The sequence below is a fragment of the Heteronotia binoei genome, chromosome 21 (genome assembly GCF_032191835.1).
Source record: "Heteronotia binoei isolate CCM8104 ecotype False Entrance Well chromosome 21, APGP_CSIRO_Hbin_v1, whole genome shotgun sequence".
In the NCBI taxonomy this organism is placed as follows: Eukaryota; Metazoa; Chordata; class Lepidosauria; order Squamata; family Gekkonidae; genus Heteronotia; species Heteronotia binoei.
This window is the reverse complement of record NC_083243.1, coordinates 25,686,710-25,951,653: the sequence shown is the minus strand read 5'-3', so window position 1 is coordinate 25,951,653 and position 264,944 is coordinate 25,686,710. Positions and strand designations below refer to the sequence as shown.

At 44.4% G+C, this 264,944-nt stretch overlaps 4 protein-coding genes across 21 annotated transcripts; 2 read left to right on the top strand and 2 right to left on the bottom strand.

Moving 5' to 3' along the window:
- Window positions 1–27,342: 27,342 nt before the first annotated feature.
- Window positions 27,343–107,176, top strand: KLC1 (kinesin light chain 1). Of its 8 annotated transcripts, none has more exons than XM_060263126.1 (16): window positions 27,343–27,547; window positions 58,500–58,761; window positions 59,223–59,453; window positions 71,901–71,979; window positions 75,601–75,826; window positions 76,477–76,564; window positions 78,987–79,088; window positions 81,197–81,370; window positions 82,421–82,520; window positions 84,397–84,446; window positions 84,578–84,645; window positions 87,463–87,571; window positions 89,242–89,352; window positions 95,490–95,620; window positions 102,855–102,921; window positions 107,016–107,176. In XM_060263126.1, the coding sequence occupies exons 2-16, from the start codon at window positions 58,501–58,503 to the stop codon at window positions 107,061–107,063; spliced, it is 1,845 nt and encodes a 614-aa protein (XP_060119109.1). In that variant the 5' UTR covers window positions 27,343–27,547; window position 58,500; the 3' UTR covers window positions 107,064–107,176. The 8 variants fall into 8 exon arrangements, with proteins under 8 accessions (XP_060119109.1, XP_060119107.1, XP_060119108.1 ...); XM_060263124.1 differs by having other exon boundaries at window positions 89,242–89,379; XM_060263125.1 differs by having other exon boundaries at window positions 89,218–89,352; window positions 107,016–107,174.
- Window positions 107,177–112,093: 4,917 nt separating this feature from the next.
- On the bottom strand, window positions 112,094–137,261 carry XRCC3 (X-ray repair cross complementing 3). 2 transcript variants are annotated; one of them, XM_060263134.1, is made up of 8 exons: window positions 137,132–137,261; window positions 132,802–132,886; window positions 131,047–131,184; window positions 127,929–128,141; window positions 125,663–125,817; window positions 118,162–118,374; window positions 115,209–115,258; window positions 112,094–112,569 (listed from the first exon to the last, which is right to left on the bottom strand). In XM_060263134.1, the coding sequence occupies exons 2-8, from the start codon at window positions 132,854–132,856 to the stop codon at window positions 112,335–112,337; spliced, it is 1,059 nt and encodes a 352-aa protein (XP_060119117.1). In that variant the 5' UTR covers window positions 132,857–132,886; window positions 137,132–137,261; the 3' UTR covers window positions 112,094–112,334. The 2 variants fall into 2 exon arrangements, with proteins under 2 accessions (XP_060119117.1, XP_060119118.1); XM_060263135.1 differs by having other exon boundaries at window positions 137,115–137,179.
- Window positions 137,262–137,407: 146 nt separating this feature from the next.
- ZFYVE21 (zinc finger FYVE-type containing 21) lies at window positions 137,408–172,803 on the top strand. Of its 2 annotated transcripts, XM_060263136.1 has the most exons (8): window positions 137,550–137,815; window positions 151,694–151,744; window positions 154,002–154,170; window positions 158,459–158,534; window positions 160,732–160,823; window positions 165,487–165,540; window positions 170,676–170,818; window positions 172,038–172,803. In XM_060263136.1, the coding sequence occupies exons 1-8, from the start codon at window positions 137,696–137,698 to the stop codon at window positions 172,071–172,073; spliced, it is 741 nt and encodes a 246-aa protein (XP_060119119.1). In that variant the 5' UTR covers window positions 137,550–137,695; the 3' UTR covers window positions 172,074–172,803. The 2 variants fall into 2 exon arrangements, with proteins under 2 accessions (XP_060119120.1, XP_060119119.1); XM_060263137.1 differs by lacking the exon at window positions 165,487–165,540 and having other exon boundaries at window positions 137,408–137,815.
- Window positions 172,804–174,475: 1,672 nt separating this feature from the next.
- Window positions 174,476–263,448, bottom strand: PPP1R13B (protein phosphatase 1 regulatory subunit 13B). Of its 9 annotated transcripts, none has more exons than XM_060263118.1 (19): window positions 263,128–263,409; window positions 240,248–240,395; window positions 237,414–237,533; window positions 231,385–231,449; window positions 203,156–203,257; window positions 201,068–201,242; window positions 199,402–199,598; window positions 196,972–197,136; window positions 195,771–195,951; window positions 194,738–194,890; window positions 192,063–192,164; window positions 188,960–189,129; window positions 186,792–187,296; window positions 183,429–184,189; window positions 181,296–181,433; window positions 181,062–181,195; window positions 180,289–180,455; window positions 177,646–177,845; window positions 174,476–175,533 (listed from the first exon to the last, which is right to left on the bottom strand). In XM_060263118.1, exons 1-19 carry the CDS (start codon window positions 263,134–263,136, stop codon window positions 175,492–175,494), a joined length of 3,534 nt encoding a protein of 1,177 aa, XP_060119101.1. In that variant the 5' UTR covers window positions 263,137–263,409; the 3' UTR covers window positions 174,476–175,491. The 9 variants fall into 9 exon arrangements, with proteins under 9 accessions (XP_060119101.1, XP_060119097.1, XP_060119098.1 ...); XM_060263114.1 differs by lacking the exon at window positions 263,128–263,409 and adding an exon at window positions 249,968–250,108; XM_060263115.1 differs by lacking the exon at window positions 263,128–263,409 and adding an exon at window positions 249,968–250,108 and having other exon boundaries at window positions 183,432–184,189.
- Window positions 263,449–264,944: the final 1,496 nt, after the last annotated feature.

Sequence of the window (264,944 nt, the reverse complement as noted above, 5' to 3'; positions counted from 1 at the left end):
GCAGGCCATACAGACTGCACAGTAGTAATTTAATTTAGATGTAACCAGGGCATACATACACCGCAATGCCCAGATATCTTCTGCCCAGGAAAGGTTGCAGTGGGCTAACAAGTCAAAGCTGGTAGAAGGCACCCTTGGCCACAGCTGCCAGCTGTTTATCCTGCAGTAAGACTGGGTCCAAGAGCACCCCCTTAAAAAAAAATGGGGGGCTGTTCTTTCAAGGGGGAGTGCACCTATAATGTGTGAGACTTCAAGGCCTGGACCAGATTTTCCACTCATTAATAACACTTCCATCTTACCAAGATTAAGCTTCAGTTTATTAGACTGCATCCCCTCCACAACTGCCTACAGGAAACAGTTCAGGATTTCTACAGCCTCTCTGAGACCAACCAAGTGTGAGATAGGGTTGACTGACATCTGCATATTGGTGACAGTCTCTGGATGATCTCACCCAGAGGGTTGATAGAGTTGTTGAGAAGCACAGAGAACCAGATGGAACTGAAATTACTTAAAGTTGGGTGTTCTGCGATTGCAGCACTAAATTTAGAAGAAGACCATAGATTTATACCCCACCCTTCTCTCTGAATCAGAGTCTCAGAATGGCTTACAATCTCCTTTATCTTCTTCAACCACAACAGACAACCTGTGAGGTAGGTGAGGCTGAGAGAGCTCTCACAGAAGCTGCCCTTTCAAAGACAACTCTGTGAGAGCTGTGACTGACTTAAGGCCATTCCAGCAGCTGCGAGTGGAGGAGTGGGGAATCAAACCCCATTCTCCCAGATTAGAGTCTGTGCACTTAACCACTACACCAAATTGGCGTTATTAATGCTATTTATATGCTGCCTTTCTCCAAAACTAGGGCTTCATACTAATAATCTGTGTTAGGACATGGTTGGGAGAATACCATATACATATCCCAAAATCTTGTGTTTTTCTTCGCCCCGTGGCATGTAAGAGAACATGAAGAGGAGACGTTTATAATTTCCACAGCAATCAGTTACTTTATTAAATATGGGCTATAGGGCGAGTGATATTTGTAGGAATTCAGGAAAGTTTTACAAAGGCCAAGACTGAAAAAATATGTTGTTAGTGTGCTGACACTTCTAGTCAGTCACACTACAGTACATCACACGGGTATTCCAATCCAGTCTTAGATTAATATTATCTCAGTGAACCAATTAACACATCCAATGGATAGATTTCATCTGCCTCGCAGCAGAAGAAGACACTGGATTTATATTCCGCCCTCCACTCAAGAGTCTCAGAGCGGCTCATAATCTCCTTTATCTCCCTCCCCCACAACAGACACCCTGTGAGGTGGGTGGGGGTGAGAGGACTCTCACAGCAGCTGCCCTTTTAAGGACAATCTCTGCCAGAGTTTTGGCTGACCCAAGGCCATTCCAGCAGCTTCAAGTGGAGGAGTGGGGAATCAAACCTGGTTCTCCCAGATAAGAGTCCGCACACTTAACCACTACACCAAACTGGCTCTCTTCCCTAAAGAGACATCCCTAAAGGTATGTATTCTAAACCACACATAAAATGTATACCATGTCTTGCAGATAAAAGATTTGCTAATGGCCAGCGCTTTTTTTGAGCCAGAACACAGTTCTGGCAGGTGTGATGTCAGGGGGTGTGGCCTAACATGCAAATGAGCTGTGTGCAACAATGGTGGTGTTAGGGGTGTGGCCTAATATGCAAGTGAGTTCCTGCTGAGCTTTTTCTACAAAAAAGCCTTGCTAATGGCACCTTCCCAGTTACTTCCCTTCAATTTATGGAAAACTATGACTCCAGAAATTTGCTTCTAGCTTCCATCTTAGAAACATGGCAGTCTTGTTGATTGATTCCATATGGCTCGATATTATTCTGCATGCCTCAAATGATTTTTTTCCTCCAGTTGTTATACATTTTTAGGAAATATAATGTTTTTAATTGGTTGGGAAATCAAGTGTATGTTGCACTTACATCAGTTTTACTAGTGTTCAAAGCCATTTATAAACTTATTAAAATGACATCACAAAGTACATTTAACAATGAAACCACCAGAGCAATTAAAATACATAGTAAAAACCAAAGCTATATAGCAACTGTTACAAGGTCAAGATATATATGAAAGGAAGTGAACAATTTAGGAAGAGGAAATAAGTTAATGCTAACTTAGTTAAAGGCAGAATGAAGGAGCTACTTTCCAAAACTGGTTTTCCTAGATTTTTTGCTATGTTTCAATTTTTCTTTGCGCTACATAGAAAAAATATATGACAAGAAATTGCATTTTCCTAGCCTTGTGTCTAGGATACTTTTGCTAATCGAACTCTCAAGAAGTGGATTGCAGAATTTAGGGTGTATTGCCCAAGAATAGTCCTGGCAGCTAGGGCAAATCTAACATTTATTGACTGCTAAGCAGCATTTGCCCTGACGTGGATAGCTCATGCTAGCCCAATCTCATCAGATCTCAGAAACTCAGCAGGGTTGGCCCCGGTCAGTATTTGGAAGAGAGACTATCAAGGAATATCAGGGTTATGAGGTGGAGGCAGGAAATGGCAAACTACGGTACCTCTGAACGTCTCTTGCCTTGAAAACCCCATGTTGCTGTAAGTCAACTGTGGCGGCAACAACAAATTTAGTGCCCAGGAGTGTGCTGTGGGATTGCATACTTCTCATACCCCCCTGCTGTACTTAGATTCATAGAATCATAGAGTTGAAAGGGTCATCTAGTCCAACGTCCTGCACAATGCAGGAAACTCATGAATACCTCCCCCTAAATTCACAGGATCCGCATTGCAATGCTGTCAGATTCCTATTTAGCCTCTGTTTAAAAACCTCCAAGGAAGGAGAGCCCACCTCCTCCTGAGGAAGCCTGTTCCACTGAGGAACCACTCTAATGGTCAGGAAGTTCTTCCTAATGTAAGCCGTAAACTCTTTTAATTTCAACCCATTGGTTCCGGTCCTACCTTCTGGGGTCACAGAAAACAATTTCACACCATCCTCTATATGACAGCCCTTCAAGTACTTGAAGATGGTGATCATATCACCTCTCAGCCGCCTCCTCTCCAGGCTAAACCTGCTCAGCTCCTTCAACCTTTCTTCATAGGACTTGGTCTCCACACCCCACACCATCTTCGTCGCCCTACTCTGGACCTGTTCCAGCTTATCCATATCCTTCTTAAAATGTGGTGCCGAAAACTGAACACAATACTCCAGGTGAGGTCTTACCAGAGCAGAGTAAAATTATATCACTTCATGTGATCTGGACACTATACTTCTGTTGATACAGCATAAACTGCATTTGCCTTTTTAGCCACTTCATCACACTTTTGACTCATGTTCAGCATATGGTCCACTAAGACCCCGAGATCCTTTTCGCACATACTACTGCTAAGACAAGTCTCCCCCATCCTATAGCCATGCTTTGGATTTTCCCTACCTAAATATATAACTTTACATTTATCCCTGTTAAAATACATTTTGTTGTTAAAACTCATTTTATTGGTTTTAGCCCAGTCTTCCTGTTTCCCTTAATGATGATTTTGTGTCACATCTAATCATACTTGCTTGTCTGAGCACCAAAGGAGAAAGCAGGAGAAATGAGGCTATCCCCTTCAATGGTCGGGTGTCAAGCGGGCTCATTTCTGTAATGTATTTTTTCTAGAGAAAGAAAGAGCAGGTCACCAGCTCTCTATTGCTCCCCCCTTATTTACCGCCAGTGAGCAAGTAATAAATCCATCTGGCCCTAGGATGTTTATGCTACAGCCTGGCTGGCATTACCTTCAAGTCGTCTCTCCCAGTTTCACACAGACAACCCTTATCTTCTCCCGGAGTAGTGTGAGAATGTTTGATGTTTCCAATAGCCTAAATTCCTTAGTAATAAAATACCCTAGATAGTGGTTTAGTAACCTTTGAACCCGTGACTCAAGTATGCATCTGTATGGTAACCTTTGATGATATCCTATATAGCAACTGTGTAACTGTGTGTACGTCCTTACTCCCAAGGCTTGTGTCCTTGGTACAGCTCCTGAGTTTCTAACAGTAAAACTACTTTGATTTAAAACAAAGAACTGGTTATTGAGAAATATCGGCGCTTGACATAGGGTTTGCACACACCTCAGTTTATACAAGCTTTTCATGCAGGCCTTCAAACCACACTAAGGAGCTGGAATTGCACCCAATAGTCTGTAGGACACTAAGCAAGTGTCATTATCAGCAACAATTCCTCCCACACAAGCCTTTCCGGCAGCTCAGATCTTCAGGAAAGATTATTCTAGGCTCAATTGTTTGCAGGAGGTAAGGCTCTCTTGATAGTAGTGCCAGAGTTCTGGAAATCCTTCCCCACGGCGAGGAATGTTAACTGGCCTTTTAGGCCGACTTCAGGCAGCTCGACAAGAATTTTCTTGTTTGGATGAGCTTATGGAAATGCTATTACTTGAAATATTTATATCTTGCCTTTCGGTTAACCTTCCAGCCACGAATGAAGACAAAACATCAATTAAGACTGATGCACACAGAGAGAATTTTAAAATCTCTGGACAATTCTTTTGGGGGGAGAGGGAGAGGGGTGTTTTCATGAAGGTGATTCATGCATCTTAAATAATAATCCACAGCCACTGTGAGGCAGGCTGGTGCCGTCTGTACAGAATGAAAACTCCCAGCAAGCGTCAAAGACGAGCCTATTGAGAACCCCTGTGGTAGCTGAAGAGAAGAAAAGGAAACCTGGCTCATCGTCCTGTTTTTAAACTCCAGCCAAAGCTAAGTGCTTTGAAATCCCAGTCGTTTCAATGGGAGACATTCAAGTATATGTTTTACTTGCCTGCTCGAATCAATAGGCTTTCAAAGTATTCAGCTTTAGCTGGATCGTATCATAGGTTTGCAGTACTGAGGAATCCAGACTGAAATTTAGATTTTACCAAACATAGCTTTCTGATAAGAGTGTATCCATGTTAAAAAGGTAAAGGTAATCCCCTATGCAAGCAGGTACTGCATATGCCAACTGATACATTTTTTGCGTGGAGATTTCTACATCCTTTCTGTGCAGCATGGATCCTGCATCCAATGTTCCCTCTAAGCAGCAGAGTGTTATGAGCAAAAATTCTACTTTGTGAGCTACTGGTATTAAATTTGGAGTTGTGAGCTACTGGCATTAAAGTTGGGAGCTAATGCATAAATTATTGTGCTCTGGTGCCATTTTTCCTGAGCTAAGACAAAAATGTGTGAGCTGGATGCTAAAAATCTGTGAGCTAGCTCACACTAGCTCAGCTTAGAGGGAACACTGCCTGCATCATTTATTGCAAACCGGTCGAACGTCCCGTCTTTCAATCAGGACATGCAGAAATGCTGCCATAAAAGACGTTATTAAAATAATCTCTTTTAGAATGATGACTCATGAAGCCCATATTCATTTATAAATATAATTCTCATCTGAGCAGCTACAAACTGCCATGTCTTTATAGTTTATTTTTTATGGGCATCAGAGTCCAATGAGAAGTTACTGACTTCTGCATTATAATTGCTGACTACAAATCATACATCAAGGCATTCGAGAACACAGACTTTCCTATGGGGTTTTCCAAATAATTTTTGCAGCTGCTCTAGAGTTGGAACAGCTCTCTTGTATCAACCAAGTGGGGGAAATTACAGCTTCCACAGCCACTTTTCAGAGAGATAACAAAACCACAAACCTGCATTTCCAGTGGGATTTAAATACCCCGTGGGGGAGGGGGACCAATTATCTTTCTAATGCCTGCTCAATAAGATTATGAATGTAGTGCAAGGGTATAATAAAGCAGTTGTTTTAGTAATGCTTAAATTGTTTGTAATTGCAGAGGGCTTCCACTGCAATGGGAAATGTTTATAGCATTCCTAAATGTTTTTTAAAAATTCTTACTATTCAGTGGATCTCCGTTGAGGTATTTGTTTCCCTGCAATGAAAGAAGAGGAAGTGGAATGAAGAGGGTTATTAAGGCCTCTTATAACTGCCTCTGTTTGATCACAACACCCTTACTAGTGAAAGCTTGTTTATAAATCAGAGCATTTAAAATACAAACTAAGCATTCCTAGCATACTGTTATTCTCAGCTATGGGTCTAATTTTACTTTTTTTAATAGGATATTTTTACATCAGTTCTATTTTCTCTGTTAGTTTGGGTGCTTAGCATAGGAAAGGAAAGGTCCCCTGTGCAAGCACCAGTCGTTTCCGACTCTGGGGTGACATTGCTTTCACAACGTTTTCACGGCAGACTTTTTACGGGGTGGCTTTCCATTGCCTTCCCCAGTCTTTTACACTTTACCCCCAGCAAGCTGGGTACTCATTTTACCAACCTCAGAAGGATGGAAGACTGAGTCAAACTTGGGCCGGCTACCTGAACCAGCTTCCGCCGGAATCGAACCCAGGTCATGAGCAGAGAGTTCAGACCACAGTACTGCAGTACTGCTGCTTTACCACTCTGCGCCATGGGTCTGCGTGTGCTTAGCATAAGCCTCCTATTTATGATCTAGTGCATGAGGGCGTGGAAAGAGATATCTCCAAGAGGTACAAAGTTGGAGGGGACTGTGTCTCAGTGGCTGAGCATCTGCTTGGCATGTAGAAGGTCCTATGTTCAATCCCCAGCCCCCTCCCTCCCCCCATAGTTAAAAGAACCTCGCAGTGGGTGATAAGAACATAAGAGAAGCCATGTTGGATCAGGCCAATAGCCCATCCAGTCCAACACTGTTGCACAGTGGCCAAAAAAAACCAGGTGCCATCAGGAGGTCCACAAGTGGGGCCAGGACACTAGAAGCCCTCCCACTGTTGCTCCCCCAAGCACCAAGAATACAGACCATCACTGCCTCAGACAGAGAGTTCCATCTATACCCTGTGGCTAATAGCCACTGATGGACTTCTGCTCCATATGTTTATCCAATCCCCTTTTGAAACCATCTATACTTGTAGCCGCCACCACCTCCTGTGGCAGTGAACCCCATGTGTTAATCATCCTTTGGGTGAAGAAGTACGTCCTTTTATCTGTTCTAATGTGAAAGACTTCAGTCTGAGACCCTGGAGAGCTGCCCATAGTTGGAGTAGACATGACTGAACCTGATGGACCGAGGGTCTAAGCTTCAGGCGGCTTCAACACTGCAGTCATTCACGCCTCCTGTGCCACTTTGTCTGGCCTCCCTCTTTGCTGGGTTGCAGCTTGTATTAGTGGGAAATCACTCTGCACAGTCCCTTTTGTCCTTTGTGGGTGTCCATGGACAACGTTACCTGAAAATTACTTTTCATCTAGGTGAAGCTGACTTCTAAGAAGGCAAACAGAAGGGAGGGAAAATGTGATAACCGTGGGAGAAAGTTTAATCTAGAATGATATGAATGTAATTAAAAAGTAAAGGTAGTCCCCTGTGCAAGCACCAGTTGCTTCCAACTCTGGGGTGACATTGCTTTCACAACGTTTTAATGGCAGACTTTTTATGAAGTGATTTTGCAATTGCCTTCCCCAGTCATCTACACTTTCCCCCCAGCAAGCTGGGTACTAATTTTCCCAACCTCAGAAGAATGGAAGGCTGAGCCAACCTCGAGCCGGCTACCTGAACTCAGCTTCCGCCGGGATCGAACTCAGGTCATGAGCAGAGCTTAGGACTTCAGTACTGCAGCATTACCACTCTGCGCCACGGGCTCTTAAGCTGAAGGTAATTAGATTGATATTATTGTTATTAAAATGATTAGTATAAAATGAAATAGGGGGAACTGAATGGTAATTAACGGGTGACACAAGATAGTAAGATTCAGAATAGAAAACGAGTCTTGGTTAGTATAGGTGTATCATTTGTATGTGGATTAATTGAAGAATGTTTTCTATTGTAAAATATGGATGAATGTTATAGTAGATTGATGGGGAAAAGGTGGTTAATAACTAGTGTTAATGTTTGCCGCAGAATTCAATTCAATAAAAATTTCAGTACAAAAGGAAGTGGTGTAAATGGTGCTGAAGTTTTAACAAGGGTGTAAGAAAGCTGGTCAAAAAAAGGCTCATAAATTTTCGGAGAGCCAGTTTGGTGTAGTGGTTAAGTGTGCGGACTCTTATCTGGGAGAACCAGGTTTAATTCCCCACTCCTCCACTTGCAGCTGCTGGAATGGCCTTGGGTCAGCCATAGCTCTGGCAGAGGTTGTCCTTGAAAGGGCAGCTGCTGTGAGAGCTCTCTCAGCCCCACCCACCTCACAGGGTGTCTGCTGTGGGGGAGGAAGGTAAAGGAGATTGTGAGCCGCTCTGAGACTCTTCGGAGTGGAGGGCGGGATATAAATCCAATATCTTCTTCTTCTTCTTCTTGTCACAAGTACCTTAATAATGACAATTGGGTGCCATCAAGTGGCAATAGACTCACACCGACCCCAGGACTATGGGGTTTTCACAGCAAGAGATTGAGCAGAGGTGGTTTGCCACTGCCTGTCTCCACATAGCTACCTTGGAGTCTTCTTTCTGAAACTGGACCTTGGTATGTAACCGTAAGAGACCCCCTCTAAAATACCTCTACCTACAGTCTACCTCTGCTAATTCCCTCATAAAAAGAGGAGACCCCAGCAATTCTAGTAACAGCAGGCAATCCTATCTTGGGCACTTTAAGAAACATATGCAGCCTCACCTATCTTGCACAGCTTCTAGTCTGTTTTAAATTAATTCTTATTTTTCACATAAATCAAATATACAAAGAAAAGTAATAGTCACCAAACTACTGGCTACACAGATTCTACCACAGAATTACATAGATGACTTCTCGTCTGTTGAGCTAGTGTGGGCGTGACTTTATGAGATAATCAAGCCTCCCGGCTCCTCCTACTCCTATCCTGAGAGCCAGTTTGGTGTAGTGGTTAAGCGCACGGATTCTTACCTGGGAGAACCGGGTTTGATTCCCCATTCCTCCACTTGTACCTGCTGGAATGGCCTTGGGTCAGCCATCGCTATCTCAGAGTTGTCCTTGAAAGGGCAGCTTCTGTGAGAGCTCTCTCAGCCCCACCTACCTCACAGGGTGTCTATTGTGTGTGTGTGGGGGGGGGGAAGGTAAAGGACATTATGCTTGCTCTAAGATTCAGAGTATAGGGGCGATATAAATCCAATATCATCTTCTTCTATCCAAGTAAGACATATACTCCAGCTGCCTGTTTTTGTGGCATTTGTGAGCTAGCCTGGTCACTAAATGGCATCAGGGAAACTGAATAGCTGGCATTACCATTCAACATTTTCACTATACATGCTGCAAACCATTTTTAAATATCCACACGCCACCTCTGGTACACAGCCAACAGTAGAGGATTATTTGTGTGGAGCTGAGATTCTCCCTGTAGGTTGGGTATCAACCTGCAGCTGTTTCTTCTCTAACCCTCCTCACATCCTCACTTTCCTTTTTCTTTTTTGTCCTCCTGAGGTTTCTTTGTTGTTTGCCTGTGCTTTCTCACATCAGATCAAAAGTGAAAGTGCAGAGAAGTGATGAGGAAAACATGTGAAAATAAGATGTGAAAATAAGGACCCAAGGAAGCTTGAAGGTGGGAACCCCTGCAGGTGAGCACCCCTCAAGAGAGGGGCTGTGGCTCTATGGGAAAACTTTTGCTCTGCATGTAGAACAGGGGTATCAAATATGCAGCCTGGGGGCTGAATCAGGCCCCCAGAGGACTCCTATCAGGCCCCCAAGCAACTGGCTGTTTCCTGCTTCTTTCTCCCTCACTCTTGCTTCCTTCTTCATCACAGCTTGCTTTGCAAGGCTTGCTCAATTGCACAAGAGCTACAGAGTAAAGCCTCTGTTTTCTCCGTTGGCTGAGGCTGCTCCCTTGGGAAGGGAGTGGAGAAGGGATAGCTTGCTTTGTCAGGCTCTCTCAATTGCACAGCAGAGCTACTGAGCCAAGCTTCTCTTCCTTCTATTGGCTGATGCTCCTCCCCCTCCTGGTCCCCTGGGGAAGAAAGGAAAGATCCACAGCTTCCTTTGCCCAGTTCCCTGGACCCCATGGGAGATATACAAAGAAAGCACCTTCGAGACCAATGAGTGCTAATGTTTTAAGCATGTTTTAAGGGTTTTTAGGGGGAAAAATATTTAATTGCATTTGTGTCCTTTATAAAGTTTATATCTCTGCTACCAAATCTTAAATAGATACATGCATGGCCCGGTCTGACATGGCCTGGCCCAACAAGGTCTCATTTATGTGAAATTTGGCCCTCATAACAAATGAGTTTGACACTCCTGGTCTCAGGTTCAATCCACAGCATCTCCAGTTAGAAGGAAAAGGCAGCAGATGAAAGACCTCTACCTAGGCCTATCCAAGTTCCGCAGGGCCTGTAAGACGGAGCTCTTCCGCAAGGCTTTTACTCGATCCAGCGGTCGTCCTATGAAGCCATCGTTCCCCCGGCATCCAGCACCTTACCATCAAGGTGCGCAAGCTGTGTTGAAAGCTTCCAGTGTTGGCACTGTAAGAAAGAGAAGGGATGGTACACCCACATGTGGTGGGAGTGCCTTGAGGCCAAGAAATTATGGGAAATGGTAGCGGGAATGATAAAGAAATTCTTTCAGGTAGAGTTGAGAATTAACTTTGAATTAATGCAGATGAGTATATTAGGGAATGAGATAATAGGGAAGAATAATCAAGATTTACTAAAAGCAATGATATCAGCGGGTAAAGCGGTAATAGCGGCAGGATGGAAGGATAAAAGTAAATGGAAGGAAAGGACTTGGTATAACTATCTCTTCGATTTTATCCAGTCAGATATAGCTGCTGTAATGTCGCAAGAAGAATCATGGGAGGAAAGAAGATCAAGAATCAAAGAAAAGTGGTGGACCTACCTGAAGTGGGCGAAGGAAGAAAGGAGAGGGGACATTCAGTGGAAGCTACAAGTCCTTTGTCCCTGGCTGGAAGAAGAAGAGGACGTATAGACTAAGGGGGGTGGGTTGGGGGGGAAATGTAAATGGATACCAGAAAGCATGTAGAGAAATGGATAATGAATAATAAAAATATATACATTAAAAAAAAAAAGAAAGCTTCCAGCCTACACGATGTGGTGTGGTTTGTTGTACTGACTACTGCTCCCGAATCTAATCAATATTTTTGCGGTGATGTTTTCAAGTGATTTGTTTTAATGTTGTTTCAATGTCGTAAGCTGCCCTGAGCCCGCTGGCGGGATAGGGCAGGGTATAAATTGAAAAATTAAATTAAATTACCCGAGACCCTGAAGAGTTGCTGCCACTCTGAGCAGACAGTACCAATCTTGATGGAGTGATGGTGTGATTCAGTATAAGGCAGCTTCATGGGTGTTCCTGAGTAACCCAAACCATGGGAAAACCTCTGTGTGAAAAGATTCTTCATGGAATTGATCTGAATCCCTCCCACTTTACATAGCCCCCGACGCTGCAAAATCTTTGTTCTACTGCTTCAGACCAACACGGCTGCCCACTTGGATCTATCTATTTGGGCTTCTGTGATATTCTCCTAAACGGACAGCTCCAGATATCTGTTGACTGTTATGAGCTTTGGATGAAGCACATTGAAATTGACACTAAAGGAGCTTTGCTGCAGGAGGACTTTAAAGAGATGTTGTCTATACAGACCCCTGGGAATCTGGCTATTGTGATTGCGATTCATGTATTTACTAATTGTTTATTGTTCTTAGAGGTTAGATGATATATCACTTTATATAATATATTACCCATTTTGTATTGCTTTTCGATGTTTCTGTTTCCATTATCATTTACACCGAAGCCTGACCGAGTTCCTTACCATATGAACACGTAAAGCTGCATTCTACTGAATGGTCCATCAGTGTCAATAATGTCTACTCAGACTGGCTGCAGCTCTTCAAGGTCTCAGGCTGAGGTCTTTCATGTCACCTACTGCCTCGTCCTTTTAACTGGAGATGGCAGGGATTGAACCCTGGGACCTTCTGCATGCTGGGCAGATGTTCTACCACTGAGCCACAAGCCCTGCACTGCACCAGGCTGGCCCTACAGAAAGCCATCTGTTGGTGGAGCTAGACACCAGCCACAGCCAAGGGAAGGTGCTCCATACTCAAGGGGCCGTTACAGAAAAGTCCCTGTTTTACATGCCCTCCTCGGCTTATTTCAATAACAGAAATGACAACGGTAATCTTAAGCAATCAAGTGATTGTTCTGATATAGTGAGGTGGGACCACATTCGGACTTTAAAGCAGGAATCCCTGAGGTTTTTTGAGTTTGGGGACACCTTTGGAATTCTGACCCGTTGTGGAGGCAATCACAAAATGGCTGCCACAGGAAGCAGAGCCAACCACAAAATGTCAGGGAGCAGCATTATGCTTAAGGCCAATAGTAACTTTTCAACCAAAGCTCTGATTAATAGAGTGCCTTTTAAAGTGAACACATGGCAGTAAAATATTTTTCTTACATACATGCAGCACCTTCAGTCACACAGTGATAATTGTGCTGTGGTAGCAGCTGTGGCTAAAGCAATGTGTTTAAATATCTGCCCAGCCTTTCAGATCTCTAATGGCCAATCAGAAGTCCTGTTAGGCAAAAGCCCCACCTGTCCCATTCACTTTCTTAAAAAAACATATGGCGAGCACCAGGAAAGGTGTCAATGAGTTCCATGGCACCCCTGCTTTAAAGGATTCTGTTGGTGACCTCTGCTTTAAAGGATTCTGGTGGTAAACAAGGTTCCCTTTGAGACCTTCATCTTGGTGCATAGTGTTGCACCTGTCCTAGAACAGTAATAATAATATGTTGCAGTTTCTGCACAGATAGTGTTCCTAATGCTAGACACTTGGCAACATGCATACCTGGCTCCCAGCAATCTGGAGGCTTACATGTACATGGAGATTCCCCTCCACCCATCAAAATGGATCAAATTCTTTGCCTGTGACAGGGTTGGAGGGTGGGGAAACAGTGATCCCTCTATGCTGTGCATGGAAGTGGCTGTTCATTAAGACAGGAAGCCCTGCTCAGCAGCGATCTGGAGCCACACAGGATCTTTCACTGCTCATTGCTCATTTCAAGATTAAGCAGTTATATTCTGCTCTGAATCTGAACTGCTCCACTCAATAGGGTGGGAAAAATTAGAGGGAACATTGGTAGGGAACCATGTCTCTTTCCTTGTTTCATGTATTAGCTTCACATAGGAAGAAGATGAAGAGAAGGAAGAGGAAGAAGAGGAAAAAGAGGAAGAAGAGGAAGAAGAGGAAGAAGAGGAAGAGGAGGAGGAAGAAAAAGAAATAATTGGATGTATAACCTGTCATTTACTACCTGAAGGTAGTGGCTTACAATCTCCTTTCCCTCCCCGCAATAGACACCCTGTGAGGTAGGTGGAGCTGAGAGAGCTCTAACAGAAACTGCTCTTGAGAGAAACAGCTTTGCAAGAACTTGTGACTGACTCCAGGTCACATCAGCAGGTGCAAGTGGAGGAGTGGGGAATCAAACCCGGTTCTCCCAGATAAGAGTCCGCACACTTAACCACTACGGAGAAATGCAGCAACCTCCTGTTTCTCAGACAGTCACATGACATGAAGCTTTCTGAATGCAAAAGACAGAAAATTAAAAAAAGAAAGAAAGAAAGATCTGCAGCAAATTCTGGGAGCCCCATTCTAGATCTAGACTGGTATAAACTGTAATCTAAATCAGCACTGCCTTGACCTGGATAGCTCAGGCCAGCCCAGTCTTGCCAGATCGTGGAAGCTAAGCAGGGTCAGCCCTAGTCAGTACTTGGATTGAAGACCACCAAGGAATACCAGAGTAATTACACAGAGGGAAGCAGTGGCAAACCACCTCTGGTCGTCTCTTGCTTGGGAAGCTCTACGGGTCTCCGTTAGTCAGCTGTGATTTAACAGCAAGGGGGGAAAAAAAACATTAGTACCAGAGTTCTCTCTAAGCTGAGTTAGTGTGAGCTAGCTCACAGTGTTTTAGTCTCTGGCTCACACCTTTTTGTCTTAGAGTCAGTTTGGTGTAGTGGTTAGGTGTGCTGACTCTTATCTGGGAGAACCAGGTTTAATTCCCCACACCTCCACTTGCAGCTGCTGGAATGGCCTTGGGTCAGCCATGGCTCTTGTAGGAGTTGTCCTTGAAAGGGCAGCTGCCGTAAGAGCTCTCTCAACCCCACCTACCTCACAGGGTGTCTGTTGTGGAGGGAGGGGGAAGGTAAAAGGAGATTGTGACCGCTCTGAGATTCAGAGTATAGGGCAGGATACAAGTCCAACATCTCCTTCTCCTCCTCCTCCTCTCAGGAAAAATGCCCCCAGAGCAAACTAATTTACGCAGCAGCCAAATTGCTCGCTTACAGCTTAAATGCCAGTAGCTCACAAAGTAGAATTTTTGCTCACAAGACTCTGTTGCTTCGAGGGAGCATCGATTAGTATAGTTATGAACACATAAAGAAGAAACAGATGGGGGGGTGGGGGGTGGAAACCAGATAAATCCTCTTGGTAACAGCCTGGGGAGGTAGCAAGCACTTGCAATGAGAAGAACCCCCTTCGAAAGAAAAGGTGACACACACCTGCAACCTCCGCCAGCATCCCAGAGGGATGCAGCTTCACTTGCGTTGCTGTCGGCAAAGTGGTAATGAGTCAGCAAAGCCTCCCTGCAGGATTGCTGACAAGCTTAGATACGGAAGAAGCAGAGCCGGGGATGGATGGAGAGCAGAAATGGCAGCAAGAAGAGCCTTTTCAAAAGGCTGTAAAGGACAGGGAGGTTTGTGTATCTGATCTGATGTGCATGCCGCCCATTCAGCTGGGTATTTTTTTCCCCATCCTCCTGTTGGACAATAGCTCACAAACAGCCCTTTCTTTCTTGTTGGGAACGTCTGGCTCCGGAAGGATTTCTCTCTTTGTTTTTGCTAGAATCCGCTGTGTGTTGTTTGCTAGATTGCAGCTGAGCTGCGGATATGCTCTATGTCCCAAATGTGTTCTGATCCAGTCTTTTAAAAGAGAAAAAGCACTTTCCTGTCACTGCTATGCCCTTTATGATTTAGTCTGTCTGCCTACAAAACGCCCCTAGTTCTTTGGGAGTTCTGTGCTTCCTGTTTATATTTCTGCTCTTTCTGACTTTCCTATTTGTAACAGTCCCAGGTTCATATTCCCAGGCAACAGAAAATAAATCCCTCGTGCATCTCTGGTTGCTAATAAGATGCAACACCAGCCACTTCAGTGTGGCAGGCATTAACCCAAGCCTGTCAGTGAGGTACAAAAAAGAAGAAAAATTGATGAACGATGTGTCACAATTATCTTAACAGAAGATGATGATGATATTGGATTTATATCCCGCCCTCCACTCTGAATCTCAGACTCTCAGAGCGGTTCACAATCTGCTTTACCTCCCCTCCCCTCACAACAGACACCCTGTGAGGTAGGTGGGGCTGAAAGAGCTCTCACAGAAGCCACCCTTTCAAGGACAGCTGTGCGAGAGCTATGGCTGACCCAAGGCCATTCCAGCAGCTGCAAGTGGAGGAGTGGGGAATCAAACCTGGTTCTCCCAGATAAGAGTCCGTGCAGTTAACCACTACACCAAACTGGCTGAGACCCTCTTCATTGGGGCAGATGAGTGTTAGGCTAGGATCTGAGACACTTAAGTTCAAATCCCCACTCTGCCATGGAAGCTTGCAGGGTGACCTTGGGCCAGTCATGCACTCTCAGCCTAACCTACCTCACAGGGTTCTTGTGGGGATAAAACAGAGGACAGGAGAACAACATAAGACTCTTTGGGACCCCATTGGGGAGAAAGGCTAAATAAATAAATGGAAGAAAAGCAGGCTTTTATACCGTGCTTTTCTCTACCCTAAGGACTCTCAAAGTGGCTTACAATTGCCTTTCTTTCCTCTCCCCCTTGTGAGATAGCTGGGGCTGAGAGAGTTCTGAGAGAACTGTGACAGGCCTCAGATTACCCAGCAGGCTTTATGTGGAGAAGTGGGAAATCACACCTGGTTCTCCATTCTGGAGTCCAATACTCGTAGTAGTACTGCTACTACTGTTGCCCTACTACTCCAACACTCTGTGTCACTCTATCCACTCCAACACTCTGTGTCACAGAAGAACATAAGAGAAACCATGTTGGATCATGCCAATGGCCTGTCCAGTCCAACACTCTGTGTCACATAAGAATATAAGAGAGGCCATGTTGGATCAGGCCAGTGGCCCATCCAGTCCAACCGTCTGTGTCTCACAGTGGCTAAAAAAACCTCAAGGGCCATCGGGAGGTCCACCAGTAGGGCCAGGACACTAGAAGCCCTCCTGCTGTTGCCCCCAAGCACGAAGAATACAGAGCGTTGTTGCCCCAGAATATATATGAACATATAGTGCTAACCTCCCCTATTCTGTCATATTTTGTAGTCATCTCTGGCTTATAAAGCGCCCTTGTAACACATTTGCTTGCCTAGAAAACGCTGTGAGATTAATTACGCTGTAAGCGAAGGTCGTATTAGAAATGGAGGCTTCAATTGACCCACGAGGTCTGTGCTCTTTCCTTTCACGGCTGGTGTAAAGGGCACGGCAAGATGTCTACAGCAGTATGCGTCGTGCCGGGGGGTAAAATCTAAGGCAGGGGTGTTGAACTCATTTGTTATGAGGGCCGGATCTGACATAAATGAGACCTTGTTTGGTATAGTGGTTAAGTGCGCAGACTCTTATCTGGGAGAACCGGGTTTGATTCCCCACTCCTCCACTTGCACCTGCTGGAATGGCCTTGGGTCAGCCAGAGCTTTGGTAGGAGTTGTCCTTGAAAGGGCAGCTGCTGTGAGAGCCCTCTCCAGCCCCACCCACCTCACAGGGTGTCTGTTGTGGGGGAGGAAGGTAAAGGAGATTGTGAGCCGCTCTGAGACTCTTCGGAGTGGAGGGCGGGATATAAATCCAATATCTTCATCTACCTCACAGGGTGTCTGTTGTGGGGGAGGAAGGTGAAGGAGATTGTGAGCCGCTCTGAGACTCTTCGGAGTGGAGGCCGGGATATAAATCCAATATCTTCATCTACCTCACAGGGTGCCTGTTGTGGGGGAGGAAGGGAAAGGAGATTGTGAGCCGCTCTGAGACTCTTCGGAGTGGAGGGCGGGATATAAATCCAATATCTCCATCTACCTCACAGGGTGCCTGTTGTGGGGGGAGGGAAGGTAAAGGAGATTGTGAGCCGCTCTGAGACTCTTCGGAGTGGAGGGCGGGATATAAATCCAATATCTTCATCTACCTCACAGGGTGTCTGTTGTGGGGGAGGAAGGTAAAGGAGATTGTGAGCCGCTCTGAGACTCTTCGGAGTGGAGGGCGGGATATAAATCCAGTATCTTCATCTACCTCACAGGGTGTCTGTTGTGGGGGAGGAAGGTAAAGGAGATTGTGAGCCGCTCTTGAGACTCTTCGGAGTGGAGGGCGGGATATAAATCCAATATCTTCATCTACCTCACAGGGTGTCTGTTGTGGGGGAGGAAGGTAAAGGAGATTGTGAGCCGCTCTTGAGACTCTTCGGAGTGGAGGGCGGGATATAAATCCAATATCTTCATCTACCTCACAGGGTGCCTGTTGTGGGGGAGGAAGGGAAAGGAGATTGTGAGCCGCTCTGAGACTCTTCGGAGTGGAGGGCGGGATATAAATCCAATATCTCCATCTCCATCTCCATCTACTCTCAAAGATTCTACAGTCCCACTGCTCTCACAACCCTTTGGGTTCAATCCCAAACATTCCAGATGAAGATTTGATCACCAAACAGACCTACCCTACTCCTGCCTGTCATCTCTAGCCCCCCCCCCTCACCTCCTGTGCCACCCACAAAACTACTCAGGGGGCCAGAGGGAATAGCGATGGAGGGGAAACAGCTGGAATGGAAAATCTGTAGAAGTAGCAGATCCCTCCTTTATGTGAGCAGAAGTGCTGCCAGTTTGGTGTAGTGGTTAAGTGCATGGACTTTTATTTGGGAGAACCGGGTTTGATTCCCCACTCCTCCACCTGCAGCTGCTGGGATGGCCTTGGGTCAGCCATAGCTCTGGCAGAAGTTGACCTTGAAAGGACAGCTTCTGGGAGAGCTCTCTCAGCCCCACCCACCTCACAGGGTGTCTGTTGTGGGGGAGGGAGATAAAGGAGATTGTAAGCCACTCTGAGACTCTGATTCAGAGAGAAGGGTGGGGTAGAAATCTATGGTCTTCTTCTCTAGACATGCTGCTAACTTTGTCGTTCAAAAAGCACCTGAAAGAGAGTTCCCAATTCTATGTTTGAGATTTTGGGGTGGAGCCTGGGGAGGATGGGGTTTCAGGTGGGAAGGGACCTCACCAGGCTATATTGCCTTAGACTCCACTTTCTGAAGCAGCCATCTTTTCCAGGGGGAACTGATCTCTGTTGTCTGGAGATGAATTATTATTCTGGGAGATGTCCAGGCCCTACTTGAAAGGTGGCAACCCTACATGAGCCTATGTTAATATCTGCTGTATGTATCATGTGTGAGGAACACCACTGGTGTAAGGACTAAACTAGTTCTGCCTCTTTCTTTTTTAACTACACTTTATCTTCGTAGCAACCCTATGAGAGATGTGAAGCTGTAAGAGAGGACTTGGCCAAAGATCACCTAGGAAGATTCATGACAGAGTGGAGAATTTGAACTTGGGTCTCTTCAGGTCTAGTCTGACATGCTGACCCAGAGGTCCTCAATCTTGTTGAACGAAAAGGCATTTTTTTTTTTTTTGGAACTCTGAGAATAGATATTTGGCACCACAACAAAATGGCTGCCATAGGGGGGTGGGTCTAATCACACAACGATGGGAGGTCCCACACAGTAAGAAGCTGTTTCCCAACTGATGCGCCCTGCAGACATGGAAGGGATGCCTCATGGATTCTGAAGCACATCCTACTCCAATGATGTGGAGAAAAGTCAGGATTGGCTCTTGACGTTAGTGAAGAGATGATTTCAGGAAGAAGGAAGTGGGTGCCAGGAAACACATCAGCAGGCACCATGCTGGGGACCACAATTCCAACCACTATACCATGCTGTCTTTCCTGCTGGAAGCATTAAGTACATTATCCAGAGAGTGGTTGAATTTAAGACAGTTTTTTCTTACATTATGTGGGGAGAACAAATCTAGTTTTCCTTGAAGATGAATAGGATAATGTACAAATTTAGTCATCAGACAGAAATACTGGCTTTAAAGAAGGACTGTCTATTTTCTTTAAAGCTCTCTATCATTGTGAAACAAATTCCTGCCAATATTTTTGGTGGCTTTCACGAGACAGGAATTCTCATGCGGGCTAAATCCTGTTTTCCTGTTCCCAGGGTCCTGACCTCAGTGATAACAGTACATCGCTGGGTGTAACTGAGAAGTGATTTTTCTAACATAAATAAAAGCAAGGGAGGCTGAACGAGTAGGAGAGTCTGAACTGAACTACAAACTTTGAAGTGCACCTCCCAAAGCTGCTTTGTGAAATATTAATACCTTCTGAGTTTGGCAAGAAAATGCTGTCAATAAAGTGGATAGGATATGATATGCTGCCAAGGTAGAGTGCAATAATAAAACAGAAATTGAGGAGACAGCTGAATCTGGTGTTCAGAGGACCAGAATATTCCTAAACAGCTGCAATATTTCATTGCAGATGAAAAGTGTTAAGACTACACTCCAAAATGATGGAGTTCACATTTCTACTCTGCCACAAATCTCACTGGGTCACCATATGAAGACTGTGTTCTGACTATGTTCTGATATGAGTCTTATGGTGCAAAAAATACTGTATTTTGGGCTGCTAACAACTTTCACTTTGGGTCACTCATAGGGTTGCCAGTCTCCAGATGGGGTCTGGAGATCTCCCGCTCTTACAACTGATCTCCAGTTGGCAGACGTCAGCTCTCCTGCAGAAAATGGCTTATTTGAAGGGTGGACTCTATGGCAGTGTACCGTGCTGAGGCCCTTCCCCACCCCAAACCCTGACCTCTCCTGGTTCCACCCCCAAAGTCTCCAGGTATTTTTCAACACAGACCTGACAACCCTCGTCAGTCACTTTCTCTCTTTTTCAGCCTCTTCTCTACCTCACAGGGGTGTTGTGAGGAGAAACTAGGGAAAAAAAGAGGACCATGAACACTCCTCTAAAGTTTTTGGAGGAAAGGTAGGATAAAACTTAGATGGACAGAAGTAGGGATGGACAGAAAAGCTCCCTACCCACTCAGGCTGGCCCTGATGTTATAGCAGGAAGTGTTGTAGAGCTAGCTTCCCAATATTCTGCCTTCAGCAGGCTTTCCAGAGCTCTTCACTGCTTTTTATAGCGAGGACATGAGGGAGAACTGGGTTAAAACAGCCAAAAGTGCCTCAGTTCCTGAGCCGTTTAAGTCCATGGGGAAGGACAAGCAGTGTTTCCCTATAAGAATCCCCAAATTTATTTTCTTACCTCGCATCTAAAGAAGTAAGCTGTGGCTCATGAACGCTCATATTGAAATAGATGTTCATTTTTTTAATGGACTGTTTTACTTTGCGACAACAGACTAACATGGCTGCCCCCCTGCTAATGTCAGAGGCAGTCTGCATGGCTTTTTTCTCCAGATTTTACCTCACAAGGGCCACAGGGAGTTGAAAAATTAGGCTGAATTAAAGTATTTCTTTTTAAAGGCAGAGTTGCGAGGCCCTCTACAGAAACCATGTGTCCTGCCCACATGACAGGGCCGGCCTAGGCGAATAGAGATCTGCTCTCCATGGTCAAATAACAAGATTGACCTAACCAGGAGGTGGCACTGTTTCAGATGTAAAGAATGCTCCCAGGACACCTAGAAAAATAAGAATCACTGGCGAACAAAACTTCCCCTTAATTTTTTACTACAGTACAAGATGGTATCTGGAATTTTGCCACATGACAGCTATACCAAAAAATGCGGCACAACCCAGAACAATTAAAATGTTCTGGCCTTGTTTTCCCCAATAGCCACTGACCTCTGAAAAGGAACCAGGGAGCAACAAGGTTAACTTTAGAGAAGTAGGAAGGTCTTCATAGGAAAGTGATGCTTCTCTGAGCCTATCAGCTTCTGCCCAGAGCACTACAGATAAGGTCCTGTCGCTCTGCCACATCCTCCTTGTCAATTTTGATACAGTAAGCTAACTCGAGGCCCCAAGTGCATCTTCTGGGTCGATCCTGGATAATTTCACTCCACTCAGCTTGGAGGGAAGTCAACAAGGTCCTCCGTACTGTACTTCCCACTACCTGCGATTTGGACCCGTGCCCATCCTGGTTGATACGTGCTTGCCGGATGGAATTGCGGCAGGAGATTATCAACAGGTTCTTGATCAAAGGAACCTTTCCCACAAGGAGGTGGTGGTATGACCTCTCCTCAAAAAACCATCCTTGCACCTGGACGTACTGGCAAATTACCGGCCGGTGTCGAACTTGCCCTTTTTAGATAAAGTCATTGAGAGGGCAGTGGCAGTACAGTTACAGGGATATTTGGATGATGCTGCTGTCTTAGACCCATTTCAGTCCAGCTTCCATCCAGGCCATGGGACGGAGACGGTACTGGTTGCCCTCATGGATAATCTCTTGAGACATCTGCATCAGGGTGGCTCGGCAGTGCTCCTGTTGTTAGATCTGTTGGCTGCATTTGATACAGTCGACCACCAGCTACTGTCCCACCGCCTCGCCGATGCAGGGATTCAGGGGTCTTCCCTTCAATGGCTTATCTCTTTTCTCCAAGGCCGGGGACAAAGGGTGGCTATCGGGGAGAAATTGTCCCAGAGGCACCCACTTGTATGTGGCATGCCTCAGGGGGCAGTTCTCTCCCCAATGTAACATCTACATTGATTGATTGATGGTTTAACATCTACATGCGCCTCCTTGCCCAGATTGTCCAGAGATATGGGCTGGGTTGTCACCAGTATGTGGATGACACACAGCTCTATCTATTGATGGGTGGCCAGTGCAGCTGTGCCCTGGAAGAATGGACCTGGCATTGCAAGCCATAGTGAAATGGCTCAGACAGAGTCAGACTGAAATTGAATCCAGTGAAGACAGAGGTCCTGTGCCTAAGTTGCAGTGGCCTGGGAGAGGTCAGGGTTTGGGGAGGGGAGGGGCCTCAGCATGGTACAATGCTATAGAGTCCACCCTCCAACACAGCCATTTTCTCCAGGGGAACTGATTGTAGCCAATAGTGGAGATCAGTTATCATTCCAGGCCCCACCTACCCAGGGCCAGCTCATCCACTAGGCATTTGCCTAGGGCCCTGGCCCTGGAGGGGCACTCCCACCTTTTTGTTTTAAAAAATTCCTTCCCCTGCCTCCCTGAATTGCTGCTGCCTTCCCCCCCTTGCCTTGCCGCTGCTTCACCCCGCCTCCTTCCCCTCCCTCCCAGCCCCGATCACTGCTTCTTCCCCCCATTGCCTTGCCACTGCTTCTCCCCGTGGCAGGGAGAGTGGGGGCGGAAGGGGGCAGCAGGCGGCAAGGCTGCCTGGGGTGCTGTGGGCCCTAGGCCCTGCACCTACCCAAGAAGCATGTATGAATCTAGAGAAGGGTACTGACTGTGACAACCAACAAGCTGAGTTCTGATCTTGCCACAAGCAAAGTGCCACTGAATAAAGGTTGCCATCTCCAGGTTGGGAAATACTTGGAGATGTTGGGGGTGGAGCCTGAGGAGGGAGGGGTTTGGGGAGGGGAGGGACTTCAGTAGGGTAGAATGTCATAGACTCTACCTTCCAAAGCAGCCATTTTCTCCAAGTGACTTGATCTCTGTCCCCTAAGGATCAGTAGCCATCCCAGGACATCTCTTATCATCACCGGGAGGTAGGCAACCCTTCACTAAAAGCTTCTCTTGCTAACTCCAGAATGTTGGTTCCAGTAAGTCAGGTTAAGAGCATGTGCCTGTTTAAGAAAGCAGAGCTAGTCTGGTGTAGTGGTTAAGTGTGCAGACCCTTATATGGGAGAACTGGATTTGATTCCCCACTCATCCACTTGCAGCTGCTGAAATGGTCTTGGGTCACCCATATTTCTCGTAGGAGTTCTCCTTGAAAGGGCAGCTGCTGTAAAACCTCTCTCAGCCCCACCTACCTTACAGGGTGTCTGTTGTGGGGGGAGGGGGAAGGTAAAGGAGACTGTGACTGCTCTGAGACTCCGAAATTCAGAGTATAGGGCGGGATATAAATCCAATATCTTCTATTTTCTCCCTTGAGGCTCCTGGAGTTCTGCCAGACTCAGACTGTCAAACAAGGCTTGGAAAAGGTGGAGTCTCACGGTATTTAAACCTTCAGTGGGGATTTAGAAGTTGCTAGTATAACAAGTCTTTCAAGATTGCCATCTAGACCCCGGCATGATTAGGAATGCTCAGCTAGTTAGAGGTAGCGACAGATATAAAACTGCAGCTAGTGAAGCAAGAAGAAGGTGAACTTACGATAGATACATTTGCTTGGATCCTATGAATGATTTCTGCGCACTCTACTCTCTACAGAGGACCGCGCTTCTACTACATTTATGCAAAATCAGTGGTTTTTAGTGGACCTTTGTGCAAACTGAACTTTCAACAGAAAAGGAAGTGCTCTCCCTAGCAAAACTATCTAGGATGGGTCTTGTTCACTGAATCCAAGTGATGGTTTCGTTCCTTTCCCCCCTGCCTTCCATTTTTCTCTGTGAGCCATTGGATTAACTCATAGAACAAAGTAGAAGTCAAGTGCACCTTTAAGTCCAACAAAGTTTTATTCAAAACATAAGCTTTTGTGGGCTCCAAGCACACTTCATCAGACGAAGAATCAGGTACATGTATATGTAGCTATATGTAGCTCCACCCACTGTGAAGGCCCAGCCCTTTCCAGATGAAGTCCAGGAGACCATGAAGCAGAACAGGGAAATATGGAAGTGGCCCAAACAGAGTTTGGGGGTGCAAGTCTCTAACAAGGTGATGTGTTTATATGGACAAGGATTCCCACCCACCAATTGCAACTTTCTTGCCTTTCCCCTTTCTTCTTCACCCCCTGCCCCAAATAGTGCTCTTAGGGAACGGGACTCCTGGGGACAGCATTTCTGGGGCAGCTGGGATTGCACTGGGAAGGGGAAAGACAAGAAAATCACAGTCCACAGGTGGAAATCCTTCTTTCTACAAAGATGCTCTGGCAGATGCAAGGCTTTGGCTGGTAAATTGCTGAACCCGTGGATTTGAACAGCAACACGGAGGGCTTATTCTTTCCTTTTTTATTTGTTTGCCGATGTGTCATATCACTTGCATATCTCTCATATAAATGTAAATTAAGAGCATCACTGGAAGTCAGGTTTTTTTGGGTCACTAGGCTACCCAACATGAATAATTCACTTTGAAGTGGATTTTTTTTTCCCTATGTGGCTTTCTTGCAAACAGAATTTTAATAATATGTTTAAACTTTCTAATTCCAGGAACACTTTTCACATTGATTTTTTTCTTCTAACGAGGCCTCCATCATCTGCCATGGAACCTCTGCTTGTTGTATGCTCTAGGGCAAACACATGTAGCGCATCAGAATCTTCTTGCATCCTTCGAGTTCGCTCCCTCAAAAACAGCAAATACTGACTTGCAAATTCACGCTGTAGGAACAGAGCAGTATTGGAGGGCCAACACTTTACATCCCTGAGCCAAGATGGAAGGCAGGTGTCCCGGAGTAGCCCCTGCACACCCATACTTACCAGAGGAGAAGGAGACAGAAGCCAGTAGACCATGTGGCAACTATCTGCATACAGCAGAATTCAGCCCCAAGACAATGGTAGGGCCATTGAAACAAGGCCTATCCATGAACCAGCAACACACCCAACCCAGCAGAACTGGGCAAGGGAGGAAGAGCCACTGCAAAGGATGGCCCAGAGCCATAACATACCAGCACCAGCTGGATGGCAGGAGATGGAGGGTGAGGCTGGAGGCTGGCCTGGCCCAGTCACACTTGATTGGCCGTAGCTCCTGCCAATCAACCCAAGAGGGTAGGCACCCCTCAGGGAAGCAGGATGAGGAAGGGCCGGTCATACTCCTGGGAGTCTCCCTCATAATAGTCAGGGGCTCAGGCCTGTGGGGACATGTTAACTTTCCTGCCAGCTGACTGGTTATAGGAGAGGGCAGTAAGAAGAGAGGAGGAAGACTAAGGGTGTTAGTCCCTTTCCCTTTGGATTGCCACGTCCAATTCAAGAAATGTCTGGGGGTGGAGTCAGGAGACTTTGGGGGTGGAGCCAGGAGCAAAATTGTGACAAGCATAAATGAACTCCAAAGGGAGTTCTGGCTATCACATTAAAAGGGACCACACTACTTTTAAATGCCTTCCCTCCATTGGAAATAATGAGGGATGGGGCACCTACATTTGGGGCTCATAGAATTGGACCCCGTAGTCCAATCTTTTTGAAACTTGGAGGTTGTTTTGAGGAGAGGTACCAGATGCTATGCTGAAAGTTTGGTGCCTCTACCTCAAAAAAACACCAGCTGCTTATAACAGGCTATAGGTCATATAAGAAACAAGTAAGTAGTCTTTAAGGGAAGTTTGTCTACTATTGCTAATGCCATTGAGAAAATCCTTTCAGGTATTCCAGGATTTGATAGAACACAGATCTTTTAAAAAACCAAAAAAAACAAATTATATGCCTCTTCTTGTATGCATATAGGGGAGTGGGATGTCACTGAACAATTCTGTTTGATATGTTTATGGTACCTGGTAGGAAATGAGAGGCATATCCTTGCTAATCCATTCATTTCTGAATAAATACAGATTCACACACTCAGCAATGGAAATGAGGAAGAGCCAGTGTTACATAGCCAAGGCACGTTTGGATAATAAGTCTTGGCTCTGGGATTTCCTGCTGCAAGATAAACTCCCACCTCATTAGTATGCTTCCCATTTTACTTGGGAAAAGACAAATCAAAGCAGGAAGACTATCCAGCACCCCGACCCTATTCATGTTTCCTTAGAAATATCTCTGTGAGCTCAGTGGGGCTTAGTCCCTGAAGAAAGTGTGTGTAGAATTGCAACGGAGACCTCAAAAATACTTTTGAGAAAAATCCCCTTGGCAAGCAGAGTTAGGTAAAATGAGAAGAAGAGATGGTTTTTATACCCTGCTTTTCTCTGCCTCAAGAAGTCCCAAAGCAGTTTACAATCTCCTTCCCTTCCTCTCCCCACAACAGACACCTTGTGGGATAGGTGGGGCTGAGAACTTAGACTGGCCCAAGGTTACCCAGCAGGTTTAATAGGAAGGAGTGGCGAAATCAAACCCAGCTCTCCGTATTAGAGGCCACCGTTCTTAACCATTACACCACGCGGGCTTTGGTGAGGATTTTAGATTACAAAGATTAGGCCTGCAAATCCCAGGCATAATTTGAAAACAAATCCCACTGAATTTAATGTGACTGAAGCATTTAAATAAATCCTGGGGTCATAGACTGTATCCAGGTCCTGAACATCACATACTTGGGCCTTGTACATATTTGTAATATGTTTCCCCTTCCTATTTGTAATCTCCTGGGGAGGGGAGTTGCTAGCATGTGGAGGGGGAGGGGTCACGATGGGTGTGACAGTGTGGGGGAGGGGGTGCGTGGGTGGGCAGCTCGGGGGAGGGTATGCAGTGCAGGTTCATGAACAAATATTCTATTTCAAACCCAATCTTCCTCCTTGTGGTTGTTTGCCACAGTTTGTTTGGAGTTTTTTTCGGTGGCTGCTCCATCACTGTGGAACAATCTAAAAGATTATACTGAAGAAGTTCTGATCTTTCCAGCTTTCAGGAAAGTCTGCAAAAGAGGACTTTTAAAAAAACAGCTTTTGAAGGCACTTGATAAGGTTGCCATCCTCCAGGTGGTGGTACAAAGCTACCAGCCTCAAAACATCAAACAAGAAAAGCAAATAAGAGAAATATCTGTTGTGGAGAGAGAAGATATAGGAGATTGTAAGCCGCTCTGAGTGAAGGGTGGGTAATATATCTGCAATTCTTCTTTAGGGACGGTCCTGGTGAAATCTTTAAATAAATCCACTTTGTCCAAAAGTCTTCAGGGAAAGCAGCCAGCAGTTCAATACAGCTACAAGGTCGTACTGGTGCCCTCGTTTCGCTTTAGCTTTTTCCAGCTCTTTATAAGCAATTTTATACATCGGGTAAAAACGCCATACGCTTCAATCCAGAAAATTTCTGGATTATATCCTATGTCTTATTCCTGACGTATAAGATCGCTAATGAAGAGCTGGAAAAAGCTATACATCAGGAATAAGACATCGTTTTTTGCACGATTTAAGAGACCGAGTGACTGTGTTGTTTATTCATTAGCATAAAAGATTCCTCTGATCTATTTCTCTTTATTTATCCCTACGCGAAGTCGTCGTGACGCGTTCCAAAAGACCAACGGCCAGGAAAACGGCACAAGGAGGCTGGCGCATGCTCCCCGCCGCTCTTTCCCCGTCTCTTCGCACCCTCCTTTCTGACAGCGGTGACATCATAGCTTTGGCCGAGCGGGGCATTGTGGGCCGGGAGGGGCCGCCATTTTCGGTGAGGGAGAGAGAGAGAGAGAGGCGGAGCTAAGACAGCGCTGAGGGAAGCCGGGGAAGGATTTTTTCCCCCCCTCCTCCTCTTCTCGGCTGTGGCGGCGGCCGTAGTAATAGCGGCGGTGGCGAGGCCAGCCCCCGCGCCGCGACTGACAGCCGGCTCTTCCGGCCACGGCGGAGTGGTGATAGCCGGGGTGAGTGCTTGGCACGGCGGGCGTCCCTCCCTCCCTGACAGCCGGTCCGTCTCGTCCCCCCTCCCTCCCCTTCAGCGAAGCCGCCCATCTCTCATAGAGCATCGTCTGCCCCGCCGGGCGTCCCTCGAGCGTTGCCTGATGGAAACGAGTGGAGAGGGTGGGCGGCCCCGGGTGTGGGGAAGCTGTGAGCAGGGGCGCCCCCGATGGGGAGGGTGTGCTGGGAGCAGTCTGGGGGGGGAGGGGAGTTGCTAGCGTGTGGAGGGGGAGGGGTCACGGTGGGTGTGACAGTGTGGGGGAGGGGTACCGTGAGCAAGGGCGCCCCCAGTGGGGAGGGTATGCAATGCAGGTTCTGAGAGGGCTTGCATTCAGGGAGAGACGAAGATGTGTGGATGGGGAGGGGTAATTGTGGGGAGAGGGTGGGTGTGACAGGGAGGGGTGCATAGGTGCAAGCTTGGGGGGGGGGTACTGTGAGCAAAGGCACCCCCTATGGGGAGGGTATGCAATGCAGGTTCTGAGCAGGGGAGGGGGCTTGCATTCAGTGAGAGGTGAGGATAAGGAGGGGTAATTGTGGGGAGAGGATGGGTGTGACAGAGAGGGGGGAGGGGTGCGTGGCTGGGCAGCTTGGGGGGGGTACCATGAGCAAGGGCGCCCCCTATGGGGAGGGTGTGCTGGGGAGCAGTCTGAGGGGAGAGGGGAGTTGCTAGCGTGTGGAGGGGGAGGGGTCACGGTGGGTGTGACAGTGTGGGGGAGGGGTGCGTGGGTGGGCAGCTCGGGGAGAGGTACCGTGAACAAGGGCGCCCCCTTTGGGGAGGGTATGCAATGCAGGTTCTGGTCAGGGGAGAGGGCTTGCATTCAGGGAGAGATGAAGATGTGTGGATGGGGAGGGGTAATTGTGGGGGAGAGGGTGGGTGTGACAGGGAGGGGGGAGGGGTGCATAGGTGCAAGCTTGGGGGGTACCGTGAGCAAGGGCGCCCCCTATGGGGAGGGTATGCAGTGCAGGTTCTGAGCAGGGGAGGGGGCTTGCATTCAGTAAGAGGTGAGGATAGGGAGGGGTAATTGTGGGGAGAGGGTGGGTGTGACAGAGAGGGGGGAGGGGTGCGTGGCTGGGCAGCTTGGGGGGGTACCGTGAGCAAGGGCGCCCCCTATGGGGAGGGTGTGCTGGGGAGCAGTCTGAGGGGAGAGGGGAGTTGCTAGCGTGTGGAGGGGAAGGGGTCACGGTGGGTGTGACGGTGTGGGGGAAGGGGTGCGTGGGTGATCAGTTTTGGGGGGGGTACTGTGAGCAAGGACGCCCCCTGTAGGGAGGGTATGCAATGCCGGCTCTGAGCGGGGAAGGGGGGGACTTGCATTCAGGGAGAGTCGAGGATGTTTGGATGGGGAGGGGTAATTGTGGGGAGAGGGTGGGTGTGACACGGAGGGGGGAGGGGTGCATAGGTGCAAGCTTGGAGGGTACCGTGAGCAAGGGCGCCCCCTATGGGGAGGATATGGAGTGCAGGTTCTGAGCAGGGGAGGGGGCTTGCCTTCAGTAGGAGGTGAGGATGTGTGGATGGGGGGGGGCTAGCTGTGGGGAGAGGGTGGGGTATGACAGGGTGGGGGAGGGGTGCATAGTTGGGCAGTTTGGCAGGGGGTACCATGAGCAAGGGTGCCTCCTGTGGGGAGGGTATGCAGTGCAGTCTCTGAGCAGGGGAAGGGGCTCGCGTTCAGGGAGAGGCGAGGATGTGTGGATGGGGAGGGGTGATTGTGGGGAGAGGGTGGGTGTGACAGGGTGGGGGGAGGGGTGCGTGGGTGGGCAACTGGGGGGTACTGTGGGCAAGGGCACCCCCTGTGGGGAGGGTATGCAATGCAGGTTCTGACCAAGGGAGAGGGCTTGCATTCAGGGAGAGGCAAGAATGTCTGGATGAGGAGGGCTAGATGTGGGGAGAAAGGTTGTGAGCAAGTGTGCCCCCTATGGGGAGGGAATGCAGTGCAGGTTCTGACCAGGAGAGAGGGCCTGCATTCAGGGAGAGGGGAGGATGTGTGGATGGGGAGGGGAAATTGTGGGGGTTGGTGAGAAAGGTTGGGTGTAACAGTGGGGGGGAGGGAAGGAGAGGTGTTGGCTAGGAAGGAGGTCATTGGCAGGCTGATAGCCACTGGGCTTTGTGTCTCTCTCCTCCCCCCCCCTTTCCTTGTTGCGTCTCCTTTTCCCCATCGTCAATTACTCATTCTCAATAAAAGGCTTCAGCAGGCTCCTGTTAGCTGGCCTTGGCTGCTGCGGACTGACAAAATGGTCCTGTAATGTCACTGATGTTTGATTCCTAGCGGGTCGCTGCTCTACATAAGGGATGCAGGGGAGGAAGGAGGGATTTGATCTAGCAGGGGTCCCCAATCCCCGGGCCATGGACTGATACCAGGGCATGGACTGGTACCGGTCCGTGGCCTGTTAGCAACCAGGCTGTGGAGTGAGGCAGAGACCTTTGCCTACTCCTCATTTAAAGATGCCCATGGGAGGGCAGGGACGGGGTGTGGGTGTGGGGGCAGCCTGAGACAGGAAAAACCCCAGTACCTCCACCTTTCCTTCCACAAAACTGGTCCTTGGTGCCAAAAAAGTTGGGGGCCTCTGGTTTGCATGGAGGGCTTGGACTTTGTTCATCTCTTTTCCTGATAGAATCAAGCAGGAGTCCAGTGACAGGGACTCGGGAATACCTCTGGAGAAGTGGCCTATAAGTTTTCTAAGTAAATAAAGGTTAAAGAGAAATGCATCTTATTTTGTTAGTATTTAAACTGAACTGTACTAACCCATCTGGAGTTATCTCTGTTCTTGCCCTTTTCACATTTAATTTCCAGTCTGATACCTGGTCATACCCAGGGATGAGGAAATCCAATGAAAACCTAGGAATGAGCCCCAACCCCCATTATTTTTTTAGTTGCTGTGTGGACAGCTTTCTTCTAGATTGTTTGTTGTATTCTGGTGAAATGAGGAAGGAAGAGTGGGGAGGGGGGCTAATTTCTCTTTTTTTGTTTGTTTAAAGAGGCAGGGTCATCAGCCTGCTGCCTTCTCTTTCCTTTTTTAAAAAAGCTTTACAAGATTTTGAAAATGTGAAAACATCCCTCCCCCAGCATAAAACTTTGTTCTCTAAATTACTTGAGAAGGAAAGCTGTGATATCAGGTGTAAGATTAACTGTGTAACTCCTTCATGTGGCCTTAATTTTATGTGACATTTCACATAAACTGGGATACTCAGTTTTTGGACTATTAATGTCAAAACACGTAAAGGCCTTGACTGCTGAGTCCCTCGTTAGATCCATCTGGGACCAACCCTCATTAATGTATTGGATGAAAATACAAAAATAGTTAGGGCAGAGAACTTCTAAAAACAGTTTTTCTGGATTTCACACATGGTGCTAGCAATCCATGTGTAATGGTGACATTAAATTTAAAACGAACAGTAAATGAAATAAATGTCAGGTTGTGTGCTGTGATGTTTACAAAGGAAACATCAAAGCACGTTCAAATTAGATCAGTGTCTTCTAATTCCCCTCCCCATCTGTGTTTAAAAATGTGATGTAAATGTTTGAATTTAGCTTTGATTCCATAAATCTCGTTTGGAAGCTAAATCTTTATTCTAATAACTGCCAATGCTAGGCAGCAGGATGACTAAAGATATTAGAGGCATAGGACTTAAAGGCATCTGGAATAATAAATTCAGTGTTCATCACCAACAAAATTAAAGGAGATCCATTAGGCAAAGTCATAGCGTACACTAAGCCAGCACAACTGTTTTATGGCAAACATATTGCTTAACAGGAAACTGTGCTGAAATGACTTCAAATTTGAAGAAGCCAGGAACTGTATCTTAATAATGAAGACCAGTTTAGAAACTGAAGTTGAAATGGTTTGTTTTTCAGAACCGACGGCTTCACTAGTGCCTGTGTTCCATAGAAACATGACAGTAGAACTAATCAGTAGAATCTTCCATGGTATTAAAATATATATTTTCTAATACTACTGCTATAAAGGGTGAAAGACTTCTAGCAGTTGTAAAATATTAACACATTGTACACGATTCACGCTTGCTTTTTTATTAAGGTGAAATGAACAGCAGAGCTATTTTAGAAGGAAGAGGTTAAAACAGAAATCTAGGTCACTGGCATAAGGCTATCGGTACTTGCAGCTTCAAAGGAAGCATCTAAATATTTAACAAGAGCATAGAACAATATCTGGTGAACGTTTTAAAAAGATGAAGCGGGTTATAATATGAAAACGGGGTAATGCGGTATATGCTTTTCAAAATAAGGGAGCGGTTGCTGCTAGCTTTACATCCCAGGAGCTTTTTCCATAAGGGTCTGACAAAATCCTTACCTGTCTCTCTTCTTTTGTTCTTTATATATTGGCTTCTCTTGCTTAGTTGGGTGCCCTTGGGGTGTTTTATTGTCTCCTGTAATGCAGTCTCTGGCTTTTTACTGCAGGCCAGATTCCCTTTGGACATGAGGATTAGTGCAGCTACTGTTCAGTCTCCACCTTTCTGATTTGCCTTTGAGGCACAGTTAGCGTGTTTCTGGTGGGTAGCTGTGTTGGTCTACAGTAAAATAGCAAGATTTGAGTTCAGGGGCACCTCAAGAGACCAACAAGATTTTACATGGTATAAGGTTTTGAGTCAAGGGGAATGATGAAGCAAGCTTTGACCCCTGAAAGCTTATACCCCAGAAAATCTTGTTGGTTTTCAAGGTGCAACTGGACTTGAATCTTGTTTTCATTGTGAATCTTTATTATAGCACCATCTTTATGATACCACAGCTCCTATATATCTTACAACCATTTTCAACATATAAAATCTTCTCTTCTGTGTGTAGCAATATGAATCAAATCTCTAAAAAAAAGCTTGTAGGTTTCCTGCACTTAGGATCCTGACATTTTCTTGAAGTGGTAATCCAAGCTCCAGTTTTCACAACCCTCATGAAATGTGTGGCATTCCCACAGTTGTAATTCATTGAGGGATGTGAGGAGGAAGGACCGAGTTTTGGCTCTTGTACACAACACCATAAGCAATGCAATTCCCAGAGGGAGTTTGCCTTTATTACCAGACTGCTTTTTCTATATTGTGTTGCTAATGTGCATGCATAATTCATTGGTTTTCAGATGGTTGGCTGGATGATTTTTCTTTCAGATCACAAATTAGAAAAGGAATTCTTCTGGCAAATTTCTCTAAACAGCATTGTGACACTGAAAGAGGTTTTTTTGCAACATAATTTCTCTCTATTTTTGACCTGTGTTGGAGTGATGCTATTTTTTGTGGGCTGCTTTGGAAAATAACCTCTTATCAGAAATCACTTACTGCTGGCCATTCTTTAAACCAGGGGTCCTCAACCACCGGACCGTGGACCAGTACCGGTCCGTGACCTGCTAACAACCAGGCTGCGGAGTGAGGCAGAGGCACTGCCCCCACCAGCCTTGGACCTGGAATGAAAGAGGCAGCGTGGCCTCACTCCTTGCAGGGGAGTAGGCTAAGTAGCCTTGAAGTGAGACAGAGCAGCCCCACCACTCCTTCCGTCTGCCTAGGTCCTGGGCCAGAGGAAGGGGCAGTGCTGCTGTGACCTTAGCCTACCCCTCATTTATAGACCTCCACCAATCAGCTGATTGGCAGGGTCTTTAAATGGGAGGGGGAGGTAGACTGGCCTTCTGCTGCCTGGCCACCCAGCTGGTAGGCTGCAGAAACAGCCCCAGTCTCCCCCTCCTAAAGACCTCCATGGGGAACAGGGACGGGGGGGGGCACAGCTTGGGGCAGCAAAAACCCCAGCACCACCCCCTCTACCGGTTTGTGGAAAAATTGTCTTCCATGAAACCAGTCCCTGGTGCCAAAAAGGTTGGGAGCCACTTCAATGTTGAAATTGAAGCACAACTGAAGCTTACATAGTGTCTAGATGGAAAACTTCTGGTCCAAATGGTTTTTCAGCTATGAACCCATGGCAAGGACCTACTGTCTTGTCCTTAGTTCCCATCTGTTATATGTTGATGATAATAACTTACCTTATAGGGTTGTTTTAAAGATTAGTGAGAAAGTATGTGAAGCCTTTTGAATGTTCAGTAATGTGCTCTATGAATACTAAGTAGTAAAACAAAACTTTAAAAAAAGTATTCAGTTTCTTAGGCAAAATAAAAATGTTCTGTATAGTAGAAAGATCTAATGATAAAGATGTGTTACAGAGAAATACCCCATAATATATTGTGTAAGGTCCAGATTTCTATAGTCCTAGTCCTGTTGCAGTGCTTATTAGATGTCTCACCTTATAAAAAATTACAGTTAAAGATAAAAATAGCAATTAGGTGACAAATTGAATGCTACATGAAGGTTTTGCCTTAAGCAATCATACTCCTCACCAATAGAACCTTGATCAATCTATATTGTGTATTGGATCTATATGGTGTCAGATGTCTGTACCAAAAATAGTTTCTTTTTAACTAGTATTGTTTCTGTTGGCATGCACTATTTATACTGAACATTTTTGAAAAAGATCATTTATACATTTTTTAAAAAATCTTCAGATGCAGTTTACAATTTGTGTACAAATATATATGGAAGTGGATCCAACCGGACTTTATGCACAGGGTACCGAGAGTTGAGAAAGGTAACTTTTTCTCCCTCACCCCAAATACTAGAACTTGAGGGCAGCCAATGAAGCTGATGGATAGTAGATTCAGAACAGGCAAAAGGAATTACTTCCTTACTCAGCATGTGATTAAAATGGACTTTGCTGCCAGAAGATATAGTGATGGCCGCAAGCATAGACAGCTTTAAAAGAGAATTAGGCAGATTTATGGAGGATGAGCTCTATCATTGGATACTAGCCATGGTGACTGTAGGGAATCTCCACATTCAGAGGCAGTCAACCTCTGAATCCCCGAGTCAGGAGGCAACATTAGGGGGAGGCCTCAGTCTCTATGCCCTGTTGTTGGCCCTCCAGAGAAATTGGTTGGGCGCCTTGTGAGACAGGATGCTAGACTAGATGGACCCAATGATCTGATCCTGGAGGGTTCTTATGTTTTTTACACTTCACTGGTAAAAAACGCAAGTATATGGAGGTCGCTTTTGACCTCCATCAAGGCTTTGCTAGTGTTCAGTGGAAATACATGATCAAAAGCAATGAGGAATGACAGGTGTTGTAAGGAAGGGATTTAGGTGAGATTGAGTGGAAAAGTTGGCTGGATCCAATTTATGGTTTGCTCCAAAGGCTTAAGCAAAAAAATGCCCTCAGATATAAACTTTCTGGTTTATAGTCAATAGAACGAATCCCAGTTTGTTGTTTTGCTGTGGTTCTGACCTTAAAACAAACCACGGCTTGTTTGGAACTGAAACATCTTCAGTTTCCTAGTTGTATGCCAGGAAGAGAGAGAGCACGTGAGCCAGAGGACTTTTCCACTCGTTCTTCTCACTAACAAACTGTAGTTTGGTCTTGATGCATGAATTCAGCCACTTAGTCATTTGAAATTCTGTTACATAAAAACATCAGAATGTCTAAAGGGGATTTTAAAAACAGCAGGTGGTGTAAAATCAGCTCATGGAATTGGTTGGGGGAGCATAAAGGCAGTTCAGCAACTACAAAATGATGACTCAAAAGGTATTGTACTTGGATTTAACATTGTTCAACAGTGACTAAAATCTTGGAGTGGTCTTACTGTCATTCTACACACTTCTGGGAATTTGCACTTTGTGCAGAAGGGGAAATACAGAGGCTGGGGATATGGAGGGCCAGGCATGCTTTTCACTTACTCGATTCTGCATCTAGATCAGTGGTCCCCAACCTTTTTAGCACCAGGGACCAGTTTTGTGGAAGACAGTTTTTCTAGGGACTGGTGTGTGTATGTGATGGTTTCGGAATGATACAATTGTGCGCTTCATTTTTATTAGTTTGGTGTGGTGGTTAAGTGTGTGGACTCTTATCTTGAAGAACTGGGTTTGATTTACCACTCCTTCACTTGCAGCTGCTGGAATGCCCTTGGGTCAGCCATAGCTCTCGTAGAAATTGTCCTTGAAAGGGCAGCTTCTGGGAGAGCTCTCTCAGCCCCACCCACCTCACAGGGTGTCTGTTGTGGGGGAGGAAGGTAAAGGAGATTGTGAGCCGTTCGGAGTGGAGGGCAGGATATAAATCCAATGTCATCTTATTATTATTACTACATTGTATTATATAATGAAATAATTATACAACTCACGGCCCAGTTGCTAACAGGCCACAGACCGGGACCGGTCCATGGACCGGGGGTTGGGGACCCCTGATCTAGATGGTCAACATTTCCTCACTAGTTGCATTTGTAGTTTTGCATTGTTTTCTGCTTCTGTAGAGAATAAACTATGAAATCAGTTAAATGTGCACAAATCTGCACATCCACGTTTTCTCTCAGCAGGAAATGAGCAAGTAATAGGCAGTAGGGACAAATGGATAAGGAAACTGGCTGAAGGTAATGAGTGAGGACTTTCCTGCAAAAACATCAGTTGCACATCCTGATCGCTTGTACTTTTTTGCAGGCACAAACTGGCATGGTGAAAATATATCTCAGCAACATTAAGGGCTAGGGTCTTGCTTTAAAAAAAGAGATTATACACTGTTTGTCGGACTGCTAGCTCTTTGGGTGCTACTGTTGTTATTGTCTGTGATTGTCTCCCCCTGGAAATCCTTCTCTGCTTTTGCCTAGTCTCAGTGAATGATTGGGGGCGGGGAGGGGAAGGAAGGAAGGAAGGAAATAACGGCATTAAATAAGCTGAAGGGGGTAAAGCATCCTGCACAGAGCATACTTGAGACTTAAAAATACTTAAGTGTCTTATAGGGTCATACTATTGAAGTAGCACTTTCAAGTATAGCTGATTATAAAAATGTCCAGAGTCCACGGTGGTGGAAAGTGCTGCCAAGTCACAGCTGACTTAATGGCAACCCTGTAGGTTTTTCAGAGCAAGAGATGAACGAAGGTGGTTTGCCATTGCCTATATAGCAATGCTGAACTTCCTTGGTGGTCTTCCATCCAAGTACTAGCCAACAGGGCTTTGTTTTGCAGAAAAGCCCAGCAGGAACTCATTTGCATATTAGGCCACACCCCTGATGCCACCCTTGTTTTGCACAGGACTTTTTGGCAGAAAAAGCCCCACAGGAACTCATTTGCATATGAGGCCATGTCCCCTGATGCCAAGCCAGCCAGAGCTGTGTTCCTGTGCATTTCTGCTAAAAAAAAGCCCTGCTAACCAAGGCTGCCCCTGCTTAGCTTCTGAGATCTTACAAGGTTGGGCTAGCCTGGGCCATTCAGGTACAGTTGTCCTTTCTTGACTAGTGTTGTTGACGGGTCACAAGGGTGCCTCTGAGACCTGTTTTCTAGAAAGATACTTTTTCATGATGTGGAACAGCTTTGCACAGGCAATACCTATGAATTTGAAAGTACTCATTTGTGTGCTGCCAATTTGTGTGATGCCAGTAGACTTCACTGACGCACAGAAGTATAATGCATGGAAGCATTGTCCATTTTAAGGCACATTATTAAGTACCTGAAGTATTTCATTATATTATATATGTATGCCTTGATGCGACAAGGGACAGCTGCATGTGGACGGAGGCTTCTGGTTGCTCAGCTGCTACAGTTCCCACCTGCAGAGCAAGGCTTATTTGGCCCCACTGAGCATTCTCATTGTGCACATCTTTTAGTGTGGATGGAGATTTACATGCCCATCTGGGACTGCTAGCTGTTTTGTGTAACAAGAGCTGGATTGTGCCATAGGTTTCTTGTCAGCTAAGTGGTAGTGGAAAGTGTCCTCAGGTCGCAGCTGACTTAGAGCAACTCCATAGGGTTTTCAAGGCAAGAGACATTCAGAGGTTGTTTCTCCATGGCCTGCTTCTGCGTCACAGCCCCTGGACTTCGTCTGTGGTCTCCCATCCAAATAGTAACCAGGGCAGATCCCAGTTAGCTTCTGAGATATGATAAGTTCAGGCTAGCATGGACCATCCAGGTCAGGATATCAGCTAACTACACACATAATAGATCCAGATGGGTAGCCATGTTGGTCTGAAGCAACAGAATAATGTTTTGAGTCCTGTTGCACCTTAAGACCAACAAAGTTTAATTCCGGGCAGTGTTCCTTCTAAGCTGAGTTAATGTGAGCTAGCTCACAGTGTTTTAGCCTCTGGGTCACACACTTCTGTCTTAGCTCAGGAAAAATGGCCCCAGGACAAACTAATTTATGCAGTAGCTCACAACTTTAATGCCATTAGCTCACAAAGTAGAATTTTTGCTCACAAGACATCAAAGCTTAGAGGGAATATTGATTCTGGGTATAAACTTTTGTGTGCATGCCCACTTCTTCAGATTGAAGATTGATCTACACAAAGAATATTTATACTGACTTATATATGTTAATCATCTGTGTAATAAAAATGGCAGCGAAATTAACAATTTTGTATTGTACGACATGCACAATATTACTAGCATATACTCTGCAGTAGGCTTTTTCTCGACATGATAAAGGTTTTAAAACAAGTATTCAGTGTCTTAAAATTAAGACTAAACATAAAGCTAGGTAACTTTACAGGTTCTTGGAAATCTGTATTTGTAAAAGTGGGTTAAGATGTTGAAATACTGGTTTAAATAATCTTAGCAAAACATTGGCGGGCTTAAACTAGCTGCTGTTTTCCTGCTCTTTCTTAGTAGAGAGATGCTACAAATAGTCACTTGACAATTTAAAAACTTTTTTATTTAGCGTACATAATAGGTTGGTTTCTTTTGCTGGCTCTATTACTGGTACATACTTGGGGGTTTAGTCAAAATTTAGAAATGTCAGGTGGAGCTGTTGATGGGATTTTACATAATGAACACAGTGAGAAACTTGAAAGATAGTGTATGCCAGACATGACTGTTGGATGTGCGAGACTCCTGTAACACCACTTAGTGTATTTCTGGTGTGAGACTGAAGTAGCCATCTATGTCTTAAAAGAGAAAAAATTCCTGACGCTAGTGATAGAGATATGGTCCTTTGGAAGTGAGGCATAGCATTTCACAGTAATCTGCTTTTGCTGTAGCTTTTAAAAATCAACTATTATTTTTTTACCCTTTTATCATGAGTCTTGTATGTTGGACTCTGTGCCCTTCATGAGGATTTATTTTCAGGAAATAGTTTTTGGCAGATAAGGGAAGTGTGGTAAGTCTCACTTCTCTTCCTTGGTTTATCAGTCATCCGAGACTTTCAGATCAGTGGGGGATGACCAAGTATCTTGGTATTTCTAATTAAAGAACAAATCTGAAATTCACTCCCTTCTCTTGCTTTTCCAGCTGGAGAACCAGATTCTTTTCTGGGTAGTTCTAAGCAGAATGAGCCATTGTGAATATGCTGTGCTGTCCCACAGGCAAGAACGCCTTTCCTGACCTCTACATACCACAGGACTAACCCATTGGTTAGGATCCTCAGGTCGGTTGTGGCATCCCACCCACTCAGTTGCAGGCATCTCTAGAGCTGTTACTTTTTGTCACCTCTTGGAAGGACCTGCTATATAGTGTTCACTAGAGCAAGGGAGCTACACCTTCATATTTCTTGACGCACATTAAGAGACATCGGTCAGTATGGAGAGGCTACTGAAGAGTGGAGAAAATTTGTCCATGGCTGGTCTCTGCGTCCTATGTGAGAATTTATTTTTAGGAAATAGTTTTTGACAGATAAGGGAAGTGTGGTAAGTCTCACTTCTCCTGGAGAATGAGGAACACACCTTAGGCAATAACGCCTTTCTTGACCTTAGGTGTGTTCCTCATTATGGAATATCTTCTGTTGTTGGGTTTGTGTTTTCTGTCCCTAATTCTCATAGGAGCTAGATCCACTCAGCTTTTTCACTCAGACTTATCTGATCCCACTCCTTGCTTTCTCTCCTGCTCCGCATTGTACATGTTTTTTTTTTTTCTCTAGGCAGGTCTCATGATCTTCAGCACACCATTTTGATGGTCAAAAGGGACACCTCCTCCCCTTTTCACCAGGAGAAAAGGTGACTGGACTGAGCCCTTGGCCTGTTGCCCTCAGTCTTGCGTCAACGTGGCAGATGCGGTTCAATGTGGCCAAGTGCAAAGTAATGCACATTGGGGCTAAGAATCCCAGCTACAAATACAAGTTGATGGGGTGTGAACTGGCAGAGACTGATCAAGAGAGAGATCTTGGGGTCATGATAGATAACTCACTGAAAGTGTCAAGACAGTGTGCGTTTGCAATAAAAAAGGCCAATGCCATGCTGGGAATTATTAGGAAGGGAATTGAAAACAAATCAGCCAGTATCATAATGCCCCTGTATAAATCGATGGTGCGGTCTCATTTGGAGTACTGTGTGCAGTTCTGGTCGCCGCACCTCAAAAAGGATATTATAGCTTTAGAGAAGGTGCAGAGAAGGGCAACTAGAATGATTAAAGGGCTGGAGCACTTTCCCTATGAAGAAAGGTTGAAACGCTTGGGACTCTTTAGCTTGGAGAAACGTCGACTGCGGGGTGACATGATAGAGGTTTACAAGATAATGCATGGAATGGAGAAAGTAGAGAAAGAAGTACTTTTCTCCCTTTCTCACAATACAAGAACTCGTGGGCATTCGATGAAATTGCTGAGCAGACAGGTTAAGACGGATAAAAGGAAGTACTTCTTCACCCAAAGGGTGATTAACATGTGGAATTCACTGCCACAGGAGGTGGTGGCGGCCACAAGTATAGCCACCTTCAAGAGGGGTTTAGATAAAAATATGGAGCACAGGTCCATCAGTGGCTATTAGCCACAGTGTATGGAGCACAGGTCCACCAGTGGCTATTAGCCACAGTGTATGTGTGTATATAACATTTTTTGCCACTGTGTGACACAGAGTGTTGGACTTGATGGGCCGTTGGCCTGATCCAACATGGCTTCTCTTATGTTCTTATGTTCTTTGCTTTGGCACAGATGATGTTGTAATTCTGGGTCCCCCTTTGTCACAGATGGCTGGGATGTCATGTGCTTGCAGCTCATTGTATCCCATGTCTGCGAATGTTGGACATAGATAGTAGAGATGCAGAACTTGTCCTTTCTGTGGGTTGGGAACGTACAGCAGAGAGTTAACATCTAGTATTATCTAGATTAGAGAGAAATGTAAAGGATTTGGTACTTGCTTACTGTTAGTGATGTTGCAATGAGTTACTGCCTATTTAAGAACATAAGAGAAGCCATGTTGGATCAGGCCAATGGCCCATCCAGTCCAAGACACTGTGTCACACATTGGCAAAAAAAAATTATATACACACACACATATATACACACTGTGGCTAATAGCCACTGATGGACCACTGCTCCATATTTTTATCTAACCCCCTCTTGAAGCTGGCTATGCTTGTAGCTGCCACCACCTCCCGTGGCAGTGAATTCCACAAGTTAATCACCCTTGGGGTGAAGAAGTACTTCCGTTTTAACCCGACTGCTCAGCAATTTCATCGAATGCCCACTAGTTCTTGTATTGTAAGAAAGGGAGAAAAGTACTTCTTTCTCTGCTTTCTCCATCCCATGCATTATCTTGTAAACATCTATCACGTCTCCCCGCAGTTGACGTTTCTCCAAGCTAAAGAGCCCCAACCTTTCTTCATAGGGAAAGTGTTCCAACCCTTTAATCATTCTAGTTGCCCTTGTCTGGACTTTTTCCAATGCAATGCTATATCCTTTTTGAGGTGCAGTGACAAGAATTGCACACAGTATTCCAAATGAGACCGCACCATCGATTTATACAGGGGCATTATGATACTGGCTGATTTTATATTTTCCCTACAAATCCTTCATTTGACAGATCTTTCCCACATTCAGTTCCAAAGTTGCTTCCAAATAATGTGTTGAACTTTCAAATAGTTAGCGTTTGGGCTAATATAAGACTCAGATGTAGCTAACAAAGAAGAAAACTTTAAAACAGCTATTTACATTAAAACGTTTATATCCTGCTTTTCTCCCAATCAGTAAGATTCAAGGTGCTGACATTATAAAAAGTAGTTGAAATTTCAGCTCACAAACATGCAATACAAAGAAAAAGAAGAAAGCAAGCCATCGTAACTGACTGCCAATACTTCCTCTAAGCTGTGGAGTCTTGTGAGCAAAAATTCTACTTAGTGAGCTACTGGCAATAAAGTTGTGAGCAAGCGATTTGGCAACTGCATAAATTAGTTTGCTCTGGAGCCATCCTTTCTGAGCTAAGACAAAAATGTGTGAGCTGGAAGCTAAAAAACTGTGAACTAGCTCACACTAACACAGCTTAGAGGGAACATTGCCTGCCACTCCCAGACACCAAAGGCACGCTGGAAAAAAGCTGAGGCTTAAAAATGCTTCAGAGATCTTTGCCAAGTTGGAGCCTTCCTGAATTCTTGGGAAGGCTGCTCCATACAACACGAGCATCCGCTAAAAAACCCAAGAAGAAATAGTTCTCACTGACCTGAGTGGAGGAACTTGTTTTTTTTTAAATACCCTGCTTTTCTCGAACTTAAAGTGGCTTTCAATAACCTTCCCTTCCTCTCCCCATAAGAGGAACCTTGTGAGGTAGGTGGGGCGGGGAGAGTTCTGTGACTGGAACAAGGTCACCAAAGAGGATTGATGCGAAGGAATGGGGAATCAAACCCAGCTCTTCAAATTAGAGTCTGCCTCTCTTAACCGTTATACCACGCTGGCTCTAATTTGGAACTAACAGCCCCCATTCTGAGCTGCCTTATAGGTGCACATGGATGGAGGCAGCCCTGCAAATACGAGGACCCCATGTTGTGAAAGGCCTTGAATTAAACACTAAAGCAGATTGGAAGCCAATACAGTGAACTTAAACTTGGGGTAATGTTCACAAAATGCTTCACCCTATCAACAGTTTAGCTGTCACAATCTGCACCAGTTGTAGATTCAGTACAATCTTCAAGGTCATAGCCTGGCCTCAAAGGAACCACAAGTATTACTAGTTTGTGTGAATCTTAAGAAACAGACAATTTCCTTGCCATATTAAGTTGCGGGGTGGGAAAGAGGCTCTTTTTGCCACTAGGCTTTCCTGGTAGAAGGGCTGGATCTGACAGAACTCCCATTCTCTTGACTGAATCTGGCAACAATAATTTTATTTATGTTATTTAAATTTCTGTACCCTTCCTTTCTCCCCGATGGGGATTCAAAGCAGTTTATGCAATATTCATATCTCCTCCATTTTACCCTCAGAGCAACCCTGTGGGATAGGGTTAGGCTGAGAGAGTATGACTGTCCCAAGGTCACCCAGCAAAACTTCCATGGCGTGAGTGGGGATTTGAACCCAGATCTCCCAGTTACCAGTCTGACAGTCTCAACCAGTACAACCACACCATCCAGGGTATGTCATACTGTTCAGAATATGTAAATGGATTCAGTTGCTTCTGGAGTGATGTATAGCTGGGTGATCATCGGCATTTTTACATCACCCCACTCCAGGACTTTGGATGTTCTTGGTCAGTAATCTTACACAGATGTTAAATATCCATCAATGACAATAATGAGCCCTGTGGAATTTTGCAAGAGACCTCCCATGCAGCAGAGGCTGCATTATAAGCTACATTTAAAGAAGGATATAGACAAGCTGGAATGGGTCCAGAGGAAGGTGACAAAGATTATGAAGGACTTGGAGACCATGTCCTATGAAGAAAAGTTGAAGGAGTTGGGGATGTTTAGCCTGGAGAGGAGGCAGCTGAGAGGTGATATGATCACCATTTTCAAGTATTTGGAGGACTGTCATATAGAGGATGGTACAGAATTGTGTTCTGTGGTCATGGAAGGTCGGACCAGAACCAACTGGTTGAAATTAAATCAAGAGTTTCTGGCTCAACATTAGGAAGAACTTCCTGACGGAGCGATTCCTCAGTGGAACAGGCTTCCTCAGGAAGTGGTGGGCTCTCCTTCCTTGGAGGTTTTTAACCAGAGGCTAGCGATGCTGATCCTGTGAACTTAGGGGCATTTGTGAATTTTCTGCATTGTGCAGGGGGTTGGAGTAGATGGCTCTGGAGGTCCTTTTCAACTCATTGATTCCATGATTATCAGTAACCACTTCCTGCATATGGTCGGATAAGAAAATGCGGGCATTATTTTAGACCCACACCTCTAACATTATTGCCATGCTCTCTAGGCCTTTTGAAAGAATTGCATGGTTTATAGCAGGGGTCCCCAGCATGGTGCTCATTGGCATCATGATGCCCACCAAGAGTTTTTAGAAAGTGGGCAAGTCCAGGTGGAGATCTGATTATCTGTGTTTTTTTTTTAAAAAAAAAAAATCAGTTCAGCAGCAGCTGCCATTATAGCATAAATATCTTTGCTGCCTGACTAAAGGTCAGCTGTGTGTATGCAAGAAAATATTTTAAACTAATATGTTCATTTTAAAAGGCATCCGGTAAAGTCGAGTTTCTGTCTGGAATACTGAATAATTACTGGTATATTGTGCATAACCTCACTCTCTTGCATTTTGTTGTTGGCTTCGCCTGCTGTGGCAGCCACCCTGTTGTGGTGGTGCCCAACACCCTGTTTCAAAATTCCAAAAATGCCTGCAGGCTCAAAAAAGATTGGGGACCCCTGGTCTATAGTATTGGCAGTGGCTAATAAATCCAGCAGGATTAACGAAGAAGCATTGTCTCTGTCTATCTGAATATGGAAATCATCCACCGGAGCTATCTCTGTGCCATGCTCAGGACTGAAGCCAGACTGAAAAGGGTCAAGGGCAGATGAGACATCCAGAAACTCCTGAGGTTGCTTTGCCACCACATGTTCAATTAATTTCTTCCTGAAGGCAGATTTGAAACTGGCCTGGATCCCTTTAGCCAGTGAAAGTTTCTTAATGACTGGACAAATTAAACCAATAAAGTACAACAGACGTAAGCGAAAATGGATTATAGAAAGGACAGTAAGCAGTTTAATACATGTTAATCTTAGATCTTCAAGACAGACCAATAACTAAAAAAAGGAAAAATACAGCCAAGTGTTTACGCAAGGAGCCAAAAATATTATCCTGAACAGGACAATTTTCTATCTTGACAGTGACATGCCCAGGAGGGCATACTTGATGGTTTTCTTTGGGAGGGAGACTCATCATCTTTTTCTGGTGTTTCCAGTGCTGTTGAAAACTGCTGAAGTTCAACTGTCTTTCTGGAAAAAAATTGTGGGCATACAAGCTAAATGAGATTGAAGTTCAGCAGCCAAGCCGGCTGTTCAGGTTACTGATTGTGCGGAAAGCTAGTTTTGTCACATGGAAGCCATTTGGAAGTCCAGCTGCTAGACAACTCAGCAACTTTAAGTCTTAGTTTGATGTGTTATGAAATGATAATAAAGTTCTGGAGGGAAGCTGTATGGCTAGGCTTACTGGTGAATGATAGAAGCATGGTAGAAGTATTGCTGTTCTGATAATCCAGGCTCTTGAAATTATTGAACACTGGAAAACAACTGATTCCTAGCAGTAAGGGCTTTAATTGTTTTCTGGAATGTGCATGGAAGAGGTCTCTCAGGAATTACGGTAAGTCCATAAATGCTGTGTTGGTAACAAGAGCCTATTTTGTACACGTGATCACGTCTATGAGACAATGGGTACAGTGAAAAATACCTTGATGTACCAGCTAGAATGGATTCTTGGCATCCTTTGTTCTCCAGGATAAACTGAAAATTCAGAAGTAAAGTGTTATAATTGGCCTGAGTAGGAAACTTTGCCCCCTAAAGTGACTCAACATATGCAATTAATATCTTCAGCTTGGCTCTGTTTATCTGTTTTGTTGCTAAAAATACTTTTTGTGTTTAGCCATATTTTTGGGCAGCTGCAGTCACCAGTAAGCCCATATGATGCTGGAGCAACATGCCTAATAACTATTAAATTGGGCTTTGTCATCCTTATCTATATGTGGTTTCCTAAATATCTTTCAGTAGTGTTAATTTTAAGCCTTACATTTTATTTAAAAGTGCTCAGAAGGCTATCATACTGAAAATGGTCCCAGATTTTCAGATTTGAGAGCTGAATTGATTTTCCATTGCTTTAAGCAGGATTCTCTATTTAGAAGCTAAAGTCTTCTTGGTTTCTAAGAGATGGAGATAAACGAGTAGCTTTGCATATGGCTTCATTTTTGGCAGCTGTAGTGAAATCACATTTTAATTTATTAGGCTTTTCACCCACCCTCCTCAACAACCAGGCTCAAGGTGGCTTACAACAGCATAAGCATACATATACCAATTAAAACATGAATGAATCATGGAGTCAGAAGGGACCTCCAGGGTCATCTAGTCCAACCCCCGGAACCATGCCAGGAATTCACAAATACCTCCCCACTCCCAACACACACTCAGTGGCTTCCATTCCATGCCCAGAAGATGACCAAACCCTCCAGGATTCCTGGCCAAACTGTCCTGGAGAAAAATTGCTGCCTGACCACAAAGTGGTAAGCACCATTTCTTGGGCTTGTAATAAAGGGCACCAAGAACTAAGCCCTGAGGCGACCCTTCCCGCCCTCCTTCTCATGATCTGCCCAAGTTCACAGGATCTTCATCGCTGTCAGAGGGCCATCTAGCCTCTCTTTGAAAACCTCCAAGGAAGGAGAGCCCACCACCTCCCAAGGAGGAAGACTCTTCCACTGAGGAACCGCTCTAACGGTCAGGAAGTTCTTACTAATGTTTAGTTGAAAACTCTTCTGATTTAATTTCCACCCGTTGGTTCTGGTCCGACCTTCTGGGACCACAGAAAACAGCTCCGCACCGTCCTCTAACTTGGATCTGCCTGGCCCAGTCTCTCGCAGCCCCACAACTAGAGAGGCTGGGAGCTGAGCTGTTCTAATCCAGACGAGAGCCATAAGAGCTCCCTCCCGTCCTCAGAAGGATCCGGTCCCCGCCCATTACATGATAGCAATTTAAAATCAATACCACATTTCACACTATTGTCCACATTGTAACTCAGGTAGCAAATCTTCCCTTTTAGTGTCTGATGACTCCCTGCTTTTGACTTCTGTCATGAAAACTAATTAAGGAGGAGGAGGATGGTCCCAATTGCTATGACAGTGATGCTTGTTCATTTGGGGCAAGCATGCTGCAAGTCAAATCTGAAACGTGATGAAACAGCAGTGCACAAGCAGCATTCCTTTCTATCTCTTTCCTCTGCTTCCTTAGTATAATTTGGATATTGTATATTGAGTTAGGGAACAGGCCATGACTCTGGAAAGATAGGAACGTGAGTCTGATACTGTGCTAGGCAGCCAACACCACACTGGCCTTCAATTCCTCAGTGGGCATTCTGTTATTCTCTGCTGTCTCCACGATAGGCTGTTGGGCTCACCAACCTCTAGGTAGCACCTGGAGATCTCCCACTGTTACAGTTGCTCTCCAGATGACAAAGATCAGTTCCTGTCGAGAAAATGGCTGTTTTGAGGGGTGGGACTGTATGGCATTATACCATGCTGAGGCGCCTCTCCTCCCCAGGCTCCACCTACAAAATCCCCAGGGCTTTCCAACCCAGAGCTGGCAACCCTGCAGGTTGCCCAGTCATGTTCTGTGAAATGCTAGTGAAGTGAAGGTGACAGCATAGGCTGGAATGCACCATTTCATGTCTAGCATTCAGTGTTGGCCATGAAAGTATTTATTTAAAGTTACAGACTGACAAATAATCGCATGTACCGATGATTGCTATTGTGGGGAGGAAAATATCTATTTTTAATTTATTCATTTTACAATTTATTCTTTGTCCTCAATGGTGACCCAAAGCGGCCTGCATTGGCCTTTTCCATGCTATCCTCACAACAACCCTGTGGGGTAGGCTAGGCTGTGTGTGTGGCCCAAGGTCACCTAGCAAGCTTCCATGGCAGAGTGGGTATTGGGACCTCAGACTCCTAGACCAACGCTCTCATGCAGGGGAGTTGAACTCATTCGTTATGAGGATCTGAAATAAATGAGTCCTTGGCAGGCTGGGCCATGTGTCATGAAATGTAATGCCAGGTAGCAGAGATATAAACTTGTGAACTTTCGTACATAAATTGCTTCATGTGCTTGGGCAGCCAGTGGAGAAAATAGAGGTTTTGCTCTGTAGCTTGATTGAGCAAGCATGACAAAGTAAGCTGTGATGCAGAAGGAAGCAAAAGAGAGAGAAGGAAGCAGATGACAGTTGGTTGCTCCACAGGCCTGATAGGAGTCCTCCGGTGGCCTGATCTAGCCCTTGGGCTACATGTTTGACATCCCTGCTCTAACCACTACACCACACTGGTTTATGTGTGGTGTTTATGGTTAACTGTTTGCAGTCATTATTGAATGCAGCAGTCATGAAAGTAAAATAAAGCTTGCAGCCTGGATTAATTTCAGTAAAGTCCTACTGAAATCTTCTGGGGAACTATTAAGGTTTGCATCTGGGGAATTGCAAAGTAATACAACTAGGTTGTGTTTAATTCTTCAGATCACCAGTATTGGTTTGTGTGCAGTTTATGCTAGCTTGAGGTTGCCTTGTGGCTGCATGTAGTCATTCTGCAGCCTTCCAAAAATACGGTGATAAGCACTCTTATTAGGAAGTGAAATGTACTGACACTTGCTTCAGTAGGCTAAAAATGCCTCTATAAATTGACTTCAGAGCACGGGGATCTTTTTCTCGCCGTCTAGCTTAAACAGGGGAGTAAAAATATTGACTCTGTTGATACAGCTGTGATTCTATGAAGGCAAAATAATCCCTTGAGCTAAAAAGCAGTTCAGTCTCATTTCCATATCTTTTCTAATATGTGCTTGATAGATGCGCATCATTTGCTGACTGGCTTCTTTTGGGCCTCCCTCTCTTTATTCCATATGTCAGGGGAAGTAACAGCTCGCCTGATGTGTTGTTTGATGGTGTCTGGTCAAATGTACTCCAAAAAAGAAAAGAGAGAGAGCGCAATCAAAACTGTAGTTGCATTCCATGTATTAAAAAAAGAACTGATCTTCTTATGCATATAGCATTGTCATTGAAAGCTCTTCCTATAGCTATAGATTTCTGCTGGGTCAGTTCCCTGGCCTGTTAAATAGAAAATGATTTTTGCTCACTAGCATCTCTGTTATTTTGCATTGGCACATGTGAAGGCACTTCTCCCTAAGAGGCGGAGGACATCTTGGCTGTTTCCCACCGTCCAATCAGGGAGGCAGGAATCTAAAGTCTTCCTCTTCCTGTTGTCTGTGGGAACCACCCTCTTGCTCAGTTCATTTCCTGCCTCGACAGGGAGAGCAAGTTTTAGGATAGGCTCCTAACCATAACCTTAACCTTTCTTCCTGTATCTGTTTAATATATATATATATATATATATATATATATATATATATATATATATATATATATATATATATTTCTCTTCCTTTTAGTCTTTCAACTAACCCTTTTCTTCCATTCGCCCTTCTCTTTGACTTTTTCTTTCACCCTCAACTGCTGAGGGGATAGCGCTGGCACGGCTAGGGCCCTTTAAGAGGCAGCCACAGCGCAAAGAGAAGGCGGGATGGCGCGTCGACCAAGGGATGACTTTCTGGACGATCCCGTGTCAGATGCCTGGCGTGAGGCTGAAGATCGAAGGTCTTCCAGAGCCAGCATGACCCTAGGGCTTGCGGTTGCTGCTGGCAACGTGCCCTGTAGGGGCAAATCTCAGGCGAGCGGCAGAAGGCGGCGCTGGTCTTCCTCGGCCATGGAAGAGGCGCAAGCTTCATTTATCCCTCCTGACGGCCATTTTGAGGTGCCAAATTTGGCACGAAGTGGGGCCGAGTGGCGGCGGTCCTTTCCTGAGTGGCAAGGGCTCCCAGATGCTAACCTCCAGCCAGGAGACTTCGGGCAGGGCGCTTTTCAACCCGAACAAGAGAATGCACGGTCTCTGCCCCATGGGGGGCCGGGTAACGTATCCACTATGGGATCTTCTTCTTTTGTTTATGAATTTCTAGAATCAATTAAGCAAACTGTAAGCAATGCAGTTAGAGCAGCTTCTTTTTATAAGAGACCGTAAGCCCCAAGCTCTCGGTCATCGTCTAGGTCACCCTCTCCTAAGAGACCCAAGAGCCGTGCCTGGCTCACTAAGGCACAGAAGAAGGCCATAGCAAGTGATCGCCTAGGGGGTGAGAGATCACCGGAGGGGGATCAATCAGAAAACTCAAAGAGAGAGGACTGAGAGGAGGGCAAGTTTATATCTGATGAGGAAATAGAAAGCATTACAGTTCCAGAACCTTCCTTAAGGTTTTTCAAAGCAGAGGAGTACCAGCCTCTCTTAGCTAAGGTACTGGCAGCGCTAGACCTTTATGAATCACCTGCAGAGCAGGAGGCCAACAGCCCTCTAACCCAAAGAATAAGCCAAAGGGGAACACGGAGTTCTTCCCTCGGTACCGTTCTACGGATAAGGTTTTTCTTTTTTCTGAGTTTTTCAAGCGCCAATTGAAGGCTGAGTGGGCGAAGCCAAGTGCTAATCGTCAAGTTCCGAATTTTATTAAGAGGTTGTATGCATTGCCTTCCTTTGCTAATGACATGTTGCAGCTCTACAGTGGCATGGCCTTCTAGCTGAGGATGGACACAGATTGATTCGAGACAACTGGGACAGAAAGATCGACCTGGCTCTGAAGAGGAGCCATGAGGCCACGGCCTTAGCTATTAAGGCAGCAGCTACGAATTCTATAGTGTCTCGTGCAGCAATCGTATGGATTTGGCGCCTAACCCAACTGCTGCCCAATGCAGACAGGAGGATTCTCGAAGGCACCAACAGGCTCCTTAGAGCGGCCGAATTTTCTGCAGATGCTTCCTTAGATACTCTTACTTTCTCTGCCAGAGCAATGGCTTCATCTGCAGTAGCAAGAAGGGGGTTATGGCTTTGCGCCTGGCCGGCGGACATTCATTCAAAGTCTATAGTTTCGTCCTATCCTTTTCAGGGTGAGAAGTTGTTCGGAGACGCTCTGGACAAGATCCTGGTGGAGACATGAGACTAAAAGAAGGCTATGCCTAAGTATCTCAGGCGTTCAAATAGAAAGGGCTTCGGATCCAGTTCCTTTTGTGTTTCAAACAGCAACTCTAAACCAAAACAAGAATTTAGAAAATCATCCTGGGGGCAGCCCAGACAAAACTTCCGCAAGAATTTTGCCAACCCGAGATTCCAGAGGCATCAGCCCGACAGATCGGACAAATCCGAGAGGGACCCCAAGCCTAATAAAGCCTGACTGGGATTCCATGCCGGTAGGGGGTCGCCTGCTACATTTTCATCAGGCTTGGGCAACCTCGCAAGCCGATTCTTGGACTCTAGAAACTGTATCTCAGGGTTATGCAATAGAGTTCAAAAGAGCCCCTCTGGATCGTTTCTTTATATCTCCTCTTCGTTCAAACCCAGCCCGGAGGGAAATCACCTTCAAAGCAATTCGCCATCTATTGGAGATCGCAGCAATAGTACCTGTACCACAGAATCAGAGATGTCAAGGTGTCTATTTTTTTCACGGTTCCCAAGAAGAACGGGGACTGGAGAGCAATTTTGGATTTAAAGTTTTTGAACAGATCCATCAAACTTCGTCATTTTCGAATGGAGTCCATCAAAACCATAACGGAGGCTCTTCATCATCAGGATTACATGACATCTCTGGACTTAACAGAAGAATATCTTCACATTCCGATTCTGCTGGCACACCGCAAATATCTTCGTTTTTGTGTGGGCAGATCTCATTTCCAGTTCAGAGCCCTACCCTTCGGTCTGGCAACTGCTCCAAGGGTGTTCACCAAGGTATTGGTGAACCTGATAGCGCATCTCAGACTTATGGGGATTCATGTGCATCTGTACCTCGACGATTGTTGATAAGGTCGACGTCGAGGAGGAGCGCCAAGCAGGATGTCCAGCACATCATCAGTTGCCTTCAGCAGCACGGCTTCATAGTCAACCTCTCAAAGAGTCACTTACAACTGACACAGAGGTTGGAACACCTGGGTATGGTCATAGACACGAACCTGAATTCCCTTTTTCTTCCAGAGAACAAGGTATTGAGGACCAAGACCTTGGTACAACAGGTGATCAGGGAGAGATCGTCGTCTCTCCAGACCCTGGCAAAACTTATGGGTCTACTAGTTTCGAACCTCGAAGTGGTTCAGTGGGGACGTTTTCGTACCATGTCGTTACAGATGTTTCTCTGCCCTTACCAGTTTCAGATCATGGAGAAGCGTGTCATGTCCCTTACGGTACCTATGGAGGTCAAGTAGAACCTGGCTTGGTGGACAATAGACACCAACCTGTGCCAAAGGAAGATTTACTGTGTGGAGACAGAAATACAACTTTTCTCCTATGCCAGTCTTTCAGGTTGGGGGGCGACTCTCAACGAGAAACCCACGCAGTGCCAGTGGTCTTCCAGAGAAGCAGCTCTCCCGATCAACCTACTAGAACTTCGGGCCATTCAATTGGCATTACTGCATTTCAGGGATCAAGTGAGCAATCAGCACATTTTAGTCTGAATGGACAACATAACAGCAAAGGCTTATCTAAACAATCAAGGGGGATCCAGGTCCACTTCCCTCCACAAGGAGGCTGTGAAATTGTTCAGCTGGGCGGAGGAGCACATGAAATCAGTCAGGCCAGAACACATCAGGGGAGTCTGCAACATCAAGGCAGACTGGCTCCGCCAAGAGAGCATTCAGTCAGGGGAGTGGTCACTCAAGAAATCGTTGTTTCAGAAAATCGTGGATCATTTCAGTCTACTGACCCTGGACCTATTTGCATCGCCTCAGAATCACCATCTCCCAAGGTTCTTCACAAGATTCTTTCGCAGGCAGGCAGAGTCTACAGACGCTCTGACATCTCTGTGGCCACAAAGTCTTCTTTACGCCTTCCCTCCTATTCCAGTCATTCCAAAACTGCTCAGAAGAATCAACCTACTGAGAGCCGAAGTCCTACTGGTTGCTCCTTGGTGGCCGTGAGGGGTCCTTCTCCTAAGAGGACAGGAGGACATCTTGCCCTCCTGTCGCCCTATCTATCTATCTATCTATTTGGAGGTTCTTTCTCCTTTTCTTCTGACATCTGTTTCCAATGTTAGATATTTCAGGTGCCGTTACCTATTTTTTCAATGCATTAAGGTTTCATAGCACAATTTTTTCTAAGTTGTCAGTTACTGAGTTTATATAGATCATTTTTTTCTACACTGCTGCTCGGAGTCACCCGAACTGAGCAAGAGGGTGGTTCCCACAGACAACAGGAAGAGGAAGACTTTAGAATCCTGCCTCCCTGATTGGACGGTGGGAAACACCCAAGATGTCCTCCTGTTCTCTTAGGAGAAGGACCCCTTACAGTAAGTGCCAAGGGTCGCTCTCTGACCATGTTTCTAGTTTATTTAATTCTGTGCCTAACATGGAAGGCCTGGATTTCTTTTTGTTTCAGCCTCTCAATTTTGTCTTTTCTTGACATAATTGTTACAGCTTTCATGTCCTGTGATCATTTTTTTGGCACGCAAAACAAACCAGCAACTAAAAAGCCAAATAGTGATTGCTTTGTTGACATTCATTGATGTGAACATATTACTGTTTGTGGGTAGAATTTTGCGATCCAGTTACTCTATTTAGAAAGTTTTTTCCCCTTTAACTTTAATACAGTGAGACCTGCTAGGTTCATAAAAGTATAGTTCAAGCCTGCACGAGCAGTACCAAAAAAAAGGATTGTTGTTATTGCTATTATTGTATGACATTGTATGTACTATAGCCAGGAAATCCTAAGATTGTCTGGCAGCCAAGTTCTCTTTTGGTGTTATGCACTGTTAGGTTGTGCATAAAGGCAAGAGCTGGTTTACAATTTCCTGAGTCTGCATCATGACCCTGTTATTCCTTAGAGGTCGCCCTTCCAAATACTAGCCAAGGCTGACCCTGCTTAGTGTCTGAGATCTGATGAGATAGGGCTCACCTGGGCTATCTAGGTCAGGGCAAAAAGAAGGAAGAAGCAACTCTTAAAGTAACTCATTGTTTTGGGGAATAAACTCCTTGAAGAAACATAATTATATTGTTCTGTGGTGCTTTTCAAAGTCCCTACCAATGCAAAATGTTTCTAAACGTCTGAAAAATATTGTTATGCCAAGCCATACATTGTAATGATTAGAACTTAAGTTTATTAGCCTTTTGATTCACATGCACTTAATGGTGCAGAATCATTTCCCCGCAGAGAGACCCGATGCCCCGCAGAGAGACCCGATGCGTATCTGAATGCAGGAAGAGTTAGGAGAACCTGTTAGGGAATTTAGGACTATAGGAACCTTTCCTAGGACTCCCATCTCACTTGGCTGGACAAGGGGTGGGGTTTGAAATAGCCAGAAATCCCATCATTTGAGAGAGAGAAACCTGTTCCAAAGTATTCATGATTAATTGAAAGAAAACAAAAAGCAAGAAGCAATTTCAGTATTCATCTTACAGAAGGGAAAAGACAAACCAGTACTTATAAACAAATAGTGCACTTATTAACTAGTTAGGAATGCATTCTGGCTGCTTCAGGCAAGACCTAACCAAAGTGTTGGCAGAGGGGCTGTTAGCATCTCAAATACTTAGCCCCAAATACCTTTAGACTCCAGACTGTCAATTAAGAAACTGGATGGTCCTGACGGCACAAAACCCTTCCTATTTCTGACTAGAAGACCTCTGACCAGAGTCCTTGTGTCACTAGGTTAAAAACATCCCTGTCAAGGCAAGAGCTTGGAGCCACAGGTCCTCATATCTAGATATTTTGACTTAGAGGCTGGAACTCAGAAATGTGAGCAATTCTTTTAGAGCAGAGTGCAGGGGGTGTTGTCAGGTTTCAAGAGCCTGCTGCAAGGCCTTATGGGAGAGAACCAAACGGAGAAGCCTAAGCAAATTCAGGCTGCTGTACAGAACTGTCCCGTGTCGCCTGTAATTCCACTACAGAATCATTTGCATGGAGGGAGTTAGAGGCATAGCCATATGTCAGCTTGAATATTGTTTTTTCTGTGTGGCATCACTTAGAAACATAAAATCTGTAAAACAGGTACTCAAAAATAAGTGATACTCAGTTTTTGACAAGAAGACTCTTAGGAGCTGAGCTAGTCATTTTGGCAGGGGTCTCCAACACAGTGCTCATGGGCACCATATTGCCCACCAATACCTTTTCTGGCACATGCGGAGTGTTTTTAGAAACTGATTTGGGCCAGGTGAGGCTCTTGCCCCAGAAGGCTTCTGATTGGCAACTGGTGAGATTTGTTTGTCTGTGCAAAAACATTGCTTTGGAAGCAGCTGCCACCACAGCACAAGGATCTTCACTGTGTGACTGAAGGTCCCTTGGGGCAACAGCTTTGTAGCTGATTCCACCTCGTGCAGCAGCCATTTTGTGGTGGCCATTTTGTGTCTTTGCCCTCATCGTGATGTGCCAGAATTCCAAAGGTGCCAGCAGGCTCAAAACAATTGGGGCCCCCTGCATTATGGCATTGGCATAAAGCTTCACACTACTTCAGCAGGAAGAAGTCGCTGTGGTTAAGCATGATCATTATATTAGTATAGCTACAGCTGGCTAAGCGGTATAGTTGCTGCTTTGCATGTAAAAGATCCTGGATCCAGCATCTGCTGCTAAAAGGATCGGGTTGAAACTGATGTGGAAGGTCCCCTCCCTGAGACCTTGGTGAGCCATTGCCAGTAAGGCTAGACAAAACTGATCTCGAGAGATCAGTGTCTGACAATCTAAGGCAGTGTCATGCTTTACAGAAGGGGGTCACATGAATCCCATGAACACATGAAATTGCCTTCTACTGAATCAGGCCCTTGGTCCATTCAAGGCAGCATTGTTGACTCAGACTGGCAGTGCGCCTCCAAGGTCTTATACAGACTCATCACCTACTGTCAGATCCTGTAACTGGAGATGCCAGGGATTGAATTTGGGACCTTCTGCATGCCAAGTCTATGCTTTGCCACAGAGCCACAAACCCTCCCCTGTCCAATTTTAAATATATAACACATCAACATAGGTGCTACAGTTACTAGTTCATTATAGCAGAGGTGGCCAACGGTAGCTCTCCAGATTTTTTTTGTCTACAACTCCCATCAGTCCCAGCCAGCATGCCAATGGCTGGGGCTGATGGGAGTTGCAGACAAAAACATCTGGAGAGCTACCGTTGGCCACTCCTGCAGTATAGCATTGCTTACCCCACCTCCCTTTTCGAAGACGATGATATTGGATTCATATCCCACCCTATTCTCTGAATCTCAGAGTGGTCACAATCTCCTTTACCTTCCCCCCCACCCCCAAACAGACACCCTGTGCGGTATGTGAGGCTAAGAGAGCTCTTACAGCAGCTGCCTTTTCAAGGACAACTCCTAGGAAAGCTATGGCTGACCCAAGGCCATTCCAGCAGCTGCAAGTGGAGGAGTGGGGAAACAAACCCAGTTCTCCCAGATAAGAGTCCATGCACTTAACCACTACACCAGACTTGCTCTCTAAAGAGCAAGCATTTGTTCTCCTTTATTTCTGGAGAAGAAGAGGATCCAGATGTGTATTGGCATTTAGTGGACTGAGTTTAAACTGTAAACTCTCCTGGTTGTGGGGGGTAATTGAGACAATGTGGTTGAGGATGGAGTGTGCCCCCAAACTGAATCTAGTAGTTTTCCTGTACTTGTTTGAGAAATTTGAACTCTGAAAAACATGTTTTTAGTGCTTGTGGTTTTAAAGAAAAACTAATCTGTTTTATTTAACACAAGTTATATTTTCAGTCCTCAAAAGGACCTTTGGAGCCGCTAACAAATTAAAACACATATAATAAAATCACATGTTAAAGTCATTACAACTGACCCAAAGCAGCAGGAATAAATCATTAATATAATTAAAACCACAGCTGAAAAACATACAAATACATTTTTTAAAAACCCCAAAATATTGGGCAGGAAGTAAGGATTACTGAGGGAATGCCAAGCGAAACAAACAAAAAAACCCTTCACATGCTAGCAGAACATGGCAGCAGTAAGGGACAGACAAATCTCCCTGGGGAGAGTTCCAGAGGTTTGGTACCCCAATGTGTGGGAACAAATTCTGCTAAATACTTGGGAACAAGAGAAGAAGAATTTCAGATTTATACCCCGCCCTTCTCTCTGAATCAGAGACTCAGAGCGGCTCACAATCTCCTTTATCTTCTTCCCCCACAACAGACACCCTGTGAGGTGGGTGGGGCTGGAGAGGGCTCTCACAGCAGCTGCCCTTTCAAGGACAACCTCTGCCAGAGCTATGGCTAACCCAAGGCCATTCAGTAGGTGCAAGTGGAGGAGTGGGGAATCAAAGCCAGTTCTCCCAGATAAGAGTCTGCACACTTAACCACTACACCAAACTAGCCATTTTGTGGCTGTGCCCCCATCATGATGTGTCAGAATCCCAAAGGTGGCAGCAGGCGCAAAACAATTGGGGCCCCCTGCATTATGGCATTGGTATAAGGCTTCACGCTGCTTCAGCAGGAAGAAGTCGCTGTGGTTAGGCATAATCTGTTAGTACTAGACTGAGATCATTATATTAGTATAGCTACAGCTGGCTAAGCGATATAGTTGCTGCTTTGCATGTAGAAGATCCAGGAGAGTATCAGCATGGGGTTCCTAGTGAGAGCTAGTGCAGTGTAAGGCAAGGATCTGAGAGACTTCCAAGTTTTAACCCCCTCTTTGCTATGGAAGTTTGGTGGGTGACCAGTCACGCACATTCAGTTTCACCATCTCACAGAGTGATTGTTGTAGGGATTAAAAGGAAGGATAAGAGACCAATGTCAGCCAATTCAGGTTACCACTGGGGAGAAAGACAGGATGTAGGCCCTCCAGGGTCAATCTGAGTACCATAAGATCTTTTCACTATTAGCCTCAAACAAGAGTGAAACCATTGAATCTGCAGCAAGATTCTTTTTACCATGCTTCCAGGAGATGTTCTTTTTGGCCACGGACTCTATTGTTATCCATATAGTGTTTAGAACGTAAGAGAAGCCATGTTGAATCAGGCTAATGGCCCATCTAGTCCAACACTCTATGTCATACAGTGACCAAAAAACCAGGTGCCATCAGGAAGTCCACCAGTGGGGCCAGGGCACTAGAAGCCTTCCCACTGTTGCCCACCCCCCCAGCACCAAGAATACAGAGCATCACTGCCCCAAACAGAAAGTTCCAACAATAAGCTGGAACTAATAGCCGCTGATGGACCTCTGCTCCATATGTTTATCCATATGCTGTCTTGTCTTGTTATGCCAATAAAGGTTGTGCGATGTGATATGTGACAGGATGTAGATGAAGTTAGATAAATAAATAGTTAAAAGATTTTATTTCCACTGTGCAATTAGTTTATGACATTTTGTTGAGCTTATGCTGGTATATTCCAATTATTTTGGCAACAGTACTATAAGCACTGGAATGAAATGTTGTGCATATATTCATAGACAAAAAAATTGAATGATAAGGCATTAAAATAGCCCAAATTAGCCTAAACTCATCTGTGCCTGGAAGCAAAGCTAGGTTGGCTTGGATGGGAGACCACCAAGGAACATCAGAAGAGCCCTGCTGGATCAGACCAGTAGTCTATCTAGTCCAGCATCCAGACTCACACAGTGGCCAACCAGTTCCTTTGGAGAGCCAACAACAGGGCACAGAGGCCAGGGCCTTCCCCTGATGTTACCTTCTGGTTTGGGAATTCAGAGGTTTAGCCTGTCTGAACACGGAGGCTCCCCTCAGTCACCATGGCTAGTAGCCATGATAGACCTATCCTCCATGAATCTGTCTAATCCCTTTTTAAAGCTGTTTATTCCCATGGTCATCACTACATCCTCTGGTAGCGAATTCCACATTTTAATCACTCTCTCAGTAAAGAAGTGGGGAAGACCAAGTTTGGAAGGAGGGAGACCAGGGTTGCTATGCTGAGTCAGGCAATGACCAACCACCTCTGCTCATCTCTTGCATTGAAAAAAACCCTTGAGGGGTTGTGGCTTGATGGTGTTCAATTATTATTAAAATGAAGCTCCATTATTGAAAGGATAAACTTCTAAAAATTGTTGTTTTTTTGTTTTTCCTTCCTCAGAATGTATGACAACATGTCCACAATGGTGTATCTAAAGGAAGACAAGTTGGAGAAGCTCACCCAGGATGAAATTATTTCTAAGACGAAACAAGTGATTCAGGGATTAGAAGCACTGAAGAATGAGCACAATTCCATTTTACAGAGTTTACTTGAGACACTTAAGTGTTTGAAGAAAGATGATGAGACCAATCTGGTGGAAGAAAAATCAAACATGATTCGCAAGTCTCTGGAGATGCTGGAACTTGGACTTAGTGAAGCACAGGTAAAAACAAAGCACAAAAGCAACCCTTATTTTCAGTGAAAAGATAAAGGTAGCCCCCTGTGCAAACACCGGTCATTTCTGTCTCTGGGATGACATTGCATCACAACATTTTCATGGCAGACTTTTTTTACGGAGTGGTTTGCCTTCCCCACTTTACTCCCAGCAATCTGGATACTCATTTTTCCGACCTCGGAAGGATGGAAGGCTGAGGCAACCTGGAGCCGGCTACCCGAACCCAGCTTCCTCTAGGATCGAACTCAGGTTGTGAGCAGAGCTTGGAGTGCAGTACTGCAGCTTACTACGCTGCACCACGGGGCTCCTTGCATTTTCAGTGTAGGTTATTACTATTACCTTCTAGCAATAGAATTTTGGGGAAAATAGTTTTGTTGTAAAGCAGAAAGGCAGTTGATGTTCAATTACAAATAAGGTAATAACTGAGTGATATCTTGTACCTTTTTTAGGTAATGATGGCCTTGTCGAATCACTTGAACGCAGTAGAGTCAGAGAAGCAGAAATTACGGGCTCAGGTTCGCAGGCTCTGCCAGGAAAATCAGTGGCTGAGAGATGAGCTGGCCAACACTCAACAGAAACTGCAGAAGAGCGAGCAGTCTGTGGCTCAGCTGGAGGAAGAAAAGAAGCACTTAGAATTCATGAACCAGTTAAAGAAATACGACGATGATATTTCCCCTTCAGTAAGTAGCTGTATTTTGAAATCTGTTCTTTCTGACTCGTGCACAGCTAAAGAAGTTGCAGATTTTTAACACTTGCTACTTAATGTTTCATTAGTAGCAAAAAAACCAAATAGGAGTATTTGTGACACACCCTTTTTGAGGACTATAGCTCGGTTCATCGGATGCATGATCAGTCGAATGCGTTTTTACTGCTTTCCAGCAGTATGCCCAGCAAGATCAAAGGGTCATGAAATGCGAGAAGTACAGCATTTGATATTTATGTGAACTCCAGATGTATTCAAGATCAGCATCGTGACCATTCACAAACAATAGTATTTGGCACTTAAAAATTGACTAGTTCTGCTAAGCTGCTTCTCTCCTGTAGCGGGTGAGAAATTCCTGGCACCACGGGACTCCTAAAGTGGCAGCTACTTTGGAAGTTTTGACCATAGAGACAGAGATTATGTGGTTATTGTTTATGGAGGTAGCCATGTTAGCCTGTTGTGGTAAAAATAAATAAGACTTTTCCTGACTGACACATTTTTATTCCAGCATGGGTGTTTGTGGCCACTAACTTCAGGTTCACCGTATTGGATCCTCGTAGGTAGACCAAAAGGGGAGTGGGGGAATAAACAGTGGGTCAAGGAATTGTGAAATGCAGAAAGTACAGTTTGGAGTGTGACTGACTAAAACCCAAAAAATACAGAGACCATTTATGTAGTTATGTTAAGCTAGTTGATTCCTGTAATGGTGGAGGAGTCCTGGGATTTGTCAAGATAGTTAACACCTATAGTGACTAAGGATTCCAGGTTCTTCTTCAGAAGTAAAACTTTTTGAACTCCAGTTCAGTCCTTTCACACTGGAGTTTTCTTTTGAAGCTTTTTTTAAATTGAAGAACAGTGACAGGTAAGCAATATAGTGTCTGTGGGTTTCCCCTGAACATATTTGGTATTCTTTTTGGAATACTCTGAAACTGACCTATCATGCTCAAAATAGATTTCCAAGAGAATTAACAGGGGATATACTTCTTTCTCCTCCTAAAGGTCATAACCAGAACAAACAAAGTAGTTTGTCCCAGATGTAGATCTGAAGCAAGAATGAAATGAGTCCAAATAATTCACTTTCTTCAAGACAAGTTGCAGCTAGCTTGTTCGTCATCTTGCTCCTGAATGAAATATTTTAGATCATGGGTGGCCAAACTGTGGCTTGAGAGCTGCATGTGGCTCTTTCACACATATTGTGTGGCTCTCGAAGCCCATACTGCCCCATTAGCTGTCTTGGAGAAGGCATTTCTCTGTCACTAATAACACAGGTCGAGATGCAGGACAGGAACCCGGAAGTGACTGACAGGCTGCTTCAGCGGGCCGCTGCGCCGGCCCCCTGGGTCCCACAACGATGGGACCGATGCCACAGGGACGGGCTCGAAACACTCTATAACCCCTCAAAAGAACAGCAGTCTAGATCGCTTCCCCCGAGCCCTGCCGCCATAAGCCTCAAGGGGGCTCATTTTGCGGCATCTCCCGGCGGGAGGGTGGCACCCGCACGGGACACATATCAAATGAAAGAGGGGGCGTAGGGCTATCAGAAACAGCCGGCGGAGGGAGTCGGGAGACCACCCCACTGGGGGATCCACACCCCGAAAGTGATGAAGGTGGCGCAGATAGAGCCAACAGAGCCAACAGGACAAAATAAATAGGCTGCATTATGCAGCACAGTCTCACTGGAATCTCACTGGAATCTCACTGGAATCTGACTGGCTTCTCAGCATGGAACCCGTTTTCTCTAGTCTTCTCACTTTGAAAAAAGTAAAAAAAGAGTTTTATTTAACTTTATTTCCCCCTTTCCCTCTCTATAAATAATCTTGGTGTTTCCGGCGGTGATATTTGGGGGATTTTTGGGGACGTCACAGGAAGTGCTGTGAAGTCACTTCCTGTTTCCGGCAGTGGCATTTGGGGGAAATGATGTCACAGGAAGTGATGTCACTTCCTGTTTCCGGCAGGTGGCGCAGGGGAAATGATGTCACAGGAAGTGATGTCACTTCCTGTTTCCGGCGGTGGCATGACATCACCGAAAGTGCCGTCGCCGGAAGTGATGTCACTTCCTGTTTCCGGCAGTGGCATGACATCGCCGGAAGTGCCTGTTTCCGGCGGCACGCGCACTCTGCACGCGCGCACACACATTCCTTCCCCCCTCAAGGTGTCCCTGGCTGGCCTGCAGATATTATGGCCACCCTACCCACCTACCTCATAGGATGTCTGTTGTGCAGGGGAAGAGGTAAAGGAGATTGTGACCGCTCTTTCAGAGTATAGGGCAGGATATAAATCCAATATCATCATCATCATCATCACCACCACCTCCTCCTCCTCCTCTGCTGCTTCATTGCTTGCAGTCTGTTTTTTACACTGTGGAGCAGCATGAGCTGTAGCAAGCATTGAAGACCTTTTTAGACTATTTGTCAGCTGGATTGATCATCCCTTTATTTTAAAAGCTAGGCTTGGGCTATGACAATCAGAAGTAGCAACTGTTAAACCCTTAAGGACAGTTTGAACACAAATTGGATCAGCCAGCTGACAAGAATGGACCATCCGAATGCCTCCCACCCCTCATGCAGTTTGAAAGCTGTCAACATTCTGAATTTCTCCCAATAATGATCTGTCTAGTCTAAATAGAACACCAGATTTGAGAGCATGACCCCTAGCTTGCGCATATACTCCAATGCTTTCATAGTAGCTACCAGCTCCCCAGTTACACCAGAAGGAGTGGTACTGTGTTCAATTGTGGTCACCACACTTCAGAAGAGATATTATAGCACTGGGAAAAAATGCAGAAAAAGGCAACTTGAATGATTACAGGGTTGGAACAATTTCCCTATGAAGAAAGGTTGGGGCTCTTTAGCTTGGAGAAACATCGACTGAGGGGTGATATGACAGAGGTTTACAAGATTATGCATGGGATAGAGAAGGTTGAGAAAGAAGTACTTTTCTCTCTTTCTCACAATACGAGAACTCGTGGACACTCAACAGAATTGCTGAGCACTGTAGTTAGAGTGGATAAAAGGAAGTACTTCTACACTCAAAGAATGATTAACACATGGAATTCACTGCCACAGGAGGTGGTGGCAGCTGCAAGCATAGCCAGCTTCAAGAGGGGATTGGATAAACATGTGGAGCAGAGGTCCATCAGTGGCTGTTAGCCACAGGGTATAGCTGGAATTCTCTGTCTGGGGCAGTGATGCCCTGTATTCTGGGTGCTTGGGGGGTGGGCAACAGTGGGAGGGCTTTTAGTGTCCTGGCCCCACTGATGGACCTCCTGATGGCACCTGGGGTTTTTTGGCCACTCTGTGACACAGAGTGTTGGACTGGATAGGCCATTGACCTGATCCAACATGACTTCTCTTATATTCTTACAATCTTCTTCGTGGTCTCTGTGCATTCACACATATGGGTAATCCGCAGGATTGGTCCCAACCTCGGAGAATTCAAAGCAATCTTGATCGCAGATCTGGCGCGCCTCCCACTCGTCCTGGGGAGGAGGCAGGCACTGCGCATGCCTGGACGAGGGGGAGGCGCTTAGCCACTCAGTTTCTTCCTTACCGCCGACCGGATCGCACCTTCCTCGCTGATCTCCAACTCTTCATTGCAATCTTCAACGTTCACCTTCTCTTCGCTTCAATTCTTCGCTTCAATCTTCACCTTCTCCTTGGTATCGTATAAAAAAAAAAACACCTCTCTTCTACTATCTTTCCGGACTTCTCCCTCCCCCCCCCCCCCGGGCGGATGGAAGGAAGGGACAAAATAACTTTTAAACGTTGCACCCGCTGCGCTTCCAAAATCCCTTCGTCCGACGGTCACTCTCTTTGCCTTTTTTGCCTCGGAGAAGCTCACCGTACGGACTCCTGCGTCCACTGCAGCCAGTTTGGCAAACAGGCCCGCAAAAATCGTGCCGCGAGGCTCAGGAGCCATCTTATGGAGACCTCCCTCCGACCGACCACGCCGCATGGCGAACAACAACAACTCGCGCCATCTTCCCCACTTCTCGCGGGAGAGACGCAGTCGGCAGCTTCTGCGACTCAAGGTCCCTGCAAGCCCAAGTCTGGCAAGCACACCAAAAAGTCGGATGACACCAGAAAGCGCCGCCGCTCCGATTCTGCCCACGCGGACCCGACGGGCAAGCTAAGCTCTAAGAAGCCTAAGACCCGGCCATCAGATCAAACCGGACAACACTCGGGTTCGAATCCGACCACGAGCTCGACCGCAACTAAACAGAAGGCATCGAACCCGACCGCACATGGCTCGGGCTCGATCCCGAAAACTCCGACATCGAAGTCGACGGCAACACCGTCCGTCACACCGTTAGAAATCGTGCGCATCTCATCTAAGTCCCCATCGATATCGAACTCTCCACCGGACCAGATACTGGAGACCCACTCTCCTATATCCGTCAGCAGTCACCGTCCTCTCGACCCTCGTAAATTCGTGGACCTCTCACAGCCGCTGGACGCCCACGCTCTAACCCGAGAGCCTTCGACTCCTAGAGTCCTTCCAACCAGACCAAGATCCCGCAGTCGCCGACGGTCACACAGCCGCCGCAGGGAGAGATACTATTATTACTCCCCGTCGAGATCCAGGTCCCCGTCCCCTCGGGACCGAAGACGGCACCGAAGATCTCCGTCCTACGAGGTCTACCGCACAGACCCGAGAGACCGTCACTACCGCACCTATCATGACTCTCCTCGGTACCGGGACCGCATGGACAGACCAGACCGAACCCGTTACCGAGATGTGTCTCCACGCAGACATCACCCTGATTTGGACACATCGCTTCGGCATCGTGACGACCCCACGCGTCGTAGCGCCGAACCGAAACTCCCTTCACCACACGGATCCGTGCGCACTGTTCCTGACAAACAGCCGGCACCCCTCCAACTCCAGCCTGACCCGCACCAAGAAACCGAGGACGACTCCGAGCAGGAACTCTCCGACTCCGACCACTCTTCGGGCTCGGACTTACAGTCTCCTGACTCCGACATAGCAAAGCCAGCGGAACTATCGCCGTCAGAGGGCCCAAAGTCATACCTCGACCTTGTCTCGAATATGGCGAACTCACTGAACCTGAAGCTCAACACCGACGCGCCCAGAGTTTCGGACGTCGTATTCGACCTAGTTCATGCGGATCTGCCATCAAGTTCTTCTCTCCCTATGCTCCCTGTCCTTCTGGAAACGCTTAAGGAAGCATGGGACAAACCGGCATCGGTACCGCCAACATCCAAAAGGGTTGAAGCCCTTTATAAGATACACGCACCGGACTCGAAGTTTCTATTCACACACCCGGCCCCGAACTCGATCATTGTCCATTCCTCGTCCAAGTCCAAACAAACCAGGCACCCAGTGCCCCCAGAACGGGAAGGCAAAAAGCTCGACACCATCGGGAGAAAGATATACTCCCTCACAACGGCCACGACTAAAATCCATAATTACATGGCATGCTTCTCAGCATATGCCTACAACTTGACTACCTTCCTTAACACACTGATCCCATCTCTACCTGAGGCATCCCAGAAATCAGCGACCAATGCCTTGCAAGAGCTAGCCAGAGTAAGCAAACAGCAGATCAACACTGCTCGCCATGCTGCACAGTGTTCCTCCAAAACCTTGGCCTCAGCCATAGCCCTTCGCAGACACGCGTGGCTTAGATCCTCGTCCCTCCAACCTGACATCAAGTACAAGGTTGAGGATTTGCCCTTCGATGGCCTTGGTTTATTCAATGCAACTACGGATGACATTCTCACATCAGTAGACGACGGCAGGAAGAGGGCGAAACGACTGGGAGTCTCGCAACATCCAGCCCAATTTGGCAAGCACAGGAACTGGAGGCCCAGCCATTATAAGGGAACCAGGTCCCCGAGACAACAGGAGCCATGGCGACGCAAACCACCACAATCTAAACCCTTTCAGCACCGACGCCCTCAAACAGCCAAAAAACCTGCAGCTACCTCCAAACCGTCTCTTTGACCACCCTGCCCCGAGCCGTCCAGTTTCCCCCCATCAGCCGCAGCCTTCCACACACACCCGTCTGCAACCATTCTACCCTGCCTGGAGAGACATCACTTCGGACTCCTGGGTCCTCGCCATCATTCAAAGGGGCTACCTAATAGAATTCGCATCCACTCCGAAACACCACAGATTCCTCACCACACCTCCGTCCACTCCCCTGCAAGCGGAAATCGCGTCTCTGCTGGACAAAGGCGCGATAGAACCAGTTCCACCTCAATACCATCGCACCGGATTTTATTCCCGCTACTTCCTGGTGCCAAAGAAGGACGGTGGACTCCGCCCCATCCTCGACCTCCGCAAACTCAACCTGCACATAACCTACAAGAGATTCCGTATGATCACACTCCAGGCAATCCTCCCGCTCATCCCAGAACAAGCATGGATGGCGTCCATAGACCTTCAGGATGCCTATTTCCACATCACAATCAATCACCGTCACAGAAGGTTTCTCAGGTTCGCCATCGGGGAACAGCACTTCCAGTTCTGCTCCCTCCCGTTCGGCCTATCCACAGCCCCGAGGGTTTTCACCAAGTGTATGGCAGTGGTAGCAGCCACACTACGTCAGCAACACATATCAATTTACCCGTACATAGACGACTGGCTGATCGTCGCACACTCGAAGGAACAGCTGCAACTGGACGTCTCTGCTACCCTCTCTCTCCTGGCCACCCTAGGCCTCCAAGTCAACCTATCAAAGTCCAAACTGGCTCCTACCCAGCGAATCCAGTTTATAGGAGCAGACATCTCCACAGTCTCTCAAACGGCCTCCCTACCTCAAGACAGAGTACTCAGTATACAGGCTCTGGCCACCACCATCATCGCCCAGCGATCACAAACAGCCCTCACATTCCAGAGAATGTTAGGCCTCATGGCAGCAACCACCGCAGTCTTGTGCTTCGCGAAGCTGCACATGCGACCCCTGCAGATGTGGTTCGTCAGGACCTTCCATCCGCACACACAGCACCAGTCCACGCTACTCACCCTACCGCCACACATCATAACATCCCTCAAGTGGTGGACAATAGAACGTCACCTCCGCAAGGGCATGCCGTTCAAACAGGCACCCCCCTCGGTGATTGTCACCACAGACGCCTCCAAGTGGGGATGGGGAGCCCACTTGGGAACCCTCACAGTACAGGGCCAGTGGTCAGACCACGAACGCTCTCTCCACATAAACTGCCTAGAGCTCCTCGCAGTGCACAAGGCCTTACGGTCCTTCCTCCCATCGCTGAGGAACCAGCACGTCCAGGTCACCTCCGACAACATCGCCACGGTCTTCTACATCAACAGACAGGGAGGCACCGCCTCCATCAGACTCTGCAAGAGGGCCCTGGCGTTGTGGCACTGGAGCATAAGCCAGGGCATCTTCCTCACGGCTGTTCACCTACCAGGAACCGAAAACACCCAGGCAGATGCCCTGAGCCGCCACTCGACCAACAACCACGAGTGGTCCATCAACAGCAAATACATCCGACAGATCTTCAGCATCTTCGGGACCCCGAAAGTAGATGTATTTGCTTCACCGTCAAATGCCCTATGCATCCACTTCTACATGAGGGGTCCTCCGTCTCATCTCTCCAAGGGGGACGCCTTTCTCCAAACGTGGAAGGGAGCACTCCACTACCTCTTTCCCCCCATTCCACTTATCACCAGAGTTCTACAGAAAATTCAAGTAGACCGCACGAATTGCATCCTAATAACCCCATGGTGGCCCCGCCAGCCATGGTTTACAACCTTGCTGCTTCTGTCCAACAATACATTCCTCCTACTTCCTCAAGCGCAGGACCTCCTCTCCCAACAGGACGGCAAGGTCCTGCATCACAACCCAGCATCACTCAAATTGACAGCTTGGAGGATCAGTTTCTAGAGTTTCCCCCTGAGGTCCGCCAGGTCCTAGTGAATTCCAGAAAGCCATCCACTAGAAAATCCTATCTACTTAAGTGGAAGCGTTTCTCTCACTATGCCTCACAACATAACTTCGACCCCAGCTGCGCCACCATATCCCAGGTGCTAACCTATACCCTAACGCTCTCCAGGGCGGGGCTCTCATATTCTTCACTGAAGGTACACCTGGCAGCCATCTCAGCCTTCCACCCCCGCATTGGGGGCACGACTGTCTTCTCTCACCATGCTACCAGAGCCTTCCTCAAGGGCATCATCCGCCTACACCCACCAGTCAAACAAATTCTTCCTACCTGGAGCCTTTCTCTCGTCCTAAGCCAGCTCATGAAACCACCTTTTGAGCCCATGGCTTCTATTCCACTACACCTGCTGTCATGGAAGACAGCCTTACTCACGGCTCTCACCACAGGCAAGAGGGCCAGCGACATCTGTGCACTCAGGGCGGACCCACCATATACGACCTTTCACAATAGCACGGTGGTCCTCAGACCCGACCCGACATTCCTGCCAAAGGTCGTCTCTCCCTTTCATCTGGGGAGACAATCAACCATACCAGCCTTCTTTCAGCACCCCACGGATGCAGGGCAAAGGGCGCTCCATAACCTGGACGCATGTAGGGCCCTAGCCTTTTACATAGACAGAACCCGCCAATTCCGTAGAGACCCTAGACTCTTCGTCGCGTACGCCGCCCACAACAAGGGCAGCAAAATATCTACTCAGAGACTTTCCAAGTGGCTCGTTGCCGCTATTGAACTCTGCTACCAACTGGCGAAACAGCCAGTTCCCCAACACATACGAGCCCACTCGACCAGAGCCGTGGCTACCTCGTCAGCCTTCATGAGGGGCATCCCTATAGAGGACATCTGCGCTGCAGCCGTCTGGTCCTCTACATCTACCTTCGCCTCGCACTACGCTCTTGACGTCCGTGCCCGGCGTGATGCCTCCTTCGGACAAGCAGTGCTGCGCTCCATCTTCGACTAACCACCGTGAGTACTATACTCTTTACGTTTTTGTCCTAACCATGCATATTCTTACAGATCCAGCACCCACCTCCGAAGAAATAGCTCGCTAATCACCCATATGTGTGAATGCACAGAGACCACGAAGAAGATGGACAGGTTTCTTACCTGTAACTGGTGATCTTCGAGTGGTCATCTGTGCAATCACACAGACCCACCCAGCCTTCCCCGCTGCTGGACGCTCATCTAGCACATTCGTTTCCACCTATCCGGCGGCGGGAAGAAACTGAGTGGCTAAGCGCCTCCCCCTCGTCCAGGCATGCACAGTGCCTGCCTCCTCCCCAGGACGAGTGGGAGGCGCGCCAGATCTGCGATCAAGATTGCTTTGAATTCTCCGAGGTTGGGACCAATCCTGCGGATTACCCATATGTGTGATTGCACAGATGACCACTCGAAGATCACCAGTTACAGGTAAGAAACCTGTCCTTCTTATGTCTTAGCATGGATATAGGACTCCCTCAGGACTAATACTTTGGGCTAGACTGTTAAACACCAGATACCACCTTAGTTAGGGATCTGCTGGATATTGAAGAGAAGTGCCAAACTGGTATTCTCAATTGGTTTGAGAACCCAGTGTCAAGTAAGCACTCTCCATTAATGTGTTCTTAGGAGTGAGGAGCTTGGAAAATTAAATGGCATCCTTGTAGTTTCAAGCAACCTTGCTCCTTACTCCTACCTGTCAGTTTTCCATTGCTAACTGGATAGGACCTATTCCTAATCCAGATCAACTCCCAATGATATATGTCAGGATTGTTCTTTCATGAATAAATCCTTCATAAGTCTACTTTTTCTGTGATCAGTTCCTCACAGTTTTGTATAGTGGTTAGGAGTGCAGACTCTAATCTGGGAGAACTGGGTTTGATTCCTCACTCCTCCACACATACTTGCTGATGTGACCTTGAGTCAATCACAAGTTCTCTCAGAGCTATTTTGCTCAAAAGCAGCTCTCAAAGAGCTCTCTCAGCCCCACCTCCCTCACAGGGGGTCCGTTGTAGGGAGGGGGAAGGAAAAGGAGATTGTAAGCTGCTCTGAGACTCCGAGTGAAGGGCGGGGTATTAATTACTCTTCTTCTTCTTAGACAGACATTACGGATAGTTGATGCCATCTGTCAAGCATGAGATTTCAAAATAACCAGTCCTTGGATTTTGAAACAAAGTTAGGTGTATTGATAATCATTGTGGCTCCTTTGAGGTGAAGATTGGGACTGATACTTTGTAACACTAGAATACAAGCTTTAAAATGTCACATCAAAGGTTCTATAAACAATTCTACATTCACATGTGAAATTCACACTCTGGATTCCTTATCTATATTGCGGCTAGTACATCCTGGGTTCAGGCCTTACTAGGCCTGGAAACAAGTCCCAGGAGGTCTTATCTTCAAAGAGGACATTCCTGCATTTGTTAGTAAAGCGGAAAGAAGAAAGGTGGGGGTTGCTACTTTGATGTGCTCACATTTTAACTTTGGGTTAGTAACAACTCTACAATCTGAATTCTATAATATAAAATTAATAATTCTGAGGTCTGACTTCTGTAATATAGAAGGGATATACAATGCTTGACACCATCACCCTGGTAGTTACCTGGAAAGGAGTACAGAACAAGTGATTATTTATTAAAATATTTGTACCCTACCTTTCCACTTGGCTCAAGGCGGCTTTGTTTGTTATCACTATTATTATTACTGTTACTATTCAGTAACAGACAAACCTCATATCACAGTATCATCACTGGGTGCAAGAAATACCAGGCACTAGGTTGTCTAGGGATTTCATTGAAGCACCTGGTATTTCTAGCCAGCTCCTTTATTTTAAGTGGCTCTTGATTATTCTCAGCAGAAGTACAAAGCTTATTTAGATGAGGGATAAAGGTGAGCTTTGTTGTGATGATGGTCAGGGTTTCTCCATATTTATTTATATTCTACTATGCTTTTGTTGTAGCCAGCCCCTTTAGTTTAAGTGATAAATATCAACAGGTTCTGATGGAAGTGAATAATAAAGTCAAAAAACACTGGAATAACAATAACACTTTTACACAATATAGTGTATATGCAATCTATATTTATCAAAATACATGCATAGCAATAGATCCAAGCGGGCAGCTGTGTTGGTCTGAAGCAGTTGAACAAAGCAGAAGTCAAGTTTCACCTTTAAGACCAACCAATTTTTATTTAGAACGTAAGCTTTCGTGTGCTCTTAAGCACACTTCATCAGACGAGGAATCCAGCACAGTGAGCAAAGCCACACATAGCTGAGCAGAGCCATACATAGCTGGTAGGCAGTGGCCCAGAATGCAACATGGTACAGATTTAAGAACCAATGACAGTGAAGTAAAATTATCTGGTAGGCAGTGGTTCATGCATAGCAATAGTCATCATTAGTAACTTATAAACCACTCCTGATACTAAATTCACCAACGCTCGTAATACAAACGCAGCTGGAAAAAGAGTTCTTTTCACTCCCCCACACTGTCTGCTGTATGAAAATAATAAGGTACAGTTTCTCAGAGGCAATTGCCTTCCTGCTGTTCTCCCTTATGTTCAGCAACTTGGGTGGAGTTCTCAAATCTCCAGCACAGCTTGTCTCTGAGAGAGTAAGGGACCACAGCCCGGGATTCCTCACAGTTTCAGACCTTCATCAACCTTTCTCTCTCAGTGTTTTATCCTAGAGCCTCAGTACAACATTTAACAACATGGATCAACGCATGTTAATTGCTCTTTCTGTTTCGTATCATCACAGTATCATTACTGGGTACAATAAATCCCAGTCACTAAGTTGTCTAGGGATTTCACTGGAACACCTGGTATTTCTAGCCAGCCCCTTTATTTTAAGTGGCTCTTGGTTATTCTCAGTAGAAGTACAAAGCTAATTTAGATGAGGGATAAAGGTTAGTTTTATTCTGATGACAGTCAGGGTTTCTCCATATGTGTTTATATGCTACTATGCTTTTGTTGTAGCTTTACAAAAAAAAAAAGACCTAGGGTCTCTGGTAGCAATAATTAGAAAGTATGGTCCATTAGCGTATAAAGTCCTGAGGGCTGAAAAATGTCTGGCTGCTAAATTTTCAGGGTGGCTCATAAAGCCAAAGAGAATTTGTCAAGGCATGCAGTACCAAGTTCAGAATCCCACCCTGTACTGTGACACAATCATGTTTTGTGTATATGAAAGAGACTGGAATTTTTCTACTGCCAAATAAAAGCAAATTAGTATTTTGATGACGTGTCTTACTTTTTTTTCCAGATAAAAGAAAAACTTTTAATCATAAAATGAGCAAGGTGCTTGGATCTTATGTCCTTCATGATTACATTCCAGGAAATAATGTGTAAAATTCTCCCTTAGTGGCAGTCTTGGGTTCCACAGGTGGAAAGGGAAATAGAGAGGCCAAAATGTATGCACACCTGGCCATCTGTTAACTTGACACATAACAAATATTTTCTTTTGTAGTAATCCACACATGTATAATTTGGTTTGTGATTTCTGGGGGGGGTTTGTTTAGGAGGATAAAGACTCAGACTCGACCAAAGAACCTTTGGATGATTTGTTTCCCAATGACGAAGATGACCAAGGACAAGGAAGTAAGTGAATTTTAAATTATTTAACGTAAAGTATATTGAAAGTACTGGTTGAGTTTTAATTCCTAACAGGGCTTTTTTGTAGCAGGAACTCCTTTGCATATTAGGCTACACACTCCTGATGTAGCCAGTCCTCTAAGAGCTTACAGTAGGCCCTGCAAGAAGACCCCTATAAGCTCTTGGAGGATTGGCTGCATAAGAGGGGTGTGGCCTAATATGCAAAGGCGTTTCTGCTAGGATTCCTAGACTGCCGTAAGACATTGTGCACTGCGCCCTAGCATAAAAAGACAGCTACATCATCAGGGCACAGTTGACTTGCCTAAAAGAGTAAACAGACAAACAAAAAAAGACAGTGGACAGGATTTTGACTAGCAGAAATTTCTAGTGAGCATTTCAAAACTCTACTTCATTGTTATGAAATTTTTAAAAATAATGTTAATGGGTGGCCGTAGTTTAGCAAGGCACCCCACTGGCTTGTACTCCTCTCTCCCCCAGCCTCCCCCCTCCAATGCCTCTGGCCATCAGTAACTTCAGGTTTGTTGTGGTGTTTCAGTGGGCTCAGTCATGTGTGATGGACAAGCTAGGTTCCGCCTCTCTCAAAGAATAACCAATGAGAGTTGATGGAACGTTGAGAGAGGGAAAATTGAAAAACAGCAGTTGAAAACAGGAGGAGTTAGTTTAGGTTTTATTAAATTTATACCCCGCCCTCTCCACCAAGGAAGTCTCAGGGCGGCTTACAACAATCATCATAAAGCAGTGCATCATCATAATAAAATCAATTAAATTTAAAACAATTTAAAAACAGTGGGTGCTAATTCTGATATTATTCAAGTTTGATGACATCAGTATTCCCTGGATTCCTCTCTCTGTTACAAGTCTCAAAGTCAGCTGAAAGCGAGCCGGAAGAGTAAGGTCCTACAGGCCTTGTGGAATTGGGCGAGGTCCCGCAAGGCCCTAACCTCCTCCGGCAGCTGGTTCCACCAGTAGGGGGCTGCTACTGAGAAGGTGGGATCTCTGGTAGCCATCAGTAGCAGAGGAGCTGGTAACTTAGACGCTGAGGAGAAAAAAGAGGATGTCTGACATGAAAATAATAAATTTGTGTTTAGTTTAGTTTATTTATATCCTGCTCTCCCTGCTGAAGCAGGCTCAGGGTGGCTCACAAACATAATAGAATAATAATAAAAATGGTTACATTAAGCATTAAAATAAACAATTTAAAACAGTTTAAACAACTTGGTGCTAATTTCATATGATTTAGGATGGCATTCAGTGTTCTTGGACATCCAATTGGATCTAATTTTGCAGCCGTGGTCATCATTCAGTTAAAAGCTAACTGAAATAACATTGTCTTGCAATAATAATAATAATAATAACTTTTATTTATACCCCTCCCTCCCTGCCTAGGCAGGCTCAGGGCGGCTAATAAGACATGGTAAACCATGATACAATAAACAGAATACAATAATTAATAATTTAAACAGTAAAACCCAATAAAACAGTATAACACTATAGTACAATCAGAATATGTGCAAGATGGCTCGATGTTATTGATATTATCAGGAGTTCCGTCTTTAAAAGCTAATTGGAAGAGGGCAGTTTTGCAGGCCCTACGGAACTGGTTAAGATCCCGTAGGGCCTGCACCTCTTCCGGCAGTTGATTCCACCATTGGGGAGCCTTTGTAGAGAACGCCTGTTCTCTGGTAGTTTTTAGTTTGGTTTCTTTTGGCCCAGGGATTTCCAGAGTCATAGGACTCTGACCTTGCCCAGTTCTGCAAGGATCCTAGTTGTAGGCATGGGACCTTAGTTCAAAAGTTCAGTTGCAGTGTTGTTACTTATAACTTACTATCCTCAGTGTTTTGTTCATATCGTAAATAAAAGTTTTCTTGTTTTGACCAACTCTGTGAGCTGTATGCCTAAGGGAAAAAAGGACACACACACACAATTCTATATCTTGGTCTGTATATATATTATAGGATATGAACAAATAGTGGCAGTGAGTGATTGGAACAGTGTTTGACCCCCAGTCCCAATAGCTCTGTGTGAGTGAGGGCTTATTAAAGAGGGCTCAGCTACCCTGTCTATGGATGTCTCTGGGAGTGAGGGAGAGGACTTGAGGTGTGAGATGGCCATGGCTCTCTGTATATTTTAATAGAGACAAGAAGGGTAGCTTGTGGTGTCTTGACCTACTGATACCTCTGAACCTGAGAGGGAGGGATGGTGGCTCAGTGGCAGAGCATCTGCTTGGTAAGCAGAAGGTCCCAGGTTCAATCCCTGGCATCTCCAAAAAGGGTCCAGGCAAGTAGGGGTGAAAAACCTCAGCTTGAGACCCTGGAGAGCCACTGCCAGTCTGAGAAGACAATACTGACTTTGATGGACCAAGGGTCTGATTCAGTATAAGACAGCTTCATATGTTCATATGAGAGACAGGGACTACTGAGAGTGGTAAGCACTCTGTGTGAGTGGAGAAGGGGCATCTCATCATGGTTTCCACTGACCATAGTTTTATCTCATGAAAGATGCTGAAACCGTCATTTGCCTTAAAAGCTGATTATGGCAGGGTAAGTCCTTGCACTCCACCCCTGCTCAGTGCTGGAGTACAGAGTGAATAGACTTGTTCTTGGGACTGTCTGAGGTGGGGTGATATGGACACTTGCTATGAGCAGCGAGGATGATCAGGGGCCCGGAGACCAAGCCCTGTGAGGAAAGGCCAAGGGACTTGGGAATGTTCAGTTTTGAGAAGGGGAGGCTGAGAGTGGACATGATTGCTCTCTAGAAGTGTTTGAAGGGCTGTCACTTAGAGGAGGGCAAGGAGCTGTTCCTCTTGACAGTGGTTAGGACTTGCAATCATTTATTTATTGTTATTGCAATATTTTAACGTTGTAAGCCGCCTTGAGCCCGCCTTGCGGGCAGGGTATAAATCGCAAATTAAATTAAATTAAATGGTATAAATTAAGAGTGGAAAGGTGCTGGCTGGATATTGGGGGAAACTTTTTTACAGTAAGAGTAGTTCAACAGTAGAATCAGCTCCCTAGGGAAATGGTGAGCTCCCCCTCACCGCCAGCCTTTAAGCAGCAGCCAGACGAACACTTGTCAGGGATGGTCTGAGTGATCTGGCATTGAACATAAGAACATAAGAGAAGCCATGTTGGATCAGGCCAGTGGCCCATCCAGTCCAACACTCTGTGTCACACAGTGGCCAAAAAAATTATATATATATTGAGCAAGGGGTTGGACTAGAAGGCCTGTGTGGACCCTTTCAACTCTGTGATTCTATGATTCTAAGTAAATTTGCCAATCTTTGGTTTTCCATGAAGAGGAAGAGATCCTGTGTCATCCTCCACAATTCTTGTTTTGTGATCAACGGGGGCCGGAGGGGGAGAGAACCCTGAACTTTGCCTACAGAATATGAATTACGACATACATGAGGTGGTGTGTTCTCAAACAAGAATAGCGTCACTGGCTTTAATGGGCTTATGGAATTCAATAATACCTTTGATCGAACATATTTAAAATTCACTTCTTAATGAAGTTCGTTTCTTTTGTGCTAATCCCACTTAAACATTTATGTATCTCTTGGTAATGAATTTTTAAAATCCTATCTTATTGCTCTCCCTCCCCACACAGTGCAGCAGCCACATAGCAGTGCGGCAGCTGCCGCCCAGCAGGGCGGCTATGAGATTCCTGCAAGATTAAGGACCCTTCATAACCTTGTCATCCAGTACGCATCCCAAGGCAGATACGAGGTTGCCGTACCCCTCTGTAAGCAAGCACTTGAAGACTTGGAGAAGACTTCAGGCCACGATCACCCTGATGTTGCCACTATGTTGAACATACTTGCACTGGTGTACAGGTTAGGATTCTGTTTTCTTTTCCTTTGTCTAAAGACCTTTGTCACAGCCACTATTAAATAAAACATCGATGTGGCTTCAGTTATTTATTAGCTAATGATATTTATACAGTTTCGAGATGTATTTCTGCCCCTCTTTTAAAAACTTTCATCTTCCCTTCTGTGGGCGTTGGTTTCAGTCATCCCTCAAATAACATACATGGGCATTTTGAGTTGAGCGGCAGGTTGTTTTGGCCTGAGCTGTGATTGGCAGTTAGGGGCCCATGAACACAATCCAAGCTGTAGACGTTCATTTTGTGGCTTGGCACAGGCTGGTGAAGAAATGGGCAAAATATTTATGATACCTCACAGTAGCCTGTACTTTGTGCTTCATAGAGAGGTGATGGACAGTTTTGGCCTGTCTCCTAAATCTGTTTTCTAGCTTTGTGCTGTTCACTTTAGTTGCCAGCAGCCACTGTTCTGTAGGTTCATTAAATAAAGGAGTTTCTTGGGTACAGTTTTGACAAGAGCAGACTCTGCACTGAATCCTGGGTAGTGTTTTTGGTATGCTGAAGTTAGTTCTGCCTGTTAATAATTACTTTAAAGTTAAACGACGAGTAACAATTTTATAAAACAAGGTCTTTCTCACAACTCTCTCTTTTCCCCTAATTTAGGGATCAGAATAAATACAAAGATGCCGCAAATTTATTGAATGATGCCTTGGCTATTCGTGAGAAGACCTTGGGCAAAGATCATCCAGCGGTTTGTATATCTGTCACTTTCGTTTTTGACCTCCCCCTTCCTTTCTCTAGTACTAACTTCTTTTCTTTGAAGCTCATTTTAATATTGGACTTAACAAGAAGGCGTTTTTTTAAGCCCCAGCTTATCGTTTAACACCGTTCAGTTAGGGAGCTGCAATAAAATGCTTTGCATTTTTAAAATAATTACAGATCTCCCAAACAAATTTTATGCACATAAATTACATAATACTTGTCTAATTCTGAATTAGTTTGCACGATTTGAGCGTGCTCCAGATTTCCAAGGCATAGGTCACAAGTGCTGCTGAATCCCTGATGCAGCCGCTCATTTATAAATAATAATGAAACATTTATGCGACTTAAGTGGCTTGCTCTCAAGTCACCTCTAATCCAGTGATAAATGTCATCATGCTATATATTGCAGATTTGGAAGGAGATTTGGAAATTGCTTCAGTTGGTTTCCTGCTGTTGTTAAGCCCCACAAATAGTGTTGTTCTGCATGTTCAGCAAACCTGCGCATTCAATCTTTTAAGGGACTAGCCCAGTGCTCACCATCCTGTAGCTGATGGCTTACGTGTTGACCAGAAGGTTATCTTGATAAGTTTCTCAGTTTCTGGATCAACCTTCTTGAGCAAATAGCGCAGGTCCTCTTTCTAGAAAGTCTTAATCCACACTTGCTGCAATCTGTGAAGTAAGCAGAAGGAGATAGAATTTCTGATCATAGGCTGATACTCTGAGCCTTTTTGTTTATTAGAATGAAAAATGAGAATTATCTTTACTGCTGATATGTGCAGATGCCAAAGGTTGGGCATCATTGTGCTAGTTTGGGAGAGCCAGTTTGGTGTAGTGGTTAAGTGTGCGGACTCTTATCTGGGAGAACCGGGTTTGATTCCCCACTCCTCCACTTGCACCTGCTAGAATGGCCTTGGGTCAGCCATAGCTCTGGCAGAGGTTGTCCTTGAAAGGGCAGCTGCTGTGAGAGCCCTCTCCAGCCCCACCCACCTCACAGGGTGTCTGTTGTGGGGGAGGAAGGGAAAGGAGATTGTGAGCCGCTCTGAGACTCTTCGGAGTGGAGGGTGGGATATAAATCCAATATCTTCATCTACCTCACAGGGTGTCTGTTGTGGGGGAGGAAGGGAAAGGAGATTGTGAGCCGCTCTGAGACTCTTCGGAGTGGAGGGTGGGATATAAATCCAATATCTTCATCTACCTCACAGGGTGTCTGTTGTGGGGGAGGAAGGTAAAGGAGATTGTGAGCCGCTCTGAGACTCTTCAGAGTGGAGGGCGGGATAGAAATCCAATATCTTCATCTACCTCACAGGGTGTCTGTTGTGGGGGAGGAAGGGAAAGGAGATTGTGAGCCGCTCTGAGACTCTTCGGAGTGGAGGGCGGGATAGAAATCCAATATCTTCATCTACCTCACAGGGTGTCTGTTGTGGGGGAGGAAGGGAAAGGAGATTGTGAGCCGCTCTGAGACTCTTCGGAGTGGAGGGCGGGATAGAAATCCAATATCTTCATCTACCTCACAGGGTGTCTGTTGTGGGGGAGGAAGGGAAAGGAGATTGTGAGCCGCTCTGAGACTCTTCGGAGTGGAGGGCGGGATAGAAATCCAATATCTTCATCTACCTCACAGGGTGTCTGTTGTGGGGGAGGAAGGGAAAGGAGATTGTGAGCCGCTCTGAGACTCTTCGGAGTGGAGGGCGGGATATAAATCCAATATCTTCATCTACCTCACAGGGTGTCTGTTGTGGGGGAGGAAGGTAAAGGAGATTGTGAGCCGCTCTGAGACTCTTCGGAGTGGAGGGCGGGATATAAATCCAATATCATCTTCTTCTTCTTCTTCTAGTTAAACACATTTTATGACAATCGCTTGTAATTCAATTTTTTTCTTAACTAATCTGCTCAAGGGTACTGCAGTTTGTGTAGCAAGAAGACAAAGACAAACCAACAGTACAGCAGGGAGAAAAAAATTATTGCAATATGTTAATAAATCCTACGCATTTTACACTGAGCTCTTCCTCAGTGGGTCTGCACATAGGTCAAAAAATGAAAGGAATTTAGAATATGTAGCACCAGTGGAAGGCACTGGTGGACCCAAGTCCTCCCCCACCTTCCCTTTCCCCATCACCGCCTGTGAATTTCCCAAAAAGTGATATTGTGGCATGGAGATATTGTGGCTTTTATCCCTAGGTGGGATAAAAGCCAATCACTGCAACTGGCTGCAGCAGTGAGAAGGAATTGGTTGGAATTAACCCTTCTAGCTCTTGCACCTGAGAAAGGCTCCTCTTATGGGGGGAAATGATGCATAAGCTCCAACCCTATATATTGGAACCCTCAACAAATGAATAGACTGTATGTGAGAAACTGATTGCTTTCCTCATTCCTTCAGCAGCATAATAAGTTTGACTTTTTTTTTCTTTTTGCAGGTTGCAGCAACTTTAAACAACCTTGCAGTGCTTTATGGAAAAAGAGGGAAGTACAAGGAAGCTGAGCCTTTATGCAAGAGAGCTTTGGAGATTAGAGAGAAGGTAACAATACCATTGCATGGTTTTATTTCTGCAGTTTGCTCTCCCGAGGTGCACTGTTTTCACACCAGCTGTGTGTGTGTGTGTGTGTGTGTTAAAACTGAACAAAGTTTTGAGTCCAATTTTAAGACCAATAAATTTTAATTCTGGGTACAAACTATCATATGCATGCATATGTCTTCAACATCTAACTTATTTTGACAAAATCCTGCAGATATGTCTTGAAGATATGCAATAACTTTGTTGAAGGACAGGAAAATTAATTTGTTTTTGTAACATGACAAGAATTTGAGATGACAAGAGACCCTTCAGACAAGATTTGTATTTTCCAGCAGACTCCACAAATGGTAGTAACACTAACTTTTACAGCAAATTCTCCTGTAGAGCTTTTCTGTAGTGCATTCTAATGTCTTCAGGTCGATAAAAAGAACTTTAAAGCCCTATATGGCCAGGGTCTTGCATACCTTAGGGATCGCCTTTCCCCACATGTTCCCCGGAGAGCACTTCGGTCAGGGTCACTAACTGTGGATGCTTCCTTCACTGGAACAGGCGTGTTCCATTGGATAAAGGCTCCTTTCACCATTTAAGATCTCCACTGTTAGTAGATCCAAACCTCTTTAAGCCAATCCTGGTCTTCAGAACTAGTTGCACTTAAGAAGAATTGCAGATTTATACCCCGTCCTTCTCTCTGAATCAGAGACTCAGAGCGGCTTACAATCTCCTATATCTTCTCCCCCCACAACACACACCCTGTGAGGTGAGTGGGGCTGAGAGGGCTCTCACAGCAGCTGCCCTTTCAAGGACAACCTCTGCCAGAGCTATGGCTGACCCAAAACCATTCCAGCAGGTGCAAGTGGAGGAGCGGGGAATCAAACCCGGTTCTCCCAGATAAGAGTCCGCACACTTAACCACTACACCAAACTAACTCTCTTCATAAATAAACGTCTTCATAAATAAAACCATGAGGCAGGGGGATCCAGGAAATTAACATGGCTGAAAAGCTGCAAATCAAAAGACCAAGGAGGCAAAGGAGGAAGGTGCCCTAGACTTGTCCATAGTTGAGAGCAGCCAGGAAACTCAGAGGAGAAAGAACTAGGTGGTGGCCCCCTTCTCTATGACGCTTGCCAATGAAGCTCAGTGCTTACACTGGTTGCCCATCACATACCGGGTTTGTTTCAAGGGGCTGGTTCTTGACTTTAAAGCCCTATATGGCCAAGGACTTGCGTACCTTAGGGATCGCCTTTCCCCACATGTTGCCCAGAGAGCACTTCAGTCAGAGTCACAAAATCTGCTCTCAATCCCTGCCCTTAAAGAGGCCAGGCTCATGACAGCTAGAGCCAGGGCCTTTTCTGTTGTAGCCCCAAGCTGGTAGAATGAGCTCCCTGAAGAGGTTAGAGCCCTGCGAATGCTTGCACAGTTCTGCAGGGCCTGTGAGATGGTGCTCTTCCACCAGGCATTTGTAAATTAAGATCAAAGGCTACAACAGACTTCGACACAACTGGATCACCTTGAACATGAACCTAAGAGCGATCTTTCTATAGAACACCAGCTGGAACAACAAATAGAAAAACTCAAAGATCATTATAGCACTTGAAACGGTTTTATGTTTTCGTATTTGTAATATCTTAATGTGGTTTTATGTTCCATGTATTTACATGAGTATGTAAGCCGCCCTGAGCCTGCTTTTGCGGGAGGGCGGGATATAAATTGAATAAAATAAATGTTCCCTTCCTCAGAGAAATATCTACATCAAGCACTCCTGGGTGGAATACAATTAGAATGAGCAGCCCAGTTCAAAACAGAGAATGTCCAACCTGCTCAGCAGTTAACTTGACCTGAAAGGGCTCGATCAGAACTGCTGCGGCCTTTTGAGTTTTCTAGACGTCCTCGATTAGAGGCTGCCAGCCACGTTCACATGTGGGTTAATCACAGTCATGTGGGAGAGACTTCTTGTGTGGACATCTGTATTCGGGACCATTATCCTAACCATGTAAATACACAACTTTGCTGCCAAACATGCTAAGCAATACTAGTGTGAATCTTATAGCCTCTGCTGTCTTTTAAAAGGGCATGTTAGGCAAGTGTTAAACATATGTGCCTTTTGTTTCTAGGTTCTAGGAAAAGATCATCCAGATGTTGCCAAACAGCTAAATAATCTGGCCTTGCTATGCCAGAACCAGGGCAAATACGAAGAAGTGGAATACTACTACCAGCGGGCGCTGGAGATCTACCAAACAAAACTTGGGCCAGATGATCCAAATGTAGCAAAAACAAAGAACAATTTGGTATGTTTGCACCATATGGTTTTTCCTAAAAAAATGAGAAGCAGGCTGATGTAGATAACTCTCATTTGCTGCAAATATGGGGGCTAGAGCCAAAGAATGGGGAACAGCTGCTAATACTACTGAACAAACAGTAGAAGAAGAGCTTTTTGCAGTACTGGAGCAAGAAAGGAAGTAAATCACTGGCTTCACTTTCACCTTTCTTGCACAGCACTCTAGTATGAGGGTCCCCAGCCCTTTCAAGTCTTTAGGCATCTTTGGAATTCTGACGCAAGGTAGTGGGAGTGACCACAAAGTGGCTGCTGCAAGAGGCGGAGCCACGCGCACACACACAGGCAGCCCAAGTGCAGGGGGGGGGGGAGGAGAAGTAATTTAAAAATACACTGGGAAAAAAGAGTGAAAAATAAAACAAGCACTGTGGTGGCAACTGGTACTGAAACAATATTGTTTTAATGTGCACTGCCAATCAGATATTCAGTGGCAAATCAGAAGCCCTGCAGGGCAAGAGCTCCCCTCCCTTTTCCTTAAAAACACTTGGTGTGCACCAAGAAGGATGTCAGCCGGTGCCATGGTACCCATGGGCTCCACCCTTTCTCTGCCGCCAAATTGTAAAATAGCCCTCCTGTGAGATGAAAGGTGGCTTTGGATCCAATCCGTTTTTCTTTGCTCAATTTAACCTATAGATCAGGGGCGGCCAAACTTGCTTAATGTAAGAGCCACATAGAATAAACGTTAGATGTCTGAAAGCTGCAAGACAGAAGGAAGGCAGGCAAATAGATGGGGGGGAGGAGAGGTGGAAAGAAAACAACTTTATATGCATTCTCCAAGCTGCTGGCTGGCTTGGCTTGAAGAAGTGATTTAAAGGGGAAAATGCCTTCTCTAAGACGGTTGACGGTGTGGTGGGGGCTTCGAGAGCCATGCAATAGGTGTGAAAGAGCCACGTGTCACTCTTGAGCTGCAGTTTGGCCACCCCTACTATAAATCTTTCAGATATCTGAATACTGAGAAAAAATTTTTTTAAAAAACTTACTAGGTTCATGTTGTCTTTTTCAGGCATCCTGCTACCTGAAACAGGGCAAATTTAAACAAGCAGAAACTTTATACAAAGAGATCCTTACTCGTGCCCACGAAAGGGAATTTGGCTCTGTGGATGGTAAATATTGTGCATTGTACAACTGAAAACTTTTGAGAGGTCCCTAATAAGTAGGATAGAGTCAGATATTGCTGTTTAAAAACACTTACTGAGCCGCAAAGTGTAACTTGCATAAGGATTTCTCAGGTAATGACTTCCATGCATTTGGAAATCATTTGGTCAGGTTCTGGAGAACTGGGGCACTCATATGTGCCCTACAAGATATGCATCTGTCAATTCCCTGTGGGGAACTTTATGGCCAACCACTTTTGCCACTGAGGAGAGATTAAAAAACAATGTTGACTCAGTAATGGAAAAGGAAAGGCTAAGGGGGGAAGGCCACATCCCACTGAACATGCTTACAGTTGGCTTTTCGTTCTTGAACTCCAGGAGGATTGGCTACATCAGGGGTGTGTGGCCTAATATGCAAAGGAGTTCCTGCTACAAAGAAAGCCCTGTGAATATAGTATGCAAGTGTTGTGTTTATTAATCTGCTTTCTTTATACCCCACCTTTTCCCCCAGTGGGGACTCAAACCAGCTTATGTAATTCTTTTGCCCTCCACTTTACCCTCAGAACAACTCTGGAAGATAGGTTAGACTTAGAGAGAGTAACCGGCCCAAGGTCACCAAGTGAGCTTCCTTGGCAGAGTGAGGATTTGAACCTGGGACTCCCAGATCATGTAGGATCATGGAGTTGGATGGCAAAACATCTGCCTCTTCAATCCCTGGCAAAACTGGCCTGGAGAAAAATGGCTGCTTGACCTCAAAGTGGTGATCAGCATTTCCCTCGGTGTGTAAGAAAGGGTCACAAGAACTATACAGTGATGCAACCCTTCCTGCCTTCCTTCTCATGATCTGCCTAAGTTCACAGAATCAGCAATGCTGTCAGATGGCCATCTAGCCTCTGTTTGAAAACCTCCAAAGAAGGAGAGCCCACCACCTTCCGAGGAAGCCTGTTCTACTCAGGAATCGCTCTAACTATCAGGAAGTTCTTCCTAATGTTTAGTCAAAACCTCTTTTGATTTAATTTCAGTGGTTCTGGTCTGACATTCTAAGTCCTACACTGCACTGGCTCTTAGTGTTGTGTCGTATCTTACTGTCTGTCAATGTGTCAACTAAGGCTGATGTTCCTTTTCCCTCTCAGCTACTCGAATCAGGGGCCTGCACTGAGGAAGAGAAATGAGACAAAATTGCTGCATGGCTTCATTATGATTTGACTTATTTGTAGCTTACCTCATTGCAGATTTCCAACCAAAGCAATCTTTTGTCTGTATGGATCCTGCAACCTTCAGCATCAGCTTTTGGGGAGGTCAAAATGGGGGGGGGGGGGGTGACAGGGAAAGTGGAATACTTCAGAGCTCTGTAACTGCCAGTAATTGGAGTGCAGTGGTTTCATTGTGCTGAATTAATTATGCAAGTAGCACGTATAAGATGTCAAAACTCTCCCAGAGATAAAAGCAAATTGTGACTATATTCTGGCAGACAGCTAAGCTTCTGTCAGGGCGTGATATGTGCAGCCTGGTTGACATAAAAGCCACTTAGAAATTTCATGTTAACAGTTTTGTAACTGTGAATTTTGGGTAGGTTTTTTCCCCAGTGTTGCAGTCTGCACAGAACAGACATTTGCTTGTTAATATGTCCTGGTTCTTATCCAATATGATAACATGACTGTCTGCTTCTGTTGTGAGTTTTCAGCTTGTTTCAAAAAGTCAGAACTTTGCCCACAAGAAAGAGGAATATGAGTGGCTACCTGAGAGTAGACAAGATACCCCTAGAACTGTGCATTTTGATCTGTACAGGCACGCTCAGGCATTTGAAAAAAATAAAATTGCTGGTCTGGCCAAATGTGGTAATTTTTATATTTCACATAGTGTTCAATGTCATGTTTTTATGCAGATGAAAACAAACCCATCTGGATGCATGCTGAAGAACGAGAAGAATGCAAAGTAAGAGGCAATCTGGAGCAAAAAAATTCCTTCTGGTTTATTTATTTATTTGGTTCACTTATATCCCACCCTTTCCCAGACGGGCTTTTAGCACTAAAGATAAGCTTTAATGTCCCCTTTTCTCAATTTAGGGAAAGCAGAAAGATGGCACTACATTTGGTGAATATGGAGGCTGGTACAAAGCATGCAAAGTTGATAGGTAGGTATAGTGTCTGAAAGCATTTAAATATTTATTTATTAGATTTCTTTTTGGTTGCCACTCATCTGAAGAGTATCGTAACAACTGACAACATTTAAACCAATAAGGTAAAAAAACCCCATAAAAACAAATAACAAAATATAAAATATTAACATTAAAATATGTGGCTGTTACCATACCACTTTTAAAACAGTTTGAACATGTGGTTACCCTCTAAAGACCAACCTAACTAATTCAGCTTTGCATACCCTGCAGGAAGTAAGCAAGGCTGACAAGGCTTGGGTGTCATAAGAACCAGATTGGTGTAGTGGTTAAAGTGCGCGGACTCTTATCTGGGAGAACCGGGTTTGATTCCCCGCTCCACTTGCAGCTGCTGATGTGACCTTGGGTCAGCCACAAGTTCTCTCAGAGCTATTCTGCTGAAGAGCAGTTCTCAGTCAGAGCTCTCTCAGCCCCACCTACATCACAGGGTATCTGTTATGGCAGGGGGGAGGAAAAGGAGATTGTAAATCACTCTGAGACTCCTTCGGGTAGTGAAGGGCAGGGTATAAATCCAGTCTCTTCTTTTCTTCGTCATCTGAAAGTGCGTTCCACAAAGTAGGGGGCCACAGCTGAGAAGGTCTTTCCCCTTGGTGACAGCTGTGTCATCCTGGGGCCAGGCATCTGCAGAAAGCCCCTAGATGATGACTGAAGGGGGGAAAGGGGTTGTAAAATAGCATGATATAAATATAATTGTAAAATAGAATGATATAAATATCAAGTTCCAATCCAGCTAAGGAGATTGTGTTTAAACAAACTTCCACATTGCTGTTACTTGTTGGATTAGGAGCTATAAATGTAAGCAGGATATGTGTTCACCTGGTACAAGTAGCTGTGTAAATAGATCCCTTTTTGAAAGTGTACTTAAAATTGAACCAGGCTCTTTGATGTTTCCTGCACCGAGCATGTTCTATTTAGTTGACATGCTTTTTTCCCTTAAAGGCTGTGAAGAAATCTTCTTACTGCAGTAGCCCTGGACGTTTAAGATAGTCACAGACTTGAAAAAGATAGCTTTCCCTTGCATTCTCTGAGATTTCAGAATTACCATTTAATCATATTGGAACATTCAGGATATTAGCCTATCGGGAAGTAATACAGTTTTGATATTCCCATGAGTGAGTCAGACAGTGGGCTCTGACAGTCCTGATTAGAAAAACCGTTTTTAATATAGTTCACTAAATCTGGGACATTCTGCTGCTGTTTGATGTACCAGAGACTCTTCTCTCCACTGCATGCTAAAAACTGAACAAGGGATAGAGAAGGTAGAGAAAGAAGTACTTTTCTCCATTTCCCACAGTACAAGAATTCATGGGGCATTCCATGAAATTGCTGAGTAGTCGGGTTAGAACAGATAAAAGGAAGTACTTCTTCACCCAAAGGGTGATTAGCACATGGAATTCACTGCCGCAGGAAGTGGTGGCAGTTATAAGCATAGATGGCTTCAAGAGAGGATTAGATAAACATATGGAGCAGAGGTCCGTCAATGGCTATTAGCCACAGGGTATAGATCGAATTCTCTGCCTGAGGCAAGTGATGCTCTGTATTCCTGGTGCTTCCGGGGGGGGGGGGCACAGTGGGAGGGCTCCTAGTGTCCTGGCCCCACTGATGGATCTCCTGATGGCGCCTGTTTTTTTTTGGCCTCTGTGTGACACAAAGTGTTGGACTGGATGGGCCATTGGCCTGATCCAACATGGCTTCTCAAAAAAACAAAACCAACCATATGATAGATCCAAGTGGGCAGCCGTGTAGAACAAAGTAGGAGTCAAGTTTCACCTTTAAGACTAACAAAGTTTTATTCAGAATGTAAGCTTTCGTGTGCTCTAAGCACACTTCATCAGACAATAGTATGGGATGGCAAGCAGCCCTAAATATAGAGAAAGTGGGCAGTGACTTAGTATGCAGAGTAATGGAAATGTTTTTTAGCAGATGAAAAGAATCCCAAGTTGGAGTCCGTGTTTGTTAGTGTTAACTGGGCTGAAACAACAATGAAGGGTAATATAAAGCAGATTGATGCCATTAGGTGTGAAGTGCCATAAATAAGAGTCTTTTGTAATGTTAGCTCTGGGTTTAAAATGAGGCCATTAGTTTCTCAAGAGGTTTAATTAAAACATTGAGGATGTTGTAACTTTGAACCTTTATACTTTAAAAAAAAAAACCCTGAAACGTTCTATTTTAAAATGATGCTAAATAATACACATCGAGGTAAGGGCTGCCATTCTTTCTGCTGGCGTAGGCCTAATACTTTGGCTCAAAGACTCTTCCACTGATGCCACAATGGAAGGCTTCTTGTGCTGCCGAGCACACTGGCAACAGCAGGAAGGAACGGCAGGATCCAGCTCATGAATTATCAAGTGAAAACTGCTTAAAACTGGCCACCATCAGCCAGCCCAAACTGAAACGCATCGCACTGTTTGCAAGAGAGACTCAGACTCCAGTAAGGAAGTGGTAGCAGCTACAAACATAGACAGCTTCAAGAGGGAAATGGATAAAACATGGAGCAGAGGTCCATCAGTGGTTGTGATGGAATGCTATGTCTGGGGCAGTGATGCTCTGTATTCTTGGTGCTTGGGGGGCAACAGTGGGAGGGCTTCTAGAGTTGGCCTCAGTAGACCTCCTGATGGCATCTGGGTTTTGGCCACTGTGTGGCACAGTGTTGGACTAGGTCAGCCATTGGCTAGATCCAGCCTTTCTCTTATATTATGTTCTGAAACATTTATTATTTTCAAGTTTGGGTTTCTGCTGTCCGAAATTAATCACAGTGCTTATTTTTTTTAATAGTCCGACAGTCACAACTACCTTAAAGAATCTTGGAGCACTTTACAGACGCCAAGGCAAGTTCGAGGCAGCTGAAACATTAGAAGAAGCAGCAATGAGGTCCCGCAAACAGGCAAGAGTCAAATCGCTTTCATTAAAATTGTTTGTGATTTGTCCTGCTTCCAATTTCTGCCCGGTGGGGGGGGGGGGGGTGTGCTGTTACAAAGAATTAGCATCTGCTTCAACAGGTACTCTTACTTTATACAATCATTTTGAAAAAAATTAAAAAGCCAACCCCAGGCTGCTGGTATGAAGACAGGCATTGCCAGCTGCTACATCCTTGTTCACCCAGTGCAAACCTCTTGGTAGGGATCCACATAGGCCCAATGCAGAAGTAATGTTCTTCGTGTGATAGTTTCTTTTCAGTCAGAGGAAGAGGACATCCTGATTGACAGGTGAATCTTCCCCTTGGGACAACAGGAAAGCCTGTTGGGGAGGGACGGTGGCTCAGTGGTAGAGCATCTGCTTGGTAAGCAGGAGGTCCCAGGTTCAATCCCCGACATCTCCAACTAAAAAGGGTCCAGGCAAGTAGGTGTGAAAAACCTCAGCTTGAGACTCTGGAGAGCCGCTGCCAGCCTGAGTAGACAATACTGACTTTGATGGACAGAGGGTCTGATTCAGTATAAGACAGCTTCATATGTTCATAGTTCAGCTTCCTTTCACCACGTGTGAACATGCAGCTAGCTTAAAGGGCCCATTTCATCCTTGTTTTACCCATGTTGGAACAGTAAGATTATAACAAATTTTCAGCATAATGTTATGCTGGGAAAACATAACACAGTGTTATAATCATAATCAGAAACTTGAGCAGCAGTGATGGAAATGACATAGCATCACTTACCAATAGTGAATACAGGCTTAAAAAAAATCAGAAGTTAAGGAACAACGTCATGTTGCAAAGTTTTGACAACCTTACTCATTAACATACGAATGGTCCTTCTCGCTTAGCATGATGCACTTAATAATCTTAATTAATAACACCCGGTGTGTGACACTCGCTAACCACATCTTAAAGACACAATCCAAGAATGCATCCCGAAGTCATTTATACACAAACATTTCACATGTTGGTGAACACAACCATGGTATAGATCGGGGTGGCCAAACTGTGGCTCTTTTACACATATTGTGTGGCTCTTGAAGCCCCTACTGCCCTGTCGGCTGGCTTGGAAGAAGGCATTTGTCTCTTTCAATCACTTCTCCAAGCCAAACCAGCCAGTGGCTTGGAGAATGCATTTAAAGTTGCTTTCTTTTTACCTCTCTTCCAGCTATTTGCCTGCCTGCCTCTTGTAACTCTCAAATATCTGATGTTCATATCTTGTGGTTCTCAAACATCTGACATTTATTTTACGTGGCTCTTGTGTTAAGCAAGTTTGGCCACCCCTGGTGTAGATTTAAGGTACTTTGGGTTATTTAGATATGAAAAGGGCGATTCCTCTGATTAAAAAAAAGTACATAAGATTTTATTGAGAGAAGAGGCTTTTTGGAGTTTTAAGTTGACTACAACGTTACCTCTTGGTCTGAATTTGTCCCTGGATTACACTTGCTTTTTGTAATTGCATTCTGCATACTGTTTTGTTGTATACTGCATTATGTGCCTTTCTTGCAAGTTGATGCAACATATTGTGCAGTTCTGTAGTGTTCAATGAGTGAAGTAAAAATCTCTGTTATTTGCCTGGATTCAAAGTAAAGTAAAATGTCCATTTCCCTGGCTCACAGGGTCTTGACAATGTTCACAAACAGAGAGTTGCTGAAGTGCTGAATGACCCAGAAAGTATAGAGAGAAGGCGAAGCCGCGAGAGCCTCAATGTCGACGTGGTAAAGTATGAGAGCGGCCCTGACGGAGGAGAGGAAGTGAGTATGAGCGTAGAATGGAATGGGGTAAGTACAGTACACAGTGTAAGAAAATAATCTAGGCTGATATACCAACCTGGCAGTTAGGTTGTGATTCTGTCATGTGTTTAGGTTCATATACTTACCCAGATTTGAGCAAAAGAAACAAGATCTTCCTTGTAATTTCCTTACGATTGAGTAACTCCTTTTCCAACAGAGGAAAAACTTACCTAGGAATTAAAACTTTGGTGCTAGAATGCTGATTGAATGTCCTGGTTAATGTCTAGGACCTAATCCTCGATAGTGGTATGTTTGCTGGTTGTAGCACAAGGACTGCAATTGCTTTACTTGTTTACTCCCTCCCCCCCCCCCCCGCCCCAATGTTTCAAAAGGTTTCCTTTTACACTGGCATAATGGCAAGAGCCGCTGGAAATAGAACAGAACTGGTATGGAAGGGTAGCCCAATATTTCTTGTTAAGGAGAATGCTTCTGGGCAAGAGGGTCAATAACCACCACACCTGTACTGTCACCTTGGCTTATTTCCCAGGTGTCATGAATGGTGTTGCCAAATTTGGCGATTGTGTGCAATGCTCTTGCTGTTTCATGACATTGTGGTAGAGCAAAAACAACATTCACCAGTGTGTACATGATAAGCATCAATTCCCCGTTACCCAGGGAGGCCTGCCAAATCCTCAATTTCTACCTTGTGGTGTCTAGTTCTCATTGCTTTAAATGTAAAAGATGTGTCATGTGAGTGGCAATAACAACACGCTCTTCCTTTAGACTGCTGTCATTGCATTAACATGCAGCTGACTTTCTTCTGCTTATTTGTGGTCTTACAAGTAAAGTCAGTTAAAGCTTTCAGTGATACTAGGATAGTTTTCTCTTAAACTGGGTTATAGCTACATGTTTTTAGCTGTCCAGGATCACCTTGCCTGCCTCTGCATTACTTCAGCTTTATAGATATGTTTAGACTGCAGTAGTTATAGGGTTTTCGAAGTTCTCTTGCTTTCAAACGTCCTGGCTATTGATTCACTTTGGAAACCTCTGTCATTACAAGTTCTGTTGACGCTTGCTGGATCTGTTAAGGAGATCCCAATAGGTGCTCTAAACCGCTTTATTATTTTTTCTCTTGCTCTTTTGATACAGGATATGTTTCTGTATCAGAACAGTTCTGGTGTTAGCAGTGCTAAGACAGTCAATCAGCATATAATGCAAAAATATCGCCACCTTAATTAGCCCCTTCAGTTGTCCACATAGAACTGTGTACTGTACTCTTCCCTCATTTTCTTCTACACTTGGCATGCCTTCACGTTTCCCAAGTTTGAGAAAAAACCTTTTAAAAAAAAATCCCTTTTAATTTTAAAAGCATGCAGGTTTGGGATTGATAACAGGCACTCAAGGAAATGACTAAACAGTATTTCTAGGTCGGTGACTCTTACCAAAAATATTCAAATTTTAAAAAAATCTTTTTCTAGAGTAGAATCGTCCACTTTCAGAAGGATGTGGCACTGGTATGTTTTTATTTCTAAGTGACTTTGGGTTCTCATCCAATTTCTTTACGGAACATTTTTATGTTCGTGTTCTGATTTGCGGTTGATTTTGCCTTTCCGTTCCCCCCCCCCCCCCCCCCCCCGCCGCCAATTTCATGTTGCCTTTCTTTGCTAATTACGTAGATATTCACTCTGTTCTTTTCTTCACCATAATAGCAATCTACTCCTTGGTATTAAGTAGAAATGTATTTGCATATCATATTTGAAACCCACTTTTCCTCCATGGAGCTCATGCTGTTCCTGGGTTCCTCAGGAGTAGCATTTCAGGATTAATTTTGGTCTGGAGCAAGCAGTGAGAAATGAGGAAGTACTTCCTGTTAGTGGAGATTTTCCATGGAATCTAAGATCCAATATTTATTGTATTTTTTTTTATGTGGTGGCAGCAGAAATGCCTTCCCACAAGAATTTGACTCAGTTTTCAGTTAGCTTTCAGATGCTGTTGACTACAATTCCCCCTTCCATTCCAGTGACTGAAGTGAGTTTCCAAAGATGAAGTGTCCTCCTGCCTCATTTTTTCACAGTCAGAATTTGATCATAATTGGAGTAGAACGCTGAAAATGTGAAAGAGGAAAATACATAAAGATGGCTGTCCATAATGTGTAACAAACAGCAAAGATGATCGTACCTAGGGCACACATGTTCTGCTTCTGGGCCCAGTAGAGAAAATGTTTGTGTAGGAAGGGCTGGCCCACTGCTGCCTGGCACCCTAGGCAAGGCTAACTTGTGGTGCCCCTCCCCTGCACTGATAACATTACTGAGTCACATGGGGGGGCGCCCAGTTCGGCACCCCCAGAAGGCCAGTGCCCTAGGCAATCGCCTCGTTTGCCTAGTGGCAGGGCTTGCCCTGTGCATAGGGCCTTGTGCACACTATGGTGTGCATGCATAAATGATACGCAGATATTGTATTGGAGCTCAACATTTAACAGTCCCAGAGGTTGGGCCAGCGCACCTAACTTTACAGGGTGGGATTATATCCTCCACTGTCTGGCTAGGCTCCTGTAGCCGTTTCTAGGTTGACCCAAAGGAATTAGTTTAGTTTAGGACTCATGTCTTGGGTGCCTCTGTCACTGCAAAACTGAGTTAAGAGGAAAGGCTGGGTATAAATGTTTTAATTAATAAATCAAACTCTTGTTGATTCGGACTCAAACTAGTCAGTGAGCCTGCGTTCTTAGAAAAGCCTGCTTTTTCCTGCAAGGTTCACTGTTGCGTCAACCACTGATCTCAGACTATTTCTGATAGAATTCTAAGCAAACATAGATAATGAGCTAATATCACCTTTTATTCAGGGTGTTTCAGCTTATAGGTATTGCAACATTGCTTCAATACCTACTGCACAGAGCCTCTTGATATGTGCACTTAAAGTGTCTTAGCAGCGGGCAGCAGGCTTCTGTTATCCTGGCTATGGATAACAGTTCTTTACTCTGCTTTGTGGATGTCTGAGCTCATCTCAGCATGACTTATAACATCCTTAACATGCAGCGGCTTTCAAAGTTTTTCTCTTCCCAACAAAGCTTTTCCACAACCTGTTCTCCCCTGAAGAATCTCTAGGTGCCTACTGTGCAACATCTGTGGTGCAACATCTGTGGAGGACTTTGGTGCATGTTCTGGGGTGTATGCTCAATTAGTACGGCACACTAGCTAGGCCTGTTGGTGCCCATTGTGAATACACTCTATGCTCAACTGTTATCTATATGTTTCAGGGAGATGTTTGTAGTGGTATGCAGATTGTCTTTCAGGGAAGCTTGTTCTCAGTCAGTCATAGAATCATAGAGTTGGAAGGGACTTCCAGGGTCATCTAGTCCAACCCCCTGCACAATGCAGGAAATTCACATACACCTCCCCCTAAATTCACAGGATCTGCATTGCTGTCAGATGGCCATCTAGCCTCTGTTTAAAAACCTCCAAGGAAGGTGATCTTGACATTAAGGAATTCCTGATGAGCTGCTGAGTAAGGCCAGGGTTTAATGGAATACAGTTAGAAACTCATTGCTCAAATGAAATGATAGCAATAAAATAAGCTGGTTGGTGGAAATTTTTCAGGGACCCATCTCACATGAAGCTACCTTATACTGAATTGGACCTTTGGTCCATCAAGGCCAGTACTGTATACTCGGATTGGCTGCAGCTCTCCAGGGTCCCAGGCAAAGATTCTTTGACTGAAGATGCCAGGGCTTGAACAAGGGACCTGTTGCAGCATGCCAGGCAGAGGCTCTGTCCCTGAGCCATGGCTCTTCTTCTTACTACTTAGCGCTTTTCACGGAAGATAAAACAACACACCCTGTTCCGGTTCTTTTTCTTATCACTTTATTGTGGCTTGTGCACTTTTTGTTTGTTTGTTTAGTTGAAAACTCACTCATCGTGTGCCATCCTTTTAAGTCAAAATTTATTTTACTTCCCTGTTTTATGTACAGGCATCATTTTAAAAAACCAATCTTATTAAAAGAAGAGACTCCCCCCCCCCCCAAGCACCCGCAACAGCTCTGCAATATTAAGGCTAGATCAAAAATCAAGATTTCTGCCAGCAGATGTATGATTTTTATGGTCTCATTGGTTGTCAATTGTATTATGAATGTCAGAGGAATTACTCTTGCAGACTTCAGAGAAAAAAAAGCAGAGACCCCCCATTATATTGTATGACCTAGAAATACTGTTAATTCCCAGAACTGAAAACCGTTGACCGTCTCTCTCCCCTCCCCCCCCCAACAGTTTGATTCAGGTTTTCTCTCTCTCTTTCTCTCCATTTCTGTCCGACAGGCCTAGATGCCTTTTCTGATTCTTACCCTGTCTTCTGCATGGCCGGGCGTGCACCATCTTCAAGCTCTAACTTCTCTCCACTGCTGACTGCTGTGTATTTAGCAACCCTTTAAGATTCTTGTCAGAGCTACACTTCTTGTTTTGAAACAAAACAAAATGGCCACTCCTTCAGTGCTGGTGTCTTTTTTGGTGGGACCGGGGTGTGTGTGTGTGAGTGGGGGGGATTCCTCTTTCTTTCTTGTACACGTGTAGCTTTGCCAGATACTGTTACCTAGTCTTACAAAATGTGGTGTTAATAACCATTTGCTGTGTACAGCAGAGGAGAGTTGACGGATTTAAGAATGAAGTTCATAAGTAGCTGTTTTCTCTCTGATGAAAGGTAGTTAAAAAAAAAAAAAAGTATCCTACAAGGTATTCTTAAAAATAGCATGATGGTGACCTTTACAAGAACAAACTGTTTATTAAGAAATAATAATTATTTATAAAAAAATAAAAGTAAGGCATGTGCTCACAGTGCTTTAAAGTGTATTTAGAGACCTTATAACATGGTTTAACATCAATACGGAACTCTGGGTGTCTTGTGCTTATTGCTTACACTAAAGTAGCAGCACTGTTTAGTCTTGGTGTGGAACTTCAACAGTTATGCTTTTCTCTACTAATCTTGGTGACTTTGTGTATTTGTCTTTCTAACTTCTAATAAACTCACTCCAACTGATGTCTGTCTCTGTCTACTGAGTGCTGCTTTCTCCCATTTTCTACAGTAGCTACGTAGGATTTCTAGAAATAGGCTTGTAGTTAAGTATCTGTGGATTCCCCCCCCCCTTCCAAAATCGAGGTATGTAGGTCTCTGCCACGCAAATCTGGTATTGTAGATTCTCACCATTGGCCGATTTGTGAATTTTATTTACTTATTCGTGGTCCAGTCACAGCCTGTATTGACCCTCCATCACACCCATCATGTTTGTTCCATCATTAAATCTGTGGGAAACATGGCGGTTTTGCTGTTCTGCCACCCGCTGTTTGCAGGTTTTGCCATTCATGGTGATCCCCTGCAAGTGGTGAGGGATCTACTGTAATGGAAAATCAAGATTTTTTTTTAAAAAAGTATTCCAATACCATGCTGCTAAATATTGATATAACATGAAGAAAACTGTAAATTTTCATCATGTCTATGGAAAACAGTACTTAAGTGTAAAGCACAAGAACTTGAATAGAGAAGTGTGCCCGGCATATGCTTCTGCTGGTAGATATCCTGCGTAACAGTGTGCTGCATAAAGCCCAAATAGATAGGACATTAAAAAAAAATGCTCAAACGAATCTCGATGCCATTCTTCTGCTTGGTGTTGGGCTGTTACTGTATTCACCTGACTGCATCTTGGTTAGCATGGAGCGATTTGCAGTATCTTTCTGTACCCTGCGATTGGTTGCTTTTGAAATGCATTCTCTAAGGAACCACACCTCCCTGTAACATTTTTGTATACATTTGTGAATTGCGTACCAGATCTCTGAAGTCTTGCCTTTTCGAAAAAGAGGGCAGGGAAGCTTTCCATGAGCAAGCTTCAGCTAAACACATGTGAATTGCACAATTTCTCAACTTGGTGAAGCTGGCATGGGAGAACAATGTCCAGTGTGTTTGCCCAGGATACATGGTTCTGCTAATTCAAGAATATTAGAGAAGCTAATAATATAAGAAGCAAACACGCTTCCATTATGTGACATTGAGGTGGGTAAGCTTTAGTAGGGGAGGGGCTTGCGCAGTGTGAAGTCTGCCATTGTAAGTAAATGCTCACCGGCGACAAAGGCCAAAAGCTTTTCTTGTGCTTTTCAATGTGCTCATTTTTTCCCCACCAGGATGGCACTGGATCCCTAAAGCGCAGCGGCTCCTTTAGTAAACTTCGTGCTTCCATTAGACGCAGCAGTGAGAAGCTGGTTAGGAAGCTGAAGGGAGGAAGTTCACGAGAGAGTGAACCAAAGAATCCTGGGTAATTATTTTTTTCTAGATGTGACAGAATGTTCCTCTTGTACACATCACACTGTGTAATAGGTTCCTCCTTCTGTAACCATCTGATGTGTGAAACTTTAAAACACACAGACACACACACAAATAATCTGACGGTAGTTCTTACAAATGTAACAGAGAAAATGTTACCTGCACTTGTTGAAAGTTGGTCCAAACAGCTGGGAAAATCTGAGCTCTGTACTTAAGTTTGATTGTAAAATTTTCAGGGCTTTGTAAAAGTAAAACTTTTTGATACCATATAAACCACAGGATGAGTTCATAATTAGCTATTCTGTCTTCCTGTCTTAGGCCGCAGGAATAGCAGTGATAGAATTTCAGCAGTTTCCCCTTAATTTCTTCTAAATAGGTTGAGGATAACGAAGGTGATATTGTAGTTTGAAATAACATAGACAGATATTTCTAGCATATGGCGTTAGGTTACAAACTCTAAATTAACAAACTGTGGATACCCATTTGCACTTTTTCATTATTAAAGATGTTTCTATATAGTACTTAAATTGGCTGCCCTAATGATTGGTTTTTATCGAAGATAACACTTTAAAGGAATTATTAATGAAACAAAACCCATCGCACCAGTCCTTGCAGCACACAGTAGGTAGTTTAGTTATGAGGAACCACTTTGGCCCTTCTTATGAAACCTCTGCTGATTGTCACTTGTGGATATTGTGTTGGGATTTGTTGCACAAAAGCACAGGCTATTCACTTTTATTATCCCTGAGTGACTAAGCAGAGGCTAATTTCAGAAGAGTGGCTGTTAGAGGGTTTTTGTTTTTTGGGTTTTTTTTAAAGTGTTTTCCAAAATCAGTTTTAAATGGAGACGTGACAGTATTAACACCAGCTTTATTTGAGAAAGCTTGCCAATAGTATTTCACTATGAGCAGTGCAGATGTCAGGTGCAGTTCTAATGTACAGGTTAGCAGCATTGGCTGCTTATAACAAAATTAACAGGGCCTATCAGTATTTATGAAGCCGAGGGTGGCCGTGGTGGAGCTGGCTGGCTGCTGTGAAGGCGTTAGGCTCCTGCTGCTTATCCAGTGAAAAACTTTTGTAAGAAAGGGGCCACATTATTGACCCAATGTTCCCTTAGACTTTTGCGCCATTCCCTGCATGTGAGCTGGCCAGCTGTTTGTGGGTCAAAAGTTCCATTGATTAAAAGCTGTAAGGTGCCCAGAGCTCATCTGTCTCTGACTGAGAAGCTGGAAAAGGGAGAGCTAAGTGGGTGCAGGAGTTCCAGGTTCTCGGCACAGTGCCTGGCTCTTAACAGAGGCCAGCTTTGCCATTTCCCCAACATGCTGCCCTGGCCCCTCCACAGAAGCAGAGCAGTAGGCCCCTCTTGTCAAGGAAGTCCTCTAGTCCTCTGTATGACTGGTGGCACCATCTCCACTTCTGGCCATTTAAATAGCTATCCCCTCTTGTTGGCCTCCACCAGTGCCAGCCATTTGGGTTGTGCTACTCAGTACACTGCCAGCTAGTCTGATCCCCTTACCGAAACCTTTGTGTTAGTGGTCAAACACTGTGTCCCCTGCCAGTGAATGACATAATGTAATTATCCGTTGAGTGCTGGGAAGCTGTTCTGTCTGCTCCTGTGCTACGAGCTGCTCCTGAAGCTGCTGCCCTTCCCCTTCCTCGCCTTTTGAGCTGCTACTCAGATCCTTTCTCTTCTGTAATGGGAGTACGTTAGTGTTAAGAGTTATGCAGAATTCTTTCAGCAGATGTGGTGACTCTTTTAAAGGGGGAGAATAGATTCTTGCATCCGTCACCATATCGAATCCTTATTGGCAGGTTGTTTCGGTCTCAGTGATGGAGGAAGCTCCCTTTGAAAACATAAAATCAGAGTCTGCTTCTCATGCTGACCAGGCCATGTTGGCCATGTTGTAAGGCAGACTGGAAAGTTAATAAAGCAAAACATAGTTGTTCTTACACTGAAAAACTGGATTCATCCAGGTGCTATACAGTATTGCCTACTCAGAAGAATTCCCATTTATTTAGAACACAGTCCAGTAGCGCCTTTAAGACCAACAAAGTTTTATTGAGTGTTTCATGTGCTTCTAGCACACAAAAGCTTACGTTCTCAATAAAATTTTGTTGGTCTTAAAGGCGCTACTGGACTCCCAACTATGTTCTGTTGATTCAGACCAACACGGCTGCTCACCTGGATCTGTCTAACTTATAAAGTTAGATTTAGGATACTGCTTCACATTTTTATTCTTCAGTGACCTCAAGGGTCATCTAGTCTAATCCCCTTTACAATTCATGAAATGTACAACTACCCCCCCCCCCCGCCCCCGCCATTGATTGCTGCTCTATGCCTAGAATATCCAATTTAGATAAGAGCATAAGAAGAGCCCTGCTGGATCTGACCACCGGTCAATCTAGTCTAGCGTCATATTTCGCACAGCGGCCAACCAGTTGCCCTGGATGGTCAGCAAACCACCTGGCACTGGTCTTCTGAGGTTTAGAAGATGATGGTATTGGATTTATATCCCACCCTCCTCTCCGAATCTCAGAGCGGCTCACAATCTCCTGTATCTTCCTCCCCCACAACAGACATCCTGTGGGGTGGGTGGGGCTGAGAGGGCTGTCACAGCAGCTGCCCTTTCAAGGACAACCTCTGCCAGAGCTATGGCTGACCCAAGGCCATGCTAGCAGGTGCAAGTGGAGGAGTGGGGAATCAAACCCGGTTCTCCCAGATAAGAGTCCGCACACTTAACCACTACACCAAACTGGCTCTCAAAGTAGAGGTTCCCTTTATTCATCGTATCTAGCAGCCATTGATGGACTTACCCATCATGTCTGTTCCCCTTACCAATACCTTTGTGCTGGTGGTCCACACTATGTCCCCTGCCAGTGAATTGCATAATGTAATTATCTGTTGAGTGAAGAAAACAGTTCAGACGCTTGAGTATTTTTCAGCATGTAATGTGAAACTTGGCATACTGTACTGTGAACTTTGGCTAGGGCTTGATAAGTGGCCTTTCCCTGAACTTGTGCAATTGTATATTAATAGAGCTATGAAAATTATAATTAACATAATTAGTGTTTCTTGCCCCACATCCCAAAGCTTAACTATTTTAAAGCTGGAATCTTGCACACACTTCTAAATATGCTCAATCATAGGTAGGAATCCACAGAGCTACTTGGGTATCCCAAGTGTGACTTAAACCAAGCCTCCCCCCCAACCCTGTGATACATCAGAAACACTTTTTGAAATGCTTCTTATTTGCAGAATCTTGCTGCCATTTTGAGAAGTATACCCCAAGTTCCTGTGGGTACATAGAAGCGATCGTATGCTTCTATGGATGCAGCCCACATATCATCTTTGAAGATGGACCCCCAAGTTGAGAGAGCAGGCAGACTAGCAGATTTGTAACTTCCCATGGGCTTGATCCTATCAGCTCTTCTGCTGATGCAAACAAGAGTAACCAAAAAGGCTAGGCTGGGGATCATGGGCCACACAGGATAGGGACCACAGGGAAGATGGGGTTGAGAGAGATTGTCCCTTTTCTCTTGAAAAGTGGATTGAATCTATTCACATGTATCCTCAGATCTCTTGTCATCCTCAGATGATTTCCCCCCCCATTAGTTAATGGAGATTATGTTTAGATTAACTGGTGACTTTGAAACTTGAAAGTTAAGAACTTGCGTTCTACTTAAATTATTTTAGAAAATCAACTTGACTTCCTTCATCCAGTAGACTGCATTACCAATTAAGTCTCATAGAACTATTATTTCCTACCTCATTGATATCTCCTTGAAGGGGATTTTAAGATGCAAGAATAGCAGTGCTATTAACCGGCTGCAGGCTGCAATGCAAAGGGAAATGCTGAAAACGAGTGGTTTTCTATAATCCTTCCTCAAAAGTGAAACATTTGCCAATTCGCTTGCCAAACTTAATGTTCAAATACATTGCTAGATCACTTTTGTTCTAAAATTATTTTATAAGATAAATAAAGGGCTTTGATATGCATATTTTGTTTATATTATTTTACCCTTCTCTGTTGTAAATTTTTTTAAAAATGGACCTTGATTTTCAGTTTTTCCTTAAATGTGCTTAGAATTTTGAGTTTTGCATTTATGTGCTTTGAACATTTTCGTTTTGTGTGTCCCTGTATTCTTAGATTAACACATGACTGCTTTACTGTATATTTTGTACCAATAAATAACACTGAGGTGTCAATGCTGCATGATTTACCACTTTCTTTGTGTTGCTAACACCTGTGTTTTAGTGTCTGCGCACGCAGTGTAGTTTTTGTGGAGGCTTTTAAAAACATAGTGCTTAAAAATGGTTGTAAGAGTTCTGAAGCTGTGCCTTTTGTTCACAGTTTTGATGTCCAAATGCCAGAGTTGCTGCAGTCAATTGTTTCTCTGATATTTAAGGATAAGAAAGCCCACTGAATCCAGCATTGTGCTTAAGCCACATTGGCTGGGGTCTAGACAACTACTTTAGTGATACCAAGTGCGATCCTCTTTGCATAATGAATAGTACCTCTCTATAAAGACTGGTTTTCCAAGTGGCATAGAGGTCTTCCCAGAGCTCTGCAGGTATGTGTGTAACTGCCTGCACAGTTCTTTGGGATCAGAGGTTTTTAAGAACATAAGATATTGGATTTATACCCCGGTCCTTCACTCTGAATCTCAGGGCGGCTCACAATCTCCTTTTACCCTCCTTCCCCATACAAAACACCCCGTGAGGTAGGTGGGGCTGAGAGAGCTCTCCCAGAAGCTGCCCTTTCAAGGACAACTCTGCAAGAGCTATGGTTGACCCAAGGCCATTCCAGCAGCTGCAAGTGGAAGAGGGGGGAATCAAATCTGGTCCTCCTAGATAAGAGTCCGCACACTTAACCACTATACCAAACTGACTTTCTTGTCTTCTGGATCAGACCGGTGGTCCATCTAGTGTAGGATTCCGTCTTGCACAGTGGCCGGCCAGTTCCTCTGGATGGCGAACAGGGCATAGAGGCTGAGGCCTTCCCCTGATGTTGCCTCCTAACTCTGGGATTCAGAAGTTTAGTGCCCCCGAATGTGGAGATTCCCCTCAGCCACCATGGCTAGTAGCCGCTGACATACCTATCCCCCATGAATCTATCTAACCCTCTTTTAACGCTGTCTGTTCCTGTGGCCATCACTACATCTTCTGGCAGCGAATTCCACATTGGTGTTACTCTGTATGTACATGTGCCTTTCCCCCTATAATTGTAAGACAGTTGGCTCACCACAAAAGAGCCCCGTGGCACAGAATGTTAAAGCTGCAGTACTGCAGTCCTAAACTCTGCTCATGATCTAAGTTCTATCCCCGGCAGAAGCTGGGTTTTCAGGTAGCTGGCTCGAGGTTGACTCAGCCTTCCATCCTTCCGAGGTTGGTAAAATGAGTACCCAGCTTGCTGGGGAGAAAGCATAGATGACTGGGGAAGGCAATGGCAAACCACCCCGTAAAAAGTCTGCTGTGAAAACATTGTGAAAGCAACGTCACCTCAGAGTCGGAAATGACTGGCGCTTGCACAGGGGACCTTTCCTGGCTCACCACATGGTCTGCCGCTTCATCAGTGGCAGGGAGGGTGTCTGAGGTTTTGCAAGAGGCTTCCCTGCCTTTTCCCTTACAAAATGGTCAGTTCAGTGCGAAAACGTGATGGAGAAAGCTGTCCAGCTCCCTAAGGTTTTCAGCCTGGACAGCTGGCTAACAAGGCGGTGGTCTTTACATTCAAGGAGAAGAAACTCCTGGGGCTGAGCTGTCGACAATTAGCTGTACAGCAACTACATTGTTTGATTTTTCAATACCCGTTATTGTTAATCGAACATCTGCAAACAGAACATGATTAAGTGAGATGTTGAAGAAGCACATAGAAGATAGTAATTGGTTGTGCACTGTTTGCAAATCTGGCCATGAACACCACTGAGTTTTTTAAAAGCATGTTCTTGATTTGTAGATGGGTTGACTGTTGGGTGATCTTTTAAAATTGTGGTAGCAATTTCACTTATATAAGGATACTGCAGAGTTAAAATGATAGTAGTTTATTAATCAGCAGTTAAGGCCTTCTGAGGACTAGAATAGCAAGGGAAAGCTTGGTCTGTTTATCTCATAACCTGGTCTGACTTGGATTACCCAGGCTAGTGCAATCTGGTCAGATCTTAGCAGCTAAGCAAGGTTAATATTTGGGATGGGAGATCATTGAGGAAGTCCAGGGTTGCTGTGCAGAGGCGGTCAATAGCAAACCACTTCTGAATGTCTCTTGCCTTGGAGACCCTGTAGTGTTGGCTGTGACTCGACAGCACTTTATACACATGCACGCACACACAATCCAGTTGAGAGGGACAGTGTCATCTGGCTCATGTTCTTCTAAATCAGGAATGGCTAAACTAGCTTAATATAAGTTACATAGAATAAATATCAGATGTTCGAGAGCCGCAGGATATGAATGTCAGATGTTTGAGAGCATAAGGACTAAGAACATAAGAGAAGCCATGTTGGATCAGGCCAATGGCCCATCCAGTCCAACACACTGTGTCACACAGTGGCCAAAAAAGCCAGACAGAGAGTTCCAGCAATATGCTATGGCTAATGGACCTCTGCTCCATATGTTTATCCAATCCCCTCTTGAAGCTGTCTATGCAGGAAGGAAGGAAGGAAGGAAAAACTAGATGAGGGAGGGAGAGGTAGCAAGAAAGCAACTTTAAATGCATTTTCCAAGCTGCCAGCTGCCTTGGAGAAGTGATTTAAACTGGCAGATGGGGCAGTGGGGGCTTCCAGAGCCACACAATATGTGTGAAGAGCCACATATGCCTCCCGAGCCATTTTGGCCACCCCTGTTCTAAATCGTGCAGAACCAAATAATCGCATGCAGCTTTCATTTTAGAACTCCAGATCTGTGGAGACCTCCTCATACAGTTAAGCGCAGTTTATGGTGATGTTGCACGTCAGAACAGCATGTTGTATTGGAGGTCTGGAGATTCTTCAACACAGGATGTCGTGTAGCATAGCTTCTGAACTGACATCACGTAAACGAAATTACATTTACCGTTCCCTGGGCAAACACAATCAAACGGGATGTCTTGGTGACGGTTTTGAGACCCTGAATACATGTCTGGTAGTAACGTCTTTAAAAAGCACGCTGCAGCAGAATTCTTTATGCGTTTGTGTGTTCAAAGCTCTCAGTTTTCAGCCCTTCTTATCGGTTTATCCTTGCATGTTCACTGTCCAGCATGAAGCGTGCCAGCTCACTGAATGTTCTTAACATGGGTGGCAAAGCTGCTGAAGACCGCTTTCAAGTAAGAAGCCCTATAATATTTTTATGCACATAGATGGTAATAGTTAGGGCCTGGATCTGAGTTCTATATTTGTTGATTTTAAAATAGCAGGAATGGGGTGTGTGTGGGGGGCATTCAAGCATGTACTCAGTTGTGTGGAGGCATAAGAGAAGCCATGTTGGATCAGGCCAGTGGCCCATGCAGTCCTACAGTCTTGTGTCACACCAGGTGCCATCAGGAGGTCCACTAGTGGGGCCAGGACACTAGAAGCTCTCCCACTGTTGCCCCCCCCCCAGCACCAAAATACAAAGCATCACTGCCCCAGAGTTCCAACAGTACCCTGTGGCTAATAGCCACTGATGGGACTTCTGCTCCATGTTTATCCAATCCCCTCTTGAAGCTGTCTAAGTTTGTAGCTGCCACCACCTCCTGTGGAAGTGAATCCCATATTTTAATCACCCTTTGGGTGGACAACTTCCTTTTATCCGTTCTAACCTGACTGCACAGCAATTTCATTGAGTGCCCATGAGTTCTTGCAGTGGGATAAAAGTATTTCTTTCTCTACCTTTTCTTTCCCCCATGCACATGGCCCACCTTTTGCTAAAATGGGGAGTCCCTTCACACATTCACCGCCTCATAAACTTGACTCCCTTTGAAATAGCCACCCACACATCTGCTTGCCTGTGTGAACTGATTGAGTTTTATGTAGAGACGGTGCAGGTACTTCATACTGGCTCCTTGCTTTGTCCTTGGCAGCTCTAGAACACAGCAGTTGCTGGGATTGCTTCTTCATAGTGGATGCTAGACAGATGTAGCAAAGCTTGACTGAATTAGAAGGATTGTAGAATCCGATGCGTCCTGCATTTCTGACAGTTGTCCATGCAGGAATCTGTCTGAAATCACTAAAAGGACAGATAGTGTGCTTCACAGAGCTGCCTTTGATAAGGGATGCAGCTGCTGGGGCAGAATCTGCCACCGCACACATAATGGCAGGCAGAACATACCTCCTAGCAGTGTTAGGAAGTGTCCAGTGACATCTTATGCATTCAAAATGCTAATAAAGCTCTCCAGAGTTTGAGTCTCACTTGCCTGAAACACCACCACTGCACATTTCACACCTTTGGCATTTAAGATGAGTCAGGGATGTCCATTGGAATACTATTTTTGTCCTCATTCAGATGAGGCAGAAGAATATTTTGCACTGCTGAAGCATTTGAGGGGGTGGTACCTCCTCTCGGTTTAGGAGATGAGCTTCCCCACTTTTGCGAAGGGGAGCAAGTCTGTCCTGTTTTGGTAGGGATTTTAGTTTGACCGTGAAAGCGGCTAGAATTCTAAAATGACAGTGAGCGGGATCCCATGAGTTGCATCCGGTGATGCGGAAACATAAACTGCCTTAGTGCTGTTACGCTTGCAGCAAGACCACGTGCAAGAGTTAGCGCTTTCCTCTCTGTATATTATAGTACCCAGAAATTGATTGCACAAGGCTTTGCACAAGATGAAACGCAAGCGGGGGTGTGATAAGTTTGACTTGGTGCAAGTGACTACCACTGTCTCCCCCCCCCCACACACACACCCCCCCCTTGGATTTCTGCTCGGGACACTTTGTGCTGGATCCAACCAGCCTCCTTTTCCTACTGCAATCTCTTGCATTCATCAAAGAGCTTCTTTTGAAGGTCGGGGTGGGACGAGAACTTCCAGAGTAGGATTCGAACTGGGTCAAGGAACTAGGTACCTCTCTGAGTGATGCCATACTGACACAGGTCTCCAGGAAACGCTGAGCATTTTTTAAAATTAAATGCTTTTAAATGTTCACTTGCTGACTGTTTGATCACCAAAGGGACAGTGTCTGGCAGCATCAGCTGAGACTGCAGATTTGTTTGGAAATAAAACCTCTCAAACTCCATCTCTGCATTTCCTGTAACAGTTACCTAAATCACCAGTGTCCTGCGTTGCGCCTGTTAACTAATGCGTAACCACAACTAACTTGTGTGTAAAAGTAGCAACTGCTTCTGTACTAACGCGTACTTAATTTGTCTGTCAGAAAGGCCTACAAGAAAAAATGCACAGTTTTAACAGCATTTCCAGTTGGCTAAAAATATTCTTGCATTAATAGGTGAAACTTGGTCCAGCCCCCTCCCCACATTAAGGTACTCTTGACTTTTAAAACCTGAGCACACTGCGCCCCCCCCCCCCCCGACAGCTCAGAGGTTTGGAGTGAGACTAAGACTTTTGGGTAATGTCCTGTGGTTAAGAAAGAGGTGGCAGAAGATAAGTACATGGGGTGAGGCGTGTAGATGAAGAAGATGATACTGGATTTATATCCCGCCCTCCACTCCGAAGAGTCTCAGAGCGGCTCACAATCTCCTTTACCTTCCTCCCCCACAACAGACACCCTGTGAGGTGGGTGGGGCTGGAGAGGGCTCTCACAGCAGCTGCCCTTTCAAGGACAACCTCTGCCAGAGCTATGGCTGACCCAAGGCCATTCCAGCAGGTGCAAGTGGAGGAGTGGGGAATCAAACCCGGTTCTCCCAGATAAGAGTCCGCACACTTAACCACTACGCCAAACTGGCTCTAGATCATGGAAAGGGTTTCTTAACAGCTGTATTGTAGTGGTAGTGTTCACTCTGTGGCTCAGGGAGAGCCACTTTTGCAATTACTGTCGATCCAAAGGGGCCATGATGAGAGTCTGGGCTCAGGGAGGCTCACTGCTTATCTGTTCCCCCAGCAGTGGCTGTTTCAAGATAGAAACCACCTGCCAATCACGAGCTGCACCCAACAAGGCTTTCGCCTGCTTTCCCGAAACACAGGGCAGGTGTTATATTGGGAAACTGTCCAAAAGAGCCCCATTTGGCTCCTGAGCTGTTGGCACGTGAGAAGCATTTAAATGTTCCAACCATCTTGCATATACACCTAAAATGTGAAGAGGAAAGGGGTTCCTGCAGCCTTAGTACCAGCCAAGTGGTTTTTTTTAAGTGGGTGGGGCCAGGTAGTGCTTTGGCTTAGCAAGGCTTCTGATTGGCCACTGGAGATATGGTTGGCTGTGCAGATATTTAAAAACACTGCTTTGGCAGCAGCTGCCACCACAGCACAAGAACCTTCATTGTGTGATTGAAAGTAAGCTGTGGCACCTACCACACTGTATCAGAATTCCAGATGTGCTCACGGGCTCAAAAGATTGGGGACCACTGCTTGAATTTATGAAATAGTCCTAAATCCCATCCCGGTTCTTAAATACCTAACACACAGTTGTCCGGCATTGCACTATAGCTTAGATTTCTTCAAAAATCTCCACTGGAAATAGGTTAGTGGAACACAGTCCTTTACCTGCCCCCCACCCCCAATCTGCCCCCCTTGCAGGAAGGAAGAACCGATGAGAATTGTCCCCCATGAATGGAAATAATGCAATCAGACATCTTGGGCTGTGTCCTTTTGCTCAGCTAATGGTGGCACGTCTCCCTGATGCTGCTACGGGATGCAAAAAATGTGAAGTTGGACTTAGGGATGTTCAAACGTTAACCAGCTGCAAGGTATTCTGTGGTCAGGAATTGTTTATAAATCATGAATCCAAAGGCTGTATATGCGTTGGATGCTTGTGCTTCATCCCTTTGGGAAAGCTGAGAGCTCCAGGCTGCGTTGGAGGCAGTGCAGCAGAGGCGGCTGGTCTGCAGGCCAGAGAGAACATTGGCCACAGTCAATATATAGAACTTTCCACTCACACCCAGACTAAGCATCTATGTAATAGGAATATAATAGTGGTTAACAGAGACGGTAAGAATAGCTTCATTATAAACCTGAAGCAAAATCCACTTGTTCAGTTGCACAGTCGAGTCCAACTCTTTGCGACCCCATGGACAAAGTCACGCCAGGCCCTCCTGTCTTCCACCATCCTCCGAAGTCTGCTCAAAACCCACTTACCCATAGGCTTGTCATAATAAGGTTTTTATGGATTTAAAATTTTCTAAGCATCACATGGTAGGTAAGCCAATACTTGCTTGTTTTTATTGCTCAGCTCTGTTAACATTTACTAGTTTTTCTTGTGTTTGTTTTTTTTTTTAAATGTTGGAATTATTTGGAACTGTGTTTAAACTTTTTGCATTCTTTTCCTCCCCATGCAGGGACGAAATAATTGTCTGAGTGCCAGTCAGACTGATTTGGCTCACTGAGATTCTGGGACAGACGCTAGCTAAAAATTCCCTTGTGAATTGCGGAGCACTGAGTTTCAAAAGTCCTGGGTTTCTGCCCCCCTCCCCCATCACTGTCTTTCTAGGACCCGTCTAGTCTAGAGGCTGTGGACTGCTGTTCCTAGACTGCCTCAAAAGGTGGCATTTCTATAGGAACTCCCTAGTTACATGGATAGCTTCCTTGTGAGGAAACAACATGGAGTGTTTGTTACGTCGTCTGCTTGCTGAATGGAATTCTGTTATTGATAGGAATTCTGTTACTGATAGGTTACGGATAGCAGCCCTGAGAAGAACACACACACACTGAAATCGAAAGGCTAAAGCAGCTTTTAAAAGAAACTGTTAAAACAGGGTTGCGTGTTTGTAAACTGTAAGAACTGTGGGATGAGAAGACCCCACATTGGGGGCACTGTTGTAAAAACCAAGGCTGTGCATTGTTACAGCACTGCATCATTGGCTACCACAGTTTGTGTCTGATGTGTGATTCGGTTTCCATAAGCAGTGAAGCAAGATGCTTAAGGTTTAGATGCCACTTCGGCACACAGCACTTGTTACCCACATGTGGCTTTCATAGGCCTAAAGAAAATAAATGGAAGCAGTGTGATTCACTTAACCAATGATGGAGGGGCAAGGCACAGGTGTAGGACTCTTTACCTGGGTCCTGATGATGACAGCTCTGCATCTCCTCTCCCCCCCCCCCCAAAAAAAAAGCTGGTTGCCTCTTAACTTTTTCCTCTGTTCGGAATGGAAGCAAGAAAAAATGAAGCAGGGACTTCATATATTTGACTGTTACGCCGTGCTTCCAATGCAGATAGGTTTAAAGATAAACTTGCTTATAAAGCAAAAATTATACTACATCGCAGTTCTTGGTTGAAAGATCATGTTTCCTAATCACTGTTACAAGGTGGTAGAAAAGAACGCACTGGCAACCAGAAACAAAATTAGCATTATCTGTTACAGCATAAGAAGCGTACCACTTCTAAACAAGATTGGCTATCAGATAGCTGAGAACACTATCTAAAAACTACTTAGGCTTTCAAAATCTTTTAAAAACCCAAACGTCCGCCCATAAAACACATGGATGTCTTAGTGTGGAGGTACATGGGTCAGCTCTCTAAACCAGCAGCTGCTGACTGAGGTAATGCTCTGATGAGGACATTAAAATTGGTTTTAGGGGCATAGTTTGGCAAGCCTTGAATTTAAGAGAACTTTACCTGGATTTACATAACAGAGATGTTTAAAATAAGGTTCTCCGCCATCTTAAATGTATGCAGTTCTGTGCACAGTCTAAACAAACCTTGGAGATGGAGTGTAAAAACAGAATCTGCCTCAGGGACAAACTGTTACATCCATGAACTACAAATAAGTCTAAGAAATATTCAGGTACCCTCCCTGGATGGTAGCAACCAGGCTTTTACCCCCTCAGTCATTTCTCCATTTGGCATTCTTGCTTGGCAAAGGACACACGTTCCCATCCATCTCTGTTTCCCTGTTTCAAAGTCCCAGTTTAGGTGTTTTTGTACAGTAGTAGAAATGTCACACACGGTCACTTTGGAATAGTTTTATAGAAAAGATGGTCTTTGTGATGTGGATATATATTCTGTTTCTCAAGTGTTTTTTTTAAAACTGGATGGGGGGGGGGAAGTTAAGCAAATATACTAGCCATTTTTCAGAATGCAAGACTACAGCGCTATGTTTTAAGACTTTCAACAGAAGGGATGATACTCAGAACTGCAAGTCTTTAAGCAGCAAGATACATTTTTTTCCTGTAGGCCTTGTACCTGCTTATCTCCCTAATTCTGCATGACTAATTAGTTTTGATGAAAGGAAGACACACAGGAACATCATTTCAAGTGAAGGCAATACTGCTTTGTTCCTCCCTGCCAGTTAATGTAGTTGTCCTGTATCTCTAGGCTCCTTTGTCTTCCAAAGGAAAAGTGTGCCTACCTGTGAGAAAAACCAGTATAGGACTGCGGTTAGGCTTCGTTCATTAGAAGTCAAGACAGGAAAGGAAACCCCAGTAGGTGCAGTTAAGAGCTGCAGGAACCAAAGCAGTTACAGCTGCGTCTTGCGTAAGCCACTTCGTTGTTATGCTGCATGCTAAACTGCTCCCATCTTCTCTTTCAAGCCTATGAGCTGATGGAAACCATTCTGCAATACCCAGCTGCAGTCCATAATGCCCGCCCCCCCCCAGCAAGATGTCCTTGGGGCAAGACCAGCCCTTTTGGGCAGGGTGGGAGTGGCAGAGAAATTACGCTGCATGAGATTCAATTAAGAGCCTTGCAAAAACCCCAAACTTTAAAGCACGCAGGTGAGCAGATTGTGTGTGTCTCTCTCTCTCTCTCTCTTCAAGTAAGAGTGAGATAGCTTGATAAGCACATGCTATCACAGATGGATCTCATTTTGCACCTACCCAGACTAACTGTACAACTGGGATACAAGTACTGTAAAAGCTGAGAGCACACACTCCCTACACACACACACACTCTTGGAGCCTGTTCGTTCCATGGTACATATGCTCAGTCTTGAAGTCTTTCCCTTAGTGCAGAAAGCCATAAGGGGTGCCTCTTTTCCCAAATGCAGCACGACCTACATTTCAATGTGGCTTTGGGTGGGGTGGAAGCAGTCCCTAGTCTGATGTAGCTCCAGTACCTGATGAATTGCAGCCCCTTCCAAAACGTGGCTATCGGGCTCCCTCTGCTATAAAACAGAACATTGAGCAACAACCTTTTTATCGTGTCCTGTTAACTCCGACACAAGGTGTGGATCCCCCAAAGCCCCCCCCCCCCATTTCAATGGATCACACCTCCTGGAAATGGGATTAAAATGTCCTCCCTGTTGAGAGGAAAGCTGCCGTTGATCTTAGCTTTTCTGAAAAGCAAGCACATTAATTGCAGCCAGCATGGCATGAATCATAAGCAGGAGTGGAATTCTTGCAGGAGCTCCTTTGCATATTAGGCCACCCCCACCCCTGATGTAGCCAATCCTCCAAGAGCTTACAAAAAAGAGCTTTTTAAACTCTTAGAGGAATGGCTACATCAGAGGTGTGTGGCCTAATATGCAAAGGAGCTCCTGCTAGAATTCCACCCCGATCATAAGTAATACGCTGCATCGTTGCTTTTCCCACAATAAACATCTTGGCAACACTTAATTTGCCTCTTGGCCCCTGCTTACCAGCACTCTGGGCGGTCTTAAAAATGGTCCCAGTTTGCCATGTATTGCTTCCCTTTCATTTTCAATACAGTTGTGGAATGACTTATTTCAGAACTGCCGTCTTGCCCCTTTGGGAAAGACTCTAGCTGAAGCATTCAGATATCATCTGTAATTAGTTGTGTCCACTTGGATTTGTAGGGTCATTCCTTAAGCACACCTTTAAAGACATCTGTCTTGTTTCTTAGTACAGATAAAGACTTCTGGAATAGTTCCTCCCTCCTCTCCCTAAAAGCATCTTCTAGAAAAGTACTTCTATAAAGGCAGAGGTTCAGTCTGAAAAGGCCAAGAGTTAAGCGCACCTTCCAACATACCCTCCATGATGTGTTAAAATAACGTTTCAACTAGTTAAACTCAAAAAGCGTACAGATGAAGCACTGAATTTCTGCTAGTGTCTGCAGGATGTAATTTTAAACAGTGGACAGATCAATATGTTAACTTTGTAGATAGTGTTCAGGTTTTTTTCCTGTTAATACTAACACATTAAGGCTGGAAAACTGTAGGAATGTTGGAGTTAAAACTGTAAAAGATTCCACTGATTTTTTGGATATGAAGTCCGGTTGTGTTGTACATATAAGCTGAAAATGAAATGTGTAGTGCTTGACTGCAAATGTTTACAAATGTTGAGTTGAAATGCACAAAAGTGCTAGACCATTTGTTTTCTTGAAAGCTGCTATGTTGTGTTAAAAGTAACGAAATAGACACTTGCTGGTGAGCAAGTTTAGTTGTGTTACACCTGACCACACTATCATGTGCATCCTTTACCTAAAGCCCCCATGTACTGCTCTGTAAGAATCCAGATTTTTATTCCATTCTACTCCCTTTTTACTCCAAATTAAACCTTGCACAGGAGAGACTTTGTTAACACTAAACTCAGGATTGGAGCTGTATCTGTATGAGAAACATGAAGCTGCTGCTGAAAACGGGAGCTTCAGGTAGAGTTCTCTTCTCCCTTCTCTAAGGTGTCCACAGCTTCCTTGGCATGCTGCCATTTTAGCTGTGAGTTCTTCCCTCTACACCCACTTCACAGCATTGGCTGCAGCTTGCGGGGCTAAGGAAATGCACAGCATGCTGGGAATGAAAATAAGTTCTACAGGCGAGGGCAGGAAAATTGACACAAGGCTGCTAATTTTGGTGGCAACTGTGTGTTTTTGGTAATGTGGACTTCTGCCCCTAGAGATTTAAGTATTACAGAGCAGAGTTATATGTAAGTTAAGAAACCACTGAACTGAAGCTGAAATGTTAGCTCCTTTACCTATGGGGATGCTTAAGCTATCCAACGGACAGGAGAAAAGTCTTTTTTTAACTGAATTTTCTTTTTAAAAGCATCGCTGAAATTCACTTCAAAGCACTGAGGCTACTTGGGTCAGGGAAGGTTTGATGAGGGAGTAGGGTTGATAAAGAGGAGGAAAATCTTTGCCCATTGGGATGTATTAGAATTACCTTCTAGCTTTGCATTGGAAAGAGTCTAAAGCCAAAACCCAAAACATTTAAATTTTGGAAAAAAGTTTAAAAAAACCGTGTTAAGCCAAACTTGAATGTTAAAAAGAACTCCCTAGATGCCATTCCCAAAAGAAATACAGTTTTCAGTTCAGCACCAAATAACCATAAATCACTATTTTTTTAAAAAGCCCAATGTGTTGATTTTTCCAGTAAACCAACTGTACTTTCAGCTTGCCAGTTCAGCTCTCCAAATACATTTTTATCCACAAAAGGCAGCACTAGACTTTAGAGCAGAGGGACAAAAAATGCCTGTTCTGCTTCTTTAAAACACCAATGTGATTCCACAAGTGCATAGCACATTTCCATTAAATGACTCCTGTTTATTTTTTTAAAGCCTGTTACAGAACTATGATTCATTCTAAAAATGTTGACATGTAAAAGCTTCTTTGGCATTTTCAAAGTATAAAAAAATAAAATATTGAAACAAACCTTACTGGTATGTAAACGTGGCTTCTTTATTCATCTTGGGAATTTCAAACCTCTCCCTTTATAAAAACAAAAGGAGGGAGAAGACCTGTACCTTCCCAGCTTTGCTTCACATCATGTTGGAGTCTCCATCCTCATTCCTTTCACTCCTTCCAAGTTCACTGTGTAACAACAAGAAGACTGAGGCAGGTGAGGCGCAAAAACCACTCTCATTGTCCGTAACGTGCTTCTATGGGGTGCATCTCCAGCAGGTTGCACTAGATGGCCCGTGCGGCTTACCATCAGTCTCATCAGCAGTTGGTTGGACCAAGTGATTCCGAGTGCTGGAACAACACTCTTGCCCGTACAGCTGAAAAATGGTATATAGAAATGCAAAGTTATTTAATTTTTACCCCAATCCTTCCTCTAGGGCAGGGTTTCCCAAACTTTTCTTTCCTGTGGTCCAGTTATTTTTATACTTCTCCTTTGTGGCCCACTAAAGCCAGGAGACTTTCAAGTTATATGAAGTTCATACAAGCTTTTCTGCAGTTATCTCAAAAAGGATATTTATGAGGGGCTTGCAGCTTTTTACTGGCTGTGTTTCCCATGCCTTTAAAAGCAACCTGTTGTTCAGATACTTGGCCAGTGAACTACTTTCATCCTTTTTAATATCTACAGGAGGAGTTTAATTTTGGTGTCAGCCAGCTGTTAAAAGCAAGACCAATAAAATGGTGCCAGGTTCATATTACCATCTTTTCCAGTGCTGCTGAGATATATCGCAGTAATCTCCAATAATCTCTTTCTGCCCCACACCTCTTACTTTCACAGAAATCTCATAGAAGGCCACCTGGCTACAACTGGGGGTGCCAACTTTTCATTGGCAGAGCTCCTGCAACAGTATGAGAGCCAGTTTGGTGTAGTGGTTAAGTGTGCGGACTCTTATCTGGGAGAACTGGGTTTGATTCCCCACTCCTCCACTTGCACCTGCTGGAATGGCCTTGGGTCAGCCATAGCTCTGGCAGAGGTTGTCCTTGAAAGGGCAGCTGCTGTGAGAGCCCTCTCCAGCCCCACCCACCTCACAGGGTGTTTGTTGTGGGGGAGGAAGGTAAAGGAGATTGTGAGTCGCTCTGAGACTCTTCGGAGTGGAGGGCGGGATATAAATCCAATATCTTCTTCATCTTCTTCTTATGATGATGAACAGAAAAGTTTCATCCAGTAAAAATGGAAGGAAAGAAAGAGAAAAAGGGAAAGAATGAAATGGAAGGAAAGGAAAAGAAAAGAAAGACATGGAAAGAAAAAACATAAACATAAGAGGAGCCATGTTGGATCAGGCCAGTGGACTATCCAGTCCAAAATTCCCTCATACAATGCCCAGAAAGCACCAGAATGTCCACCAGTGGGGCCAGGGCACTAGAAGCCCTCCCACTGTTGCTTCCTCCCTCCCAGCACCAAGAATACAGACAGAGCATCACTTGCAGAGAAAGAAAAAAAGAGAGAAGGGAGGACGAAGAAGAAAAAAGCCTTCACCATCAGATGACCCCAGCCAGCAAAAATTCTGCCCAGGGTTGTTTGGTAAAAAAAATAGCTACTGGAATGCTCACTCCCCACCCCTCCCAGCTGAAAAAAACACAGCCTTCTTTGCCACCCAGGCCTCCCAGAGAAATCTCCCCAAAAGAACATACTGCAAGGCACATGAAAGCTCATACCTTGAAGAACAGTTCATGGGTCTAAAGTGCCAATGGATGCCAGCTTTTCTCTCAAACACTGAGAGTGAGGGAGAAGGAAGAGAGGCAGCCCAGCTCCTCTCTGCACATCACAGATAGGGCTGAGCTAGCTTTGGCTTTTCTTGTGACCCGGTAGTGAGGCTTCCGTGGCTCAGTACCGGGTCACACGACCCTTCAAATGGGAAACACTGCTCTAGGGAGTTCAGGGCAGCATGACCCACCATCTCCATTTTAGTCCCTCTCCACAAATAACCCTGAAAAGGTAGGTGAGACTGAGCAGGAATCACTGGCCCAAAGTCACCCAGTGAGCTTCATGGCTGAGCAGGGATTTGAGCCCAGGTCTCACTAGTCTTTAGCACGAACCACTACAGTGTTTCAGTAGGGTTTTCATTGGGACAAAGTTTGAACAAGCCAATTATTCGAAGCTTCAGCTGCTTGATCAGCGAAGACCAATCTTGATCTGAACTTACTCTGAACTAATACCATAAGGGCATGCTTTTGGGTTAGAAATTTTTGTACTAGTGAGCAATAAGGAATGGAAGAAAAAAACAAATATTAAAAACTGCTTAACAGTCAAGGTAACACTCCCTAGATCTTTTGGTGGTATGGAAAATTCAATTCTATCATCTCCCTTAATCAGCTAATATCTCTGTAATTTCTGAAAAAGCACTGGTAATGGAATGTACACAAAAAAATCCACTAATAATTAAAAAAAAACTTGCCGTTATTAATTATTCTTAAAGGATGCAGTACATGCATATGCAATGTTGAACCACAGAATTTAGATTTAAACACGCAGCAATAACCACAGCAACGGATGTCCCAGGTAAATCTCTATTTTGACCCTTCGTCAAGCCGTAATTCTAAGATTAATTAATAATAGCAAGATTTTTTGTAATTATTAGTGGATTTTTTTGTGTACATTCCATTACTACAGTGCTTTTCCAGAATTTACATACCATTTAACACTGTATAGCCATTTATTTTTTACGCAACATCTCTGTAACGGCTGCTAACCTTCGTTTTCATCATAACCTCAAGGCTGTGTGCTGGAGAGCCAGATTTATCCCCCTACAGATTATGAAATCTCGTAGCCTCTGATCAGGTTCCTAATCCAATGTGTTTTGGTGTTTGCAGCACACGTCTCAAAAGACACGTCTCTTGTCAGTGGCAACTGGCTTTTCCCTTGGTACAAGAGCTATTTCAATGAGAGTGACAGCTGAAGCCTCTCTTTTGACTTTGAGCAGGATTTGCATCCTTCTGCGTACTCTCCTGTCGTACTCACCAAGGACTGCAGCGATCGCCACTGCGGCTCTCATCCATCGTATCAGTTACCTGGGTTATTAAAAAAGATGGAAGGTTTAGAAGGGACATGTTTTTCATGGTGGTGCTAGAGAAGAGACAGACTACAGGGGTCCCCAACCTGGTGCTGTATTTAGAAAGTGGATATGGCCAGCTGGTTCTACTTTCTACAACAGCCATTTTACGGCAGCCATTTTGTGTCCACCACACAGTGTCAAAATTCCAAAGGTGTCTGGAGACTCAAAAAAGGTTGGGGACTCTGATATACTCCTTGGTACAAAAGGATAACAGGTTGTACAAAGTTCCCTACTCCACACACAAAAACATTAGTCCTTTAATACAGCTGGAGCTCACAGGAAGTGGATACAGTGATCTTAGGTCAGGGAGAGAAGAAAAGAGGTGGAATAAAGTGCGGCAGGTTGCCGGGGTAAGCAGCAGAAGTTCACAGAGAAGCCTAATCCCCTCCCTCCCGTATGACCTGGCAAATTTGATGGGGTCTGGGGCCGTGGTGGGGTGGGTGACTGGACTCCAAAGCCATGCACAAGTCAGGTTCTGAGGGAAGGCAAAGGATTCGTTTCAGTCTTCCTTGCTGTTGACCCAGAGCTGTAGGCTTGATAGAATTGTTCAGAAGAACCCCCTTCCCCAGTTTAAGTGGTAGGCAGCCTCTAAAAGAACAGTGAGAGAATGCCTATAGGCAAGACACTTGTGCATGGCCCCTGCATTCAAACAATGGGGCAAAGGCATGTGGATATCTATTGGGAATGGATCCTAACAACTCCTAGAGATGCAAATACCTTTCCTATAATGGGCTCAAGGCGGATCACAGCATGAATTAGACAATAAAACCTAGAGTTCAAATTTAAAACAATACAATAAAACCAGAACAGTTGTACACTATTCCTCTGCTCTGGACAAGAAAACATTGCTGACACTTGAACTGCTAGGGGATCCTTTCCCTTCACTGGCCATCTTTCAAGTGCAAGATTCAGCAGGTCCAGTCATACCTTATAGACCAATAAGATTTCCAGAGTATAAGCTTTCAGGAATCAAAGCTCTCTTCGTCAGATACTCCCCACCCAAAACTTATACCCTGAAAATCCTAAGAAGAAGAGGAGGAGATTGGATTTATACCCTGCCCTTCACTTGGAGTCTCAGAGCTACTGACAATCTCCTTCCCTCCCTCTCCCCACAACAGGCACCCTGTGAGGGAAGTGGAGCTGGGAGAGCTCTGAGAGAACTGCTCTTGAGAGAGCAGCTCTTCCAAGAACTGACTGACTCAAGGTCCCAACAGGTGAACGTGGAGGAGTCCAGTGGCACCTTGAAGACCAAGTTTTGTTCAAGGTAGAAACTTTTGTATGCATGCACAGCACACTTGTTCAGATACACGTGCATGCGAAAGCTTTGACCTTGAATAAAAACCGTTGGTCTTCAAGGCACCATAGGACTCAATTTTGCACTGTTGCTTCAGACCAACATGGCTACCCACCTCACCTCGAAAATCTTGTTGGTCTTTTAAGGAGCCAGCAGGCTTGTATCTTACACTTCTGCTGATGCTCATGACTTCCCACCTGGAACCCTTTTCCAAGTGTCTTTGAAAGATGCACTGTTTAAGCCCCATGGCTTTCAAGAGTAAAAAAAAAATAGTTGACCATTCCTCACCAGCATTCTTTTACGCTATGGATCAGTTCTACCATAACACAGAACCACAGTTGGTCAAGCAGGAGAAAGGAGGCATGTTGATATTATAAATACATTTTAACCATGGGTAGGTCGTGAAACAAGGATTTGGTTTGTAGGTGATCATTCAAACCTTGGTTTGCTTTAACGAATCCTAAGGGGGGTTTTTTTGCCCTTGCTCTAGCCAAGCATCGCTGTGGCTGGGGTGTCAATGAAAGCGATGTCAGAATTAAGCCAGATCATCCATGACTGTATGTCATTCAGCCCCCCCATAATTAAGACCCTGGTTAAAACCCCCAACTTCAAATCATGATTTTGGATCCTGTCTTGATGGACTCGAGCAATACCCAGTGGAGTGGCCGGTACTGAAACAGTCACAGGAACCATAGCTAGTTCAATTAAACCTTGGTTTTGTCCTATATCTGGGGCTTTTTTTGAGCAGAGACGCAGTTCCAGTGGGCTTGGTGTGAAAGGTTGTGGCTTAATATGCAAATGAGTTCCTGCTTTTTCTACAGAAAGCCCATTAGAAACTTACGTGCCTGGGAGGAGGTTGACTCTGGAGTATTCTGGACAAGTGCAGTTTATGTCAATATCATGATAATATTGCAAGCATTTATTAATGCAGTCCTATGACAGAAAAAGCCCTGTAGAAAAAGTCAGGGGTGTAACCTAATATGCAATAGAGAAGGTAGAGAAAGAAGTATTTTTCTCCCTTTCTCACCATACGAGAACTCGTGGACACAATGAAATTGCTGAGCAGTCGGGTTAGAATGGATAAAAGGAAGTACTTCTTCACCCAAAGGGTGACTAACAAATGGAATTCACTGCCACAGGAGGTGGTGGCAGCTACAAGCATAACCAGCTTCAAGAGGGGATTGGATAAGCATATGGAGCAGAGGTCCATCAGTGGCTATTAGCCACAGAGTATTGTTGGAACTCTCTGTCTGGGGCAAGTGATGCTCTGTATTCTTGGTGACTGGGAGGGGCAACAGGGTGAGGGCTTCTGGTGTCCTGGCCCCACTGATGGACCTCCTGATGGCACCTTGGGTTTTTTGGCCACTGTGTGACAGATTGTTCTACCAAAAAGCCCTGTGTGAAACAGTGGTGATGTCAGGGGGTGTGGCTTAATATGCAAATGAGCTCCTCCTGGGCTTTTTCTACCAAAAAAGTCCTGCCTATATCTGAACGGAGCCTAAACCTACAGCACAGCTGACCCTGTGGGAATCAATATCAAAGGTCAATAGTGAAGGCCATCTTACCTGATTAATGCACACTACTGGTGCCTGGAACATGCTGCTTAAGCGGTGAAGTTTTGCTCCGAAGATCTGCAAGTACTTGGCTTTGCGTACGGAGTCCTTAGCTGTGAACTCGCACCGGAATAAGGCTGCAATGGAATCGATGATGACCAGGCGCACCATGCCTCGCGCAAGCAGCACATTAATCCTCTTGGCGATGCAGTCATGGAAAGTCTCCTGCAAAGGCCAGGAAGCTTCAAACACCAGACTTAAGTCCAAGAGCTATGCCGTGTAAGAGAATGTTCTATAGCCTCACTGGAGAGAACCGCAGGGAATAAGCCGTGTGTGTGTCCACATGCAAGCCAAGAATGTGGCCTTTGGTACTCTTTAAAGCAGGGGTCCACAACACCCAGTCTGTGGATCGGTACCAGTCGTTGGCCTTTTAGCAACCAGGCCGTGAGTTGCGTAATTATTCCATTATATATGACAATGTAAATAAATAAATAACAACAACACCACCACAATGGATTTATATCCCACCCTCCACTCCGAATCTCAGAGTGACTCACAATCTTCTTTATCTTCCTCCCCCACAACAGACACCCTGTGAGGTGGGTGAGGCTGAGAGCTCTGCCCGGAAGCTGCCCTTTCCAGGACAGCTCTGCGAGAGCTATGGCTGAACCGCCATTGCAGCAGCTGCAAGTGGAGGAGTGGGGAATCAAACCTGGTTCTCCCAGATAAGAGTCCGCACACTTAACCACCACACCAAACACTTTAGAAATAAAGTGCACAATTGTATCATCCTGAAACCATCCACGCCCCCCATTCATGGAAAAATTGTCCCTGGTGCCAGTCCCTAGTGCCAAAAAGGTTGGGGACCACTGCTTTAAAGCCACCACTTGGCTAATGCCTCTGAGGCTAGCCCAGGGGTGGGGAACAGTGGCTCTTCAGATGTTTTCTGCCTACAACTCCCATCAGCCCCAGCCAGCATGGCCAATGGCTGGGACTGATGGAGTTGAAGGCAAAAAACATCTGGAGAGCCACTGTTCCCCACCCCTGGGCTAGTCCGAGGTCAGAAACTGATGGCCAGCCCAGCATGCCTCAAGCTGCAGCTTAAAAACTCAGCAAGTCACACAACAAGGATTAAACTGAAAGTTCAGTCTCAGTGGTACTAGCTTCAAAGCCTAAACATTAGATCAGGAGCCCATGACATAGTATTTGTCCAAAAGCTTCCTCACCCACCGGTACAGATAATATACTTGAAAAAAGATCCCAGAATAATCTGATCTTAAAATACTATTGTTTTGACAAAGTCAAAGTTCATGCCTTGCTGTATGATAGGGGTTAGGTTTTATCAGATACGTCACATGTTCATCACAGATCTGGCTGACAATTACATTATCTCCTTTGGATGGAACAGGGTGTTTAATGTGTGATTTTATTCTTGTCTTTTGTTGTTCTGCACAAACACCTTATAGGACTTTGGGTAAAGACAGGGGTGGGGAATGTCCATCCCGAATACTTGGTCTGGCCCTTGGGAGATTGCTGGGCCGAGCTGAGTCACATGGTGGCCTCCCTGGGGCCCAGCTGGCTGGTGAGGATCATGAGGCGCAGCCACACAGTGCAGCAGCCTCCCCAGGGTCTAGCTGGCCAGCAGATACCATGGGGCCCAGCCACACTGCTTGGCAACCTCCCTGGAGCCTGGCTGGCTGGCCAGGATTGCTGCGGGGCCTGGAAAAGTCACCGTCATTGTTCAGGTAAGTTTCCCCCTCATTTCTTTATTTCCCTTTCCTTCTATTTCTTCTCCCCATTTCTTTGTTTCACTTAATTACCCTTTATTTTCCTTTCTTCCCCCCTTTTCCCCCTTTATTACCCTTTCTTTCTCACATTTATTTCCATTTCTTCCACATCTTTCTGATTTTCCCTTTATTACAATGTCTTTTCCCTTTATTACAATTGTCCCTATTTCTTTATTTTCCTTTCTTCCCCATATTTCTTTATTTCACTTTCTTTTCTTTTCCCCCCATTTCTTTATTTCCCTTAATTCTCCTTTCTTCATTTTCCTTTATTACCCAGCTCTGGGGTCAATTTTCCTGAGCTAAGATAAAAATGTGTGAGCTGGAGACTAAAATTCTATGAGCTAGCTCATGCTAACCTTGCTTAGACTTAGAGGAAACTCTGATTACATTTACAGGACAATCTACTCCAAAGCATAAGAACATAAGAGAAGCCATGTTGGATCAGGTCAATGGCCCATCCAGTCCAACACTCTGTGTTCACACAGGGGCCAAAAAAAATTATCTATCTATCTATCTATCTATCTATCTATCTATCTATCTATCTATCTATCTATCTATCTATCTATCTATCTATCTATCTATCTATCTAGCATGTCAACCTTTCTTCATAGGGAAGGTGTTCCAGCCCTTTAATCATTCTAGTTGCCATTTTCTGGACTTTCTCCAATGCTATAATATCCTTTTTGAGGTGCGGCGACCAGAACTGCACATAGTACTCCAAATGAGACCGCACCATCGATTTATACAGGGGCATTATGATACCGGCTGATTTGTTATCAATTCCCTTCCTAATAATTCCCAGCATGGCATTGGCCTTTTTTATTGCAAACGCACACTGTCTTGACACTTTCAGTGAGTTATCTACCACGACCCCAAGATCTCCCTCTTGGTCAGTCTCTGCCAGTTCACACCCCATCAACTTGTATTTGTAGCTGGGATTCTTGGCCCCAATGTGCATTACTTTGCACTTGGCCACATTGAACCGCATCTGCCACGTTGACGCCCACTCACCCAGCCTCAACAGATCCCTTTGGAGTTCCTCACAATCCTCTCTGGTTCTCAACGTGGTTGTGCCGGTCTTTTGGGGCACTCTCTATTTATACAAATGGTGAAATCAATAACGTTATGGTCACTGCTCCCAAGTGGTGTGATCACTTTTACATCTCTCACCAAGTCTTGGGCATTACTTAGGACCAGATCCAGGATCGCCCCACCCCTGGTAGGTTCTGAGACCATCTGCTCCATAGCACAGTCATTGAGAGCATCAAGAAACTCAATCTCTTTCTCTCGACCAGAATACATATTGACCCAATCAATCTGTGGGTAGTTAAAATCACCTATTATGACACAGTTTTCATGTTTAGCCGCTATCTTTAATCCTTCCATCATATTATAATCTATCTTTTGATTTTATCAAAGATTTCAGGTTTTCACGACTGGTAACATCATTAGGGTTTGTAGAATCTTTTGGGCTGAAGTGCCATGTTCTACTGGAGAAATTTCTCCTTCCAGACGTTTTGTTCTCAGCTGGGGAGAACATCCTCAGTGGCGTTGCAGCCGGAGCAGGCGCTCTGACCTTCTTGGCTGCTGTGCATTGAGTCATTGAGTCTCAATGACAGCAGCCAAGAAGGTCAGAGCGCCTGCTCTGGCTGCAACGCCACTGAGGATGTTCTCCGCAGCCGAGAATGAAATGTCTGGAAGGAAAACTTTCTCCAGTAGAACACGGCACTTCAGCCCGAAAGATTCTACAAACCCTAATATCTTGATTTGGTGGGCGATAACAAACTCCCATAGTTGAATTTCCTTTTGGGCCCTCTATTTCAACCCAAAGCATTTCTAGAAGGGAATCTAATTCTCTGACCTCAGTCTTACTGGACTGTATATTCTCTCTGACATACAGAGCCACCCCACCTCCAACCCTTCCCTCCCTATCCTTCCGATATAACTTATATCCAGGAATCACCGTGTCCCACTGATTCTCCTCATTCCACCAAGTTTCTGAAATTCCCACAATATCTATGTTTTCTCCCAACACTAAACATTCCAATTCACCAATTTTACTTCGAACACTTCTAGCATTTGCATACAAACATCTATAATTTCCCAGGCAAGCTAGGCCCGCAACCTTTGACCACGAATGTGTTTTTTTTTTCTCTCTCACACCCATCTTTTTAATAATTGTAAACTCATCTTGCAGACAAACGACTGTTAAAAAAATAAAAATCCTGCCCTATTTAGTAGATTTTATATCAGAAGTGTAAACAGCAGGGCATAATTCACTTAGAAAAGAAAGCAGCAGAAAACGCAAGCAAAGAAGCCTAGGCACGAAGCTTAAGCATTGTTGGAAAATCAAATTGATTTCTTTTGTTGTGATGATGGATAACAATACCAGAAATGCCAAAGGGAAAACAGGATGGCTTTTGCAAAGCAATTGATTACGCAAGGTCAATCTATCTTTCACAAAGCAGAACAATTCAGTACAAAAGTTGTGTTTATTACTGCAGCAGGGAGGGGGGAAGGGAAGGGATGCTGCAGTTTTGCAGAAGGGCAATGCTGGGTGTGGAAACCCAGTTTTTCTAGCACTGGATTCTGTTCATGCACATGAAGCTGCCTTATACTAAGAAGACTGTAGATTTATACCCAGCCCTTCTCTCTGAATTAGAGTCTCCAAGCGGTTTACAATCTCCTTTATCTTCTTCCCCCACAACAGACACCCTGTGAGATGGGTGGGGCTGAGAGGGCTCTTACAGCAGAGGCCCTTTCAAGGAGGACTCCTGCAAAAGCTATGGCTGACCCAAGGCCATTCCAGCAGCTGCAAGTGGAGGAGTGGAAAATCAAACCCGATTCTCCAAGATAAGAGTCTATGCACTTAACTACTACACCAAACTGGCTCTCTACCTCCTTTTTGGTCTGTCAGTGTTATCTACTCAGATAAACTGCAGCTCTCCAGGGTCTTGGTCAGAGGACTTTCACTGCCAGATCTTTTAACTGGAGATGGCAGAAAATGAACTTGGGACCTTCGGCATGCCAAGTACCACTGAACCATGCGCCTCCCCATTTCATAATAAGCTCATTCACACTCTGAACCATTGCGGTTGAGAAAACACACTCAGAAGTGTTTTGCGCCATTTGCTTAAGTCATAGGGAAGCAGAAGGAGCTATGCAGAGTTCTGGAAACCTTGACATTTGACCACTCCCTGCCTTTGAAGGTTTTGGCAGCACATCCCACACATTTTTTATCAATCTTTTTTTATCCCACCATGTGAGCCTCAAAGCAAGCCTGCAGGCTCAGCTAGACACAGAAAGAGCGCCTCCCCAAGCTTCACAGAGGAGTGGGAATTTGAGCCCAGTGAGCCCAAATTCAAGTTCCTAGTCTTGTCTCTTCCATACATTTATTTAGTCATTAAGGGCGATGAAGAAAAGCCCTGGTGGATCAAACCAGCAGTCCATCTGGTCCAGCATCCTGTCCCATCCAGTAGCCAAGCAGTTCCTCTGGAGGGCCAACAGTAGGCCATTAAGGCCGAGGACTTCCCTTGATAAAAATATAAGAAGAGTGCTGCTGGATCAGCTCTGAGAGAACTGGGGCTAACCCAAGATCACTGAGCTGGCTGCAAGTGGAGGAGTGGGGAATCAAACCCAGTTCTCCAGATTAGAGTCCGCTGCTCTTAACCACTACACCAAACTGGTGAAGGGGGAGTTTTCATGGCACTGAAGCACACAGGTCATCCAGACTAAAGCCTAAGGGCTCTGGAATGACAGCTCATCATATCAAATCATTTTGGTCCATTCCAGTTCAACATATGAAGCTACCTTATTATGAAGCAAGAGGCCCTATCAAGAGGCCAGTATAGTCTACTCTAACTGGCAGCAGCTCTCCAGGGTCTTGGGATGGTCTTTCCCATCGCCTACTACCTGGTCCTTTAAACTGGAGATGCTGGGGATTGAACCTGGGACCTTCTGCAGGCAAAGCAGATGCTCTACCACTGAGTCACATCCTTTGCCTCAGTTGTAATGAATTAGCATTTGGCATGCATGTGAGCCCTCTAAGGAGCCAGTTTGGTGTAGTGGATTCTTATCTGGGAGAACCGGGTTTGATTCCCCACTCCTCCACTTGCACCTGCTGGAATGGCATTGGATCAGCCATAGCTCTGGCAGAGGTTGTCCTTGAAAGGGCAGCTGATGTGAGAGCCCTCTCCAGCCCCACCCACCTCACAGGATGTCTGTTGTGGGGGAGGAAGATAAAGGCAATTGTGAGCCACTCAGATTCAGGGTGGAGGGCAGAATATAAATCCAATGTCATTGTCTTTTTCTCTTATTCTGAACATTCTGCAGAGCGTCTCCATATATTCTTGACACTCCTTGACTGCTATTTCCCTTCATACGCTAGAATTCCTCTGCTGAAATTTAGGAAAAGGCTCACTTTATATTCTGTAACAATTTTCTGACCTTTTTGGCTGTTATTTACAGCAACATGACAGCCATGGAAATGAGTCAGTCTTGAAACATGAGCTTTCAACATGAATACTGATTATTTTATCAGTAGCATTTTCTACTATGGCAAGAGTCCCCCTCCACCATTCCAGGCAGGCACCTGTGCTGGTCTGCAGTAGAAAAGCAAGATTCAAATCCTGCAGCACTTTAGAAGCTGAGAAGACCTCCACTGTAGCAGCCGGGGTGGCCAAACTTGCTTAATGTAAGAGCCACACAGAATAAACGTCAGATGTTTGAGAGCTCCAAGACGTGAACATCAGATGAGGGAGGGAGGGAGGGAAGGAAGGAAGGAAGGAAGGAAGGAAGGAAGGAAGGAAGGAAGGAAGGAAGGAAGGAAGGAAGGAAGGAAGGAAGGAAGGAAGGAAGGAAGGAAGGAAGGAAGGAAGGAAGGAAGGAAGTTTAAATGAATTCTCCAAGCTGCCAGCTGGCTTGGCTTAGCGAAGTGATTTAAAGAGATGGGGTGGCCAAGCCAGTCAATGGGGCAGGGGGTGGGGCCACACAATATGTGTGAAAGAGCCAAATGTGGCTCCCAAGCCACAGCCTGGCCTCCCCTGGTATAAGCATTTGAGAGTCAAAGATCCCATTTGTCAGATGACTCTTGAAAGCTTAAACCCTGGAAATCTTATGGGTCTTTAAAGTGCTACTGGACTCCAATCTTGCCCCTACAACATTTATTTTAAAAGGTAAAGGTAGTCCCCTGTGCAAGCACCAGTTGTTTCCGACTCTGGGATGACATCGCATCACGACGTCTTCACGGCAGACTTTTTACGGGGTGGTTTGCCATTGCCTTCCCCAGTCATCTACGCTTCCCCCCCAGCAAGCTGGGTACTCATTTTACTGACCTCGGAAGGATGGAAGGCTGAGTCAGCCTTGAGCCGGCTACCTGAACCCAGCTTCTGCCGGGGTCGAACTCAGGTCGTGAGCAGAGAGCTTGGACTGCAGTACTGCAGCTTTACCACTCTGCGCCACAGGGCTTGATGGCTTGGGTCCAACAATGCAGGCAGAAGGACTTCCACCCACAGCACACCATTTTCTCACCTCCTCTTTCTTGCTGCAGCTTGAAATGGTCCCCCGCAATTCTGCTCCTCCACGACTAGCATGGGGATTGGGGGCATTTCTGGCTGCAGGGGAAGGAAGTGAAAAAGTCGTTCTTTGCATGTTGAAGTACTCCCTCCCCACACCCAACACAGTGCCGGATTCCACACAGGACGCCCAAGAGTTGGCTGGGTACTTACGATGTCGGCCACGTGTTCGACAAAAATGCTATTTCCAAATTTTATCTTCTGCACGACATCGTGTGGAACATCGACTCTCAGCTGGGACTGGCGTTCGATCAGCTGCTGGAGGCGCTTATGGGGGAAAATGTCTTCCGTGCAAATGTAAACAGCTCCTGTGATGGAATGAAACTTTGGGGACACTTCTCTTTTTGCTGCAGTCAGTCTCAGAAAGGCTGCTATTGTGTGGTTTTCGTGGCACTACTGCAGAAAGGTTTCACAACAGATTCTCCCCCCGACCCTTGCCATCCCATAGTCTGCCCTGAGTGCTTAGGCTGCAGCAGCCACTGAGAGGTTTCGTCAGATTGGAAGGAAGACTCTAACGGTACAACCCTAAACAAAGCTATACACTTCTAAGTCTGCTTAAGCCAGTGGGTTTAAAAGGGTGTAATTCTGCTTTGGTTTATACTGTTAAGCTTGTCTGACCTTAGCTATTGTTGGGGCGCTAAGATTAGAATTGTGTGTGTGCCACAATAATGGAAAATGGAGGGAAAGCGTGACCTGTCGAATCATAGAACCACAGAGATGGAAGGGACGATACGGGCCATCTTGTCCAACCCCCTGCTCAATGCAGGATCAGCCTAGAGCATCCCTGATAAGTTTTCATCCAGCAACTCCTTAGAGACTGCCCGTGAGGGGGAGGTCACCACCTCCCTCAGTAGCTGATTCCACTATTGAACAACTCTTACCATAAAAAGGTTTTTCCTAATATGCAGTCAGTGCCACCTTCCTGGGAGCTGATTCCACTATTGAACAGCTCTTACTGTAAAAATGTTTTTCCTAATGTCCAGCCAGTACCTTCCCGCCCTTAACTTAAACCCATTATAGTCCTATTCCAGGGGTGACCAATGGTAGCTCTCCAGATTTTTTTTTTGCCTACAACTCCCATCAGCCCCAGCCATCAGCCATGCTGGCTGGGGCTGATGGGAGTTGTAGGCAAAAAAAACATCTGAGAGCTACTGTTGGCCACCCCTGTCCTATTCTTTACTACCGACTATGATATGAGATGTGGAATCTATTCTAGGGTGGTGGAAATGCAAATTCGCACCCTTCATACTGCATGTAGAAATTTAGTTTTATCAGCGCATTATCCATGTTTTCAGGGTGCAGAATGGTAACTTGTTCTTCTAGTGCAAAAGTACGCAGAGCCCCAACGAAACTTTCCATCTCTCCTTTGTTATACCAAGAGTCCCTAACCTTTCCAAGTCTGTTGGCACCATTGACACAGTGTGGTGAGCGCCACCACAATGATCATCACAGGGGGTGGCGCCAACCCACGCTCATGCACAAAGAGAAAGCCCAAGCATGGGAGAAAAGAGGACTAAGTTTTTAAAAAACCCACTGGGGAAGAGTGAGAGAACAGAAACCCTGTGGTTTTTACAATCTGTACAGCCAGTTAGATCTCTAACGGCCAATTCGGCAGGAGCACCATTTGGCCCCACCTGTTTCAAGAAACACTTGGTGAGCAGTGTTCCCTGTAAGCTGAATTAGAGGAGAGCCAGTTTGGTGTAGTGGTTAAGTTCGTGGACTCTTATCTGGGAGAACCGGGTTTGATTCCTCACTCCTCCACTTACAGCTGCTGGAATGGGCTTGGGTCAGCCATAACTCTGGCAGAGGTTGTCCTTGAAAGGGCAGCTGCTGTGAGAGCCCTCTCCAGCCCCACCCACCTCACAGGGTGCCTGTTGTGGGGGGAGACGATATAGGAGATTGTAAGCCACTCTGGATCTCTGATTCAGAGGGAAGGGCTGGGTATAAATCTGCAGTCTTCTTCAGCCTTCAGCTCACACGTTTTTGTCTTCGCTCAGGTAAAATGGCCCGGGAGAAAACTAATTTTATGCAGTAGCTCACAAGTGTAAGGCCAGTAGCCCACAAAGTAGAATTTTTGCTCACGAGACTCCACAGCTTAAAGGGACTATTGTTGATGGGCACCATGGAAGGTTGTTGACAGGTGTCACGGTGCCTGCAGACACCTTGTTGTTGCTCTTTTTCCCAGTGGGAACGCAGAGTGACTTACAACCATTTTATCCTCTCAAAAACAACACAGTGAGACAAGGTGAGGCTGAGAGAGTGTGACTGGCCGAAGGTCACCCATGGCAGACCAGGGATTCACACCTGGATCTCCCAGGTCCTAGTCTGACACTTCGACTGCTACACCCCAGTGGCTCTTAAGAGACGAGATCCCAGGCACAAACGTGACAAAGTCGCAGGCAGGCAGAACATTTCTTACCTGATCCCAGTCCACCGTGTTCACGTGGATATTGCACAGAAAGGCAGAGCTGCAAACCGATCTGTGTCTTCCCAGCCGAGCTCTCGCCAGCAATTTCGGTGATCCCCGTCAGAGGAATGCCGCCTCTCAGCAAACCATCTAGAACGGGGCAGCCCAGGCTTAGCTTCTGGCGTTGGGAGGTGCTGAGGTTTTCATCTCGGAAGAGCTGCAGCGCTACAGACAGATGGGAAAGGGGTAAAGGCAGCATGGAGTGATTACCTGAGAGAAAGCGCTGAATAGAACCACCGCACCTGTTTGGGAGGTGACATATGTGATGTTTCTCTAATTTGGACTCTCTCCTCACCTTGGTGAGCCAGTTTGGTGCAGTGGTTAAGTGCTCAGACTCTTACCTGAGAGAACCGGGTTTGATTCCCCACTCCTCCACTTGCAGCTGCTGGAATGGCCTTGGGTCAGCCGTAGCTCTTGCAGGAGTTGTCCTTGAAAGGGCAGCTGCTGTAAAAAGTTCTCTCAGCCCCACCTACCTCACAGGGTGTCTGTTGTGGGGAGGGAAGGTAGAGGAGATTGTGGCCGCTCTGAGATTCAGAGTACAGGGCAGGATATAAATCCAATATAATCATCTTCTTTGCATCAGACCCAAACCAAGGACTCTGGGACAAATTTGATCAAGGGTGGGAGGTCCAGGGCAACTGCTAAGAGGGCAACAATGGCTATTCTTTCCTAATGCAGGCAAAGTTCAGGCCACTCCTTACAAACAGTCTGGGTTCCCCAGTCAACAAGCATAGGGCACTTTTCTGTCAGCAGTCCTCCATGTCCCCCCCAACAGCTGGAAGCTGGGAAGCCTGAGGAGGAGGAAATGCCAGTAGAATCAGGCAGAACGGCCCACTGTCCTTTTTTGTCTGCACCTTTACCAGCTGAAAAGGGGGTGAGGGGGTCTCAGGGCTCTGCTGGGAGAAGATCCACTTCCACAAAACTCCTCTGCATTTAGAGGTAGTCAGCCTCTGAATCTCAGTGCCAGGAGGCAACATCAGGAGAAGGCCTTGGCCTTCCAAGGAACTGCCGTGTTGTTGGCCTTCTAAGGAAGTGGTTGGCCACTGCGTGAGATGGGATGCTGGACTAGACAGACCCCTGGTCTGATCCAGCAGGGCTCTTATGTTCTCATGAACACTCTTGGGTTCCTGGTTCACAGAATCCAACTTGTCTATAACCTTGGAATCAAGATCTTGGGACTTTTACTTGAAGATCCTTATCCGGAGATACCCACGGCAGAATCCCCAACCCAACCAATATTATCTTAGGTTGTCTGAACAGCTTCTCTCTGAGTCCAAGAGGTGGGGGGAATCGAAGCACTCATTGTAGCTGGGGCAGGCAAGTATAAACTCCAGGATGAATGGCTTTCAGTTATCAAACCAATTTCTTTCACTTTACGAAAATGCTGCTATTGCTGTTGGTGCCTATTCTGGAATCACAACCATTTGTCTACAGGAAGTTCAGAATTGTTCCAGCTACGCTTAATTTTCTCAGTATATACAGGCTACTTCATTCTTTTCAACAAGTTCTGGGCCATCATAGATGAATGTATAAAATAGTTTTCTCTCTCTTTATGTTAGAGGTTCCAATGTAGTGCCTGCCCAGTATTTTTAGAAAGCAGTTGGGGCCAAGCAGGCCTTTTGCCCAGCAAAGGTTCTGATTGGCCCCCCAGAGATTCAAATAGCTGTGCAGATTTTTAAAAAACGATGCTCTGGCAGTTGCTGCCACCACAGCACAGGGATCTTTGCTATGGCAGCCATTTTGTGGTCGGCTCTGAATCTCTGGGCCAACTGTTTCATGGCATCCATTTTGTGGCTGCAGCCACCACACTATGTCAGAATTTCAAAGGTGCCCACAGGGTCAAAAAGGGTGAGAACCTCTGATTTATGTCATTTCTAATCCACCTTTCTCACCATGGATCAAGGCAGATTACAAAATACTTAAAAAGAAATTCAGACAGCATGAGCTATCTGACAAAAGCCCGCTTCGGTGGGGTAGGGTGGGATATAAATCGAATTAAATAAATAAAATAAATAAATAAAATCAAGACCAGAATTACAGAATTAGAAAACAAAAACAGAAAACTGTCTAAAAGATCACACTATAAAAGATGCAGAGAGCGGATTACCAAGGGAGAAGACAGTGCCCAACGTTAAAGCAGTTAAGAGTCCTTGCTTAATAATTTTTTGTCTTAGCTTTCAACCTGCTGCAAACTAAAATTAATCCTTTTAAACTTGTATCAGCAAGTCGGAACCTGAAAACAAGCGATCTGCCTTTTTTTAGGATAACTAACTGACAGTGCAATCCTAAACAGAGTTGAAGTTGGTGAGTTTTGGTGGGCTAGATTGCAAGTAACCCACAGACCAGGGCTAGATTGCATAGGGCTAGATTGCAAGTAACCCACAGACCATTCTAGGAAAAGCATCTCCAGTCTAAGTCAGGGGTGTCAAACATGCAGCCCGGGGGCCGAATCAGGCCCCTGGAGGGCTCCTCTCAAGCCCCCAAGCAACTAGCTGTTGCCTGCTTCCTTCTCCCTCTCTTGCTTCCTTCTCCATCACAGCCTGCTTTGCTAGGCTTGCTCAACTGCACAGGAACTACAGAGCAAAACCTCTATTTTCTCCACTGGCTGAGGTTCCTCCTCCTAATCCCCTAGGAAAGGAAGGAAAGAGCCAGAGTTTCCTTTGCCCAGTTCCCTGGATCCCGTGGGAGAGATACAAAGAAAGCACCTTTAAGACCAACGACTGCTAATGTTTTAAACATGTTTTAACTTACTTTTAAAGAAAGATCTTTACTTGTCTTTATCCTTTATGAAGTTTATATCTCTGCTACCTAATCTTAAATAGGAACACACATGACTTGGCCTGACATGACCCAGCCCAACAAAGTCTCATTTATGTCAGATCCGGCCCGCATAACAAATGAGTTTTGACACCCCTGGTCTAAGTATTTCCATGCCATAAAACTTGCGCTGAAAACCTAGACAGACTTACTCCATTTCAAGCCTACTTACATCAAAATTCTACAGACATCCTTTTCCATCACAGTTAACAGACAAAGGTACATGTTTTCTCCCAAACAAGGAAACTCTTACCTGTAAGGACTGAGTTCTTTCTCAGTGCACCAGAAACAGCTTTTAAGAGGTACTGCACATCTGCACTGGACAGTTTGGTCAACCTTTGCAAATCTGCTCCTGAAAGATTCAAAACCTCTTTGATGGATCTTAGGTTAGCTAGAATGAGAAAAGCGATTAGAGAGAACCGGTTTAATTTCTTTCACAATCTATAAGATAATCTATAAGATGTTCAGCCCTTTTAACCGTTGTTGCCGGAGAAAGTCACTGCGTTTATTTCTCAATTGATGCAGATCTCGTTCAAAGCATTACAGCTCAAGCTGCAGTTTAATTTTTTGCATGCTTTGCTGAAGAGGTGCTGTGGGAATTTCACTGAGCTTACACTTGAGGAAGTGCACAAAGGGTCGTAAGCAATGCTCCCTCTAAGGTGTGGGGTGAGCAGAATTTCTACTTTGTGAGCCAGTTGTGAGCCAGCAAATTTGGCTGCTGCATAAATTAATTTGCTCTGGGGCCATCCTTTTTGAGCTACGACAAAAATGTGTGAGCCAGAAGCTAAAAAAAGTGAGCTGGCTCACACTAACTCAACTTAGAGGGAACACTGGTTGTAAGACTTACAGCGCAATGTTAAGCATTTATGTTCTTCTTTGTCTATTGACTTCAATGGATTTTGAAGAGTGAAAGCTGGGTTCAGGAAGTCAGCTCAAGGTTGACTCAGCCTTCCATCCTTCTGAGGTCGGTAAAATGAGTACCCAGCTTGCTGGGGGGAAAGTGTAGATGACTGGGGAAGGCAATGGCAAACCACCCCATAAAAGTCTGCCATGAAAACATCGTGATGTGACGTCGCTCCAGAGTCGGAAACGACTGGTGCTTGCACAGGGGACTACCTTTACCTTTTAACTCTACTTAGGATCACAGAGTTACTCCCAGGAAAATGTTCTTAAGATTGCAGCATAAGCCTCACTGGTCCTGACTTGGATAGCCCAATCTCATCAGATCTTGGAAGATAAGCAGGATCAGCCCTGGTCCACTGTTTGGATGGGAGACCACCAAGGAAGTCCAGGGCTGCTACACAGAGGCAGACAATGGCCAACCACCTCTGAACTTCTCTTGCCTTGAAAACTCTAAGGGTTGTCATAAATCAGCTGCACCTTAAAGTAAGGTAGTTTCCTGTGCAAGTACTGAGTTGTTACCGATCCATGGGGTGACGTCACATCACGATGTTTTCTTGGCAGACTTTTTGTTACGGGGTGCTTTGCCATTCCTTCCCCAGTCATCTACACTTTACCCCCAGCAACCTGGGTACTCATTTTACCGACCTCGTAAGGATGGGAGACTGAGTCAGCCTTGAGCCAGCTACCTGAACCCAGTTTCCACCGGGATCAAACTCAGGTCGTGGGCAGAACTTGGACTGCAGTACTGCAGCTGCCCCCCCTGCGCCATGGGACTTCCTGACAGCACCTTGCATACACGCACACAATTTTGCACAGAAGTCAACAGCCAGCCTCTCTGCAGATGTACTGAAAAGGACGTTCTGCTGAAATGTGTGTGCTTTATTTTTCAGTAAACATAATAGGTTCAGACTGGAATGGGAAATGAACATTTATCAGGCAGTAATTGCAGCCTACTCAGCCGTGAATTCAGATGATAACTTCCCCAAGCAAAAAGAGAAAGCCGCAAAACTCAAGTTTAAACCCACAATCACCAGGTGTGCAAATATGGGAAGAGGACTCAAGAGATGTTATCTTTTTACAATTTTATTAAGATGCAACAAATTACCCTTTTTAATAGCTGCAATCACTCTGGGGTCCATGTCGAGCTGATCCCAGTCCATTTCTTGAAAATTGCTGAGCCACACAATGTCCTGCAGTAGGGCAGACAGAAATAAAACGTAGATCAGAAAGGAAGACCGAGCCTTTAGCGTAATAGGAAAGTTCCTTTTGGATGGTATTCAACAGCAACAATATCTCACCCATAATCTCCTTCTGCGTTGCCACTAGCACTAGCCTAGTCTAACCTAAATACCCCTTTCCACTTGTCCTGACCTGTTTTTATGACCTAATCTGCCCAGATGAAAGGGAAAACATCAATATGAGCAACTGCCTGATCTGAATGCACAATACTGGTTCCTAGCCATCATTTTTTAAAAGGTTTCCACTGCTTTTAACTGCAGAGTTGTAAGGGGGAAATTTGCACCTTTCCCCTTATAATTCAGCATTGAAAAGGCCTAGAGACATACTTTTTATAAAAATGTTAAATTGTGCACTAATTGATTGCTTAAATAGGTTGTAACACTAGCAGTGTAACACTGTAAATCGAGCAATGCCTGGTTTTTTATCCAGGAAAAGTCCTCCGGAGTATATATGTATGTGTGTGAGAAATAGCAGCCACAAGGGCTGAGGCAAGGAATATGGTGCCAATGTTGACCAGACTTGCAAAAATGCACACCTTTCCATTCACACAATGTACAAAGGCTCACTCTTTCTCAAAAGATCCTACCAGACAGCAACGCAGAGGAAAACACCAGCACTGAACACACCAGAAGCGGACAATCAGGAGACAACATCTGTGGATGAAAACAGTGCTGCTGTAAGGAAGCCAAAATGAAGAAAAGCATCCATGTGGAAATAGCCTAACCTTATAGAAAAGGAAAACAAAGTTACCTCTATCCACTCCCCTATCCATTTTCTGCGCAAGAATAATTTTGGGGAGGGACGGTGGCTCAGTGGTAGAGCATCTGCTTGGTAAGCAGAAGGTCCCAGGTTCAAACCCTGGCATCTCCAACTAAAAAGGGTCCAGGCAAATAGGCGTGAAAGACCTCAGCTTGAGACCCTGGAGAGCTGCTGCCAGTCTGAGTAGTCAGTATTTTTGATAGACCGAGGATCTGATTCAGTATAAGGCAGCTTCATATGTTCATAGAAATCTCTATGACCGCCCCCCCCCACCAACACACGCATTTCTGCTGATTTAAAGGCCTGTTCTTTTAGTAAAGGTGATTGAACCCACTGATCGTTTCGATTTTTCAAAATATTCTTTTCCACGTGCAGCGAGCAGAGCCAGTGTAGTGGACTGAACGGCAGACTAGGATGCAGGTGACCTGGGTTCAAATCACCACTCCTATTGTGAAAGTTTGCTGGGTGACTTAGGCCTGTCAGAAACTGTCAGCCCGGCCTACCTCACACAGTTGTGGGAAAATGGAAGCGGAAAGAACAATTTCCTAAAAGTCACTCTTTTAAGGAGAAATCAGGAGAAACACAGGGTATAGATAAAATAAATGCACCTTTTGCATTTTATGGCCTTTAATCACCGCTGTTTATACTTTTTTCTTTATATCCATTGTCAGCTGACAAGAGCGCCCCTAACTCATCAATCTACCCAGTTGCTTTGGGGCCATCCTTCTTGAGCTAAAACAAAAATGTGTGAGCCAGAAGCTTAAAAAAGGGAAACATTTTTGTCTTAGCTCAGGTAAAATGGCCCAAGAGAAAACTAGTAATTTTATGCAGTAGCTCACAACTTTAATGGCCAGTATTCTCACAAAGTAGAATTTTTGCTCACAAGACTCCACAGCTTAAAGGGACTATTGTTGGTGGGCACCATGAAAGGTTGTTGGCAGATGCCACAGTGCATGATCTCTGGCTCTTACACTGCTCATCCCCCAATGTGATATATGCTCTCATGTGCCAACAGTGCCCCTCTGCTCTGTACATAGGACAAACCAGCCCACCTCTGCACAAAAGAGTAGTAAAAAAGGTAGTCCCCTGTGCAAGCACCAGTCGTTTCCGACTCTGGGGTGACGTCGTATCACGACGTTTTTCACAGCAGAGTTTTTACAGGGTGGTTTGCCATTGCCTTCCCCAGCCATCTACACTTCCCCCCACAGCAAGCTGGGTATTCATTTTACTGACCTCAGAAGAATGGAGGGCTGAGTCAACCTTGAGCCGGCTACCTGAACCCAGCTTCCACCGGGATCGAACTCAGGTTGTCAGCAGAGAGTTTGACTGCAGTACTGCAGCTTTACCACCCTGCACCATGGGCTCCAAAGCAGTGGTCCCCACCGATCACAGCCCCAGGGCCGGCAGGATGGAGGCACCCAATTTGGCCTCCCCCCACCCCCCGCAGCGCCTCCTCCTTCCTTCACTGCCTCCCGTGCAACCTCGCCGCTGCCACCCCCCCCCCCCGATTTCCTCCTCCCTTCTTCGCTGCCCCCCTGCACAATCTCTCCGCCGCCTCCTCCCCCCGTTTTCTTCTCCCACTTCTTCCTCCCTCCTTTGTCGTCTCTTCCTCCCCCCGTTTTCACCATTTTAAGGCTGGGGAAGGGACCATGCAGGACCTCCCAATCTGACCCCCCCCCCCCCCGGCTGATTAGCTGATCAGCAGAAAAACTGTCGCAGCAGCGAGTGACACTGCCCTTGCCTCCTTCCCTTCCCTGGCCTTGAAATGGTAAAAATGGGGGGGGGGGGTGGAGGAGGCGCAGCGGGGGTGGCGGCAAGGCTCCACGGCCCGTTGCAAACAGGTCGTGGCCCGGTACCAGTCCCTGGCCCAGGGGTTGGGGACCCCTGCTCTAAAGAATAAATGGACACAAACCTGACATCAAAAATGGCAGTAACCAGAAACCAGTAGAACAAATCAATCTACCAGGCCATTCCATCAAGGAATTAAAGGTCACCATAGTTCAACAGAAACATTTCAAAAGCAAAATCCAATGGGAAGTTGCAGAATTGGGAATTCATATGCAAATCTGACTCAGTCAGAATTGGACTGCATAGGGACTTTAGATGGTCATCTCATTACCAGAAGTCCCTGCCTTTCCCTTTCAGGTATTTCATTCAGATTCATCAGTAGAAGGAAGTGGTCACACCCATTCTACCTTTTTCATGACTTTACAACTGCTTTGCATTTATATGGCACTCACTTCCTGCAGCCACTCCCCCCTCCTCTTACAACTCTGTCCAGTTTCTACATACCTGCCATGCATCTGACAAAGAGAGCTGTGTTTCTCAAAATCTTATGCTACAATTAAATTTGTTAGTCTTGAAGGCGCTAAAGGTAATTCCCTGTGCAAGCACCAGTTGTTTCCGACTCTGGGGTGACGTCGCATCATGACGTTTTCATGGCAGACTTTTTACAGGGTGGTCCAGATTGCTGGGGGGAAAGTGTAGATGACTGGGGAAGGCAATGGCAAACCACCTGGTAAAAAGTCTGCCGTGAAGACGTCATGATGTGACGTCACCCCAGAGTTGGAAACAACCCTATGCAAGAAAGGAGAGCCCCAGGCAAGCAAGGCCTGCCCGGGCTGGCTAGAGATCCAGCCAGCCCAAGCAGGCCTCGCTCACGTGGGGCCTTTCTGGACCGCCGCCCCCCCACAGTCAAAAGGCCAGCAAGCCATCCGCCACCCAAAATCACATAAGTAGTAGAGAAAGGGTGGTGCAGGATTCTCCAGGGGTTAATGAGGGCTGCTGGGGGTGTGGCAAAGCTCCTGGGGGATGGCTGGCCGCTTGGTCTCCTAATCCAGGGATTGTTATGCAGTTGCACCTACTATTCAATGGATAAGGTAGGTGGGGAGGAAGAGGGGGAACTCTCAGAAAGGTTCAGGATCTGTGCTTCTGTGAGACCTGCTTTTAACATACACACACACACCAATAACATCACTAAGTCACATGGGGAGGGGTGCCCAATTCAGTACACCCAGAATGCCGACACCCTAGGCAGTCTCCTAGTTTTCCTAGTGGCAGGGTTGGCCCTGCTTTCAGGTAACTAACCCCCCCTCTTTCTATCTATCTATATGCAAGACCTGAGAAAGTCATTTTCGCTGTATCTGAAGAAGTGTGCATTGCACACCAAAGCTTATATCCAGAATTAAACTCTTTGGTCCTAAAGGGGCCACTGAACTCAAACATTGTTCTGTTGTTTCACACCAACAGGGCTAACCGCCTGAATTTGACGAAGAGAGCTGTGTTTCTCGAAAGCTTATGCTATAATAAGAATTTGTTAATTCTTAAAGATGCTACTGGACTCTACTATTTTGCAGCAACAAACTAATACGGCTAGCTCCTCTGGGTCTACCCCGTGCATTATTTGCATTTTTCAGTTACCTTAATGTTTTCCTTACCACTTTGCCATACACCACTAAATCGTTTGCTCCACAAGTAGATACGACGTCGGCAGGAAGCAAAATCTCAGGTCCCCGAATCAACCTCCTAACAGAGAATCCATAAAAAAAAAAAAAAACCAAACCATTTGGCTACGAATGAGCTGGCCCGCGCAAGATATTATCCAATCACGGAGCGCGGAGAGCAACACCCATCCAATCAGCTGCGAGAAAGCTGTTCTCACGCGAAGCAGGCCCTCCCTTTTCTCACCAGCGGACTCCGCTCCAGCCTTAGACCAGGGCGGCAACCTGATTGCGCATGCGCTTTCCCCCACCCTCCCGTCGCGTTGCACTTTTTGGTGCCAACGATTGGCTGAGGCCCACCTCGAGGGGAGGGGCCCCCTGTCGGTCCCGTTGTGCGCGGGGCGGAAAAACAACCACCTCCTCCTCCTTCCCCCAGTGGAATGTCCTCCGCTTTCATTGGCGCCTTGCGCTGCCCATCTCCGAAGGGGGCGCCGCTGATTGGGCGAGCCGTGGTGGGCTAGTGGCTGGGGCGCGTCGCCGTGTGGCGGCTGTGAGGGGAAAATGTCGCGCGATGGCAAGAAGTTGGTCCGCTCGTCCAGCGGGCTCCGGATGGTGCCTGAGAGCCGGGCCGGGAGGAGCCCCTTCGGTCTGGAAGAGCCGCCGTGGGTGCCCGATAAGGAGGTAACGGCGCACGGGCAGCCTCTCCCGCTTCCCTCCCCTCAGCTCCGGTGGGTGGTTGGGCTGCCTCCCCGTCCAAAGAGGTCTCACCCGGGGCTTCTCCCTCAGGACGGCTCTGCCTCGCTCTCCCGTGGGCCTCCTGTTCTCCCCGGGCTCTCTTTCGCAGAATGCTGGCTGTGCCTTTGCATGCAAAAAAGAAATCTCCCTGCAAGTAGAAAACTAGTGCTTCAGGGAGAAGCGGGTAGTGCTGATTGCAGAGAGGGTTTTTAAAAAATAATAATGCAAAAAATGCATTCAGGATCTCTATCAGTGTGTGGAAGCAACAAAGGAATGGTAGGAAAATGGAAGTGATGGCGGTGGGGAAATAGCTGTGGGTTGTTGTTTTGTACACCTAAGAGTTCATTTGCTAATAGCTGAAAAGAATTCCACAGGAGAAGAGAGGTAGGATCGCAAAAGTCTTCTGGGGGCGGGGGAGCTGAGGCATAAGGGGTAGCAAGCAGTACTCCTTCTAAGCCAGGGGTGTCAAAGAAAAGGCGGTGGAGGGTGTTAAAAGCTGGTGGAGGACTCCTATCAGGCCCCCAAGCAACTGGCTCTTGTCTGTTTCCTTCTCCCTCTCTCTTGCTTCCTTCTGCATCTCAGCTTTCTTTGCTCAACACAGGAGCTACAGTACAGAGCAAAACCTTGATTTTCTGCATTGCTTGAAGTGCCTCCCCCTCCTGGTCCCCTGGGGAGGGAGGGAAAGAGCCAGAGCTTCCTTTGCCCAGTTCCCCGGATCCCATGGGAGAAATACAAAGAAAGCACCTTTAAGACCAACAAGTCCTAATGTTTTAAGCATGTTTTAAGTTTTTTTTAAAAAAATATTTAGTTGAGTTTGTGTCCCTTAAAAAGTTTATATCTCTGCCACCAAATCTTAAATAGGTACACACGGCCCAGCCTGCCTCGACATGGCCCAGCCCAACAAGGTCTCGTTTATGTCAGATCCGGCCCTCATAACAAATGAATTCAGCACCCCTGCTCTAAGCTGTGGCATCTTATGAGCAAAAATTCTACTTTGTGAGCTACTGGCACTAAACTTGTGAGCTACTGCATGCATTATTTTGCTCTGGGGCCATTTTTCTAAAGCTAAGACAAAAATGTGTGAGCCGGAGGCTAAGAAACCGTGAGCTAACTTACACTAACTCCACTTAGAGGGAACACTGGTAGCAAGGGCTTGTTGGTCGTAGGTAGTGGTGTGGCTGGAACACCAAACGCTTGCGTGCAGGATTAGAGAGGGAGATACTGTGGCTTATTTACAGAATTTATATCTTTTCTGCCCTTGCAAGCCCTACCAAGGTGGCTAACAACTTAAAATGTACTTTATAAAATTACAAAGTAAAACCATTAAAATCAATCCCCTCTCCCAAACCTATATCATTAAAACAATGTCGAAAAGAACTTTAAAAAAACCCCAGAATTAAAACACATACAAGACAGTTAAAATGCATACAAGATACTGGCTAAGAAGGAGAGATAATTGAGACAGTGGTTGAGGAGGTAATCGGGAGGAAGAATCCATGAAAGCTTCTGAAGGACAGGATAAAGGCTTTTGGGTTGTGTGTGAATGGAGTTAAGGCAGAGTGTTGTATAGTTTGGGCCAGGCCTTTTTTGTAGCAGGAACTCCTTTGCATATTAGGCCACACCCCCTGGTGTATCCAATCCTCCAAGAGCTTACAGGGCTCTCAGGACAGGGCCTACTGTAAGCTCCAGAAGGATTGGCTACATCAGGGCCTAATATGCAAAGGAGTTCCTGCTATTTAAAAAGTCCTGGTTTGGGCAGCAAGAAGGGTGAGTTATTTTGGTAGCAGAGTTCTAGATGGGTTCAGATGGCAAGAAAAGGTACCAGGTCAAGATGTGAGATGACTGGGACATTCATCAGAATTTTCAGCATAAGGCAGTAGAGGGAAGGGTTACCTGTTAGTATAGAGCCGCGTGAACAGATGACAGGTGGACTAACTATGGGGAATGAAGGAGCAGAAGGGATCAGAATAGAGGCTTTTTGTGCCTTAGTAGCAACGTAGACAGACAACCTTTATTGGCATATCAAAAGATACAAACTACTATAAAAGCAGTACAAAACCGGACAAAATACATCAAATAATGACTTCCCTGGTTTAAATGGCAAACTGGAGAAAGTAGGAACATTAACAGTGAAGAATTATGACTAGAGAGTAACCACTGAACCTTGTCAGACAAACCACCTCTTATACAGAGAAGGGGATTCAAAAAAATTTCTCATAGTAGCAAGGTAGACAGTCAGTTTGTCAATAGATGCATAAAAGAAGACTTGAGCAGGGAAGTGAGATGTTTGGTGCAAGATCGCAGTGTGGCAGTAGAGCTTGGCTTGTCCTCTGTATATAGAGGATGGGAATGAAAAGGCATGGGACTTGCTGAGGTTACCAAGGAATAGAATATATAGAGAACCTGAGGAAATCCAGCAGGAAGCTTCCGCCTTTAGAAAGGCCGAATGTGTTTGTCAGCAGGTAAGGATTGGGCACACAAAGCAAGAGATTTCTGCTAGCAGAAGAGGTGCTGAGCAGTGAAATGGATGAGGACACTGAGGGCCCTTACGCAATGCTGTGCTTGTTTCATGAAATCCCAGCTTTCTTGGCAAGAAACCAGGAAGTGTTACCTCGGATAGAAACAGCCCTACAGAAGAAGTGGGGATTGTCCCAGGTTTCTTAAGTCTGACTCCAGTATCAGCCCCCAAATTAAGCTGCCGTAGGCATAACACTTTTTCAAGTCAGTTAAGCCTAGGTTGAGTTATTAGTAGTTGTTGCCTAGAGGGAAGTTTGCAGTACTTTTTGTACAGTCCCCAAGGAATATTGTAGGAGTGTGAACACACCTTTGTTCCCAAGCAGCAGTAATATCAAAAGTAGCATATCTCATTACATATACTAAACCCATCTTCCAATATATTTTAATGGATTTTTCTTCTAATGGCAAACTATATGTATGTTACGTGTTAAAAGGTAAATTAGTTGGATGGAAAAAACTTCTGAGAAAGAAATGCCCTTATTTTGACCCAGGCTTATAATCAATAGAGTGATTAACAGACATTCTCACATTTTGACATGTTTTATTGGTTTCTCATGCTCATGCTACCCAGATCAAAGGTTTGCTCAATTTCTTAATTTTACTATTCTGTCGTGGGATTTTAAATTTGTACCATTTTGCATTCTAAACCACTGCCTACCAGCTATATGTAGCTCTGCTCACTGTACCTGATTCTTCGTCTGATGAAGTGTGCTTAGAGCACACGAAAGCTTACGTTCTGAATAAAACGTTGTTGGTCTTAAAGGTGCACTGGACTCCTGCTTTGTTCTACTGCTTCAGACCAACGCGGCTGCCCACCTGGATCTATATACCTTGATTTGGTACTGTATGCAATGCCAGCAGTGCTTAATCCTTTCTTTGCTATTAGCACAGACAGTACTACCTAAAATAGTGGTGGAAAGTGCCATCAAGTCACCGCCAACTAATGGTGACTCCATAGGGTTTTCTCATTTTAAAAGATTTTTACTGAGAATTTTCACAACAGATATTTTAAAAAGAAATACAAAGCTAAAGCAAACAAAAAAAGAGGAAATAAAGAAGAGATGAGAGAGAGGGGGGGGGGAAATAAAGTGACTTCTGATTTTAAAAGGGTTCCAGAGGAGATCCAGGAAATTACAGGCCAGTCATTCTGATGTCAGTATCAGGAAAGTTGAAGAAAAAGAAAGTACTGATTTATACCCCGCCCTTCACTCTGAGTCTCAGAGTGGCTCATAATCTCCTTTACCTTCCTCCCCCACAACAGACACCCTGTTAGGTAGGTGGGGCTGAGAAAGCTTTCACAGAAGTTGCCCTTTCAAGGACAGCTCTGTGAGAGCTATGGCTGACCTAAGGCCTTTCCAGCAAGCTGCAAGTGATGGGAGTGCAGAGTCAAACCCGGCTCTTCCAAATAAGAGTCAACCACTACACCAAACTGGCGCTCTCTGTTGGTGGAAACTGTTATTAAAGGGAGAACTAGAAGGCACATTAATGAACAAAAGTTATTGAGGAAGACTCCGCATGGGCATTCGATGAAATCTCATGGGCATTCGATGAAATTGCTGAGCAGACAGGTTAAAACGGATAAAAGGAAGTACTTCTTCACCCAAAGGGTGATTAACATGTGGAATTCACTGCCACAGGAGGTGGTGGCGGCCACAAGTATAGCCACCTTCAAGAGGGGTTTAGATAAAAATATGGAGCACAGGTCCATCAGTGGCTATTAGCCACAGTGTATGTGTGTATATAAATTTTTTTGCCACTGTGTGACACAGAGTGTTGGACTGGATGGGCCGTTGGCCTGATCCAACATGGCTTCTCTTATGTTCTTATGGGTTCTGTAACGGAAAATCTTGTCTCACTAACATGTTAGAGTTCTTTGAGGAGGATGAACAAACATGTGGACAAAGGGGACCCAAGAGATGTTGCTTACTTTGACTTCCAGAAAGTTTTTGATAGTTCCTCATCAAAGGCTCCTAAGTAAGCTCAATAGTCATAGGGTAAAAGGACAAATCCTCATGGATCAAAAACTGGCTAATTAATAGGAAACAGACGGTGAGCATAAATGGGCAATTTTCACAGTGGAGGGTGGTAAGCAGTGGGGTACCGCAGGGCTCAGTACTGGGTCCAGTGTTCCCTCTAAGCTGAGTTAGTGTGAGCTAGCTCAGTTTTTTAGCCTCCAGCTCACAAATTTTTTGTCTCAGGAAAAATGGCCCTAGAGCAAGCTAATAGCTCACAAAATAGAATTTTTGCTCACAAGACTCCACAGCTTAGAGGGAACATTGACTGGGCCCCATGGTCTTTAACTTGTTCATTAATGATTTGGAGTTGGGAGTAAGCAGTGAAGTGGCTAAGTTTGCAGATAACACTAAATTGTTCATGGTGGTGAGAACCAGGGAGGATTGTGAGGCACTCCAAAGGGATCTGTTGAGGCTGGGTGAGTGGGCGTCAATGTGGCAAATGAGGTTCAACACCAAAGGGTGATTAATACACGGAATTAACTTCCACAAGAGGTGGTGGCAGCTACACGCTTCAATAGGGGATTGGATAAGCATACAGAGCAGAGGTCCATCAATGGCTATCGGCCACAGGGTATAGATGGAACTTTCTATCTGGGGCAGTGATGCTCTGTATTCTTGGTGCTTGTGGGGGGAGGACAGTGGGAGGGCTTTTAATGTCCTGGCCCCACTAGTGGACCTCCTGATGGCACCTGTTTGTTTGTTTTGCCACTGTGTGAGTGTGTTGGACTGGATGGGCCATTGGCCTGATTCAACATGGCTGCTCTGATGTTCTTATGATTTTCTCCATGACAAATATAAGTACAGTTACAAATTACACTTATTCTGTAAGTACAGAAAATAACTTTTTTTCTATTATCTAATTTCCTCCCCCCCCCCCCTTAATCATCAAATCTGCAAATCATCATTTCATTTTTTTTCCATTTCATGCAAAATGTCTATAAGGGGTTCCCAGTTAACAATAAAATGTAGATAAGGGTTTTTATCTAATCGAAGAAGTAAGTTTAGCTATCTCTGCAAGTTCATCATCTTCATCAACCATTCCTCTGTTGGGGATGCTAAACCTTTCCATTTTTGTGCATATAACAGTCTCGCTGCCATTGTCATATAGAAACAAAATTCCATGACTTTTTTCTAGCTGCCTGTCCATTAGGCTCAATAGGAAAAACCTTTGGTTTCAACTCTGTATTAGTCTTTATAATCTTCTAGATTAATGAATATATTTGTATCCAGAATTATGCACTATGGTATTTGTATCCAAAATTTATATTATGGTACTCTGTTGACATGGCAGATAATATCGGTGTTGACATCTTGATGGTCAGGTGGTGTAGTACTGGCTCTTTGCCCCTTGACGTCCCTTTTGGGTCAGAGTACATAACAGCAAAGTCAAAAAAAATGGGGAGTCTAGGTGAAAAGGTTATAGGTGACTTTCACTTCATATTTCTTGGTATGTTCTCTATTTCTTCCAAATTATTTGAATTTCATGGGTTCTTTTAAAACCTAAAAGTGGAATATCCTCATGCACAGTGCGCTGAAGTAATACCACTGTACATAATGGTCAGGATCCAATGCACCACTTGTGGAACTCTGCTTTCTTCAGTGCCTTCATGCTGGGGTTTAGGGGACTTCCTGCATGATGTGGGGATCCCAGTGGGTATGGGTACCACAGGTTAGAATTCTAGTGGGAGCTCCTTTGCATATTAGGCCACACACCCCGATGTAGCCAATCCTCCCAAAAGCTTACAGGGTTCTTTTTTGCAAGCTCTTGGAAGATTGGCTACATCAGGGGTGTGTGGCCTAATATGCAAAGGAGCTCCTGCTGGAATTCCACCCCTGGGTACCACACACATCCTACCAGTTTAAGTGCCCTGCTGTTTAAATAAAGCAAATGTTGGAACAGAGCTCATTGCTTCCCCAGGAGAATTTGGATCATGTGCATAAGCCTAAATTCTTATAAATGGTTGATGAAATATGCGGCAGGCCTCTTCCTTTGCCGATGTCCTCAGTAGAGTTCACTGCTCTATACTGTTTATCTGTGGATCAAAGTGCTGGAAACACAGCTTGGCTCATATCAAAACCAGACAAACATAAAAGCTCTGTTGCATTTGTTTTTTTTCCAGATCTAAAACTTCCCCAGGATTTTGGTTTCACATGACAGGTTTGTCAAAATGATTACAGAATAGGGAGAACTAGAAGGTATTTTTAGAAAGAATGCAATGCTGTGTTTGAATAGGGATTCCATTAGTATGTTGACGAAATGTTCACGCTGACAAAATGTTCGTGCTCAGTGAATTGAGCAGAACCAGTGGGTGTGTAAAAAGAAGGCTTTGGAACTGTCAGGAGCATGCTAGAATCATCATCATGAATATCTACATTTGCTTGAGGACAAGATAAAACTTCATTCGACCTTTGTCGTTGCTAGCCAGCTTCTCTTGAGAAGCGGATGGGCAATAAGGAATACTTCTTTGTGAGGAGAATGATTAAGATATGGAATTTCCTGTCAAAGGATGTAGTGATGGCGGCAGGAATGGACAGCATTAAAGAGGGATTTAGATAGATTCACGGAGCATAAGTCAAATCTGTGGCTACCAGCAGTGGTGACTGAGGGGAACCTCTGAATACCAGAGCCAGGAGGCAACATCAGGGGAAGGCCTCGGCCTCTATGCCCTGTTGTTGCCCTGTCACAGGAACTGGTTGGCCATTGTGTGAGACAGGATACTGCACTAGATGGACCAGCGGTCTGATTCAGCAAGGCTCTTTTTATGTTCTCATGTGTTACCATGTAGATAGATCCAAGCGGGCAGTCATGTTGGTCTGAAGGAGTAGAACAAAACAGGTTACTGTTCTGCAATTGGATTTTAACTTTGTACCACTTTTCATTCTAAACCCCACCAGCTATATGTAGCTCTGCTTACTGTACTTCATTCCTCGTCTGAAGAAGTGTGCATGCACACGAAAGCTTACATTCGGGAAAAAAGTTTGTTGGTCTTAAAGGTGATACTTGACTCCTGCTTTGTGTTACCATGTATGCGGCACGCTAATGAAATTACACCAAACCATGCAAAAATGAATTATTCAAGAGAGCTTTTCAACCCAAGCAATAGAATTGTACTGTACTAAATGACTCATCAGATTATATTTAAATAAACTGTTAGAGACTATACCTCTTGGTGTAGCTTGCTGAAATTAGGGCCCCGCTATGTAACTGTTATTTACCACGTCATGATAAGACTTAGGCTTTGCTTCAGTTTGGTCGAGGACCTGCCTACCTTAGGGACCGTCTCTCCCCGTATGAACCCCAGAGAGCACTGAGTTCAGCTGGGAAAAACCTGCTGAACGTTCCCGGGCCGAAAGAGGTGAAGTTGCAAAGCACCTGCAACCGAGCTTTCTCTACCATGGCTCCACGCCTGTGGAACCAACTTCCAGAGGAAATGCGGGCCCTGCGGGACCTTGAACAGTTCCGCAGGGCCTGCAAGACTACCCTCTTCCGGTTGGCCTTCACCGATTAAGAGGGAAACTGCTAAAGAACTCGCCATCATAAATGTAAACGTAATCATAGCACCAGTATATATTTTATTAATTTTATTAATTTTAGAATTTTAATTAAACTGTTAATGTAGTTTTATTGATTGTATGACTAATGTATGAAATAATGCTGTTAGCCGCCCTGAGCCTGCTCCGGCGGGGAGGGCGAGATACAAATAAAAGTTGTTGTTGTTGTTGTTGTTCAGGGTGGATTTGATTTAAATCACTAGTCAGTAAGACTTGATTTAAATCATAGTTTTCTACATAAAGACTCATTTTTGCTGGTATAACCTTAATATTCACAATTAGATGAAGATTTCATTTTTAGAATAACAACTGTTTGTCAGAACTTGTAACTTTTCTATATGCTGTTAGCCTAACTGACTCCATATTGTAACCAGATACTAACTCAATGTGCTCTCAGCCAGGCCACTAACCAAACCGCTATGCATTTCAAACAAACTGTGATCACTGAAGGGTAACAGATAGCCTCTGGCCAACATCTGCAGGTGCCCTTTGAAGCCGGGCGGCCAGGACATCTCAGCAAGACTCCATCCTCCCTTGCTGATAACAGACCCTGGGAAACAGACAGTTGTCTCTGGCCGTGTGAAAGATCGTTTTATTGTTGTTGCCACAAGCACATAAAAATGTAACCAATGCTAACTCCGTTATCAGTGTTATTCTGTGCCTTCAGTACTGTAGTTCTCAATAAACGCCTATACTTTTGTAACTAAGTCTTGGGCCTCGCTTGAAGTTCTGACACTGTTCATATTAGTTTTACAGTTATATAAAAATATTGGTTTTTAATACTATTAGAAACACATTATAGATAGGTAATTGTGAATTGTGAGGTGAATTATCTCATTTAATAGATTAATCATTCATATTTGGACAATTATTCAGCTGTACTTTATTGGAAGGAGAAAAATAGGACTAGGAGGTGCAGCAGATGAGCACTGCAACCATATGTTATTAGCTTTGTATTCCCTTCCTGCTCTTCTAGATTTCTTCTTATCTTGGATACATTTGCAGCATTGTCTGTGACCAAACTGCATACTAGACATTTGAATTTTTGTTCACGTTATTATAGCTTTTGCTGCCACTTCTTGTAAGTATTCTGCTGTGTGTGCATTTCCTGACGTATCAGTTGTTTGTGCAAGAAAGACTTTCCCTTCTTCTGTTATAGAAGCACATACAAGTGGATCATTGTGGACATGACTCCAACCATCAAGACTTAGGTTAACAATTTTACCCTCCAGAGCTTTTGCACATTGCTCCATTTCTCTTTCATACACTTTATCCAGCAGTTTCCCTGCAACATCTACTCTGCTGGGTGGACTGTATCCTGGTCTCAGTGACTGAACCATATTAATGAAGTGTGGGTTCTCAGTCAGACGGAAAGAAGAGTTTGTTGCATAAACAAGCTGGGCAATTTTTTTTGTCAATTAACTCTTTTTCTAATCTGCTGGTTTTTATCAAAAGCGTATCTATGGTGGTTCCAGGAGGGAAGGGTTTTTTCTTTCTTTTAGGTGATATACTGTGGGTGTCTGATGATGATGATGTATATGGTGCAACGGAAACACTATCCTGGATAGATAACTCTGAAACTGTAGAACAGGAGGATGGTGATCTTGAAGGTGGATAGTTTCCAGAATCCTTAGTGTTGATGATGAATTCCCCTAAAAAAAAAAATCAATGCTATTATTTTATTATTTATACAATTTCTGCTTATTGTATTCATGGCCATGCAGCACTGCCCAAAAAGGAATATTTGCTTTTCTTCATAACTGTATCAAAATGACAGTAACATGCAGTAATAATAAGAAATATAATTTTGCTCAAACATGCTCAAGGCACTCTTTAAGAAATACGATTAAATAAAAATGTTTACCAACCTGAAGATCCTGCCTGTTCAAACATGTTTCTTTTATCATCTTCATCATAGCACTTCTCATATTGCCTCATTCAGGCCACCAAGCCTTGCATTTCTTTGTTGCAGTGTTTGCATTTTGCACGCATGACTGCCTTACCAATAGGTAGAGGAACTTCATTAAAATATTCCCAAACTGGGTCTCTTTTACGGCCTGCTGCCATTATAGGTTGTCTCCTCCAGGGAAAGAATAATGTGATAAACCTTGGGTTATACACATGAAAGATCCAAAGTCTTGTGGAGTATTCTGCTCAAAAAGTTCCACTTTCATTTTTACTGCTTGCCCCTCCCAGTTTGGTGTAGTGGTTAAGTGTGTGGGGTCTTATCTGGGAAAACCAGGTTTGATTCCCCACTCCTCCACTTGCACCTGCTGGCATGGCCTTGGTCAGCCATAGCTCTGGCAGAGGTTGTCCTTGAAAGGGCAGCTGCTGTGAGAGCCCTCTCAGCCCCACCTACCTCACAGGGTGTCTGTTGTGGGGGAGGAAGGTAAAGGAGATTGTGAGCCGCTCTGAGACTCTTCGGAGTGGAGGTTGGGATATAAATCCAATATCATCTTCTTCCCTCCTCACGCTTAAGTTTCTTCTTGTGCAGATCTATTCCACTCCAAGCAATCTTTTTCTATTCATTGAACTTTTTGAAACTTAGCACTTAAGGGGTTGATTCTGTGTACATAGGTTTGTAGAGCAATGAGATTAAGGTCTTTTTCTCAACTCTGTTCATTTTATAACATTTTTGCTGCGTAGAAGAGGCATGTGATCTCTGCAGGCACAAATACAGTTTTGAGAACTGCAAAACCAAGCATCTGTGTTCTGTGATAATATCTTGTAGACAGAGAAACTGCCCAGTAATCTTTACAGAAACCTCTGGAAAAGCATGACATTGTGCATGGATTTAGAATTTATTACCAAAAAATTTAAACATTGCATGAATATGCAATGCTTCAGAATTAAAAACTAATCTTTATTTCATGATGGAATAACCTTTGGATGATAATATATTTTCCTCAAAAAGCATTTTATTTAAAAAATCCGATTTAAATAAAAAAAATCCGATTTTTTGTTGTTGTTTTTGAAAAAAATCATTGATTTCTATCCACCCTGGTTTGGTTCTTATATTTCTGATTGGTTCTTCAACCCTAATTCTGCTGTGCTGTGTTTATTGAATATCCCATCCCATCAATTGCATGGACTCACTCTGCATAACCTGCTTTGAGTCCAAAGTGAGAAATTGTGAACTGAGCCACCTGCTCCTAGTGGCTTATGGTGGGGAATCTTTTCTTGGTCTTGAAGCAGCACAGCTAGTTATGAATCGGCCAGTGTGCATTGTGTGCATTGTGTTTCAGGAGAAGGTTTTTTAACCTCTGCAGCAAGCCGCGGTTAGATTGAGCTCCATAAGGAAATGCTTTTAGTCGCTTGCTTTGCTTGCAGCACAGCCAGCTCCTTAAGATCTGGTCAGCACCTCATATTTCTGCTTTTGTGACCAGCTCTTCCCACCATGATAGTTTTCTGTCAGAAATCCCCCTGAATCAGCCTTTGCAGCCACAGAAATATATCTGAGGCTTGAAGAACAAATGTCAGTATGAAATGAGATAGTTTGTGTTATTTACAGCCTGCCTTTTCACCAAGACTCAAGGTGGGATGACACAGTGTAGATCAGTACAGTCGGCAGGATGGGCCCTCCAACAAGCAATGTAATAGGAATAGGATTTCAGAAATCTGAGACATGACTGTTAACATGACACATTAAATGATGCAGGAATTACCTAGGAGGATCATACTTAGAGTCACAGAGAGTATGCGCTATGCACAATAGTGTGGTCCACAGCCCCTGCCCACAGTATCTTTCCCAAGCATTCCATTACAGTACAGCGAGCTGAGCCAGTTTGGTGTAGTGGTTAAGTGTGCGGACTCTTATCTGGGAGAACCGGGTTTGATTCCCCACTCCTTCACTTGCACCTGCTGGAATGGCCTTGAGTCAGCCAATAGCCCTGGCAGAGCTATCCTTGAAAGGGCAGCTTCTGTGAGAGCACTCTCAGCCCCACCTACCTCACAGGGTGTCTGTTGTGGGAGGAGAAGATATAGGAGATTGTAAGCCACTCTGAGACTCTGATTCAGAGAGAAGGGCGAGGTATAAATCTGCAATTCTTCTTCTTCTTTATGTAACTGTTTACCTGTCCAAAAACATCCTCCTTACTAATTCAGTTTTCATAGCTGGTGTAATGGTAGGAGGGGGGGGGGAAGCTTCGGGCCTCCTCAGGCATACCATTTCCCAAAGAAGGCCCATATTTCCTGAAGTTCCTCTGCCCCAGACTAACCTTTGTCTTTGGTTAATGTTTCCATTTATCTAGGTACCTGATTTTGATTCTGCTCCTGGTGGTCTATCTTATCTGCAGGATTAAGGCACTAAAGCCAGTTTGGTGTAGTGGTTAAGTGCACGGACTCTTATCTGGGGGAACCGGGTTTGATTCCCCGCTCCTCCACTTGCAGCTGCTGGAATAGCCTTGGGTCAGCCATCACTCTCGCAGAGGTTGTCCTCGAAAGGGCAACTTCTGGGAGAGCTCTCTGAGTCCACCTACCTAACAGGGTGTCTGTTGCGGGGGAGGAAGGTAAAGGAGATTGTGAGCCACTCTGAAACTCTGAGATTCAGAGTGGAGGGCGGGATACAGATCCAGTATCTTAAATATTGAAGGGGGTGTGTGCAGTAATTCAGGATATGCTGCAGTTAACTGTGTGTGTTTGGCAAATGTTTTGCGGTTTAGCCTTGGTGTCGGAGACTGTCTTATCAAGTGCTTAGTGTTTACAGTGCTGACAGACGCGGGATTTATCTCCCATGGTCAATGTACTCTGGCATCTTCTGAAAGCTACCCTGCTTTTGTTTAACTATTTTGACAGTACCAGTTTTAACTCCACTGTGTTTTGGCTTTGCTGCAGGAGCCAACGGGAGTGTTACTAGTGATTAGTAGATCACATCTGGACAGAAATGAATCCCGAGTCATTGTATGTCAGTTGTGCCTATAGCTGAATTAGTTTCAAACTTGTTGGTTACCCAGCAGGGGATATTAATTCTGTTTCCCAAGAGTCCTGTTGCCAAAAGAGAGGGTCCCTGGGAAAAGCAAAACTGGTGGCAGTACCATCTCCTTAAGGCACATAACAATAGCCTTGATATTTAAGGATCTTGCAAAATGTAGTCTTCCTAGTAAACTAGAAAAGAGAGAATATATTTTGGTACCCATGTTAGCTTCTCTTTTTCTTCTCACAGTGTTCCCTCTTTAGTCCTGCTTGTGCCTGTTTTATACTTTCCCTCCCACGCCTGGGTACCTAGCTGCTGCTGCCTTGTGGATTTCTTATCTTTGCAAGTCTTTCCCAAGAGTCCTGTTGCCAAAAGAGAGAGAGAGAGAGAGAGATTTTGCAGTTGTGGAAAAAATTATTTTTATCCAGCTGACACCACACAATCACCCCCGTCCTTTGAAAGACACCATAACTATTATTGCTTTCGAATGTGTTTTTAATTTGTATTTTAGATGTGCCCTTGGGGGAGAATTCTCGGCCTGGAATGCATAGTTCTTGCAAAGGAAGTTTGGAGTAACTCTGGATTCTCTCCCAAGCAGTTGTTTTTCTTCTACTAGTTTCCCTTTGTAGCCTCTGCTGATGTACACAATTCCCTGTGGGAAGCAGAGGCCGGGATGGAATAGTTTGAGAAGAAAAATGTATAGAGTACACCAGTGAAACATTTTAGTGGGGCTGGGGGATTGCACACTATATGCATTTACTCATGCTTTCACTTTTTGAATCAAGTGACCAAGAATCTTCACCTCTTTTTGCCTTACTGTCTTTCTAGTGTCCCAGATGCATGCAGTGCAATACAAAGTTTGACTTCATAACCCGAAAGGTAAGAAAAGAAACACAGCTAGTTTTTTTTTTAAAAAATAGGGTTTAAAAAAATAGCCTTAATTCAAACATGACTTTGTCTAACCTGCTTGTTAGAGCAGCTGCAGAGAAAGTGACAGGTAGGGCCTTGTTCCTACGCACAGTCATGTCATGTGTGCTTGAATTGCTCGTTTTGGTACAGCAAATGGGGTGGATCAAAGGCGTCTGTGAACGCAGCAAGTTGCTGGGATAGACTTCTGCAGTCTTCCCTCAAAGAGTGTTTCCCCAAGCTGCTACTGAATGCTGTAGCAATAAGGGGGGGGGGGGGGGGATCAGCTGGAATTACACACACAGAACACTTGTGTGAGTGGAGTGAGCTCTTTGAACAGAGCAAAAGCACACACAAGATGATGGGGCAAGTTTGTTCTTAAACTAGTTCAACAAAACTTAGGAAACTGTTAATAGTTATAGTCAGGGCTTCTTTTTTTAAGCCGGAATGTAGTTCCAGTCGGCTTGGTGTCAGAGGGTGTGGCTTAATATGTGAATGAGTTCCTGATGGGCTTTTCTACAAAAAATGCTCTGTATGAAACAATGGTGGTGTTAGGGGGTGTGGCCTAATATGCAAATAAGTTCCTGATTGGCTTTTTCCTACAAAAAAAAGCCCTGGTTCTAATTGATAATGCAGTGCCAGCACTTATCTTCTATGCATTTGAATTTTACGTAGAAATATAACAAACTGTACCTTCAGCATTTTATGGCCTTTTGATCCCGCTGCTTGCTTTTTTCTCTTTAGGCCGCGCTTTGTGTGTGTGCACATTTGTGTGTGTGGCAGTTGATTACACTTGATGCATGTGAAGCCCAAGCCGCAGCTGATGTAACAGTGACTCCATGGGGGTTTCAAGGCAAGAGTCTGAATTTGGTGGCTTGCCATTGCCCGCCTCTGCATTGTGACCAGGGCTTTTTTTGCAGCAGGAACTCCTTTGCATATTAGACCACACACCACTGATGTAGCCAATCCTCCTGGAGCTTACAATAGACCCTGTACTAAGAGTCCTGTAAGCTCTTGGAGGATTGGCTACATCAGGGGTGTGTGGCCTAATATGCAAAGGAGTTCCTGCTGCAAAAAAAGCCCTGATCGTAACCATGGACTTTCTTGGTGATCTCCCATCCAAGCACCAACTAGGGCTGACCCTGTTTAGCTTGCAAGATCTGGTGAGACTGGGCTAGCCTGGGCTATCCAGACCACAGCAGTTCCATACTACAATTAATAAAACTGTTTCTGCAAAGTTATAGGCTGTGACTTCAGAAGTCCTACATACATTAACTAGAAGGGGGGGGGGCGGGAATCATCAATCAGATCACATTTCCTTATGTCGCAAGGTTGAGTGCCTAAACATCATTTCATTTCTGCAGTGTTGAAAATGTAAATACCTTGAATGCTTCCGCAAAACAGAAAAGGGGGATGCCTAAAATGAAGAGCAACTACTTAACTGTGGCTAAAATGGAAACTACTTTCAGTGGTTCCAGCGTTGATGAAGCTGACATGATCGTTCTGCCTCCTTGGGAAGTAGAGACCTAGAGTAGTGAGTTATAATCTGTCATCCTAAATTGAGAAGGTGGGGCTTCCTCGAGTCAGTTTGGTGTAGTGGTTAAGTGCGCGGACTCTTATCTGGGAGAATCAGGTTTGACTCTCCACTCCTCCACTTGCACCTTGGGTTAGCCATAGCCACATCAGTGGCTATTAGCCACAGTGTGTGTGTATATATATATATGTGTGTGTGTATATATATATAATTTTTTTGGCCACTGTGTGACACAGAGTGTTGGACTGGATGGGCCATTAGCCTGATCCAACATGGCTTCTCTTATGTTCTTATGCAGCCCCATCTACCTCACAGCCCCATCTACCTCACAGGGTGTCTGTTGGGGGAGAAGCTATAGGAGATTGTAAGCCACTCTGAGTCTCTTGATTCAGAGAGAAGGGCAGGGTATAAATCTGCAGTCTTCTATATAGAAGAGCCACAGTGGAAGCACTTTTCTGGATAAAAATTCTCTCTCTCCCAGAGTTTTTATTTCAGCCGTCGTTACATCTCTGTGGGTGCTTCCTAATCAGGCATCTCCAGGCTGTTTTCTATGTCTGGCTGATCACTTATCGGCTTCAGCTCTCGTTACGTGACCCTACTCATATAACTGCAGTCATCGGTTTTTCGCCACAAAGCTCCAACTGTGCTGAAACAGTTTTTTCTTTGTTTTCCCTTCTCCCCCACCCCCCACCCCAGCATCACTGCAGGAGATGCGGAAAGTGCTTTTGCGACAAATGCTGCAGCAAAAAAGTGCCTCTGCCGCGAATGTGCTTTGTGGACCCCGTGCGCCAGTGTGCCGAATGCGCCCTCGTTTCCCTGAAAGAAACAGAGTTCTATGACAAGCAGCTCAAAGTGCTCATGAATGGTAAGTGCAGAGCATGAGGCACCTATGGGCCAGATTTTTTGCCCGTGTCATGGGCATGAGAGAACGAATAACTCCCAATTTGATCTTCTGGAATTCTTTGGCTTGTCTGCAGGACCATGCGGGGAACTCCGTCTTATCTTACTGTTCTTTTGACTCGAGGATCTTGAACAAGTTGGAAGGGGGTTGGATCTCAATCACTGCAGCTAAACTTTTAGAAACTGCTAGGGTAGTTTTCCAATTCTCATCTACAAGTGAAAACAGGACAATTCTTTTGAGACGATAAATTCACAAAGCCTATTAAGAGGGAGGACAGATAACCTTTCTATCAAATCAGACGAGCTTTCACACTCCAGTAAAATATGTTCTGATGACTCAAGCCAATCAGATCCACATTTACAACTTCTGTCTGAATATGCTGTGCCTACAAATCGGCCTTCCATTATGGCTGAGGGCAGAGAATTTAACTGAGCAAGCATGAATGGACTTCCGTAATAAGGGATTGTAAGGGATATGGGGAAATAGGGAACGGATCTGTTGCATGTTTTACTTTTAATAACTTTTAAAAGCAATAGTATAACCCCTCCACGGCTGGTTTTTTTGAGAGTAGTTTGTCTCTGATGCCAGATCAAACCAATAGATCACAGATCTGTAGTTGAAACTGCCCTGTTGTGTCCAAGTTTTTTTTCCTTGAAGCATTCTTCTAGCTATCATGTTCTCTTTGTCCCGTTGTTTGGCATGATTTGATATTCAGTAAACCATTCCAAGCCGAAGGAAGCGGTAAGGAACAATAGCATTTCTTTCTGTGACAGAAGGATTTATAGATGACCTTTCTACACCCGTTTGCATTCCTGTATACAGCATGCACAAATCCCCCTGTGCTGCTTATGAATATAGTTGGAGGAAATGTTGAGATTTGCAGTAACCAGCAGGTCCTTTCTGAAATAAATAACTTTCCTCACAACAGATTTGTCTCAGCATGAGCTCCAGTCTTAGATTTTATGTCCAGACACAATTTTCTTCCATCAAACTAGGTATATCACTTTTGATTACATTTTTATTTGCTATTTTGGAGAGCCAGTTTGGGGTAGTGGTTAAGTGTGCGGACTTTTATCTGGGAGAACCGGGTTTGATTCCTTACTCCTCCACTTGCACCTGCTGGAATGGCCTTGGGTCAGCCATAGCTCTGGCAGAGGTTGTCCTTGAAAGGGCAGCTGCTGTGCAAGTCCTCTTAGTGCCACCCACCTCACAGGGTGTCTGTTGTGGGGGAGAAAGGTAAAGGAGATTGTGAGCTGCTCTGAGACTCTTCGGAGTGGAAGGCGGGATATAAATCCAATATCTTCTTCTATTTTATTTATTTATTTGCTCTTTCCCCTTTCTTTCTCCCTATTTCTTCCCCTCCCTTGGCTTAGGAACTCCCACTGAGTACATGGTCCTTTTTTATTATGATTATTATTATTAGGTTTGTAACTATACTTAAGGTACCTTAGTTAGATCAATGGATATACACACATTCTTTCTTCCTTGTCCTATTTTCTTCTATAGGCTTTCACATTAATTTTAATGTCAATATTCTTCTCCTGCCCACTTAAGATAGCTATATTTTTATGTTTGCTCAATTTTTTTTTATATTGGCTTTTTTCTGTTTGTTTTATTACATTCTTGGCATTGTTATATTAAAGATCAAATAAAACTTGTTTTTAATTAAAAAAAAATGAAAATAACAGAATTGCAGAAAGAAAAAAATTGAAATAAATAACTTGCCCGACTCTAACAAGGGCAGCAGCACTTAAAAGTGATTCTTCCTCTAAGCTGTGGAGTCTTGTGAGCAAAAATTCTGCTTTGTGAGCTACCGGCATTAAAGTTGTGAGCTACTCGCTTAAATTAGCTGGCTGAAGGGTCATTTTTCCTGAGCTAAGATAAAAATGTGTGAGCCAAAGGCTAAAAAACTGAGCTAGCTCACGCTAACTCGGCATAGAGGGCACATTGCTTAAGAGCACCGTGGAATTGGGCACACTTGGTTCAATTTGAGCAGGCGCTCGTCTTGGCACTTCTTCAAAATTTTACTTTAAAAATAAGAATCTCAGTGTCACAAATTTTGGTTCTGGATACGGGAAAGCAAAAGGTAACACATCGTATGGAGAAGTCAATGAGGTTATTGTGGATGCTGAAAGAAGATTCCCTTTGGTGACCAGAAAGTAATATGTGGAAGCCTTGGCTGAAAGACATCTTCACTTGAGAGAGCTTCATGTGTGTCATGGTGTATACTCTAGGTTTTAGGGTAGCCATACCTTTATAACCATTTTGTGTGTCTAAACAGTGCTGTCCTAAACAGAATCAAGCCCTTCAAAGTGCATTGAAGTCAACAGGCTTAGACCCAACTGCATTGAAGACTGCAATGCAGGAGTTCACATCTCTGCATAAGAACATAGAACATAAGAACATAGAACATAAGAGAAGCCATGTTGGATCAGACCAATGGCCCATCCAGTCCAGCACTCTGTGTCACACTGGCAAAAAAAAAAGTGCCATCTAGAGGTCCACCAGTGGGGCTAGAAGCCCTTCCACTGTGCCCCTCCCAAGCACCAGAATACAGAGCATCACTTCCCAGACAGAGAGCTCCAACGATAAGCTGTGGCTAATAGCCACTGATGGACCTCTGCTCCATATGCTTATCCAGTCCCCTCTTGAAGCTGACTATGCTTGTAGCTGCCACCACCTCCTGTGGCAGTGAATTCTCAACATTCCTGCTATTTTATGCTCTCTCAGCATTCAGGAAACTGTATTCTAGTTAGTATTGCTGCTTTGGCGAGAGCCAGTTTGGTGTAGTGGTTAAGTGCGTGGACTTTTCTCTGGGAGAACCGGGTTTGATTCCCCACTCCTCCACTTGCACCTGCTGGAATGACCTTGGGTCAGCCATAGCTCTCGCAGGAGTTGTCCTTTCAGCCCCACCCACCCCACAGGGTGTCTGTTGTGGGGGGAGAAGATGTAAGAGATTGTTAGCCACTCTTGAGTCTCTGATTCAGAGAGAAGGGTGGGGTATAAATCTGCAGTCTTCTTAAATTTGTGGTTAAGAGCTTAATCGTCCCCACATTCTACCAAAAAAATTAGGGTGGCCTTGAGTATTAAACAGTTGGCTGTTGCCTAAACAGTAGCTCTGTGTCTCCCCCCCCCCAATTTAGTAAGTAAAAAATTGTGTGCTGTTATTGTGCACCCACCACCACTGTCAGTGAAGCAAAGTAGGGGAAATTGTGGTGGTTGATGCACGTTTGTTTTGTTAGCATTGCTCCATGACAAGAGATGTGGGGCTGCTGTTCTTTGGAGTTCCATGCTTGGTCTTTATTGTAAGCTGCACATCATGCATCAATAGTGTGCCCACTGTACAGCCAAAGGAACAAATGCACACAGCTTCTCTTGGTGAGAACCCTGTTTCCTTGCCTGAACATGGGACCTACTTCTGCAAGGAAACACAGTTCCGTCTCACCAAGAAAGGGGAAGCTGCATGTGACTGTTGTAAAACATTCCTTGGGAAAGAATTTGTGTCTGCTGAGCAGAAAAAGTTGCAGAAGTGCGTTCAGAGGAGCTTTTCTGACTTCTGGTTGTAATGTGCAGCCTATAATAATAGCCCTTCCTCGGGAGGTGGTGGGCTCCCCTTCCTTGGAGGTTTTTAAACAGAGGCTAGATGGCCATCTGACCACAATGAAGATCCTATGAACTTAGGGGGAGGTATTTCTGAGTTTCCTGCATTGTGCAGAGGGTTGGACTAGTTGACCCTGGAGGTCCCTTCCAACTCTATGATAGACTGTTGGTTTTTGTTTACTTAGCATTTGTTCTGTATGTAGCTCATGGGTGTCAGAGGAGTAAACTGCATCATCCCTTTTCTGTCAATGTACAAATCGGAGTTCTTCAGTTTGCCTTATCATGATAGGCTATGACAGTTCTTTTTCCTCAAAACTTAAATAGGTGCAAGAGAGCTAAAGAAGCTCTTAATTCATGGTTCCCTAGTGCTGGTGGAAAGTGCCAGCAAGTTTCAGCTGACTTATGGCAACTTCTTAGGGTTTTTAAGGGAAGAGATGTTAAGAGGCCGTTTGCCATTGCTTGCCTCTGCATCACAGCAGCCCAGGACTTCTTTGGTGGCCTCCCATCTAAATACTCACCAGGGTCGACCCTGCTTAGCTTCTGAGACCTGATGAGACAGGGCTAGCTTGGCCTGTCCCGGTGGGGGTACATACACCTGCTCACACTGGGCCTGTCCAACTCATCTTCTCTCCTCTTCTCCGTCTCCACCAAGGTGCTACGTTTTTTGTAACTCCAGGGACATCTGAGAAGTCAGAGATGATGGTTTGTCGGCTTTCCAACAACCAGAGGTAAGAAGCACGCTTGCAAACTAAGTGAATTTCATGTGCCTGAAATGTTCGCATCCTGATTGTACCGTACTTGGTTTGAATTTATTGAAGAGAGCCAGTTTGGTGTAGTGGTTAAGTGTGCAGACTCTTATCTGGGAGAACCGGGTTTGATTCCCCACTCCTCCACTTGCACCTGCTGGAGCAGCCTTGGGTCAGCAGCTATTGCAGGAGTTGTCCTTGAAAGGGCAGCTTGTGGGAGAGCCCTCTCAGCCCCACCCACCTCACAGGGTGTCTGTGGTGGGGGGAGAAGATATAGGAGATTGTAAGCCGCTCTGAGTCTCTAATTCAGAGAGAAGGGCTGGGTATAAATCTGCAGCCGTCTTCTTCTTTCTTCTTCTGCAGAGTTAATACAACTTCCTGCTTGTAAGCAAGAAACAGGTGACAGTTTTGAAGTGCCTGCTTTGGCATCTCAACAAATTTGGGGCTTACTGGAGGCTTTCTAAATTGCAGGTGTGACAATAGAGAAGGAACCTGGGTTTGTTTTTTTGACATGTGAACGCAGCCTGGAAGTTTGCCAGCTAGGCAAAGACAGCCTACTAGACTAGCAGTTGACTTGCCCAAGCAGGTTTGGTTTTTAATTCAAGAACTGACAAGCGTTGCAAAGTAGAGAGAATTGTGGTTGTTGAAAACTCTCAATGGCTGGTATTTTGACTCATCAGAAGCTAATCAGGGCACACTCAGTACTTACTGCTCTGATCAAGCCCAGAACTGGCAAACAGCCTTACGATGGGCCGGCTTACGGCGGGGAGTTGTTTGGAAGCAGATGGTTACTGTGTGGAGTTTTGGGGAAAATTGTTCTTGGTAGCAAGTTTACAAAAGCATTGGAAGTGTTTTTTCCTAGGGATTAGGTAGTTGACTTGGGGGGGAGAGAATGACTCATGCTAGGTAGCAGAATTTATCATCGCTGTTTCCAGATGTTTGGGGAACTGATCAGCTTGATATTGGAAGGTTTTCATGCAGCAGGGGTCATCTTAGGCAGAACGCCTGGGCGTTTCTGCTTGAAAGAACAGTTAAGAGCTTGGCTGTATTTCTTAAAGATTTCCATCCAGCTTTAACCAAAGCATTTTGTGCACTGACTATAGGCCTTTTCTCACAGGGGCAGCAAACCCGTGTCTGGACCGGCTGTCCCATCTTGCGCTGCAAACAAGGACTCACATAACTCCCTGCTCTGTTTCCAGTTCAGAATAATTCCCTTTGCTGTAACGTGTAAGGGAAGGGCTTTGACTCAGCAGTAGAGCACCTGCTTGGCACGCAGAATGTCCCAGGTACAGTCCCCGGCTTCTCCAGCTGAAAAGGAGCAGGCAGTAGGTGATGAGAAGGATCTTTGCCTCAAATCCTGGAGAGATGCTGCCAGTCTTATTAGCAGGGGTGGAATTCTAGCAGGAGCTCCTTTGCGTATTAGGCCACACACCCCTGATGTAGCCAATCCTCCAAGAGCTTACAAGGGTCTTTTTTGTAAGCTCTTGGAGGATAGACTACATAAGGGAGGTGTGGCCTAATATGCAAAGGGGCTTCTGCTAGAATTCCACCCCTGCTTAGTAGACAATGCAGACAATACTGACCTTGATGGACCAGTGCTCTAATTCAGTCAAAGGCAGCTTTGTGCGTGCATGTGTACCTTTAAACTGTACAGGTGTGCCTTTAAATGTGTACATTTAAACTGAGAAACAGTGAGTTATGTAAGCCCACCACCTGCAGTGTGAAGCTGTAAGGTCCAGGTATACGCCTGATGCATCATGACTTAGCTCTTTTGTGTGTGTGTTGCATTATTGTTGTAGCACAGGGGTGGCCAAACTTGCTTAATGTAAGAGCCACATAGAATAAATGTCAGATGTTTGAGAGCCACAAGACATGAACATCAGATGTTTGAGGGCAGGGAGGAAGGCAAATAGATGGGGGAGGGAGGAAGAAGTGGAAGGAAAGCAACTTTAAATGCATTCCAGATGGCTTGGGTTGGGGATGTGATTTAAAAAAAAGTTATGCCTTTTCCAAGTCAGCTGACAGGGAGGTGGGGGCTTCAAGAGCCGCACAATATGTCCTGAGCTGCTGTTTGGCCACCCCTATTGTAACGCATTTTCCTTTCAGGTGAGGGTCTTGGTGTTACACGACTCTCAGCCTCAAGTCTGAAAGAAGCCGTGCTCTCTTTTTTTTTACACAGATATCTGTTTCTGGATGGAGACAGCCATTACGAAATTGAAGTTGCACATATTACAACTGTCCAGATCCTTACAGAGGGATTTACTCCTGGAGGTAAACCTTGCAATTTATTTTAGCTGTGAGTTAATTGCTGCGTGTGAAGCAGCTGGCAACGTTTGGAGTTATTCTGGGACATGCGGTGCTTTGAGAATGACTGCTTTAGGAAGCCTGACGCCCTTTTTTTTTTCTGTGTAGAAGTGAGTGACGAATTCTGTAATCTGCTTCAGAGAATAAAATCTCTGTCCAGGCCCTGTGTCCCTCTGTCCCTAGCAGCTCTGGAGCCCTTGGCCAGTAGTCCCTGACCTGCCAAACAACTCTCATCCACCCACATCCTTTCTGCCAATTGTGCATGGCTCTCATCTTCCTTTCACCTTGACTCCCATGGTGTTCCCCTCCATGTCTTCCTAGTTCACTGTTTCCTCGGGGTCCTGCTTTTCAGCTGCCCCCCCCCCTCCTAGTACTCCCCTCTCTATCTATTGGAACCTCTTCCCAGTCTGCAGCCATTCCTTGTGTGAACTGAAAATGACTTCAGATTGACAGTCAATGGAGATCTTGCTGCAGCTGAAACCTGTCGTTTTTGCTTAGCTAAACAAGAAATTATTCTAGTTGTTGGTTCTGCAAAGTTTTAGCAAGAAGGCAACAAATGGTTGGGAAACCTAAAATCTTTATTCAGGGCTTATGGGTTGGGCCTGTTTATCAAGGGAAAACTATCCACTTGGGGCTGTCAAGGGAAAACCATCTACTTGGAGAGCCTGTTTGGTATAGTGGTTAGGAGCATGGGCTCTAATCTGGGAGAACCAGGTTTTATTCAAGGCAGGTCTATATTTATTATGGACAACGATCAGCCAAAATTCACATCTCTTAAAACCTTCTTGCGTTCATAGAGCTCTAAAAATCTATTTTGGCAATTCCAACCATTTGTGCTTTTTAATTGCTTCAGCATAGAACTTTGCTACCAAACAGGTTACAGATTTCTGTGTATCTTCTAAGAGATCTTTCCAGATTATTCAGGTTTGTTTCCCCACTCCTCCACATGCACCTTGGGTCAATCAGTTTTCAAAAAGCTGTTCTCTCAAAAGCAGTTCTCTCAGAGCTCTCTCAGCCCCACCTACCTCACACGGCGTCTGTTCTGGGGAGAGGAAAGGAAGGAGATTAGAAGCCACTCTGAGACTCCAAGTGAAGGGCAGGATATAAATCCAGCTCCTCCTGCTTCTTTGCGTTCCCCTTAATTGGCTAATTGTGAAAGGTTCCGGCCCCTCTGCGGACCAGGGAAAGTTGTTTTTATTGTCCTCTTCTGGTGTGTTTTACAAGCCCAGAGACACTTATCTCTTTTTCCACCTCACATTCGTCATTTGTAAGAGCTCTTTCAGCATGCATTTCCCCACTTTATGACAGGAGCGCAGTGAGTAGCCTGTAAAATGCTTGCGATGTCAATAAAGTCTGTAAAAGTTCTACAAGTGTCTTTGCGTGAGTTGGCCACATCTGGAAACAGCGCTTTAAAGACTGAGCTAAGCTGCTGGGCCTCTAGAACAGTGGTTCTGAAAGAAATAGTCTATCAACTGTTTGACACCTTCCATGTTCAGCCTTGCAGATAAGTTCACAGACTACTAGCCTACAAATAATGTCTGTTGTTAACTTACTAAAAGATTTTTGTTTTGTTTACATCGATGTAGTTTGAAAAGAACTTGATGAAAAATCATGGCTACAGTTGCATGGGAGCCTTCCAGGGCATGTTTCTCTGCGATGCTGACAGATTAAGGACTGTTTCTTAAATGTGACGGGCTTTGTAGGGCTCTTACCTCCCCATTCTCCCATCAGTGTGAACCAGGGGTTTGCTGAAGCTTGAGTCCAAATTTGTTTTCCTTGTAAGGATTCAGCCAAAGTATGTATGATGGAATAAACAGTTGCTGAAAATAAGTGCCCTTTTTACTCTCTAGATATCCAGAACCTTGTATACGCCCTCCAATTCAGTAGACAAGCAGTTTCCCAGATGTTTTCCATCAATGCAGCTGCAGCCTTCGCTGCAAAAATCAAATAGCGAAATTAGTGGTTGCTTCACACCTTTGTCTCCTCTTCAGGACAAACAAAAGAGGTGATAAGATCTCCTTGGAAGACAAAGCCCACAGCAGTCAAGGGAATCCTTACCTTATTTACTGGGGTTTTTTTATCATCTGAGAGCCCCATGGCGCAGAGTGGTAATGCTGCAGTACTGCAGTCGGAGCCCTCTACTCCTGACCTGAGTTCAATTCCAGCGGAAGCTGGTTCAGGTAGCTGGCTTGAGGTTGACTCAGCCTTCCATCCTTCCGAGGTCGGTCAAATGAGTACCCAGCTTGCTGGGGGGGAAGTGTAATGACCGGGGAAGGCAATGGCAAACCACCCCTTAAAAAGGTCTGCTGTGAAAACGTGAAAGCAGCATCACCCCAGAGTCGAAAACGACTGGTGCTTGCACAGGGGACCTTTCCTTTTTCATCTGTATCATACGATCTTTTCAAAACAAAGTAGATGTTTTCTGGCATAGAAGCACTGGTTCAATAATTGGTTTGGAATTGAAGCAAGTCTAAACATATTTCTTTTTTAAAAAAAAAACCCATTGAAGGACTAACCTTATGGCAGGAAACGTGTTGCATGTTTGGAGATCCATGAGAGAGAAGCCACAAGGCTCCATGCTGACAAAACTCTTCTTCAATCTCTGATGTACAAAATCCAAGTCTTTGTAATAAAGTTTTCCTGACAAATAACAATGTATTTTCCAGTTCTTTCACTTGCATATCAGTTCACATGGTTATGTAAGCCACTGGACCATGCAGTCTTATAAAACAACAGGAAAAGTGGTATTCAGGTCCTGTTTTGCTGACTGCTAATTTCAGACATCCCCCAACATAAGCCCTCTACAGCTTTCATATACTGTTGCTGTGCATATAAATAGGGGACATGGAATACATATACTCTGAAACCCTTGGCACGAGGACCCGGTGGAGTTGCCATTGAAGATTGTGGATTGCATCCTGTATCTGACTGTATGGTCCAGTGCCTTTCATATCTACGTGCAACTGATTTGCAAGTGAAAGAACCGAAAATTTGTCAGGAAAATTGTATTATTATAAAGACTATTGGGTTTTGTACATCCGAGATTCAAGAGATGTTTTGTCAGCACGGAGTCTTGTGGCTAATCTCTCATTCTCCTGTCCCTGTGACTCTTTGGGGACTGCAAAGTTAGGGGATCCAAGCAGGGATATTGGCTGGTCTGGATAAAAATGTCCTGTCCCTTTAATAGAGTCTGAACATACGGAAATAGGTAGGTGAAGGAAGTAAATAACAACCTATTAAGCCTGTATTAAAGGAACAGGACACTTTTCTTCAAGCCAGTTGGCAACACAAGCACCAGGTCTTGCACATCTGGGAGGATTTCAATTTGCCGGTGGTGACCAGGTGATTTTTTAAAAAAAAAAATCACAAACCTCTCAGTGTTGGTTATGTATAGCTGCAGCTGTCTAGCTCATAGGCTGTTCCCAATGTTGTGACTCTAGGAAGGGAATCTTGTATCTGTTCATGGACTAACATAATGGTAACTATCTAGACCAGGGGTGGCCAGACTTGCTTAACGTAAGAGCCACATAGAATAAACGGCAGATGTTTGAGAGCCACAAGACATGAAGGTCAGATGTTTTGAGAGCTGGAAGGAAGGTGAGCATGCAAATGGATGGAGGAGGGAAGAGGGAGGATGGAGAGGTGGAAAGAAAGCAGCTTTAACTTTAAATGCATTCTCCAAGGTGTCAGCCAAGTTGGCTTGGAGAAGTGCTGTAAAGAAAAAAATGCCTTCTCCAAGCCAGCTGATGGAATGGTGGGGGTTTTGAGAGCCACACAATATGTGTGAAAAAGTCACATGTGGCTCTTGAGCTGAAGTTTGTCCACCCCTGATCTAGATGCAGCAAATAAGAATGGTCAGCTGCTTTTAGCAAACTCTAAATGGTAAATTTAGCCTGCTTCAGTGGGGAGGGCGGGATATAAATCAAATAAATAAATGTACGTAAGCCTCATTTATGAGGTCTCTGAATGAGGGCAGTTACCATTTATTTTATTTAAAGTAACCATTGGCCATGCTACCATAAAATATGTCCATGTTCTGAAAAAATGCAGCCTTTGTGGGAGGCTTAGACTCTTTGAGCCAGTTTGGTGTAGTGGTTAAGTGCATGGAGAACCGGGTTTGATTCCCCACTCCTCCACTTGCAGCTGCTGGAATGGCCTTGGGTCAGCCATAGCTTTCACAGAAGTTGTCCTTAAAAGGGCAGCTTCTGGGAGAACTTTCTCAGCCCCGCCTACCTCACAGGGTGTCTGTTGTGGGGGAAGAAGATAAAGGAGATTGTGAGCCGCTCTGAGACTCTGATTCAGAGAGAAAGGCGGGGTAAAAATATACGATCTTCTTTGGTACCAGAGTGTTTGCGCTATGGCCAGGCTGTACTTAAAACTGAAGCAGTGGACCAAGGGCAAGAGTGGCTAAAATTGGGAGTTTGAAGCTACCATTTCTCTCGCTGAAATTTCATTGTGTTCATGAATATCGCTGACCTGTAGCTTGCTGTATAATTTCTGCCCACCAACTTAACTCCTGTCCGTAACCTAGCCCTGCGATATTTCTATGGCTGTAAACTGAACCTTCATTTCTTCTTCGTTTCTCTTGATTGCTCTTTCTCCCCGTTGCTTTCCTGCCTCCTTGACGTAGAAAAAGACATTCACACTTACACCAGCCTCTGGGAAAGCGAACACATTACGGAAGGTCAGCACTCAAGCTCCGTTCTCCTAAGCATGCTTTGTATAGCTCCTGTTCCATGCATGTTGCTTCCTGCAGAAAATTACCTGGGGCGAGGCAGTTTGCATAGTGATTAGCTTTGTGTCCCTTGAGTTTTCTGTGACCTTGCTAGAGAGAGACTGGGCTCACTTTTATATTTAATTTGAACCTGACAATGCTCCACTTCAGCTAGCAACCAGCAAACTTCTCTCCCTTTCCTTTGGCACGAGGAAGGTCAGCCTGATCAGAGAGGACCCATCTGAGGAAGTAAAGGGGTGTGGCCTGGGATGGATGAAGGTGGGGCACAAAGAGTGAGCACATGAAGCTGCCTTAGCCTGAAGAAGCCGGGTTAGAACGGATAAAAGGAAGTACTTCTTCACCCAAAGGGTGATTAACACATGGGATTCACTGCCACAGTAGGTGGTGGCAGCTACAAGCATAGAGAGCTTCAAGAGGGGATTGGATAAGCATATGGAGCAGAGGTCCATCAGTGGCTATTAGCCACAGGGCACTGTTGGAACTCTCTGTCTGGGGCAGTGATGCTCTGTATTCTTGGTGCTGGGGAGGGCAACATTGGGAGGGCTTCTAGTGTTCTGGCCCCACTGATGGACCTCCTGATGGCTCCTGGGCTTTTTGACCACTGTGTGACACAGAGTGTTGGACTGGATGGGCCATTGGCCTAATTCAACATGGCTTCTCTTATGTTCTTATGTCTGTTGGTCCATTATGGTCAATATTACCGACTAAGACTGCTGGCTGTGGCTCTCCAAGGTCACAGGCAAAGGTCTTTCACATCATCTGCTGTCAGATCCTTTACCTAGTGATGCTGGGGTTTAACCTGGCACCTTCTGCATGCCATGGAGATGCTCTATCACTGAACCACAGCTCCTTCTCTACAGAAGGAGTGGGCAGTCTTTCTGGACCTCTTTAGATTGGTTTAACAGAAGCACCGTATGGGTCAAGAATTTCAGTCATCTTTGTTGTTGTTGCTTTGTGTTGTTGTGTATTTGCGTGTGTACTTGGAAGTCATGTTGACTCTGGTGACTGACCCCTACTGAGGCCCTGGAGGATGTTCAGAGAGGTGGCTGAATAGAGCCTGCTCCTGTCCTCCTGACTGGGTGTTCCAAGGAGGCTTCCCATCCAAGTACTAACTACCGTAGCTTCCAAAATCTGATGAGGTCAGGCTTCCCTGGGCTACCCAGGTCAGGGCAGTTTCCCCTAAGCAGCCTCCCCATTCTCAAGTGTTCATCCAAAGCGGAGTCTCCATGTGCCTGTAGAAAAGATTAAATTTCTGATTTGTTGTGAAAGTGGACTGTGTAGCTTGCCAGAGAAGTTTGTCTTCTGCTTGGATAAGAATAAAATTCTACCAGTCTGTGTTTGCAAATGATGAGGGGAGGGGGCTATAGATCAGTGGTACAGCACGTTCCGGGCATGCAGAAGGTCCCAGGTTCAATCCTCGGCATCTCCAGCTGAAAGGACTGGGTAGTACCATGATGTGAAAAAACCCCGGAGAGCCGCTGCCAGTCTGAGCAGACAGCACTGACCTTGATGACCAGTGGTCTGATGCAGTATAAGCAGCTTTATGTGACGTTGAGTGGTGGCATGGAGTAAAGTGAAAGATTCAGGGGAAGGCTGGGTTGAATTCCATAGATGTGTTCTGCTAGCGGGGAGTCTTTCCTTTAGGGCAAGAGGCCTTCCCACGATGTGAGGCACTCCTCCATCTGTTGTAAGAGGCCATACAGAAGATACTAGTGCTAGTAGCTGCCAATTTTCTACATTCAGTCTTGGCTCACTCAAATTAGAGGAAGCTGGCGTGCATGATCAAGGCAGCGGCAGACCATGGACCTTGGAGACCTCTAGGACATTAGGGCTTGAGGCTGGGTTAGAGATAAGAGAAGCACTGTATGTGGAAATGAGCAGGGCTTTTTTTGTAGCAGTAACTCCTTTGCATACTAGGCCACACCCCGCTGATGTAGCCAATTCTCCAAAAGCTTACAGGGCTCTTCATTCAGGTCCTACTGTAAGCACCGGGAGGATTGGCTGTATCAGAGGCGTGTGCCCTAGTATGCAAAGGAGTTCCTGCTACAAAAAAAGCTCTGGAAATGAGTATATGGTAGGAAGCTGTCTGGCTGGAGTCAGGTGGGGAAAGACAACCAAGGATGTGTAAAATACCCCAACGGGGGTGCCAGTGAGATTAGAGTTACAAAAGGGGGCTAGAGCAGTATTATCGAAGGGTTACAAAATGGGGGTTCTAGCACCTCGCACTTTCACAAAGTAGAACTTCCATGGTTCCATCTAAATGATTACAGTTAGTTTCAGAGGGTAACTATGTTAGCCTGCAGTAGAGCAGCTGGATTTCCATTCTAGTAGCACCTCAGAATCCAACAAGATTTTTGTGGTATAAGCTTTCGAGAGTCAAAGGTCACTTTAAGATGATTAAAATGAGTAGCATAAATTTTGCAGTTCAGAGAGTTGGGACAGTGATGCTCTGTTTTCTTGGCGCTTGGGGGGCAACTGGGAGGGCTTCTGGAGTTCTGGCCCTGCTGGTGGACCTCCTGATGGCACCTGGGTTTTTTGGTCACTGTGTGACAGTGTTGGACTGGATGGGCCATTGGCCTGATGCAGCATGGCTTCTTTTATGTTCTTAAAGCTGTGGGCCTCATTATCCAACCCATATTTCATGGTGCTCAGTAGCTTGTGGCTGCTCCTCTCCAGAATTGGCGTAGAGCAGTTGTGAAGGTTGACTAGGCTCCAGGAGAGCTGGCTGAGATCCCAAGGCCATCATGAAAGTCACTGGGCAACCTCGAGCCAGTAGATTTCCTCCTTGCAGGTTGTGAGGAGAAAATGAGGAAGAGAAGAGCCGTGCGTGCCACTCTCAAAGGAATGCAAATACTGCAGGGAGCTGGGTGTGGAAGTGGGATGATAGATAAATAACCGGAAGGCCCTAGAGCCAGGAGAAAATTGTTGACATGTGCCAGGCATGTAGTAAATTAACTTTTATTCACACCTGAGAAGCTGGCTCTGGCAGGTTTGTAGTTTGAGAAATGCTATCAGAAAGCAGCAGAGCTTCACGGCAGGGTATTGAGAAGTGAAAGAAACCATGACCTTGGGTCATCTTGTTGATGTGGCCTTCACAAATGCAGCCAGCCCTGTGTCAGGTAGTTGCAAGAGAGACTGGGAAGCATTATGCAACTCCAGCTTTCAGGAGCTCTCACCAGGCCAAACTCTGCAAACGTTTTCTCCTTGCTAAGCAAACCAGACAGTGGGAAATGCCATCTGCTCTTTCCTCCCCGCCCGTTGGTCTTTCTGGTTCAGTGTGCCTTGCGTAATCTGCCCTTCCCCTGCTTTTGCTTGCTGTCAGATGAGGCCTTCATATTCAGCAACAGGCAAACCGAGGAAGGCCTTGGGACTGTCAGTGTTCCCAGCACCACCCACTTGGAAGATGATAAAATTCATTCAAATGTTTTCTGTTTGAATTAATCAGTTGATAAAGCCGCCTGTAAGCCGCCCTGAGCCTGCCTCGGTGGGGAGGGCGGGGTATAAATAAAATTTTATTATTATTAAAGACAAAAAAGAAAGATGCAGCGCTTATCTATCTTCTGGGGCTGGATCTCTGCATGGTGGTTCTTCTGAGACTGGTGTCCTGTAAACGATCTGCGGCCATAGTCTTGGCCCACAGAATGTGATGTTCGGTGGTAGCATCCAACAGGTGCAGTTTATTCTTGGGTCTCATCTTTCAGTTCCAGCCTGTTCCCACACCCTGGGAACTTCAGGTGGGAGCTTCAGCCCCACACCCTGGGAACTCGGAACTAGGGATGGGCACAAACTGGTTCACAAACCAGAATTCGGGCTGAACTTGGGCTGATTCGGATCCCGGGAGCCAATGTTCAGGGAAGGGTACATTCCCCGAATATTTGCCAGACTTTTGGCTGGTTCAGTTCAGCTGTACGGAGCTGGCCATTTAACCCTTCAGATTTGCTCCCTTCTGCCTCGAAGGGGGTGAGTAAAATGGAAGTGTTAAATGAAGCCCCTCCCTGTGTGATCCCCACCCTTTCCAGGGTGAGTTGAGAGAAAGAGAATCAAACTTTTCAGTTTGGGCCTGCTGAGTTCGGGGGCTGCTCCAAACCGAACCGCCTTTTTTAGGGTCGTGTCCGTCCCTACTCAGAACTCTGAAAACGAAGTGTCTAATGATTGTATATTGGACAATTCGCGTAATTCATTGCATATTATGTGTTGTTTTGGGAAAACTGTCACTTGCACAGCAGTTCACAGTTCCTAAGGCCTCCATTTCTTATTGAAACAGCACTGCCTTTGGAATGAGAGATTCAACAGTGTAGATCTGGTTTACTTGGTCTGACAGAGTGCCTTCTTGCAATTCACTGCCACTTGCAGAGTGTTTTTTTAAGGACTTCAAATCTGCAAGATTCTGAATTTCACATTTCTGGTCTGGGGGCAGGTGCAGGGGGGGCAGTTTGAGAATGCCACAGTTGTTTTGAACCAGAGGTCTGGTCGAGGCCTCTGAAGGACAGTAGGATAGGACTGTTTGCATGGCGCCTTTCCCCAATCAGTCCTTAGGGAGCCCAGCTCCTCCTAATGTCTCAACTCTTGCGGAAAATGTCACACTTAGTATGGAATTAGGCATTTTGTTATTACTGTGGAATAGAGTGGTGGTGTTTCCAAACCACAAACAGGTGTAAGGGCCCTAGATTCCAAGCACAAATAAGAAAAATTGAGATATATAGTGTGTAATTTTTTTCACTACATACTTTCCCCAGTGTGTTTTCATGGGGGTATGAGAATGCAAGATATGTTTTCTGTAGGGCATGAAGTCCATTGCCTACAGGTAGAAAGTGGCTAGAGCTGGGAGATCAGATAGCATCCTTGCTTGAGTGTGGTTTTCTCCATAACCACTACTCAACCTCACTCTATCTGCCAGGTTAATAAAACATCCAGTGTCCCATGATTATCTTACTGACAGAGGTTGGGAAGGAAGTGTTGGGGCTCACCTAGAAATTATGATAAAGATCTTGGAATCCTCTCATAGAGCGTGGACACTAAACTTGGTGGTGAGTGTTCCAGCAAAACCATTAAGCCCTTTTATTTTCATTACATTTCTCCCGTAGGAGGCAATACTCGTGCTATAGGTATGCTCCTTCAGTACAAGGCGCCGGGATCAGAGGAACTCAAACAGTTGAAATTCACTGCTGGAGAAGACTTCAACTCTAACAAGAAACTATCAGCAACCTGGCTGGCAGCCATGCACAAGGTAAACTAGGTGAAACTAAAACTAAAGTCCCCACGTCTGAATACAAATAGAATAATTCCTTCTTGCAGTTAACTTCCATGGGCCAAGCTAGACAGTACTGTGTCCCCTTCCCTCCCCCTGAGACTGCCACAAGGACCCAGTTCCTGGAGACTACAGCGTGGGTGGATGAAAGACTCCCCCCCCCAATGTTTTCAGATGGCTCAAGGTCCCTGTGGTGGACATGGTATCATATGGTTCGGCCCCCAGTTGTCCAAGTAGCAAGATGAGCAAAGAGAAAATGGCAGGAAATTAACTCCCTTACTTGAGAGCTCAGGGTTGGGTGGGTATAGTGTATGCCAGAGGTGTTAAACATGCAGTTTGGGGCCGAATCAGGCCCCTGGAGGGCTCCTACCAGCCCCCCCGAGCAACTGGCTGTCACCTGCTTCCTTCTCCCTATATCTTGCTTCCTTCTACAAAACAGCTTGCTTAGCAAGGCATGCTCAATTGCACAGGAGCTACAGAGCAAAAGCTCTATCTTATCCATTGGTTGAGGCTCCTCCCTTGGGGAGGAAGGGGAGAGTAATAGCTTGCTTTGCCAGGTTCTCTGAATTGCACAGCAGAGCTGAGCCTCTCTTCTTCCTATTGGCTGAAGCTCTTCTCCCCCCACCCCTCCCGTCCCCTGGGGAAGGAAGGAAAGAGCCAGAGCTTCCTTTACCCAGCTTCCTGGATCCCATGGGAGAAATACAAAGAAAGCATCTTTAAGACCAATGAGTGCTAACGTTTTAAGTTTTTAAAAAATATATATTTGTGTTTGTGTTCTTTATAAAATGTATATCTCTGCTACCTTATCTTAAATAGGTACACACATGGCCTGGCCCAACAAGGTCTCATTTATGTCAGATACAGCCCTCATAACAAATGAGTTTGACATCCCTGGTACTGTATGCACTTTAGTTTTTGGGGTACCAGGAATATAGCCACAAATCACGATTGTTTTTGTCTAAGGTCAAACTATTCTAGCAATGCTTGCCAATAATAGGCTTGCCTTGAAGACATCCCGATTGCTTTCATTCCTTAGCAGATTTAGCGCATCGAGGATATAAGAAATGCTCAGTGTAATCAGAAATTCGGGGGGGGGGGAGTTTTGCCTTTGAAGCATTCTTAAAGCACCACCATCACTCAATGAACTGCATTTTCTTTTTCTCTCCATCCCCCCCCCCCTCCTTTTTTGGTCTTGCAGGCGGCAAAACTTCTTTATGAGTCTCGGGACCAATAACAACTTTCAATTTGAGGGGGGAAAAGATGAGCTCTCAGAATAAACATCTCACTTCTCGCTAGTTCACATGGTAATAAACACTTGGCAATAGAGGGAACCACTCTGCCCTGTTCTTACCTGTTAAATGTGGTTCATTAATGTGAGCCCTGGCCAATAACAATGTGAGTATTCGACCCATAAGTATTCACTTATTTAGTGTGCAATATGTATACAGTTCATTAATGCTTTAAAATATAGCCTTGCCTCGATGACTTTATATTTTGTTAAAATCGTGTCTGCACTTAATATGTATAATGAAGTGTGACCTGCACTACTGCTAAATGTATAGCACAACTTTTGTAGTACATATTATGTATACTGTATAATTCATTATAAAAAGGAAACACACTCATGTGTTGATGCTCCCAAGAATAGCTTTTCAGGTGTGTAGATCTCAGGTTTCTCTCCCCCCCCCCCCCCATCCAAATGATCTATGAAATCTTGCCTTAGGTTGTCCTTTTATAGAAGCCACTCTTTCTTGTGGTGGGGGATTTGTATCATATTAAACACTTCTCTTGTTAAAAAAAAAAAAAGATTTAACCAAATGCCACAAATTGTCCTGTGAAAGTTGACCTTTTTGAATGAAGCTTCCAGCAAGACTGATTTTTTTGAAGTTTTATATTCATGCTTTTTGTGGTAATTCTAGGTTTGGCTAATAAAACCTGATTAAATAACTATTTAAAGTTGTGAATGCTAAGCGTGTTTAATCACCCAACTGGAGCTGCCGTTAGGTTTCACACTGAGTGCTAATCAACAGCTTCGACTCTGAAAGCTAAAAGCAGTAGTTACCCTTATGCAGGTACTATATATGTTGGATAAACGTATAGAGCAGAGGTCCATCAGTGGCTATTAGCCACAGCGTATTGTTGGAACTCTGTCTGGGGCAATGATGCTCTGTATTCTTGGTGCTGGGGGGGGGGGGCAAACAGGGTGAAGGCTTCTAGTGTCCTGGCCCCACTGATGGACCTCCTGATGTGTGACAGTGAGTGTTGGACTGGATGGGCAATTTGCCTGATCCAACATGGCTTCTCTTATGTTATACTTTATTTGATTTATATCCCACCCTCCCCGTGAGGCAGGCTCAGGGTGCCTCACAGCATAAAACCACAACAAACAATTAAAATCCATACAGTATTATAAAATACTGTTACATCACGTAATGCACTATGTTCCGAACATATTACATTCCCCAGACACTTTCTACTGAGCAATGCATCTTGCACTGTGCCACTCTGTTGAAGATTGTGCTCACACCCAAGTTTCAAGTTTAGAAGAGATGACTAAGAGGGGACAGGATAGAGGTCTGTAAATTTATGTTCGGGATAAACAGGATTGACAACTTTTCTCCCTCTCCCAAAATACGAGCATTTGAGAGCTTTCAATGAAACTGAACGGCACTAAATTCAGAACAAATAAAAGGATTTTTTTTTACACGGCAAGTGATTACAATGCGGAATTTGCTGCCAGAGGATGCAGAGAGGGCCACAAAAGGGAATTAGATTCAGAGAGGATATATCAGTGCCTGCTAGCCATGGTGACAGAAGGGAACTGAACCTCCACATTCAGAGGCAGTCGACCTCTGAATCCCAGAGCCAGGAAGCAACATCAGGGGAAGGCCTCAGCCTCTATGTCCTGTTGTTGGACATCCAGAGGAACTGATTGGCCACTTTATGAGACAGGATGCTGGACTGGGTGGGCCAATCCAGTAGGGTCTCACTGTGGTCACAGTAGGCTACTTATTATCTTGGAAATCTTCCAAGGACCATCATCTTCCAGGGAATCTCACCCTTCTTTTAAAGACAGGAAGAATTTTGCTGCTTTAAAGTTTCAAACTCTCCCTCTTCAAATGGCCCCCAACAGTGCTTGATATCACAGAACTTCTGAAGAATTTTAGCAAGTTGACCTCTAAGGAAACACAGTGTAAATCTGCAAAATACACTTTCCCAGGCTCACTTCTGCAAACGCTCTCTTGCAAAGAATTTAAAAACACACACACGCAAGCGCCACCATACCATAGCAGTAGTTTATTGTGCACACTGGATAAGCAGTGTATCATAGGCTCACATTCATTTAGCAAATATTCTTTTACAATAATACCCTTTTTTCACTTCTCGTCACCACAATATATACAATTAATGCTAAACAGTGGTATAAAGCAACTTACAGCACTGCATCCGTGGATATATAAATTATGCACAACATGGACATGAAAATACAGCCCATTGGCCCTACCGTTGGTTGAACTGGGAGGAAATTATAAAACGTGTGGCTACAGCTGAATGGGAAATTCAAAATAGACTTCTGTGTAGAAAAGCATGTACAATTGATATTCCAATGAAGTGCTTTTTTTCTCTCTCTCTCGTTTGAAACTACATTGTGGATTTTTAAGTTATTGCATAACTCACCCTAGCACTAAGATGCAGGGCTGCCAAGAACCACAGGCACCGTCCCAGCCCAAGCGGCAAGCTGTCTTTTAACCATTGCAAGTCTCTCCTCCTCCTCCTCCTTCCCTGCCTGCTGCGCAACCAGCCTGGCCTTTATCCTGCCCTTCGCTCACCTCCTCCCTAAAACCGAAAGGTCCTTAAATCGAACCTTTTTAGCATTTTTTTCTTTAAAAAATAACCTTACTCTTGACCCCCTTTTCAACTATTGCACTTTTTCTTCCATATAAACATACAAGTCCCTCAAATCTGAATGTGGGTTTGTTCAGAAGACGCAATTCAGGGTGTGGCGGGTTAAAGAAGTATAAAACAGGATACGGGGGAATTTAAATTGGTGCTTATAAGCAGGAGTATCAAGGGGAAAAAACCATCCAGGTGAAGGAAGAAGTGCCGTTTTGAGTAGTGTACGAAAAATCCATTCAGCTTTGATGCTTTCTTTTGTTTTGTCAATAAGTTCTTGATACTAGAGGGCGACTCCCAGTGGTCAACTCTCACCCCAAGCTCTTTTAAGGATTTTAAACACAGTAAACTCAACATTCAGCTGACAACTTTAATAGCAAAAGGTCTTGACATGTCAGGATAGTTACTGTGGACTAGAACAGATCAGACAGCATATCTGCATTTCGCAAAAGGTTCCCCCCCCCCTTTCTAACATTTAGCACAAGTAAGTTTGTTCTCTTTAATTTGACTGGCAAAAAGAAATGCTGCAGGCTGTGCTGAGTACCTCCCCTAAGGAGTGGGTGAGTTAACATAGAGCAGACACCTCACTTACAAACGGCAGATTGAAAACCTCAAATGCTGTCCAGTATATGAACAAGAGCACCATTTTAAAAACTATAGCTTTATTTTGTCCTGGTGAAATGTGACTGAAAAGGTCTCCAGTGTATACTTTCTGTCTTCCAGTTGCCAACAAGATATTGCACTGCCAAAGGTAGAATTCAGGCAAGGGTTCGTTGCCTAGGCTTTATTCTTGGATATAACTGCAATAAAATGAAACCGAAAGTTAAATTCAGGCTTTATACTGGAACTAGTTTATTTCATAGAAAACAGACGAATGGATGGTACAGTAGGCTGGTGTACAGGAAGAAGTCTGCAGATTTATACCCCGCCCTTCTCTCTGAATCAGAGACTCAGAGTGGCTTACAATCTCCTACATCTTCTCCCCCCCACAACAGACACCCTGTGAAATGGGTGGGGCTGAGGGGGCTCTCACACCAGCTGCCCTTTCAAGGACAACCTCTAGGAGAGCTATGGCTAACCCAAGGCCATTCCAGAAGCTGTAAGTGGAGGAGTGGGAAATCAAACCTGCTTCTCCCAGATAAGAGTCCGCACACTTAACCACTACACCGAACTTGCTCTACACCAAACAGGACTAATTTTTTCTACCTTAACCCCTTCATTATGGAAATGTATGTGAGATACTATGTTGGATTTGTTTGAAGCAGAAACTTCCCACTTGTTTTCAAAAAAAGATATAGTTAAAGAGAACTTTGTGGACAAGAAGGGGACAGGGTTGCAGTGGAAATGGGGCAAAACTGGCTCTCTTCTGATAACTCCTGTCTTGAGGCTAGCTTAAAGCTTCAACTAAGAATCACTTAAGTCTAAGGCGGTAACAAGCTACAATACTTGATAAAGCAGGAGTCTTTACTTTGCAAACCTAGCCTTTGGCAAGCCTCTGGTCAAGAGTGTTGTGCTTTAGAGCTAAGACAGCCTAGTTCCTGTACCCAAGCAGTAGTTACAGATGCACTGGATAACATATTTGTTGCCCGACTGTCTAACAGCAGGGAAATCAAATCAGTCTTGCTATAAAAAAAAAAATGCAGGACTGATTTTAGCAGGCTACTTCGCATAACAGCTACCAGCTCACTTTCAAGGGCCTGAAGGCTTGAAGCTCCTAGCCCAGGAAATTCCAAAGCAGATGGATGCTGCCCCTGTTTTAATCTATTCCAAGCCTCAATTAAAACCTAATGCAGACAAGGTCCAATTGCTTTTTAAAAAATAACAAGTCTTTGGATCTTAGGAAAGTGATTGAACCTGGGACCTTCTGCTTACCAAGTAGATGCTCTACCACAGAGCCACTTCCTTCCCAAACCTCCCTCAACCAGTTATATTTTTCAAAAGCGTTCCAATATTTTTTTTTTGTACAGTGAAAAAAGGAAAGCTTGCATGCTTATCTTAACCCCAAGTGGAGAGCCAGTTTGGTGTAGTGGTTAAGTGTGCGGACTCTTATCTGGGAGAACCGGGTTTGATTCCCCACTCCTCCACTTGCACCTGCTAGCATGGCCTTGGGTCAGCCATAGCTCTGGCAGAGGTTGTCCTTGAAAGGGCAGCTGCTGTGAGAGTCCTCTCCAGCCCCACCCACCTCACAGGGTGTCTGTTGTGGGGGAGGAAGGTGAAGGAGATTGTGAGCCACTCTGAGACTCTTCGGAGCGGAGGGCGGGATATAAATCCAATATCATCATCATAAATATGATCCTGCAGTTTCCTCACTTCTACATTCAAAAAGATATTTTTTTGTTTCTGGGTGTTATTTCTTATTGCAGATGAGAGGAAAACGATGAACGATTTGAAAACTGCACTTGTCTCTGAAAGTGCATGGCAATTGTTATAGACACTACCACTTAGTACAAGTAAAAACGTAAGAAAAGCAGCACATTTTTTTAAAAAATGCACCCATTATCATCCCATGCATCTTCAAAGGTGCAGGAAAAGCAACATGGTACAGTTCTCCCAATATTGTACTGCTTCAATCTGATGGGGAGAGGGGTAGGAGGGGTAGGAGGGAAACCATGCTGATCTATTCCATTGTCTGTGGGAGAAGACCTGCCTGTGACCAATATGGTCAGGAAGTGAACCTAGATGTACACTGAACTACTTAAATCCTGGGACTTACAGTTTCAACTCTCTCTTTGTGAGGAGGGGGGAGGGGAGTGCTCTTGGCTATCAGAGGGAGAGGCAAAGGACAGGGGGCTATTAGTAACTTCCTCTGTTTAAAAGCAAAAAAATTCCCAGAGATTCCTATTGTTAGCTGACACTTTCTGAAAAGCGTTTCATTTAGCCAGAGCACAATATACAAGTGCTGTTACACTTACCCCCAAGATATTTTTAGGCACATAGCCTTCTTTGTCATTGAGCCGAGCCCACCACCAGTCTGTCTCGTTATCGTCTTTGCGTCTTAGAATGGTAATGGCATCTCCTTCGTGGAAGGACAGCTCGTCGTTGTTCTGAGCGTCGTAATCCCACAACGCGTACACTACCCCTTTGTTCATCACTCCCAGCTTCTCTTGTACACCTGTTTCCAAAAAGAAAGTGGGAAGGCAAGCTTTTTTCCCCAAGATGACAGCTAAACAATAACCATCAGTTGGGAGCACAACACAGCAGCTTGAGCTATCTCGTGTGACTGGGGGTTCATTTCCAAAGGCAGGCCATATAAAGCTTATGAAATCCCATTAAATCCAACCACAGTAATCAGAATGGGTTCTGTGAGAGCTGGGTTCAGGTAGATGAAGGCAGTCTCTTGTTTTCCCGCCCTTCATGTGACTAATATGTGACTAACAGAGCATGCTGGCATGTATGTTTGCTACGCCCAGCTATAAACCCACCGTGAGCTCTCTGCTCAAGTAATAATATGAAGTAGACTTTTTTTTTTGATAGTACATAGGAAGAAACTGAAACAAGTGAAGATGTCCTTGTCTCCTGGAAGCAACCGGCTCTGTGCAGTCATTTAGGTTCAGAAGCTGGTGCCCCAGTTGGAAAAATCCATCTACACTATAGTGGTGTGAGCTTGGCCCTTGTTCCAGAGGCCGTGACCTCCTTGACCACTAGAAATGGTACATGCAACTTCACTCGAATGGAAAGCACCCTTCCAAGGTAGCCAAAGTGTACTTTTGGGGCCTAGAAATTACTCCCATTGTTGCTGATGAGAAGAATTCACTCTCCCCTAAGTCTAGTGACGGGGCTTTCACCATTACGTCAACTGCTGTTTCTCTGGTCCAAGGTAGAAAAGGTTAAATTGGAGAACAGTGGACAGTGAAATATTTTGTCATGTGTCCACTTTCTCCCACTGATTGTTTCTCCTATATACGCCCAACGTTGATATCCACAAACAGTGACCAAACCTGCTCTGCTGAACCAACAACAATCTATCCCTAAGCCTCACAAGCTGACAGCTTTTGTAAAACTTCTGAGTAGCTGGAGTCATGACAGCCAGAGCTCTTAAGAGTCAACAGCTATGGAGGTTCCCGAAACTGCAATCTGCAGTCACTTGGGGGGGGGGGTTAATCCCCTTTTTTTCACTATTACATAATTGGGCAAAATAATTCATTTTTAATTTGGGATTTATACCCCGCTCTATTCTGCAAGCAGGCTCGGGGCGGCTTACAACATTGCAATAACAATAAATAAAACAACAAATTTAAGGTATCAAAGATTTCAGGTTTTCATGACTGGTAACATCATTAGGGTTTGTAGAATCTTTCGGGCTCAAGTGCTGTGTTCTACTGGAGAAAGTTTTCCTTCCAGACGTTTCGTTCTCAGCTGCGGAGAACATCCTCAGTGGCGTTGCAGCCAGAGCAGGCGCTCTGACCTTCTTGGCTGCTGTGCATTGAGTGGGGCCAGGGCTGCTGGAGAGCTGTTATTTCTAGGCTGGAGGGCGTGTGATGAAATTGCAGAAAGTCTCTGAATACCCAGCACATTCCACAGAACAATCAGCACAGTCAACAACCATCTTCCTTATCTTCACACCCCTTCCAACCCTCCCAGCAATTAACACAGAACAATGGTCACATTCAACAGCCAGTTTCCTTATCACTACCCTTCCAGGAAGCCCCACCAAACAATGGGCACATCCACAAACCAATTGCCCTTTCACCACACCCCCTCCAGCCTAGAAATAGCAGCTCTCCAGCAGCCCTGGCCTCACTCAATGCACAGCAGCCAAGGTCAGAGCACCTGCTCCGGCTGCAACGCCACTGAGGATGTTCTCCGCAGCTGAGAACGAAACGTCTGGAAGGAAAACTTTCTCCAGTAGAACACGGCACTTGAGCCCGAAAGATTCTACAAACCCTAATAAATCTAAGGTATCTCATAAACATAATACGTACTGATTAAAATAAGAAAACCATAACTCCAACAATGGTGCAGCCTGAGGCCACACATAGTTCAGCAGTTGGTACAACTTCAGCTAATTAACACCATTTAGCACAGCTTCAGGTCACTGACACCACTTAAGGCTGTCACTCAGACCCCTTGACCCAGCTCAAGCACATGGAGAGTAAAGGGCCGGGGGAAGGTTTTAGAGGACACCCAGTAGATTAAAAGCTTGGTGGAAGAGCTCCGTCTTATTCCTCTTCCAATTCTGCGCTTTAATGCCCTCATGTACCTCTTAGCCCAGGCTTGCCTGAACTTGGAAGCTAAGCAGGGTCAGCCCCGGCCAGTATGTGGATGGGAGACCTCCAAGGAATACCATGGTCACGACGCAGAGGCAGGCAATGGCAAGCCACCTCTGAATGTCTCTAGCCTTGAAAACCCCACCAGGGGATGCCCTAAGTCAGATGTGACTTGACAGCATTTTCCACCGTGTGCCTCTACAACCATAGTGTCGCATGTCGAAATTTGTAAGTCTGAAACAGCTGCCAAAAACACTGTGTAGACCCCGCAAGTCACTTGAGATAGCTGTGTTCAAAACCCAAGATCTGAAACTTTGACCCAAACCTGTATCTGCTCTTGTAACTTACCATACAGAAACTGGGAGCACTGGATGTAACCCTCTTCCATCTCCTCGCATTTGTCTGCCGCCGTTTCTATGTCGCTTATAGTGGAAGCAAAAATGGCTGCTCCAGACTCAACAAGGAGCTTACAGAGGTGGACGCTGTTGCAAGATGCTGCACAGTGTAATGGAGTCCTGAAATAAATCAGATACATAAGGCTCAACGCAAGGCGGGATATTTTCACTCTCGGTGGCGTGAAGGGCAAGCCAACGGGTGAATTCTTGCTGTTTCTGGAAGCACTGTCATTAGTCTGCAAGATGGGAGTGCTTTTCTAAAAGCAGCTGTTTGATTGGCTGGGGAGAGCCACAAAAAGGTAAAGGTATTCCCCTGTGCAAGCACCAGTCGTTTCCAACTCTGGGGTGACATCACATCCGACGTTTTCACAGCAGACTTTTTTATGGGGTGGTTTGCTATTGCCTTCCCCAGTCATCTACACTTTCCCCCCAGCAAGCTGGGTACTCGTTTTACCAACCTCGGAAGGGTGGAAGGCTGAGTCAACCTTGAGCCAGCTACCAGAACACAGCTTCCACTGGGATCAAACTCAGGTTGTGAGCAGAGAGCTTGGACTAAAGTACTGCAGTTTTACCACTCTGCTTAAAACCAGCCCTCTGCATAGGACAGGGCTTTGTTCTCACGTCCAACACAACCACTAAATACTATAATGAGGGCTCTAGTTTTTGTTGCAGAACATGGATATAAGTGTCCACTGCAACACAAAACACTGTACGCTGGGCTCTCACCATCCGTCACTGTCAGCTGCATTCACATTGACCCCAAAATCCAACAGAAACTTCACTATGTGGTGATGGCCGGCACACACCGCATTGTGCAGTGGGGTGATTCCTTCATCATTGGGCTTGCTGGGGTCGTCCACCTGAAGCCAAACAAACAACAACAACAGGGGCTTCTTCAGCTTAAATCTTTCCTTCTGGTTACAACAGAGCCCAAGAGTCTAGCTAGACCGGTCAGTCTACCTCGTAGATGATCCTTTGCACCAAGTCAAACTCTCCTTCCAGGGAGGCATCCAGCAAGAGGGCCAGCGGGTTGAACTTGACCCTCAAACTGTGACCGGTTCTCTCAGAGTTGGGTTTCTTCAGGTTGGTCCGTTTGGCCTGAGTAATAAGGGGAGAGATTTTTTTTTTTTCAGTGGCATAATAGCCTCAAGGTTTCAGTGCAAGTGAGGATGGTTAAAGCCTTATTGTCTGGAACTAAAATCAATAATAATTGGAAATCAGCACTGCCTAACTCCGTTTTCTGCTTTTCTTCACGGCATGGCACATCCAGTCCTCCACCCAACTCCCTCAACGCAACTGAAAGGGTCTGTTCTAGTGGGTTATGGCAGCAAGCATCAACCTTTTCAGACCCAGAACTGAACTCTGACTGCAACCTGCAACAGTGTGAGAGGCTGCATGATGTAGTGGTTAAAGCACTGCACTAGAATCTGGGAGATCCGTGTTCAAATCCCCCACTCTACCATGGAAACTTCCTCGGTGACCTTGGGCCAGTCACACACTCTCAGCCTAACCTGCCTCAAAGGGTTGTTGGGGGGGTAAAATTGAGGCGAGGAGACTGATTTAAGCTACTTTGGGTTCCCGTTGGAAAGAAAGACGAGGATATAAATAAGTGGCAAAACAAATATAGAGTGGGGATTTCTCCTGTACTTGGAGTGACTCTTTTCCATACACACCAACGTCTCCTTTCTTCCTCCTTACTCTCCTGTTGCTTCAGTGACTTAATGCAAGTACTGCTGGAGTCACCCACCCAGATCAAAGCACAACCCAAGACCAAAGCTTTTGAAGGTGGATCTGCACAACCTGTGAGCCAAACAGGGCTCTCAAGCAGCTTCAGAGGCTTCCTGTTTCATCTGTCTGTCTAGGAACATGCTGAAATATGGCAGACTGCCAAGCACCGGGCAGGCAGCCACACAGGGCTGTCTTCAGCTGTGCAGCCCTTCCAGCAGCTGCGTCTCCTCCCAAGAGTGAGGCTCTCCAGACCTCTTCCATTCCATGCTTGCCTGTCTCCAAGGCTTGGCCTCAGTAATACTTCTGTCCTACACACAGCTTGACCGGGCATGGGTGAGTACTAAGGGCTGTGTATGGGATACTGCTGTATAAAGGGATTAAAGCAGGGGTGTCAAACTCATTTGTTATGAGGGCCGCATCTGACATAAATGAGACCTTGACAGGCCGGGCCATGTTGGGCCAGGCCGTGTGTGTACCTATTTAAGATTAGGTTGCAGAGGACACAGAAAAACACAATAATTTTTTTTTAAAATAGCTTAAAACATGCATAAAACATCAGCACTTGTTGGTCTTAAAAGAACTCGTGGGCATTCGATGAAATTGCTGAGCAGACAGGTTAAGACGGATAAAAGGAAGTACTTCTTCACCCAAAGGGTGATTAACATGTGGAATTCACTGCCACAGGAGGTGGTGGCGGCCACAAGTATAGCCACCTTCAAGAGGGGTTTAGATAAAAATATGGAGCACAGGTCCATCAGTGGCTATTAGCCACAGTGTATGGAGCACAGGTCCATCAGTGGCTATTAGCCACAGTGTATGGAGCACAGGTCCATCAGTGGCTATTAGCCACAGTGTATGTGTGTATATAACATTTTTTGCCACTGTGTGACACAGAGTGTTGGACTTGATGGGCCGTTGGCCTGATCCAACATGGCTTCTCTTATGTTCTCTTATGTTCTTTCCTTCGTAGCTAATAGAAGGAAAAGAGGCTTGGCACAGTAGCTCTGCTGTGTGATTGAGAGAGCCTGGCAAAGCAAGATCGATCGCTGCCCCCTTCCTCCTCAAGGGAGGAGCCTCAGCCAATGGAGAAAATAGAGGTTTTGCTCTATAGCTCCTGTGTGATTGAGCAAGCCTGGCAAAGCAAGCTGTGATGCAGAAGACAGCAAGAGAGAGAGAGAATGAAGCAGATGACAGCCAGTTCCTCGGGGGCCTGGTTCAGTCCTCGGGCCGCATGTTTAACACCCCTGGACTAAAGCATACATGCCAAAGAGGAACTGAGACTTTGCCAGAGTGCTCAGTAAAGTGTGGAACCCATTCAGCTGCCTTTCTAATCAAAACCTCCACCTGCTCTCAGAAGTAACTTACCACAGGAAGTGGAGGAGGAGGAGGAGGAGCAGGGGGTAGCTGCACTTCCTCTTCTACTGGGGTGTTGCCTTCGGGGGTGGGACTTGGGGGGCGCTCCACGGGGGGGACCACGGCAAGATTGTTGTTGTTATCATCTTCCGTCGTTTCGGGCGACTGCGTCGTGGTTTCTGCACTGATCAGTTCCTCCGTTGCAGGACAAGGAAGCTCGTTGTCATTGGCATCGGACGAAGGCTCGTCAGGGAGGGGAGCCGTGGGTGGCGCAGGAATGGGCTCCTCGATGTTGCCGTTGGTGTTGGCATTTCCGTTGTCGACGTCTGCCAGCGTGCCTATGAAGTCCTGCGAGCTGCCCGGCTGATAAAAAGGGGCCCCTTCGATTCCCCCTGCCAGGGTGTTAAAACGCTGATACAGGAGCTTCTGTATGTTGGGTCCGCTGGGGCCTTCTGGCTCAGTGATGGAGCTTCGCTTTTTCAGAGGCCTGGGGGCATTGGCCAGTTTCCTCCTCAGAGCCTCCAGGTCAGCGTCGCTTTGGTAGCGCAGGGGGGAATGGACAATGGGTGTCAGTTTTGTGGGGCTGAGGGGGCGGGGAATGTTTTCCACATTGCTGTTATCCCCAGAGGGCGGGGCATTTTCCACCTCCTGCTCCTTTTCACTACAGTCGCTCGGGGGCTGAGGCTGTGATGCGTTGGCTGGTAAAAATCCATGAAGGAATGGCAACGGCGAAGGAGAAGTCGAACCAGATTGTACAACAGGCTTCCCGTAAACTGAAGGGAGAGAAGAAGCCATGAGGAACAGTTCTAAAGCAACATGGAATCACTCTGGTGTCAGCACCATGGTCTCTTTCCAAAGTCATAATAAAAATAAGCAATGGCTGATTTAAAAACCCTTCCTAGTGCATGATGAAACTACAAAAAACAACCAATTCCACCCCCCCTTCCCGGCGCTGTTACAATAATTTTGATAGAGCTATCATTTGTGGTCAGGAAGCAAAAGTGGATATGATTAAGGAGAGAGAACAAGTCCACTTTTATTAGGGATCTATGCCAGATTACAAAAAAATAAAAATCTGGGATAGGACTAGGAAGGATTAATGCGGACAAAAAATCTCCACACTACCGGTACCATGTTCCCTGTGAAGTAACCTGTCGTATATAGTCCACAGTGTGTTAGAAAGGGACAGGATGCCAAGGTGTCTGCCAAACCAATGTAGCTTTAGATGACAGCTAAATCAAGGCTTACGCTACAGGGAAATCAAAACAAACAAAAAACCCACATACACACAAACTCCCCCCCCTTCACAAATACAGTAATCAGACTGATCAAAAATCTATTCATATCAAGGCTTGGGTCCAAAAACACTCTTCTTCGCGTACACCAGGGGGCTTTGCTCCCCCTTCTCTCCTGAAGGTCAGGAATTGCTGGAATAGGAAGTGATGTGGCATGAGGGGCTGTGAGCCAGGGGGAGAAACAGTGACTTGCCCCTTTTGGTGTAGAACAGAGTAAGAGTCTGGTAGCACCCTAAAGACTATTAAAATTTGTGGTAGGGTTGGAGCTTTTGTGAGTCATGGCTCACTTCTTCATGGAAGTTTCTACCATACACCACACATGTTGTTAGTCTTTAAGGTGCTACAGGACTCTTACTCTTTTCTACTGGTACAAACAGAGCTACCCATCTTGCGTAGGTTTTGGCTAATACAGACAGATCTGGAACCTTTTTGCTGGGGCTCATCTCAGTAGTGGCCACAGAAAGTATCATACGGTAAAGTGTGGGAGTGGCAGCTTTTCCTGATGCAAGCCACAACACTAGCCATAAAAACAAGTTTACATAATTAAAATTACAGTCCTCCTCTAAATCCATCTTCGACCCAAGCCGTGTCCTTTGCTGCCTCAGCTTGGTCAGAGTTCCTATTGCATAATCTGACATCTTCAACCATCACAATGGCTCTGACTTCCCACCTGAATTTATTAATGGCCAGTTAATAGCCCTATTCTTCTATTCCTGAATGCAATGAACATAAAGTGCCCCGTGGCGCAGAGTGGTAAAGCAGCAGTACTGCAGTCTAAACTCTCTGTTCACGACCTGAGTTCGATTTCGGCAGAAGCTGGATTCAGATAGCTGGCCCAAGGTTGACTCAGCCTTCCATCCTTCCGAGGTCAGTAAAATGAGTACCCAGCTTGCTGGGGGGAAAGTGTAAAAGATTGGGGAAGGCAATGGCAAACCACCCCGTAAAAAGTCTACCATGAAAATGTTGTGAAAGCAACATCACCCCAGAGTCGGAAACGACTGGTGCCTGCACAGGGGACCTTTCCTTTCCTAGTAGCCCTATTCTTCTATTCCTGAATGCAAGAAACATAAAGTGCCTTGCTACCTAAACCCTACCACCGACCTCCCAATCCCTTGCATTCTCTGAGGTCAAGCTAGCCCAAGTGAGTTTTAATTTTCCTAGTTCTGCAATACTTTTAGTTGTTCCTCTTGGTATTCCCCCTCCTTTAAAGTCAACTAAATGACACCTCACCAAATATTGTTTCTCTTCTATCAGAGAAATGAACTGCAAAATACACCACCGTTTTCTTCTCAGCTCCACAGTCACTCATGAAAATATTGAATAAAGCAGGTCCTAATATTCATGCCTGACATTACACCAACAATTTACATCATCATCATTATTATCATTATTATTATTATTATTATTATTATTATTATTATTATTATTATTATTATTATTTTAAGGTAAGTATGTATCCTTCACCACCTCTGACTACTGGGAGAGCAGGGGCAGGGAAGAAATGCATTCAAAACTGGTTCTTAATCATGAAACCTAATTTCAGATTTTCAATAAATCGCAGTCCCACTCCTGAGAGTCATTCCCTGCCATTGTAGCATTTAATGCTGCATGTAATACATGCTGAAGAATCCTAGACTAATCAAGGCCTCTGCTCACAGCACATAACACGCTCCCCTCAACCTCTTGAAATGAAAAGTACCTTAAAAGTAGATGATGATGATGATGATGATGATGATGATGATGATGATGATATTGGATTCATATCCCGCCCTCCACTCCAAATCTCAGTCTCAGAGCGGCTCACAATCTCCTTTACCTTCCCCCCCCCCCACACACACCAAACACCCGGTGAGGTGGGTGGGGCTGAGAGAGCTCTCACAGCAGCTGCCCTTTCAAGGATAACCTCTGCCAGAGCTATGGCTGACCCAAGGCCAGTCCAGCAGGTGCAAGTGGAGGAGTGGGGAATCAAACCCGGTTCTCCCAGATAAGAGTCCGCACACTTAACCACTACACCAAACTTGCTATGTACTAAGTAGTTAAATCATTTACAGAAGAGAAAGGCAACACCAAATCAGCCTACCTGCTTTAACGGATTTGTTGAGAGTGCTGTATACGGCCTGCTGGTAGTTCTTTGGTGGCGTGGCTTGCTGAAGGTACATGGAGTAGATGGAGCTAGAGTTCACAGTCTGTGGCCCTTTCCTGGGAGACTGGGGCCTCGAGCCTTTGTCGGCCAAGAAAGGCCTGATGGCCACAGTTAAGGGGAGGTCAGGCCTTCCATCTCCGCCTGGAAACAAGGGGGCACCGGAAGGTTGATACGTGGGGCTGGGAGGCACGGATATCCTCTGCTGTATTTGCTGGGAAGAGCTCGGTTGATGAGTGCCGCTTGCTGGTGGTAACGGGACAGGCCTTTGCCTGTTTGCTGCTGCTGTAGAACCAGGTCTCGGTAGGCTGCCGTCCTTGCGCCGTTCTAAGGAATTGGTGGAACCTGTGCCTAAAGGAACAGTGCTTGGATAGGTCCCGTAGTTTTGAGGCACCTGCTTGCTTACACCAGAGACAGTTGGCGGCACCTTCCCCATATCGAGGCTCTGGATTTTTTTTAAAAAAGAAGATGTGTTAGCTTTTTTCCAAAGAAAGCTGTTCTTTCACATACAATTAAACCAGGAATGTATCTGTGACCATAAACCCAATGAGTTAAAAGTTTTTGGTTCAACGTTACTGAGCCACAAGGATCCGAGTGGATGCTCACAAAGGGAAGCAGCTTTTTATGCACACTAAAGCCACCTCCAAAAGGGATCCAGAAGAAGGTGAGCAACAGGTAGGACTGCTCCAAATGCCCAAGTACGTAGGTTTATATGGGACAGCTCGTTTTCTTAACAGCAGCATCCAAAATTTAGTTCCCTGAAACCATCATGTCCATTTCCAGGTAGTGCCATACTGGGAAAAGAAGCAATTCCTTCACATTTCCACCCCCACCTCCAGATTCTTCATATGGTTTGGTCAATTCAGATTATATCATATTATCTCCATAAGGCAGGGGTGGCCAACGGTAGCTCTCCAGATGTTTTTTGCCTACAACTCCCATCAGCCCCAACCATTGGCCATGCTGGCTGGGGCTGATGGGAGTTGTAGGCAAAAAACATCTGGAGAGCTACCGTTGGCCACCACTGGCATAAGGATTTATTTTTCTACTGCTTGCTAATAACATTTATACCTTCCCTTTTACCACTGGATTTTATTCTTTTTCCATTTCCACTGTGCTGCCACCCTCAGAGAAGTAGTCAGGACAAAGAATAACACCAGAAGGAAGAGGATTCCCATAGGAACTTGGGTTTCCCTGGGCTACACCAAAAATGTAATCCCGCCTACTGCTTAAAGGGAAGAAGCACAAAGTGTGTACTATACAACAATTCCAAGAAAGAAAAAATAACATTTTTAAAAACAGTAAAGTATACTTAAATGACAATGTAAAGTAACTTTACATGACAATCCAAGTCCATACATTTTCCTTTTTTTCTTTAGCAATCTTTCTCAGACACATATATATTTACAATCTAAATTAAATACAAATTGTCTGAACAGTGCAACAAAGACCAGAAGAGAAGGGACTAATGTTCCATTCAAAGCAAGGATGAACAAGCAGGCATGCTCCTGCATCTGTTTTTAGAGCAGAATTTCAGCTCAACTGTGGCATATGGGAACAAATGAAAGGGCACAGAATACATGCACAATGCATTTCCTTTCCCACCAAGTATCTACAGAGTCTCCATGCTACAGGAACTCAGGGAAAAGTTTCCAAGAGTGAAGGGTGGTACCTCCACAGCCAGACATGAGTCAACAATTCTTTTTCTAGAAGGTAAGACATGAAAGGAAAGGGGGGAAAACATGGTTTGTAGTTGGTAAAAAAGGAGTAAAAGCAAAGAGGGGAAAGAATTTGTGGCATTTAAAAAGCTATCAGAGTATTAACAGGTGATCTGGACAAATGAACGTGTGGAGAAATATCAAGAAGGTTAAGAGGAACAACAGAAGATTTTTGCAGCAATGCTTCTGCAATGCCAAGATATGAGATCTACAGAATCTTACGAGAGAAGCCCAAAGCATGGTCAGAAATTTCAGGAAACATCAAATGTACATAATAAGGAACACAGCACATACACTAAAATTGGGGGAGCCCTGGAAAAGAATGAAATTATTAATTATGTTATGAAGGCCACCCCCCCCCCCAAAAAAAGGGAACAGATAATAACCCACCAGCTTATCAGTACTCCCTAATACTGAAGACGACACGGGTTGACTGGAAATTGTTCCTTGTTTTAAAGCCGCATCCATGTTTGATTCCTTCCAGTCTGCGTTGGAGATTTGTGGGGGCTTTACCACAGGAGCCGAGTTCTGTTTAAGCGGTGGCCAGTTTCCATCATTTGCTTTAAACAGAGGGAAAAGAGTTTTACTTAAGAGTTAGTGACTCGCAAACCTGTCAAGAATCAATTCCCAACAGAAGAACAGAAAGTGAGACAGAATCAGTTATTCAGATCAGTGACATCAGAGGATGATTTCAAGATACCACAAATCAGCAGTGTGAGGAGGTGGCATCCAGGGGTCACATGCTTAACCCGCAGGCAAAGCAAGCTGGCTATAATACGCTGTTGCTCCGAACACTATTAAAAGTGGGTCCAGGCTTCATTAATGGTGGGGAGATGTCTGCAAATTTCTCACAACTCCAGAAAAAGCCCCCTCCCCCAGTGTAACGGAAATGCTGCAGTATCCTTCATGTTTTTATACTTTTATGGGAGAGTGCAAAAACGTAAGCTTTATTTGCAGTTTCGGGTTGGGGAATACACATTTTTTCAAAGCTACAGAACTAGAGGACTGACTATGAAAACCCCCTAGGCATACTTGCAGTATAAATACACACTACATCCAGTAAAATTGTTAATTTACTGAAATCAGAAAATCATTGTTAGTATTCTGGTCCTCCAACAATGTATTCTCGATCTAGGATTTTTCCTCTAAAGGCTAATCTTAGAATAGTTTTAAGACTACATCTCAAAGGCACAGCTATTCTTCATTTGCAATTATGCATTTCTGCTTTCCAAACACAATTTAAAAATATTTTTTTAAAAAATTAAATGGCTTTTAAACACCTGTTCCAGTTTGGTGTAGTGGTTAAGTACGTGGACTCTTATCTGGGAGAACCGGGTTTGATTCCCCACTCCTCCACTTGCAGCTGCTGGAATGGCCTTGGGTCAGCCATAGCTATCGCAGAGGTTGTCCTTGAAAGGGCAGCTTCCCAGAGAGCTCTCTCAGCCCCACCCACCTCACAGGGTGTCTGTTGTGGGGGGAGACTGGAAGCCACTCTGAGACTCTGATTCAGAAAGGAGGGTGGGGCATAAATCTACGTTCTTCCATACCAGAAAGTATCAGGAATTTCTGCTTTTGGCCAGCCATGTGAACAACCTTGTGTCATTTCAAAGGTGGAAATAACTAAGAAACCTTACTTGGAAGAAAGTATCCTTGAACTTAATAGAACTTTCTTCTGGGTAGGAGTGGGCAACTTGAATCACAACAGTAACACTTTTTTTAGCATTCTGACAAGAAAGTGACTTTTTATTTAATATTTATTATTCTTTAATAGCTTAACATGTATTTTATAGGACATCCAGCAGAAACACTTGAATCAATAAAATCTTAACATCGCTGGAGTTGGTAGTATCTGCCATCATTAATACCTCAATATATTTGATTAAACAGCACTTACCGTTGTTTTATTTAACTGTTTTATATGTTTTATTTATGATGTACTTGTATTTTTATCTTTTGTCTATTAATATTGGTCTTATGACCTCTTAATGTGAGTTGCCCTGAGCCTGCTTCGGTGGGGAGGGCAGGATATAAATCGAATAAATAAATAAAGTAAATAAACAGCTGTAAAAGTCATGGAGTTACATGATTGTGTAAGGGTGGGCATGATAGTTTAGTTCATGGTTCACAAACTGATTCATATGGGTTTGTGGCCCTTGCTTTCTGCTCCCCACTGCTTTCTGTGGGGAGCAGAAAGCAGGGAGTTAAATAGCTCCCTGCCATTTAAACCAAACAGCTGAGTGATGAAGTGCCTGTTTGCTCCCATGTGGCTCAGCTGTTTAAAGAAGTTTTCTTAAGCAGTGAGCCCCAGGGACTGGCTGCCCAAGAAAGCCCGCTTTTTAAACAGCTGAGTGCAAGAGCAGGCTCAGTTGTTTAGAGCCCAAAAGAGCTGAGCGGCCAGAAACAGCCTGTTCCTTCTGCTCAGCTGTTCTGGCAGCTTTCGCAGGGAGGAGAAAACAGGGGTTTAAACCCTTGCTTTTTGCTCTCCACAAACTGTCTTAAAAATTCATGGAGGTTTGTGGCTGAGCTGCAGTTCAGGTTGCAAACTACAAACCGGCCAAAATTTGTCATGAACAAAGGTTCATGAGCCAGTTAAACATAAGAACATAAGAAAAGCCATGTTGGATCAAGCCAATGGCCCATCCAGTCTAACACTCTGTGTCACACAGTGGCCAAAAAAAAGGAGGTTCACAAGTGGGGCTAGAAGCCCTTCCACTTTACCACCCCCCAAAGCACCAAGAATACAGAGCATCACTTCCCCAGACAGTTCCAATAATATGCTGTGGCTAATAGTCACTGATGGACTTCTGCTCCATATCATGCCCATTCCTATGACTATTACATCCCTTGACTAGAAATGTAAAAACTTAGAGGGAGAACAAGAACTATGGAGAGATGTACTTTGATCAGGAGTGGCAGTGATATCTAGAAGCAGATCCTTCCGTTTTATAATAACCTAGGAGGAATTTATAGGCTAGCTAACACCAATCCATACCTTACATTTATAGTATCCCTGAAAAGATCTCTTTTGTCTTCACCTTTATAGAAAAAACAGACTCTAGCTTAGCTTTAATGGAATCTCAACAAACAGTCTTTCTGACTTGTTTTACAACTAATGTGCACATCACAAGTGCATTCCACAACTAGGCTAGTGCCTGAGGCAGACATTAAAGGTTTGATCCTTAAACACAGAGCCAAAGTGCAACCACCCTCTGAAATTTACAAGATAATTATTTCATGAATTGAAAGAATATTCTGCTAAAGACGAAATTCAGGTTGGACTGCAGCCTTCCAGTGATCGTAGACTCTCTCTCTCTCTACACATCTATATTAGAAATCATTGCTGAATTAATGCATAAATTGACATAAGCAGCCCTGATTCCACAGTAGGTTTTATTTCATACTGAAAGGTAATCAGTCAAAAATTAAATGTCTTTTGATTTCTGATTTGACAGCAAAGATCATTGTGAATATCTTGTAGTTTTGTGCAACATACAGTTCAAAAACTGCTGTTTTGTGCTTTCTGAGTGCCACGAAGAGCCGGCTTCAGGCCCAATATCAAGGTCTGACACTGTCCAAGCTTTTTTTACACCATCACCTGGGGTATTACAAAAAAAAATCCAGAAAGTCAAGTGAAAACATTCCTCCCAAATGTCATAACCACCTGAAAATGAGGGAAATTTTCTAAATATGAACTGTTTGTACCAGTGTATACTACTGTTTGTACCAGTGTATACTACTGTTTGTACCAGTGTATACTAACCCAGTAAATATAGTCCACATGTGGGAACAAGTGTCCATGCCACATACAGAGGTTCTCTCATTTGCATCAAGAGGCTTGCTCTTACACTTGAAGATCTAAAAGAGTCACATCAATCTCCCAGATCACAAATCACTGCATGGAACCTTCTTTCCCCGCTTAATTTCAGAAGGTATATTTAGGTCAACAGCTCAGTACAACAAGCTGCAGTTTTTCCCTGTTTCAAAGCAGGATAATGGGCCGGATCTACAAAACTGCAAATGCAACAGTATTTGTAAAATTGATCTTCACAGAATCTCCCTTACCACTGCACCCCTACTCCACATCCCCACTACTGCGGACTCTTATCTGGGAGAACCGGGTTTGATTCCCCACTCCTCCACTTGCAGCTGCTGGAATGGCCTTGTGTCAGCCATAGCCCTCAACAGAGTTGTCCTTGAAAGGGCAGCTGCTGTGAGAGCTCTTTCAGCTCCACCCATCTCAAAGGGTGTCTGTTGTGGGGAATGAAGATAAAGGAGATTGTGAGGCCTCTGAGATTCAGAGTGGAGGGTGGGATATAAATTCAATATCATCACCTTCCTCTATTTCAGAGAGTCACAGAACTCTTGAGAACAATGCAAGATTCTATGTACATTTCCCTTTCCAACTATATCTTCCTGTGCCAGATCCTACACTGTTCCTGAGCCTTTTCATGGGGTGCAAGGGGCTGCAGTGGGAAAGGAGCAACTGGTAATTCTGCTCCTGTTGTCTGGATCAAAGCCAAGGTATGGGGGCTGCAGAAGCAGCTGTGATATGTTCGCTTACACACCTTACGACAAACAAGAGTGTTCTCAAGTAAGATGCTGGTGCGAAATTTTGCCCTACTTAGGAACTTTCTAAGTGTTTAGGAGTACAAAAACACTCTTTGAACAAGAGAAGCCAATGCATTCTGCAAAAGAGTTCAGAAAGTCAAATCATTTTTTTTTCTTTCTTTCTGAAGGAAACATGTATCTGAGAGAGTGCCAACTTCTTTCTGCTTTTACACTTTAACAAAATTGCTGTTTAAAATAATGATTATGCACAATGAGAAACTGCTGTATATATGGAGGGTGATTGTTTTGTGACAGTTTTCCTCCCCTATTATACATGTTTATCTGCATCATTTTAAACACAACAAGAAGCCCTGTGTTAAAAGAAGGTCTCTGTAGTTTAGCTGCTAACAGGAAAAAAACCTGTTTATACTGAAAACAAATATCTGAAAAGCCACTCTTCTTTTCCTTGCATGTTGCTACACTGGCCAGGGTTAGGTTATGTCTGATTTTTTTTCTTTAAGTAACAAAGCACACCTCTCTCCCCACCCACTCTGCTCCCATATCACAAAGTGATTTTGAAACTCTCATAGCACAGAGGGTCTGCTGTTCAAAATAGACAAGCCTAAAGCTGCATCCAGAAATACTTGGGACAATTTCTTGGATTCAGATCAGTACTTTCCCTTTCAAAAATCTGATCTTTAAACTACCCTGAGTTCAAAATTCAGGAGCAACTTGAATATTAGCACTTGGACTGTAGCCTTTAAAGGGGGGAGAGGAGGGAGGGAGGAGAGAGAGAGAGAGAGACCCATCACCAGAAGATGAATGGACTCTGATCCCTATGTTTCTTTTACTACATTCAATGCACCACCATCCAGTAAACTGCAAATTGTGTTTAAAACAGGAAGAATAATTTTGACCAGACAAAAATGTCCAGCGCCACGCATGGGCACATAGAACTGTATCTCAACGAATCAGAGGCTATGTTTCATAGGCCACTGCAATGAAAGCCAAATTCTGTAAAATGGACACTTCAACCAATGTTACTTGGGGCTTCAAAGACTTATAAATCTCTAAACATCTGAAAACTAGATGTCATGGAATAGAAGTCCAATTTCTTTTTGGGGGGAGACAGGGAGGGAGAGAGAAATGAATAAGATATTAAAGTGAATTGTCCATAGCCCCTAAAGTAAACTACCTAACATAAACCACCTAAAAACCCCAAGATTCAAGTTATATACAATCAATATTGCTTTAGGCTGAAATGTGTACAACAGCAACGTGGTGAAATCATTAATTTGAAAACCTGGTAGATTGGTAAGACTCAAGATACTAGTGTAACTAATATTAGCTAAGCGTTTAGATTCTTTAGACACGTGGGAACAATGAAAAAATTCAGTAGGAAATCTGTTTCATTGTACTCTGAGGATTTCAGCAGTATATATGAGCATGACACTCACACGCAGATATGTACGCATGGACACAAGTATCGAAAGCATACAGCAGGGCATGACAAAATGTCAAAACATTCCCATTTAATATGCATCTGGCATGCCGGAGCTCAGATGGCCATATTTTAAAAATGGGATCTCTTAGCTTACTAAAGATCTTCTACAGACTCACAGTGCAGAATCTCAGAAAGAGTAGATGCTGAATGGATGATACTGTGAGCAGCAGACTGAAGAGAGGGAGGTGACAAAATAGGATCCACTATAATGTCTAAATCAGAAATCTTCCAGGGAGCTGGAGATTTTTTCACACACCCAAAGTCTGTATCTACAGAAGACGACCAGGGAGAACCAGTCACGCAGAGAAAAGAAAAAGTGGAGGAAAATTACAACATAATGACAAAAAAGAGAGATTAAAATGAAAAACAAAAAAAAGAACAGGAAAATACAGGTGTAGAAGTATGATATTTGACAGACTAAAGAAGAGCCTTTATACAGTGTCTCAAATAGAATCTGGGTACAAGTCATTTTTCAGCTTCTGTAATTATCCTAAATGTTTGAATTATGACATTAACCAGGCTTACAATGCAATCCTGTACCAAGTTACTCCAGTCTAAGCGAACTGCTTTCAGTAGGCTTAGAGTGGAGTAATTCTATATAGGATTGTATGGTTGGTTATTCAGCCAAGCATAGTTCCAGTTAGACATAAGGCTGAACTGTCTACCTGCTTGAAGTGGACTGCTAAATGCAACGATAAAACTACGCAAAAGGAAACAACAGGCTGGAGAAATAACCATCATAAATACATATAACCAGGAGTCATTTTGTAGAAAAACAGGTGGTGGAGCTCATCCAGGGATTGTTATGCAGCTGCACATACTATTCAATGGGCAAGGAGATGGAATTCTCAGAAACATTAAGGAGCTGTGCTCCTGTGAGCTCCCACTGAATCTGAGGCCTGAACATATGGTAGTTTTACATAGCCAAAAATGATACCTCTTCTTTTTTTTTACACTTCTGAAAACTTCATATAAACTTCTATTCAAAGCCATGTTTAATATATTAAGTATCCAAACTTGTTTGATGCAGAAAAGTAGGAGGGGGAGGCCCTAACCCGTTCCAGTCTGACAGAGGGAGCAGAGGACATCTCCTCTGTCACCTCCCTTAACACAAACGACAGTTGGCATCCATGACGTTGAGCCGCTTACCAGATTTGGATCTCCCGTGAGTCCCGCTGGTAGTGATGGTGAGAGACTGCGGCTTCACGGGGTCCACTGGCACCGTGTAACTGCTGGGACTAGGAACCTGGATGTAGGGTCCCACCGCCGCAACTCTGCCTGAAGTGCTCAAGGAAGACTGAGGAGACGACGTCCCGTTTATCCGATTCAACTAAAAGAGGACAAATCAAAAACTGTGTGAACATCTACCTATCTACACACGGGTGATTTGTTGCAAAGAGCATGGGAGAATGCAGTGCATTTCAACCCAGCTCAAAAACCCAGTCACTTCTTGCCCCAGGTATTTTGAGTTGCTTCCTACAACTCCACTCAAGCTAATGGCTCTTGCATTGAAGGAAGGCCCTCTTTGAAGGAGGGAAGTGCCATTAGCAGAGTTTGCTTATTTACTTCATTTATACCCTACCTTTCTTCACAGTGGGGACCCAAACAGCTTATATTACTCTCCTCCATCAATAACAACCCTGCAAGGTAGGTTAGGCTAAGAGTATATGAATGGCCCCAGGTCACCCTGACACAAGTGAGCACTGAATCCTGGGTCTTTCAGATCTTCATCTGGTACTGGACCTGCTGGCTCATGCCTCTACTTGAACCAGAAATCAGCTTTTCCCAATGATTTTATGAAGGTCCCACTTTCCTTCTCCAGCTACTGAGGTTATCTCCAGTGCCAGAAAGCATGTATTGCTCAGTGCTCCATCCATCTCAGTTGGAATCCCAAACTTCTCTCATTCGGATACCATCTTGTCCCACTGGCTCCCTGCCACCAAGGAACAGCTAACACAATATGAAACTCATGGGAATACTTATGAGGATTAAGGCCGTTCTACGGGCACTTAAAAGTCACCTCACCAAGACTATTGTATTGTTTCTGGTTTGGTGACTATAGTACCCCATGCAGAAAACTGTATTTCTGCATCAGTTTTGACTTATGTGGAACTCACTGTGTGATGCCACATTCAATTTATACTCTCAAGGATCCCATAAATAACATGTTCCCAGTTTTTAAAAAAGATTATAGACATTCTTTAAACGTTTTTCATTTTTAGACAAGTTCAAGAGATGGAAATAATTTGCAACGAACAGCTTTTGGAGGCTGGACAAAAAGGACATTAAAAAAAAATGATGAACTTTGCAGAAGTCACTGAAATGTGGCCCTTTTAATAGTTTATCTTACAGGGATGTTTTCTTTTTGACGTGCCTCAACTTTTTTCTTGTACAGGCGCTCGCGTAGCTCACTGATGCGCTTGTCCATCATGGCCACCTCCATGTTGCGTTTGTTCAGAAGCTCCTTCTGCTGCTGAAGCTTGGTGTTCTGCTCCTGGTTAAGCCTGTTACGAATCTTTAAAGACCACAGTGGTTATCATTTAAAGTTGACACCATATCACTTCCAGTTGTGGAGGTTAAAAAACCCCACAACATACTGATCTCTGGCTGGATTCAAGAAGGAACCCAAGAGTTTAAAGTATATGGACTTGAATGGACCAGGTTGGCCCTTACTTCTTGGATCTTGGAAGCTAAGCTGGGCTGGCCCCAGTTAATACTTGAATGAGAGACCACCAAGGAAGTCCAGGACTCAGGTAGGCAGTGACCAGCCACCTCTGTTTGTCTCTTGCCTTGAAATACCACAAGTTAGCTGCTACTGGATGGTACTTTTCACCAAGGGCTCAAATGTGTTCTATGGATTTTTAAACTTTTGAGCAGCTGACCCCCATGCTGTATCACAATATTTCTGGGAGTTTAAAGGTTAAAAAAGAAATAAAGATTTAAAGTTCCCCTTGGGTGCACAGAACTATTTATGCAGCTTTCTGGCTCCAGATATATGGAGACTAACATCTGAAACCTTATATGCAAGTAAGTCTAATTTACTGCAATGGCGCATTCCTCCAAGCTAGGTCAGAAAGTTCTGTGTAGCCAGTTAAATGCACTTCCCTTTCCTAAGCAGAACTGAACTTCCTCACTTCCATTGAAGCCTACTGAACTCTCCAAAATTCTGCTCCCAGGGGAGAGGGGACCCTCACAATGTGATGGGAGAAATCAGTGAAGATCACACACACACACACCTTCAAGCTTGCAGAAAATCACCTTTGTATCCAATCCCAATCATATAGTCCACCCCTTTCCGCCTCAAAGGCCTAGAACTGAATTTCAATCTAAATCAGGGGAGAAAATGGACATTCTGAACCAGAGTCTGGAGACAGTAACAGGCCAGAGGCAGGCCAAACTGAAGCTCAATCTAGGAAAGGCTGAGGAGCTGTTGGTTGGTGGTTTTGCTAATTCAGACATGCAGATTCAGCCCACTTTGGATGGGACTGACCTCTCCCTTAAGGAGCAGGTTTGCATTTGGGGGATGCTTTTATATTCGTACCTCAAGATGGGTATTCAAATTTCACCAATTTTTTAAATATCAGCTTTTGGCTCATTCAGCAGCTGCAGACCTTCCTGAAAAAGTGGGATTCAGCCACAGTCGTGTCTCAGTGAGAATACTGAGCCAGGGGGATTTACATGGGAATGACTCTGAAAACTGTTTGGGAACTTCATCTTGTTCAAAATGCAGCTGCTGTTAGATGTTGATAGATCCTGGCAATGCTTACAAAACTTCAATGGCCTCCTGCTCATTCCCAAACTCTACCTAAAAGTTCTGGATTTAAATTTCAAATTTCTGGACTCTCTGGAACTAGGATACCTTAAGGATAATCAGCTGTTCCGTAAGCCTGCACAAGCTGACCCTCCTCACCACTGTGCTTCATATCCCCCTGCTTTCTTATGTACTCAGGTCTCCAGTACTTTCTGCTAGTGGCCCCGTAATCCAGTATTGGAAACCCACTAGTATTTTTCAACGTATCACTGAAGATTTAACTTATATCACCACCTGCATCAGGTTGCGCAGCTGTGCTCTACTAACTGGACATGATCCATCAGCAACATGTAGCTCAGAGGAAGAGCCTCTGCTTGTCATGCAGAAAGTCATAGGTTCAATCCCTGGCATCTCCAACTAAAGGGATCAGGCAGTAGGTGATGAGAAAGAGCTCCACCTGAGGCCCTCGAGAGATGCTACTAGTCAGTGTAGACAATACTGACTCTGATGGACCTAGGGTCTGATTCAGGATAAGTTTGTTTCATGTGCTCATGTGTGTTCAAGAACTCATTTCCGCCACCCGTGACCCAGCAAGGCTACCACATGTGGTACGCAGGCTGTGGTCCAAGTTGGTGTGCAGCCCTGGTCTCACTCAGTGTGCGCATAAACATAATGACCCGGACAGATTCAGGTGGGCAGCCGTGTTAGTCTGAAGCAGAAGAATAAAGTTTGAGTCCCATGGCACCCAAGACCAACCAACCAGGTTTTAAAAACCAAGTTTTTAAAATAAGTTTTCATGTGCATGCACACATCTGTATGTGAAGAGGTGTGCACGCACTCAAAAGCTTAAACTAAGAACAAAACCTCCTTGGTTTTAAAGGTGCCACCGGACTCAGTCTTTGTTATACTGACCCAGGGAAATGGCTGACATTTTTACAAGGTACAGTGTATCCAAGATGCTATGAAGACAGGGGAAAACTCACTTTTCTTAAATTTAACAAGCACTAAATTTATTCCTTCAATGTTTACCTGTAGCTCTTGGTACAATTTCTTTAATTCTACGGCTGCAGGCCCCGTCATCTGTCCATTGTACGACTGGAATCCATTCAACTTCCCTTTTCTCAGGTCTTCTAGCTGCTGAGTAAGCTGGTCTACTTTTAACACTGCTGCTTGTAACTCCTGTTGCTTTTCTTGGAACATGGCACTGATATGCTCTATCTCAGTAGCTGGGATTAAAATGTAAAATCATACACAAATTAATTGAGCAGCCACCAGAGATACTGTGCAAATATTTTTCTTGCTGTTTCTGCATTTATATGCTCAGCAGAATTTAAGGGCAAGAAAGAATTAAAGAGAAAATGTGTCCGGTGACAACTGTATCAGGGAAATGCTATGGCTAGCAGCACCAGTTCTGTGTTCCAAAGCCTGGTGCACAGAATCTCAGAATGCTCACTAAACTAAGCCCCAGTCTCATGCCAGGAGATTCCAAATTCATACCGCTGACTACCTGAAGGATGGGACCATTGAATTCCTGCTCCCTAGGATCAACTCAGCATCATACACACTACATTAGTTCCTGCCTTGAGTCCCTATGAGGAGAAAATTAGGCTAAAAACATCATAAATACATTATAAGGGGCAAATGTGGGAGGCTGGGAAGTTGCAATGAAATATGAAATGGTCACATGACTCTGCTCCATGTACTAGCACGGGTCATTCATTAATTTCCAAAATCCCATTTGCGGTGAAGACTTCCATAGGATTCATCGGGACATTTGTAAATAAATCTAAGCTGTATATAAAAATGAGTGATTTCCAGCTTCTGTTGTCGTTTAAAAAATTAAGGAATTTCATCTTACAACCAATTTGTTACTATTGTGAGCCAGTTCACTCATACAGTTTCCCCTATGCATGAGCAGTCATGTCCTTTCCTTGATCAAACGTGTTCCCAATGACATGGGAAAATGCTAGAATGAACTGGACTGTGCATGTATACAGCTGCAGCTGTCCCCTTTCTTCACAACATCCAGGGAATGTGCCATCACAAGAGCAGAAACAGCTTCTAGGTGTTTCCATGTTCAGAAAAGCTCACATTAACATTTCAACATCCCACACTGGCACTATAATAGGTCCCCATTTAGGGGCATCTAATTATGTTGCCCAGCCCAAGTCAACTGTTTATGTTGTTTTTAGTCTGCCTTTCTCATTGGCACTCAAGGCAGATTACAGAGAGTGAGTCAATATAGGGTGGGACGTTCAACAAACAACAAAATAGGATTTGGGTTGCTGAACAAGCCAGAGACCCAGAAGACAGAAGCAAAGCATAAGAGTTAACAGGACTCAGTAAACAATGTAAGTCACACACCAGGCTCCAGCAGACAGCAAACTATACATTGAAATATAGACCACAGTCCCTAATAATTTGTCAAAGCAGCTTTGCGAATCATTTTGTGCACAGCTACTCTATTGCCTGTCTTGCCCTCTTGAATAATTCAGTTTTGTACAGTTTGCAGAAAGCCAAGAAAGTAAGAGCCTTCCCAACCTCCTAAACCAGACCATTCCACAAGGTAGGGGCGCCACAATGGAGAAGGCAGGTGTATGAGCATTTGCCCATTTGCAGGTTGGCACCCGCAGAAGACCCTGCTCAGACTGCACCAAGTGATGTATGTTTAGAAAGGGGAAGAAACCATCCATACACAAATTGCCGTTCATGATCTTGCTGTAGTCCACCTGCCCTCTCATGGCACGGATTTTTTTCAGCTTCGTCTCCTGGGTCTCCACTCGCTCTTTCAGTTTTTGAAGCTTTTCAGTCTCGGAAACAGACTGTTGCTGACGCCGTTCTTGCTGCTTGAGATAACGTAAACGTTGTTCCTATCAAAAGGAGGCGAACATGTAATCATGTTATTTTTAGAAACACTTTACCAGCCACTAAAATTCATTTTGAGATAAACCCAGTAGTTAAAGTAAATAACAGTTTTCTTGACTGCTGAGCTTTCCATCAGAGAATAAAGGTACGTACTTAAATTAAGGTCAAATGAATTTTTAAAAAGTTAAATATCCCTTCTACATGAAGATTTTTTGTCTAACCAGACTGCATTTCTAATTTTTCCAAAAGATACTAAGCACATTTCAGTTCTCAGGCTAGAGGCTCAAATCTCTCATGGATACAAAAACAATTCCAGATGAAATATTCATTCCCACACATCTGTGAGGCTTCCTGCAACGTGTATTTCCTGCTGCTCAAACATGCTTCCTCCCACACCAAAATGGCTCCTAACCCTCCATTACACAATTTCCCAGCGGAAACAGTGACCAGCAGAGGACTACAAAATGGCAAAGATAAGGAGATCGGCAGCAAGATAAGCGGCACTTCTTTAGAAAGACAGCCTATGGACAGAACAAATCCAGGAAATGTTTCCTTTTTTTCTGCCTGTAGCATTCTCTTTACACAGCTGGTACTCACTTCATTTCTGTTATCTAATTCAACACAAGCTTCACTTTGCAAGTTTCATAAAAGGCTGTTGAACATTTTTGTATTATCAAAATTATGAAATTCCTTTTGCCACAGAAATGCACTGAAATGTCAAGTCTGCTTAAGTCAATAGGTGATATTTTGCTGAAGGCTCTAAAACCTGGGTCACCTATGGATACCACAAGTCTAGAGCAGCTAGATTCGAGTCCCGTAGCACCCTAAAGATCAACAAAGTTTTTGTGGTTTAAGCTTTCCAAGAGCCAAAGCTTACACCCAGGGATCGTTTTGCAGAAAAATAGGCGGTGGAGCTCATCCAGGGATTGTTATGCAGCTGCAATACTATTCAATGGACAAGGAGGTGGAACTCAGGAGGAGGAGGAACTCTCAGAAAGGTTCAGGAGCTGTGCTCCTGTGAGCTCCCACTGAATCTGAGGCCTGCTTACACCCCAACAATCCTGTCGGTCTCTAAGATACTCCTGGACTCTAAGGTACTTCTACTGCAGACCAACCTTCCTGAAAAAGTCCAGATCAAATATTCATTGTCGACATCAGCAGTCCCCAACTTTTCCTGGTACCCGCAAAGTGTTTCTAGAAAGTGGATGGAGCCAGGTGGGGATTTTGCCTGGCAAGGCTTTGGATGGCTGCGCAGATTTTTTTTTAAAAAAACACTGCTTTGGCAGCAGCTGCCGCCAAAGCACAAACATCTTCACTGTGGGACTGAAGTGCAGGAGCCATTTTGTGGAGGGCTCTGCCTCCTGCACCCACCGTGCTGTATCAGAATTCAAAAAATGCCCACGGGCTTGAAAAGGTTGGGGACCCCTGGTCTGCACATACATTTCGAAAGAGCACCCGGCCAGTCTTACGGGTTCTCACCAACGGCCGATCTTCTATCAGAAAACTAGCTGAACTGCCCTGTGGTCTTGAACTGATGCGTCCGTGCAGCGACAGTGCAAACATTTAATGCATTGCTGCAGCATTGTAAAAACACAGCACTTGACTAGAGCAAGATCCTGTGCAGTGCATCCTGTCTGCTTTTTGCTTTGACTTGCATGTTAGAAAGAAAATCAGGCTGATCACGCGGTGACCAGAATGCTTTTCAAAAACGGGAACAGGAGAACAATCAGACTGCCTCCCTTTGTTTGATGAAGCAAATCTAACCCAAAACAGTGTCACGCCCCGGGATGCCTCGTCACCTACACTGGATTAATATTATGTTAGTCTTTGATCATCAAGTTTTCCATGTTGCTGGAAATTGGTATTTAGAGGCAGCATATTTTCAGTCCCCGCCCACCCCCCCGGAAGTTCTGTTTACCTTGGCAACCAACATTTGCTGCTGATTTTCAATCTGCTGCTGTTGCCTGGCAGCCATTTCCTGAAGTTCAGAAAGTGTGAGCTCAACACGTGGATTCCCAACCTGGGGAATGAACAGAAAAGCAATGTTAAGAGTGTCACTGTATATTGTGAACTCTCGGAATCTTTCCGTATTTGAGACAGTTACTGAAAGTCGTCCATGTTATTTAAACACAGTTAATAAGCAGTATACTCTCTGCCCTTTTCCAGGTCTGTTTGGTTTTCAAACATTCAGATTTGTAAAGGCACGGTGGGGCACACTAGTGTGCTATAAGAGACGCAGTTCCTTGAAAGCCACCATGTTGAATGCATATACCTTTCTCTCTCTATGCCTCTCAGAGCAGGAGTGCTCCATGCAGCACTGACCCTACCCTCTCTGTGAATACATCAGCAGTAATACCACACTGAGGGAAGAAAAGGATCCAGGCCATGCTGTGTATAAATCCCAGAAACGATATCATTGCCCAGATAGTACAGGCTTTGAACCTTGGCTAACTGGGCCAAATATCGATTTGTTTACGTAATGTCATCACTTCCCCCCACCATTTTACACTCATGATGTTTGTATAGAGTTGACAGTCATTGGCCATATGTGCTGTTATAGAATCAACAGAATAAAATATCTGATAATTAAAGTAATAGGATTAGGATTATAGGAAACTGAAAACAAAGCATAATTATTAGACATGTGTGTTAACACTACCAGAAAGCGGAATTACATAATGCAATGACTGCAAGAAAATCTATACAACAGACAGTATGTACCATAGTGTAGCCCGAAGTCCTACTCTCTCAGTTAAATCGCCTTCTTGAACCACTATGCCACAATATAGTCCTGTTGATTTATAAAAATGCCTCCCCCTGAACAATCCTGTTTTGCACAGTTTGCAGAGTGTGGGGAGCCTTTCATTCCTTCGCAGGGAGGCCATGTCACAAAGTGATCTCATCCGTTTGCAGGGTGGTACCTGCAAAAAGCCCCAATAGATAAACAAAGTTGTTACGGTGAGGAAGGGGGCGGGGGAAACAGACAGTCCTGCAAGATAGGATGGTGAGTCAGGAAGGCAGGAAACAGCAACGAGCTGGATCAATCCGCAGCTGTAGAGTGAAGTGTCTCTATCTCAATTCAGAAATGCCCCAGTGGTAAAAAAACTTGCACACTTCACACCAGTAAAATCTCTGCCATTATGTAGAAGATGAATATCTCAAAGGAGCCATGATTACAGGAACCTTGCCGGGAAAGGAAGGCACACAGCTTCTCTGCTCCTTGGTTGAGTTTTTGTCTACCGAAGCCAAGCTCTGCTCCGCACTACTCTCATGGACACCAAAGTTGTAGCACACTTCTATCTCTGATCTCGGTCCCTGGGAACAAATGGAGCAGGAAAAAACTTGCACCCAACCCCAGACACTGCTGCTCCTACAACAAAGATGCCCTGAAGGGAAATGCTTTGTTTAAATGCCAGCTGAGTCATGTTACACAGAAGAAACTGAAGCACTGATCTCAGGGACACTTGTGAGGGGCTAATACCCACCCCTTCTCCTGACATTCAGATCAAGGGTATAAAGGGTTAGGTAGAAGCATCCCCCCACTACAATAAAGCCCTCAAATACTGTATTTTATATTTGGCCGCCAAAGTGAACCGATATCATTTACTGCAAAAGTGAGAAAAAAGTAAAGCAGAATAAGAATAGTATTTTCATCTCTTGAGCACCAAACCTGTTCAGTATGGCAACCCCCAAGTCCAAATTTATTTGGCATAGTGACCAATCCATGGCTGGCTGGACGGTTTTTGGCACCCCAGGCAAACTATGACCTTGGCACCCATCTAGTTTAGCATTCCATTTTCTACAGTGGCTACACAGATGTTTCCTGAGAAACCAACAAACACTGTACAAAAGGTGCAGCTGCCACCACTGTGAACCCCAAGCAAGTGGCGTTCCAACATGTACAGTCTTTGCATACGAAGGTTATATTCCAATCTCTGACCATCCTCTTTTTTAATCACTCCCTCTAATCTCCCCCAAGATTCTCACTCGCTCCAGTGACCATCAGGACAATTTTTACTTAACCAATATGTATATGCAGCAAAGAAAAATACCAACTAATATATCAAAAGGAAGGCATCATTTCCAGGGTCAGAGCTTGGTTCCCAAAATACAAAAGGCGGCAATGGAAAGGGCAAGGGTGGCCATTGGGGAGTGCTGGCCTGTGACACACTTGCAGATGCTTTGCAATCCTACTTTTGGAGCCTGACATACAGGTTGAGAAACACTGCTCTAGAGGACTAGAGCACAGAAAGCACAAAAGCCACTGAACAAGCATTAGGAGGTCCTGGCAAGATTGACATTTCAAACTGTAACCCATTTCACTGGTTGCCAAGGAATACAATGGACAGGATCTTAGCGTTTTTGTTTTTAAATGTAAGTACATTTCCCCCCTTTGTTCTAAAAGTACATACCTCTTCTGGGGGCTATTTAGCTCCTCAGGCATTAACTTGCAATATGGGGTGGTGTCAATGGCCATCAAGTCACAGTGACCCCATACAGTTTTTAAGGCAAGAAACAATCACAAGTGGTTTGCCACTACCTGCCTCTGCAACCCTGGAGAGCCAGTTTGGTGTAGTGGTTAAGTGTGCGGACTCTTATCTGGCAGAACCGGGTTTGATTCCCCACTCCTCCACTTGTACCTGCTGGCATGGCCTTGGGTCAGCCATAGCTCTGGCACAGGTTGTCCTTAAAAGGGCAGCTGCTGTGAGAGCCCTCTCCAGCCCCACCCACCTCACAGGGTGTCTGTTGTGGGGGAAGAAGGTAAAGGAAATTGTGAGCCGCTCTGAGACTCTTCGGAGTGGAGGGCGGGATATAAATCCAATATCTTCTTCTTCTTGGGGGTCTGCTGATCCTGCTTAGCTTCTGAGATCTGACAATATCACATAAAAACATAAGAGAAGCCATGTTGGATCAGGCCAATGGCCCATCCAGTCCAACACTCTGTCACAAAGTAACCAAAAAAATCAGGTGCCATCAGGAGGTCCACCAGTGGGGCCAGGACACTAGACGCCATCCCACTACTGCCCCCCAAGCACCAAGAATAAAGAGCATCACGTGACCCAGACAGAGAGTTCCACCTATACCTTGTGGCTAACAGCCACTGATGGACCTCTGCTCCATATATTTACCCAATCCCCTCTTGAAGCTGTCTATACTTATAGCTGCCACCACCTCCTGTGACAGTGAATTCCATGTGTTAATTACCCTTTGGGTGAGGAAGTACTTCCTTTTATCTGTTCTAACCTGACTGCTCAGCAATTTCATTGAGTGCCCACAAGTTCTTGTATTGTGAGAAAGGGAGAAAAGTACTTCTTTCTCTACCTTTAGGCTAGCCTGGGCCACTCAGGTCAGGGCATTCAATATACAGCATCTTGTAAAAATCCCGTCTCTCTGCTCAGCTCCCATGATTCCTAGAAAGGACACAGAAATCCTCAATGTTGGCACCCATGGCTCCCCAGCTGGGAAAATTATTACTGATCTGAATCTGTCAGAGAGGCACTAGGGCTTTCATAAAACATGCCATTTATACTGTTCTGCACATTACTGAGTCAGCAGTTCTTTTATTTTCAAGTACATTCCACAGAGGTCCAAAGTACGTCTTGCTCTACTACAGAAAACACGATCGTTATAGAAGGCTTGCTCTTCCCACCCCAAAAGATCCCTAATATGAGAGAGAGGGTATGAGAGAGGGCACGCAAGGTCTCAAGACAGAGCAGAAACCTGTTGAGAAAATGTGAGGAGAGTAAATACATCAGCAGAAGACACAAGCTGGATGAGGTTGAAAAACACAAGAGTTAAAGGGGGAAAAGAGTGAATAGAATTTAGACAACAGGACAGCGCATGATGTTAATGAGAGCAGTACAAAGCAGAAACAGAGTACACTTGACATTACGGAAACAGCCTCTTGAGTCAGTGTAAGGTTTCTTGCACCACAAAGAGTTGCCATTAGTTGAGTGGAGCTGTAGGATATAGTTCAGCATTTCTCTACTTTCTCAACAAAATAATAAAGGTGGACTCACTCGTCGCTTTACTAAAATACTATACTTTCTATTCGGAATAGTAAAAAAAATAGCAATTAAATAAAAAATTAAAAGCAACCATTATGGTTTTTCTTCCCCAGGAGTCCCATGAACTTAGACATGTTTCTGACAAGCCCAAGCATACAAGAGAATTTCAGAAGAAAATCAGCCTGTGTTTCACAAATTACAGCAAAAGCTTTTGACTTTGTGGATCATGAAAAGCTGTGGTTGGTTTTAAAAGAAATGGGAGTGTCACAATATATGATTGTTTTGATGTCCAACCTGTGCTCCAACAGAATATAGAGAAAAAGAAGGGTTCCCAGTTAGCAAAGATGTCAGGCAAGGGTGTATTTTATCTTCCTGTCTCTTCTATCTCTATAGTACACATCATAGGGAAAACTAGATTAAGGTGGAGTGAAAATTGGTGGAAGGAACATTAACCATTTGAAATATGTGGATGACACCACATTACTGGCAGAAAACGGTGAAGACCTGAAATGACTCTTGATGAAGGCTAAAGCAGAAAGTGCCAAAGCAGGATTACAGCATCAAGAACATCAAGACAACAAACTTCTTGGTAATTACACAGCTTTAAGGTTGACGATGAAGAAACTGAAATAGTATCACTTGGCTTCATCATCAACCAAAAGGGAGACTGCAATCGAGAAATCGGGAGGAAACTGAGACTGGGAAGGGCAGCCATGAAGCCCCACTGGCTCCCAGATTAGGGTACAACAACAACAACAAACAACAACAACAAAATTTTATTTGTATCCCGCCCTCCCCGCCGAAGCAGGCTCAGGGCGGCTAACAACACAATAAAAATACATTTAAACATTGTAAACATTTTAATTAAAATTCTACGTAGGCTTTAAAAGTTGATTAAATTAAAATTAATAAGTGCTAATGCTATGTTTGCTGTTTATGTTTATGATGGCGGTTTCCTTAGCAATATCCGTTTTCATCAGCGAAAGCCAGTCGGAAGAGGAAGGTCTTGCAGGCCCTGCGGAACTGTTCAAGGTCCCGCAGGGCCCGCATTTCCTCTGGAAGTTGGTTCCATAGGCTCGGGGCTATAGAGGAGAAGGCCCGGTTACGGGTACTTCGCAGCTTCACCTCTCTCGGTCCGGGGATAGTCAGCAAGTTTTTCCCGGCTGACCTCAGTGCTCTCTGGGGTTCATGTGGGGAGAGACGGTCCCTAAGGTAGACAGGTCCTCGACCATATAGGGCTTTAAAGGTAATGACCAGCACTTTGTAACGAACCCGGTATATGACTGGCAGCCAGTGCAGTTCGCGCAGCCCAGGCTGTATGTGCTCCCATTTAGGAAGCCCTAACAACAGTCTAGCTGCTGCATTCTGCACCAGCTGCAGCTTCCGGGTTCGGTACAGAGGCAGCCCCATGTAGAGGGCATTACAGTAATCCAGTCTCGAGGTGACCGTTGCATGAAGCACCATTGCCAGATCTTGGCGCTCTAGGAAGGGAGCCAACTGCTTTGCCCGCCTTAGATGGAAAAAGGCTGACTTGGCAGTGGCTGCAATCTGGGCCTCCATTGATAATGCAGGCTCCAGTAAAACTCCCATGCTCCTAACCCGGTGCGCCGCCTTCAGCGGCGCCCCGTCGAAGATCGGGAGAGGTATTTTCCCTCCCCGAGCGCCCCGACCCAGACAGAGGACTTCTGTCTTCGCTGGATTCAGTTTCAGCTCGCTCCTCCTCAACCAGGTTGCCAAATCCTGCAGGGCCCGGTCTAAGTTCTCTGGGACGCAGTCAGGCCGACCGTCCATTAGCAGATAGAGTTGGGTGTCATCTGCATATTGATGGCACCCAAGTCCATGTCTCCTGGCAATATGGGCAAGGGGGCGCATATAGATATTAAATAAAATTGGTGAGAGAACTGCCCCCTGAGGCACTCCACAATCCAGTGTGCGCCTCTGGGACCGCTCGCCCCCAATTGCCACCCTTTGTCCCCGATCCTCGAGGAAGGAGGAGAGCCATTGTAAGGCAGACCCCTCACCCCTACATCGGCGAGGCAGCGGGTCAGAAGCCGATGGTCGACCGTGTCGAACGCGGCCGACAGGTCCAACAAGATCAGCACCGCCACACCGCCCCGATCCAGATGCCAGAGACTGGGAAGGGCAGCCATGAAGCCCCACTGGCTCCCAGGTTAGGGTACAAGTCAGGTAAACTTGTTTACTGCCTTGGTGCATGAGGGATGACTGAAACCCCTCCTCCTCCTGTGCCATGCTCCCAAGCCAGACTGGGTTCCAGCGTGCTTGAGAACATCATGTTCCTCGATGACACAAGTGATGCACATCAAATGTATCTAGTTTGGCCCTAAGTGCACAACAGCAAAAACAATGCAGAGAAATGCATTTCTTAGAGAGCCAATGGGCAGTCATATACGCAGAAGTCTTACACAGTGTTGGTCTAACTCAGTACTGTTTACTCCATCAGACTTCAACCCAGGCATCAGGACCCTCCCTCCTAATGAGTCCCATTACAAGCTTCTATATAGCCATTTTCAGTTGGCTTTTGGACCTGCAGCTACTGCATATGCGCAGGGAACAATGGAATAATGTCCTCTTGCTTCTCTCCCCATGTACACTGAGAGGAACAGCTGTATAGTGAGGTGAAGTCACACAGGGGAGAGGATTCCTACATAGTTAACCTTTGGCTTGTTCTTCACGACCCAATACTTCCTACAGTACTTGCCTACAGTCTTAGCCTTGACCCCAGTGAGACCACACCTCTCATTCTTCCTTCTCCAGGCATGTCATTCAGATACCACCTGATTTCCTCTTGCTTCTTTGCAGTTCGGTGGATACCATGCTCAGTGAATTCAAGATCTGGAAGACTCCAATCTACTTTTGACTGTCAGCAGGTCTCCAGCAGAAACAGGTCATTCCCACACCTGCTACCTAAATCCTTCAACTGACGTTCTTAAGGACTGAACACTGGACCTTCTGTATGCAAAATGTGTGCTCTACTACTTAGTCATGGCTCTGCTGCTGAAAGGCACTGCCTCTTCCATCCCTAGCATAGCAATTGCAGGAACAGTTGACCCAGCAGTTGCAGCACTAGAGGATAAAATAACTGCCCTGATGATACTCAATGCCAGAGCTTCAAGGGATACCACTTACCAGATGATGTTGTCTACCTTCATGCCATGAAAAGTTTCACAGCTGCCCATTTCTACCTACTTAGTCTCTGATAATGGGACAGGGAATTTTTCTCCTGATTTTCCAGGCCTACTCAAAGTTCAACCTGTTGCAAAAGTCAGTTGACCATATCAAAAAACAAACTGTGAGTAGAAAAGGCCACTCAGGAAAGTCCTGTACACAGCTGAAACCTTGTTAGCCTCATGGCATGTCAGAAAAACACAAAGGATGCGGTAGCTTTACTTTGTCTGGGAAAAAAGGAAGGCTGCATGAGAAAATAAGACACGGACTGGAGATCAGAGACAAAAAGAAAGTACCACCATCAGGGCTGGCCCTTCCACTAGGCAAATTAGGCATTTGCCTAGGGTGCCACCCATGTGACTCGCAGAGGCCTTCCTCATTCTCACGCCGCCTTCCCCCACTCTCCTGTCACCTTTTTTGCTCTCGCGCTGCCTTCTGCACTCTCTCGCCGGCTTCCTCACTCTCCTGCCACATTCCCCACTCTTGTGCCAGCTTTTTCATTCTCCTGCTGCCTTCCCCGCTCTCATTCTGGCTTCCCCACTCTGCCACCTTCCCCGCCTCCATTTCTTCTCCCTTGCTGTATAGGGGGTGGGGTGCAGCACCGCGGAGGGGAGCAGCACTGCAGAAGAGGGCAGTGGGCCTGCCTAAGGTGCCATGTGCCGTAGGGCTGGCCCTGAACACCACAGAGCTCCTGGAGAGACTACAGCACTTATTTATTTACATTGTTTATAGTCTGCTTTTCTCACTGGGGTTCCAGGTTGATTACAGAGAGGGAGTTAATAAAATTAACAGATGGGGCATTCAATGAATGATGAAATCAGGGTGTGGAAAGCCAGGAGAGCGGGAGCCTTCTTGCTCAGGCAGGCCGCTCCACTAGTGGGGGACCACAACTGGGAAGGCACACATACAGGCAGTTGCTGATTTTGCCTATTTACAGGATGGCACTTGCAAAAAGCCCTGATCAGATGAGCAAAGCAGACATGATAGAGCATGGGGGGGGGGGGGGGGGGAGACAGTCTTGCCAATATGCAGATCCACGGCCATGAAGTGCTTTGTATGCAATAACTAGCCCTTTAAATTAAGCCCAGATACAGATGGGCAACCAGTGGAGTGACTACAGAATGGAAGTAATATGCATGTGCCACCTAGCCTCCAATCATAACCAAGCCACGGCATTCTGCACCAACTGGAGTTCAAAGTTGATTCTGAGGACAGACCAATGTACAGTCTACTACAGTATTCTAGTTTAGTTACCTGGAGTTTATCTGGTGTGCTTCAACCAAATACAGTCCAGGTAGCGGTAAATCTGGGTTTGAACATATGACGCTGCCTTATACTGAATCAGACCCTCAAAGTCAGTACTGTCAACTCAGACTGGCAGTGGCTCTCCAGGGTCTCAAGCTGAGGTTATTCACGCCTATTTGCCTGGACCCTTTTTAGTTGGAGATGCTAGAGACTGAACCTGGGACCTTCTGCTTAGCAAGCTGATGCTCTATCACTGGAATTCTAAAAATTCTCCCAATTTGTACCCTAATGAGGGAACTAGATGGAGGAAATGCTAATACAAATTGCACAAAAGATTCCCCCCCCCTCCAATTTGCTTGTCGTGGATTACTGAACTGCTTTTGAAAAATAAAACTTTTCTCAGAGGAAGGAACAGTTGCATAAATCAATAGACCTGCAGCTCATCTCTTCCAGAAGCCCTTAATCTACCAGTATTCAGTAACGATGCGCACTCATATAGCAATGTCGCAGAAGCAGAGCACTAGTGCTGATGCTTGGGGGCATGCTGCAGTATGCTGAAGCAGCTTTCCAATCTCACAAAAGGAGTGGCAAAAACAGAAAGAGGAAGCAACTCATAATGCTTAGCACCAGATAAATGACAATGCCACAGGTTAAAAGCCTCAGCATTTCTCTTAAATCGGAGCTGACCACGCTGCCAGGGTCTGATAATGATCTCACTTCCATTCCATTTGTGACACACACACACACACATTTTTATTCTATGTCTGACTCATTCATCCTGCTGCTTAAATGCCCTTTACAGCAGTATTTTCAGTCTATTCTATATATGCCTGTTACACTTCAATTTAAAAAAAAGCCTTATTGGTGAACTCTGCTGAAATTAAACGGTATGGTACAAGATCATAATTGTGCAGCACTCAGGTTTCTGGCGTTCTATTGTTTTAGTCTTAATATTATTATGTGTAGTGTGATTTTATATGTATTTACTTGGACACTGAGTCTGTCCGTGTGCACCCCAAGATCATCCATGTTTACTTAGAAGCAAGTCCCATTAAACAAAACTTTCTCTTAGTAAAGATTCACATGGGCGGCCATGTTAGCCTGAAGGAGCGGGACAAAGTTTGAGTCCAATGGCACCGTTAAAATCAACAGAGTTTAATTCTGGGTATAAGTTTTTGTGTGCATGGTTCCTAAAGAAGTGTGTATGCAAACAAAATCTTATTTCCAGAATTAAACTCTGTTGGTCTTAAAGGTGCCACTGCACTCAAACTTTCTTCTATTACACTCAGTAAAGTTCTATTACACTCAGTGTGGCATAGTGGTTAGAGTGTCAGTCTAGGATCTGAGAGGACCTGGTTCAAATCCTTGCTCTGCGATGGAAGGGGTGACCCTGGGCCTGTCAGTCTAATCTCTCCACCTAAGAGGCTCTTGAGAGTCAGTTTGGTGTAGTGGTTAAGTGTGTGGACTCTTATCTGGGAGAACCGGGTTTGATTCCCCACTCCTCCACTTGCAGCTTCTGGAATGGCCTTGGATTAGCCATAGCTATTGCAGGTGTTGTCCTTGAAAGGGCAGATGCTGTGAGAGTCCTCTCAGCCACACCCACCTCACAGGTGTCTGTTGTGGGGGAGAAGATATAGGAGATTGTAAACCGCTATAAGTCTCTGATTCAGAGAGAAGGGCAGAGTATAAATCTGCAGTATTCTTTTTCTTGTGAAGACAAAGTGATGAAGGGGGAAATGATGTGACAAGTTCCTCTGGGTTTCAATCAGAGAGAAAAGAGGTAAATAAAACTTTTTAAAAAATAAATTTTGCATAGGACTGCAGCTGAGTCTATTCTTGACAGATGGCTGCTCACACAGAAATGCCTTGAAGTGGACTTCACCACCTATCTTTACTTGAGGAGAAAGCTGTTTGAAATACGCTTTGGGTGAAATAAATAATACTTTGTTTTGTCTGAGAAAATGCTTGAAAGCCAGTATTTTCTCTGACACGCAATTGTCTTCAGACACCGTTAACCTCCTGTTTGTCTTCTGCCATAAAACCCCTCTGGGGTCACCATAACATCAGCTGCTACTTGATGGCACTTTCCTCCACCACCACTATAAGTGCCGCATCTTGTATTCATATGATAACCAGATCTTAATTTAAAGAATGGAATTAAACCGCACCCACAAACTGGATATGGGATTCCAACATCTAAAACAAATAATTTCTAGCAAGTTGTGCAGCCTATGAGACTGGCATGCTGCATTACACTGCCACATTCAAGCTCAACTATCATTCCACCAGTTGATTAGATGAACTCGAGGGACTACTGATTTCCTTCAACTTAGATACCATTGGAGTGCTAATTGGGCCCTCAGTATGCATTGACTGAGTCTGGAGTACTGACAGATTAAGAAACACTGAAATGATTGTATCAGAGCAAGACACAGTAGATGGAGTGTCATGGCTACCTTTGAAAATTAAGAATTATGCCTTTTTAAATTAATGTAATTCCGTTTTTTAAAATTAAAATACTGAATTAGAGTCCTCATTTGTATCAAAGCATTTTCTTCAGGAAAATCTCAGTGGACTAAATTATCCTCAATTCATACAGCAAAGCAAAAGCAACCCTCTTAACTTTAAGAATGTATGCTTTAAAAGAAAAGTCTGGCCTCCAATGCAGGCTTAAGCCAGAAAAATTTGTAGGATAAATTAACCAATCCTGATCCATATTGCTATGACTGAGAAATACCATCTAAACCAAACATTTACATGGCATAGATTGCATTACGCTCAACAAGCCTGCAGATTAGCAAATCTCTTTCAATCAAATCTTCAAGGCATTTGTACATGAATCAATTTTACAATTTAAAAAAAAAATCTAAATTAATACTATGATCAAATGCACAGTTTTCAAAGGAAGTGATTTCAGAATTCTGAAATCAAATAACAACAGAATACCATGACAAACTGCTTTTAGGGAGCAATCCAAAGCAGAACTCCTGTTTTTTTCAGTAGGGCTTACTCCCAGAAAACTGTTTAGGACTGCAATCTTAGTTACAAGCATACCTTCTCTAACTCTGCTGGTTTTAGATGGGGGGGGGGGGAGAGATCTTTACCATCCGCAGCTTCTGTAAAGAATTTAATGATCTAGCATGGGGGAATAAAAACAAGGAAGGGAAAAGACATAAAACAGATTGAGACCTGTAGCTTTACTCGCAGTTGCTTCCTTTTCATCCACATGACTTGGGAAGAGCTCTTCAGCCTCAAAACTGTGATCTTCCAAGATCAGAACCGATGCTCTTGGCCTCCAAAGTAAGGCAGCCAGCCTCTGAACAGAGATTTCAGTAATAAAAACACCCTCCAGACGACAGCTCTTCCTTGAGAGGTCTTGTTAATCACAGAGGCTCAAGCCTATTAATTTCATTCATTATCATTCGCTGCTAAAATTCAGACAAAATGGCTGAAGAAACACAGGAAAAGCCTGCAAATCCAAGAAATGCTCCATGTCAGAAGGTTGTGCTCAAGGAAAACCTGACTAAATTCTGAATGTTGATGGTTTCTCTGTGCCTTGATAACTAACTTTTGCTCTCCGCTCACATTATTATTAATTCTCTACATGACATCATTCACCTTTCAAAACAAACCTCAGCCTATTGCATGTAAGACCAAAAACATCCTCCTTGCTCCACCAACGGGAACAATGGAACTCCTACTTTTAAATATATACTTTAAAAACAAACAAAAAAGCCTTCTGCAAATATCTACTCCCACACATTCCACAAATTCACTCTCGGGGGAACATTCTGATGACTTGAACATTTCTGTGTAAGGACCTGGAGGAATCTTGCTCAGCAGCACAACTCCCAGTCGCTAACTGCTGAAAATTCATTTTGGTTAATATACTGTGTACAAGACCTTTTTCTAAAATGGCTTTTTGGATGCTGTCAGTGGAACCTCACCCGCCACATTCCATCAGATTCTCAAAAAAGAAGCATTTGGCACAGTGACGCTTGCTATGGAAATGATGAAACCTTTCTTATGTATACTGGCCTGTTGCCCCAACTGTATGCTGGTCTGCTGCGCTTCCATTGCCTGCATACTTTATTTTCTTAAAGCAAGAACTAATTTATTAAGAATTAACTTACACTGTGCTGTACAGAAATTAATACAGGAGATGGAAACACCATAAAGTAGAAATGTATGTCTGTACACACATCGCTTCCTAACAAATCTTCATGCCGGCTTTCATTGTTGTTTGCTGTCAAGTCACAAAATTATGGCAACCCCTTGGGGTTTTCAAGGCAAGAGACATTCAGAGGTGGTTTGCCAGTGCCTGCCTCTGCATATCGACCCTGGACTTCTTTGGTTTTCTCCCATCCAAATACTGACCAGCCGATAACTGATGGGCATAAGAACATAAGAGAAGCCATGTTGGATCAGGCCAATGGCCCATCCAGTCCAACACTCTGTGTTACACAGTGGCCAAAAAAATCAAGTGGCATCAGGAGGTCAACCAGTGGGGTCAGGACACTAGAAGCCCTCCCACTGTGTCCCCCCCACAAGCACCAAGAATACAGAGCATCACTGCCCCAGACAGAGAGTTCCAATAATACGCTGTGGCTAATAGCCACTGATGGACCTCTACTCCATATGCTTATCCAATCCCCTCTTGAACCTGTCTATGCCTGTATCCACCGTCACCTCCTGTGGCAATGAATTCCATGTATTAATCACCCTCTGGGTGAACAAGTACTTCCTTTTATCAGTTCTAACCCAACTGCTCAGCAATTTAATTGAATGTCCACGAGTTCTCATATTGTGAGAAAGGGAGAAAAGTACTTCTTTCTCTACCTTCTCTATCCCATGCATACACCTCATGACAAAATGTACTCATTTAGAGAGGAATAATCCATTTCTAAATAACAGACAGTGCACCTCATGACTAAAGAGCAAACATAAATACAAAATTCATACCTATCTGCAGTGCTAATCACAGCGGGTATTCAACTGACCCATATACTAGATGCACCTCACTGCACACACAATGTCACCAATCTGTGCACTTGAAGAACAGATGGAGTTCCCGAGACAAAAAGAGTCATCTGGATAGCATCCCTCCTGCGTCATCAGATGGGAGGCAGGGAGAAGAAAAAGAATGAGAACCACCTACACAGCCTCTACAAACACAAACTCTCAAATGCTTCCCAATAGACAAATGTGAAGAGAATCTCTGACGGAATCCCTCAGGCAAGGACTTTGGAAAAAGATGGTGATGTCTGCTCAGCCTAATATATGGACCACAGCAGATCATGTATAATGGACCCTATCTACTTCCCTCCCTCACGGACTCGATTTCCCCTCTATTTCTGTGTCCCTTCACTGGCCCTGGTAACGTGTTTACTTCTCCTCTGAAGAAACTTTGGCTGACCCACCCTGTGTCAGTTAAGATATAATGGCTATCTGCTCATCCATGGAGCCTAAGGGGGGGGGGGGTAGGGTTGCCCTTAAACCACAGAAAATGGCACTTGAGACCCTATTAAAATTCAAAAATAACAAAATAATTTATTTAACATCAAGGGGAAAGGTGAAATCAGGGGTGGAAATTACTGAGGTAAAAACAGTATATGCACAGATGTTTGTTCTTATGTATCAGGCTAAAAAGAGGCTCTTAAATGATTTCACAGTTACTTAGATCTTTATATTGACAGGCTTTTGCTCCAGAGTTTCCCCAAACACTCTAATACAGGGGTGGCCAACAGTAGCTCTCCAGATGTTTTTTGCCTACAACTCCCATCAGCCCCAGTCAGCATGGCCAATGGCTGGGGCTAATGGGAGTTGTAGGCAAAAAACATCTGGAGAGCTACCGTTGGCCACCCCTGCTCTAATACACTTTATCTGTATAATTGCTGACCCTTTTGGTGCCCAGAAGGCTGGCACCTGCTTCCCAATACCCAAATCCCTTCTCTTGGAACACCAGTACTCTTCTTGAATGGTTAACAGACTTTTAGGTCTCTAGAGGCAGTTTCTAATCAAACCAGACCAGGATCTTTGCACTCCTCAGAGATAGCTTTCCCTGTCTGACTGGGTAGGGATTCTTCTTCTCTCCATAGAAATTCTATCCCCTTTCTTTTGGCCTGAATGGGAGGCCACTCTACTACCCAAACCTCCTTGCCAAACTTTCCTCAAGTTCTCTGTCTGTGTTCAAACTGCTCTCAGTTAATGCTGAATTCAGACTGTATTCAGTCACAACTAAAATCTGATTTCCCTGTCAGGACTATTTTCAAGACAGTCTCAGTATACATCTCTCCTCATTTAAGGCAGGAATCTGACTGGATCTCCTCAGCATACAGCTTTCACAAGACCTTTTATTTTTATTTTTCTGCTCAGCTGATACTGACCAATCAGATTGCCTGGAGAAGCCTGTCAAGACTTTATGAAGAATTAACCCTTCACAGTCCTGTAGTTGTATGCACAGCACTTTTAAGCCTCTTTTAAAAGTGCAGTTCATCGCACCATGTTATTGTGTAGGAACACATTCTGGGGTAAGGAACGGGGAACCTGAAGAAAACTTAACTCCTCAAAAATACAGTGCTATACTATATATACCAGCAGCCCACCATTTTGTTTCAATAACTGAGAGTTATAGAAGATAAGAAGGAAAATAGTGATACAAAGAATAAAGGAAAGAGGACACATTAATAACAGGAGATGGGTATCAATATCCTTGCATGACCAGCTATTGTTGTCATGCCCACTGAAAGCCCATCCCCTCTCTGGTTTGAGTTCACTCTGCAATCACAAAGGTGCAAGATCTACCTTCTATAGTAAAAAAACAACAACATAGAATCATAAGAGTTGGAAGGGACCTCCACGGTCATCTAGTCCAACTCCCTGTACAATGCAGGAAATTCACAAATACCTCCCCGTAAATTCACAAGATCCACATTGCTGTCAGATGGTCATCTGGCCTCTGTTTCAAAACCTCCAAAGAAGGAGAGCCCACCACCTCCTGAGAAAGCCTGTTGCACTGAGGAACCGCTCTAACAGTAAGAAAGTTCTTCCTAATATTGAGCTGGAAACTTTTGATTTAATTTCAACCTGTTGGTTCTGGTCCTACATTCTGGGGCCACAGAAAACAATTCTGCACCATCCTCTATATGACAGCCCTTCAAATCTGACTTTTTCCAGATACTTAACCCTACACAGCAAGTAGCTTCATCTATGAAGAGGTGGAAGAAATTCTGTAAAGGCTTTTAAAATTTTTTACTCTCAATGCATTATTTAATAACCACGGTTAAACAGATCTGTAAAAGTATTACTCATTATTAGCAAACCAGCATAAAACTTCAGAGAGCCTGGTCAAGCAAATTACAAGATCCTCTTGCCTGAGAACAACCTGAAGTTGCTGGAAAGGGGAAAACTTCAAACTTGCATATGCTTGTTTTACTTGGAACAGTTAACAACACAGCAGGTCATTTCGACCATTCCCTTCAGAACTCTCCATTCTGTGCCAATGTTGCAGAACTCCCACTAGGGTTGCTGGGTCCCCTCGACCACTGGTGTAAGATGGGGGGCAGGGCTGCCAGATCCAGGTTGGGAAACCTCTGGAGATTTGGGGATGGAGCCTGGAGAGGACATGAACCTCAGCGGGGTACAATGCTACAGAGTCCGCTATCCAAAGCACCCATGTTCTCCAGGGGAACTGATCTCCATAGTCTGCAGACGAGCTGTAATTCCAGGGGATCCCTAGGCCCCACCTGGAGGCTGGCATCTTTAGCCTCCACCTTGTAGGTATTCTCTCCAAGCACATTAAGAACATTCAATAAGGAAACCCGCCCACAGAGACTGGTTTTTGGAAAATAAGGATTTCAATGCTCAAATTCTTTTGAAAAGTTACATCTTTGGCAGAATGTTAAGCACTACGAGGTTTACTTGTGCTTCAAGTACATCAAAAACTCATGTGTTCCCCTCAAGACTTCTAAAGTATGAAGCCCACCTGTGGTTTATTTGGAAGTGCAGAAATTTTTCTGTGCATTGCTATAACCAGTGCTAGAACCCACACTATGAGACCTAGGTTAAAAGAAGAAAAAAAATTAAGCCATGCTTCAAAATGAAAGGAGTGGGCAGCACCACTTCTCTGGTCAAAACCTAGAATTTTCTGTCTTCTGCAATTCCCCAGCTGCCTTTTCATACAGCACGCACATCCTGCTGCAGTATGAAGCAGTCCCAGATATAAATCTTAGGGGAGGAACACCTAATACTGTCTGAACTAAATAAAACTGAACATTTTCTGGATTCAGTGTATATGGCATTATTGCCAGTGTAATGGTTTCATCCATATCTCCATCACACATTTTTTTAATTAGGTCAGAAACTGCCAGCAGCAGAATCCATTTGGAAATCCAGTAATAATACCCATCAATCCTCTTGTAGCTTCATGGAAAAGAACATGCAGATCAAATCCCAGATAAATCAAAATGTAATTTTTTCTATAATTAAAAATCAAAAGAATACACACATGGTTCACTAACTGATAAACTGTGCTCTCATTACAACCGTTGCTGTCAAGAAAGCTGCAATTAAAGAGTATGCAACTATTTTAACTTGTTCTAGTTAAATGGGAAATGTTAGCAATCAAAATAAAAATTGTCCCATTTCTGCTTATATTAGATTACAATCTGCAGACAGTGGGACACTTTGACTACATGGAGAATTCAATCACTGCTCCTTAATGAAGAGCGGCCATTCCCTTTGCACCACCCAACACGTGCTGAAACAATCAGGCCAGTCTACACCATAAAGACTTACGTAAGTAACTCAGAAACAAAACGAAGCCTTTGGAAGCTATCTTCAGAAATCCTACCATTTGATAACTTTTATATCATGTTCTCCTTGCTCTTTCAGCAGGACAGTAATGCCTGCAAGGGTACTTGGCAATACGACACTAGGCAGGGAAAGGTGGCTAGATACTGGCTCCCTGGGGAAAAAACCTGCAGTGCATTTTGGGTTTTTTTTGATAACTGCCCATTGACAAGACAAAGTCAAATTATAAGAACATAAGAACATAAGAGAAGCCATGTTAGATCAGGCCAATGGCCCATCCAGTCCAACATTCTGTGTCACACAGCGGCCAAATATATATATATATATATATATATATATATATATATATATATATATATATATATACATACACACACACACTGTGGCATAATTATTTCTAACCTGTTCCAACAACTGTCAAACACAGAATCTCCCAAACAGCTAAGGAGAAACTACAGGTGAGCTCTCTTGTGTATAATAATTAAAAGGTGTAGAGAATCAGGGACTGCTAAATAATGATGTGGTCTTCATTCTCCATTCTTAGGCAAAGCACAGGTCAACTTGTTTACAATATATTTTCCCTCAAGAGCAGTTGTAAGTAACTGTAATACCTCATTAAGCGTTGTAAACAGTGTTTCTTTAAAAATAGACCTTTAAATCTGGATTTTTCTGGGGGTGGGGAAACAACTTTATTTTGATATGCTTCAGCCTACTATGGTTAAGACTCACTGCAAGACTCTTAAATAACACGATGATTATATTATTATGGATTTTCCTGAGGTAATGCTTTGTAAGCAGTGTTTACACAGATGATGCAATACATGAAAGCCATATTTCAGAAAAACAAACATTGAAAATAGCCTTGGAGTGAACTGTGAGACCCCATAACATCTTCAGGTTTGCCCAGCTCTGCACTCTTTTTCAACAGTTTGCAACACTCCTTTTGAGAGCAACCAGCATGATCCAGCTCCTGTACTTCAGCACACATTTCCAGAGTCAAGTGCGCTTATTAAAAACAAGCCATTTCTGTTAAACATGTAACCGGAAATAACGCTTGCAAAATAATGTGTAAAGGGAGGGAAATCACTGCTTACAAAAAAAAGTAATTACTTTCTGATGTGCAATTGTTTAAAAGTACTTTAGCAGCTGATGGACAAAGCAGCAAACTTTTTCAATACTTCATCAGGCTTCAACTGCAGTTTCACCCAGGGTTTCCCTCATTACAACTATTCTGTTAATTCTGTCAACAAGCTGAGCTGGCAAACGCTACCCACACCCCCAAAAAATCTTATAAAAGATAAGCTTCAAATCTCAGTTTGCAAAGAGCTGATCAATACCAAGTTTGAGTTCTGTATCTTTTCTGTCAGGTACAGAGCCCGCCCCCCCTCCAAATCCTTTATCAATATGGAAAGCTGTCTTTCTGCATCCATCAGCAATCAGGGAATGGAAAAGGCTAGTGGATTTTTGCCAGCAGTGAAAGACCTGATCGTGACAAGAGCAAGCCAGCTGTCAGGTCTCATCAGTCTGATGCCCTCTACTTTTTCGTATTCCGTTGCGAACGCTGAACAAGTTCTCCTTTTGCCACAGATGATGGGTTTGGAGTTCAAAATGTATTTATTTATTTTGTTCAATGCAGAAAGTTTGCAGGGTTAGCAAGCTGTAGAAAAATGGCATGTCAAAACCAAGTGGGAGATCGTTAGGATGCCCCTCCTTCACACTGCAGCGGTCTTTATTGTTCGACATAACCAGGTGCTGTGTTGACCGGCACACACTGAAATTTGCTATCTTATTGCCAGATGCAGACTGAACAAGACAAGATAAACAGGCCACTTGCACCCCACCCCACCCCAAAAAAAGGTGGGGAAGGAACCTTCACAGCAGCCCATGTGAAGCTCTCATCATCTATAGACTAAAATGAAGGGGGGGGGAACAGCATAACAACATACCACACAAGCAGCAATATTAAAACCAGAGGGATGTGTCATAGCTGAAATACAATGCACCAGAAGTACCAGCCAGCATTAATAAATTCGTTTCTCACCCATCCCATCCCATCCCAAACCCCAAATCAAAATAGTAAAATTCACTTGCTCACACTGTGAGAATAATCTGTTTTTAAACAACAAATGAGAAAAAACAAATTTTTAAAGGCTTTGGTAGATTTTAATGCCACTCTGGAATGACTCATAGCATTCTCAGTCCTCCCCTGGGAGGAAGAGGGAGAGAATGCAGTCAAGGAGGATACTGGGTGTCAATTAAGGCAAGACTACCAAAATATGTAGTTATTGTGAGCTGCTGTAGCCTATTGGCTGCTGGGTAGTGCTGCCAACCTCCAGGTGGGGCGTGGAGATCTCCTGGAATTGCAATTCATCTCCAGTCTACAGAGATCAGTTCTCCCAAGGGAAATGGCTGCTCTCGCAAGTGGACTCTGTGACATTATTCCCTGCTTCTCGCCAACCCCCACTGTCTCTAGGCTCTACCCCCAAGTCGCCAGAAATTTTCCAACCCAGAGTTAGCAACCCTTCTGCCAGGACAAGTGGCAGCTATGAAACCACTAGGCAGCCACTGGCAAGCCACTGTGTTGTGGTGGATACACAGCTGGATGAGGACCAGGGAGACCCTGATTCAAGCCCTCACTCTACCATGAAGCTCAATGAGTGACACTGGGCTAGTCTCTCTCAGTCTAACCCAGAGGTCCCTGATCTTTTTGAGCCTGCGGGCACCTTTGGAATTCTAATACAGTGTGGTGAGGGCAGCCTAGGGTTGCCAACCTCTGGTGGGGGCTGAAGATCTTATGGGATTAACGTCTGATCTCCATACCACATAGATAAGTTCACCTGTGGAAAATGGATTATTTGGAAGGTGGAATATATCGCATTATAACCCAAATTGAAGATCCTCCCCTCCCCAAACCCACCCCCTCCTCAGGTTCCACCCTCCAAATCTCCAGGCATTTCCCACCATGAAACTGGCAACCCTAGCTCAGCCACAAAATGACTGCCACAGCTTACCTTCAGTCACATCATGAAAATTTTTGTGCTGTGGTGGCAGCTGTTGCCAAAGCGATGCTTTTAAAAATTTGCAGAGCAAACCAAACCTCCAGTACTCAAGTCAGAAGTCTTGTTGGGCAAAAGCCCAACCTGGTTCCACTCATGGGAACCCCTGGTCTAACCTACTTTACAGGAAGGAAAAAATGGAGTGAGGATGACTGCAGTAGAATAAAAGCAACTGAATAAAGTATATTCTTTACAGATAGTAAGTCTCTCGTCTGCAATAAGGTGATAGCACCGACCTGCCCTTACAGGGCTGTTGTAACAATTACTGTTAAAACTTGTGTAAAGCACAGTGAAAACAGAAATTACTCCGTTTCTCAGCTTATCCTTGGCCCATTTTTCCAAATGTTTTTGTGAATGTTATATTTAAATTCCCCAGTCAAGAGCTATCCTCGTATTTTTCCTCCTGAAAGAAGGCTCAACTGATTTTTGTTTTTCTGACTTCAAAAATGTCACCAACATTAACCTTTCAGATGTTATTTCCATCTTTATTCCAGGTCTTTTGTTTTTAAAAAGAAAACCTTCTGTGCTGAAGTCACTAAAACATTCAAATAGTTTTCATTTCATTTTGCTATGCCCCCTGAAAGCTGCTGCTGAAGTTACTTCTAATAATTAATTTTATTTGTACCAAGATTTTACAATTTTTTTATGCTGTTGCTCACAATGACAGAATATTGTAGGACTTAATTCATTTAAACCCAAGACTCCACTTTGCTCATTAATTCAAAGCCCTCATGATATGAAACTGTTTTTTGTTTTAATCAAGTTGCTTGAACCTGTACACTGGAAACCGGAAACAGAGGAATTGTTTCAGAGAGCCATGACAGAAGTTCCAAAAACAGGCAGATGTATCCCCTCCCAATGAAAAACTCTCTCGAGACTGATGACTGTAAGGAATGACATGAAATACATTCAGCTTGTGGGTCTACAGTTAAAAGTGGTAATTAGCAGAAGCTACTCCCACCCACCCACCTTGGACAAGTTCTTGCTATGTTTACATAGCCTCCAATTCTTTACTACACATCCACAGCAGAGGGGTGTTTTTTAGGGGAAAGGAGCACTTAGGAACAGGAAATCTACAAAAAGCAGTTCCACTCTGTTTGTGGTTATCTACATCCAAGTCACTTTGTATGAACTATGAAGTGTATTATAGTGGCAAGTACAAATGCGCTTTTCAGATAATCATTTTTTCATATGACCAGTATGCACATTTGTTGTGTTGGACTCATTACTATTTAACTTATATCCCGCCCTACCCCACACATGGGCTCAAAAGGCAGACCGGCTCCAGGATTAATTTTTGCTTAATTTTTCTCAGCCAGCATTCATTAACTGTAGTCTAAAACAGCCATTCTGAGAGCACTGTGAGCACCTTAGGATCCACTCACAATTCCCCTGCTAATACACTGCCATTGTGATTATGACACAGATTGGCGTATGTAACAGAAGTCCAGTGACACTCCCCCAGACTTTGTTCCAGGTATCTGAGTCTTCGAGATCCTAGGACAACGCTCCATTCACTATGCCACACTGGTTCCATATAACACCACACCTCTGCACTAGTCCTCTGCATATATTGTGTGTTATTTTAGCCACTGAGGGCTGTCAGCTCCTCTTCCTCCAGAACTTTCAAGGGCTTGAAAGTATACTTGACTTGAAGTATACTTTCCTGAGGGGCCACTGGCACAGGGGCAAGCAAAACCAGAACCTAGCAATTTTATTAGCACCTTGGTGGCTGCTAGGCTCAGACCCTTCAGTGGCCATGATGACCGGTGTCAGCTCAACAGGTGCTTCTTCCTGCACTGTCACCAGTTTGCACAGGATTGCCAACTGCAGTTTGGGAAATTCCTAGAGATTTCTTGAGGTGCCTAAGGAAACAGGGCTTGTGGAGGGGAGGGGCCTCAGCAGGTTATACCATGGAGTCCACCTTCCAAACCAACTGTTTTCTCTAGGGGAACTGAACTCTGTTGTCTGGGGATCAGTCATAATTCCAGGAGACCTCCAAGCCCTGCCTGGAGGTTGGCAACACCAAGTTTGTAGGAAGATGCTAATTATTGGTGCCACTGAACTGAACAGCCCCACAGAACTAGTTTGCTGCTCAGCAAGGATCACTCAGCTTGGCTGCTCAGGGTGCATTTTAACTTCTCAGTTCACCCCTAAACACCTTTTTAAAGTGACCAAGAAGTACCACTATCTCTTACGCATTAAGTTGGTGTCCCTGTTATCTTATGCAGGGACTGATATGTTTGTGCTGCTATGGAAACTGAGCCAGCAGCATAACATTACTGGAAAAACACCCATTTTTAGTGCTTGGAAAGGCCTTCGGGTATCAAACAGTGAAGGTAGGAAAGAATATGCAATCATTTAAACAACATTAAAAATAGAAACCTTTTCCCCTCACATACCCAGACTGTTTGGAGAATCTACCTCCTCCCTCAAACAAACATTTCATGTGTTTATACCACTGCATCCATCAGAATGACAGGTTACAGATATATTGTTTTTAAGGCTTATGACATCAGAATAGGGATGGGCAGCTCAGTGGCACAACTTAAGTCTTTGTATGCATAGGGCCAAAGGTTCAAGCTCCAGAATCTTACTTGACAGTTAGTTCATGTAGACTTCCACAGATAATAATACTACAGACTGCACTGCATGCAAAGGGAATGGACTATTTTTTAATACTTCCTCCATGGGGGGGGACCCCTTCTGCCCAAATAAAATCCACATGTTTAGGGGGAAAGGTTTAGCCCAGCCAACTCCCCAATATGCTTATTATCTGGAACTGATTTGTAAGGGGGGGGGGGTTGTTGTTGGGGGTTTTTTGTAGGGGAACATATGTTCAAACTTCCTCAGTCTCTCTCTCTCTCTCACACACACACACACACACACACTGAAAAGTGTTAACCATTCAAGAAAACCTTTAGTGATCAGTTCTGTTGATGGAAGTTAACTGGCCCTGCAAAGATGGCTTGAAAATTGCAGTTTAAGTTCTCCTCTCCTGGGCATTTGACATGTCACTCAGATGCTGCTGTTTTTCCCACCAGAGCCATGTTCTTCCATTCCAGTAGCTTCGCAGTGGAATCTCAGAGGGAGGTGAAGCAATTGCAGGACTGCGTACCAGAGAGCAGACTGCATTCATTCAGCCTCCTCTGTGGTTACTAAAAGTATTATGTGGATGGGACCCCAGTGTGCAGTAATAATTAACATTTCTAATATTTTTAATTGCATTGTTAATGTTGCAGATACAATTCTACCCTTGGCTGAACACATTTTTTGTTTCAGCAGCTCTCACTGTAGATATAATACTCAATGTAATAGTTCCTATTCGTTTTAAAGGCAAAATGACCCAAGTTTCACTGCCATGCTAAATGCCTCAAGCACTATGGAAGGTTCAGTGAACAATGGAACCAAATTATGATCAGCATGTACTGCAGTAATCAAAGCCAGCACCGGCAGGGTCATCCAGTTCTCTTTATTTTTTAAAAAAACCTGGTAAATAAATCCCTTCCAAGTATGGAGCCTGCATGATTTATTAGCCTACCCTTAGATTTCAACAGAGGGGAACTGTATTGTCGTCACCATTACCCATAATGAACAGCTATTCCCCCCTGCCAAAAGGCAAAAAGATTAACAAGACACACATTAGGGGGAAAAATGAACCAATATGGGCATCCTTCCTAGAATGTTTTTCAGGTGTTTAGGAGTCTTCAAAACACTTCTCCCCACTCTTGCCCGTTCAGGTCCTTCACCTGCTGTCATACCACCAGTTTCAGTCCCCTCTATAACTGCTGGCTGATTGTAATGGTGGTGTTAAGATGAAATGGGGTGGGGGGATTGTTTTTGCTTATATTTGTAATGTGTGTTTGAAATTTGTAGTGACTGTCAGTGCTGTGTAAAAGACTGAATATCATATTAGGGCTGGGGATATCTACGTTCAAACCCTCATATAAATGAACTCGTGGAGTATCATATGACCAATCAAACATCTCATAGCTTCAGCCACCTCCCAGTTCTTTGGAGGAAGGGCAGGATGAAATAAAATATGTTTAATATTAACAACAACACCATGTGCAAAATTAGCATTCATGTGGGCAATATTTGTGTTTTACTGCCTTGTTAATTGCAAAAAGAGCAATAAAAACCTATTATCTACTACCTCCTTAGAATTGCAGTCTATTGTATTTTTAACTTACTATTTCCTCCAAAGATCACAAGGTGACATACATGGTTCCTGCCACCAATCCAGTTGATCCCCTGTGAGGTAGGTTTGGCTGAGAGAGAGCAAGTTGCCTAACGTCACCCAGTGCAATTCACTGCCACACGAGGATTTGGACTCGGGTCTCACTACCAGCAGCCCCCACCCCCATCCATTACATAGAGACAGTTTATTAGGGCTACTAGATACACAATGTATCTGCTGTCCCAACATATGCCAGACCACTATCCTCATTCTCCTAAAGGATTACTAATCAACAGAACTAGACATTAACACAGTGCAATAACTACTTCCAATTAGCTTAGAAATTCTTTCCAAGGATTGGTGTCTACATTTAAGACATTCCATAGGCCACTTTTCCAAAGCATTCAAGGTAGCTTACATAGAAGAAAAACAAAACCAGCAGAAAATTCCAAAAATAAAATCACAAAGAAAGCCAGTGCATCTTGACGAATCTGGAACCAAATGGCATTTTCAAACATTCAATAAGTACCCTGTTCTACTATTCAGTCTGGATCTTGCAGTAGTTCAGAGTTTCATTCTTCAACATACAAACACCAGGGAATCTTTAGTTAACCACGAGCTCCTGTCCTTCACGCAGGACAGGGCACTGTACATCCATGTAAAGACATACAATATTATTGCACCTAGAGATGTCACATGTGAACAAGTCTAGCATGCTGAGATATGGTATGAGATATGGTAACTGATAGTCAGTTTGGTGTAGTGATTAAGGGTGTGGACTCTTATCTGGGAGAACCGAATTCGATTCCCCACTCCTCCACTTGCACCTGCTGGAATGGGCTTGGGTCAGCCATAGTTATCACAGAGGTTGTCCTTGAAAGGGCAGCTGCTGTAAAAGTTCTACCTACCTGACAGGGTGTCTGTTGTGGGGCAGGGAGGTAGAGGAGAGTGTGACCACTTTGAGATTCAGAGCATAGAGTGGGATATAAATCCAATATCTATTACATCATTTGTCAAGCATTTCCACATTTTAGGAAACACAAGCTTGGATTCCGCCTAAAACGTTCAAGTCCATGCAAGTATGCAAGTATGAATTCCCCATATTCCTCTTCTAGCTGCAGTCCAAAATGTTGCTCCTGAGGCATAGGAGACACCCTTCTCCAAGAATAACTGGATGAGTGAAATCAGCAGTCAGTCAGTACCTCTGTCGACATAAATTAAAACTAAACAAAGCCAATATTAAAATATACAAGTACAATCAGAAATTCATCATCTCTCCAGAACTTTAATCTTATAGTCCCTGATTCTCAAAGTAATCAGAAGAAACCTTGCTACTGCATGGGTGATATGGGAACACTGATATGATAAAAGAAGGAAAACAAGCCTCACCTCTGGGAGGTTATGCCTGTTATGCAAAATACGGCTAATTAGAACATCCTGTATTTGGATGCAAAATTCACACTGAAGCAAAATATGAGCAATTCCCTACAATTACATGGGTAGATTTTTCCATGGTAAGGCAAGTTCACAGATCTCCCATAGAGAATCGTTGATGGGAAGATATTAAATTGTGGCGAGCGTAAAAGCACAACATAGTTGTGGAGCTCAAGCTGTGTAAAACAGGCAGCTGAAAGCCCTTGTCTTGATGTCATAGTAAACTGCAGAGGGGAACACGTTTTACCTGCCAAGAGACCAGAAGGTTTGTTTCTCAATGTCAAGGAGCCTCTGTTTCAGGGATCTAAATACTTGCAATTCATCTAACAAAAAAAGAGAGTCCAGAGGTACACTGATTGACTGTATTTTCCTCAAGGATCAGTGGAACCAGCTAGATGAAAACGAATCCAAGAGTATAATGAAGATGTAACTACTAGACCCTGCCCTGTAATGGAGGCATAACCAAAATTTCAGCATCAAGAGCCAAGCTCTAGTCATCAGAAGACCCTGCCCTGTCTCCAGGCACATGGCCTGAATCTGCTCAACATGTGAATTAAACAAATTGATCCAAGTAAAGATACTATAAAGCAACTGGGACACAATTTTAAGCATTGAAAACTTTCACAGCTGCGGGGACAAACTGGTTACCCTTCACATTAAAAAAAAACCCTAGTGATCACAGGCAAACTCCCATTATGTAACAGTAAACTTGAGTTCATAAATCCACTCTTCTGTGCCCTGCCAAAAATGAACATGGATCTATTAGACTGGTATTATTTGTCTAACTGGCACGTGTCTGCCTGCTTTTTGGTGCACTGGAACAAGTTATCTAATTATATTATTGGACAATAGAAGGCTTCCTGATTTGGGAAGACCTGGATCAAGTTCCAGTTTGCCAGGACATCTTACTGCAGCATTTATGCAAGCTGGAGTTTCTCTCCTCCCCACAAACCAGTATTCTAAACCTGAGTTCAATCCCAGTTTGTTCCATCTCACCCCTTCCACCCAAAGGAACTCTAAAGTGGGGTTAAACTGAAGTTTAGAATCACAGATCATGGAGAGGAAACCAAGTCCAGTTTGCGCAGGTATCCATATGAAGATGCATCATGGCAAACTATTGTCTGATGAAGTGTGCTTCTAGCACACGAAAGCTTACATTCTGAATAAAACTTTGTTGGTCTTAAATGTGCAACTTAACTCCTGCTTTGTTCTACTGCTTCAGACCAACACGGCTGCCCACATGGATCTATGGCAAACTGGAGTTTGATTCAGGGATCCACAAACTCGGAAACTTGGAATTGTGACCGACGCAAATTACTGAAGGTTCAGGCAACTTTTTTTCCCAAAGTGTTGAAAATATTTTTGTCAAAAGCAGATTTCAGCTATTACAAGTGTTATGAAAACCAATTAAGAAGGCATGCCCAGCAGAGAACAACCCCACCCTTGAGTCTTCACCTACCAAAACTTAATCTCTCACAAACAGAAGACATAACAAATTATGGTTATTGCTAGTTTACAGATATGAAAACAATAATAAGCAGCCACACAGACCCTTTAGTTTAAAGATATTTAAACAGGATTGCCACTGCACTTTCCCCAAAATAAAGCAAAAAGATTTCATGTCCACAACTGGGGAACCTCTTTACCCTAAGGGAAAGAAGTTATGATGACCACCAGTGTTAATTCATATTTATTTATATGGTGCAATACTTTTGTATGGCAAAATGTGCAGTATATTTATTTATTTATTTATCTACTCTATCCTTCCAGCACTCAGGACCCATGGTACTTCATGATACATACAGCACAAAATACAATCATTCACTGAAAACCATTAGAATTCATCATTAATACAGATAATTAAAACAGATAAACCAGTGCCCAAGTCTATAGTTTTCAGACTGCCCCATAAACAATACTAGGTACTTTAACAGCAGCAACAGCAGGTTGCAGCTATATTTTTTTAATGCTGAGTTCTTTATATTATATTTCTGCTTTTATGCTGCTATCTGCACTAAGCCCTTGGGAAAGGTCAACATAGAAACCGAAATAAATTAAGTTTAAGCTGGAAATTAGTGAAAAGGAGACAGCAAATCAATGTGCAGTCAGCCATTAGCAGTGCTTCACAAAAATTTCAGTTTATACATTTCTAAGTATGTATTTAGATACACAAACTAAATTAATACAGTATGTCATGTTGTGTAGCATATTAGTTCGTTCAACATACCCCATTTTCAGTACGTTTCTCCACAGGCATATTAACTCCGTTCTTCTGATTTTGAGTCGGGCGACCTAGGAACAACACAGTTACACAATTTACACATATTGCCTGGGTGTGTAATAGCTACTTTTTTAAAAAATTCAAAACAGGATCAAACTTGTATTAGTAAACCATAGTTTATTATGCTAAACAGCAGATATGAGTGAGTGTTTTTCATCTTTGTGGTGGGACTGGAATTTGTTTTTCTTCATCTATTTGAAACTCACACTGACCACTGCAACAGACATTACCAAAGGATCAGTAGTGCTATAGTGTAAATATCGCATTTTGCTACCCTCTTGTTCTGCACATGTGTAAGAAAAGAAAGACTGCTGATGCTGGGAAAACTTTGTGCCAACTGACAAAGAAGAAGACAACGACATTGGATTTACATCCCGCCCTACACTCTGAATCTCAGAGTGGTGACAATCTCCTTTACCTTCTCCCCCCACAACAGACACCCTGTGAGGTAGATGGGGCTGAGAGAACTCTCCCAGAAGCTGCCCTTTCAAGGACAACTCCTACAAAAGCTATGGCTGACCCAAGGCCATTCCAGCAGGTGCAAGTGGAGGAGTGGAGAATCAAACCCAGTTCTCTCAGATAAGAGTCCATGCACTTAACCACTACACCAAACTGTACCTAATGGCACAGCTCATGTTGCAGGAATTCCAGTCAGACACTTTTCATCCACCAGTCTTGGTACCCAGCTCTGCAAAACACCCTATAGACTATAAATTGCATAAAGTCTCAGAACAACCAGCAAATTCCACAGAACAATCAGCACAGTCAACAACCATCTTCCTTATCTTCACACCCCTTCCAACCCTCCCAGCAATTAACACAGAACAATGGTCACATTCAACAGCCAGTTTCCTTATCACAACCCTTCCAGGAAGCCCCACCAAACAATGGGCACATCCACAAACCAATTGCCCTTTCATCACACCCCCTCCAGCCTAGAAATAGCAGCTCTCCAGCAGCCCTGGCTCCACTCAATGCACAGCAGCCAAGAAGGTCTGAGCGCCTGCTCCGGCTGCAACGCCACTGAGGATGTTCTCCGCAGCTGAGAACGAAACGTCTGGAAGGAAAACTTTCTCCAGTAGAACACGGCACTTGATCCCGAAAGATTCTACAAACCCTAATAAGTCAGACACTGTTTCCCTAATAAAGGGCCTTCATTACCATCACTGCTGATGCTTCTTTAGGAGAAAGTGGAGGAATGCCATTCAATCCCCTTCACTGCAAGGAGACAGGGTTTGCCGGTGGCCCATGGAAAGCAGCCTGTGGACAAGTGCACGCCATGGAGGGTGCATGTACAGCCTGGAGGGGCACATAGGAGGAGACTGCAAGGAGCTTTCAACCCAGCTCCACACAAACCTCCAATTCTCCCTCCCAGCTTACAAAAAGGGCACAGACTGGCCACTTCTTGAAGGGTCCCAAGTAGAATTTTTTTTGCCTCCTTAGCAAAATTGCCCTCAAGCTTGAGAGGAGTTCTGCCCACTCCAATCTGATGATCACAGGAGCAAATAAGGGGTGAGTTTTGCCCTTGGCTGCTGCAACTTTTTATCATGGAGATCAAATAATGTTGGTCCTTGATTATCCCTGCTAAAAGTAATGGATCCTCTATTCTGCATTTGTCTGGACATCGCTCCTTAACTAAAGCTTACCCTGCAGACCTGAAGAGCCTCTCTACTGTTGGGATGGCTCCCTGGAGGGAGAAGGTAAATAAATTTAAATTGAAGCAAGATTTGCTAATTTCACCTCATTTTTCACCTTAAAACCTTAGCAGACCTAATCCCACAGTGGGGAGGAAAACCTTATCAATTCCCCACCCATTAAAAAAAAAAGCCTAAGAAAATGATCCCGCCTAAGTTAAGAAATATTCAGGCTCAAATATTTCAATTAGGGACATAAATGCATGCTAAAATGGCACTGGTCATAATTAGTAGGATTTAAATGGTGCAGCTTTGCCTAAGTTTGCGTTCACAACTTCCTCATGTCAAAGTTTACCTATTTTTTTTAATGGTAAACAGATTTCATTAACACAGAACCAGGAAACATAGTATGGCTGTGCAAACTAATGAACTGAACATCATGTTATCATGGTTGGGGTGACACGTTTTCATCTTTGTGCCCTGAAAGAAACAGCAGTTCCAGCTGAACTCTCTGTAAAAAACTATATGAGAGGCCATTTCACCGAAGCCTCATAAAACTTCCCAATACAACTGTGAGTCATTCTCTTCCCAGGTTTTTATTTTAAAGAGTTAACTCTGCTTAGTTTAGAAGGAAAGTAGTTTAGAGTGAAACTGCCACAAACCTGAAGGCTGGCTATGTTTAAAAATTTCTGGTATACAAAGTTTATTTTTACCTTTCAATACTGCATCTTTAACTCAAAAGGATGAGCAACAAAGCATCAAAACAAATACATGAGGAATCACTGGTTATCAAACCTCATCTACTTTTGTTGTGATCAACTAAGGACACAGCACATTTGTTTGAAGTTAAGTGTTCCAAGTCTTGCATTTTCCCAACCTGATATAGCAGTACCAAACCATTATATATTTTTCACAGAAAAAAACCACTGCTAACTGCTGTCTTCTGTCTGCTAGAAAGCAAGCAAGACCTGGTCTGCTCAGATGAAGAGAGTCCGGTCTGGTCCAAGCTCTTATTGAAAGGGACACTTTCCAACTTACATTTTTAGATGCATGTGTGTGTGTTAAGTGCTATCACGTCACTTCCAAATTACAGCCACCCTATGAACTAATCACCTCCAAAATGCCCTATCGTTAATAATAATAAGATGAAGATATTGGATTTATATCCCACCCTATACTCTGAACATCAGAATCTCAGAGTAGTCACAATCTCCTCTACCTCCCCTCCACCCACAACAGACACCCTGTGAGGTAGGTGGGGCTGTGAGAGCTCTAACAGCAGCTGCTGTTTTAAGGACAACCTCTTTCAGAGCTATGGCCGACCCAAGGCCATTCCAGCAGCTGCAGGTGGAGGAGTGGGGAATTAAACCCGGTTCTCCCAGATAAGAGTCCACTACACCAAACTGGCTCTCCAACAAGCCTTGCTCAAATCTTGCAAACTGAGGGCTGTGGATTCCTTCACTGAATCCACCCATCTTGTATTAGTCTTTCCTTTTTTCCTGTGGCCTTCAAAATTTCCTAGCATGATTGTCTTTTCCAGTGACTCTTGTCTTCTCACAATGTGGCCAAATTATGATAGCTTCAATTTCAGCTTTGAGGGAGAGTTCAGACCTGATTTGGTATTTTTCAGTGTATGCCTACAACATGCAAACTGTGAATGTGACAAATAGATGTTTGCATTTGTCCACCACAATATTACACTCCCAGACAAGACATGGTTCTTCAGTGCATATCCTCATGGAGTATATATTCTGCAGCAACCTTGCGTTTACGTTTAATTTTGAGAGAGTTTATTTTCATGTAAAACCGAGGGACATAATTGTCAGTACTGTCACTTAAGAACTGGTTTTATTCATTTTATATTTAACTTCACTTATATCATGCTTTTCTCCCAATCGGAACTCAAAGTGCCTTGCATCACTCTCGTCTCCCCCATTTTATCCACACAACAGCCCTGTTAGGTAGGTCAGACTAAAAGTGTGTGACTGGCCCAAGGTCACCCAACCTTATGTTACATATAAGTTGAGGAGTCAATGCCTGGGCAGATGGACAGTAAGCATAGATCTTATATATATTACAAACTTTCTACCTATCAAACATATGACCACTATTACTTGGCAGAACTTAATTTTACCATCACCATGACTGTGAAAGGACCTTCACTTGGTTTACTGCAATCACGACACGCAGGCTAACAAGCTGCTTGTGATGCAGTCTCTTACTCTATAATAATGCTAGGATTGATTGACACTGTAATGAAATTTAAAAGCAGAGGCTGGGTGGAAGGAGGAAAGTGCAATTTGGAAACAGGCAAGTTTGTCGTAAGTAGATTGGGAGCCTAAGAACATGAGCTTACAAGCTTCTGCAGAAGAGTCTGCAAGCTTGAAAAGGCAACACGAACATATAAATACATCGAAGGGGAGGAATAAGGAGATAAACTATTTGGCTCAGAGCAAAGTCCAAGAGTGACTCTGTATGTTATTGATGCCAGATAGCAGATGCCAGATGGATCACATTTGTCAGGGCTTTTGCGTGTGTGCAAGAACGCACAGGAACGCAGTTCCGGCTGGCTTGGTGCCAGGGGGTGTGGCCTAATATGCAAATGAATTTGAGTCACTGCTTTTTGAAGAAAAAGCCCTATGTGAAACAATAGTGCCACCAAGGGGTGTGGCCTAATATGCAAATGAGCTGCTGGGCTTTTCCTACAAAAAAAGCCCTGACTTCTGTACCTGCTTTTTGGACTTCTAGAATAATATGTTAAGAGAGATATCTGGCATATCCACTGTGGAGTTATGTATGAACTGTATATTTTCCCTACAGAGCAAGGGTGAAAGCGTCAGATATTTTACCAGAAGCACAATCCCCCCCCTCCCAAAAAAAATGCATTATGTGTTGGCTCTCTCTTTTTTATTTATTAGTCCTTGGTGTACAAAGCCACTCTGTCTTGGGCCTCCAAAACACCGTTCATGGGGCCTGGCAGTCATCACACCAGCAAGGTTGCCACCTGAGCCAGCACAGAAAGCCAAGCACATCCTGTCCTGCACGTGAAGCATCAAATAACGGAATTCAGTTCTTTCATTGCTTTTACACACACACACACACACACACACACACACACACACAGAATAGTGCACTTTCAATGAACTTTGCAACTGTATTTTACTGTGAAAAACAGCAAAACCCAAATGATCACTAAAGTGCAGGGGAAGTGGACTGAAAACATATTATTCAGTGTGTTTGAAGGCACCCATTTCATTTTGCTCAGTAATATCCCATCTAGGCCTGGACAGCTAAAAATCATGAGCTGCCCTTGCCTTGAAGCTGGCTAATTACAATACGGCAGACTGCCAGCAAGACTGAAAAAGACAATAGTATACCAAGAATCCTAAAAAACAGTTGCTGTTCTTAAATTAGATTTTGGTCTATTTCCTAAATATTTCGTATAAAAATGAATGTCTGAGACCCCAAGTGGCACGAGAAAATTGACAAATCAACAATTTTTTCCAAGTGCGCATGCTGACAACTGCAAGCTAGGTAAATTTTAAGATTTTGTGAAGTGTCTGTGAATGATCTATAATTAGATTGTAGGCAAAGGGCATCAGGTAGCAAAAAGAAGGATTCCAAGCAGGAGAGACGTGTTTAAATCCTTTTCTTTCTACGTGAGAGCTGGAAGTGCCAACCAGATCATAGCAGAGGAGGAAAAAAGACTGTACAGATTTTGCTTGGAAGGCTGTAAGTTTCGGAGCATATTTTTGCACTAGCCTCTGCCAACTCAAATAATCAAGACCCACTAAAACTGACATGGCTTTAAAACTGCTAATACAGGATGAAGGACTGTTTGCTTTTAATCTGCTATAATTATTTTTTAAATTTACTCTGTAACCATAACTGACAGCTGACTTGCAACCCATCAAGATCAGCATTTGGGGAAGGAACTTGGGAAGAGAAGGAGAAGATGGAAAAAAGCTAACAAGATAGTAGATACCTAAGACACTGCCTGAAAGGAAGGGGGGGAAATAAAGACTCCTGATGAATGGGTGATAATTAAGGTAAAAGAAGAACCGATAACATCATAGTGCGGGCTGGCAATAGCAAGTAGCGAAAGGAAATTGTAAGGATAAAAATGAGAAAGGAATGTGAAGGGTGGACAATGGCAAAATAAAAGGGGTTTCTTTGGGACAAGGGCATAACGTACATAATCAGAGAAGTGTTCGTATAGGACTGGGATTCTACCAATCCTTTGTGTAATTAATACTTGCTTTATATTTTAGCTGAATTTTACAAATTGTTGGAGAGGGTTAATCAATGGTGTAGCAACAAACTTTAGCGAAATATACATACCCTGTTCACTGCTTTCTGTTGGCGATTCTTCATGTCGAAGAAAAAATTTCACTTCCTCCCTGCGAGGTCCCCACTTTTGTAGATGGTCATACATCATGTGATCAAAGGGAATGGGCCGTTCTGAATGTAGAAAAATCACAGGTTTCTTATCTGAGCAATTCATCTGACACATGTTCGCATGAGTAGGCAAAGTAAATAAAACAAAGTGTAACTGCTTGTTTTATTATTCAGTAATTTGGTAATTTTCCTGGAAAAAACTGCAAAGTTACTGTGCTCAAATGGACAACCTAATCCCCCTCTTCAAAAATAGAAAGCAAAAAACAAATCCCAGAACATATCCTTAATAGTTCCCCCAATATGTGTTTTTTAAACTCAAAGAACAAGTTTCCACAATCTTCTGAAGTCTGCAAGATCTTAGTGTTAACGTAGGTCTATACTTTTGACAGGACAGTCTTTCTTGCCACTGAGTTATCTGCATATCACCATGTTTGCCTCCCATTTTAATTCTGCAGTCTTACAGAGCAAAAATATGAATCTGATTATCATCATTCTAATCCAGGCCTTCACCTAGATGTATGTGGCCCTCCAGGAGTTCACTAAGCCTCCTATTTTTGCTGCCATCTGAGGGCTACAAAAAACACAGGGCATGTCAGACTCCTGACAGACTGTTAATCCATGGCTTGTGAGCTGCATTTGTCACAGCGGGTCACAAGTTATGCAGGCACATTTCATCCAAGTCACTGACGAAGATACTAAACAACAGGGCTTTTTTTGAGCAGGAATGCACAGAAACGCAGTTCCAGCTGGCTTGGTGTCAAGGGGTGTGGTTTAATATGCAAATGAGTCCCTGCTGGCCTTTTCTACAAAAAACCATTGCATTAATCAAATGGTGTTGTCAGGGGGTGTAGCCTAATATACAAATGAGTTCCTGCTGGGTTTCTTCTATCCAAAAAGCCCTGCTAAACGATATCACTTTAAACAGCCTTTGTAGAATGTCATTATAATGTGCTACCAGATCACTGTTAGTGTCGGCTGCACAGATCGCATCACGCTACCGTTACAATATTTGAACCGGTTTCCAGTTTATTTCTGAGCCCCAAAACAAAGTACTGGTTTTGACCTAAACACAAAACAGTTTGAGTCCAGGACACATCAAGGATTGTATTCTCATGCCGTAGCTGCCAAAGTGTTTAAGATCTTCCTTGGTGTTCTGTTGAAACTGCTTCTACCATCTTAGTGATTCTAAAAAGACTGCTCAGCGGCGGCAGTGAAATTATGGAACTCCCTTTACAGAGAAATTTTGTCTGACCCTTTTTTTCAATGACCTTCAGATGACAACTGAAGACAGGTAACATTCCAAAGAGCCTCCTCAGATTAATTCCTTGTTCCCACCAGAACACAGCTGCAGCACAGGATAGGATGGGGGTTAAAGCTAACCAGGCTCCCCACTTAACTAAGATTTTTAGCAAGGGGTTGATGCTGTGCTTTAGCCAGAAACCTCATTAAGGAGTGTGCCTAGTCATCCTTCACTGCAGTGCCAGTCAACCTATCACTTGATCCCAGTTAGAGGAAGAAGGTATAAGACTCCACAGTTTTCTTAGCCTCTCTTGGTTACAAGCTGCTCTCTGACGGATTTTCTGTTCTACCATGAATGGATAAGGAACCAAATCTCCTCACATGAACCTACACACCACTCTCCTCACCAGTTTTTACTCGCTATATCAATTGTCCTCAGCCAGACTGCATGCCCTTTCTATCATGGTAGCAATCCTGTCAAATGCTGGAGGAGGTGAGAAAAGCACCACCTACTCTATCACCTTTCAGGAACTGCCTTCAAACATTTCTTTCAAAAGGCTCTCCATTGCACTGGGTGCTGAACTGTCCGTTCTTTAGTGAACTGCTGCTGATAAGACACCTGAAGTTTTTGCTTAGCTTTGATGCCTGGCAAGCAGTTCTGGAAGGTGCCATTGTTTTTATTAATATCCCTGTTTTTAGACAAATGTCTTTATATAATGCCAGTTCAGGGCAGGAGGTAGGTGGGTTTATAAATCTTTTAAATGTATATATTTGGGCCCTATTTTAGAGGCAGTGTATAGCTTTGGGGCCCCATTTTAGAAGGAAAAGCAGTGTGCAATTATTTTTAATAAATAATGTTATTTCCCTAGACACGCTGATCCTGAATTCTTTGGACCCATTTTTTAATGCCAAACGCTATACTTCTTTCTTCAACAATTCTCTGAAACCATGCCAGTCTACCACATATTCCCTTAGTAAGCACTAATTTATTGTCATTAAGGAAGTCATATGAGGGCTTTATATTCTGCCAAAAGTAGGTTCAGTTCAGTTCTGAGAACTTCATCCCAACTATATAACAAGCAATCAGTTCAGGGCTAATAAGCATATTTTTGTGCAAATACCATGAACTTGCCTGTAGCTATCTTCACAACCCATGCCATTAAACTAGCTTTAGACAAAGTGCCTCTTCCACATTGATGACTGCACACACACACACACACACACAAAAAAGCCTGCTGGATCAGACCAGCAGTCCATCTAGTATTGTTTCAGGCCAACTAGTTGCCCTGGAGTGCTGTCACCTAGAAACTGGCATTCAGAGGTTTGCTACCTCCATATATGAAAGTTCCCTTCAGCCACCATGGTGAGCAGCAATCAATGGCTAGTAGCCATTTTAAGCCCACAAGAGATATGACTGTGTAAAAGCAGTAGAAATGTTCATTAAGCTTGAAGGTACTGGAGCTGGCGAAAACCAAAGCAGGACTGTAGTGATGTTTCCTCAGAAGAAAAGTATTTCGGAATACTAAGGGACCGCTTACCATTCCCACGCCACACTTCAGAAAGATGGCAACTGCCTTCACCAGGTTCTTTGCAGAATTCCACCACATCTCGACATGTTGTTTCAGGTGTAATTGGCACTTCAGTCAAAATCTGTTCATTGTTGCTCAGGAACACAGTTAATATCATCTGAAAAACAACAACATAAAAACCAACCTTTAACCACCTTTTTTTTTAAACGACAAAGAGATTTTTGGTTGGCAGAAAAGGCTTAAATATAGCTTGATACTTTGTCTTTACGCAATTATTTTCAATACGCAGGACTTTAAGAAGCAAGCAAAACTAAAAAATCCCCTTAGAAATACAAAACCAGAATGACTGCCTTTTAAACTCCGCCCAGAGACCAATCAAAGAAAACACATTTTGTGTAAATGCTCATGGTCTGGCAACATTCCATAACTACAAACACACCAAGCCTTAGTAAAGATGAAGTCAGAAATTATATCCAAAAATATTTTTCCTGCCTCAGTGAACCACAGAGAACATTCTGGAAGGGGAAAGCATCCTAATGCCTTGTCAAATAGAGCTCAGGAGACTGAAGAGGTCCCACTGCTAATTGGTCCTAACAAGACAGCTACTAATACGGATTGATAATACTTTTCAATGTGTAATGCTTTCTGTTAATTTTTTACAACTCTTCAGCACACACTAATAAGTTTGTAGTCTCTCAAAAGTATAGGGGCATTTGAAGAAGCACAATCTTGCACATCTCGTATTCCAATGTTGACGCATTTAAAGGACTAGCCAAACTCGTATCACTTCTTACCCACTAAGCCACACATAGCCTACTAGCCATGCATTTCGGCCTGCCAGGTCCCTAACAGCATCCTGTTTGTGCATTCCCAAATAGCAAAACGTTAGAGAGCACGCTTTATCAAGCTGTATGCAGATAGTCTGTATTAGGTTAGGTGGATCAAAACTTGTGCAGACCTGAGTTAGAGCAATAATATCGAAGAGCTGGTTTTTGTCTGTAATACATGAGGCTGAATGCATCCTCTACCAATGATTAAATATTGCAGACGCTACTTCAGTATTAAAACGTGAAGCAAACATGATTATATGCAGATGACTCAGTGGGAACAAAGCCCTGTGCCCTGTCAAAGCAGCTGTTTCCACAGTAGAGAGCTAAGTATTTGTTGTTGAACTAGCATAGCCCAGGCATGCAGCTAATTTTGTACCTTAATGTAAAATCTGCCAAGCAAAGAAGTTATATATGGAAGTAGTATTAATTCTGGCAACAGCTTCTGCAGGAGCAAAGAGGACATATGAACATATGAAGCTGCCTTCTACTGAATCAGACCCTCAGTCCATCACAGTCAGTATTGTCTACTCAGACTGGCAGTGGCTCTCCAGAGTCTCAAGCTGAGGTTTTTCACGCCTACTTGCCTGGACCCTTTTTAGTTGGAGATGCTAGGGATTGAACCTGGGACCTTCTGCTTACCAAGCAGATGCTCTACCACTAAGCCACCATCCCTCCCTCCCTTCAACTTCTCTTATGCCAAAATCTATGTTTGGTTTCTACTGGATTCTGCTGTTCTTGGTTTTTCTGTAACAAAACCATGCCATCTTGAGTAGCACAACTTATTAGAGAACAAAACATGTCTCCTCATTTATATTGGAATTTGCTCTCAGCAATATTTACAATAACAGGACAGTAGCACCCATCATATTAGAGACTGAGCAGGGCAGTAAGCTGCCTAAGAAGAAGAAGAACGTGCCACTGAGTCACAAGTGACTCATGGCCACTCCACCCATGTGACATTCCAAGTAAAAGAGAAGCAGAGGTGGTTAGCTATTGCCTTCCATTGTGCAGCAACCCCAGTCCTCCTTGGTGATCTCCATCCAAGTGTGGCCGATCCCTGCTTACTTCTGATGAGCTTCTGGCTAAACTAGGCTATTCCAGCAGTTAGACCACCTAAGCCACCCACCAAATTCACGACTGTGCTGAGGCTTGAATGAGGGCTTCCAGCCCATAGTTCATGCTCATAACCATCACATCATCACACTACAGTTAACCTTACACAATGAGATATTTTAACCTACACAGACCTAGCATAAAAGTTACATCTGCTAATGCAGTCCAGTGGAACTGTTTACTAGGAAATCTCAGAGAGGCAGGAAACAAAATATTGTTGATGGGTGGCATATTTTCCTAAAACAGACCAAGAATGTGCACAAACATGAAATCTCACAGTAGTAATGAAATAAAAGTCACCTTTATTGCTACTAATTAGGATAAAGAAGAGATTGGCTAGGATCCAAAGAACTGCTCAACTTGTTCTCCATACCCTAAGGGGAGGCTGGGTCTTGTGTACCTCAAGCGACAGCATCAAACACCACACAGCAAAAGTTTCTTTTGAAACTTGAGGAGCTTTTTAAAAAGTCTGTGATGTGGTTTGAAACTCAAAAAAAAAAAAAATTAAAAATCCACCTGGCACTTACACACCTTTGGGCATACCTGAAACCACATCTTTGGATCCCTGTCAACATGACTGAACTACCTGCTAAATCTTGTTTCACAGGAGCACTTCAGTGCAGGCCAAAATAGCCATTAATTCCCTGACACAGAGAATCACACCTAATCTATGACACCAAGCCTCTCTTTGCTTAATTCTCACCCCCCAAAAATATATTCCCTCTGTAATAATTCCCTCTGTTGCCTTTCATTCCAAATACCTCCTTTACAATGTCCTGCCATCAAAAAAAATGGATTCTTTTTGAGCAAGCTGTCAAAATGAAAGATAGAGTTTTGAAATACAACTATTTTAAACAGGGCTAGAGTAAAAACCTGGTCTTGCTCCAATTTTTAACAGATTTCCTTGTCTATTAAGAGACATTTTCATAAGGCATCATGTTTCGAGCCAATTCTCGCTGAAGCCTAGGATCCTTATAAGAACAGTATCCAATCACATTTAAGTATATTCTTAAGTGCCCTTAAGTTTTTGTAAGAAGCAATAGTGATTTCCACTAACTTCCCCTTTCACTGCAATCCACTGAACCATTCTGCTCCTGGGGGGAATCAACAGACTGTCACTTTAATGGGTCTAAGTAGAGAGGCAGAGATGCTGGAAATTGCCACCCCTCCTAAGACAAATTAAGGTATATAAGACTTCAGAAAAGGTTAGGTAGAGGACCATAAAGACAGGTCCACCACAGGTATTTCTGATCACATATGCAACACCTGATAAAATTAAGTTGGCTATTTGGATAAAGCAACGCAGATTTCAATTCTTCCTGATACTGCTCATAAAACCACTTTATCCAGTCTCTCTCCTCCCAGCACTAGCTGTGCTGGTGGGGAATGCTGAGGTAGATGTGGGAACCAAGGCACTTTTTACTGCAGCTCCACTCAGGCATCATGACAAAAGGATATCTTAAACCACAAGTAGTTATGACATCTGAATGCAGAGAGTTCAAAAACCAGGGTTTGTTGGTTGGCACCCAACCAGGATTTTAAGCTAAGTTTTATAAACCACAGTATGTATCTGCAGTGATTGTCAGTTTGCTCAGTGGAATGCTGGCCCTTGCAACTATCTAACCACAGCCAACACAAAGAGGATATCATCTCTAGCGGGAGCAGGAAAGCTAGGCTTTGCATCCAAGCAACATTTATTAGCTATACAGACTAAGCAGAGTTAGTTTTGAAAAACAAATTTTATCATGACATCCGTACAAGACTTGTTCCTGCTCCCTTTGCTTCTGGCTCCTTTCAATACCTAATAGTGCTCTAGCACTATACTTGGACTCCACAAATCTAGGTGCTCCTTCCCCTCACTCCTTAAATGGAAAAGAAATCATTCTGAAGTCTAAAGGGATATCTGCTGGTGGGGAAAGCTGATGACAGATTCCTGACTAAACTGTTAAAAAAACCACAAAAACTCTAGAGCAGGGTCCCCCACATGTAGCCCATGGGTGCTAAGGCACCTGCAAACATATTTTCTTGCACCTATTGAGCATTCGCAGGAAGTAGGCGGGTCTGGGTGAGGCTTGCTCTGACTGGGGGGGAAATGCTGCAGCAGGGCAGCCACAGCACAACAAATCATCTTTGTGGAAGGTAAACTGCCCTGGTTGTTATGCTGGAGGAGGGGGGCAGGGTTAGGAGATTAAATCCTTTCTTCCTATTCCCAAACCTGCCACCTCCAGTGGGTTCTGCAGGTGAGAACAGTGAGCACATGCAAGAACAGGTATTCCTGCTCAAATGTCTTGGCGTCCTCTTGTTCCTGCACTGCTGCAGCTAGCTGGAGATAGCAAGAGCCTGGCTAACTTGAGGGTTCAGTAAAGCCATTCTCTCCCCACCCCCAAACACACCACTTCCCTTTTCTTTTCTCCTGGACAACAATGGGAGGAGAAGAGACTCACTGGCTTGGCCGGAGGGAGAAGGAAAACCCCACTCACCAGTCAGTGTCTTTTCCTCTGAGCAGCACTGCCCAGGAGGAAAGAAGACTCCCTTGAAGGGAAAGGGAGAAGAACACCCACCACTGCCACCAGTCACTTCTTTTTCTGCCCAGCAGGAAAGGAGACTCACTGGCTTGAAGACAGGGAAGAGGAAAGGCCTCCTCCCTTCAAGCCAGTCACCTGTAAAAATAAGTATGGTTTGGTGGTTGGCTCCTCCTCTTCTGACAGCCATTTTATGGTTGGCCTCACCTCTTCCAGCAGCCTTTCTGTTCTTATGTCCAAGGCCCCCATGTCAAAAACCCAAAGATGCAGTTGACTGCAGTTGTAGATTATTGTTTATGATTTAGATGATTATCAATGATAGTGGTTCATGCTTTATGTCTGTGCTTGTAAACTGAAAAAGTATATAAACAAAAAAACCCCCAAAGATGCTCACAGGCTCAAAAAGGTTGGGGACCCCTGCCCTAGAGATATCTCGGCTCAAGATGGGCCGCTTCAGTGGTATTTTAAGGCTACACGGCTCACCCACACATATTTTTGTGCAAACTTTACATTCATTTAATTTAAAAGAAATCACCATTCTTCTCATAAAAGGTTATTTTATGCAAACTTTATGCAAGTTTTACCATATCTAAGTTTTGTTTGTGTAATCAGCAGTTGGTGGCTCAAACTGTGCATTGTTGCCAATCTTTTATCTCCAAAGATAGAGAAAAGCTCCTAAGCAGAAAAGATACATTCTCTGATCATAGACTTTTATCAGTTAATGCCAGAAATGGCCAAAATCAGCATAAAAAGACTATAGACAAAATAAATAGAAAAATTCAGTACTTTCACAAGAATGCAGTAAAAAAAAAATCTAAAAGCCTAAATCTTAATGTATGTTACCAGAGTTTTACCTCTTCCTTATATTTTGCTTGTCTTATACTTTAACGCACAATGGATTTTAAAATGTTCAGAAGTGTATGTGTATATTTTATGGTTTCCCAGTTAAATTTTTTTCCAGTTAAATTCAAACATATATTGCTTACAGAAGCCAATGCAGCACTTAAAAATAAAAGATATGTTAAGCAGTTATAAGCTGTTGTAGGATCTATTATATGGTTCCATGCCTCTGCTGGTCTCTCTGCCTTCTCCACCTGACCTAATCTGTTGGCACAAGGAGAAAATATCACTACGGAAAATCTGGGAAGGAAGGGGAACACAAAAATTATATTTCAGAAACCAAAAAGTTTTTCTACAGTTTAAATGTTCCTTTCTAAAATTCTCTGGGGAAATTTACTCCTCTGCTTCAGTGGGACATCAATGTTTTTATGCCAACAGAAGCTATTATTCCAAACCCTACCCTAGCCATGGGGTTTTTCACTAAGCATGCAAATAATATATCTCCCAATTTAAGCAGGGGTTAAAGACAGCTGAGTTTATCATGGCCACAGGGTGATCTACAAGTAAATAAAATGGAAGAGAAGAGGATATGAAGAAGTAGTCAAAGGAAAAGAGAAAACAAGGAAGCATGAGGCAAGGGAAAGAAAGACAGTTCTGTTCTGTTCAAGAATTATGACAATGAGCCCACCACGGAGGGGAGGGCAGGGTATAAATCGAATTAAACAAGAAGGGATGTTGGGGCTGTCACTCATTGGGCTTTCAGAAGCTGCCTCTCTGGCCATATTTTCATGCCCAAAGGTGCACAAGTTTGGAATTGTGGGCTTCAAAAATAACCTCCACAATTCAGAAATATCTGAGTTCATTACAAACCAAGCTCAAACTAATTAGGATGCCAAGGTCTGGCTCATAAAAGTTTGTACTGGCCTATACCCTACCAGATGTCTACAGGAAAAAAGCTGCATTCTGGGGCATCTTCAGCATTGCCACAGCAGTGATGCAAGCACAGGGGTCCATGGGGGATGAAGTTCCCATGAATATGGTGACCTTACTAAGATGTTAGGATTCACATTTCCTTGTATGCGGCGGGGGGGGGGGGGGGAGACAACACTGCTGCATATATATGCTCATGACAACTCCCAACATCCACAGGAGGTCTATTTCACATTGATTTAGACAACCTTACCTAAGAAACTACACCTACTATAGGTTATTTTATCTGTGAAGATACCATGGCAATGAAAGCCTACTGGAGGTCTACTATCAGGTACGTTTTGGGAAAGGAAAGGTGTCTTGTGAAAAGCTACAGATTTAAGGGTTCCTAAAAAGGCCTTAAATTTGGGTGATAATCAAATTAAGCCCTGGTTAACTCATCTAAAATGCATATTTTCCAAATCAAACCCAAGGAAGTAAACCCACAAAGTATTTTATTTTTCACCTTTTTGCCAGCTAAAGTATAGAGGTTCAAGATTACAGCTGTTTCCACCTGTACAAAGGATAGCACTGAACACTCACAGCTAACAGATAACTGAAAAATGTTCAAAACCACCAGCATTTAATTAGAAGCAAGGGTGGTATAGTGCTCAGACTGTAAAACTAGGATCCCCAAGTTCAAGTCCCCAAGCTGCCATGGAAGATCTCTCAGTGAACTTTTGCTAGTTCAGCTAAGAATAAAACGGAGGAAAAAGATCATTGTATGTTGCCTTAAGAACATAAGAGAAGCCATGTTGGATCAGGCCAATGGCCCATCCAGTCCAACACTCTGTGTCACACAGTAGCAAAAAAAAAAAAAGGAGGTTCACAAGTGGGGCTAGAAGTCCTTCCACTTTGCCCCCCCCCCCCAAGCATCAAGAATACAGAGCATCACTGCCCCAGACAGTTCCAACATTATGCTGTGGCTAATAGGCACTGATGGACCTCTGCTCCATATTTTCATCCAAACCCCTCTTGAAGCTGGCTATGCTTGTAGCTGCCACCACCTTCTGTGGCAGTGAATTCCACATGTTAATCACCCTTTGGGTGAAGAAGTACTTCCTTTTATCTGTTCTAACCCTACTGCTCAGCAATTTCATTGAATGCCCACGAGTTCTTGTATTGGGAGAAAGGGAGAAAAGTACTTCTTTCCCTACTTTCTCCATCCCATGCACAATCTTGTAAACATCTAATGTCACCCCGCAGTCGATGTTTCTCCAAGCTAAAGAGCCCCAAGCATTTTAACTTTTCTTCATAGGGAAGGTGTTCCAAACCTTTAATCATTCCAGTTGCCCTTTTCTGGACTTTTCCCAATGCTATAATATCCTTTTTGAGGTGCGGTGACCAGAATTCTACACAGTATTCCAAATGAGACCGCACCATCCATTTATACAGGGGCATTATGATACTGGCTGATTTGTTTTCAATTTCCTTTCTAATAATTCCCAGCATGGCGTTGGCCTTTTTTATTGCAATCGCACACAGTCTTGACTAAGGAGCCTTTAATGAGGAACTTTATCAAAAGCTTTCTGGAAGTCAAGGTAAACAACATCTATTGGGTCCCCTTTGTCCACATGTTTGTTCACCCCCTCAAAGAAATGTAACAGGTTAGTGAGGCAAGATCTTACCTTACAGAACCCATGCTGAGTCTTCCTCAATAACTTGTGTTCATCAATGTGCCTACTCATTCTGTCCTTGATAATGGTTTCTACCAACTTTCCCGGTATTGAAGTCAGACTGACTGGCCTGTAATTTCCCAGATCTCCTCTGGAACCCTTTTTAAAGATGGGGGTGACATTTGCTACCTTCCAGGAACGGAGGCAGATTTCAATGAAAGATTACATATTTTTGTCAGGAGATCCACAAGTTCACCTTTGAGTTCTTTCAGAACTCTTGGATATATACCATCCGGACCTGGTGACTTATTAGTTTATTCGTCTATCAGTTGTAGGACCTCCTCTCGTCACCTCAATCTGACTCAGGTCTTCAACACCCCTTCCAAAATTAGCGGTTCTAGAGTGGGCAAACACTTCCACAGTGAAGACGGAGGCAAAAAATGCATTCAGCTTCTCAGCCATTTCCCTATCCTCCTTCAGTAATCCTTTTACCCCCTGGTCATCCAAGGGCCCCACTGCCTCCCTGGCTGGTTTCCTGCTTCTAATATATTTGGAGAAATTTTTATTGTTGGTCTTTATGTCATGGTCCCTTTTTGCCCGCCTGATCACAGCCTTGCATTTGATTTGCCACAGCCTGAGTTCTCTTCTATTAACCTCACTTAGACTAGCTTTCCACTACTTAAAGGAATCCTTCTTATCTTTTACAGCTTCCATAACTTTGTTAACCATGCTTTGGGTTCCCACTGGAGAGAAAAGCAGTGTATGAATATCTAAAATAAATACAATAAACTCCTACAAGTTTTCCCTCAAGCACACGGAGAACAACTTACCATTTGGTACGTGTCACTTATTGCTGTCCATGTTATAAAGGAATGCAAGGCAGCCATTTTAAAATTGAATATTCTAGGCAACACTGGTTTTATTCCATTTACAGACATAGGAAGCACAAAAATAACCCAATTTAAAATAGGACTGTTTTGAGGGTAAAATATAGAAAACAAATGCCACTCTTGGGTTTCTGGGAAGAAAGACAGGATGGAAAGTAAAATAAACGGATACAGCCTAAGAACCTTGCAAATCACTGCTGCAAGGTTAAAATTACACAAACTAGCCTTGTGGATCCAGCCCTCAGCTAGACTGTATCTAGTTTGCTGTGCCTGTGCCACACACAATTACTTTTCCTACCTACAATTATTTGATAAAAAATGCTAAGTAGCCTCTTGAGCATTCTCTCATTTATAAAATACTATCAGACAATTATAAAGCCATTACATTTGGGACACTACTGCTAAGGTCACTTCTGAATTCTCCAAATAAACTACAATTTCACTGCAATAAATGAAGGACTCTAATATACTATGAAATGGAATTTTCCCCAGACATTTATTCACCAGTATTAAAATGATTAGCGTCAGCAATTCTCTTTTATGAACAGCAGCAAGATTGAGAGATAACCAAAATTTATTTATACACAAACACAAACATATAAAACATTTTGTTAGAAGAATGTTTTTGCTTATAGGGCACTATGACTAGGAAAAGTGTATAGAGATATGCTGAGAGTGGCTAGTTCTCACTAACCTCTTGGGGACATTATTAATATCTGTAAAATAATTCTGCAACAGACCAACTAAGATTTTGCCGTAAGCAAATAACAAATTAATTCTATTTCAAAGTTCAAAAATGTATAATGCAAACATGCAAGCAAAGTAACTTTTTCAAAGTTACACAAAGATCACATTAGACAGTAAACCTCTAAAGGTGAAAGCAAAACAGTAAGACCATTAAACCCTATAAGAGAAGGGTGCAAAAACAGGACAAGCACCAATTCATTCTCACCTTTTTTTTCAGTATCCTGCCTATTTTCCTACTTCTCTGCTTCAGGCCAGTCCTCTCTGGTTGCCAAATCTTCTCTTTTGAGGTGTTTAAAATGCTTTGAAAAATCATTCTTAAAATGTTCCTCATGAGTAAAGCCACAAACAAACAGCACAATTTTTTTTAAAGATTTTTTTTTTAAATTAACAAGCGAAAGCTAGAATCAGAAATAGTTCTCCGTGTACCAGCTACAGTGAAAATCTACTAAAATGGCCAATCTTCTGGGCTGGTGACATATCAAATAAAAGAGGCAATGACGTGCTATGATAAGACATTCTAATGAAACAAGACAGGCCATAGCCGTGACAGCAGAGAGATATGGCTGATCAAGTTTCACCTAATTAGGCAAACTTAAACTAGGAGTTCACAACGGCACATGTGCAGTGTGCTAACCTCTGCTTCAGTTTAGGAAGCACTGCCATCAAAACAATGGTCAAATTTAACAGCCAGTTTATTGTGCATCTGTTAGCTTGGGGGGGGGGGGGAGGAAACTTTCCTCTTGCGGGGGGGGGGGAGATACACACAACCATTTCTCTGAAGTATATTTGGGTCTACTTCTACAATATCCTTAGAACAGATTTTGAGCCCAGTGGCACTTTTAAGACCAGTGAAAGTCAGTGCTGCTAGGCTGCTGTATTTTAGGAACAGAGCCTACCAGACCCCTGAACCCATGCAAGCAGCTGGTAATCCCTTTCCCATGCAAATCACTGCAGAAGCTGCTGCTGCAAGCGAAATATCAACATTTAGACAATCCAGACCGAGCAAACTGCATAGTGAGCATGCTTAAGTACAGCCCCTGTATCTATTCATAACCATAATCTGCAGGATTTTAAGCTTGTTGGCACATGTTATCTACCCTCTTCACTTTGGTTCTAACTGTTACCTTAATGAATACACTACAGAGAAAGAAGCTGACAAACAGCAAGGTTAAGGGCAGAGCTGCAAGGGCTAGGTTTAAATCTCAGTTTAGCTACACACTCACCGGGAGGCCTGCTTCTCCCAAATAAAGATTTCAAGAAAAGAGGAACTATTTGCAAAAACTGGAATTGGTTTACCACACACAATGAAGACAACAGAAGGCTAAAGTGATCTGTAAATGGCTAATGCAGTCACATAATGGTTCTTCTGACAGCAGTGCAATTTTAGGATTAATTGGATTCACAGTTGCACCTTTTCTTTATACAACCGTATTACATGTAGTCAGACATAATTTTAAGATTGTTATGTTTGTGTATGTATTTGCTACCAAGTTGCCAAGGTCTTATAGCGACCCCAGTAAAGGGATTTCAAGACAAGTGAAAAGCGGAAGTTGTCTGCCATTGTCTTCCTCTTCCTTGGTGGTCTCCCATGCAAGTATCAACCCTGCTTAGCTTTCAAAATCTGACAAGACTGGACTACACCATGCTGCCCTCCCTGTTGCCTTGCATAGTTCACTTTTATAAATTCCATTTTCCTTTCTGAATATATGCTATATCAAAATTAGCAGAAAAAAATCATTAAAAGATTAGGAAAACTGCATTTTTAAAAAGTGAACCATCCAAGGAGAAACTCTGATATCTAAACAACAGCTTTTGATTTTTAGCTGACTAGATTTCAAGATTTTAGCCTTTTTAAAGGAATGTAAAATTTTCATTTCAGTCTTATTTTTGAGAGTCTTGCTCCTGTGATTCAGTATCAATTAATATGCATCACTTCAGTAAAAAAAATGGGGTCAATCCATTCATTCAAGAAAATTCATAAGCTACCATTCTAAAAACCAGGACCTGATCTACATGTTTTTTGAGGGGGGGGGGCAAAATTAAAAAATGACGCCCCCTTATGGGCCCATAGAATCAAATGGACTCATATGAACATATGAAGCTGCCTTATACTGAATCAGACCTTTGGTCCATCAAAGTCAGTATTGTCTTCTCAGACTGGCAGCGGCTCTCCGGGGTCTCAAGCTGAGGTGTTTCACACCTATTTGCCTGGACACTTTTTTGGGGATGCCAGAGATTGAACCTGGGACCTTCTGCTTACCAAGCAGATGCTCTACCACTGAGCCACCGTCCCTCCATAACCAATTTGGCATGGGCCCCCCGCCCCGGCAGTGCCCAGGGCAAGCTCCCCCTCTGCTCTCCCCTAGATCCGGCCCTGGTAAAAACAACAGAAACATTAAAAGCATATGATTCTCAGTATTAACATAGTATCCATGGACATAGCATCCGTGGATGATATTCATAAAACATTCCTCATGCAACAGCTTTTGAAAAGAAAACAGTAGTTAAATACTGTTTTTAAAAGATGGGAGTACTTCATTTAAAAGCCTGCAGAGAGCAAAGTCTTTTGACCTAGCATCCAAAGGACAGCAAGATAGGTGCCAGGAAAGCATCAAGGGGAAGGGTACTACCAGGTGGGCCTGTTACTACTGGGGCTGGGGGGCTGTCTCTGGTTACCACCTGACTTACTTTGGCAGGCAGAAACAGAGGAGGGAACAGGATTTGGGACAGTATGGGAAGATCTTCCAGCATAAGAATGATAGAAATCCTGTATCTGTGTCCCAACAATAGCCTGGCTACCACATTTTGGCCCAACTGGAATTTCTGAATGGTTTGATGCAGTCCCATGTAGAGCACATTACAGTAATCAAAAGGGCTTATGGTTCTCCATTTTGCATTACAGATCCTTAAGGAAATCCAAGCAAGTTTGTAAAAATCTACTGTTTTAGAAATAGATTTTGATGTGCTTTTTATTGGTTAGGTTTGAAGTAAGTACAGATCTCAATCAGAAACAGATCTGCACCGATGTTATAAAAATAGTAGCATTGTTGTTTTGGTTGGGCTGTGATTATATTGGATGGTATCTGGTATGGCCTCTTGAACTCGGCTTTATCCTCGTGCTTTTCTCTGGCTTTGCTTGCTGTTGCTGAGCCGGCTGACACTTCTCTCCTGCTGTCTGTAATGTTATTTGTTGCTTTTATTCTATATCAGTTATTGTTATGAGTTGCCTCGGACTGAGTTGGAAAGGTGGGACAGAAAGACTTTAACCCAGGGCTGTCAAAAGTCGGTCTGCAGGCCAGAACTGACCCACCCAGGGCTTGAATCAGGCCCCCAGGGCTCTTCCCTCCCCACTCCCATCCTCACCCTTAGAAGCTCCTATGAAGTTCCCTGCTCTTTCAGTTCCCTGCCTTGTCTTTGCAGGCTGCAGCACAGACAAAGCTGCAAGGAAAACATGGAATGGACTCTCCATCAAAGCTGCGGGGAGAACGTGGAGTGGATCTTCCGTTAAGGTCTCTGTGCTCAGATAGATAGGGCCCAGGGACCTTGATAGAAAATCGATCCCTTGTTTTTCTTGCAGCTTTATCTGTGCTGCAGTGTGCTTTCAGTTCCTATATAGACAGCCAAAGCTCAGGTTTCCTGGAGTTGTGTCTTGCAAATAAAGGGTTGATGCTTTGAGCCAACTTGTCTCTGTTCAAGGGACCTGATTTAACCTGGGAACCCACAGTCAAAGGGGGATATTACACTGGAGAACCACTGTCAATCTGAGCAGACCCCGGGGGGGGGGTAGGGGAGAGAAGCTTGCAATGCCATTTCATTGTTTTCCCAAGTTCAGAGCATTTTATATTTTTAATTTCTACTTTGACCCTTGTGTTTTTTCTTCATGTTTTATTTGAAAAATTGCATTGCCAAATCCCACTATTCCCCCACCTATCCATTTTAAACAAAACACTGCAAATGTTTTAAGTATGTTTGCGTTTTAAGTTAAAAAATATCTTTGTGTTTGTCTGTGTCCTTTATAAAATTTATATCTCTGCTACCTCACATTACATTTTATGATACACATGGTCTGTCCCCACAAGTTCCCATTTGTGTCAGATCCGGCCCTCCTAACAAATGAGTTCAACACCCCTACTTTAACCAATACATGAACTGTATGCTTGTTCTGATGCACTTTCAGAAACGGAGGCAGTTAATCCATGCTGCACTACACTGAATGGGATTGACATTCCACATTCACATTCCTGTTCAACTAGTCTCATGTTAACAGCTTATTTATGTGTGGCCAGAGTTGGATCATATCCAATATGTGCTAGGAAAATAAAAAACCTACTTGATATTCAGTCCACTTCATTTGTTACCATTAGGACAAAGAACGCAAGTTACTGCTCATTGTGCACGTTATGTGCTGTCAAATCACTTCCAAATAATGGCAACCCTATGAATTAATGACCTCCAAATAGGGTTGCCAGGTGAGGCTGACAAGTAGGTGGGGGACTTACCAGGAGATTTCGGGAAGGAGGAGAGAGGCTCGAGAAAAGGAAACTACAAAGCAAATTCTGGTTAATCTGCTATTTAAAGGGACGCATTCCTTTTAAATGCTTTCCTTCCAATTAGAAATGGAGGATGGGGGTACATTCTTTTGGGGCTCAAAGAATTGGACCCCCTGATCCAATCTTATTGAAACCTGCCGGGGGGGGGGTGTTTAAAGAGAAGCATCACCAGCTACACTGAAAATCTAATGCCTCTACCTCAAAAAACACCACCCCCAGATACCCACAGATTGATTTTCCATTATACCCTATGGGGACTGATCTCCATAGGGTATTATGGAGCACCCAGCAAGTATTCCCCACACTTAGGGTGCTTCTTGCTCTCAGGGGAGGCCAGCCTCCCCCGTGCACCCTGCCACCCCCAGTGCCCCTTACCTGTCACCACCACGCTCAGCTTTGCTGCCCACCTCTCCTCTGCCCTCCTCCACCTCAACACCTACCTGCAAGCAGGCAGTGGGGGGGCGGGTAAGGGGCACTGGGTGCAGTCAAAGCCAGGCTCTGAGCACCTCCAAGCGCACCCACCACCCCTGCTCAGTCTTCCCAGGCAGAAAGGCTGAGCGGGGGCAGCAGGGACAGCGGGTGCGCTCGGAGGCACTCAGTGCCATGCCACCTACCACTGCTGTGCTTACCACCAATAGCCCTGAAGCAGGGGGAGGGACTCCAGACCAGGATATCTCTTGCCCCCAACTGGCAACGCTACCTCTAAAACTTCCTATCATTAACAGCATTGCTCAGATCTTGCAAACTGAACGCAGTGGCTTCCTTTATTGAGTCAATCCATCTCATGTTGGTTTTCTCTCTTTTCTGACTGCCTTCAACTTTTTCTGGCATTATTGTCCTTTCCAGTGAGTCCTGTCTTCTCGTGATGTGAAGAAAGTATAACAGTGTCAGTTTAGCCAGCTTTCTAGGGAGAAACTCCATTCTGCATCAAGGAATATAAAATTGTGCTTACCTCAACACTTTTTAAAAAAATGTAACAGCAGATGAACAAACAAACGAAGCTGCAAATTTGCTGAGACATTTAGCGATACACGTGGAGACGGATTTCATGCTTTATTTAAGCAACAGTTCAAGTCACTTATATTAGTACCTTCAACACAGCATGACGGCAAGTCACAGTAAATGAAAAATGTTATTGGCTTTGAGTCCAAATTCTAGTTGCAACAATCCGCAGAATGTTGCAACAATGTGCAGAATGAGAACTGGTAACCATGGAGAAGCATATTTTAAACATAAAATCTCCATATAATCGTGCCACAGCTCAAATTCATTTTATATAATTAATGCAAAACATAAATATGCAACACAGAAATCCTGAATTCCCCTTGGTACTCTTCTCGGGCAAGCATGAAAGGTATTTGTTGAGCTATCACTTAGAATTCAAGTATTATTTGTAAAAGAACTTGTTTAAAATTACTTAGGCTAAAATCAACCATAGGACTCTCTTGTCAACTCTAAAAGGGACAGCCAGAGCTACTGCAATGACTTAATTCAGATCTGTTATTGTGAATCAACAGTCCTGGGCCTACCAAGGCAGAAGGTGAGTGGCATTTTAACCGCATACCCTTGCTCACTCTGAGACCCAGGTCACTGTAAATTCTATTTGCCTCTGCATACCTGGTGTCAGTTAATCAGAGATTAAACTCTCTCTCTCTGTACTTCACTGTTTGCTACTGTACACAAGTTACCAAGTGAAACAAAATAAATGGCTTTTATCTCAGGGTAACTGCTGGGGCATGAGAACAAGTATTGTGCCCTTGAATAAAGGAATAATTATAATCAGAAGGGGGAAGGGGTGTTAGAAAAGGCCAGAAATACTCTGGTTTACTTGCTGACACCCCTTGCAATTCTTTGAGAGCTGTGTGGATGCGCAAAGTGGCAACACTCTCCACTTTAGGCTCCAGAATGATTCAAGTTGGACTTGGGTTTCCCAGTGCGGAGACCGGAGAGGTTACTTGCCCTGTGAAGGTGGGATCTGCACAAGCAATATTCAGAGCACATGCAGCTCCCCAGTGGGGCAAAATAATGCCTCCCACCATCCCTGGGCTGTTCTAGGTTGGGAAAATAGCACAAATGGAAGGCTGAAGGCTCCCTTTCCCCCTGCACCACAGCCCTCTTTTGAAGTAAGCCCCTGAGACAACTGGGAACTTAGTTCCCAGCAGCTGCCATGTGTCTGAGCAGAATAAGATGGGTGGTCAGGAAAACCACAATGTGATGCATTACAATTCATCACTTCTAGTTTGCACCTTAGTATAAATGTTCCAGGTTAAACCTTGGCCTTCAGAAAAGAGCTGGATTTATACCCTGCTCTTCACTTGGAGTCTGAGTGTGGCTTTACAATCATCTTCCCTTTCTCTCCCTATAACAGACATCCTATTAGGTAGGTGGGGATGAGAAAGCTATTTCGAGAACTGCTACTAAGAGAACAGCTCTAAGAGAACTGTGGCTGACCCAAGATCACCCGGCTGGTTTTATGTGGAAGAATGGGGAATCAAACCCTAGAGTCCACCGTTCTTAACCACTACACCAAATTGGCTCTCTTTGCTTAGTCAAATACCTAGTTTTGCCCCTGCTTATCTAGCTGTAACCTGCTTACCACCTCAGCTTTAAAACTACTGTAGCCTGCTAATGAATCAATTCTGAAGAGTCCATTTCTATGTAATACCCCAACCATAAGTTCAAGGGCTCCTCAAGATCCCTGGCAAAGCCAGTGATTCTTCATTTTCATTATGTGCAAAGATACACTTATTCAGTCCAAAGACTCAGGCATTAGTAATTATAGCTATAATTAACTGACACTATTTTCCATATTACACACCTAATTTTGTTCTCTTGACAAGTCACAAGCTAACTCAGAAGTCCCCAACCTTTTTGAGACTGCACAGTCACTGCAGGCACTTCCAAATTCTGACACAGGGCAGGAGCACAATCACAAAATGGCTACCACAGGAGGTGGAGCCAACCACAAAATGTCAAGGAGCAAGGTTATATATAACTGTAATGGAAACTCCTTGACATTTCAGGCAAAATCTCTGTTTAACAGGATGCCTTTAATCTGTACAGCGAATCAGATGCCCTGTTGAGCAAACATCCATCCACCTAGTCCCTCCCATATTCTAAAAGCACTTGGCAGGCACCAGGTGCTATAGCATGCATAGGTACCACATGGTGTCGGGGACCCCTGAGCTAACTAATGCCCATTTTTCTCCCTACAAAGATTTTATATGCAAGCATAAAATACCAATTGTTACTTTTCAATCAGCTGTACAAGAATGTTTCCCCCTCCTCCGAAGTCATTGCAAATATGCTTGCCAATTTTTCAACTAGTCACTGTAATGGTGTCTTTAGCAGCAACTTGACATGAAACCATTAGGAGGTGATAATATATTTCCATGATATGAAAAACTTCACTTGCCAATTTCTACGTATCAAGTCATTATTAAAGACACAAGCAAGTTGGACTCAGGTTAATGTTCAGCCAGGAATCCCAACAAACAAATTGGCAGCAACAGGCAGGATATATTTTAGACTATGAAACAGACAATCTCCTCCACAACCAGTCCTACGCAATTTTGAGTTGTTAAGTAAGCAGGAAAACAATATGCTGTTGCTCACCACTGCTCCATTAAGATGCAAGGCAAGCATCCATTAATTAAAAGGTGCTGGGGACACAATGGGGACAGCTGCCTTTTTATCAGATTTCTTGCCTCCTTAGAAGCCTTGAACTACGATTGTACATGTCATCTTTTACTCTGAAGTGTTTGGGTAAATATAAGCACTGTTAGTGGGACACTTAGGAAACTCTGGCTCGGTCTTGCAATCTTTGAAAAAAGACTCATGCAGTGTTTTCAGTTTATGGCTACTAAGACAATGGTTCTTAAACTGTGAGTTAAGGCCCAAAAGTGGGTCATACGGCCAAGGGAGAGGGAGTGGAAGCTTTGGGAAGACTTACAGCAAAAGTGGGTTTTGCATGCGCTAAATGGCCATTAAATGTAACCTGTTGCCCAGTAATATTCTCATACCTGATCCTGAACATGGCTCCTCCCATGCAGATTTTAAAAAAAGCACGACAAACATTTTTTGCAATGACCATTACTTTGAAGGCTATGGAAAACAAGTGAACTGTCTGGCAGTAACTAGCTTTACAGAACTGGCCAGCAGCTCTTTCGGACTCATTATCTAAGCTATTTACCACATGATAAGCCATTAGAACCTACAAGATGCCATCCCTACTGCAATGGGTTAGAGCAGGGGTGACCGAACTGTGGTTCAGGAGTCACATGTGGCTGTTTCACACATATTGTGTGGCTCTCAAAGCTCCCACCATGCCATCAGTCAACTTGGAAAAGGTGTTTGTCTCTTTAAATCACTTCTCCAAGCCAGCCAGGGGCTTGGAGAATGCATTTAAAGTTAAAGTTGCTTTCTTTCCACCTCAATCCTCCCCCATCTATTTTTTTCCTTCCTTCCTTCCCTCCCTCAAACTCTGACATTCATGTCTTGCGGCTCTCAACCATCTGACATCTATTCTATGTGGCTCTTATCGTAAACAAGTTTGGCCATCCCTGGGTTACAGCATCAGGAAAACAATTCTAAGTGTGAGTCTTGGGGGAGAGTGCTGTTAACAGGGTCTTTTTTTTCTAAATCAAGGAACCCTACTTTCTATCCAAGAAAAGTTACAATGAATTAACCCTTGTGCCCAAAATATGCCCAGAATGCAAATGCCTATTCATTAACTGCCACTCCATTTTTTCCCATGCAGCCACATTATCACCACACAATCTCTACTATATTCACATTAACATGCCAAAAGAATTCTCCATGGAATTGATTTCTGCAGTCTCATGGCTTCGGTCACATGAGATTTTGTTTTGTTCTGCAACCACTTGAATTTGCTGAACATAACTCAAGTCCAGACTGAATTCACAATGAAAACGTAACTCTAGTCCAGACTGACTTCAGAATGAAAACATTCAGAACAAAAGCATTCAGACCTTATTTTCCTGCAGCACATTCAAGGCCGGCTTCCCCAATCTTGTTAACATTAGATAAGGCGTGGGGGGGAGGGTGGCATTACACTGAAGGAGATTCTGAAAACACCATGCCACCACCAACAGCTGTTCATAAGCCATTCAACTGTGGTGGAAGGAAGCTGAAGGGGGAAGGGAATCAGTCAGTTCCACTATTCTGCCATTCAGCCTGCTTTGCCCTGGGGAAGAAGTAGATTCAGGTGGGTCCAGCCATGTTGGTCTAAAGCAGAACAAAGTTTGAGTCCACTGGCACCTTTAAGTTCTATAATGTCTTTACTTCTCTGTTACTTATGTATCTTGATGGCCTTCCCTGGCAAACATCCTATTCACCCATTATCTGTATGTAAATGTTGGTGACTTCTGTTTCAATGTATCTGAAGTGTGTGTGCACATGAAAGCTCATACACAGAATAAAACTCTGTTGGACTTAAAGGTGCCACTGGACTCAAACTCTGTTCTCAGAAAGAAGTGTACATACATGAGGAAGAACTAAAACACATCTGGATTTTTCTCATTCCCTAGGATATCACTTCTCTTTGCTGTGAGCTCCCATCTCAGCGTCTATTAGAGTTTTCATTCCTTTAAAAGCTGGACTACTGTTTCAGCCTTCCCCTCCAACACCCACACCTCTGGTTTCTGCCCTCTGTTAATCCTCTGTCCCTGAAGTACTGCGTAGGCAATGGACTGGGAACAGCTACAACTACCAGTACTGCTGGTAATAAAGCAGCATGCTGAAATGAGAATGTAGGTTCCAGGGAAAAGAGCGGAGCTGGACTACACGGGATATTCTTTCAAAGTACTTATTTCTTTCCCTACGTAGTATTTGCATATAGTGCTACAGCACTTTAAATCCACTCTTCCTAGCATATATGTGGATAAACCGTAAATGAGTGATACCTGATGGTCCTTGGCCTTTTTACAGCTGAATATAAGCAATAAGCACTTAACGAAGCTTTGCTATAGAGACTTCGGTTAGATTAAATCATTTTATGTGGTTTGTGGCCTGCTGCCATAGACACAAAATGAATGTGGTCAAAGAAAAAAAAATAACCCCAGCTGTATCAACTTCCCCATCCATAGAGGGAGGCCATGAAACAACTGGACATAATTCTGAACATGTACCATTCATGCTGATGTCCAGAAATGGAGTATCATGATGCTGAAGGTCAGAACTGAAATTCATGGTAACTGTTTCAAGCTTTCTATGCACGGTTTTCTGCATTATGACAGAATAAAGGATATGGCTTTACTACAAGTAAAGCATGTTCTCCAAGAAAAAGAAACACAATCTAACGCTTGGGATTAAACAAAATATAACTTCAAATGCAGTTTACATAAGTAGCTGCTGGTTTTTACATAAAAACTGATTAGTGCTGCTAAAATATTCTGTAAGCAACATTAAAAATACTTTATGTAACTGAGATCTCACATGGCCACAAAGAGCAGAATTTAACACAAGAATGAAAGCCACTGAAAACAGAAATTAATGCTCAGTATTTTTCAAAGCAAATAATAAAATGAAGAAAATCATTCAAGGTAATGGGGAGAAGAGATCTTTAATCACAGTTATAGCGTGAATACAGCTCACAGAACAGCGTTCGGAAGATGTAAGACATAAATCAGATCACACATCACAAAAACTCCCTGTGCCTGTTTTACAGCCATCTCCTAACAACAAATATAATCATCTTCAATTTATAAGCATAGGCCTTGACAACAACTCTTATAGAGGCACATTTTCAATAATGCTATGTCCAACATTCACCTCTTCAGAAAATTCCTATTGGAACAGTTCCAGTTAAGCCACTGGAGATACTCTGGAGGAAGTATTTAATGGACTGCAGTTAGTCGGTAAGAGTACCAAGATATAAATATTTTGCAGTTCAGAGACCTAAACCATAAGATAGTTTAATATATCAATTCTGCATTCTGGCAATTCTAACACAGTCATATTTAAGACCTTCCCCCCATACCTTAAAATTTAATACATTAGAGTCACTTTGCCTTGGGATCCATGCTGAAAAGCCTGCTTCGTAAAGCTCTTGTCTTACACTACAGCCAGATCTCATTCATACTGCCTCCTCTGAACCATAAAATAAATGCTCGTTTATGGTGTACTCGTTTGATTTTGGTCACCTCCTCCTGTTCAAGCATTCCAGCGCTTACCTATAAATGCAGGTACTGCAGGGAATCTCCCCCTCCTCTCTTCTATTTTTAGAAGGGAGATTTTTTTTAAAAAAAAATATCCATTTGTTAACTATATTTCTTGCTAAATATCTCTCTTACAAATTAAAAAAGGGAAGAGGTTCAAGAAAACCTTCAGAACCAAACAACTGAATGATTCACCAACTGCAAGAGTCAGTTATAAAGCCACGAATGACCATGAAGCAGCACATTCTCCCACCCACTCCCTCCCCGACATTAAAAGAAAATCCACCCCAAGTAACGCAGACCAGCACGTTGCCAGAGAAACCACTGCCTGTAAATAAATGTCTGTCAGATGAGGAAAAACTCCAAGCAAAGCTGCATTCTTTTAAAAAAATATATACAGGGAAGAAATATATACAGCAAGAGATGTGTATTTCCAAAACGGGGGGACAGTCATACATTTCTACCAAGACAGAGAAAGGGGTAACAAGCCTTCTTATTCAAGTCCATCTAGATTCAATGAGGCTTACTCATGAGGAAAGCATGCATAGGATTGCAGCCTTAGCCAGTCTAGCTGTGGCCTCTCATCATGCATTTCGGGTGTCTCCTTGGTGCATATTCAGAGACAGACAACGCACATGACTGTACCCTGATGAAGGGCCAGAAAAGCATACACACCTCCCAGTTTCCTCCTTTGACTATTCCACAATAACAACCAGCCTTTAAAAAAAAATCGTTCAACAACAGATGAAACAACCTGTCAGTGACAACTATATATTTTTTAAAACCCCACTCATAATCACAGATTAGTGGGGAGGATTTCCCCTCCGCAACAGCTGCTCAGATCCTCCTCCTCTTCAGTCTCTAACCCATCATGGGGGTTACTCACCTGCATGTCAAAAAGGGGTGGAAAGAAAGAGGAAGCAGCTTTCCCTTGTCAGCCACTGGGGAAGCCTCTGCAACCTGGCCATGTCATCTCTAGCAAAGCTTTGGGGGGGGGGGGGGGGGGGTTAGAGAAAGGCAGCAGAGAAAGCCTGACAGGATTCCTGACAGGAGAGCCAGTTTGGTGTAGTGGTTAAGTGCAGTGGACTCTTATATGGGTTTGATTCCCCACTCTTCCACTTGCACCTGCTGGAATGGCCTTGGGTCAGCCATAGCTCTAGCAGAGGTTGTCCTTGAAAGGGCAGCTGCTGTGAGAGCCCTCTCAGCCCCACCCACCTCACAGGGTGTCTGTTGTGGGGGGAGAAGATATAGGAGATTGTGAGCCGCTCTGCGTCTCTGATTCAGAGAGAAAGGTGGGGTATAAATCTGCAGTTCTTCTTCTTCCTCCTCCTCTTCAGTCTCTAACCCATCATGGGGGTTTACTCACCTGCATGTCAAAAAGGGGTGGAAGGATGAGGAGGCAGCTCCCCCTTGTCAGCCATTGGGGAAGCCTCTGCAACCTGGCCCTGTTATCTAGGGACCTGCCCCAGAGGCAAAGAGGGATCCCTTCAGCCACCTGCCACGGGGAGGAGGGGGGGTGGAGAAGCGCCGTCTCCCCGCCAGTCGTGACAGGGATGATGAGGGAGGCCTTTCGTCTACCTTCTCTCCCCCCCCAAAAAAAAAATAAGATCGCCCCCCTCCCCCCAAGCCCCACTCACCGGCATCATCTCCGGGGCTGCCGCTCAAGCCAGGGCCGCCGCCGCCGCTGTGAGGAAAGGTGGGGGGACGCGCGCGCCCGTGCGCGCGCACCAACACACACACACGGTCACCGGCCGAGGCCTGGCCGCTCCTCCCCACCCGCCTTCTGCTCACGGGACCGGAGAAAAGGGGCGGCTCTGTTTTCTTTGGCCCTTCTTCTCGCTTTCCCGGCCAAGCCGTCTCTTTTCCTTCTCGCCACTTCGACCGGCAGCGGCAGCCGAGCCACGGCCTCCTCGTCGCCCTCACCCGCCCCTTCTTTTCCCTCTCAAGAGTTTTTCCTCACAGCTCCGCACCGCCCCGCCAGGGGTTAACGACCGCGCCTCGCCATTGGCCGAGACGGAGTAAAAGGGGCGGTGACTGGCCGAGCGTGTTGGAATGAGGAAAAAGGAGGGAGGGGAACGGAGCGAGCCGAAGCCGAGCGGGGCGCGCGCCGGGCCTTCGGAAACCACGTGACGCACATACACATGTATACACGCCACGGGATTTTTTTTTAAAGGGGGCGGGGGAGGCGGCGGCTCGTGCCTTGGCGCCCGCATGGATGAATCACCGCGTTTCTGCATGATTCATATTTTATTGTAGTTATTATTTATTATATATTTGTGATTTATTATATGTTTTTCCCCTCTCCCAGCGTATAGCAATTACATTTTCCCTCTCTCCCGTTGTTGTTGTTATTATTGTTATTATTATTATTTATTATCCTTCTTTGTTCTGCTTCAGACCAACACGACTGCCCACTTGGATCTATTATTATTATTATTCATTTGTTTGTAATGTAACTGCTTGTATAATTTAACAATACGCATTGTATAGTATGCTAATAATATATTGTAATAATAATGTAAGGTATAGCATAGTCCATCTGGTGGTTTGGCATTTCCCTTTTAGGAAAGAGGAAATATAAATGTAATTATTTCCCCACCCACCCCCTCCATTTCCCCCTTACCGGATGCTTTTAGTGGTGCCGGTGGTGAAACCGGCTTCAGCACGAACCGGGTCCGGGACGGGGTCGGTTGCAGAGATTTCTCTGGGCACTGCTCTTCGTGCAATGATCCCGGTTAGGGGAATGTCTGCCTCGGAAGCGCGGTGTCTGGGGTGAGGCTTATTCCCGAGTAAAAACTCCCCTCTTGCGCATTCAGAAAAACGATTTGGTGGAAAGGACCCCCCGCAGGCAGGACCAGAGGCGGCGAGCGGGGAATGTTTGTAGAGAGAGGCAACATTCCTTTAAGAAAGAGACCTGGTTGGGGAGGGGGGCGTGTTCACCACGCTATCCTCGCTGATGCTTCTTCGCCTTATAGAGTTCTGATGTCCTACTGGGTCAGGGGTGGCCAAACTGTGGCTCAGGAGCCACATGTGACTCTTTCACACATATTGTGCGGCTCTTGAAGCACCCACCACCGAGTCGGCCAGCAGCTTGGAGAATGCATTTAAAGTTGCTTTCTTTCCACCTCTCCTTCCCCCCCCCCCCCCAATCTATTGGCCTTCCTTCCTTCCTTCTTCCCTCCCTCCTTTGTGGCTCTCAAAGGTCTGACATATATTTTATGTGGCTCTTACATTAAGCAAAGAGCCCCATGGCGCAGAGTGGTAAAGCAGCAGTACTGCAGTCCAAACTCTGCTCACAACCTGAGTTCGATCCTCATCAGAAGTTGGGTTTTCAGGTAGCCGGGTCGAGGTTGACTCAGCCGTCCATCCTTCCGAGGTCGGTAAAATGAGTACCCAGCTTGCTGGAGGGGGGAAGCGTAGATGACTGGGGAAGGCAATGGCAAACCACCCCGTA

Bases quoted from the DNA above. Each gene is read 5' to 3' on its own strand.
- PPP1R13B (XM_060263114.1), bottom strand. From the start codon at position 250,093: ATGAGGAACATTTTAAGAATGATTTTTCAAAGCATTTTAAACACCTCA. The intron at 201,243-203,155 runs GTAAACAGAACT...TCCTTTTGATAG, and splicing joins AGCAAATGTTGGTTGCCAAG to GAACAACGTTTACGTTATCT. The intron at 175,534-177,645 runs GTAAGTGTAACA...ATTTTATTGCAG, and splicing joins TGCCTAAAAATATCTTGGGG to TTATATCCAAGAATAAAGCC.
- KLC1 (XM_060263123.1), top strand. From the start codon at position 58,501: ATGTATGACAACATGTCCACAATGGTGTATCTAAAGGAAGACAAGTTG. The intron at 75,827-76,476 runs GTTAGGATTCTG...CCCCTAATTTAG, and splicing joins ATACTTGCACTGGTGTACAG to GGATCAGAATAAATACAAAG. The intron at 76,565-78,986 runs GTTTGTATATCT...TTCTTTTTGCAG, and splicing joins TGGGCAAAGATCATCCAGCG to GTTGCAGCAACTTTAAACAA.
- ZFYVE21 (XM_060263136.1), top strand. From the start codon at position 137,696: ATGTCGCGCGATGGCAAGAAGTTGGTCCGCTCGTCCAGCGGGCTCCGG. The intron at 158,535-160,731 runs GTAAGAAGCACG...TTTTTTACACAG, and splicing joins CGGCTTTCCAACAACCAGAG to ATATCTGTTTCTGGATGGAG. The intron at 170,819-172,037 runs GTAAACTAGGTG...TTGGTCTTGCAG, and splicing joins GGCTGGCAGCCATGCACAAG to GCGGCAAAACTTCTTTATGA.
- XRCC3 (XM_060263134.1), bottom strand. From the start codon at position 132,856: ATGGACTGGGATCAGCTCGACATGGACCCCAGAGTGATTGCAGCTATT. The intron at 128,142-131,046 runs GTAAGAGTTTCC...ATCTGTCTGTAG, and splicing joins AAAGAACTCAGTCCTTACAG to CGCTGCAGCTCTTCCGAGAT. The intron at 125,818-127,928 runs GTAAGAAATGTT...ATTCCATCACAG, and splicing joins ACACGGTGGACTGGGATCAG to GAGCTGTTTACATTTGCACG.